This window comes from Balearica regulorum, chromosome 26 (genome assembly GCF_011004875.1).
Source record: "Balearica regulorum gibbericeps isolate bBalReg1 chromosome 26, bBalReg1.pri, whole genome shotgun sequence".
Taxonomy (NCBI): domain Eukaryota; kingdom Metazoa; phylum Chordata; class Aves; order Gruiformes; family Gruidae; genus Balearica; species Balearica regulorum.
The window spans coordinates 3,769,767-4,015,480 of NC_046209.1; the positions used below are offsets into that span (position 1 = coordinate 3,769,767).

Below are 245,714 nucleotides of genomic sequence, written 5' to 3' on the forward strand. Positions count from 1 at the left end.
TTCTGCAGGGTTTGAGAGGCTGCAAAGCACAAAGTTTGTAGCACCCTCAGGGTGGCAAGTTGTCTGGGGCTGCAATTCTTCACCTCTTTTTTTTTCTTTTTGGGTGGCTCCGTCACTGCTTTTATCTTGGCCTGCAACAGGGGAAGGACAGTTGTAGCTTATTCCCACGGGCCTGCAGAAAGCATCAATGAAATAAATTGGAAAGGCTTCGAGAAAAGCAGAGAATTATTGCTATCAGTGTGGCTGAAAGTGAAAAGGCTAAAGAAGCCTTTGGCCCATATGGGGAGGAGACCATCTTCTTGTTTTTCTGATACTCTTGAAAAGAAACAAACAGCTGCTTTTCATTTTCTCATTAACCAGCACCGTGGCTTTGGCAGGGGTCAGCGATGGGGCTGCTCTCGCAGCCGTCGGGGTGCTGCATGAAGCTGAGCCCATGTCTGGGTCTATCGGTGGCACCACTCGGCGAGAGCAGCGAGCCAGAAGCACCAGGAGCAGGGAGAGGGGCTGGGGCACAGTGGTGGGAACATATCCTGAATAGTAAATTTTATTACAAAAAAACCCACCAACCAAACCCCACAACACACGAATCCAGCTTGGTTTAAAGCTGGATTGCCTTTTTAGCCATTGTTAGAATTAAAGCAATTGGGCATCTATTAATTGCCATACTGGAGCATTGAACCTCTGTTTGCACTAACAAGGAGTAAACACTGAGCACGGCACAAAGGATAAACAAAACTTTTCTATTAGTCTGTAGAAAAATATACTCTTACAGTCTTTTGTAAAAATACCTTTGGGCAAAAACAGATTATTTTGACTTTGGACAACATCATTCACGAAACACTATGCCACAAGTTTGGTCTGAAGGAAACCACACACATTTGACTCTTTTTATCTCGTATCAGCGGCGGAGAGCTCGGTGCGGTTACAGTTCTCCTCATTTCTGAGAAGAGAGGATCATATTTAATCATTGTGTCAGTTGGCACAAACACCATGTTTGTAGTGAAATGCTAAAAAACAGCACATTTATCTTTCCCTTGATCAAGATTTGTACGATAGGAGCTCTTAACGTTAAAACTCATCAGTAATGAAACATTTGAAGGGCTCAGCTACCCAGCTTGTTTACTGTAACTTATTTTAAAGAATGGTCTCTCTCCTGCCTAATATAACAAATACAATATCAGTAATCTCCACCCAAGGGCATTCATTCCTTGGCAGACTTCACTTTGGCTCTAAGATATTATTCCTGGACTTTGGGGGGGGGATGACAACGACTAACTTGCTTCACCACGCAGCACATTTCAAAATCCAAAGTGCCTGTAGGGGTTGCCTCATAGCACGTCCTTACCAGCTGCACAAGCGGAGAAGCCAAGAGTAACTTGGAGGGAGAGAGAGGTTTTGAAGCCTGGGGAGAGCACCGTGATTCCCCCTCTGACCCACACCAGAACGGCCAGAGAATTTCACCCACCGTTTCCTGCAGCGAGCCCATCGCGTCTGCTCGGAGCGCTGCAAATCAGAGATACGCTATTGCAGACAGCGATATTACATCACCCGCTGCTTAAACGGCCCTAATATTGACCTGCCCTGATTCGTATTATTTTATTGGCACTGACTCATGCTGCGGCATTGAGAAGTCCCAAGCACAGGAAGGCCTCCCCTGCACCACGAAGTGAACAAGCGCCAAAGAGAAAAGTCAGCTCTTGCCCTGAGGAGCTAGCTTATCGCTCACTTTTAAATCGAGCTGGGTTTTAATCTCTCTCATAGGGCCAGCATCTGTGCAATACCCACTTGGCACAGAAGTGTCAGCGATAGCGAAGGCTGAGAGCACAAGGAGACGGGTGATGCCATTGGTGAGATGCAATGAGTTTTGTGTGTGCTCAGACTGCAGTTTCAAAGACAGTAAGTTTAAAGACTTGCTTTTTTTCTTGCAGAAAAGGCTATTTGAGCGCTCAGAAAACCAACAGGAGGAGGTGACAACGCCAGGGTCTCGCTGCCTGGCACCCTGACACCTGCAGGGACAGGGGCCGTCATGTCCTTCTCCAGGAGCGTCTTGCCTGGCCGCAGCAGCACCCTCCAAATCGGCTCCAAAGGGAAAAAGGAGCGTTGCGGACAGTCAGTCTCATTTAGGCTGTATCAGCTCAGCTCCTGCATCAGGTGCTGTACAGCAACTCACGGTTCATGGGACCATTGCTTTCGTAGAGGTTTGAGTTTCAGTGGTTTCTAACGACTTGTTCAGTTGATATGAAATTGTGGAGGAGTTGAAAACTCAGCTGTGCTCTTGGCAAAACACAAACCAAACAGCCAAACGAAAAGCCAATACACAAGGCAGCACCATTTTCCTGAAACGACTTGTTACACCCCCAAAGCCGCCTGTTTTCCTCCTGGTACTAATAGCTCATTGCTGCCCCAGTGCCAGTGACTCCTTGAAGGCGCACGGCCACGGTCTGCACGATCATCCCTTTGCAGAAGCATCGGGGATAAAAAAAAAAAAACCAAAAACGAGCTGCTCCTCTGCTGCTACAAGCCCATTTCCTTGGGCAGTGCTGCCACACGGCCAACGGCACGGGCAGTGGCCAGGTGGGAAAGGCACAGCGTCGGCATCGCGTCTCGTAGCAACCCTCCCCGCACCACAGCTGGTCTAACAGCGTCATAGGAGGGATGGGGTTGGCTTGCAAGGAAAAAAAGCAAATGCAAAATCACCCAGGTGAACTCATGATAGGCCAGCTTGTGAGATTTATAGCGGTGGGGTAACCCCACGAGCGGTTCTCTTGCACTTTCTTCTCCCACCTTGTTAAGGCTGGAGCCTTGGATGGGCTTTCTTGGCAGATCTAATTGGGGCATGCTTGTTTTGTGCCATTTGTTGCTAAGCTAGTGATGGTTTCTGTTGAATTTATACATACCTAATACATATTTATACATACAAGATGTGTTGGGGTTTTTTTTCTTCCCCCAAAAAACCATTTAATTCCAAAAACCTGCACTGTGGCTAAATAGCTTCTTTTTGCACAGACACCTCTGTCCATAGAGTTGAGCCCTTCTATTGTAGCCCTCCTCCAATGCACGTCTCAAATGTCTTAGGTTCATATACATGTGTATGTGTGTGCGTGCATATAAATATAGGTTATATATAGATGTTTTATATATACATAAATATATATAATTTAATCAGAATGCAATGACTTAACTATGCTTGCTCTAAAACTGAAGTACCAATAAAAGATGAGCTATGATGTTATAAATCTCTACCAGTCAGGAAACTGGACCTTTGCTAATATTAACAATTGCAGCACCTCATACTTACTGTCCGTGACAGTATTTTACAGAAAAGCAGCAAGCACTGAGTGAAAAAAAAGCCAACCTGAGGCCAGCACAGACAGCTTTTTCACTCGCAAGGAGGGAAACAACTTTCATTTACTTGGCGGCTGCAAGGGAGCAGGTGTGCAGCAAGCAGCCGACCAGGCTGGAGCTGAGTTTCATGGCTTAACTGGCAGGGAAATGGGACCAGAGATGTGCACATATATCTCAGTTTCACTGGCTGGATGGCATCGTATTGTAACATGGCAGCTTTTCTCTCTCTGGAGGCTTTCCTTTCTCCTGTCTTGGTGCGTCTCAGAAGGAGGGAATCGAGCATCCCATTAAATGGAGAGCTAATGCTCGTATGGTTGATTTAATACTTTGATACTGTGTTGATTGAACCCAGATATAAATCCTAAAGGCAAAGCCATACGTCCCGAAACATTAAAAATGCTTTATTTCATCTGTCATCCTGTACTGAAGTGTTCTGAGCGTCTCAGGAAGGCTTAAGTTTCCTTGGACATGGCCATTTGGGCTGGATTGTGAAAGGATCTTCTACAAAGACCAGGATAAATCCAGCCCAGGAAAAGCCATTGCTGTGCTACAGCCCCCAGGCTGGGAACCTCAGGAGAAGGGCAGCTTGAGCAAACGTTGGTCAAAAGGAAAAAAAAAAAAAAAAAAGAAAAGAAAAACAAAACTTGGGGGGAGGGAGGCGGTTGGCCAAACACGTCTCTTGCAGTTTTTCTGCAGGTGGCTTCAGTTTCAAAGCTACTTTGTGTCCTTCACTACAGAGTATGTGGCTGTCCATAGCCCCTTGAGGTTTACCGATCGACTGTTAAGCTGCTGGAGCTAATGGCAGGGCTTTATATAGACGAGTTGTGCAGAGAACTGACAGTTCGGAGGCTTGCAAAATAGCCTGGGTGGATTCAATTACAGCTTCGAGACGATCGCGTAAAGCAACAACAAAGGACAGCAGCTTCAGCCTTTGAAATGCCAGCTTACAGCATGAAGGCAGTAAAAAATAATACTTCGTTAACGTCTTGTTTAGGAAAAAAAAAAGCAGAACACTTCCTTTAATGACACACGCTGACAGTGGTGCTTTTATGACTGTTTTGTAGTCACTGATGAATCACTGGATGGAAGCACAGGGACAGACTGTTCCTATCTAAAGGTTGCCATCCCGGTGGGTCACTGTCACCCAAAACAAGGTGCTTCTCTTGCTCTTGCTCTCTCATGTCATCGTCATCAGCAATTCAGCTGGTCCGAGCTCTCGCAGGGCTGGTCGGCCCAAGGTCACCTCTGATAACCCCAGAGGTTCGTGTCTCACCAGCAGAGCCATGGACGGAGGCGGCTCCATCCCCAGAGCAGGCACTGCCGGCATCACGGCCGTGTCACCACCGCCGCAACTCGTGCTTCCCACCACGGCAAGCCAAGGTGTCTTTGGAGCTTATAAGGCTTTTCTTCCGTTGTATCCCCTCCTAATGCAGTTCATATGTTTAGACATTTCCCTTCGCAGGCATCCATTCTTTCCAAATTCCTTACATTTTAGATTATATATCCTCGGTTTTGATCTTTTGCATTAAAAAAATGCTTTCATTTGAAGCTTAATAGTGAGGGCTCAGTCCATCTGCCAGAGATCCTGGCACAGCTAACGTCCTGCAGGAGCAATTACTTTCCAGTGAGTCTCTAAAATTGCTTATTTACTTTCACTTGTATGCCAAAAATACTTGAAAATCAGGACAGTTTTTTCCAGTTACACAATCACCAGAAATATCTTGAATCCATACACTTCCACTGTGGTTCAATAGTCAATCTGAAAATAGTCTGAACAGTTTATAAAGTATGTAAAAAGTGTTCTCGCCCAGAATTACGGCTTCAGAAGCACAGCTCCATGTGTCCAAGTCAACGAACGCCACAAAGCAAAATCCATTCCCCCTTTTATAACAACACGAGAAAAGTGACGGCAAACGTGAAGGCAGCCAGTCTCTGCTGCTCTTCAGCAGCTTCCTGAGTGGACTCATCGCAGCCAACCACTTCTACAAAGTCCTTTCATGTCTGTTCACATAGGGTTTATTTACTGCTCTTGGCAAAAAAAACCCCCAATGTCTGACAAGCCGTGAGATTTAGGATATTTTTCCATCAGGGCTTTTTAATTAATTATAGTGATTTTAGAACATTAGTGTAGGACAGTAGCTGCTCCTACCCTTTTTGAGTTATCAAAAGCATTGATAAAACCCAGTTTTCCACAATCCTCGTTTAAGTCCCAGATCCTCTCCCTGCCTTGTCTTGAGGGCACAGGTAACAAAATGTACAACTATCTTCTACAGATCTCAAAGCACTTTGCAAATTGAGGACTTCATTTGTTTTCCTTACTCATGCATATTTAAAATTCCCTTTTAAGTTTCAACGGTTTGCATGGGTGTAATTCAGAGCAGACTGGGGCCTTACATATTTTGCATACCAATGAGTTATGTGAGTCCAATTTCTGAAAAAAAGATTATATATGAGCATTATGATGCAGTTGAGGACTAACTGGCTGGAAAAAAAATTACAACAAAACCAGAAGGATTTACTTTGTCATTTTAAGTGCATGTTCACAAATGAAAGCAAGCATTGTGTCCATCACCAATGACCAGAAAGGAATTAGCCTTTCTCCAAACCTACTGAAGAACCATGGTCTTAATTTGTAGGTTTAAGTTACTAGCACTCTTTTTTTTTTTTTCTTTTTTTTTAATATATATATATAAGGCATCTAGACTTTAAATGATATTGCAAAAGTAGAAATAGCATGATAAACCTTCAAAGCTGAAATAAAAAAGAACCTGTGTTTTAACTTAGTGTTGAGTATTTATACAGCCGGCACCATTTAGTCCGGCATGTTTGAATGAGTGCAAGTCTGTGGTTGCAGTTGTGTATAAAAATATTGTAGCCTGCTCCTGCTTTAGGAACTAAACTTCAGTTCCCAATAGCTCCCTCTGTAATTCTCTTTCCAAATAAAAGGAAGAACTATTCCTGGCTCGTAACGGTGTATTTCTGTGGCTTCTTGAACTATAATGAAGGCAGTCTGGAATGTTAAAAATTACATACTCAATGCCAGTTCTTAACCTACGGTAATTTAGGCTTTAAATGTTTTGAAGTTTACATTTTGAGTCTGTTATTGTACAACTTTTTAATTAAAATGTTGCTGTAGTCCAGATCACTAATGCTTCTTGCTCAGAGATCCATTAACATCTATCTTAAAACCACTACTTAGGGAGTTTGATAATTTTGGTATTGAGGGCTAAGGCCATCTGCTTGGAAAATTATTTGGTTTTTATTTGGCTCCTTCTAATTGTAGAAATTCAAAGACATCTTTGATATCCACTGGATTCCAACAACGGAAACATCAGTTCTCTTTCTGTAAATGCTTTAGTGTTTGTCTCTACTGTAGACTAAACCTTGATGCAGTTCAAGAAATAATCTGCCAAGCTCGTCACCGATGAATCAGGTTTGGATTTTCCCTGTGCACTGTAAGGACAATATGTACCATTGATGCTCATTATCATCACTATGTTTTCCCATTGAAATGCTGCTAAATAAATCAGAAAAATGTGACAAGCTCACTTGGGGCTTCTAGATGTCATCATAACCCAATAATAGCTATTCTTAGGATTAATAGCACTGTGGACTCTTCTCCTTCTGATCTGCAGCAGAGAGTCTGTAGACATTTATGCCCTGAAATAAGCCTCCACATTTACATCCTATGTACAAAGTGAGACTTTTGACTTGACTTTTACTCTCAAAGTTAAAAATCCTCTCACACCATGTGTAAACAGTGAGAATTCAGCCCAGTATCAGCGAGAGATACAAAAACCCGAACGTTAACATCACAAGGCTGGGGTTTTGGGTGAGGTGGGGAGGTCCCTCCTAAAGCCAATGTCAGAGCTGGCCCAGGTTTTGAAGGAGATTCCCTCAGGGCTTTCTTAGCAAGGCCCCCAGAACATGTCAAGTGGCCACAGGAATAACTCAGCAGGATAGCAATGGCTTCGTGATAAGTCTGCGTATGGAGGGGGAAAGTCAGAGCTTTCCAGCTGAAAAGACCTGTGTGCTTCCTTGTGTCAAATAGCGCAGCAATTTAATTCAGTTTAGCCCAGGATTAGATTCCTCACTGGCCTGAGGCACTTGAATGTATAGCTCGTGTGTCGTGTCCATGTGTCTGTGTGTCCATGTGTGTCCCCGTGTGTCCGTGTGTGTGTCCGTGTGTGTCCCTGTGTGTACCTGTGTGTCCGTGTGTGTGTCCATGTGTGTCCGTGTGTGTGTCCATGTCCGTGTGTGTGTGTGTCCATGTGTGTGTCTGTGTGTCTGTGTGTCCGTGTGTGTGTGTGTCCGTGTCTGTGTGTGTCCGTGTCTGTGTGTCCATGTGTCTATGTGTCCGTGTGTCTATGTGTCCGTGTGTGTGTCCATGTCCATGTGTGTGTCCCAAGACGCTGGCCAGCTCACAGCCTCTGAAGTCCTCCACCTGAAGCCGGTCTGCTTTGCCTGACAACTCATTAAAACCTACAGGACCCCCCGCAGCAGAAGGACCCCAAAATGTCAGACAAGTCACAGACGCTGCAGTCCAGGAAGCACCTTGTCCGCCCTGAGCCCGTATAACGTACAATTCTATTTACATTTACTAATTAGTGTACAATAATAACAATTTCCAGCACAGCATCCGTGGGATTCTTATGCAGCTCCCTCCAGGCACACCGAATGGCCCTTAGGAGCTTAGAGAGACCTCTGGGCGGCTCTAAGCAAGCAAGAAAACAAAGTCCTTTCCTGTCTCAAACCCCAAGCCCACAGCTGGTCAGCTGAAAGGTACATTGAAAAATACAGCAGACCTCGTTTGTCTCTGATTGTGTTGCCTGTGGAGGCTTCAGACCCTGACTTTTGTCACCCTGCACCTTGATGGTATGTACCAAGAGAAGCAAACCCCTCTGACATGTCAATTCATGAGCTCTTTTCATAGCAGCCACATGCTTTTATCCACAGCACATCTCCTGAGGTGACATGGTATTGTGCACCCTAACTTATTTTTAGCTATGAATTTTGTTTTTCAGGTGTAAGTAAAATGAGGTGTTATTATTTCCACATAATCAAGGCAAAAACAGTTTCACTTTCTTTGAAGCTTTTTATCTCCCTACAACTGGATTTGAATCTCTGACTTCATCACCACAACCCCAGAGCCATAACCACAAGGCCACATGGTCCCAGAGCTGTTTTTGGAGGTGGCAGTGATGTGAGTTATTTTAGAAGCTGCTAGCTATAAATTTCAGTTATATTTGAAGGAGGGTAAGTCAGCTTTGAAAGTCCTTGGTGAGTCTGTCCTTCAGTGACTAGTGGGCAATTACTGAGACCACTGGCAAGAGCTCGAATGGAAGGCTGTCCTGCAGTTTCTACCATAAACCACCAAGTACAAACAAACAGCAATTGTGAACGACAGTTAAACTAATTGTCCTTGTTGGTATTACTATCCCAAGACGGGTTGTGACGCAGAAAGTCAATCTGCACATAGTCAGTTTTTCATTACAGTGAGCTCCAAATAGCATCAAAACAAGTCAATTTTAGACCGCTCGACTGCGCGTGATAAACGCAATTCAACCACCTTGATTCTTTTTTAAAAAGCCTTCACCCTGACCCTTCAGTTCATGATGCATTTTTGCGCTCTTGGTTTCCTGCCTGAAAATAAATGTGAATCTGCTATTGCATACCACTTGTTCCATAAACTGCACGGGCAAATGCTATGAGCTATGATTGTAACTACAAAACTTACATTTGCAAAATAAGGATTGCTTGCCAAAACGATGCTCTGAATCTAAAAGACTTGCTTGCCAGGGTTCATTCAAAGGCACAGCCAAAGTCCAGTCGTTGGGTTTGCTACGAGATAAAAGCCCCAAACGAGCAACAAATGAACAGCAGAATGAGTTGCTAAAAACTACAAAACATGAAGTTCAGCCCTCTCACATCTAGAAACTGTTTACATTTTTCTTTTCTCATAAGAGTAATTTTCAACTGCAAAAGTTAACCACATCTATGTGAAATGTAGATAACTTTGGGTGTAAAACGATTTCAATCAGAATAAGGGTCATCTGCGAGATGGTGGTAGTTACTCATTCAAGATCATGCTTGATACACCCAGCTCCCAGTTCAGTATCTCGTTGTCATTGGAGTAGCAAAGAATAGCTGCTCCAGCAGCGTTGCTGGGACCAGTAAAACAGACATTAATTTTACTCAGTTCCTTATGATGTAGATCACCTTTCCCATTGGAGATGCTCTCACACAACAGCCAGGCTCCAAGGGAAAGGCAGAGGATAAAAATCCTACTGTCATACAAAACCAACAAAGATGATCAACCTTAAAACCAGAGTAATTAATGTTTTTCTTTCCATAAGGCATGACCTAGTGGTTCAGGGTGCAACTGAAGAGACTGAAGGACTGAAGAGGGTCTTTTAAGGAGGCAAAAGAAAATAGGAAGGAATTCCACAAATCTGTAGAGCTGGTATAGTATTAACTGCAATTAAACTGTGTCAGAACTGGCCATACCATCCCAGGGTGCGATGAATTCTCCATCACCCTCTCCTCTAAGTACAAACAGAGCCTTACGACTCCTCAGCCTACATGCTCAAGCTGTGGATGATTAAAATTGGGAGGGAGAATAAACACACCTTACTGTCCAGCTAGTGAGAAGAAGGGTAGGTCAGGGAAATCATCCTGATCCAGAGAACCTGCTGCTGGCAATGACCGTGTTCGTCCCTCCAGTGTCTGAGATAATACTGGAACTAGAGAGGCCAGGTCGATGTTTTGGATGGGTCTTGTTCATGCCCAGGGTGATAAATAACCCTTAACGTCACGCTGACCCAAAGATGATACTACCGGAAATACTCCTATAAAATCAGAAAATCACTTAAGTTCATGTTCTGGAGTTATCATTTATGATTCCAAGTCATTATTACTGACAGACATGAGAAGTCACTTCACCGTAAGATTTCTTAGCATATTTTAAAATGTCAACTCAGGAGAAAATAGCACGCTCAGCACTGAAGGTCACATCTATTCCAATACTTGAAAGCAGTTTTGGAAGCAGGAGGCCCTTTGGAATTGCAGTGCAAAGTCAATAAGAAAAAAAAAAAATACAAAGGCCTAATGTTATGCATAAAATGCATGGGTAAAGGCACCAACAAAGTGCAACTGACCTCTTCTGTTGTCTCTCAGGAAATCAGAAGTCAGTTGTGCCTGTTATAACTATTATTTAATAGTTGAGGAATGGCAGCGTTTAGAGACCTGTGCTCAGCGCTGGACACAGGCCTTTTTACTGAAGAACTCACAACAGCCATTTTGTCCTGGTTTCCAGGAAGGAAAGGTTGCTCCTGGAGCTTAAGAAAACTGTCACAAAAATCTCGAAGGAAAAAAAAAAAAAAACAACACACACACACACACACACAAAAACCCAAGACCAAACAAACAAGGAAAACATTTCACTAGAACCCATCTTTGGAAAAATATAAAAATATTTTTCCATCCAGTGAAATAACTATAAATAATGTTTGAACTATTAAAAGGGTGAACGTAGAAAAAGGCTATTTACATAGGAGCATTTTGTGCTGTTTCAGTCTAATTTGTCACTGATGTAGGAGCCTCATACGTTAGCTGGAGGAAATCCAGAGCTTTCAAAGGTTTTCTGTCAGGGCTTGAAAAGTTGCCAGTTTTTTAATGGAGCCGAGCAGTCTCAGGCCTGTTGTTCTCAGAGATTTTGCGAGCCAGGGCCGCATGTTAGCAGGAAACAGAGCCAAGTGGGCTTCCTGAGTGTCTGAGAGAGGAAACACTGTAATAAGCATGGAGGCTGTGGTTAAAAATAACTCTGGTATATAAAGGCTGCAAAGGATCCCCTCTCGCTCATACACGCCGCTGCCTCTTGGCTGGCTGCTTCGCGCTGATTTCATGTGAATGAGACGCTCTGCCATCTCATCGGAGCAGGTGGTTTTCAAGCAGAAGAAGGCAGAAAACAAGTCCGCGAAGAAGTCGAGCACAAGATAGCTCTTATTTTGAGTGTTTTCAGCAAGGAGGATCCTAGGCTTTATTTCGAGAGCGTCGTCAGGCTGAGCTAAGCTGTAGCTACGGACAGTGTTTCGGTATCTAACTTTAGGCTGAAGTAAAAGTTATGTTGAAAAATAACTCGGTTTTCTGTGATATGAAACTTTAAAAAAGGGAACAGGGTGAATCATGCGAGCTCTTGAGCAACAGGAGAAAGGGCCCCCTAAAGTGTTACCACCGGGCCCAATGCAGCTTGTACCGCTTCTGCTACAGCAGCTTCAATCCCACCCTGTGCCCCCCCTCGCCTGGCGTTGGCCAACTGGAGGAGCTAAATGTGGCAACCACCAGCTGAAGGGATTGGCCACCCTCAATCAGTGCTTTGCAGTCCCCGTGCACTGGTTTCTCACCAAGCAGAAGACTGCCTGCTTCTCCTGGCTCAATTAATTTTGCATAGAATTAGACCCATCTCTTTTCTTTCAAAGGCAGTGATTTTCCTTGCAAATGTGGGACAAAAAGCACACTGGTTATTTGGCAAATTAAGGCACCCTTTTCCCTGCTGTAACCTGACACTAACTTCCATACCAAACTCCATTCTGAACACTTCTTTGTAGCCCGCATTATGCTGTAATTGGCAAAACACATTCTTCCCAGGCTTGTATTTTTATTGCAAACATTTATTTGGCACTTTATGTGGCAAATGAAAAGAAAATTTCACAACTCATTCTACAAAGTTGCATTGTATTAGGCTGTCCCTTGAAAAGCATTTTATTGCTCAAGAGTAGCTGTAACCGTTCAAGGGATTTCAACAGCATTATTCTCTTAAACTATAATTGCTGTATATACCATAGCACTGAGTATTCATAATTTTGATCAGTATCGACCCTGACGACTGGCACTTAATTCCACCCTAGACCATATTGTCAGCAATCGGTGTGACATTCCTTGAAGGCTGAACCATTTGGAGTAAATCTTCAGGTGCATGAAAAAATAAGCCGAAGTTTTGTTTCTGAATAGAGAGCATTTTCTACAAGACACAAAGCACTGTTCCTAAGCTCAGATGTATCCAGGAATTTAAATATATAAATATCTTAAAAGGTAGGCATTAATAGCTCAAGGCAAAAAAAAATAAATGGTCACAACAATGGACATAAGCGTCTGGAAAAAAGTCTGTCCCAAAATATCCCACTGAAATTTAAAAGCTTAATCATAATGATATAACTAATTGTGATCATGGAAAAAAATATATACCATGATGAATACTTCAGTGATCTAAGTCTGAAAAGGACTTCACAGTCCAGGAAGACAAATGAGATCAGCTGCTCTATACATACAGCCTATCATGCAAAGATGCCTGTCTTCCTCTCGCTGGCCAATTCACTAAGCTCTGATTCATACTTCCATGTATTCAAACAGGGAAAGTAACTCCAGGCAGCAAGCAATACCAATTAACAGTGTCACAGTTAATGAAACGCTTGCTCCAGTATTTCCCATTACTCAACTGCAGGACATATGACTAATAAATAATACAGGTGCAGTACAAAGAAGGTATTATAAATGAGAACTAAACCCCACATGTTCATCACGTTAAACAAGGCTTTCCACCCTACACCCTATATGAATTCCTATTTTGTATATTTGGTGAATAATCCTCCACTTATCAGATAAAACCATAACCTATAAAGATGTTCTGCATGTTGATGAGGGAAAAAAACCCAAAGCCTTCCTGACTTCTAAGGAATTCTCTGCTCGTGGTTGGTTTTCAGCTTCATCCAGTCTTCTCTCCCCCTCCCCCACTTAAAACCTGTGAACTTCAAAGTGACGAGAACTCTGCTCAGAAGGCCATCTGCATCTGCCGTGCTGACTCAGACTGCAACAGATCTCACAAATTAAAAAGAGACAAAAGTGCATCTGATTAGTTCTTTGAAGTTCCCTCAGATTTTTTTCCTGCATTAATTAACCCCCAAACGCAGTTCTCACTTCTAAACCCAGTTAACTTCTCGTCTTACACCATTACTAATTGTCCCAAGTGGACGTAAGAGATAAGACATCCTTTTCCTTTTTCTTCTGTCATCTCCAACCATTTATGTAAGCTCTCTCCTCAAATGCAGAGCAGGAAAGATGTGACTAGTATGAAATCTCAGTGTTCACACCCATTCTATTCCAGAATTAAATGAGTTTCATCTTGGGCTCCTGACTTCGTGGAGGCTATTATGTGTTTGTAAATAGTAACAGTAATTTTTCTGAATGAAAGCACATAGATACCTTCTGCCCTATGCTCCTATTATTCCACACCCTTATTGCCCTTTCTTCACTAGATATTTGATTCTGCAATAACAAGTATTTGGCAACAACTGAAATCTGTTTGTCATAAGCAGTGACTGATATTTTAAGCAGTTTCACTGATATGATTAAACACGCTGGCAGAGTTTTTGAAACTGTGGTATCATTTCACAGTTCTGTAAAAAAAAAAATAAAAGATCTCTCAAATGTGTTTTTAATTGACAGCTGAAAGGGACATCTGCAATACAACATGTGTGCATTCAACACACGCATCAGTAAAAGCTGGCAGAAGCACAACTACATACCTAATCAAAGCTGATAATTAAAAAACTGGCATAAATTGTTTAGATTTGAAGAGTCCCCAAATCAAAAATGACAAAAAATCATTTACAGCTGAACACCATCGTTCTTCACACAGCAAACTCAAGTAACAATACATAATTACCTAGATTAAATTCATTAAACAGCTGGGTTTTTGCATGGTTTACTGAACCATGAGCATACTTTAATGATGGGAACAGTATTGCATATTTCTGAGAAAGGATTTCTTTCTATAAGTTGACTTATTTATTGAAATGGAATTGAAGCTTATTTTTCCTTCGCATCGATGGAAGTCTGCCTAGCTAAAGTGTGCAGTGGTGGAAAGTATCAATGCCTGACATTTGCTAATCTTTGCAAACTGAGTTAATAAGGCTTTCACTAAAGCGAATGAAGATTGCCATCACAATGAATGAAAATGATAGAACTGTCAATAATCATGCTGAAAAAGTGGAAGTGCTAAAAAATATTTCTGTTCTCTCTTTGGGAAAAAGCCAGATGCTGTGTTCAGATCAGACAATAATGATGTTGAAATACTTTCCATTCCAGTAACCAAGGAGGATGTTAAAACAACTACGACTCAAACAATATGAAGTTGCCAGGTCTGGGTAACTTATGAGTGAGTGTTTCAGAAGAACCAACTAAGGACATATTCAGATGGTTAATGTTTATTATCAATCAATTTGAGAACAGCGGGGAAGCCCCAGGTGACTTGAAGAATGCTAATATTATGTCAGTATTTTAACAGGGTAAACAGAATGACCCAGCTACGCCTGTCAGTGTTACATAAACCTGGGCAAAAGACTGGAAGGACTTGATACATTAAAAGAATCATAAATAGAGATGGTTTGGTTAATGACAGTGGCTTTTAACAGTGGTTTAAATGAGGCAGCAGTGCTGATGCAACAGGCAAATCTCTGTAAGGATTTGCCTCGGTACAGTGTGATTTTCACAATAAGAAACAAGAGCACGACAAATCAAGATGGTGTGCACATGCAAATCGGTCCAAACACAAGCCAATGCATCTTGAAATCTAATTTAAATTTTAATCAAGCAGGTTTATTAGTTCTTGATCTTTTTTATCATCACTTACCATTCAATGTTGTTAACAATGACTGGAAGAAAACAGAAACTGTTACTGATAAAGTCCTAGATCACAAAGATCAAGGAAGTGCAACATAATTTAAAGAACATGCCATTGTTGAATAATTATCATAACTGCTTCACTATCCAGGCAGAAACAAACACCATGCATGGCCAAAAAGACAAGCTTAAGACCATACTTCTAGGAACGAAAAATGCAAGCAGCTCTGCTTTTTTGGCATAGATAAAAATAGGTTCCTACCTAGGCCAACAGGTAAAAAAATTGGGGCAGCAAAATTGCTCTGCTGGAGATGACAATTGTCAGATGCCTCTTTTCGAGGTATCATCTTTTGCAGTCTCTGCTTTCCATCTGTGCAGCCCTAAATAAGCTGGATTCCTCCCAGTTGTTCCAAGCATCTCCTGATGCTTCCCAGCCCTGCACAGTGGCCCATCCGCACACCCACCATGTCCTCCAGGGCTCTGTTCCACCTTTCGCTCTCCCCCCCCATGCCCCATGCGTTCTACTTTCACCTTTGCTATAAATTAAATCTAGTTGAAAAGCCTCGAGCCGGCGCTGAGTGCAGACTGTACATACATGGTGGCAGTGCCCTTGACCGGGAAGCTGAGATGTGATGGAAGGGCTGGGGGAGAGGAAGGCTTTGCCAAACAGTTAACTTGTGTGCGAGCTTCTAGGGCGATGCCGTGACTGAACGCGCACAAGTGCGATCCTTGGCTAAAGAGGGGTGACTCGTATTTGTCTGCTGCTCCACATTTCCAGTGCTCAAACCTCAAGAAAGATTTTGAAAAGATGCACATAGTTCAGCAGAGAATAACCAAAAAAAAAAAAAAAAAAAAAAGAAAAATATGTCATACTAAAAACTTGATGAGTCCCTTCAGCTTAGAGACGAGATGGTTCACTTTAAGTCCCTGAATGGCAACCAACTCCAGTCATGAAAGATCTGGTTAAAAAGGCTCCTTTAGCAAATTAATTCACGCTGTTACTTTAATCATATAAAAGGCCTATAGGATTAAATCACTCTGCTCAAATTAAGAAATGCCTCTCCAAAAAATAACCGTATATTTCATTTTATGTGGTTGTTTACATCATTTTGTCAACTTCCTCGAGAGCACACTGGAAGGAGCATTAACTCAGAATCCACAGCTTAAACTGGCAAAAAAAAAAAAAAAAAGTATAGTCGACAGAACTCTGGCGATTTGAGATGCAGGCAGGGAAATTCTATGATAATGCTTGTCTCATTTAAATATGAGGTGATTGACCACAGTGTCACTAGTATCGTGATTTTGAACAGTGATGCGAAGAGGTCTCATTCTCCTCTCGTTTACTCTGCTATTATTACGTTTGTCTCTGGGTGCAGTCAGGACCTTCTGAGAACGGTCCCATGAGAAAGGAGCTTTTTGTTTGTTTGTTTGAGTTCTGTAATGACTCAGAGTGCTCTAGCAGCCAGGTGACTGGGGATTCTCACCAACCCATCCAGCTGTAGCGTTTCACCAGGGGTGCAGTTCATCACACAGCCCCAGCTTTGATTCTTCTATTAACATGTGGAATCTTGATTGCAATCTCTTGAAAAGTTTCTCTTCATGTAAAAGTAACAACAGAGATCAGCAGCAACACCTAGAAAAATCAACTTTGCCATAGAAAAATGGCTGAGCCTGTGTTTACTTTGGCTGGAAGACAAATCACACATCATTTAGCTCTCTTCTACCCACAGCAGATTAACAAATACTTTCTAATCTCACATTCTTCGCATTTATACACCGGTGGCATCATTCCTGATCTGCGCTGCCATAAGTGAGATCGGTGCCAGGGTCCTGGGTTTAGATATTTAAAATAAACATTGCATACAACAAAGAGCCAGAAAATGTCAGCACGATGATCCCAGACCAAGTGGAAGGTCATGACAAAGTTGTACTCCATGTGTACAGAACTAGTGACTCACAATGTAAATCAATTCTCACTTTTGTCTCACCAGGTTTAGTATAGCTATAGTTTTTTAGCTTCACTGCTTTACTTGAAAACAAAAAGAAACCAAAGGCAGTGAATGTCTTATTTTGTGCGCTTGCCTTTCATCCTCGCTACCCCCTGAACGTTTCCTCTATACAAAGAAAACACAGAGTTGGGTGACAGAGTCAGTGCAGTGCTATAAACAAAGGTCCTTCCAGTGCCTACTGGAAGACAGCATCCGACTGGAGCTTCTCAGTGAAACATACACGTAGCGTTGTATATCCTAGAAACAAAATATTTTGTTATAGCTGTTGCTGAAATCACAAGCACATAAACTGACACAGACATTCGGGGTGTGTTATCAAGGGAACGTTCACATTCATTCTGAATTCATCAGAGTATATTTTCTTGGCTGACTCACAGCACCATATATACGTATCGTACACTTACTAACATTTTATTAGAGGAAAAGAGTTTACATTGAAAGATTACACAAGTGTGACATTACATAGCTATGAGTCATACATCTTTGTGTACTTCGTTACCATGCATTCAGTGTATTGATTCTGCTCCAGTCACAGAAGTTTGGCTGCTCCTCCTGGCCATCCTGTGAACTTTTAGAATAAAAAGTATAGAAAGTTAAACAAGAGATATTCATTATTTTAAAACATGTGTAGCTATTGAAAAGATCATTTACTCACCCTAGCAACCGCGCTTTCCTGAGATGGCTGCATACAGCCACGAGCCTGGGATGGGCTCTGGCAAACATGCTGAAAATGCTCCTGAGAACCAGAGCCCATGGAGGGCCATCGCAATCTCCCCTCGTGGGGCACGCAGCGCATAAAAGTGAGAGTTGTTCTCCTACACTCTTCCGATCTCTAGCTCACTTAGAAATCCTTTTAGAAGTCATTGCAAAGGAAATATGGAGGAGGTAAGGGGAAAGCATAGCTCTTTCTCTGACCAGGCTCTCAAAGAATCATCCTGTCCTGTGATAGATCATCATTTTTCCTCCATTAAGAATTGCCACTTTTGCTCTTGGATGACTGCCAAGCAGCCATGATCCTCGAAAAACACGAGTCTGGGGCACGTTGTCAAAAATTGTTGGAGAATAGCTCCTTCAGACTGGGCATCTGAGCTAGAGGCCAAGGTAAGGGAGGAGAACAGTCTTCCCTTCTGAAAAATCCAGCCCAGGACCATAAATTGGCTACGACCAGAGGAGATCACAGAAGCTACTTGCATTATTTCTCTCATAATGTCATAGGGAAACATTGATTTTGGCAATCTTTGTGCAGCAAATGGAAACTCTGCTAGAGAACTGGACATCCGTTAAATGCAAGTCTCCAGCATTTTCCTCGCAGGGAGACCGTACAAGAGTGGCATTAACCATCCTTCCGTCAGGGCTGAGATGGGTCCCTGAGACCTGAGGGTGACCAGAGCTGGAAGCCTCTGTCAGCAGCTCACCAGTGTGCTTACCCAAGCAGAGCAAAGCATCTGCCTCCCTTGCTGTGCTTGCTGCACCTCCCGCCCCCACCCTCGTTTTCTGGGTCCCAGTCCCACATGTGCCAGGGATGGCACCAGGTCGTGGGACAGTCACTACGTGTGGGGTCAAAACCTTCATTCATGGTGCCTTCCTCACCGTCTGCGGGGCAGGGACGCCTCAGCGTCCCCCATCCCACGGCAGGTCCCTCATAGTCTGTTAGAGCTTGGACCCACCAAGTGTCCCCTCATGTCATGGACAGTCCCTTGGCGTTTCCAGGGCAGGGACCCCTCAGTGTCCCCCATCCCAGGGCAGGTCCCTCACGGTGTCTCGCAGCACAAGGTCCCCTCCTGTCAGCGAGGGTCCCTCAGTGTCCCCAGGGCTGGGACACTCCCAGGGGAAGGCAGAGACTCCTCAGTGTCCCTCAGTTTACACGCGCTTCTCGGCGCACCCGGGGCAGGGCCCCTTCAGTGTTCCCTCAGCGGCCGCAGGCGGCGGCCCGAGGCGGGGGTCGCTGCTCCACAGCCGCCCCTCGGCGCGGCGGCGAGCCCCGTGCTGAGGGGAAGGCGGCGAGTGGGCCCGCAGCCGTGCCGAGCCCGAACCGGGGTCCGCTCCGCCCCGCTCGGGCTCGGACGGCCGCCGCCGCCGCGTCCTTTTATACCGGGGCTAAATTTAGGCTGCGCCCGAGCCGCTGCCTCCCGCCCGCCCCGTCCGGGACGCGTTTCCTCCGCTCCCTGCAATTGGCTTGAGGGCGCCCGCGCCCGCGTTATAAGGTGGGGAGGGCGGCTCGCCGCGCCGCGCCGTTCGCCGTCCCGCCCGGCCGCACCATGGCGCTGAGCGACACCATCCTGCCCTCCTTCGCCACCTTCGCCAGCCCCTGCCGCGAGAAAACCCTCCACGAAGTGAGTCTCGTCCCCCTCCCGCCGCCGCGTTGAGGCCGGCGCGGCTCATCGCACGGGTGGGCAGCGGTGCCGCGGCCCCGCTTCTCCCTAAATCCTCCCTCCCTCCTGCAAACGCCACCTCTAACCTTCTCCCTTTTCTTTCTCTCCCAGAGGTGGAAGTGTGACCAGGAGGCCAAGACCCCCGCTGGCACCTGGGGTGGCCTCTCCCCGCGCAAAGAGGATGAAGATCTCAACAACGTGCTGGATTTTATCCTTTCCATGGGCAGCGACGGCTATGGCCAGGGCTCAGCTGGTGGGGACTATCCCCCTGCCCAAGGGGAAAGCGGCAGCTTTTATCAGACAAACCCGTCCCCGGGATGCTACAGTGCCCTGGAGCAGGGCAGCCCCCCGCCCTACAATGCTGGCATCGTGCCGGAGATGATCCGCTCCGACATGGACTCCAACTACTGCCCTCCTGGCAATGTCCACGGGCGGTTCTTTGTGACGCCTGGCTTTGGGGGCCCGCAGTTCATTGAGAACATTAAGCCTGAGCCCGACATGGACAATTATGGACCGGTCCTGGGTCTGGCGCCCCAGGCTTGCCCGAAGATCAAACAGGAGGGCAGCGCGACCTGTATGATGGCCTACGAGCAGCCGCGGGTGGCCAGCTCCCCCCAGATCCCTGGGGCAGAGACGCCTCCGCTGAGCCCCGACGATCTGATGGTGAATGACTGCCACACGCAGATGATGTGCCCCTCATCTGTGTCCTTCCAGCAAAGCTACCACCCAGCCTCTGGATTCCACCACCCGCAGACCCATCTCCAGTACCAGAACACCTCTCAGTTTGGCCTTTTTGAGGACAGCCTGCCTTTACAACCCTCCGCTCCCAGAGGCATGCTCACCCCTCCTTCCTCCCCTCTGGAGCTGCTGGACTCCAAACCAAAAAGAGGACGTCGGTCCTGGCCGCGGAAGAGGACAGCCACTCACACGTGCACCTACGCAGGTTGCGGGAAGACCTACACCAAGAGTTCGCACCTGAAGGCCCACCTCAGGACGCACACAGGTAAACAGGGCTGGTTGCCTTCATCTGGAGATATGCCGCTTGCCGGTTGCAATAGCCGCCTGTATACAACAGTTTGCAGCCTGAGCTTTAACCCTATAGTCTCTTAAACTCCAGGAGTTCCTATGCGTACGTAGGTCAAAGCTTTTCTAAGGGCTTCCAATGCCCTTTCTGAAAAGATTTTTCACTGCAGGTATAGGTTAGTAAAGGAATTGCTAGAGCAGGCTCGTTTGGCTTAAAAGCACTTGGATCTTACTGTGGAAGGGCTGGGTAGCAAATAAAAGGATATGCTGAGATAAACTCAGAATGTTGCCCAGCATGTGATGCTGCCTGTATGTGGGAGTGCCGCGCTGAGTCACGCTCTCTGTGATTTCTCCAACAGGTGAAAAGCCCTACCACTGCAACTGGGAAGGCTGCGGCTGGAAGTTCGCTCGCTCCGACGAACTCACCCGTCACTATCGCAAGCACACCGGCCACCGGCCCTTCCAGTGCCACCTCTGCGACAGGGCGTTCTCCAGGTCAGACCACCTGGCTTTGCACATGAAACGGCACATGTAGCCCCAGAGACTCTCGACCTGTGAACAGTGGACATTATTTAACTGCTCAGGTGCAGAAGCGTTAAAAACTTGTAGCTGGTACTACGTAGGGAGGCACCAATGCTCTAGCGATGGAAGTGGAGGAGGATTTGACACAAGGAGACTTAGCCAGTCATCTCCTGCAAAGAATTTGAGTGACTCTGTTAGTGAACCTGCCTGTCCCGGTCAGGAGAATAGGGGTTATTTATGCAGCTTCTGTGAAGGGTAAACTCTGTAAGACTCCATACAGATTGTACAGAAGAAGCTGTAAATATGGTTTTTTTTCTGATTCCAACTGCCCAGTCCTAAGCTTTACAAGACAATGTTTGTATGGAAACTGCCTGAAGTTGACCCTAGAAGAGATTAAATGAATGTTACTGTAGCTAATGATGTTATTTTAGATCTCAGTTGAAGGCATGGCTAAGAGAACACTCCTATTGTTAGACTGTTTTTTCACAGGTGCAATAATATTCTTGTTTGCCATGATCTACACTAGAAGTACAGGGCTTGATGTCTTGTAAGAAAATAACCTATTTTACTGTAAATTTTTTTTATATATTGTAAATAATTTTATACAATGAGAAATATTGTATATGTAAATAGAAGACAAATGGGTATTTTGCCTATTTCTGTTTTTTTTTAAACATAATTTTTCAATGTTTGAAAACATTTCATCTTTTTAATAAAATAAGTTTCTAATTGCTGTGATTTTTATTCTCCTTTGAGATCTCCCTGTTACTTTTCCCCCTGATGGCTGGGCCAACAACCACCCGGTTATGTTTTAAATTATCAATGGCTGTAAGAAGATGCTTAAAAATCTGAGCTAAATAGATAACAGAGTCCATAATTCATCCTTGGTGGTAAACAAGATACAATGTGGTGTTTTATCAAAAAAAAAAAATCAAATAGGAAAGTAGATCACATTCAAAATACACTTCCTAAAAATGGTTAAGTAAGCAACACTGTAATTTCAGTCTCATTTCTAGTTTATGCTAGACTATTTTAATAGCATCCTTAATGTTTTCCAGATGCAGTTATAGTTTTGCCAGCAGTGTGTGGGTTTTTACTATAAATTTAAACACTGCATTTTTGTAATTACGGAGGCTTATTTTAAGGCATTCTTGTACATAAATTATCCTTGCTCTCAAGAGCTCAGCGCAGAATTCCAATAGAACAGTAGTGGAATTTAAACATAAATTCACAACACAGGTTCAAATACCTTCATAACTCATTCCCAAAAACTTAAATTCACTTCATAATTTTGAATCTCACCTAGATTCTGGGAGTTAAGAAAGATACTTACTATTTTGGAGGAAAATAAGTTAGGCAGGAATCCAGATTCTGAAAACTAATTTGAAATAAAGTGGATACTGCGGCAAGTCAACTGGAGCCCCCCCAAAAGCTCTTCCACAGCTGTCAATGAGATCGTAAGTCCAAGTAGTGTCTATGCAATATGCAGTTTCCCTGAAACTCTGAAGAGGATCCTCTGTTTTTACAGCTATGGTTTAGTGGTGATCCTTGACACTTGTAGAACAAAATCACTGTTAATTAAGTGTGCAGAGTCAGCTTCATATTGGAGCATTTTTTTCTTTAACATCTGGATACTTGGAACTTGATTTTAATCAAGGTTGTGACATTTTTCTGACTTTGCGAGTTAGAATACACAAGAATGAAATCAACAGGAATACATTTAAAGTAAGTACAAATATAGCTATTCTTCTGTGAAAGCAGAGTCTGCAGTTGTTCATGTGGAACAGATGTATTTTGGGCTTCTAATCATTGACATGGAAGAACGAGTTCCACATTTCACTTTTATAGCTCTTTCAAAGTGAAATATAGGGGAGATTTAACATTTCTTCATTAGAAACAAAACTCATTTATTTGCTAGAAAAAAATTGCACAATCTAATTCCAGAAAGTGAGGATGACTTAAAGATGTTCTAAAATTAACACATTCATTGTTGCAACAGTTCTAGGTATTTCCTTCTCTTTCCCCATAGCCGAAGATTTTCATATTTCAGCATGTCCTTTGGTGTTTATAACACAGGTTTTGAGATTATTGCTTACCCTTGCCTTTCCATAGTCGCCTGGCTTTCCCTTGCTCTTGCCGAAGAACTGACAATGTTTTTAGTCATTCCCAGGTTTCAGTGATACAGTACAATCTTAAACTAGTCCCTCTTTCGTGACACGATTCAAAAAGACACCAGAGGGTTTGTGCCTCACTGCCGTGGGTACAGCCCCACGTCCGGCTCCGGAAGGTCCCCAGACGGAGTTTTCCAGCAGCAGGGGACAGAGCTTGGAAGGAGCACGCCATGCCTGGAAGCATCACGATATGCTTCCCTGGCTCTGCTTGGCCCCAGCCACCTCTCGTGACCTCTACTAAGAGGCAGGATGCTGGGTTAGGTGGCCTTCGGTCTGGCTGCTTTTCTGTCCTCCCAAATGACGAGCTCTAGCCAGCGAAGCAGCACAAAGCGTGAACGCCGCACAGTGCCTGCAGGCAGAGAGAAACATTACTGCGTTCACCAACCCTCAAAAAAACCCACTTGTGCTGCTCCTCTCTAGCACCCATGGGTGCTCCTCCTCCGGTACCTCTGCATGGGACTGTCTGAGCTTCCCTTTGCTCCAGCCTAGCTGTAACCTCTGCTCCTGTTCACCAGAAGGGCTTCAGATAAGACACTTATCTGCACAATACTGTGTTACCAAACAACTCTTGAATCATGATGATGAACGGTGGGGACGTGCTCTGCTATGCATTGTTCACTACGTAAAGATGAGCAGGTTGTGTTCTCTGAGCTTTTAGATTTGTTGCGACTCAACTGAAAATTGCACAAAGCCATCCTCATGAAGACATATATTAAAAAACCCCATATTAAAATATATAAATGCAGGTCTCTAGGAGGAATGGGGGGGCACGAAACACTAATAAAAGTTCACGACCAACTTTAATTGTTTAAGGGAGGGCATATATGATAATTTCTGTGTGGTCTTTACAGGAAACTGCAGGTTCTTGACTCTCGAGATAATCTTGTAGCAGAAAGAAAGAGATGCTGATCTCATTCTTCTCACATTCTATTATGAGTAATTGTCAACTCTTTTTTCTTCTTTTTTTAAATTGCCTTAAATTAGTAGGTCCAAAGATGTGTCAATGTGAGTCCACCAATCTACCAAGCTCCCCCGGCCAGCAGGAAATCACTAATGCTCTGCAACCTCTTCTAATAATAGACCATCAGGTCATCATCTTTTAAGTAATTTTGTTCTAATTAATTTGAAAGACCCAGAATCCCAGATGCCTCCTGGGGAGCATGCAGCAAAGACCTTCCCTTTCCATCTGCAGCTATCCTGGATTTGATTTTGACATACTAGGGAAAGAGAGGGGAAAAAAAAAAAAAAAAGAAGTTGTAGTTAAACCCGATAGGAGGAAATGTAGAGTCCGTTGTAAACAAGATTTTCACACATATTCTTATAAGATACCACAGCGATGGGCTCGCTATACTTGCAAGATAGATTGTCAGATTAGATAGAGCACATTAAGTACAGAAACGAGTAAATCCTGCGCAATGTTCCTAGTGAAAGTTTTAGCAAATATTTCTGAACTCGAGACACCATCCAGAGGAGTTACTGTTTAAAGTCAGTTAATTCCACTCCGGGTTTCAGAGCGTTGTGTTTCGCTATGCTGAAAACGGTTTTTCTCTCACCTGCTGACTTCAGAAGAGTCAGTTAAACCTGTACTACATGGGAACTCATCTTCAGAAAACACTGTAAAGCAGAGTCTGTTGCTGCTGAAACAGCACCAAGAACAGAACCGCGTCCTGCCGCCCTGCGCGGCCGTTGCAGTCGCTCGGCTGCCTCCCAGCTCTCGAGGGAGACGCAGCACCGCTGCGAAGCAGCCCAGCACCACGCCAGCACCCTGCGAGCAAGCGGGCAGGGCGCTTTCAAATCCATTTTTTTTGTTTTTTTCAATCCTAAAGTAGAAGGCTGGACTAGAAACCCTCTGGCTTTTCTGGAAGTTCATTTTAGATTTGCGGTTTTGCAGATGATCACGGCTGCGGGAGTTTAAACTGTTGTTTTGGCCGTAGCTCACCTCGTGCAGGGATGGGGGATTTCAGCCTGTGCGAGTCCTTGGTTACTCGCAGCCGTTTACAAACTGCCTGAAAACATTGACTCGCTCTAAACTTTGGTCCTCCATCCACAAGAAGTGCCAAAAAAAGTTTGTCCATTCTTCAAATTATAGGATTGTGTGGTTCTGTGGTTTTCTGTAGTAGAAGCTCTGTGGTTTCTAAAGTTATTTTGTGCGCCTATAACAGAGAGTAGCTGTTAGGCTTTTCTTAAATTGAGTTTTTGAAGCCAGAATCCCAAGCTCTAGCAATTTCTTTTGCTATATTTAAATAAAACAACTACAACAAAGTCATGTAGCCATCACTATGGTAACTAGCAGTGTTGGAGGGAAACAGAAAGAGGAAAATTCAATCCAAACCCCATGTAATTTAATATGGTGAAAGCTATTCCCCCCCCCCCCCCCCCCCGCTAACATCCGAACGTACTCGGTGGCATCTATAAACCTTTAAATTCCTGCACATCCTTGAAGCAGCTGCTCTCAGCTGGGTCCGTAGCAGGTCCCACCTGCCCGGGTCTCATCCTGTGTGCCAAGAGCGGAGCGGTTGTAGCTCCTGGGACTGGCCGGGACCGCGGCAGCCCCTCTCTGCCACGCTTGAAGCCCCAGTCTTAGGCGCACCTCCAGTCAGAAACATTGGCTTGGAGGAGAAGGAACAGATTTACAAGCCAAACGCTGGTAACCTAAAGCATGTAGCCATACGGAATTCACAGGCCCTGGAGGTAACTGGCTCAACTTACTGATTCCCAGAGACTCCTTAAAGCTCCGTACTATGTGATCCCAAACAACCCAATTCCCCATCACTTTGGCTGGGATTGGGAATAGCCTCTGCCATGAAATAGTCTTTAAACTTGAAAAGCACAGAGGAGGCAAGGATTTATCCTAAACTTGTTAGGCAGAAAATACGTTTGATTTAATCTTTTGAGGTCTGACTTTTCAGCCACAATTATTTGATCTTATAATATTTTATGTAGACGCAAAAAATGAGTCATGTGCACTGCTTTATATAATGACAACGTATTAACCTTACCAAAACCACCTTTCCAAGCACAAGGAGAGCAGGAGCAACGAAGCTTTCATTTACTTTCTATCTGTAGTTAGTTACCTGCTTATTTACCTGCTTCAATTATAATTCCTTTTAGCAAATCATAAGCGTTCTGCCCTTTGTAGCAGGCATAAATTCAGCAACACAGAAATTGCAGATGAACTTACCTGTTACAGGTTTATAATTAGATACGGTATCCCTTTAAATCACTTCTGCTTTGGTTTCTCGCACTTCTTGCAGCTCAGAGCATTCCTGGAGTTCTGACCTATCATTATGTCATCAGGAAACATCTGGAATATCACATTGGTCATCCCCTGTGACATTTAATATATTAGGCGCGAAGCTACTGAGCCTGAGGCTTAAACACAAAACAAACGCAGAAAAAAATCCTCAAATCCCAACAACCACTTTTTTAATGGCCCACGGACGATGACAGCGTAAGTGGGTTTTGATTTATTAATGATTTTATATTGCAAGCCCTTACAAAACAAGGGATACAGGATGCCTGGGTTCCCTTCCTGTGGGTGCAAGGGATGGGCAGAGAAAGCACAGGGCTTTGTTCTTCTGTACGGTTCCCTTCTGCAAAGCTGGGATTGAGGCCGTGTATGGGAAGTTAAACAGCAGAAAACGGTTACGTTTGCAGCTGGCAAGGAGTGATATGAGAAATTATCAATAGGGAAGGCTATAGCATTTGTAAGAGATGCTGTACCAGCACCAATAAAGTTTTAATTGCGGTCATTACATTAAAAAAATGCTAACCAGACAGGAGGTGAAAGATGTCCAGAGTGACTAAATTGATAGTCACGTCGAGCAGACAGGAGATTCAGCAATTTTCTCCTGGCAGCACCTCCCTGAGAAAAATATGACTGCAATTTCAGCAGGGACAGCAGCGAGGGCTCTGAGAGCTGAGACATCCGCAACGTGAGCTGGTCTTGGGTGGTATTTAGGTACGGTCAACAAATACTACATTTGTTTTTGAGGTTTAACAGCTGAGCTCGTAGCTTAGAGTTCCTCTGCGTTCAAATTTCCCCTTGAACACGATGGCTGCGCTTTTCTTCCCGTCCCAGTGAAGAGCCTCCTGGCCTCTACGCGACGCCTGGTACAGGGAGTTCTCTTGGATTAGGCACGGACAGCGGAGATGGGGCAGGTATTTGGGAAAGCGTTCGGACAAGTGCATTGTCAGACGCCAAACACTTGAGCGGGAACAAACCACAGAGCTGCGACGAGAGAACTCAGGTAGGAAGTTGTGCCTGTCTTTGACGCACCGAGTCAAATCTTGGCTTCAAAACGTCAGTGTACTACAAATTTTTCTGGAGACCAATTTCAAGAGAAACCTGCCTTGGCAATCTGTTGTTAACCATGCCAATGTGTGCGGAAGCAGAGTAAATAAAACAAACGGATGGGAGAATAACGAGTCAAAGTGAATAATGTCAAATAGTATGATAGTGAGGTGTGTTTTTCCAGCAAGCAGAAAGGGTTTGTCTCCGGTGATCTCTCTAACCCCTCCCAGTATGAATTGCCTGGATGTTTAGCATTGCGGCACACAAATTGTTTTGGAAAGGGTGCGGCACTGGATTTTCTGACTGGTCTGTACAGACCAAATGTGGCTGGGACACGGAAGAAGGGGAAGGACAGAAGGGAAAACAGGGTGCGGAGAGCACCAGCCAAAAGAAAAAAAAAAAAAAAGTTTCTCAATGCAGAGAATCAAGCAGTTGTTCAAAGCAAGATTCGCAGATTTGGCACAAAGGCTTGTGAAATTGTGGACAAAAAAAATGTAAAGAAAGATTGCTTCAGTCTCAGAGCTCCAAAAAGTAACTTTTCATTTATTATATTAAACAATAACATTTCTCTTATTAAACAATAAACATGTGAGATGGGTTAAAATTAAAATACCTTTCATTTTGTTATGATATTTGAAAGATAAATATAACTACAGTAATGTACATATTTGGACATATTAGTCAAATTTAGGTCAACATTGCAGTCTCCACTTTGTGTTTCCACCTTTTTTAGGTCAGACTAAAGAAGGTCATATTAAAAGGGACACCAGAAGAGTACTCTCTAATTGCAACAGCAAAAGGAACCATAGTCACTAGGAGTTTTCCTTTTAAAGTTAAACTTAAAGGGAAAGGCAGAAGTTGGAAAAATGAAAATCCCATTTTATAACAAATTAGCCTTTATTTATAAAACTTTCCAAGTAAAAAGAGCAGTATATCAACTGATAAAACAGGGGTGTCAATGAATAATAGTTAATATATTTACTCTAAAAATAAATCTTCTATGACTCCACCATACTCCAAGCAAAATTCCTTTCTAAGAAAAGATGTTTGTTGTGAAGTCTACAGTGAGATGCAATGGTTGACACAACAAAACCTTAGCTGTTCCACCGGCGCAGGAAGGTATTGAATGAGATCATCATTAGCACAGATCAATTCACTTTAACAGAGTTCCAACTCTAAATGAAGATTAAACAGAAATGAAATTCCTGAGAGGGAGGAATAAAATGCAGAAGAAGGGAGAAATCAAACTCTTACACGAAGGCAAGCAACAATTCTACTTGGACCAAAATCCTTGGGCTTCGGTTCTACAGAATAAATACTCTTCTCAATGGAGAAACACTAACGAAGAAATAGTAACCCCAAAAGGATTATAAGAAGAATCCAAGAAAAGTGCATTATCTTTCAGCATAAGATGACAAAATAATTTCTACAAAATTTCTGACCACAAATTTCACAGACAGGAATTAAAAAAGATTTAAAAAAAAAAAAAAAAAAAAAAAAGAGGTTACACAGTCAGACACAGCCAGACACAGCCTGGAATTTCCTACACGTTGAGAGCACATTACATGAAACAAAATACAGTAAGGACTGATGATCCTGATAGGGCAGAGATTTCATAAGGAAAAAATTGCCAATATAAAAATATTTCATACAGCATTATTGTAAAAGTACTACTTTTATGAGCATCTGTTTTTATTGCAGAATGACTGGTATGTTTTACGACAAGACTATGTGAATATAACTTAGGGAAACCACTCGAGGCAAATGTGAACATACTGGTCTATAAAGGATAATGTGGGTAATTCAATACCTATGTCCTACATGCAAAGTTTGCATGCGTAGGTTCAACGTGAATAATTGTCCGTCTTTCCTGTTTTAACTGTTGTGCCTCGGTGCCTCGGTGCTGTGTGCAATTCACGGTTTTCCATGAGTCATTCCAGCAGTGACGATACTCCATATAAAACACACATGTGCCACTATAAAAGCCTACTAAACTCTTTGTGATTGCTCAACGTACCACAGAGTCTAATAATTTATCCGAGTAGAAAGCAGAATCACCTCCATTCTTTCCTCAAAGCCAAGAATGCAATGGATAGTCATTCCTCCTGAAGTAAAAGCTTAGGTGGAAACGGAGGAAAAACAGAGCTGAAATCCAGATGACAATTATGTGCAACCTATATAACTGGAATGAAGCAAGAAAAACATGTTTTCCACCTTAGCGTGCGACTGTTTGGGGTGTATGTGTATATGGGAATAGCTCCTTAAAAGTAATTTTTTAAAAAAGAGGAAAAAAAAAAGAAGTGAAACTACAAACAAATGTAGAAGAAAAATCATTGCCTCAGCCTAGAGAAAAAAGAAACGATGACATGACCGCCACGTGCAAGAAGATCAGAAATTGAGCCTGCATTTCAAAAAGACACATTAAAAACTTAAAAGAATGTGAAATCACATCCAGTGCAGATGATACCTACTTTCTGCCACGGTTCTCTCTTACACTTGGCACACCTAGCAAAGACAGTTTTTCATGCCAATGAAAGTAATCTTAAAACAAATTTATTAGAAGTAGTAATTTCTCCTTTTTTTTTTCTTTCACCAGAACTTTGAAATTCTAAGAGCCATGATCTAATCTGCATTTCTGTAAAAATTCCATTTCTGCATCCGTTTAGAGAATACATACACACAAGCTTTAATATATAGAATATATATGCATATTCTACATACTCATTATATATACATATTTTATGTACAGCACAAGTAACTATATACTAGACATAGTATGTGGACATATATAGTATATACACACACTATTATTACATTATACAATACACTATATATATATACACAGACACAAATAATATGGATCTCATAATGTACACCATATATGCATTGTGTATACTCACATTTTATATATCTCGCATTGTACATATTTTCTCTGCCCAAATAGCAATAGGCCTATTTGTGCTTTAAATTTCGCTGTTCTGGAGGAAGAAGAAGATCAATGTCTTGCAATAAAACTTCTGTCTTAGAAGAACAAGTGCGGGTATTCTACAAACCACTGAGTTACAAGCGTAAGGGAAGAAGAACGTGGGTAATTTTCCTTTTTATACGGAAAACTGGATTTAAATACAATGGGGAGAAATCACAGCTAAGTTTTCTTCTACTGCAGTATCTAAAATTTTGAATCAAGAGTGTTTCAGTAAACCTAAGGTTACTAAATCTAATATACTGTGCATAGAGGACACGTTCTGTCCTTGCTCATTTGCTTGATCTTCTGTTACTGTCCAAGCAAACATGAAGAATGAGTCAATAAGAGGAAAATGAGTAATTAGTTGTAACGCTATATGGAATGCTAGATTAATTCACATTTCTGGCTTCCTGCTGAACATCTTGAAAACACTGACTCATTGCCTTAGAAGCATTATAAATTACAGTGTTTTAGAGCACTGGCAAAGTAGCAGAAAGTCTTGTTATGGTACATAACTCAGAAAATGAATCAAGCTATTTAGCTCATCCACCCCGTCCCACTGGAGTGACATCATCCAAGCAGTAGTCCAAAAGTGGTTTTCCTTTCTAAAATGGCATTACATATGAATGGGGGTTTATTGTAGCAGAAGAGACACCACAAAGACTCAGGCTCAAATGAAAATAAAAAGGACAATCTTACACATGGATACAATTTGTTTAACTTAACTGAGAATCCTCCAGCCATTCAATTTTCAAAATTGCTCTTTCATAGCAAAAGTTTTATCTCAGGTTAGCTACAGACAGACCCAAGTTTGCTTTCAGAGACTTCAAGTCCTGTACACCAACAAAAAAATAGAATATGTTGACATTTTAGTATGTTCAATCATTTAATCTAATGTATTTTAGAGAAAAATTATGACAACGGGAAGGGATTTCAAATCAGATTCTGTAAAATTAGAAATATCACCTATTGCATTCACAAGGGGTCATTAAAAGATGATATCAAAGATCATTACACGGTTGCTCTTGATACTAGCATGCATCTTCTCCCCTTCTGAGGGGAATTAGAGAGTCACATTTTTTGCAGTACAGAGACCACACAGCAAACGGGGAACTGTGACTCCTAAAACTGCCTTTTGAGATAGGGGGGTTCAGGTTTGCCGTAGCGCTGCATCTGTAAATGGATGGATGTGCGCGCGTGTGTATGCACACACGCAGACACGCACTCACCCGTATGCCTACTCCGAAAGGCCTGAGACAACAAATGCCACGTCTCAGCTGCATTGCAGAGCTGCAAACTACTAAGATGAAGAAAATGATCCAATCTGATTCTTATCTCTGTGTAAGGAAAGCATCCAGAATAAGGCAATTACAACAGAACGGGGAAAGATTGTTTACATTCAGTGAACAGGCACTATCACTGTATTATGAAAAATAAACAGAAGGAAGCAAGGACGTAAAAATATAAATGCATTAAAGATGATGAGGGAATACCACGTTTTCAAAAAAAAAAAAAAAGAGAAAATGGTATAAGATAAGGGCTGCATCAGTAAAAACACAGAATGTTAAGCTTCGTATTCCTACAGAACCAAGGATGGGAAAGCAGACAGACATTAAGGACATTTAAAAAATTTTGTGCTAGATGCCTACTCTATTTCAACATAAAATCCAAGGCAAAGACAACGGAAGTTTTAGAATTCCTGTAAGCAGAAAAGGCATTTTGAGTAAGCAAATAATTCACAGACTTATCATAAGGACTTATTTTATATATTACATGTAAAACACGTCCTGTGTTATCCATAGCAGGTCAAAGTACAGAGTTCTACACGTATATATAAAATCTGTTCCTACTTGGACTCACTACTGCAAGCTGTATTTTAGAGCCAATCCGGTCTACCAGTACTTCTATAACTTATGCATGAACACGTATTTGGCAAATGAAATCTGTTTCAACTTGGCCTTATTTCAGCTAAATTAGGTTTGATCTGTAACCCCGTAATATAAGATAGGTGGAATTAAAGAAACAGAGGTACACAGTCAACCGGGTCACACAAATAAATGGTCTACGGTCTGGTGGTTGGAGCAAAAGAGAGTAAAAGGAGTTGTAGGGATGAACGCTGCTCAAGCTTAGTAAGCTTTCCGTTGCTTGATTTTGCACGAAAGCAGCACTCAAACTTGTATCACAATCCTGCAATCGTATTTGTTTATGAGATAAAGCAAGATTTTACCTAATGATTTAATTGCCAAATTATTTGTCCAATTTACTACAACTAACTCCCTCTTTTACAACACCCCATACAATTATTAAAACTCAATGCAAACAAATGTTTAAATTAGAAGAACTACTCAGTTGTAGAGGCTTCAAAGTCATAATATTTTATAAAGTTCACTATGTTTGTATTCATCTCATAAAAATTGCCAGATTCTTTTGTAAAAGCCACATCTCCTGGATAAAAAGGGACCATCTGATAATGAATTTATGCTGAAGATTTTGACGTAGATGATACAGATGACATGATTAGCCTACCATGAATTATTAAATAAATGTAACAAGTGAAAGCTAATTCTAGAAATATTACCTTTTTTATGACATTTTCTTTGAAATTCATACTGCAGCCTCAAAACCCCAGTGGAATTCAGGTAACAAAAAGCCAAATTCACAAGTTGCCGTTTACTATATGCAACATTGTCTTCCAGATAAAGAAACTTTGCTTTCAGTACCTTAGGATCACACATTAAATTTCTTAAAAGCAGTAAATTTTATCTAGAACATATAATACAGCTTATACAGTATTTCCTGCATATTATGCACTTGAAAAGCCACACAGAGCCTAGTTTGACGTAACCAGCCAGTCTTGTTCAGAGTTGAAGGTGACTAAAATTATTTTCACAATATAAACCAAGAATTTAGTATTTTTATAAAAGCCACGTTTAAAGGTTTCACTTGGACAGGGTGGAGCCAAAGAACCTCTGTTTAAGAATTTGGCATATCAGCCTTACTGAGCGCAATAGCCAACTCAAGGTCTTCTTGTTCTTGTCTCCGCAATCGAGCTAGTCTTTCTTGCTCTGCTTTTTCGCTCTCACGCTTTGCCCATGCCAGCTGCTGTTCTTCATTTCCAAACTAAAAAATGAAAATGGAAAAGGAATTAATACATTTACCAAAAACCCAGAAGAAATTATGTGAAAAATACAATGAATCAGCCTCGTTAAATATATGAATCAAGTATACCAAGCTGTCTTAGGGTAGTTCTTCTGGATTAAGATAAAAATTCACTCACTGATTTCCTCACTTCATCCTTTAATTTATTTCCTTAATTTCTTCCTCCTCCCACCAGGAAACTAACCCATCTGGGCTGCACGTCCCTGCATCCATGGCTCAGTTTTGTATGAAAATAGCCAGAGGACTGGAGCCAAACAAAAACTCCACAAATACAAAAAAAGCAAGTTAGTGGTTTGGGAGCATAGCAACCTACATCCATTTTTAAGAATAGTAAATAGCTGGTAAAAACCAAGAGTTATTTACTCTTGTGCAACTCCATCGCAGAGAGTTTTCTTGTAGTATTCCTTGCTAAGGGTGAGGGGTTTTAATAATGACTCCGGAGAATGCTGATTTGTGGGAAGTTTCGTCACCAAATCAAAAGTTCCAAAAAGCGCTTCTGTTACTGTTCACAAAAATATATGCAGAGTTTTTCCAGTAAGAAATAATGTAAGAGAATCCAATTTACTTCAGCAGAAAATACTACGGAAATATAACGCATTAGGACATTCAGCTTCTAAAGCCTGTTTGAGCTTCCCGAAACACATTTAAGTACACTGCAGCAAAACTGTTCCAAAATTATATTCCAGTATTTACCACTGAAGTATGCAAGAGTCTGCTTGTTTGAACTTTTTGCACAAAATGTTAAAATATTTTATTGAAATCATAACAATTTAAAGCTAAAATATAATCTGTTACTGTTTAATTTTAGCGTTTGCTGAAGAGGATGATGTTAACAGAAGCGTTTGCACAGCTGCATGCAAAAGTTCACATTATAGCCCACTTCTAAAATTTGCTTTGTACTCTCTTTTTTTGAATGTTCAGGAAAACATATTATTTGTGTTTTTCTGGGGAAGAGAAAACTACATGGAATTTATAGTTTCAATTTCAGCCGAACATACACTGTGGTCCACAACAGAGTAACTCTGAACTCAGCAAAATGTGCCACCGTACTAGCTGCTACGGCTACACCTTCCCAGACAAGCTTGAAATACTGAACTGAGTATTAAATGCGACTTTATGTGCCAGACCTAGGCCTGGCTGCCCCCACCTTGCCTTTGCCACTCTGCATTGTATCTAGAATTCATACTTTTTACATAAACACATCTATTTGAATTTCTTTCAACCCAATTCTCATTTACTCATAATTTAGTTCAATTATGCTTTATCTATGTGCTTCTGAATGCTCACAATTCCTCATTTTATTTCTCTCAATATGATTTTTCATCTCAATATGATTTGATATAATCAATCATCTCAAAATGATTTGATATTAAAAAAAAAGGTATTTTAAAATTAGTTTTCTTTAAACAATACCTCTGCTTTCATTGCTATCAAAATTTAGATGAGGACCTTTGTATTCAATGTTACTGAAATACAATAAAAGTGCCACAAATTTCATGATATTTTAGTTTTAAAATGAAGACAATCTATTATTATTACTTGTTTAAATAATGTCAGCTGACAGGCAAGATTTAAAAGCTCACTAAGATTTTAAATAGATGATTTTTTTCAAGATACAGTAAAGACGGACTCAGATGGAAGTAGCACTTCTCCACTTATTCCAAGAATTCAAAAGATCACATAGCTGGGATGCAGAATAACAGTTACTATTTTCAGTAATACAATAAGCTTTGGTCAAACCCTCTGGGGTGTCTTTTTTTTTTTTTTATTGTTGAGAAAACATTTTTTCTTATACGGTTTACATCTTAGGATAAGTCTTCCAAAGCTTATCAGAGTCCCAATCATGACTTGTTTATGGTACACAAGATAGATTTCTGCAGTTAAAAGTGCTGAGTTTAAAAAAAAAAAAAAAAGAAAAAGAAAAATAGGCAAGTGATTCATTGGAAACAAATCAGGATGTGCCTTACTACAAATGGTTAGCATACAGTAAAATTTTCAGGAGCACAACTCTGAGCATTAGATAGGGAAGTACACAACAGTTCATTAATGCCACTGATTCTTGCACAGATTGCCTATAAAAAGGTAATGTAACGGAATTACAACTCATTTAATACAATAACAATTTTTTTGGCATATGTCCAGGTTCAAGAAGTCTATAAATACGTATCACATATCCGTCATTTCATTTTCTTTTTCTTTTTCAGAAGTATAGTTAGACCCAAGGCATAAATGAGGAAAACAGCAGAGTGCAGTGAAACGAATCACATACACAAAAAGCTACACTGACTTGTGTTTACTAAATTACCAGCTTATATTAAGAGAAAAACTTTAGTTCTAAGTGCTCTGTTTCTTGGAAATTTAAACACTTTCTGTTGGCGGAAAGCTTGCTTTTCTTGTTGTTCCGTAAACTGAAGCTGGAACCTAGAAATACCTGAAACATGAGCTACCAAAAGACTTTGTTTTCTTCCAAAGAGTCGTATTTAATGCCAACGGAAAAGTTAAGAATGCAATGAGAACATACATAAACTCTGTGCGCATGAATTTGCCAGTGTCTCAAAAAAAAAGGACAAAAAAGACATATTTTCTAGAGCACTACTAAAATCTAGTGAAGGTCCTCATGTTACTTCTTTGCAATGGTAAATAATTCCAATAAAAAATCAGGTTATTCCGTTATTCAAACCTATGATTCTGTTCTCAGATTCCATAGACTCAAACTGTGTGTGAAAAAAACCTTCTGTAAGTAAAATTGCTTTTAATTTCCATTATGAACAAAGTTTCCCATACATTAGGCAAAGACAAGCACAATATTCTTGCTGATTATAAGGTAACTAGCACACTTAAGACTTCATAATTCATGATCAGGAATTATCAAGTGTAGCAACATAATGGTGTTACAGGCAAGCAAAAAAACCCCAAACCAACAAACTGAAAAGAGCAGGTATCAAGTCTCTCTCTTTTCAGTCAAATTCAGTTAACACTTTTTTTTTCCTTACAGAAGTACAAAGCAATTCACAAAACCAATTAAAAAATTAATTTCATTGGATGAAGCGCCACTTAACAGTAATTACAAGTGGCTACTGCTCAAGATCTCATTTTTCCTACTATTTCCTTATCTTAAAGTTAATCTCATCTCCTAAAAACCTGATGGCACAGCAAATTTAACACTAGAGCACCCACTGGGAAGGGGGTCAGAGATTTTGGTTAATCATTTGATACAATCACTCAGTGTAAGCCACGCTTTTAACTTAAGAAATGGGGTCTGTAAGAAAGACGACAATAGCTGGGTAACAGTCATTCCATTCCGTTATTTGTCTTTCATTCAAGGAAGAAATTAAATGTTGTTCAAGAAATTTCAGATAAGCAAGTTTTGCGTCTTATTTTTATTAAGAATGTCACCATTTTGTATACAATCACAGAATTTAACTGTGCAAATTCAACAGGCTAGTACTAACTGTGGTAAAGCATACATAGTATCTTGAACTTTGACATCTTCAGTATCCTAGATAAATTAAAGCACTGAGGCCAGCTAAAAGTATGCACAGATGACCTCAACTAACAATATCAAATAGGAAAGTGATACACATTTACTATTAACTAATAACTAAAGGAAAAAAAAACATTAAAAATAAGCAACCTGAAAGCTTCAGCTTAAAGACCTCCACTTGTTGAACACTGAACTGTGTCCATCAGAGTTAAGTAATGGATCGAGTTGGCAATTTTACTGCATGGCAATGTGACAGAACAAAAACACATGAAAGGAGGAAGAAGCCTGAGGCTGCGGATGGAGCAGATTTCTTTCTACTCATGGAAGCACTAAGAACCACACTACTACTACATTTACAATGACTTCCAATTCAATGATGTACCTGCCAGCACTAAAAACAAAGCCAGGCTTTTAGAAACCCTGGTATTTTTTTAATGAATGGGTACTTGGCTTTGCTTTCAAACCTTCTGATGCTGTCTTTTGGAATGCAGTATGGACGTTTGTATATTGGTTCTACAAAACAACTTTGTTTTCTTTGTCTAACAAGGGTTTTTCTACAATATCAGTAATTGGAACAAAATTCAACAGCTGAATTCTCAATCTCTGTCTTGTATATGTATTTTTATGATCACATTCCATCGTATACAGCAAACATTGTGACAGGATTGTCAGAACTTTTTTCACAAGCAATTACAAATACTTTATGGAATCTTTCCCTTTAAGGATTTGCTTCTCAGGATATGGTGAAATTGCCATATAAATGTTTTCAACAATTGTTTGTGAATCTTTACATCATTGGCTCCAGAAAAATCAGTTTACAAAATAGCCTCCATGCAACAAAAACAATACACAGATTCTGCTACAAAGAATTTGTGAGTAAAGGCACACTGTACTAAAATAATTTAAATGCAAGTAAACCCTTTAAAATTTAGTATGAAACTTTTTATTGAAATAATGCCTTTTTATTACAGAAATATTAATACAAAAACAATGAGGACAGCATGAAGGTACTAAGAGACAGAAGCCAGTGAACAGTAGGTTTGCAGTTAAAACAAAAACCCAAAAGATTGCTGCAAGCAGAGCAGAAAGTGGTTTGCTCAGAGACAATGAACTTAACTTACAGAGCTGAAGTCTGCAAACCCCAAGGAAGAGTCTTTAGAAGTTTTACTTGAAGAGGAGGGAGCAAATGGATCTTTTCCACTAAATGGGTCCCCAAACCCCTTTTTACTTTGAAACGGGTCACTGCTGTCAGCCCCAAATGGCTGGAATGGATCATGGGGCTTGGGAAAATCTGAAGACCCAAGGTGGCTTACAGGAGTACTTTTACCTGGAAAGTTTAGGAAAAAAACAAAAACAACAAACAAACAAAAGGAGAAAAAGAGAAGTTACTTACCATGGACAATGCAAACCCTTTAAATAGGAAATTGTGCTGATACACTTTAGCATCATCCATTCTTCCTGAGGTGGTTTAAAATTTAACCAAATAGAATGGTACTCATTGCTCAATGCAAATCATCTCAGTTGTTTTATGTAAATGGATTTATTATCTTACTTATACATACTGCAATATTAATACCATCAAGATTTTAAATGATAAAACTCAATATAAAGACATTTGGCCAGAAGAATTTGACAAGTATGACTTTAGTTCGTTTTCCAGGATTAGACATATTTCAAGTTTAAGTTTGGGATTACATAAAAGACAAAATATTTACATATATATTTCTATATATCACTAAAAATAAATAATTAACCATGTTAAATAGAATTAAATAGTAACTTATCTGTGATTTTACAGAATGAATGCATTCTGGTTTTTTTTCCTGGAACTGGTTTATCCTTCTACCACCACAGGTACAAGGGAAAAGAGACTGACTAAGGAATCACCTTGTTCTGCAGTGATTGCTGGGCAACCCACCTTTTGTAGGTGACTGCCTTTTCTTATATTCCACCCCAATAATAAATAAAATCACAGGAACTATTGAGTATGCTTGTAAATAATGGTTGTCTATTTTATCTGTTGCAATTAGAAGCTCAATGCTTATTTTTTAATTCCCCCCTGCAAAAAGTCCTATTTTGTTAGGTCAAATAACTAAACAGATAAATGTCATTTTTTAAAAAAAGAAACAAATATTTACAACCTCCTGCATAATAACTTGAATTACATCCATTATTGGCATTAATAAAGCCATTGTTTTTGAAATGTCCCATTCAACTGTAATTTAATAGGAATCTTACGATTTATTCACATCATTCACATTCACTAGAAAAGCACAGAGAAATGGAGTCAAACCCCCAAATTTCAGAGTATGTACTTGGCATGTCTAAGACACAGCCTGACAGCTTTTAGGAAGGTACTTTGGTAGTGAGTCATGAACTTCACCATATTTGCTCAAATCCGTGGAAATCCTCATTTGTCAAAAGAGAAATAAAGATCAGCAAACTTGTACTAAATAAATAACCTATCCAGCATCCTGTCTTCACCTGCCACTGAATCACAGCTCAGCCATCTCCCCTGCGCTCAGCCTGCCAGATGTACAGCCCTGTGCCGTCAGGGGCTCCACACCATGCCGATGGCATCTCCTTAACGATTGTATGGGCTGCAGGGACCTACAGTCCTCAAACTCAGCCAGGCACAGATTTACAGGGGAGCTGAAGGAACCGGCAGACTCTTAGCTCAGTGTTAACACCATACTTGGGTCTCAGATGCAATGCAGTGACTGCTCGGAAGGCACTGTGCCTCAGGGAAAATGTGAAGCAATAAAGTCCACAGCTGAACAAGCAGACAGAAAGAGGCATAGAAAACAAGACACATGCAGCAGGAGATATAACTGGATTTGTTTAGTCTTAAAGTGTGTTCAAGGGGAACCTGATCGTAGTCCTGTAGGCAAGCCTTCCATCACGAAAAAGGCTAATGGATTTAGATTTTAGTGAGAGAGATTTACATTAGACAATCTGTAAAATTTTTAAAACTTAAGGATACCCAAGACTGCCTAGGGAACTTGCTGCATTCCATCATCATGTGTGTGAGGTGTGAGAAAGGGTTTCTAGAAATCACACTGGTTTACCTGCCTTGAAGCTGGAGGACAAACGAGATCTCAAAGTTCACTCCAGTACTATTTTTCATGGTTTAGTACGTGCTCAATCCTGGTTAACAGATGTGGTGAGGACATACGGATCCCCATGCTATCATCAACCACATGTGAGACTTCTAAAGACAGGCAGATCAGACTAGTGATTTGTCCTTCATGGAAGGAAGTAACAAAATACACAGGACATACCAGCGGCATTTGCTCTCCCCACAAGCATGGACCCTCCTGCACCCCAGTTTCAAACTGCCTTTCCTATCAACAGAGGCCATGGTTTCTTCTCTGAAACGGACTGCTGCATTTATGCCCCGCTCATCGCCATGGCCTTTAGGAGATCCCACCTTCAGTCACAGCTACGCAGTGTTAGGGAACTATGTAAACCTGGTAAGAGATGAGCAACTCAGCATTTTGTATATAATTCTCCAGATAAAAGAGCAACTTATTTTAAATTAAATTATAAAGAGAATAAAGTATCTTCATTTCTAACTTAAGGTCAAGGCAAAACATAAGCCCTCTACATTTTATTACCTCCTTCCTCTATTGCCAGTTACTAGCAAGCAAATCCCCCCCGAGTATCCTTCACCCTATACTACCACAAACCAATTTTGATTGATAGAGGCAAAAATGATCCATTTTAAGCTGCCCTTTTCTTAGGTTAAACCTTCTGTTGCCGAAACCTCTTTGTGGAGTTGGTGACTGTTAGTACAAGCACAGGGTTTGCAACGTATTTGCTCAGCAAACCTGGTTTTTTTCTAGGTGGCCTGTTTAATTTTTGCACGAAGCCCCTAGTGGTTTCAGAACGTACACAAAGAGCATCAGGGTTTCTCATGCTTCATCTTCACAACAGATCACAAAGAATAACTTTGCTGTAGAGGAAATGCCACCGTGAATACTAGAGTTACCGCTAATAATATTGCAAATTTTTATTTTACTGAGTGCCATTTTCCTCAGATTTTTTTCAGTTAAAGAATAGAAGAGGGCTTTAATTTTGTTACTTTGAAGAAAAAGCAAAAGAGGGAAACCCTTACAAAATCAGGTTTATTTTTTGCAGAGCAATTTTAAGGGCAGAGCCAATCCTGGCACTCACAAGAGAGTCCTCAACGAGCCCTCTTTCCTACACTTTGTACATTGCTTATAGTTTGTTTTATCCTGCCACACTCAGCAAACATGGTTTTGAGGCCTGGCAGAAGTTTGTCTGGTTCAGTTAAATGTTGAAATTTACTCATTTGTTGGCCACCAATTAGTAATAACGCCACAGAATTATCTTTCTGACATCCTTGCTGGCTTACACCAAGTGTGAATCTCCCAGTGCAGCAAGTGCATATTGAAGTACAAGAAGGTTTTTGTATTCCTGTGTTTAGTATCTCAAGAACGTGGGTACAGTATTTCTATAAGGCAAAGCAAAAATACCCAAACCACACTGAAAAGTCACCAACTGAACTGAAGGACACTGGTAAAATTGTAATATTGCAAAATACACTCTTAGTAGTAACTGAGATTGCATTAAACTTATATTCACTGGGGATTAAAAAAATACTGCATTTTAACATGATACTGCTCATTGTTTTTGAGGTATGGCAGTACAAAAGTGCAAGCAAACAGTTGCAACCCTTACTTATTTGATTTTTCTGCTAATAGTTTCAGGGGAAAAAAGTTCAGAAAAAAGCAAAACAGGTCCTATTCTGAAACCACAGCAGTTTCAGCAGTTACCCAAGTGGTGCACCCAAACCACACCGAGGACTCACTTCAGCAAAAAGAGATGATGAACAAAATGGTTTACCACAGCAAATGCTGTTAACTTGTAGTGAACTCCACCCATACCAAGGGTTTATCTAATTTCATACCCCACAGCAAACTTCAGGGTTGAGATCTATAGTTCAAGGCAAATATAATCTCACTGGTAGGATCCACTTACAGAATTTGTCTTACTGAATTACAAGATATTGACAATGAAACAACGAAGTGGAACTTTTATAGTTTTCTCTATATTCTATGTTTCAACGAGTTCTAACTTTCTGCTTAGAAGAGTATCTTATGGAATTATGAGAAGCAACGTGTTTGCATGTGGATTATGCATGCTCACAGGCAAACAGGGCAGAGGTGAGATGACACAACTTTAAACTTTCACTAAACAAGTGCTCCTTTCCAGGAAACTTTCTAAGGTGAAAAATATGCTTTAACAATTCAGAACTGTGCTAGGTAGGATAGTGATAAGTAGTGATAGTGTAAGGCAAGCCCATACCTGCGATCATACTTGAACATATAATACCAGGGTTCCTACCTCTCACATCTTTTATATGCCAGAGGAAGTGTTACTCTAGAAAACCTCGGAGACTGTGCACCACGTAAGGTGCCTCCCAGTACATCCTTCTCTCGGCACTTTACCAAATTTATGTACCATTCCTAACTTACTCAGCATGTTTTTCACCACACTTAAATTATCCAGCTCTTCCACTGATGCAGAGTAAGACTTTCATAAACTGTGAACTTTAGGAACTTAGAGAAAAAAAATTTACTGGTTTTCAAAATGTGCTTGAAGGTTAGTTAAATTAAAACCAATTTTCTACAGAATACTGAAAGGTATTCGTCCTCAACAGGGGCTATTTCTGCACTGTATTTATCACCAAACAGTTGAATTTGAAAGTTCTTTGCACAAAATCACAATATATATTTTGAGTATCAGAAGGAAGAATTTTTCCTATGCAAAAAACCCTCGAAACTGTTTTTGCTTAGTATTTGCAAAATTTGCAACTTGAGCTAGCCCGTAACTCTGAAAACTTTAGCTTAAGAGAAATATTCTCAAAACTACAAACTTCTTGAAAGGTGAGGTTAGAGAAATCATTACAGATTCAGCCTAAGAATCTGTTCTGAAACGGATTCTGATTAACCTCTTTCAACAATTGGTACTGAAATATCTTTATTGTGAGAGATCAGCATAAACAACAGAATCAAAGCGTGAATGGAATTTTTAGTTTGTGGCTGGGCAGGTGCTCCACCCATGAGTCATTTATCCTACACAACAAGGGATGCCCGAGTTCTAATGTAACTGTCAGGTCTTCTAGAAGGCATGAAAAAAAAAAAGTTTTCCTGTCAGTCACAAACTTTGAAGCTGAATTTTTCACTCTCGGCTGCAGATGAGGAAAAAATATAATAAAGGTAAACAGGCACTGTGCTACTTGTGAATAACCTCGTGTACTCAAGCAGCTCTAAGGAAACAGGTGTGTGGTACCACTCAGAAAAACATAACACTCCTGTACGCCTCTGATCACGCAATGAATAAAGAACAGAATTCTATACTGTCCTCTAGACCAAATGATTGATCCCCACAACTTGAGTATGCCCGTGCAAATAAATGCAAGGGAATTATTTTACATTTTTTTCAGATTAACACAATTCTTTCTTTTGTTCCTAACTCCTGATTACATTCTATTATACCTAACATGGCTTATTTCTTCTTAACATCATCTCACTAAACACAGAGAGCAAATTTCTATGCAAATTCATATCCTGGGGATATTATACGTGGTGCAGGTCAAATAGAATGGCCACAAAAACGTGATGTGTTTAAACACTAAGGATTCATAAGACATCATTTTCTTTTGAGAAAGGAAATCAGTAAATGCACACAACAAAGCATTCAGGCTTTGGTTTGCATGTTTTTTTCAAGCAAGATACTGAACAAACTGTGAAGTCTTAATTTTCATCTAATTGAGACATTGAAGACACAGCATAGGCAAACAAACACTACTGAAACACATGTATATGTCCAACTCAAAAAGAAGCAAAGATCTATGCTCTTGTTTCTCACTGAAAGCTGTCAATATGAGGTCAATGTGAACTGATAGTGCTCTTGTACTGCTTTATAGATGAAAAATAGGTCTAAAATGGTAAAAACAGTAAAAACATAAAATGCCTTATATTTAGAGAAGTGACACATACGAAAAAGAACTATATTTGTCGTTGACATAAAGGAGGAGGAAGCATCAAATACAAAGGAAGACAGCAGCAGAACAGGGCTGTACAAACATCGCCTTTCCGTGAGCTGCTTGCACTGCCCTTCTGATTCGTGCAACATAGTGCTGGCTGACAGCATTAAGCATCTGATTATGTGCAGTAGTAGTAAGAGGCATATAAAATGGCTCAAGGGGTGCAAAAGACATCCCAGAGAGTGAATCTAGCTCAAAAGTTTCCAGTTAGACAATCCTGGTCCAGGTAAGCCTGGAACATGTGTGCATACCCCATCTGGGTATCCGCTCACTAAAGCTCTAAAGTCAAATTGCCTTCTGAATATTTTCTTTCAGTACAGATTCTTAATCATGAGCACTTAGTGGGCAAATCTATCTTAAATTGACCTTCCAAGGTCCATGCACCATATGAACAGAATGAAAAGCTGCTCTATGAGTTGGCTGTTAATTTTTCTTGCATTTCTAGCTTCTTTGGGGCTCACAATAACCTTCTCCAGCAACCACACTTGTGAGAAAAGGGTAAAGCATCCTGGCCCAAAACTAGGAATTATTATTTCTGTAAATGATGGATTACAACATGCATCTCAGCTAAAAGAGCTTTCAGATTAGCTCAATAAACTATTAAGATCCAGAAGATCTTAATAGATTTTTAATAGATCTTAAAGCCCTGACCTCTTTTCATTTTTTTTAAGCCACCGACAGGTTCACATAAAATTTCTCTTTATCTGTCAACTGGCAAGATGAAAAAAGTAGGACTCAGTCAGAGTTTGCTTAAGTCAGCAGGGGCCTTTTCTGACTTCATTTGGTGGGATGGCAAAATATACCTAGCAGTTTGGTGATTTGTGATTTGGTAAAAGCACTGAACCCTAACACCTTGGCTGGTTAAATTTATTATCAATAACATAGTTAGTGTTATTTGGTAATAATTTCTAGTCACATATATTAAAAACTGTGTAAACCTTTGTGCTCACACTGAGGTTTTCTGGGCCTCCACAAGCCAGGCACCTCTGAGGGATTAGAATCATACTTCCTAATTCAAGGGCAGGCCGGTTAGGCCCCTGTTCTGTCTTCTCAATACTTTTTCCAATATTTTGACATTTAGAACCACTACCAGTCATAAAAACAACGTGAGAACAGAATCGAAGTCCTTAACTCAAAGACAGAGGTGTTAACCACTAACCTCTGAAATGCCAATTTATAAATTCAGTTGCCATCATACATCAGAGCTACAGAGAATAAATGGATAAAAAAAACCAAAGCCAAAGTTCTTCGACAAACTCACTGTGTGCAGTCTGGAATAATAATTTATAGAATCATAGAATCCCAGACTGGTTTGGGTTGGAAGGGACCTCAAAGTCCATCTAGTTCCAACTCCTCTGCCACGGGCAGGGACACCCTCCACTAGCCCAGGTCACCCAGAGCCCCACCACCCTCACAGGGAAGAATTTCTTTCTAACATCTAATCTAAATCTACCCTCTTTTAGTTTAATTGTATTTCCCAATATAATTTATTTTACTACCTGTATTTCAAATAGCAGCTAAATAAACCCACTCATTTCTTTCTTACACAGGATGAATTCAATACATAGTCCTTTGAATTCCAAGTTACACGATATCTTTCTGCTATTTATGTATTGGCATCCCAAAGAAAAACTGAATTTTTAAAAGCACATTAGCATCGAAGAAATTCACTATTAATACAATACTCACCACCTCTATTAGTCACTAACATACAATACATTTAATAAAAATTATAACATTTACACAGGCTAAAAAAAAGCTAGTGATAAAAATAATTGGTTTTATTAAACAATCATTGCAAGAAGAAAGCACACTGCAACTGGAAAGTACGTTTTCTTCCTGGGTTTTTAGGACTTTTACATTCTTTCAAGGTTAAAAAGGTCAAAACCACTATAAGCAAGCAATAAAAATTTAGAAGAGGTTGAAGGTTACACACTGGTTAGTGGTGAAGGTTCTTCCACTAATATCACTGGTTAACAGTACTGTTATAACCGCAATGTGGAATGCATGGTGCTGCATTTAAAGGAAGTGGTAAGGGTGGGGCAAAAGCAGTAGGTCCCACGATCAAAGCACTAGAGCATTGAATTTTACTTACAACCCAATCACTGACACCCACACAGCAACTTCCTGCACTTTAAAAAAAAAAAAGAAAAAAAAGAAAAAAAAAGAAAAAAGAGGAAAAAAATCTGTTTCTCTCTTTTTGTAATCAACAACTTTTACCTAGAAACTAGTTAGCGGTGAACTCTGACTGATTTCAATCTGCAGCTCATGGCAGAAAACATAATTATTGATCTGTGAGAACCTACAAGAACCATTTTAACTGACAGGTTTCAGTGGATCAGCTCTTTCAGACTTTTTCATTCTTAATTACACAAAAGTCCTACAAAACCCAAAAACTACTGTAAGAAATATAAAGCAACCAGAAGTTCAGTAGTGCTAAACACTACAGGTAATCCTCTATGACAGAAAATAAAATGTACTTATACATCTACAAAAAACTTAGCTATGTTTTAGGACCACTTGAGAAAATAATTTCCACTGGAATTCAGATCCCTGTCACAGGGCACCTTTGCTTTAGTATGTCAATATACACTACTATTAATTTTGTTAATATAAGTAATTAATACTGTCTTGTTTTCCGTTTATCACAGCCCATTATGCAAAGCACAGGCTTGTTTATATCTGGATTATTTTGTGGTGCTTTCTGAGCATTATTCAAGCTATAGCATCAATAAATATAGAAAACCTTCCATTTCTTTACAAAGAAAGCTTCAAGTTCTCCAGTACCACCTAGTGAACATCAAATTACTTCAACCAAATCCCAGGAGAGCTGTATGAAACCTAATGTCCATTAGGACCTTCATGAAGAGAAAGAACATGCACATACTCCCTTGGGGATTTTTATTACAGCAGTCTAGTCACAAGAGCTAAAGGGCTTTTTCTTAGCTGATCTTCCTCAACCTAAAACGAGAATCTTACATCAGGTAAGGGACAGAGAGGCTGATTTTTCAAATCTTGGCATGTAACAGATATGTTGGAGCTTTGATGTACACTGGTATCCAGGCTTGCTTCTTCTGAAACACCTTCTTCTTGTCATTCTCTATTTTATTCACTGATTTATTAGCCTTCCTCCAATTCTCTTTAAAGATTCTGCATTTTGCCTTTAAATAATGACATTGAAAAAAACAAAACAAAGCATTGAATCAGAAAAACAAACATGAAATTTCTCTTGGAGCAGGCAGAGATCAGTTTAAGGTTCTGTAACATCTAAAAGATCTTATAAGACACTGGTTCAAAAAGGAGAAAGAAGAAAAATAATTTATGAAGAACAGAACAAGCATAAGCCTGAGATTCAGCCTAAGATACAACTTTAAGGAAATAATCTCATGATTGTCACCCCCTCTCTTAACCTTAGTTTTCGAGAAGAGAAAGATACAGATCTCAAGGGTGTCTAATCCATGCCACACAGTAAGCGCCTATCCTTGCCAGATAGTAACAACCACAGGCAGCTTTGAACTGAAGTATCTGCTAATACAGTCAGTAGATCATAGCTGCTTCTCAATGTCCAAGCTCTGGGGAAAAAAACCCAAACCAAACACCACTGAAAACCAACCAACCAAAACAACCAATCAATCTTCACTTTACAAGCAGCCAGCAAACAGGTCAGGATTTATAAGGCCAGACGACGATTACCCACTGCAACCCTGGTACTGACAAAGCCGGCAGTAGCAGAGAAGCTCCCTTAAGCATGGTACGAAAACTGTCTTCCAGAGCCTTCACACGAGAGCAGCTAATGTGAACTACACGTTCCTTTTCCAGGTTTTTTTCCAGATGCATCTGAAGGCCTTTTGATCTGACCTTCACTAAATGGCAAACAGAGGCTATGTCAGAAGTGCTTCCCTGGTCTTGTGCTCCGTTCCAAAGGTTTGCTCTGCCTTTGTCTTTGTGAAGAAGTGAGACCTGATGCCCAATTCCACATTCATCTGGACAAAACCTAGACAAGGTGGGCAAGAAGGGAACTACGGCATGCTTTGGCCACACCATGATTTGTCCAGGACACCCTGCAATACCTCGATGGATCCATCAGACAATGCTTGCATGTCACGTAACCCCTAAAAACCTTTGCATATAGAAAAGCCCTGAATCGGGAACAGTCCCTGGTGGATTTTGCTAGTTTCCCCTATCAACAACTACTTGGGAAATCAGATAGCTTTCAATGCCCTGCAAAAATATTTACTAGTATTTTCTACTTGACTGTAGAGTGTCAAGTAGAGGACAAGTCAAGCTTTATATTAGATCTTCACTGCACCTGCCTAACAAAATGCAAACAAACCATACAAGTGCTTGTCAATATTAAAAATCCCTCCCAACAGAAAGAACAGTTTTACTAAAAAGACTATGAACTGGGAACAGAAAGGCAAACTACAGATTTGTCTGGTAATAACTAGCATTTATTCATCCTTCAGCAAGATCTTTATCACCTACTTGTTTTTTAATTAAATAGACCAATGAGAAAGGTAAGAAACAACGGAAGTTTCTTGTCTGTTGTTTGTTTTCTGAGCAGTGTTCCCATTTCTAACACACACTTGTACGCCTGTATCTCTTGCTAGAATCACAGTATATTACTATATAATTTCTCATGCTTTAAGTAACCACTGAAGATTGCTTTAGTTGTGGAAGGAAGGGAGGAGTATAACTGCATAAGCACATGAGGCTCATTTGCTTTAAAAAAAACCCCCTGCTTTGTTTCCTCCTTAGTCTATTTTATCATAACAACATTTGCTTTTGGTAGAGCAGTGGAACCTTACAAATATTGTGTCTCCCAAGAAGAGGGGAAGGTACACATTTAAACAAATTTTTTAAAAGACTGATTAGAGGCTGAGTGCACGTCTAAAATCAAAACAAATTATTAAAGCTAAATGTTCTCCAAAATTCCTCAGCATGTACAAAAGAGGGAATGAAGAGACATAAATCAAAAAAGCCCAAACAAACCCATATAGGTGAGTCAATCCTATGGCATGTATTTCTCATCTTTGCTGCTTACTTTTATACTGTATTTGCTAGGAAGAATCATGTTTCGAACAAGAAATAGAAAGAAACCACATGAAAGAGGTAATATAGGTGTATTTAGTAATTTTTTGACTCATTCAACTTTATATAGGCCCTTTAAACACCAGATTATTTTATGTAGACATTTCTTAAAAAGATGGCCACTTACATACTTTCCTTGAAAACCGAATAAGGAAAGAAAAATAACATCACTCACAATGGCAAGTAAGATTACCTCCAGCTTTTCTATTTCTACTTTTATTCATTTGTGTCCTATTAGTTGATATTTTTCAACATTTACATATTATGGGTTTTTTTAATTACTAAAGGCTCTCTAGTACCCCAATAGTAGAAAATATTTACATAAAGCATGGATGGAACAGACCGCTTCAAGAACTCTTCCACAATCCTGACAAATTTTCATCAATACTCACCTACACAGAACCTCCTAATTTGGTTTCAGGGTTTTAGTGTGCATCATCATCTCTTGAGCAATAGAATCACAGTAATAGGAACAAACAAATGCTGCAGCAATGGCCTGCTCATAAGTCTACTCTATTAGATAATATTTTCCAAACCTTGGATAATCTATGGGATAGTTAATGACATCTTCAGTATACCCTAGTAGTGGAAATCACTTTTCATGTTACATAAGGAGCTAGTTTTAGCATAACTGGTTTGCAAAACCAGCCAAATCAACAATACCTGTTATAAACAGGATGGGAGCAGGGTGCATGCTTTGCTCCAAAATGCAACAGCACAAAGGTAGACAATCCACATATTTAGACAAGGAGATATTAATAATAGATCTGTTTTCTTTGTATTATGCTTCTTAACAGTGTCAGTGGATACCTGAGAATACTAGATGTTGATCCACATGTTTAATGCAAAATTATGTGCCTATTCGTAAGCAGATTCCAGCTTTTTTTTTGAGCCAACTAAATGTTCACTGCTAGTATTAACTGAATTATACCACTGTAGCTAAAAGGAGACTTGAAACTAACAGCTCTACGTGGCTTTAGTTCTTAAAACAGTTTCGCTGGTATCTGAATATTTTGAAAATCAACTCTAGGGAGGGCGAACAAGTTGAATCTCCATTAAAAGAGATCTTATTTTCAATTAAGAAGACTCATACATTTCTAAGAATTTCCATACATAATGGACTTGAAGAAGGAACAAGCTGTACATTCAGAAAGTAGTTTATATTTAATTAATGCAGCAATGCATGAATGCAAGAATGATAGATCCGGACACATCAGGACAGGTCCATCTAGCCCTGTACCCTGTTCTTGTTAGTATCTAGCAGCAGATACTTGAGGAAGAACATCAAAACAAGGTAAAGATCCAGCCATGCTTCAAGACTACCTTGCAAACATTCAGCAATACAAGAGTCAGAGAGGGTATTTTGGCTTTTGGTAGACCCTGTTGCCCTTGTTGGATTTTTCTTCTAAGATTCATCTAGTTGTTTTTTTAAGCCCTTTTAAATGTTTTTGCATTCACTATATTCTCTGGCAAAAAAAAAAAAAAATCCTAAAGCTAGCATTTACTAATCTCATTTGTTGCCTGCTTGGAAAAGACAGAAATTTTTTTCCCCCATTTTTCCCTGCCACAAGTGATTTTACAGATCTGTCCTACCACTCCCTAATCATCTGTTTTCCAGTCTGAAGAGTTCCAGTCTGGTTTACTGACAATTTCTGTCAATTTACTGCTAATCTCATACCTTTTTCCATGGTTGTGATATAAGATAATGAGATAAGGACAAGTTGACAGTCTTCTATGTCCAATAATATACAGAAAATTGGGGCAACTGGCTATTAAAAAAAGAAAACCTCCTTACCACTGGGTGGCTTTGGCCGTGGAGGGACATTTTTCTTCGGTGGTAACGCTGGTGTGTCTGATTTGCTTTTGAAAGGGTCATCTGAGAATCCCATCCCTCCAAAAGAGGAGGCAAAGGGGTCTGAAGCTACTGACTACATGAGAAAAAAAGACAAAAAGAATGTAAGCTCATTGTAGAGTATCTGTTGTTTCATGAAAGCTACAAGTTAACTCAAGTAAAAGCATTAACTTAAAAAAAATGAGGACAGATTTACCAAATTATGTCAATGGTGTAAGAGGCTAACGCCCACTGACAGAGGTGCTAGGATTTCATTAACATTCAAAAGTACTTATGATCTTAATCACTTAAGTACTTCTAGAACATTTAGTTCTAGCAAAAAGCTGATGAGAAACATAAAAGGAAGTAAAACTCTACTTTTTACTATTTGGCAATGAACAGTCACACTACAGTCCGACCTTCACTCTGATAAACAGAACCATGATAGAAACTGGAAAAACATGGTGGAATGCAGAATGGATAGCTTATCCCCAAGCTTTTCTTAAGTTACAAACAGCTATTTGTTTTGGTTTTTTTTAAAAGCTCAGGGAAAATTCCAAAACCATGTTTTTTACTATTTCCTACATTCATCTGGCTCTTGTGAAGGACTCTCCTATTGATTAAAAAAGACACAAAAATTATGCCATGTAGGGAAATTTATCATCCTGAAATGAAGACAGAGGGATTTTGTAGGCAAAGCTAAAGCTCGCAGTTGGACCTTCACTGCAAGTTCTATCTCGAGCCACCAATATTTGTAAAGACTGTTGCCACCTAGTGGAGAGCTAAAATCCCCACAAAAAAAAAGTAAGAAGAGTTAGACACACCCCCCCAAGAAGTTTAATTAGTCAAAATGATCTGATAATCTATTTTCTAGTTAACATTTACTCTACAACGTTCAAGGGTTAAGTGCAAAAAGTTGGGTGGCTCATGTCAACTGTAAATTCCAAACTCCAAGATAACAGCAGACTATGACTGGTCCAGGTGATGAGGTAAGGACTTAGTGCTGTCTGAAATACCCTATATACTCAGTTTATACCAAGAAACCAAGTAAAGAGCAATTCTGTTAAGAGCTATGAAATGTCAGCACACCACGTCTTCCACCTTCCTCTAGTTCCCTGTACTCATGGAGAAGCTTAAGTCAGGATACTATGAGAGTTGAAGTATCCAAGAAGCAGACTTCAGGACTTAGAGGAAGGTTGGACACTGAAATACATTAATATCTGGAACAACTATGTTTTCTTACAAGTAAAAACTAGAAATTATTTCTTTTGCTCCTCTGGTATCTGAAAATGTTTGTGAAAAGTTCATTTATCCCTGTTGAATCTACCACCAAAGACTGCCATATCTGAGATGGATGGAAAATGCTTTGCTAAGTTACTGGTGAGGTTGATCGGAAAAAAAATTAACAAAAGTGGGCTGTCAGCTGAAAAGTTACAATCATATCACACCTTTAAAAAAGTGTCTGTACATACATTTTCAAAAGAACAGTTGGTTTCCTTGTAACCTTTACCTTTGACATCTGACTGAAGTCTGCAAATCCCTCACCACTACTGAAAGCACTGCTTCCAAATGGATCCAGTGTTCCAAATGGATCTGAAATAGATACGGGGGGACAGGGGGGGACGTTATTTAAAATAATACTTAAGAATATGAAGAAAGCTTGGTGCCCATGAAGTACAAAACTAGGCAAGTGATTAAAAAACACTTGCGTTTTGACCTGGCATGAGATGTTAAAAGATAATTCCATAAAACAACAGATTTTCTACCAGTTGTTTGGAGGACATCCGGGGGGAGGAGAAAAGAAAAAAGTGAAGTATATAGTGTACGTGAAGATTTAACCTTCACAATCCAAACTAGGACCACAATGATATTTGCCAACAGTTCACAAGACACTTTATTCTCAACTTTTACATTTGATTCTTCTTTCATAAAGAGATACCTCCTTATTCATCTTCATGAGAAAATTTTTTTCATCTTACCTGGACCTTTTGAAGAGATACTGGAAGATGTAAAAGGATCACTGCTTTCAAAAGGGTCAGGCTAAATAAGAACAGATGTAGATAATTATTGTTCTGCTGTACTGTGCATTTATGCATATCAAAATCTCTTGCTTTAAGACAAATTATTTCCAATTTCAGACCGCTCTGTTCAGTGGACATATAGTAGGATAAAATTGACTGATTATATGAAATTCGCATTATTAGTGCATTTTGCTATCGATAGCCTTGAACAAAACACCAAGTACCTACAAGTGAAACACATTCAAGTGATAAGTGTATCACACTGAAATACAAGCAATATTAGTTACCAGGGCAAAATAAGAAATGACACCCAGAAGCGTTCAGTCTTTAAGCAACAGAGACTGAATATTCAGGTCAGGCATTTACATTATTATTAATTCAGAGACTCTGTATATCGCTTCTTTGTAAACAGATGGTGTTTGCAGTTGCTCTTCACTTTGAAAAGTCTGGTGTTATCTAAGTACAAACCTATATTGCAAGACAAACTAACCTCCCACTGACTGTTACTGGGATACTGTTCTAACACTTGGGTGGCAATAGTCAATGAATGCCATAAGGGTGAGGGAAAGGATTAATTAAAAAAACAAAACAAAAAATCCATACCCACCCCCAAAACAACCACACACATACACATAAGGACAGCTTAAGAACTGTGACTATACATTTGACAAACGTGTTCTGTGCAGTCCTTCCACTGTGTTGGCTCTATTGTCTGTTGGTGGATCAGTAATCCTTTAGCCAGATCAGTTCCTCGATCCGATTCACTATGTGACTGCACAAATAGAAACATCGATGGAATGGAGGTAATGGTGTGAATGAGCAGGTGCTGGTGGGTTGCAACTCCCAACAGAGGAAAAAAAAATAAAATCCACCTAACTGCATCTTCAGGTTGAATACACATCATTATCATGGAACTGGAAAGAACAAACTGCTGCTTGCCTTAACAATCCATACTTAATTTTAAGAAAATGAATCATATTTCATTGGTTAGGAGAAAAGTATTTAGTGATATTTTGTTCCTTTTAGCTTTCAGACAATAAGCTTGTAAATAGTAAAGAAATCTGTTATGTATAGATTTAAAAATTACTGACCTTTGAGGGTAAAGTGGGGGGTTTTGTGAATGGATCTGAGGTAAATGGGTCACTCTTCACCTGTTTCTTGAAGAAATCTTCAGGGGCAGAACTACGAAATGGGTCACTTTCCTTAAACGGATCACCTCCAAATGGATCTAGGAGAAGTATGAAAAGGTAAATAGAACCTAGTGTGTCCATAATGAACCATTCTATATTTGACATCATACTCACTGATGTAATTTTTCTTATAAAAGCAAAAAGTGATTTGGTAAATCTGATAAAACTTCCAGGTATTTACTAAGGTTGGACAAGTACATGTTTATATTAAGGTTATGGAGTTAATAAAGAGTTACATGCATGCTACTAACATCTTGATCCTGAATGCACACCCTGTCAGGTTTCTAAGTTCCCACATGCAAATCAAAAAATCCGAAGCCAGGGAAACCTTGGAAATCTTTGAGTCTGGCTACAAATTGTTTATATCATATCTGCCCTGTCATCAAAAGGGCTATTACCTGCTGGAGCAGGTGGTTGTTCTGCAAAAGGATCATGCTGGAATGGGTCACCTATGCAGAATAGAAAGATCATTTGTTTTATCCACTATTTAGCAAGATGATAAAAGTTTTGTGAAAATATCATTTACTCAACAATTGGTCTTCAAGGTCTCAGGTAAGCTGCTGTTCACTTACTGCCTTTGAAAGGGTCTGCTCCCTTAAATGGATCAGATTTGAAAGGATCTTCTGACTGGAATGGGTCTGTATGCAATTCTTGTGTATTATTGTTAAACATCAAGGCTTTATTCTTAAATGGATCATCCTAAAAATTAAGAGGAGAAACATTACAGCAACTTACCACGATTAAAATGCTCAGTTACCCGTTTAGCAGAAATTCTACGGTATCTTGGTTTCTGTTTAATGATCTTAAAAATTACTTCCTAAAGAACGTTCTGAATAAGTGGCTTCTAAGCAGAAGTAGAAAGAAATATGTAGCCTGAGGCTACACAAAAGTCTATACAGATAACATGAGAAACAGTTTAACCTTTTACTATTAATATATTCACTTCTCAAATACTTAAATAACAAAACCAAACAAAACCCTCAACCACCACGCTATCCAAACATTCTTCTCTCCCAGTTATTTCACAGCTCAGCTTCAGGTAAGACAGTTATTTAAAAAAAAAGGATCCACAAATCATTTGTGGACTACAAATCCAAGAAATTACTAGTGAGTAGTTACACTCAAGATTGCTTCTTGTTGGCTCATTCTTGAGCTTAAAGCTAGCTCCAAGCACTGATTTCACATTACAAAGCACTACACGGCAGGAAGAGTGTCACCCCAACACTTTGATGATAGAGAGGTTTATCAGCGGAGGCCAACGTATAGCTTTGCCAAGTTACAAAAAAACCCTGTGTGAACAAGTAGCAAACTGAAATTATGAAACAACATCATCACATTTGTTGGCGTCTCATACCCCTGTCTTTTGTCTGGTTTGGGTCTCTTTGATGAAACCAGTCCCTGCCACAGTTGCCATATTCGCAAACAGCACCTGTACACAGAGCTCCATTGACAGACAAAGCCATTCAACTCTAACGTCAGCAACATCTAGTAACAACTACCCGCTTACACTGCCCCCAACAGTAGAAAGATACGGGATTTCTTTCATCCCTTTACAAGATGCAAACAAAGAAGTCATTAATTAATACTTCTCAGAACAGCAGGGAGGGAGGTGGGGAGAGGAGGAAGAGGAAGAATTAAGAAATAGGAAATGGACACAATGGTTTAAAAAATTTGCTATGAACATATACTGGAGTTTTTTTTCCAGTAAGTGATTCTCAGGTTTTGGAAAGAAGAGAAATATCTGGCAGTTTCCAGTGGAAGTTAAACATAAAGTTTATGCAGGCCATGCAAGCACAGAAACTAAACACTAAAGTGTTTTCAGGCCATGTCTCGCAATACATTGTTGTTTTTAATCTACAATTTTCTTCTTTCGAGCATTTTGTTTTTTACAGAGAAAGTGTAAAGCAGGGCATAAAGGCAGCATGTCTGCTGAATACTTATTGATATGCTATACACGATATATATTTAACTTCATACTAAACCTATAGTAAATACTGTGCTTACAAAGGTTCTGGAAAGTATGTTACCGTAATAAGGAAGCACCAAGTAGACGTGCAAGTAGAATCAAGCAAGTATGCAACTTCTGTATTTAAAGCGAAGAAATAGGCTTAAAAATGAAAAATCTTGTGATTTCTTAAATATCCAAACCAACGATACCCAAAAGAAATTGACTGGAAAAATCTTTAAGAACCTGAGGGATCTTATGGATTGGGAAAAACACTGATTAAAAGAAAACATAATAAATTAGTTAAATAATACTGGAATTGTTTCAGCAGAAGAGAACTATCTATGTATTTTGGGAAGGGAACATGTTTTTTACTGAAATACATAATAAACATAGCTCATTGTAAAGGAGAAATTTGATTAGGTTCTTTTGGAAATAAGGAAGTAGTACATCATTAAAGGGAAGTTTACAGCAAGAGAAGGTTTCACCTTGGTAAAACGGAGAACTTGCAAGAAACCAAACCAGCTGAATTGAAAAATAAAATCTTACCTATTTCCTGAGGCTTAAGATGTGCCAGGTTACAAATCAAGGGGCAACATGACCTTTTCTTTTTGTTTACATAATTACAGTTTGCTTACATATCCGTTCCCTTAGGGTTACACAGGCACAAAATCCTAACACAAGATCTAACCCAAAGCTTAAAAGTCTATGTTTCGATGAGCATTAAAACCTTTGCCTTGCACTGAAGATTGCCACCTTGCAGGGATCATGGTATTTGCTAACAAACCAAAAGCCAACTAAACAAACATCTTAACAATTTCAGATTAGGTGCAAGTTACAAACCTAATCATTGTAAAATACACTAAAGAACAGTAATTTTTTTCTTACCATAGCTCCGTAATTGCTTCTTTCTGTCTGCCCAAGGCCTTCACTTATGTCTGCTAAATTCGTCAGACTACCACCGTGAATCCCATTGAGAGCTTCGTTATATTCTTCTACACTCTTATTGACTTCTTGATGACTCTCTTGAAGTTGAGAAAGTTTACTTCTTGCCTAAGCAGTGAAGAATGCTTTAGTATGTTAGGCATTCAGTAACACTGTCATTCTCACATTCTCGTTAAATATGGTTGCCACAGAGTTGCATTCCCCCCCGCCCCCGAGTTGAAATCTTCCTGACTCAAACTGGGAATTAACCTACTAAGCACCAGTCAAGGAGGCTTATTTCATGAACCAGTACTTTTTTCTTCTCTTCCTTCTCATCTTTCTAGGTGATGTTCAACACTCAGTCTTTCAAGAAGCCAAAAAGAAGTTGTATAAACTACAGTGAATACCTGGTTTATTTCTTCCTGTGTTGATTTTAGAGATTTGATTATTGTTTCAAGCTGCACTTTTCCAGCCTGGATACTCTGCTCTAGCTGAGTCTCTTCTTGCTGGAGGCGATTCAGCTCTGCTTTTGCTCTATTAAGGTCATCTTCCTGTGATTTTAAATCTGATTCCTGAGATTGAATCTGCATTTTTAGTGATGAAATCTGAAACAAAATGTTACAAAGATCAGAGTGGAATTTGAAATAAATGTAACTTAATAAATTATGAATGTATAATAAATAATAGAAAGTTGTAAAGCAACCTATCAACTGCTAAGGAAAGTAACAAAAACTTAGCATGAAGAACTGCATGGTTCTTATTAAGTTACACAAAATCCTTGATAAAAGCACATTCAATAAACCCAAGAAATATTAATATTTTAAATGACAAGAATACCATACTAATTAGGTGATTAAAAGGTATTTCTTAGATAGTTACCTTGTAGTTTTCAGAACTTGGCTCCTTTTCCATTGAAACATTTATCAAGTATCATGATTTTTTAACTCTGGTAAGAGTTAAAATTACACAGTTGCATATGACTCACCTTATACACTTTCTTACATGACCTTATACACTAAGTTTCTACATTAAGATAACGTCCTACCTACACTGGCAATTGTATCCCCCTGAAAACTCACTTTTAACTCAGAATACTGACGAGGTTTGCAGTGATCAAAATATGCACCGCTGCCCATGGACTGTCTCCTGGGTCAGGAATAATGCTTCTCAATCAATTACCCTATTAGGTTGAATAAATGTTTCATATATTCACAGAACAATAACAATTTATGTAGAAAGGACCTCTGGAGATTATCTGGTTCAACCCTCCATTTATGACCATTATGAAAGGTATTTAGGTTAGCAAAATTCTTTATTGGACCTATGTATTTGTGTGGAAATGGCTATTTATGGTAAAAATGAATAAACAAAGCAAACTTGCTCATTAAATAAACAGAATTTCCTTCAAAAAAAGACACAATACTCTCGAGCATGTCCAGAATTAATGTATACTCACCACCTGTGTTTCTTCCTGGCATTTCTGCCTTACGTCATTCAACATATCTTTCAGTTTGGCTTTCTGCTGGTCCATTTCATCCAGGCGGTCTTGGGCATCTTGTTTCTGAGCTTCTAGCTCTTGCAAGTTACTTGTCTCCCTGTCTAAATCATTTTGCAGTTCCTGAGAAAAATTCCACAGTTTGTAACTTACATCTAGCTGTTATCTTATAGGAATGATCAACCACAGACAAACAGGCTAGCTAAATCCAGAAGATTTTCTATGTCATATAGGCTATTCCTCGCATGCGTATGTTTTGTTCTTGTATGAGACATCAGGAAACAAATTAGTGCCCGCAAGATGGAAAGAGACTGTGACACAGAGCACATGTAACTGAGCTATCCTAATTATCAAAACCAATACTCTTTGAACAATGATTTCCTAAATTACAGTATTAGTCAAGCATTAACAAAAAAGACATTTCAAACTGTTCATGTATCATCTTCTATTTATCTTAACCAGCATCAGAAGAAAATATTTCTGATGGAGAACAGGAAAAACAAAGATCTTTCTGTAAGTTAGAGGAAAATCCTGTGAAAGGAGGAAAGACTTGCCCAGAAGTAACATAAGGAAAGACAGAAGAAAGAATACTTAATTCCACATAAATTATTCTAGTTTAAAATGAAAACTAATAAATAGAGTTTTTACCTGAACTTCATTGGTTTTCTGTCTGATTGATTCTTCCTTTTCCCTAATGTCCTGCTCTAGTGAGTATTTTTCTCTGCAAGATAAACAAGCACGTGTGTTCATGATTAGTTAAATAATACAACACACACACGCAGACACACAAAAATCAATTAAATATTAATCTGGAAACACCACATAGCCAAAATGCCAGCCCATATTCTGATATATTCTTTAAGGGAGTAAAGGTGTATACATATCAATTATTCTTTGAAAAATACTATCTGTGCCATAACCAATCTTCCAAAGTCACCTGGTAGAATCCATAATTCGCTAACTGTAGGGTATCAGTGGGAGATTGGCCACCAACTGCAGTGACAAGTAAAGATAAACTGACTAAAAGAAAACAAAAGTAACAGATGCAGCACTACTATATACTTGATTCTCCTACTCCAGGATTTTGTTAATAGTCCACAATTATTACCTCTGCAGCTGTGCAATTTCTTGACTAATATCATCCAGTTCCTTCACCCCTGTAAATTCTCCTGATCCAACAGAACTTGAACTATCCTGTTAAGAATGAAATTGTCTATTAAAATGCCAAGTTGTAACAGAAGATCTTCCTTTACAAAGACTGAGGACAAAGGTGGGACACAATCCTCATTATATGCATTTCCAAAAGTCTATGGGAGGCATCAAATTATTATGCAACAACCACTGAGCACGCCACACAATTCTATCTGTGAGACAGGAGAATTTTCTCTGTGCCCATTTAACAAATGGGATAGTCAAAATACACAGCTGTTAAAGGACATGCACAATGTCAACAAATAAACTGCAGGCAACAGTAAAATTAAAATTCAAAACCCAGCTCTGCTACAGTTGACAGCAAAGCTTCCAGGGAACTTAATGAAATCAGATTGTAACTTCAGTCTTCTTGAGCCCCGCCACAAATTAACGCCAATTTCTGTAATTATACCAATTTCCTGCAGATCATTTCTACAGCCATTCAGGTGTAGAACAGGGAAGATGCAGAGGGTATCCCTTTTAGATAAGAAAATTGTTATTATAAGTTATTAAGAAAGGATCTCAGCATTTGGTACAAAATTTTGTCATTATTATAAAAAGGATTGCTAGTTCTTTGAAAAAAAAATAATCATTGCAACTGAGCAAAAACTGCAACACTGAACTCACTGCTAGTATGACGAATCAGGAGACCTACCATTTTTAAACAGCATTTTAAAAAGAAGAAAGTACAGTTTGCTTGCTTTGCTCACTTTGAGATTGCTGTGGTAACCACAGAAAGTTTGGCTTTATTCAATATTAAAAAAACTGAAGAACCCAACCAACAAACTGCAAACAGATAGCATAGTAAAATGTGACATTTTTTGAGCATGTCTTTTGCTAATATGCCATTAATTAATCATAAATAACTACAACAACCCCGGCTAATTTTTCAAGCCAGCAAATCAAAAGCTTCCGATATCACTTTTCTATTTTCAGACCAGATATAGATTTGTTGAGACCCCTGTACGCTGTACAGGATCATAATAAGGTGTTACCTAATATGATTATGAAATAAGTGAAAATGAGCTGCTGCATTGGTTAGGATAACACAGTTCATTGTTCCACATTAACAGAAAATTAATCCGGTATGTTCACAGTAGCATACAGTTTATTTCATGTTCTATTCACCTAAAACCACTGTAGATGGAAAAAAAAATAAATACAATGAATGGAAAACAATGGGAAGCTTAAAGCTCTTGCACCAAAGTATATTTATTGCCCACAGCTTCAGAGAATTAGTACGTGAGTAACTTTAACATGCCAACATTGTGTTGCCTGTCAAAGAACTTCTCGACAGACCAATGCATCCCAAATCATTGAAGGAGCAGTATCACCAGGTCAACAGCCAATGCTGGTAACTTCACGCTACTGTGACATTATCATCATGCCAAGAGCAAGTGTCACTGAACACAAGAGCAAAGAGACAATATGTAGAAATAAAAACTTTTTTAAAGTTACAAGCAGCATACATAAGCGAATTTGCATTCTTTTGGACGTTACAATTACTCACACGACGCATTTCTGTTAGTGCTGAGATCTCAGTTCCTACAGGGGTCAAGTAACCTGACAGAGTCTATAGAAAAAGGATATAGGAAAAACCTTAAAAGGACCAGAGCAATAGCAGCAATTAAAATACACTGAGAGGCTCAAAAGCTTTCTGGTTAGTGAAAGTCAAAAAAGGAAAGGAAAATACTGTGTAATTTACAGAAAGGACAAATGTATTGGCATGATAGAAGTACTTATGTGTTTAAGTTTCAGAAATTAACACACTATTGAGGAAAGGAACAAAGCAGAGTTCGGCCAAAAATCAGACACTCCAGTAAAATGGTATTAACAGTAATGAATACAGGACTATGGACTGTCACACTAACAGGGGATGAATCCACCACCAACTCCGAGAAACTAGGAAGTCATCACTCTTCCTTTAGCCATTAAAAAATTGTACATTTTCACGGGAGGAATTTGGTACTGATCACAGTCAGGCACAGGCTACTAAACCAGCTTTCAATAGTTGCTTTTAACAGTTCCCTGAAGTTAAATAGAACCTTCTGTATGATAAAGGAGTATTTTTCATACTAGACTTTTCTCAGTGTTATTATTCCTTTATTTATGCAATATTCTACTGCATTTTTTCTTCACGTTTTGTTAAAAAATTATGTATATTTTCAACTATTAAAGAATTTTGTAAGAAGAGCTAAAAAAAAAATAAATTGGCAATTCTTTACCATAATATTACAAGAAAAAATTTGCAAAATCAATACTCAAAGCCCACTACTTTCAGAGCACATCAGTTCAGTATTATCTACAAATAATCAGTAACTTACCTGTATGGGAGTGTTCCTCTCTGTGGGAGGGATCATATCTGGGGACAACACTTGTGGAGGATCAATCCCTTTACTGACCTTCTGTTGAATGAGATACATTGCTAGTGCAAACTGATCTTTGCTTAGCTTTCCCATCTGTCTTGTGTCTGCCAAGGCCCTGGTAAAAAATAGATCATACTTATAAACAAGAAAAGCTTATTTCTCCACTACCAAGCAGCCTGAAATATGACATATACATGTAATTTTCTTTTGATTCAGCCTCATCAGAGCTTGCTTATTCTAGTGAAAGAGTTCCATAAACAGAGCAGTATTTTATTAGATGTATTTAACTGAATAGAACAGTGTTACTCTGAGAAAATATTTAGAGCACTAGAACTTCAAAAAACAATCACAATTCACAGACTGACCTATGCCTCACTCCCAGAAAAGCAAAGTGAGTATTTCTTTCTCCCTTATAGCCCACAATCAAAGTATCGCAACAGGACAAGTAAAAGAGCTCTAGGGAATTTTTGTTTTGTTTTGGTTTTTTATGTTAGGATCACTATTCTGGCTGGATAATCTGACTTTCCAGATCAGCAAGTTACAAAAATACAGCTACTAAGGAATTCTTACCATATATGTGCTAGGAGATTCTGAGACAGACCTGAATGCATAAATATGTCCTTTACTTCTTGGCCACTCACAAAACCATCCATGTCTGTGTCTGTTTTTAAGAAAATTTCATCGTATCGCACTTTTTCAGACATTGGTACTACCCAGTTCACAGAGGGCTGTAAAACAAAGTTTTATATTTCAAAAGAAGATAAACAGTCTTTATCAAGACAGTGAGTACAGGCAACATTGTTCAGAGCTGGATGTGCTGAACATCTTGCACAATCAAATCTCATTGATAAATAGGTATTTCCCCTTTTCCCATGAATGTTTTAGATTAATACTTTTTATCTGAATTATAAATAGTGATAAACAGCTATTCATCAGTTGAAAAGCATTCTTTGGAGATACGGACCCAACTAGGCATACTAAGTCTTCATGCTAATAACACAGGAGCTTTAGAAGGTAGATTAATGATTTCTTTGATATTAAAGCAGATACATGAATAAAACCTTTCTATGGTTTCACTTTATATGAAAAGTGAAAATTTGCTGTAAGATTTGCTACCTCATGGTCACTCTGACTAAAATTCACCTGCTATTCTTCCAAGTCTTACCATTCTCATTTCATTCCCTCCACCCAAATCACCCAAGAACAAACACATTTTCAGGAAAGTGCTCACATGAGGCAGAAATCAAAAAGCAGTTTTATTTTTTCCTGCAGTTTACTGATACAAAAAAAGAAAAAAAGATTTGTACCTGTGCTTGTTTGATGCTGTGCTTGGGAGACAAACTCCCTGTGCTGTTCAGACTGTTGACACTACCATGCGATGGGGTAGAACGGAGGCTGTCTTTTGGTGGAGGACTTGCAGGGAGAACAGGAACTGCACCAGGAAAGACAGGTGTCTTCTTTCTTTTAGAAGGTGGTATGAGAGAAGGGGGTAATAGTGAAGGAACTGGCTCTTTCTCAAGAGCTCTATAAACCAAATGCATTGCCTGCAAAGGCAAAAAGGTCAGATACCATTAACAATTAGAAGAAAAAGCAACAAGATTTTCCAGTATCAGTCATTTATATATCAGTAAAACAAAGACAGTAAGATTAGAGATGTAAACCAGAGCAGATAATTTTGAATGTAATTCCAAAAAGTTTAATCTTGATGACACAGGCAAGAGTCAGAAGATGGATTTGAGAAAGATCATTTAATAGCTCCATGTGAACAATTTAGATTAGAACAGTCAACTGTGGCACAGAAAGCTGCAAAGCTCTTGAGAAAAAGCTGAGTGATTTAAGCAGACACACTGTGAATTGAGAATTTAAAGCAACCTACCACAGCAAATTCGTCCTTGTCCAGGTGACCATCTTTATCAATATCACTGAGATCCCAGACCTACAGCAATTATGATAAAAACAATGATTTAGAGAACAAGTTGATGCTTTTTATGTTCATCACCATTATATTAAGCATGCTCTCTAAAGACTCCTAACTGAATTTTGTGAAGATCATATTAGTTATATCAGACCTAGCTATACATTCTCTGACGAAACAGACCGGATTAGTTTTCTGGCAATATGAATCAACGCTGGCTCTAACAAATTCTGGATGCAACACAGGCAGGTTTTTCATCTTTCTGTGTTGCAATTAAGGAGCCATCAAGCTGACTAGAAACATCCAGAGGTGGCTATCAGAATTGTCCAGAGCATGTGGGCTAGCAGATTGTCCAAATCTGTCTTAAAAGAAAGTTAAAATATTTTAGAAAGGTCAATACATTTCTAATTTACATTCCATTCCTAAATTTCTAGTTTTCATTTTTAGTAAAAAAAAAAATGTCCATCCCTCAGAATTTTCTATAGGAGAGAATTTAAGCATCTATTAATTTTAGTTCATTATTAGGTCGAGTACAGTCAATGAAACTTGCAGGAGATTTAGGATACTCAGCCATCAGCTAGCACTGTTTAATCACGACTATGACTTGGAGACAGTCTGGTAGAGTGGACAGAATGCTAAGACTGAGGCTCAATCAATCATCCGAACTCTACTCCCAGCTTTATCACTGGACTCTGGTACAAATTGAAACTAGGTGACTAGTCCTTTGCCCATTTCCTCAGTCCCCTATCTTGTCTGCAAACTCTTCTGGAATAGGAAAAACTTTCCTGAATTTCCACCGTGACAATAACAATGTAAAACACAAAACCTTTCAAGACTGAGTACTTCACAATATTCAAGTACAGAATTAAAACAAGTCATACTTAGACTTTGTAGATAATACAGAGAAAGGCAGTTCTTCCTGAAGAAATTAAAGTATATAAAAGCAGATACGGCTCTTACATGGAATGTATTCATTCACAGTCATATCAATATGCGAAACATTAAAGAACACAAATTTTAAATGGAAGCAGAAAAATACTTTAAGGTCTGCTTCCCTTGCAAATATGCAATGGATGCACTCAAATCTCAGGAAAAAAAAACAAAAACAAAACTTGACAATTTGACAGCTACAATAAACTGTTTTAAAGTGTTCTCTTGTACAAACAGTGGATAAATTTAATAGTATGTCTAATAACTTTTATTTGGAAAAATGGCAAAACAGTGGAATATAATGTTATAAAAGCAATTATGGTTTAGGAGAGATCTTTCTTGTTTTTAGACAACCAAAATCAAAATTTCCAGCTCTTAAAATGAATACAGAGATAATTAAGCCAATCTACTCTAGGGCTCAAATTACTACTATTATTCTTATTTCTAAGTGGAAGACTTCAGAGCCACTTAATAATGTTCTTGCTTTATAGTAGGCACTCGACGTAAAATCTCAGCCAAACCCTGATCTATGTTGATAAGTTACATTTAAATATTTAACACTGCAACTATGAGAAGATAAATAGAGAATAGCTAAATCTAAACAGTGTACTTACCCTTCCTAGGATATCAAGAGGTAGCTTTGAATTCATCAGTACTGGTTTTACTTTGTCTCCTGAAAGTAAACCATTTACTGGCAAAAGGCTTTCAAAAATACCATCAAACTTTGCTTTTTCTTCCACCTAGTTGGTAAGAAATAGCCTGAATAAGTAAAAAAGTGTGCCTGTGTGAGTGTTGAAAATGAGATCTTGCAAGAAATCAAGATTGGTCAGTAACGTATTCATTCTAAATTTCCAAGCTTTCTTGCAAGTGCCACCATGCTGTATTTAAATGTAAACCCCATGGAGCTAGATGTAGGAGCTTAATTTCAAAGCCAAGGTTATCATAGCTAAGAGATTTGAACATGCAGCATACAAGATGTGTTTCTGTAGCGTTCTAAAAGGACAATGCATTCTAACCAGGTTTTAAACAAACTTTGACAAACTCTGTAGGACTAAAAACTATTCTTCCCAAATGATTTGCTTCCCACTTTAAAGTACAACAAGCAAGCACAAAAAAAATCAGCATTAGAAGTTACTTTATTAAATTTCTACCTTTTGGAAAATGCTTGCATTTGAAAACTAACTAAATACAAATATTCCCATGTATGTATCAAAAGTTACTTTTTTTCCAATGATATATATTGCGTGTTTCACTGAATACTAATTGGAACATATGAACTGAGGCTTTAAATTAATATTTCAGGATGGATTTGGTGAAATGCTTTGCTGTTCTCAGTGGGGTTCCTTTACACAAACATGACAGTGCCTCCTATTAGGATTCTGGAAGAAATCCAGGCAGAAGATTAAAATTCATTGTGTCTTAAAAACATCACACCAGGGGCTGTCAAAGGCTTGTTTAATAATTATTTCAAATATAAAACTACAGCTCAATATTCTCTATTGTGCAAAAGTCTGTCATCAGAAAGGAAGGACTTCTGAAATGGGAACTATATTTGATACAAAGTTATCTCACTGGGAAAACTGCAGACAAGGAAAATATTTACTTTTAAAGAATGGATGGAATGCATTGTCTTTCACACTTACCCTAACAGCCCAGTGGGTCTCTGTTGAAGGTGGTGTGATCAGCAAAGGACTGCTAGTGTCATGCTAAAAATTAAAGAATTTTTTATTTATATGGATATATAAAAAAAATACACTTCAGTCTCTAATCCTTACTAATTGCCTTAAGAGATAGTTATAGTCATGAAGCTTAACTGCACTGAAAAACAGGAAAAAAGGCTGCACATGTGCCCAAATAAAAAAAAAAGTCATACTGATTTGATACTATTACAGCACTCAATAAGGCCATCAGGTACCCGAACACGGAACTAAGACAAGCTAAAAGAGCTTGCAGAGCAGCTACTGCAGGCAAAGCTGCAGTCATGCCCTTTACTACTCACTCCTGTTGACCTAACCCAAAAATAATCTCTTTTTTTTCCTTTTCTTTTTTCATAAATTTAGAGTTTAGCCACATCGGCTTCCTGAACAAGCTGACTGTAGTTAAATTTGCATCGGTTTTGCAGTCCAGGAAGGAGGAATATTACTCAGGAAGACAGGATCACGGCAGCCATGACTGCAGTTGTCTTAAGGAACAGTTTGAGAGCAGTCCAAGTCTCAGAACCATGACATTTATGAAACAGAAGATTATTCCAGCGTTCCGTCTGAAGCCTTAGTTCTCATATAACACACACATACATTTAGGTATATATTACTTACAAATTTGGGAGGTGGCACAGTCAAGTTCAGACTGCTCAGGTTAACATCATGGCCATTCTGTGCACACGCTACAAGGCGCAACGCGACATAGAAACCCTACAAACAATAGTGTTTTCTATTAAAAAAAGCAACCAGTCTAAATCAGTCTCCAATAACTCATTTATAATTTTTACTAACACTGCATAAGTGCAACTCAGTAAAGAAAGGAAACAGCTATACAGAATCATCATAGAATCATTGAATGGTTAGGGTTGGAAGGGACCTCAAAGATCACGTAGTTCCAAACCCCTGCTGTGGGCAGGGACACCCTCCACTAGACCATGTTGCCCAAAGCCTCACCCAACCTGGCCTTCAACACTTCCAGGGATGGGGCCTCCACAACCTCTCTGGGCAACCTGTTCCAGTGCCTCACCACCTTCACAGTAAAGAATTTCTTTCTAACATCTAATCTAAATCGACCCTCCTTCAGCTTAAACCCATTACCCCTTGGCCTGTCACTACACTCCCTGATAAACAGTCCCTCACCATCTTTCCTGTAGGTTGCCTTTAGGTACTGGAAGGCCACAATTAGATCTCCCCGGAGCCTTCTCTTCTCCAGGCTGAACAATCCCAACTCTCTCAGCCTGTCCTCATAGAAGAGGTGCTCCATCCCTCTGATCAGCTTTGTGGCCCTCCTCTGGACTCGCTCCAACAGCTCAATGGCTCTCCTGTACCGGGGCCCCCAGAGCTGGGTGCAGTACTGCAGGTGGGGTCTCACCAGAGCGGAGTAGAGGGGCAGGATCACCTTCCTCGACCTGCTGGTCACACCTCTTTTGATGCAGCCCAGGACATGGTTGGCTTTCTGGGGTGCAAGCGCACACTGCCGGCTCATGTTGAGCTTCTCATCAATCAATACCCCCAAGTCCTTCTCCTCGGGCCTGCTTTCAATCCATTCCTCGCCCAGCCTATAGTTGTGCTTGGGATTGCACCGACCCACGTGCAGGACCTTGCACTTGGCCTTGTTGAACTTCATGCAGTTTGCACAGTCCCACCTCTCCAGCCTGCCAAGGTCCCTCTGGACGGCATCCCTTCCCTCCAGCGCGTCAACCACATCACACAGCTTGGTGTCATTGGCAAACTTGCTGAGGGTGCACTCAATTCCATTGTCCATGTTGCCAACAAAGATGTTAAACAGTGCTGGTCCCAGTACCGACCCCTGAGGAACACCACTCATCTCTGTTCTCCACTTGGACATCGAGCTGTTGACCACAACTCTTTGAGTGCAAACATCCAGCCAATTCCTTATCCACCAAGTGGTCCATTCATTGAATCCATGCCTCTCCAATTTAGAGACAAAGATGTCCTGCAGGACAGTGTCAAATGCCTTGCACAAGTCCAGGTATCTACCTGTCAGTTGCTCTTCCCTTGTCCACCAATGCTGTAACCCCATCATAGAGGGCCACCAAATTTGTCAAGCATGATTTGCCCTTAGTGAAGCCATGTTGGCTGTCATCAACCACCTCCTTATTTTCCATGTGCCTGAGCACAGTCTCCAGGAGGATCTGCTCCATGATCTTGCCTGGCATGGAGGTGACTGACCAGCCTGTAGTTCCCTGGGTCTTCCTTTTTCCCCTTCTTAAAAATAGGGGTTGTTTCCCCTTTTCCAGTCAGTGGGAACTTCTCTGGACTGCCAGGACTTCTCAAATATGATGGAGAGTGGCCTGGCCACTTCATCTGCCAGTTCCCTCAAGACCCACGGATGCATCTCATCAGGCCCCATGGACTTGTGCACCTTCAGGTTCCTTAGATACTCTCGAACCTGATCTTCTCCTACAGGGGGTGGTTCTGCATTCTCCCAGTCCCTGCCTTTGCCTTCTGTGACCTGGGCAGTGTGGCTCAAGCACTTGCCAGCGAAGACTGAGGCAAAGAAGTCACTGAGTACCTCAGCCTTCTCCATATCCTGGGTAAACAGGTCGCCCATTTCATTCCGGAGGGGACCCACATTTTCCCTCGTCCTCCTTTTATCACTAACATACCTATCGAAGCTTTTCTTGTTATCCTTAACATCCCTGGCCAGATTTAATTCTATCAGGGCTTTGGCTTTCCTAACCTGATCCCTGGCTGCCTGGACAGTTTCTCTGTATTCTTCATATACACCCCCATTCAGTTAACTGCACAGTCACAACTATCCCAATGTTTAAAAAAAAATTCTCCATATGTACAAGTAACTTGGTATTTGATATTGCAAGCCATTTTTAGTAATGCTAGTTATATTTTTTCATCCAAGAAAGACTTCTAAAATAAATCTTAAAATCATAGTTTGTATTTGTTGAAGACTCAATGACTACGTATCTATGTATCATGCACAAATGATTATTTACAAAACAAAAGAGGGACAGAAGAATAGATCCAAACTTCTCCAGCAGTCTCACTGAGTAATATACTTGGGTACAAGCAGTGCTAGGAAAAAAACCTCATCTTGTAAATGAAAACTTTAGAAAACTCTAAAAACTCCACTAAGCATAACTCCTATGGATATCAGGGTTTTCTTGAAACAAGGCTAATCTGTGGAAGGTAACATAAGAGGTCTACAGGCACATTTTATTTACCTGTTTATCCAAGTATCCTTTACCCTCCGGGTCAGCCAAATCCCATATCTGTGGAGATACAAAATAAAAGCCGTTGTGATTTTAAAATAAAACTTAGCTCAACAGTTCACACTGTATGCCTTCTTGAACTGTTCATTGCAGCTCTGAAGTTATGACATAGAATGTTATTTAATTCTCAAGTTAACAACAAAAACGTTACATGAAAGACAATTTTTTCCTTTTAGATTCCTATGAAAGTCAGAACAATACCTTGGAGCTATTACCAATCTGTGGTTAACCTAACGTTCAAAAGATCTGATTTGCATTCCATCAAATTCCTTTTTTGCAAACCCCTTCAGCTCAAGCTGCACTTAAGCAAGTATACAGATAATTACTGCATTATCTAATTCCTTCAACTTACTTTTCCAAGGATAATATCAGAGAGACCAGATTTTTTAAGAAACAGCGCAGCTTCACTTGCCCCAACTCTCCCCGTATATGTTGGATCTACCTGAAAGATAAAAATTCACATTCAACTGAAGCCTCATGAAAGCAGAGATAAGAAATGAAACGTCTCTTGTCTCTAGGTCAAAAGGAGTTATACAAGCGTGCATTACTGCTCAGCAGAGAGAATTTACAGAAGTTTAGCACTGCGATGGGAAAAGGAAAGACAGAAATCTTGGAGAAGAGGAAATTGCACTTTGTTTTTAAATTCTTTTTTAAGAACCTACCTGTTTGTAATAAGTTTCATATAATGGATTCCCAGTAGAAAACTGAAAAACAAGACAGACATTAAGAAAACAAAGAATGAACTGCAATCACAGATAGCCCACCTTTAGGGACTGACAGAAAAAGAAGCATATAGTACTTTTGGTATTACTTCTATCAAAAATATAAAACGGTATGTTAATTTGCTGTGTCCCAAACTGGATACTTGATATCTAAGTGTGGATAACAGTGATCCCCCAAAACTTGCAGCCAACAGACTACTGTCACCTCTTAAAACTTCTTAATCACTAGCATTTGCACTTATACTCCCACAGTTAGTTAACAACACTATATGGTAATAAGGTTTTGTAGAACAGCTTTGAACTACTTGCCAAAATATTTCAGATCACACAGTTTGAGAACTACGGATATCAAAGGCAGAGTTTTCAACATAATGCTGACTTGACTACCTCCTGTACCGTATATATACATATGAACTATTTTTGGCAAACAATTATATACACACACAGAGACAGAGCCCTGGTATCAAAATATACCCATGTTTATGCATTTTCAGGACTAGGATCTTAAACTGAAACAGAGTAAGCAAAAGATAGAATGAATGGTTAATTAACAAATGTCACAATTCCCTGACAATGTTGTTTGAAGATTTCAACTTGGTGTTATCACCACATTACACCAAAGCAGCAGACACAAAGGTAGGCCCTGCCTTTTTGGTGTACTAAACAAGCAGATTCCTCTTCCCTCTTGCTGATGTTCCAAGCAACTGGGAACTGAAATACCAAAACAGGCAGAAGCCCCAACACCCATCTTCTCACTTGTCTCCTACAATCGCCACACGACTTCTAGCCATGTGCAGGCTACACCTCCACACCGTTCTCCGGCCTCAAAGCCAAGAGAAAAAACGTTACAATCCAGTCTCAAACATGTCACCCCTCAGAACAGCCAAAGGCCTTAAAAAACAAGCAACAAAAGAACCCAATAAATACAGTTTAATGACCGAGAGAGGCACAGAGGTGTTGAAATCTCCCAAAGGCTGCTTGGGACAACCGCTCTCCACCTACAGGACATAAGTCAGATACCTGACAAATGATTATTTCACGCTAACTCTGATCACTGGTATGTCACCTCCTTGTCATCCACATGGATTTCCAGATGTTCTGCCTACGCTCAGGGGAAGGGAGACAGAAATACGATGAAAGAAAAGACCAGTGGAGAGCATCAAATTTTATTTGACACAAAGAGAATAGAATCTTCCTGTAAGTTTACAATAAAAACATGCCAAATCTTAATTTAAGGAGCTATCCAAAGTAACTAAACCCTATTAACTAAACACAAGCAAACATCGACTCTTTGAAGATCATTAGTTCTACTTGGTGAGAAAGATCACGTATTTTCAGAAGAGTTTCCTAAGCATCTTAAATGTACTTCGCTTATATCCATCAACAAAATAAGCCACTGCATTCTCCAACACCAGTACCCGCTAGAAGCTCTTGCTCTTCCAGAAGCTAGACAGGAGGTTTAGAAGAAGGCGGCTGCAACCGTAACTCATAAATCTGACTCAGCTTTTTGCTGGCTCGTAAACGACCAGCAGAGATAAGCACTGCATTCCTGTCCAAAGTAGGAAACACATCATTCAGAGAAAAGGTGGAAGTAGGAAATGGTCTGTCCAACTCTGAATAAAATCTAGTGTGCTTTAGCCAACTATCACCAAACTATTTATCTCATTTACCAGAAGGCACAGAGAAGTTAGCCAAAGACCAGCTACAAGCTCCTCTAATTTGGGGAGTATCCTAGAGCACGTAGAGACCGGATTCATACCAAGATACAGAGCAAACCACTCCAGCAGCAGTACTGAGTGATCTCATCCCATCACCAGACATTCTTGTCATCCTCATTTGATATTGTCAGCCATGACATACAGCTGACTTACCTGACAGAGGTGGCAGGAATCCAGGGTGATGTGCTTAAATGCTGTGAAGCTTCTTCTACAGCACATATTCATCCAAGTGCTGCTGGAAAGCACTTCATCACTCAATTCTCTACTTGCAGAATTTTAAAAAGACTAAGCCTCTCTGACCAGTTTACCTAAATGACTGCATCTCTGTGACAAAGTAGACCAGACAAAATGGGCTCAAGTTATAAAAATAGCATAGCTGCCTATCTAGCTGTCACCACACGTGACTACCTCACTATCATTCAAGAGAATTCGGTAACCTGATGGCATCTGATGAAGAACCTACGCAACACGGTGTCAATACTGGAATTCAGAAGAAAAGAGTTTGCAGTTGATGAGTGGTCAAAGGATATAACCTGTTATACAGTGGTTCAGTTTGCTTACAGTTTAACAGCCCTCTGTTTTCTGTGCCTACTTCATATTCCCCAAAACATCATCTATAACCAACATTGTCTCCCAGACACTTCAGAACCCTGGTGCCTTGTTGTTTGATCTCTCAGTTGATTTTCTGTACAAATTTGAAGTTCAAGTCTTGAACTTGCACTCTCACAGCCGATCTGGTACGCTGCATCTGTGGTACGCCGCACACATACACGGATACGTCTCCATGTCCCTTAACACAGGTCTGGAAAAGAGGCAGGCGTAAGCTGCTGCCACCAGAACAATTAATAAAGCCATTTCCTAGCAGCCCTCTTTCCTGAGGTCATCTCAGGGCCACAAAGAACTTTGGATCAGGTGAATTATTTTCCCCAGTGTACTCCTGTTTCACAATTTTCTTTCAGCCACTCTCGTCACATCATATGATGGATGAAAATAGGTACTGTGAAAGGGGAAAAAAACAAGGCATCCCACAAAGATGAGAGCCAAAAGAAGGCTGCTGCCGCCCCAGAAAGATTACCTTTGCCCTTACTCTACTTGCCAAGTATCCTGAGTCACCTCAGAAGACTGAGCTACAAAACAATCTGTGCTGTCCCAACATCTCTAAGGTAACTCTCCATAACCTCCAGAGGCTGCAGGTTGAACATGCCTGGCACAGTGGAAAGACCACTGATAAGGTGATCAAATATTCGAGAAAAGAAAGTTATCAAAGATAAATCAAATCCAGTTTCAGTTGATGTTTTAACTCCAAGAACTGATTTTACATGCTTGTTCTTCAACTGGTTTTATGGATAGCCAGTTGAAACAAAGACAGCTGAAACCTGTTAAATAGTTTGCATTTAACAAAATGTTTTAGTTAGATATCTAAACTCTCTTTCATAAAAACATCACTACATAGAACAATAGAACCATAATAAAATTAATTTATGAGAACATGATTAAACACTTTCACATGCTTGAATTACCCATATTGTTTATAGCTCCTAATATGTTGATACCAATATTCTTATTTTATCTCTTTCTGAGTGACCATGCTTCAACATTACAGCACATGTAACCTCTCCTATTCCTTTAAAGACCATTTCTGGCATTTCTTATAACTAGCCCATATCTCTATAGTAATCATGAAATTGAGGCTATTAAAAGACGAAGTTTATTAATTTCAAGGGAAATTCTGTTTACTGCCCTGATTACAGCTCGATTATTCTTGACAGTTCAATACAGAAAAAGAAGTTTTAAAACTATTACGCTTCCATTGAATTAGCTGAAAAATATGTCAAAACAACTGATCTGTTCACAGCACGTGGCCCTTTTTCTCTCAACATAATGTGATATAAAATACCATTGATGCCAGTCTCTCAAATATCAATTAGAATTTAACCACCACTACAGAAGTAGGATTCCTAGTATAACAAATATTTGATACATTTTTACCAATGTACTGTAGAAGTTCCACAACAACGAACTCTTTCAAGTCCAGAGTTTATTTTATATATATATTTTGCACCACATCACTTGAAAACTTGATAACAGTTTGTACGGGCACGAATGTTTTCAGATGTTTCTGAACATGTTCATTTAATTAAACAGACATTAATCTGGACTCCTACTGCTATCAGAAGCTAAAAAGTACTGCGGTCTCTTAAAAACATGCACAGCAAATTACATATTACCCAAGCATCGCATAACTCCGTTGAGAGATAAATTTTCAGAGTATTGCAAATAAAAGTCCATTATTAAAAGGAAATAGATATATTTAAAAAAAATTTGAACTACCAATAGCAGTTGTTCTGAATTCCTGACTGGCCTAGCCACAAGTGTAGAAAATCACTTTAATTTCAAGGCACTGGGGAGTGGTGGTATTGTTTTTCTTTTGTTTTCAAGTAAGTAAACAAACTGCCCATCTTCATAGGAGTATGGGAAAGAATAAACAGTGATCACGCTGTTTGGGTTTAAATTATCTGGGTGAGTAATCAATCAAAAAACCTGTAACAACAATAATCTACCCAAGGATCCCAAACACTAAACCTGAGCTGGAAACAGCCTCTTCCCAGAGACATGCCACGCTCCCCTTGTGTGAGACAAGCTCCAAGGTTCAGGGTCCTCCACGCCCCTGCAGAAGGCTCGTTCTCCTGCTGACGGGTAAAAACCTCCTGCTCATTCCTACGCACCGAGTCCTTCAATGGTCTACCCGCGCCTATGGCTATGCTACTTATGCATCTCCCAAATATTAAGCACAGTCATGACACCCCAACAGCTGAAGGCGGCTTTAACCCCGTGTTACAAACAGGAAAACAGGGTGACATGCCCGGAGTCGGGGTCCCGAGCAGAGAGCGGAGCCCCAGCCCTCCTGCAGCCCAGCCCCGGACTCAGACCACCGGACCGCTGTAATCCCCGCAGCTCAAAGCCAGGACCTGCAGCTCAGGGAGGAGAAGCGTTCGGAAAGCCTCAGTGCTGCCCTGCCCCTTCCCCAGGGGGGCAGCTCGGGGCCTCCACAAGGGGAGGGCGCCAGCGCCTTTTGTGCCCCCCCAGAACCGGCCAGCGCCTGCCCCCGGGAGGCTCAGCCCCGGCCCAACGGCGGGGGACAGCCGGGGGCTGCTCGCCCCCCCTCGGCCCCGCCCGGGGCCCGCTCCCCGCCGCGCACCCACCCTCTCCCCCGCCTCGGGCCGAGCCACCCCTCGGCCGCGGGGAGAGGCAGGGCCTATGCCCCAGCGCCGACCCGGCCCCGGATGCACCCGCCTGCCGGAGGGGGAACCCGCACCGGGGAGGGCCCGCTCCCTCCGCCCCCGATCGGCGCTCAACTGCCGGGGCCAGAGGGTCGCATCTCCCCTCAGCTGCTCCCCGGCAGAGTCGGGCCGGGCCGGTTACCTGCTGGCTGGGGGGGATGAGCGCCGCCATCTTCCTCCCACTGATTCGGGCAGCGGCCGGGGCGGGGGGAAGGCGGGGCGAGCGGCGGCGGGAGGCCGGGGGACGGCCCGGCTGCGCCTGGCACCGCGCGGCCCCGGTCAGTCTGGCCTCGGCAGGCGGGGGCCGGGGGCTGCTGGGCCGCCGCTAACCGCGACTTGGTCGGGCGGCTCAGAAGAGGCGTTTGACCCGGGAACAAAGCGGCCACGGCTTATCTGTGCCCGGCAGCTGTTCCCCACCCCAGCGAGCCGGGGCTGCGCTCGCCGTGCCGTCCTGCTGCAGCTCAGCCCCTGCTTCCCGCAGGCTCTCTGCTGCCAGACAAGGCTCTCCTCCCGCTGCCTCAAAGGAAGCTGGCAGCAACCTACCTACGCTACGGACAAAGTAGGTCTAGGGAAGACTGCAGCTGTCCTGTGGAATATTCTTCCAGGTGACTGAGTCAAGGCACTCATCGACCTTTTAGCTGGTTGATCTGCATCCAACTTTCTTCTGGACAAACCTAGTTATTTTACTTCATTACACTAAACCTTGTCAAAACAGACTTCACCAAATAAAGCTTCCTCTGGTTTATGATCAAATATTCAACATTAAATAATAAAGTTGACAAAGCCTAGCCTGGAATGTATAAATACCAAACAGCAACCTGAACGAGGCTGAATCATTGTGGTCATATAAAAGCTAAATCAACAGCAATACATTTAGGAAAAAAAGTAAAAGGCGACTGTCATTACAGTGTATTTCAATAGCTTTACGTTCTTCACCCCATTGTGTCATTGGAATTGTTTTACAGGGAACAAGCAGAAGCAAAAGAATTTGACCTCCATTGCTCCAGTCTAGAAACTGAGCTGGCTGCACCCAGGGCTCCTACAGATCCTCCCACTCCCTATCTCACCACACAAAACCTTCTCAGCCAGGCTAGGCCTAGCCTAGAGGTAAATGCAAACCAAATGGCTCTGGAAGTCTGGCTTCAGTTTTTGCTAAATTTATAGCATTAGTTCTCGGGGAAGGGAAGGAAACGCAGCAGAGCAGAAGGACACACAAAGGGATGAAGGAAGTGACTGAAGTTACAAGACAGGTCAGACAAAAATAGGCACATCATTCACTGTTTCAAATTCCTCCTCCCCCACCAATCAGAAAAATCATATTTTAAGACAGCTTTCAGGCACTGTACGTATTCATTTCAGATTTTTGAAGGGGAAAAAAAAATGTCTGAATACATTTAAACCTCTAAGGACAGATTTGTGGATGGACAGACTACTGGCACTCAGGTTCCCCAATGGAGACAGAGCTAGAACATTCGGCCAGCAGAGAAGCAATGGCAGAAAAGCCACGAATAGCCACGGTGCGTTCGTAGCAGCTACGCGACTGTGATAATCCAGGAAAATCTGACAGGGGCACAATTACTACAGAAGCTTAGCAAAGCTTATCTCCTTCATTTGAAGTATGTTGTGAACCATTTCACATACTTGACATGCTGAACCCTTTAATGAAATATCATAAAAAGCTTATTACAATATTTCCTCAACAAAAAAGGAGCATGAATTTTACATTTAATATTAAACCATAAAAGGGTAAAACAGTTCCAAAACCTAGTGCTTTATTACAGGTGGTTTTCATACATTTTAGCAGTGTTAAGATACAGTTAATAAAATTAATGTTTTCTATAGAGAATTTAACTATGTTACGGTATTTTTATTAAAAATAACTGAAACTTGTCACAAAATTCAAAGTTGAATTTTTCAAAAAAACCTGTTTTAATACAACTCTATTGGTATAGACTTCAACAAGCTGTTAACAAAATATCAAAATCTTTAAGTGAAAAAAATCATGAAGTGAATTAAATGAAAATAACCTTGAACTTCTTTCAAGTAACAATTAAAACTCTTCCTTCTCGATAGCATTTCGCACTGCTCTATCCTTTCCAGATTCTTTTTTTCTCTCTAGCTTTTTCTTAAAACGTTGCTCAAAATATTTTTCTTCTGTAAGCCTCTCTCTCTCCTGCTCTTCCTCAGTCTGCTTTATGTTCATTTCCTTTTCAGGACCCTAATATTAAGATTTCATTTTTGTGCACCAATAGGTTCTTGATCAGATTAGACAGGGGATTTTTAAAATGGGGTAATAACCAAAACAGACACAAGAATTTCATGTTACCTTTGTCTCTCCCCATGTTTCATCTCCAAAGTCTTCTGCATAAACCTCATCATCTGTTATCAAGAAGTTGTCAAAAATTGTGCCAGCTCTCACCTTCAAAGGAATAGGGAAAATAATGAGGATGCCTCTTTGCTTTCTTACAAGTTTTCATCTCTTTTTTTTAACAATATGTTTGTATCATATATTCAATATAGAGTAATCATGTTAAGAACCCTGTAGATTTTCACAGAATTTGATGAAAAATTCTCTCTTTTTGGACAACTGTTTTCAAGAACTTGTTTTAACTTTAGGCACTGCTCTTCCAGAAGTTTTAAGTCTCATCACTGGCTAGTTGAGAAACCTGAGACAGAGGAAGATCTCAGAGGCACCCCAGAGAGCAGTGTCCTCCTCATTAATCTTTGGGTAGTCAGGAGTAACTGAGCTGCTTGAAGCCTCAGTAGCACACCTCGGGTCAGGTGGAATAAGTCATACTTTACAAAACTCACACAAGTTTAGGCCCCTCACTTACCATAGATGATTATTATCCAAACAATAACTGCAACAGAAGATCACTGTGTGTTACAGATTTTTCCATTTTGTACATATATTTAATAAGAGCAAGTTAAAGACATAGGTCCCTAACATCCCACACCCGTAGATAATGTTTATATGCAAAGGGTAGACAGGTTGCTCTATACTCAGTGAGAGAAAAAAGTTCTTTATTTCCCAGTAAAGGCATCTCACCTGCCAGATATCTAGTCCAATGACACTAATATTTTCATAGCTGTAGATACTAAAATCTGGCGAGTAATTTGGATTGTCGATCTGTGGATGAGGCCAAACTCCTCTATAATTTGGGTTATCAATCTGCCTTGGTTTCCATTCCCCCTAGGATAAATCGTATGTTCTGAATACAGTCAGGCAAATAAAAGTTGCTTAAAGTGTTATCCATAACTAGGATTAGGAGATAATTTATACTCTGTATAGAGGATTCTTGACCATAGGATAACGCCATTCTCCATTCATGGCATCATCCCAATCTTCAGGTTTCTCAGCACTAGTGTCCATAATGTATTCAGGTTCATCCCAATCCTTTAAAAAAAATACACAGGAAGATTAAAAAGCAAAACTAATTCATAATTCAACTATATCCAACATGTATTCAGTAGAAGTGAAATAATCCAGTAATGCAGAATAAGGAGAGCAAGTTACCTCAGGTTTGATGTCATTTGGATCATCAATTTGGATTCGATCATCCCAGTCAGTGGGTTTCCTCACTGTTGGGTCGTTAATTTTCCTCCGTGGCAAAAAATCTAAATCATCTTCTAAGTTGCCAGATTCAACCATTTCATTATCAATTTTTACTTCGTAAGTCTGATCTGGCCTTATAATCAAAGTGTATAGATGTGTATATCCATCAACCTGGGTTTTAAGGAAAGCAAGGAAAATTTTCTAAGAACCTTAAATATAGGTCTTAGGAAATGCCTCGCACCAGAATTATAATACTAATTTCTAATGGATTTTTCATAGGCAGTACTAAGAAAAAAATAATTTCCAAAGTCTCCTAGAGGGGGAAAAATTTAATTAATGACATTTTTCTCATATTTTTTCAGTCCTCCCATCTAGATCTCTAAACAAAACTGAACGGTTGCAAGAAAACAGTCTGTATCTCATTGGCAAAAGGATGTGTCAAGGTTGAAAACAGTATCAGATATGGTAATGATTTTAGTTAATGTCAAATACTAGCTATTTGGGTTACAAATAACTTTGGCAAAGGCACATAAGAAGGCTTACACATAGGTTAAAAGCAAAACTATTGAAAATATAGCCAGAGTCTTACATTTACATCACAAGAAAACACTCTCTCACTAGAAATTGTGGAATTAAAGTTACAATTAAGAAACACAAAGACATACATGTCTTAATAGCATACTGCACCCTTGTGACCTTGTTCTGCCCTGTATGAGTATCAAGTGTTATGAATATAATCATTAAAGTGCAAACATACCATAAATTAAGAAATATCTGAGGTCCCAAAATTAATACGACTTTTAAGATATGATGAAAAATAGAACTTCTCAAAGGTGATAGATGTTTGCAATAGTTGTTTGGGGTTTTTTGTTTGCTTTCTTTCTAATATCCCTATAACTTGTTTATTTTAAAGTTTATGTATCTTTGAAATGTGTATTTACCTTGCATCTGATTGGTTTCTTGATTGGATGGGGTTTATTCTTGTAATTTAAAATAACATGGACTTTCTTTGTCTCAGATCCACAAATATCTGGCCCTACAAAGAGACAACGTGCTTTGTATCCTTAACTTCTTTGCAGAAAAATACAGATTGATTACATTTTCCTTCTAATACTGCTAGGCATCTTTCCCATACCATGTATTTTGATGTATTCCATTCCTTTAGTTCTGTTACAGAACTAAACCCAGAAAACAAAATTCCAGGGAAAAGAAAAGTTATCTATGGCACAAGCTCAATGACTATGTCATTATATTAGATAACTAATGACAAATTTCACTTTGACGTATAAATATACAAGTTTCACTAAGTCACTGGGAACAACATACAAGTTTATAAGGGCAGATAATGGCCTACAGTATTTTGTTTCAGTTAAAGGTCTTAAAAAAATAATCCTGCTGAACAACTACTTTTATTCTAAGCTCACTCAAATAATTTTCAGTTATGTCCTTCAAATCAGCTCAGAATGTTTGCATAAATATGTATTTTGTTAATGCATATTTAGAGATCTCTCAAGCATAGAAGAGCTAACTCCTTACAGACACAACATCCTTTTTTTTTTTTAAGGCAGCCTTCCTTTATGTTTTTTCTACCATTTCTACAGTCATCCTTGAAAAGGTGCACAACAGCACTGACGGTATTTTAGCAATGCAGAAATAGCTATAAACTCACCAAACATGATATAATAATGTGAATCTCCACTTAGTTTCTTCTGATCCAAGTTTGAGGAAAAAATCTTAACATATCCCCCACCACAATCTATCCTTTGCTCATGTTTCACAGTATACTGAATGACCAGCGTCTTCCCTTTGTTACTGAATGGTTTAAATCGTGAGGAGATAGCATAAAATTTAGAATTTTCAGTAGTCTGCAGACCTGTAAAGATATTAGTAGAATATCCAAACTTGCATGTTTCTCTATTTGAAAAGAAAAAAAATACTTTCATTGCCATGGACAGCACATCTATAGAGGCAAATCCTCAACTCTCAAAATGGTTTCCATAGCATACTTATAACAAAACCCACATACCTTTATCTCGCACTGGATCTCCATAAAATTTGCCTGCAGTGAGTTTAAACTTCCCAAAATCTGCCTTGTACTCAGAATTCATCCACCTCTTCTGCCAGTTGGCTGTCCCACACAGCCAGCACCAGCAACAACACAAGAGCAGGGTCAGTGAGCACGGTACGGTGAGGAGGCCTCCCACCCCAACAGCTCACACAGCCGTTACCGGCAACGCCCCCCCCCCCCTTTACCCTCACCCAACCTCCATCCAGAAACTGCTCCTGGTAATACACCGTGGCCCGGGCAGAGGCCAGCGCGGTCCCGAGGAGCAGGGCCAGCCTCAGGGCAGCGACGGCCGGGACTCTCCCACCGCGCCCTCCCGCAGCCGCCATGGCCGCCGCCCTCACACCTCCGACTGCCTCGCGCCTTCAAGGCCTCACCCTCTCCACAATGGGCGCTGATTGGCTGCGCGTTCCCAACTTGTACGGGATCAGATTGGCTTAACGCCCCCGAGGGAGGAGCATGCTGGCACGTGCCCACGCGGCGAAATGCATGCTGGGGCTTGTAGTCGGCGCTCTCGCAGGCCGGCGGCAGTATGCTTTCTTGGGATTGGCCGACGCGCGAGAGGACTCTGCGCGGAGCCAATGAGGGAGCGGGGTGTTGGGGAGTCACGGGTCCGGCGCCGACCGCTCTGGTCCTGGCCTGGGAGAGCCGCCGCCGCCTCAGGGCGCTCCGTCCCGGATGGCCGCGATCACTCGGGCGCAGAGAGCGCCCACGGGCGGAGAGGTGAGGCGCCAGCTGTCGTCCCGGCCGCCGCTCTGCCTCCGCGCCAGCCGCGCTCGGTCTGTACCTGGGCAAGCCGAGTGCCCTGGGCCGGTGTTTCAGCCGCGTGTGGGGACCGCCCACACCGGAGAGCGGGAGGAGGTGGCCCGGCACAGGCCGGGACGAGGGCAGAGCCTTGGGGAGCGGGAGTGTGGGCTCAGTTCGGGGAGCTGGGAGCTGAACCGGGCCGCTAGCCTACGCCTGTGAGGGCTCTTTGCATCCTTTTCTCGGCAGGGACGCGGCGATCCTCCCCATTGGAGAACCATCACAGCCGGGCGCAGCGTCCTTCCTCACTCCTGTAGTGACCTTTCTGTGGTTGACAGAGAGTTGGAGAAAACTGGAAGAGCTCCGAGCTGCTGCAGCAGATTCCTAAAGGTGCGCGACGAAAACGTACATGGAAGCCAGCGGTGCCAGACATCGGGAAGCGCTGTGCAGACAGCGAGCAGACACGTAGCAAAGAGCACTCCGGGTAGCACTTCCCACGCACGGTCGTGCTCAGCTCTGAGCAAAGTGGCACAACTAGAAAGCAAAATCATGAATCGAAAAAAGCAGATGGAATTGCAAAACACTGACTTGGGCCAGAAGGCTTTGGATGAAGGATCCTTCTCATCTGCTTCCAGTCACAAACACAGTGCAAGGGGCAAGAAGTACCTGAAGAAGTATGCTACTGCCTGCTCTAAGGAAGAGAAAAGTGTCCAAAGCCCTAAAATGAATGTTATGGTTAAACAGCAGCTCGGTTTGGATAGTGATGAAGAAGAAAGGAGAGAATTGATGGACAGCTTTTTGGAATTTTCCAGCGGACATAAGAATCAGAGGATTGTTGTAAGTGATTCTAAATGGGGTGGAAAGGTACAGACTTTGCTGGATTATGTATTTTGTGAAAATGTTTTAATTGGTAGGTCACTTTATTTAGATAACACCAGAAAGTAAATTTTATTTTTGCATTTGTGACTTGCTTATTATATAATTTAGCTTCAATTCACATTTTAAAATTACTCTTTTTTACCCATTTATTTTCCTTTTTAGTAATCTACACACAATAAGTGAAGTAACATATAAATCTCTTTTTCATGTTCTTCAAAAGAGTAAGACTCGAGTTTCATCAGGAATACCTCCTTCACCTCATAAGGAAATTTCACTGACAGAGGTATCTAAAACCTCTTCTTTTCCTAGCAAAGACTCAGAGAAAAACATTTTTGGTAGAGTTAATTCACCAACACCTTCACCAGCCAGCAGAAACCTGTCAGTACACCGTAATAGGAGCTCTCAATTGCTGTCTTTTCCCCTGAAAGACAATACTGTAAAGATTACTCTGCCTCAAACAGGCAACATCAAGCAAAGCCAAGTATCACTTGAAAGCAACAGCAGCGAAATCAAATCACTAGATGAATTATTTTCAAAAGCAGCTGACGCAGAAGATTCAACACACAGCAGCTCAGATGGTAAGTTTTCTAAATATTGTCTCAGTAGAGTTGGCATCAATTCTACTGATAATCTACTGATAAATTTCCTAATAAACATGGGCAAATACTTTGAAAGGATCCAGTGGTGTAATTTTACATCAACCAAGGCTTTATGAAAGGAATTATGTTGATCTCTTTCTTTTTTTCTGGTGTAATATATTTGCATTTTTCTTGGCTTTTGATTTAATGGGTTCAGTTTGACGATGCTTCCCTGGGTCCTTAATTATGTTGTCAAAACGATTACAGGATTTACAATAGTTTTCATGTATCAGTGGGTCTGAGTGAGAACAAGTGTAAATGAGGGGCATCGAGGGTGATTGAACTTGGGTTAGCAGATCCACTGACAGGCAAAGGAGGACACTTTAGAAAGAGCTGCTGCTAAGTTAAAGGTTGAGAGCGATTGCTATTACTTTTTAGTATTACACTTGAAACTAGGAATGTACTGATTTATATTTTACCACTTTTCTCACCTAAGGGAAAGCGTGCTGCAATTTTCATGCAAATTCTCATGACAGTATGTCATTTGATTGCAGACTTCAGACTGAATATCTTGAGCCTTGATGATTTGGCACCAAATATCAGCAGTGAGACAGCAGAATTAAAGCAGAAAGTAAGTAGAAATTCCCTACTAGCACATATTTCCATTCTGCACTTTGTTTGGTGAAGGGTAGATATGCTAAAATGAATACTTCCATGGATTAGCTGAGGTGGGCATGTCTCACTAGCTATAAGGGTTAGATCAGGATTTTACAGTCTACTGAAACCTGACCAAATTCTTTTCTGAAGTGTCTGCCTTTCCTTACTAAATGTAACAGCACTGCACAGTTTGCAAGGTGACACAGAAGAGTGACATTTGTATTTCCTAATAAAATAGCAACTGACTCTCAGTGATATGCAGCAGAACAGGCAAAGAATAATGGAGGCGTATTATAGTTTGTATTTTGTTGATTCTGTTTTGTTTTACAGGGGACAGACATTCAAATTACTCAAGAATCAAACAGAAATCCAAAAAAAGATAAGTCCCTGGTGGAAAAGGACCAAGCTTCTCTTAAAATAAGTGCAGTGACTGGTGTGAATGATGTTTCTGAAGGGGATATTGAAAAAACTGTGAGTGAAGCTGAAATCTCTGAGCATTTAAATGGAGTTTCTGCAGATTTTCCTAGACACAAACAGGATTATCTTGATGATGCTGAGAGAACTGTTAATTCAGAATATTCTGAAGACTTTGAAAGCTCTCTGTCTACAACAGACAGGGAATCTGTATCAAAAATGTCAGAGGAACATTCTGAGAGCTGCACATATTCTGGAAAACGCCCATCTTCAGCATTGTCACCTGTACATGCCAGAGAGAGGCGTGACCAGGTCCACAGAGTAACTGTCAAAGAAACGGCAGCTCAGACAGTGGATCCTCCATTCACCTACTGCTGGTCAAAGAGTAAGTTCACGAGATACTGCCCAATTCCAGCAATTTCTATATTTCATAGGCTAGCCTAGTCAGCACTGATAGAGCCCTTAGCTTCAGTACTAGCTTTTCCTAGCTGACATTCAATTAAAAACTTTAAAGCCCAACACTTTCATCTGCTATCTGTAAAAAAGATTGGGTTGGACAACAGAGTAAGAACTTGGAACCTTGGTTGTTGTAAGAACAACCCAACAGGAACTCTGGATGGATGAGCTAGCGTTAGCGACAGCTTGCAAAAGCCCGAGTAATATTCTCAAATGGAATTCAACATTTTTATTGTAGCTTTACTATGCAGACAATACTGTTGTGTTGTTACTAAGGGGATCACCCATCACAGAGTTCATTTTTGCATTGTATTTATTTCTTGGGATGGCACTATGGCCCCATTTAGAAAAGACAGACGTCACCTTTGTTTCTGAGGGCTGGCTCCTTCCCTACTGCTCTTAAACGAAAACGTGGCAAGAGCCGCTTCTTGCCACTTTCAAGGAGGAGAAAATAGAAACTCGGGTGTGCTTGAAAACAGGAGCTAGTCTGAAGCCTTTATTTCCACCCTGGCTAGGGTTAGAAAAGATGCCTTCCACAATGGCACGTGTTGTGAATTTAAGAGTGAAGAAACTGCAACGGTCATGGAACTATTTTAGCTTTTTTTTTTTTTTTGCTGACAGAATTCCCTGTTAGGCTCTGCAGCGGTTCTAGGGCCACTAATGTCCCAAGAGACTGCTGAAGAGGAACCGAGTTGTAGCACTACACCTTTCCACCCAAGCCCCATAATTCTGATTTTACTCTGTACACAGCAAACACCACTGCAGTACTCGACCCACCTGTAGGAAACAGTTACATTGATCCAGTTCCTGTTGCCAGTCACATCGTCAGCACGGATGCAGTAGAAGGTACTGAAAAAAACATTTCTTACTATTGTTTTACTGTATTTTATGCATCTAATCCCTGCTTGGATTGTTCAGTCCTATCTATCCAACTGCAATCTATCCACCCTCCATTTCTTGCAGCCTTGACAGCGTACAGCCCATCAGCTCTTGTTTTAAATGCCATGTTTAAACAGCACTTGCTGTTGACTCAGCAGTTTGTAGAAAACATTCACTACCTTCACCTGTCCCTTGTGGAGTCACTGGAAAATGAGATGTTCCACTACCATACCCTGGAAGAGGCTAAAGAGGTATTTCTGACAGACAGCAGCCTAAGTAAAATAAGTGTGTATTCCTTTCCAAGCACTTCTAGTATTTGCAGCAAACATTTTCTTTGCCTATTACTCAAAGTTCATCTTATCGTTGAATAAATTACTTCATAGAAGACACTATTATAATGCTTGTGCCCCTATGAATAGCAAGTCAGGAGTTTATGCAGTAAAAAAAGACCAAAGTCTTAGTGGAGGCCATAGTTTTGAAAGAACAAGCTTCCTGCTGTGGCACGTAGCTGTCCTCAAACACGCAAGGCTCTTCCTAACGCTACAGCAGAAGCGTTACTTTCTGTTGCCAGTATAGGAAAGTCCAGGTATCTTTACATGAAGATGTATTGTTTATTAAATACTAGAAAGTGTTTATCTACATAATAAGGAGATTTGTATATGAACTTTTTTTTTTTGGCAGTACATCAAGAATCACAAATCCCCACCTCTAACCCTTGAGCAAGCACGTGAAGAAATTCGGAAAGCACAGGAGGAAAAAATGCTTTGACTCTTGGAAGTTTTTAAGGAAAATTTACATTTACAGATCTCAAGCCGGAACAAGAAACCCTTCCAACCTGCACAGACAAAAAGTTATAAACTATGTATCGGAAGGATTTGTACTAACTTTGTATCTTACTGTACATAACTTATTTTCCACTAATGTACATGATACAGAGATGGGCAGGAACCTTCAGCCAGACTATGTCAGCGTTCAGCAAAAAAGAAACCAAGACTTCTCTCTAAAGGGATCAACATGCTTCTCTTGTAGCTTGTGTGATCTGTGATCACATCTGATCATGGTAGAAGTCTGCACTACAGCACCCAAGGAATATGATCACAGTAGAACAATACCATATCCTGACTTTAGTGCCATATTTAAACAGTGTTCATATAGAAATAACCTTCTCAGATTAGTACAGAACCAAACACACGCAAAGTTAAGATACATTCGATACAAGGAAGGCTTACAGTCAATGTGCTGGAATCCATTTACTCTGAAATAATGGGCCACTGTTTTATTTTTATTTAAAAAAAAGTGTTTATTGGAAGGCAAAACAATAAAATTCACAAGTTGGTGACATACAGGTGTCGTATGCTGATTCACAGACAGTTACAGTTCCACAACTACAGTAGATCTAGAACAAACTGGTATTTCACCATATGAACTGAATGGTTTTAAGAGGGTTTCTGCTGTACAAACGACTGACTCTGGCAGAGGTTACCACCACACAGACCTCGGGAATGGAAGTGCAGTGTAAGGGCCTAACACCTTTAGCTGGTGGTCTCCGGAAACAGTTACAAAAGATTTTGTTTTTTTTTCTTCTCATTTAGATTAAAGGAAGTTTCCAAGAACATTTCACTGTTAGAAACTTGCAGAGCAGAGAAAATGGATTCTCTTCTATTCAACTAATTAGCTTTTATTAAAGGGTATATACAAAAATATAAAAAGCTTAAAGAATGTCTTCCGTTACAAAGCATTGAACATCCCTTAGAGTGCTTGAAAAGCTACAACGGTTAACCCTCGTGTTCTGACCAGAGTTGGGACTGCAGCAGCTGGTGTGTAGGGGCGTTAAGTTGTAGGGTAGGTTCTAACAAGCTCGCACAGTGCTCATAGGTCACCTGTACTGGAACTAGATGCTTCATTCCCCATTTAGACATTAGGATACACTGCTCAGCATCAGTCTGACTTGATCCCAAGGCAGCACCCCTCCACTTCAAATAGAATTAACCTTTTGAGAGAAATAAACATACATTATGGAACTAGAGACATATAACCGTATCAGATAACGTCTGTATTCCACAGGAATGACTGAATCACGATCCTGCACCAGGGGTAGCTTGACTGGGGTTTAATTCTAGTATCAAATGGGTAACTAATTAAAAAATTTTTCAAAATAAATGGAAATTCTTAAACTTGCTAGACATGTCATAGTTACGACTGGCCTTTTTTAAACACTAAAACGACAAGTGTTGAAGTACATGTCATAGCTTTCCATTTTTCACCATAGTTTTAAAAGTAATTCACTTGTCACTTCCTCCAGACTTTAATCCGGATTTATACAAGTTTAATGTTTTGTAGAAGATGCAAGACATCTTTCTTCAGAGAGTCTTATTCGGGTGGTGGAGGGTCTTGCGTTTCACGCTTCACTGAAACAATAGGGAAAAGAGTTCTTACACATTCTGCAGTTACCTGAGCTGTCTGAAGTGTTTCATGGAATGAGGGCTCTATTAGTCAGGATTTTTTTTTTTCCTTTTGGGCTGTATTTGAACCCATTTTATTACACAGATCTACTGCAGCCAGAGGCAGAAGTGACTTTTCACTTAGCATGCCTTTTTTTTTTGTGTCTCCTCTCTCGTTTTAGTCATTGGCAAGTGTAGTTGTTCTACACAACACAGACTCTCTGCAAAAAATCTATCATTTGGGTAATTGTCTTCCTCTCTTAAGAAGCACCTCCACTTTTTCTGAACCCTTCCTGCACTACAGTGCATTTATTACCAGTTCTGGCTTTAGCAGAACACAGTACTAGTTGTAGGAAACTCAGAGTTAGGGTGGACTAAACAATATGCATGGTCTAACTTCAACACAAAGCCCTCCCTGCTCTGGCACCCATCCCTCCTGTGGTACGGCTCCCTCCGCTACCATTGGGATGGCTCCTATTTTTTGAAGGGTAACATACAAAGACGTAGGCTCTGGGTATTGCAGCCAGGAAATGGCTTACACAGAACAGGCTAATTAATTACTTGTTTCAGAAATTAGAATACGACACTGTTTCAGAAATTAGAATACGACACTGTTTCAGAAATTAGAATACGACACAACCTCTGAAAAGGAAAATATGCTGGATTAATGACAGTATGTGCCTACTTACCTGTTAGTTTACTGTATCCATTATATTAGAAAGAATTAAGAGTTACTAGTCTTTTGATATGGGTTTGCAGTCTACAGTAAACAGGACAAAATCGCTATCGAGCCTGCATGGTTTTTTAAATTGCTGAGAAACATTCACTTACATTCATCTCTGGCCTTCATGCGTGCAATAAACGAGTAACTTTTATTTCTTCGGTAGTTTTCATAAGGGTCATCTAATGCAACTCCCACTCCTTTATATTGATCCCACTTGTCTCGGATATCGCCTCCTTTAATTGGATCCTGGATCCCTTGTTCCTTGGCTCCCAGTCCACCAGACCCACTCCATCCTGCAGGAAGGACACAACATTCCCACCTTGTAACTATTTTATTACTAGAATTCTGAAGACAGATAGACATTGAAGCTTTGATTCTTTCCAAAATGTCAATTTGATACAGCAGGATGGTAACAGACAGCCCAAAACAACATGCGAACCGTCCCATTTATTTCAAAAGCATTAATCTGCAGATTCTGGGAGCTGACAAACATCAGCACAACCCCTAAAAACTTTTCAGAGCACAAGGGGAAAGCCAGCACAAACCCAACCTGTCCAGGGAACGCTGCTGACCTACACCAAACGCCTTGGGGCCGCGAGTTCTATTTGATGCCAAACTCACGTTCCTGCCTTCCACATCCTTCTCAGAAAGGCGACTATCACCACTGCTCCATGTCCTATATACTTGTATCTCTGACCATTCTTACACTGACCTTGGAATACCAAGGGATAAATTACTTATGAACACGCATTAATTAACTGCGTCTGAGAGTTGGGTGCCTGACTGTTTCCCGCCTTGTGCAAGACTCCAGAACAGCATCTTACCCATTTTCACTAGCATTTGATGGCCTTTATTTTCTTCTCCAAGTCTTGATTCTGGTATAGGAGGCCCAGAACTAGAGCCCAAACCAGCAGAAGAACTAAGGAAATAAAAAGAACAAATTAACAAACTGATACTGTTCTGACGCAAAGTCATTTATATTCTGTTAAACATTAACATAATAATCCCATCCACTCTATTAAACTATTGTTTTATTAAGCTATTAGATTACGGCGTTATAAAGGTGCCAGAAACACCCCAACTGCTTCTCAGCACAAGGGCAATCAAACACTATGGTCTTCCTAACACAGACTGTACTCAGAGGATTCCTCTTGCTTCCTAGGAAGGCATACGAGGCCTTCATAGTTGCAGAGTGTTTTATCGTAACAAAAAGCTACCACAACAAAGTAATATTCTCTCTATAAGCACATATAGCGTATAAATTGTTTCTAAATCTTCTTTTCTACTATTTGTTGAAATGCTTAATATGCCCAGCTTATAAGAAAGCACCCTTCTTTAGTACTTTTCCAAACCATCCAGGTAAAAAGAGGAATAAACAAAAGCTTACGGAGGAGTGGGGCTGCGAGACCGGGACCGGCGTCGCCTTCCTGGCGAGTATGATTTTGATCTTGATCGTGACCGTGATCGCGAACGGCTATGAGAAGAGCGGGACCTGCTCCGGCTCCTGGAGAGCACACCAGATCAGACGCACAAGTTACCAGAGCAACATCCAGGGCTCCTTGCTCAGCCCTGAGGGCTGGGTTTTTCCCACCCCTCAGTTCCCACGATTCAGCCCGTCGCACTCTACCTGGACTGAGAGCGTGAATAGGAGCGTGATCGAGAGCAAGAGCGAGATCGTGACCTCGAATAGGAGCCAGAGGATTTTGAAGATCGTGAATTGGACCGGGAGGATGAGCGACCTCGGCTTTTAGACCGACTGCGAGACCGAGAAGGCCCACTGCGCAGATAAAAGCAGAGAAACTCCAGTGAAACTCCTGGGGGAAGCACAACAAATGCAACTATACTTCTGATCAAATTCAAATTACATGCAAGCACTGTGCTTCTACAGCCAATTCAGTGAAAAATTGAGCATGGCAAAAACTATTTTCTGGAAATTCCAGCAAGTTAAAACTCAGTTATTCCATCAGGATGTTGCTGAACAGACTTTCCCTCTGCATTTAGCCCAAGTTATTCATAGCACCTTCCAAACAAACAGCATGCATCAAAAATCAGCAGACAGGATCTCTCACCTATTTCTCTTCTCCTGACCTTTTCTCCGCCTCGCTCTCATTTTAGCTCTGAAGAATTCATACAGTCCATTCTGCTCCCAGCCTTCACTGCAATAAATCAACCACACATAGAACCAACATCTGTAAAATTCCGTTTTGAGCAACGGAGACGTTCAGGATTTCCGCTAGATTTTGTAGGGAACAAAAGGCCTAGGCAAAAAGGTCTCACAGATCTCAGTGTAAGATCAAGCAGCGTGTGCAGTTTAAAATACAACAAGAGCACTCATTTCAGCATTAGAAGAACCAAGACACAGGTGAAGGAAGAGAGAGGCACTTCGTGGTTTGAGACAGCTTCTTAGGGCATTTTCCTTACCATGTTGTTAGCTACACCTACTCTTACCTGTTTCTAGGCCTGTCATGAGATGGTGGACTATAAAATGCCTCAACCGCAGCCAGTAGTCTCTCACTGGGGGGCATTGGGGGTGGAAGACGTATATCTTTAGGATCTAAAGGTTTATACTCATGATCTTCAAGCTGCCGGAAACAAAACAAATTACATTCTTGTCATGTGTCATGGGGTGGCTACCTGAAGAGATAAATACAGATTTAACTGTGTAGGGACCTCACATTTCACTATTGGATAAAAAAAAAAAAAAAGGTCCAGAAACAAGGATTCTGCAGAAGACCCAGTGCTTTCTCACGCTATCACTACCATTTTGAGTTCTATGAGAAAAGCCAGCACTACACATGGTGCAGCATTAACTGGATCGCCAGGCAGATAAGATGGAGATCTCATCTATCCACCTTTGTGATAACAGTGGCGGGATGGAAGCCTTGCAAGAGCTGGTGTACGCTGAGAGTGACACAAAGTTAGAGATGGAAGAGACTTGTGTGTTCGCCTCAAACACAGAATGCGTAAATATATATATCCCCGAAGATGCTGATACAGATACATTTCCTGTTCTCTGTCATTCTTTGTTCGTATACATAACATTAGCATTGCAAGACATCTTTGTAAGAAAGAACTCTGAATACCAAAAACTAGTACACAGTGGCCACATCAGAACTGCAAGGTCCCTCTGCCCATCTGAAAGTCACTGGGGATTTCTGTTTTCTAAAAACAAGGGTATGATTTTCAAGAGTAAATTAGTCTTTCGCATATGTGAGCTCAAATGGCTTTCAATGGGATACAACACTTGCAAATATTACCATTTTCACCACCTTCTCCCCCCACTCCTGCCCTTGTATACCCTACAACAACTTTGGCCAATGGTTGCCAGATGGAAAGATTTGAAATTATAAACATCCATGTTAAACTGTCCCTAATATTCACCACAGGATTTTGATCTTTTAATCCTACTCATCACGGCCCACTGCAAGCACTTACTTTTACAAGTGGAGCCATCAGTCCAGCAGGAAGATCAAAGTAGGGAACATTTGGCACCAGACTGGGATCATCATGGTTCATGTGAGGGGGGCCTTGGCGCCGCATATGAGGAGGCTGCCCATTAAATCCATGCGGGGGAGGCCCAAAATCAGGGTGCTGTGGCCCTCCCCAGGGAGGATGCTCGCTGATTCCAGGATGAGGCAATCTGTGACCAGGATGGTGATGAGGAGGTCCCATTTCTGCAGAGTGGAAAGGTTAAAACATTTATATTTAGCTATAGAAAAAGGAAAGCAATCAGAGAGATGTACTTCAGTTAGTGTGTTTCTCCCAAAAAACAGTCTTGGCACCTAGAGCCCTGCAGATCCAGAAAAGCAACAGAATTGAAGAACCAGAGGCTGGCTACAGGCCCACAATCACAAATATCTTGCACTGCATCTCCCTCCCTGGCCATAGCAACCGCTCTCAAGACAACAGGATGCTTTAACCCTAAGCCATTGCTTATTTTGGGACGTACTGTGGTCAAAAAGTACCACAAGAAAGATACGTACGCTCAAGAACAAAAGGTTTCAGATGCAGCAGGGCAGCTACCAGTGTGATCTATTTCTGAAGCCTAAATACACAATCATGGCTTAGCATGGACCTGGAATTAGTTCTGTCTCTATGCCAAATCAACATATACAAAGAAATAAATATGGCAGGAATTAACTCACATGAGTAGGTGACAAGAAAATACTTTGTTTAAAGAGGCATTTCGAGAAGAGGCAGAGATAATATCCTGTTAAAATAGAGAAGCGACTGACATCCATCCAATCACTGATGGACGAACCATGAGCCATGAACGCCAGGATGCCCTGCTGAACTCATTGCACTATACAGAAAAAAACGCAAGACTGAAAGTCAACATCTTCTGCAGCAGGACCAACAGTTTTTCCAGGACAAGCCATTATAGCCACTTCCCAATCCTCAGCCAGTTCTATCTGACTCATCTTCATCAGAACTTGAGCACAGTCTGCATTGTCCCTGCTTCACTGCTTTCCTAATTTTAGCCATCTGCTTTAGTACAGCCCCTCCTCCAACAACTTTACATGAAGCAACAGGTGTTTTGGATCACCACTACAATCCAAAACAGAGCACCTTTTTCTGAGCTTAAACCTTAATTCCCCCAGGACAAGAAAAGCTGTTCTGCCTACTCACTACCAGAACTCTTAAAAGACCAACCAAACAACAAACCCAAAGGGAAAAGAAAAAAAAAAAAGAAAAGAAAAAAGAAAAGAAAAAAAAAGAAAAAAAAGAACAAAAAAGAACAATTTCTACTGGAGAAGTTAATCACAATGCTAAATACATAAGCGCTAATTCAGTGGTTTTCAATGTTTTCTAGACTTGGTGAATTGAGAATCTTTTAAGTTTAAAATAGCTACTCTTACATAGAATGTAATTGCTCTTTTAAGTGGCTTGTCATACAGAACCACAGTGATCTTTAGACTTTACGTTGATAAGGATCATTCCAGAATAGTCATAACTTCTGCATGTGAAATAGAAACTACACAGGGACAGAACTATGCTGGACTTCACGAGGGAGCCTGCAGCCAAACGTGAGAAACAGACTACGCTCTCGGACATCCCTGCGTTCCATCCAGCCAGAAAGCAAATCAAACAAGAGGGGAGAACTGGAGGCAAGGATCATTTCACCAGACACTACCAAGCCACACAACATTAAGGCAGATAATTAGAGTTTTTCAGTAAAAATAAAAAGAAAAGAAGGGCATGGATAAATGTATGCACAAGAACAAATGCTTCCAGTCTTTCTTCCTCAGACTTCCTACATCTAATGGAGGACACAGCTGAAGAGCCCTTATCTATGGCCTGATGTGCAGGAGATCGAATTTACAAGTAAGTGCTGCTCCTCACCTTTGAGCTCACTATTTTTAAAGTGAAATAGTTACAAAAGGAGTGCCTGTAGAGATGCTAACCAGAAATCGTAATCCAAACTCAAGTCATCTGCATCCAGTAGGGAAGGAAGACTCAAAAAGCAAGGAAGTCTCCAACTCTGCAAGTATTTCCTACCAAGTTGTTAAGAGTAGCTTCCCAAACCCCCAAACTCAACATTTCTCAGGAAAACCACAACAGTCCACCAAGAATAAGCTGTCACCCCAAAGCACTGAATAATTTTGTAATGGCAATCAGCATTGCAACATAAGAAAACCTGGCCTGGTACACACTTTACCTTGAGGAAAATCCCCCTGGGGGTAATCAAAACGATGAGGATAAGGAGGTCTTTCAAAGGGATGGCGAGGTGGAAAATCATCCTGCATGAAGCGAGGTGGAAAGCGGTTGAAATTATGCGGATGCGGGGGCTGGTTGAATTGGGGATGTTGCTGATGTGGAGGAAATGGGCCTCTGAAGTGAGGTGGCCGCTGCATTCGAAATGGAGGTTCCCTTTGACCCCCACCCCATGGAGGTTGTTCATGCTGGTTGTTCCACGGTGCTTCAAACTGGTTGTTCCAAGAAGGATCGGGCTGGTTGTTCCAAGGTGTCTCTCGCTGATTGTTCCAGCCTTGATCTCTCTGTTCATTCCACATTCCTTCATGGTTGTTATTCCATGGAGGACAATGAGGTGGTCCCTAGTGGTGAAGAAAAGAACCCTGGTCATTAGGCTACAAAAATAAAGAACGCAATAAAACCTCTACCTTTTAAAGCAAATATAGCCAACTGGCAACATGCACAAGCAAAAGAAGCTACCGAATACTGCAGCTTCAGAGAAAGTATGGGGAAAAGACCAAACTGCTACTGAACCAAACAGCTCTGTACTCAAGACAATACTTCTTGTTTTGTGTATTCACAAGGAAAGCATGATGGCTGACAGACTGAAATACAATTTATACTTTGCCTTCAAGTGGGCTCAGAATGAGAAAGCTTGGTATTTGAATCTGGATTTACAACTTTCACAGCTTTTTCACCACACTTCCACAACCAAGATGGTCCTTTTGAACCTCCATCTTGCTCTCCATCATGTCACAGAACTACATTTCTTACCTGTTGTTGACCCCAGGGTGCAACAGGGTGAGGTTGGTCAAACCAAGGTGGTTTATTTGGAGGAATCTGATCATGAGATCCTGGACCACGTGGTCCACCAGAGGCAGGATCCTGCACTCCAGACCCTGCTGTGTCATACTCTGTAGAACCAGCTAGAGGCAGCTGAGATTTACCATCATCTGAAACAAATTGGAGACTATTATAAGCACCCAGGTCACACATAGTTAATAAAACACCAGCAGACCTACAACAGGCTCCATCTGAATTTTGTTGGATGTGTAAACATTCTGCAGAAATCTACTGCTGGGAGAGAAGATTTCTGATCTCAGTTTAACACTCGCATCTTTGGTTCTTTTTATATTCCAGCATCAGACTATGCCAGCTGCAAGCCTCCAAATGTTTTCAGGCTTTTGCCTGAACCAAACCAGCACAACACAGTAGCTCACTACTAAAAAAGGAGCAAAATAATTAAAATCTCACGATGTTGCCACCAACTGGTTTCTGCACAGGTCCCCAGAACAGGTTAGTACCTGCTTGTGTAACTGGAGCAGATGGTGGAGCTGAGGCTGGTGCTGCTGTGGTGGCTTGAGGCGGGGGGGTTGATTTCACCTCGTTCTCCAGTGGTGGTATTTGTATTTGTTGCTGCTGCTGCTGCGTTAAACTGTTTACAAACTCTTCATGTTGAGTTTTCAGGTTCTGTATCTGCTGTTGAAAGGCTACTTGTACAGGCTGTACTACCGTTGCATATTCAGTGATCAAATTTGCCTGATAAAATGAGATAAATTAAGAAGAACAAGTTAACACTACACCTAGAACAGTTATCCTGTCTGCTCATTCAGAATCTCCTATATTGCTCTCCACACCCTCCCAAGAAGGGCAAGAGAATGCAGGATAACCTGCTGGCAGAAGAACCTAGAAACACTATGAAGCTCTGTGCCAAAATCCTCTCTGCAGGCTAGAATCCACTGTCTATATTAATGCTCAGCTTTCAAATCCAGCTAAAATCAACAGCATTCATTATCAGTGCTAAAAATGAATAGTTCCTGCTGCCACAACAGTTTTTATGCTTAGTGTGTAAAACTTAAAGCTATGGTTTCTTTAGTTTCCTTTTTACCAAACATTTATTTCCATAAAAAAAGAACACACTGTCAAATATGTACATCACTATGGTAATGACAAATGCAAACAGACTTTCCAGGATCATATCAGCAGCCGGATTATTGAATGTTTGAAATAACAAGGTTATGTTTTACATTATTTTTGTAATCCCTTGTAAACAACTTCAAGGGGGGTGGGAGGGGGAAGGAGGGGAGATTAATATTTACCTTTCAAAAAAGGAAAACATTTCCTAAATTTGTTTTCAAAATACTGACATTAATAAGAAAAGCGTTACTTCTCTTTTGTGACTAACCTGATACTGGCCAAGTCCAAGAGCCGGGCTCTGTAACTGCTGAATAATTGACTCATCAAAGTACCCATTTTTCTCCCATAGTTGTAGAAGCTGCATAAATTCAAGAGTGAAAGGTTTTTAGAAGTGATGAACGATAAAAGACAAATTGAGGCACAGCATTTTTATGTCTCTAGCTTTGTTAAAAGACCTAGAATTTCGGCACTTGTCTTTGAACCACTGAAGATTCAGATGCATTCATCATTACGGTAACTTTTAAAGGAAGCCTAGGTACTTTTAAGTTCTAGTTTAAACATGAATTAAAAAGCACATCTGGTAATAGACTTTATGAAGACAATCACACTAGAAAATTCTCAGTGGTCCTCTTCCATCCTCCTATTTGTGAATTTGTCTAGTGCCAACCTAACGAAGCAAAGCATACAGTTAAACCAAAACGAGATACTCACTCTGGCAATTTTCTGTTGCTTATCCTCCTCCACTGCTAGAAAACTGGTACAATAAATAGGCACAACCACCTTCTGTAAAGCAGCCAGAAGATCTCGTGCTTGCTTCCGCTGGCTTCAAAAAAGGAATGGGAAGAAAAGAGTCACTGCCTTTCACTGTAAGACTAAGAGCACTGTAACATTCAATTCATCCCGACTTCTGCTATACTAAAAGTAGCGGGTTCATAAAATAGAGAGTTCCCTCCTTTACATTTTTATTCTAAAGTTTTGTCTGGAGAACAAATACACAAAATAGGTAAAAGCTGAATTTGATTATTAAAGCACTAGATCTTTGTGCCAGCCATGGACATCTTAAAACAGCTGCTAAAAATAATGAATACATTAAAAAGTGACTAGTCAAACTAACAACATGCCTAGTGGAAAGACACCTCACCAAATTAATCAAAACATCAAACTGAGAACCCCAATTTAATTCTTACCAGTGATGCAATACATCATTGATTAAATAGATTAGATGTAACCGAAGCTCAAAGTGAGCCCCTTCTGCTGTTATACGATTGCGCAGGTGCCCAGCCATCAGCTCACAGTGTGCAGGAGATTTTGCATTACTAAACATCCAGTTTTTGCCAGCCTTAGAAAAGCAAATTGAAAATATTTTAAGTTAGTCGAACGTGTTCGCGTCATATGGACTTCCTAGAACTCTGAAATAACTGCAAAAAGGAAGTTTTAAAGTAATAGCTATGATCTTACCTACCATACAATAAAGCTGCTGCTCACTACAATCTCAAAATTCAAATTGTACTTAATCCACACCACCACCAAATAATCGTTTAGATTTAGATCACTTACTGAGATTGCATCTTTCGTACAAGTGTCAATTATTGGCTGCAACAAGTTGTCAAATTCATTCATATCTAACTGGGTTTCCTCCAAAACTTTCTGCATTTGTTGCTCAATTGCAAGGGCTACTGCTGATGTGACTTGTTCCTGGAAAAAAAGAGAAGAAAAAGAAAGAAAGAATTATATTACAGCCAATATTCTTCTAAAGAACTAAGCTGCTGTATCCCTGTCCTCTTAGGCGTAAGTAGCTATCTCGAAGACCAAGACCTTTTACAAGCAATGTGACCAAATATAAATGTTTCAGTTATTTCCTTTTGAGGAGAAAAGACTCTCTTCATTCTTCAGGAAGAGTCTAGTTCATTTCCACCTCTAAAATCTCTCCATCGTGAAACACAAATAATTGCAGGAAGCTCCTAAATGTATACAACGTAACCTAGGCATACTGCATTCCTCCAGTTTGTTTCCCAGTAGCTTCAACAGCAAAATGTCACCTGCAAAAAACAACTAGTTCAAAACACGCAGTTCCCTTCCACCCCTACTCAGAATCCACCTTAGAATACTCCAAGCTCAAATGTCTTGCAGTTTCCAGCAACCTGCAGCATTAAACAAAGGTTAAACTAGTCACAATTTATTCCATTCTGCAAACCAACAAGGCGTTTCATATAATAAACTGTTTTAATCCAAGATCAATCTTGCTAGCACATCAGATACATCCATTCCTAATACACTCCTAATTTTTACAGCCACTGGCAGTCTCAGATAAACCAGGTGAGTACCTGTCTCATAGCAAGGAGATGCTGCTCCTGCTGCTGCAGGTTCCACTGACTCTGCTGGATAAGTTCCTCCACGGAAGGAGTGCCCTGAGGAGCTGGGATAGGTGCAGCCGGTGGGAGAGATGGTTGTGGCAGTGGCTGGATCTGTGTGGTAGCCTCGATATCTTGACTTTGTTTGCACAACACTATCAAACAAAGTAAACTTTTAAAGTAAGCCTCAAAGAAATCCACTATCACCAGCCCACACATGAAAACCATGCTGGTTCAAAACAGACCCTTGCTCTTTACGTCACTGCTTAACACAAAATGAAAATCATGCAGGCAAGGGTGGATGGTGCGGAAGAGGAGTGTCAGCAACTCCTCGTGCACTTCGACAGGAATGACTCCAACACCAGCCCTGCCCCTGGACCCGCTGCGCTGGACCCCGTTATTCTTAGGGACCCTCCAGGTGTTGAGCTCCATCCCCCGCACTGCCGGTACCTGCGGCGCAGCCCACAAACCCACAAACGGGGGACGTGAAGAGCCGCGGCCAGCGCTCGGCCGACTGCCTGGAGCTGAGAGGACAGGAAGAGGCTGCAAACCAGTGCTGGCGGGTTAGAGCGAGGCCAGGAGGGAGAAAAGCGGCTCCGCCAGCCGGGGCCGAGCGGGGGCCGGGAACCAGTGGCCGCGGGGGAGGGGAGCAGAGCCCGCCACGGCCCTGCGCCGGCCCCGAGCCGCGGGCCCCACTCACGCTGCTGCTGCTCCAGGGCCAGCTTGTACTTGTAGTAGCCGTAGAAGTCTCCCCCGAAGAGGAAGGAGAATTTGGGGTTCTCCTTCTGCTTCTCCATCGTCATCTTCTCGAACTCGGGCCCGTTCCGCGCCACGAACTGCGCCAGCTTGTCGATGACATTCCGCAGCTCCTGGTCTGTAGGGAGGCAACGCCGTCAGCTCCCCCCGGCCGCTGCCGCCGCCCCGCTCTCCCCCCACGTCCTCCCCTCCCTTCCCGCCCGGGCCCGGGCCGCGCTCACCGTCGGGCGGCAGCGGCATCTCCATGGCTGCGGGACAACGGGGCGCCGCCGCCGCCGCCGCTAGGCCGCACTGGCCGGAAGTGCCGTGAAACGCCAGGCGGCGCGCGCAGCCGCGCTTTACGGCCCCCGTCGCTCTGGAGACGGCGCGCGGCGCAGGGCACGTGCGGCCTTTCGTTCCCCCCCTTGCAGCCGGCGGGACGAGGCGCTGTGAGGGGAGAGACGGGCCCGGGCCCGGCGGGGAGCAGCGGCCGGGCAGCAGCGGCCGGGCCCGGCCCAACCCGCTCCCGTCAGGCGTGCCGGAGCCATCTCGGCCCGTAACTCGCCCTTCCCCGGCGCAGCCGATGCTCGCAGGCAGTTCGCGTTGGCTGGCCGCTGAAGAAGCTGCCGCTTCTGGGCTGCAGCGTGTGAGACTTCGTCCTCTCCCTGAGCACCTGCGGAGCTGCGGCATCGCTCCCGCACCAGAAGCGCACTGATCATCTACTTTTAAAACATCACATCCAAGCTGCAATTCAGTTGCCAGGAATTAATAACATTAAAAGAAAGCAAGTCACTTAACATCTGTTTCACATTTGGGGGGAGGATCCATTGCAGCAGCATTTGCAGCGGCACTTCAGCTACGTAGACTAGTGGCATGATGTAAAATGGGAAGGAACATGGATGTGCAAGGTCAGTAGAGAGTGAATTGAACCTTAAGTACAACTGTTAAGGAAAGAAAGTGCAGATGCTTTGCAGGGGCAGTACTTCAGGAAAGCAACAGTGCTTAAGTGACTTCATTTCTTTATGCAGTAAAAACTAAAATGTTAAAATCGTTTCTGGTTCTTACCTTAACTTTCCTTTACATCTGGTACTCTGTTATCTTTCAAAAATGGGATTAAAAATACACCACATTTACATACTTGCTGGATTCAGGAAAACATTCCTTCAAAAGCAAGGGACTGATCGGATCAGCTTCACATCAGAGGCAAGAGGTACAAACCCCACAAAACCGTGCCACGCTTGAAGACCATTTATAGGAGAACTAGACATCAAAACTCAATGTGGGGCCCAAATAGTTTTGATGTCCTTTAATATTTTGGGAAAACTGAATCTACAAGTAGAAGTGCGTCTGGGAATCACGTGAGGCCAAAAGCAAACTGGAGTATCCTAATGCTCGTCTGGAGCTGTAATCACTATCTTGAGTTTCAGGCACTGAATTACACTTTCCAGTCACACAGATAACACAGACATCCTCAAAAAAAGGCAGAACTTTTTATTCATAACAAGACATACCATGAAGACCCCACTATATTACCTGCAGAATATAAAAACTCAGAGGGATGTTTCCATGTATCCAAATAACAAATGAAAACCAAAATCATCAAATACAGATGCTGACCATGATTCTACATCACTGCAGTCCTGGAAATCAACACAGATTCAAGAACACCAGATTAAGTTCGAATCTTTGCTTGTATTTAAACTTCTCGAAATTCCTGCTTCTGCCTTCCTTCCCAACACAAACATTACTGCATCGCACATTGGAGCCCACACAGTCACCATTCCTCAGCACGTAGCAATGGTTTATCCACAAAATGCCCCAAAAATTACCCGACAGAGGTGTCTGCCAAAAACCATCCAAACACCTGATTTAGTTTAGAGAGGGAAGAGTCCCCATACCTGGAAGTCACCAATGCGGTTTCTTCCCATCACCCCACACTGGGTCCCAGCTTCAGCAGCAGTATCGACAGGCTGGCGTGGCGCAGCACAAGCAATCCAGCTGAGTAACATCCAGAACTTCACAGAATGACAGAGTTGAAATAAGAACAATACAAAACAATACAAAAGTGTTCATTTGCTTAAGTGCCAAATTTCATACAGTAAGGAGCACATTTTTTTTTTCTTTTGGTAAAACCACCCATATTTACATCAATCTATAGAGCACCAACATAAAAAAAAAAAAAATATGGGTGGTGACTGCCACCTGCATATTTGCGCTTGTATACCTGCATAACGTGATTGTATCATACACCTGTCATCTCAGGACTAACAAATTTATTTTACCAGCCTGTACTGTCACCACAAAGGTATCACAGAATTATTTTTAAACAGCTTACAACATGGTTCAGAAATGGAAGCCTTAGAAAAAGAAAACTTTCCCTTTATTTATATTGCACCTTTTTTTCACAAATAGCTACATGGCAGAAGTTGCTGCTGCTGCAATATGCTACATCAGCAAAGTGCAGGTTTGAACACATGCGAGAAAGAAAAGGTCTTGAGCTTCAGGAATCATCATGAGTGGACCCCAAATTACCAACACTAGTTTTACAAATGACTGTACATCTATAAAGCCTAAGTATTGCCTCAATTTTATTTAGCATTCAAGTATTTAAAAAACACAAGCATTTTACCAGATGATAAAGATGCTCTGATCACTACTGGGTACTAAAATTCAATCTGCAAGGGAAATATTTTCAAGAGATCTTCAAAGAGCACCAAATACTCTACAGAGCCATCAACAGAAAATCCACACATAGTGGGGAGAGATTGGTTTCTTTCACACTGGTACTTCTAGAACTATCCAGGACTGTTTTGGGAAGTATTTCCCAATTTTGTGATGTATTTACATGTATGTTAGAAACACACAATGGAAATCAAATGATTTCTAATGATACCAGTGACTAGTCTCCTAACACGATAGTTATGGCATTCAGATCACCGTAGTTTCAGCCTACGTAACAATCCAGTAACGTATCACACCCATACAGCAAAACATTAATCCAATTTCTCAGACGTGGCCATTACTACCGATGTATGGCACTCCCAAAGCTTCCTGGAAGTCAAAAACCCAACCCAACCCCCTTCACTTGGATTTAATAACAGGGTCATTATACACGATTGTCTAGATATGCCCTTTTTATTCCAGTGTTTCCATACTTTCTACAGACCTATGTACATAGTTAAATACGTCATTAATTTACAAACCATGTTAAAACAAATGTTTCACCTTGCCAAACAAAATCTCACAGCGGTCCAAGATTAAAATATATATTACAACAGTATCAGAAACTTCCTTTACCTGAATGTGGGCAATATTGCTTACGGACTTGGATTCAGGTACTCGGCAAAACCACCTCTTGTAACCAATTCACTTAACCGTTTTAATTATACATTCTACCATACAAAATTATCCCTGTTGACCACAGAGCTGAACTAGAAGAGCATGAACATTGTCAGGCAGTCTCCAGGGAAGGAGCCCAGAGGTTCATTCTCTGGGCCCTAAACGAATGACATCCTCCTTTCAGGTCAGTCCCTTTTTGCTCTGCAATTACAGCAGTTTTGTTTTGGAGACACAGTGAGGCCACGAGCCCAGACCACAATTTGGGACAAGGTGTTTTCAACAGAAAGCCCTCACCTGCTCCCATACTCTTGACAGAAAAAGCTGAGCTAAAGACCTGCCACAGTAAGCGTGCAGTGCAAGCTTTCTCTTGCAAAAAAAAAAGATCTGGTTATGCCCTTTAAAAGGAAACCATCTAAATATATTTAATAAAGTCTCTGATCTGTGAATAAAGTACACGGAGCTTTGTTCTGAGAAACAGTTCAAGTTGTATGAAGATGTTACAGTAGTAGGCACACCAGAAGATGTACAGATGAACTCATGTATGCCTCTACATCCCTGGGCCCCCACTGTTTTTTTTTTCCTGGTGTTTCACCCCCCTATGAAGTAGGGAAGAATCATCCTCATTTTCCAGATGGGAAACTGAGGCACAAAGAACACAATGAAGGACTTGCAGGAGTCTAATGATTTACAGCTAGCTCCCTTTGAAAGCAGTTGGAGAACTTCAGCCCCTCTGAAAAATCTCAGCCTAAATGCCTCATCCTCAAATTAGTCTTTTGCAGAGCCAGAACCTAATCCAAATCCAGAGTCCACACAATCCTTTTTACACGTATGTAAAAGCACTCAAATATTGGGAAGTGAGCCTTAGAAAGACACATTTTGCACTTTCCCATATTAAAAAGAAATAATTATACAAAAATTAATACTGGAACAGGCAAAAGCCGTTTCATTTGAAAGAATGCTTTTCCTCATTATCTTGTTCTTGTTAACCAGGTTTAGGGAATAATTTATTTAGATTTTCTAAACTAAAAGCCCAAGTTCTAAGCTAGCATGAACAGATTCAACTCCAAGTCAAGGAAGTTCTGCTCACAAACATTAGCAGCATATTTAACCCATGTCTGAAGTTTCAGAAAGACCATTTCCTCATTTGGACTTTATGGTGGAAGGCAGAATACATAACTACCTCTACAGTCAGCCAAAAGAATAAGGTTGACTTTGCACTTAAAAATAAATTCTTTATCATCCCCAAAGGAGCCAAATCATCATCTCGCATCACAGAAATGGTCATTTTTAAAGCAATAAATAAGTGGAGTGTTCTGTACCAGACCCTAAGTTTTGTCACTGGTATCTAATACCTCTCTAGTAAAAACATAATATTTATGCTATCAAAAATCTCACTGTACAACAGCTCTCCTGTTAAGGAAAGAAGGCCTCTAAAATCTTCTTTTGCTAAGATAACAACAGTAACAATCTGATCCAGTGAAACCCAAGCTCAGCTGGTTTCATTCCTTTCGTGCACAAATGCAGCATCTGATGCACAACAATCAACTCGCCTAGAATTTAGTATGTTCATTTATACTAACTGAATCAGTTCTTTTCTTAACCATAAATTATCTATTTACTGCCGATTCAAATAATTTTTTCTTAACAATTTGCTATTCGAGCGAGGGGAGTTGCAGGAGCAGAACGGAATGCAAAATTTAACTTCATTCAGTGGAAAGTAGAAGTCAGGCTAAATGCACACGGCAAGTCCAACAGCAGTAATGAAGAAACTTAAGAGAAACACTTAGGGGCTAAAAAGATAGACTTAAGAAACAATTAAGAATTATGGTTATTCAAATTAATGCATTCATAATATATGAATCATAATTTGAGAACATAATTTGTGCATAAAACTGAGCAGAAAACACCTTAAACCTTTCAATTTCTAAACCAACAGAAGAGTTTGTAAGAACAGGTGTGAAGCAAGTAGAAAAATAAATGGTATTATTCCAAACACTTTATTTGTGAAGGTGTTTTCTGTATTGCCAAGGAAGAGCAATGTCTGAAGTTACAGGTCTACGTTATTCAGAAAACATTTACGATCTTAAGCTCTGTTTGTTTGTTATCTACAGTGACTGGGACAACAGTGATTTTAGAGAATTCTCTTTCTCTATGCCTGAAGTATGCTTCTTGAAGAGATCAATCTTTCTACTGTCTACTCTTTCAGAAACATTTCTGGTTTGTCATCAAAAACCAAAGGCATAGGCACAAAAGTAATTAATACCCACATGAAGTTTCGTACTTGCTCAAGATGAATTCAGGTCTACCTATCTGCAACAGATGTACGTCAGTCAATCCTCCTCAAACAGACAAATCCTGATAACCAGAAGTACACCTTAGTTTCCCTTCTTTCTAAAAGTTTCACCTAAGTATCATTAAACATATCAGAGAACAAATTAAAGGTGACGTTACCGGTGTGGAAACAAAATACTGGCCAGAATTTAGCTGCCAAAAGAATAACCAGTTGACAGACTCTGAAAAGGAGCAGTGACAGCAGATGTTTTACTCTGAAGTTTTGTACGTGCATTTCACCAGAATCTCTGTACAACACCGTGCATTTAGTTCCAGTGTCAGATCTAGCTGTTTCCCAGGTCTGCTCAGCAGAAGTCGAAGGTCTGTACCGCTTTCACTACACATGCATCTTCCCTTCTGCAAAACCTGTACAATAAAATGGCTTTACATTCATGGATGTACTAAAAGTTTCTGATAATGTTGGGGACACTTTCAATCACAGTCTACACCTGTTTGCCAGGATTCTATATATCAAAACGATTTAAGTTGTAGGTAGTTGGATAGTTTTGCCGATTATACTGGAAGTGGTCTGTTAAGATATTGGTTCGACCATACTGATAGTCTCCATGTTGTGCAAATGCCGTAAGTCCGTTCTGAGACTTTTCAGGAGTGTTTCGATGCCGGTCCAAATTCACAAGGTCTGCAGTTGTAACTGGAAGTAGCTGCTTCTTTGCTTCTTGGTTTGCATCATATTTTGTCTAGGAAAGAAAGAAAGAATGTTTTTTCTTAGCTATCACCTAAAATATTCATACACCTAGAAAAAAGCATACAGTTTTTACAATTACACTACTATCTATGCCTGTTAGAATCTTAAAATATTAGTGGCTTCTAATAAAAACCTCATTCCTCTTTCTAGTTCTAGTTCTGCTAGCTGTTAACTTCTTGTACAAAAAATAATTCAAAGCTGCTGGAGTGTTTCAAGTGAGTTTCCTGAATAAACAAACCAACCAACCAACTCTTTACCTTGTTATATAAGAAGACCCCCAAGATAGCTGTCATCATTCCAAGGACATTGGTGCTTGTAACCGGATTGCGAAGCATTATAAGGGACACTGTGATGACCATGATTCTTTTTGTGGCATTTGCGACAGAGTAACTTAGTGGGCTGATCAGGTTAAGAATACTGAAGGCGATGACATTCTGGGCAAAATTACAGAATCCACTGATTATAAGCAGCATCAAAGTCCAGGACCAATGAGACATCGTGCTCTGTTGTAACCACAAACATTACAAGAAAAAAAAATTATCTCAGGTTTCAAATAAGACACAAAGAAACACAAATAGAACTCGAGTCACTTCTTACCTGCCGTTGACAGGCAGAACATCTGCAACTTAACTCCAAAAAAGCACCCGCTGGTGTTACAGTATGCAACTACCAATGCTGAGAAAACACCTCTACATACTTGCAACGCACATTCTGGGTGCATTTATTCCTGTCTCCAGCTACTAGCTCCTGAGATTTACACTGTCACATAAGCTACCTCTCCTAACCCTGACATGAATTCTCACAATAAACACTAGGCTTATTTTTTAATATATTGTCTTGTGAAACAATGTGCAGGTATTTCACAACAGTTCCTTCCATGCTGATGAGGAACTACACCGAAACACTTAAGTGCACGTTTTTGGTGTGGGTGGCCGTGTTTGTTGGTGTGCGGTTGATTTTTTTTTTCTCTTTTATTTCTTAACAGCAGTTCCCAAATATAACACTTACCAAGTCATTCTCTACCAAAAAGGAAGAAAGATCTACCAAAACCCACGTTGGGATCATGAAGAACACAGCATGGCACCCAAGTATGTTCAGCAACCGAAGATGATGTATTCGGGAATCTCTTAACACCTGACAAAAAAACATCATTAAACAGCCTTTCTTCAGCTACTGCCCACAGCATCAGCGGAGATTCAGGAGCCGTGTAACAAACAAACAAACAGCTTTAGACGACAGATAAATTAGGAAAATAAGTAAATACTGTTAGAGTATAAATTTCCTGTAAGGATGACCAAAGAAAAACAGACGTCCATTTGAAAAACAATGGTTTCTTGAGTGGTGACTCTCAGTATTAACAGGATAGTAATACATTTAAAATGCTCTGCAACCAGAAATCATTTTGCAGCTAAAGAGATTCAAGACATACATTTTAACTTTGTTTCTAAGATTTCAAGGAGTGCCTAGTGTTGACACTGACTCATTCACTACAGAGAAAGACTTGATACAACAAGACACATTAAAAGCTTTCAAATGAGCTGTTAAATTTAAGCACTATCAAACTGTCAGCAGAAAAAAAAAAAATCCATGCTGAGGAGTAAAGAAAAGGCTCAGGATAAACTCTGAGTTCTGCCCAATTTTCAGTGTAACTTTGATGGGTAGGAAGAGCTGTAGAGAAGAGGCATACAAAATAGCCAACTGTTTCTTTGGGCTCCTTTGACTACAAAGTCAACTTTAAAAAAAAAAAAAATATTTATGTGCTGGAAAATACACACTATCCTGCTAAAGGATGATGCTACTGACCAATATAATGAACAGCAAAACTATTACCTTCTTTGAGAAGATGTTCTGAAGTGAAAAACACAGAGTAGCAGCAAGTGCACTGATCAGTCCCCACATGTCAAAGGAAAGTTCCGTGACGGTGGCCAACAGGACACCGGTTATTATGGGGATCAGAGACAAGTAGACCTGAAAGAGGAAGAGAGAGGAGCAGCTTACATCTTCCAAGAATTTTCACTTCAACTGAGTTTCTACACACTGCTCATTTGAGGAGGAAAGGAAAAGGAAGAATAAAGCAACTGAACCAGGGATCAACTTTGATATTGTTGTAGTTTGAGGAAATTAAGTGACCTCAATAATGCTGTAACAACTCCAGCATATCAGAGAGCATAACCTTGCTCAACGTTTAGACGTGTTTTCTTGACATTCACGATAAAAGGAAAAGGAACTTGTAAAATGTGCATCATCTAATTTCAATCACAAAATTCACCCAGTTAACCAAAGCCTGAGCGTTCCTGACCCCAGCCAGCAGAGCACACACCAACACCACCAAGAGAAGAAACCTCAGCAAACCTGTCCGCACCTTCGTCGTCTGCTTTTCCTTCATTATGATCCGTGAAAGAAGAACCACCCATATTGGCATCGTCGCTTTTACTGAGAACGAAAAGAAAACGTCGGTGGGGACGCAAAGCTTGGGCCAACTGCATTGACCACCAGCAGCAGCAGGTGAGCGCTGAGGACAGAGGAGGGGCTCAGGTCTGGTCCCACCAAGCCCAACCCCAGCCCACGCCGGGTCGTCCCTTTGTGGGCACTTGTACAGACACGGGCTGGTTCTTGGTGCTCTGGGACTCCGCACTGGGCACCCAGACAAGCACACACGGGGCTTCAGATCACGGCACGAGCACCGGTAGAAGCACGCCCTGGGGACCGGGACACCACGCTGGGGGGCTTCAGGTCACCCCACCGGGCACCAGCGTGGGCAAACGCTGTGCCCCAGGACATCACACCGGCACCCCTGCAAGCACACGCTGGGCTTCAGGTCACTGCACCGGGCCCCGCTACGAGCGCAACCGGCTCTGGCACATCCCACCGGGCACCCACACGAGCACGCACCGGGCACACTCCCTCCTCCCCAGACACACCGGCCCTCACCTGTGTGCGCGTAGGAGACCGGGACCCGCCAGAGCGAGACGTGCGCGGAGACGGAGGCGAAGTACTTGCCGAAGGCGAGCGGCAGGATGTACCGGGGGTAGGCGCGGGGCGGCAGCTGGGCCGGGCCGGCGGGCGGCACCCTCCAGGCGCGCAGCAGCGGCGGCAGGAGCCCGCAGAGCCCCAGGATGTGGAAGAGCGAGACGGTGACGGGCCGCGGGAAGCCGCCGAGCAGCAGCTTGTTCACCACGTTCCCACCGGCGCTCAGCCCGTACCAGGCCAGGCACAGCGCCGACACCCGCGCCCCCTCACGCAGCGCCGGCCCGCGACCCCCCCTCCCCGCCGCCGCCGCCGCCCCGCCGCCCGCCGCCGCCAGCGGGGCCGCCATGGCTCCCTGCGCCGGTGAAACGTCACCGCCGCCAACGCGTCGCTTCCTGGGGCGGGGCCGGCGCGGGGCCGTGCCACCGCCTCAGCGGTTACGGGTGCCGGCAGGAGCCGCCGGGCCCCCTGCGCGTCACTTCCGCTGCGGCCGGTCCCTCTGCCCGGGCGGGCGCCCGCCGGGCCCCCCCCACTCACCGTTCCGGGCCCGCAGCGCTCCCAGCCCCGCGTCCCCTCCGGGAAACCTCCCATCCCGCACCACCGGGCCCCCGGCGGCGCTTTCCCGCAGCCGCGGGAGCCACCCGGTAGGAGCAGGAGCCTCCGGGCAGGCTCAGGGGCTGCGGGGCCGGGGAGGGCAGTTCAGCTTCAGGCCTGGAGCCTGCGCTGTACGAGAAGTGCACAAAAATCTCTCTTCTGGCCTGGTTTCACAGCCCTTGGCGGCAGGGCAGCCACTACGACCGCCTCAGGAAACCAAAGGTCACAGACAAAGGCCAAGACGCAATCGCTCCCGACCTTGAACACTAACCCGAGGAATAGGTAATGCTGGCTGTACAGAACGATGGGTGAGTGCCTGTCAAGCAGGAGGTCTAGAGCCTGTTTCACCCAGGTGCTCCCTCAAAAGACATTTTATAGGTACATCAATGATGTAGAAAACAGGCACTTTAGGTAATGGCAATTCCCAAAAGACTTGCAGATGAGCCATTTCACGTCATCCACTGACAAGAAAGAGATGGCAGTATGTTAATTTAAGATTTTAGGATTAGAATAAATTTTGTAAGGCAGTTAGGAGAAACCGGGAGCAGAGAAACGGTTCATGCAAAAATGAGAGTACACAGCAGATACGCACATGGTAAACTTCATTTGAACTTGTTTACAAAATTGACAAAAAAAATACCACCTTGTAAACTTATTCACATTTGTTGGAGCTCACAGAACTGGTTATACTAGCATGCTGAAATGAAGATTGTCAAGCCTCATCTCACCCTGGATGACATCCAAGTTGAGTTGACCCTTACAGCAGAAACAAACTCGGTATGGAACAAGACTTCAAGCTTGCATCAGGAGTGAATTTCTCTAGCGATTTTGTACCCACAGGGAAAGGGCTGGCTTGAATACCTGCCGCTCCCTCAAGCAAAGGCTGGTTTGCTACCAAGAGCTGGATGTTATTTGAAAGTGGTGACGAACTTGGGGTATCACCTCACCGAGTGTGGTCCACAAGGGCCATGGATTGCATCAGAAACGTCAGCAGTGGAGAAAAAGATGGGGTTTATAAAGTGTAATGTAATACTTTGTCATTTCCTGAAATTTGTCCTATATTCAAAGGCCTCAAAAGTGCACAGAGCCTGTTCCTAAGCAAAACCATTCAGGGAAAGAGGGAGAAGGGGTGGGGTAAGGTAAGATGCACAGTATTTTTTACATAAACAAAACCCAGGCATTTTCCAAAATGACCAGCTTTTTAGCCCTCTACCATGAAGTCCACGTTTCTGAATGGCAAGATAGCAGCTTTCCCCAACTCTAGGACATGCTGCTCAACCTCATCAACTGCAGGAGGACAAACTGGAAGTGAACTGAAAATATACTTGGAGACATTTTTTGGTAACCACTTTCTCTGGTTTCACTCTCAGACCTCTGATTTCAGAAATGGCAGCAGACAGACATCAGTTAAGATTTCCGAGACACCCACATGTTTCAATACCACTCGGATCACAAAAGCAGTAGGTTTGAACAAGAATGACCTAAAAATAAACCAAATCTTATCAGTTGTGTTCCAGGGAATGAACCAACTTAACGTATATCTGGCAAGGAACACCCTTTTAAAATCAGGTAAGAGCTCGACTCTGCTCTCAAAGGTAGAACTCTTGCCAAGGCTCTTCTTTCTCTGCAGAAGCATGATCCAGCACGAAGGGGTTAACAGAGTTATCATCACTAAACCTAGAAATATTTTTGGTATCGTGCCCCCTCCCCTCTTCCCCTGGACAGAAGCCCAACACTGGGGACTGCAGAAAACAACTAGTCCCAAATGTTAAAGCAAATACAGTTCATAGAAATTCTTAGTTCTCTACTGAACCAGGCTGCTTCAGAAAGTATTTTAACAATTAGGAATAATATATTACAAAGTTACTGAGGAAAAAAAGATGAGCTATGATCTTTTCAGACTGTGAGGTACATTAACAGCAATCAGGCTATCAGTCTGCAGACCCTGGACATAACCAGAGTTAAAACCAATCCAACCTGTACAACTGAATCCCACCAACCTACTTGGAAGACATCTTGTATATCCCTAACAGCCAGCTGCTTTCAACAGCATCGGATGGGATTCAGCTTCACTGCACTGCTCCGATGGACTCTCAGTGTTGATGATCGCTTAGCCGGTCTGAATTGAGCAAACTTTAAAAAAACAATGAGTTAAGTATAAATAATTCACAAACTGGTTTGTGCAAATTTTTTTTATTTCCACATTTATATCACAATGTGTCCACTTAAAGGACCAAATAGCAAAGTTGCTCCCTTCTGCATCCCAAGAACACAGAAGTCTAGTTACTGTACATTCACTAAGGCTCTTTGTTTTTGCAAATTGCGTTTATGATGGATATCCATAAGGCAAACAATATCTAAAGGAATGGTAACAAGTATATTTCCAGCATACAAACAGGCTTCCTTTTTCCCTCTCACAGTACAGTTACAAACTTGTAGCACCCTCATTACATTTAGATTCTAGAAAAGGTGATTTTTTCTTTTTTTTTTATTTTTTTTTGTTTTTTTTTTTTTTCCTAGAAGTTTGCAGGAAGGGAAAAGGAGGAAAAATATTTGGCTGGTGGTGGTGGGATCAAAAATATCGTTAAACATCTAGTTTTTGCAGCATTTTTCAGAGACTGGATTTAAACTGAAACCAGACTAAAATATGTGGATGCCTATGGAATGCTGAGCTGAAGCTGGTCTCCCAGCCTGCAGTGCAACACCTGCCGTTTAAAACCCAATCTCCGTACCACATGACTTTAAAAAAACGCAATCATGTTCAGAGATGTGATACAAATAAAACTACAGTTTTTGCACATTGTCTCTCGAATATCTCACTGCCAAATAAAAACCCAAATCAAGTCAAATAAATAGATGCATATTTTGTTAAGGTAACTTCCACAATTTTCTCTGTACCTGCCTGTAATAAGATTCCGGCATTCAGAAAGTGCTGGAAATCCTCTTCACTTCTTGGGGACTAACACTTTTTTATAGCTGGCTTGCTATAGAGTTTTGAACTCAATTTATTAACCTTCGTATGCCTTCCTTTGCAATTGTTAGTAAACTGGTAGCAGCATTTCACAAAAGGAGAATTTAAAGGAGAGCTGTAGAGAACCAGCTCCCTCACACCCTCTGCTCGTTGGGCCTGTTTGTCCAGGACAGGAGGCTTTCTCCATCTTTAAGTGGCATAGCGTCTGCCATTTTTGCTAACTGCAGATGTAAAAAAGCATTTTTAGCACAACTGTACTCAGTCTAGGCAGACGTAAGGCAGGATGTTCAATCTACCATCATCCCCATGTGGATCTAAAGATATGCACTGTGTCCAATCATACCAGTTACCCTGTGTATCATAACAACCGTTCACGCCTGGCCAGTTATGTTCACGTATTCTGTTGAGGTCATCACTTGTGACCTCTCTTGTGACCCCGGGCAAGTCTGTAGGTTTGCTGTTAGGAGCTAGAACATGAGTCTTTCTAGCCTCTTTTCTAGTGCTTTCCTCCTGCTTTAAATACTCAGACATGAAGTAGTGAGCTCCTGGAGTCTGTACTCCTGATGAAGACAGCAAGCTACTCTGTCTGTTTAAATATGACTGAATGATTTCATTTCTGGATAATTCTTTCCAGTTCGTTTGTTCAAAAGGGCTTTGCAGGTTGGGTTTTTGCTCCTGCTTTTCCGTTTCTGTCCTGTGCTGTTCAGTAAGTGCAGGGATTTCTACCTGCAAAGGATCTTTCTGTGTTAAAGGTTTTATCTGTCCTGTCATGGGATCAAAAGTGAGTTTTCTCTCTTTTAATCTCACAGGTTTCACACCCCCTTCTGTCACGTGCCCATCCAAGTTGACTGTATAGTCTCTGGGTCGGTACCTTTTCTTCTTTTTACTATCGGAACCTGAAGCAGCATCATCACTGTCCATTTTTGAAGTGTCCTGTGAAAAGCCCATGTGTGGTGTGAGAGATTCCCCAGGGTGGGAGCTGGTTTTGCAGCTGGGAGACGTGTGCTGCTGAAGCGTCCCTGCTGTATGCCTGTGCTGGCTTTCAGAAGGTACCTGCTGCTCCTGCCAGTGCTGAGATACCTCAGTTACCGACTGCTGAGAGAACTCCAGTCTTTTTGCTGGCATTGGAGGTGTTGATGGTTGCATCAAGGATGGCGGTGGTGATGGAACCTGTGCAGTATCTAAGAACTGAGACCTTTGAGATGGACTAGGCATTGAATCCTTTGGTGAATACGTAGTATGCTGCCGAGCAAAAGTATCATGCCGAATGTTTCTAGGGCTAAACGAAGAACAGCGAGGACTCTTAGGTTGGTGCGGTCCTGTGGTTTCTTCCGCTTTATCATGCTGCTGAAGCACTGCAGTCTTTAATAATGAGGAAGTGCTTGAAGGTTTTACAAGTCCTGGAGAACTGGTGTGAGGTTTTACAGCATTTACTGGGATCTTACTGTGTTTATCATTTTCACTGAGTTCTGTCCTGCTGCTTTCAGGCCCTGCGTGTAGATTTATGTCTACAGGACTAGGAAAATTTTCAGGACTACCTCCAATTCCGTTTGTTGGAGGGGGTGAAGAGTTTTGTAATACTTCATGACTAGCTTTGGAGACTTTTGGGGGAGGAGGGCCCTGATGCCCGTCCCTGTGTTCACCTTTCCTTTTCCGATTTCCCAATTTCTCAGTTTTTGGAGAATTTAGTTTCTGTATATCATTCCTGCTTTTCAATTCGCTGATTGGCTTTGATCCAGCCACAGCAGGAAGTTGCGCTTCTGGTTTGCAGTTGTGAGCACCACCATTTGCTGATCCAGGTGGATTCGGCAACCCTCTAGGCACTGGTTCATTCTGGGTTACAGGTTCTATCAACTTTTGCCAATTCCGCAACAATTTCTTGGCACGTTTGGCAAGTTCCTCGTTGGATGTCTTCTTCCTCACCTCATTGATAAGCCTTCCAAGTCTCGTTTCCTAGGAAAAAGAAAAGTTGTTTTACAAACAGGTATCATTCTAAACAAAATTCTTAAGGTACATTTCTGCTTTGTAATGCTTACCCGAAGAAATACCTAGTTAAAAACCACTAAAGATTTAAGCGTTGACTTTATCTTTTTGGAAAGGATTAGTCCAGTTGGTCCAGTGCTCTGCCATGCAACATGAAACCTGCTGTCGGTTTCAAGTCACCCTGTCTTTATTCCCTGGCTAAAGCACCAGGGCCATCAGCTGTGAAAAACATCAGAAAGGAATTCTTTAATCAGCAAGAATCTTGAGAGTAAAGGCGCAAGCTCAGATTCAAGGGGAAATGCAGCACCCAAGGCAGAAAAGGTGCGAGTTTATCACAACAACAGCGTAAGATCTGCAGAAAGGGGCAAGAGAAAAAAATTCCAGAATCTTCACCTGTTACAATAATACGTTAACAATAACAATCTCTGTTTCACAAACCTGACTAGCGAGGGTGTGACTTACATCCTACCTTCTTCCTCCATCTCTCCTCTCCCTTCATTCCCCAGTATCTTGACTGATATCTTGACCATATCCCCAGTATGAAAGACTGATTTAAACAAGCATTCCTATGGTGTCCCAAAGTGGTTTCATAAGCGGAAGGAAGCAGAGTGTTTGAGTGTTCCCAAAGCACATTTGAAAACAAAGAACTGTTCCACAAGTCAGATTACTTAAGAAAGGCACTTCAAAGGGAAACAGAGACCGAACTGTGAGAGAAATACGCAACACACTGTGATACGTATGTTGAAATGCAGCTGGAGTTATAGTTAAGCAATCGTTAAAAGCAAATAATACCAACAATTTCAATATAAAGATTGAGAAAAGTTTTATAATTTAGTCATAAAAACTTCTCCGGGATGTTTTCTGTTTTTTGAGTGAGGAGTGAGGCTGCAGCTATCCCACCCAATACTTCTGCTTTTAATACACCTAACCTCACCAATTAGATCAGGCATTGAAACGTGCTGAACTGAATTCAAGATTAATTTTACAGACACAGAGAAACTATATTCCTACTTCAGGTTCTTTGGTGTTGGGTCACCAAACAGCTAAAAAGGTGACCAGTACATCAGCAAGCAGAGTGGTGCTGCTGAATACAACAGAATTAATTAGTAGGAAGTAATGATTAATTTAGTGCCCCACACAAAGAGGAACTGTGCTGCACGGAATACTGATCCGAACCCAGAAAGAATCCCTGTGTATGCATTGAGATGTTAGAAGCAGCACGGGAGGGACAACATAGTATCTTAATGATGAATCTTCTGCAATCAATCTGTTGTGTCCAGAAAAACTCTTATGGAAATTAGATAGGCAGAAAAAGTGCTTTCATACACACAAAAACCAAGTAATGTTTGGAGGGTGACATACCTCAAGTGCCTCTTTGGTAATGGGATATTTCTCCAGGCTGGAGATCACTTCCAGCACTGCCACCATGTTATGGATCTGCAACAAGGAACACAGAGTCACTTCACGTTTCATGTACAGGTCTTAGTTATCAAATGTAATTTAAGACCTTCCACTTTATAATTGCTGGAAGCATTAATCACAAAATTACTATCACACTGTCTGGCTTTAGGGAGCTGATTGTTCAAATAGGGACAAGGACACTTTACTGACCTAGTTGGGAACTGCAGGAGCTGTAACAAACATACTCTTATGTAAAACTAAAGGAAACATTAGCAATAAACCCAGTGTAACTTACTAGCGCGCAGTTCTGAGACCCCTCGCCAAGGTATTCGTTACCCATCCTATAGCCTAACTGGAAACGTAAGCGCCAAGCGGACCAAGAGCAGCAACGAGTCAAATCAGAAAGCTTGCATTTATTCCTTCAGGCACTGCTTTAGATTTACACAAGTCACTGTTCTACAATTTTGTTCAAAATACTGATGTTTCCTGTAGTCATGCGCCAAGAGCCCAGAAGCCCCGGAATAAACTCCTCCAGGTTTCGGAGCAGAGCTGAGGCAGAGTGGTGCCCAGTAGGTGTCATCAGACCATCACCCAGCACCCAACAGACTAGGCGTGGGTGGGATACAGCCACCGCTGCTGAACAGCCACCTTAAAAACCCCACCATCATTCCAGAATCATATTTCCTGATATGTAAGACAGTGAGGAGTAACTCCAGAAACTGACGTTACATTAACAAAGCGCGCATCAGATTTGCTGATGGGTTTCACCGCAACATTTCTGTACAGGTGAGCAAGCTCCACACAAAAGCAGATGCCACAATCTGTATGTGTTAAGCACAAGTGTGATTTTAATAATTTCTATGAGAAACCCCAGATGACAGAGAGATCCGCATTTCCATCACCTGATGTTAAGAGCCCCTAAAACTGGAATTTCTATTTCACCTTTGTAGATAGGTTTAAAAGATAAGCAAAGGAAAACTTGAATCACAGTCTCATTTATTGCTTAATTTAATTTGTGACTCAACTGGACATGAGCTGCATCTGAGACAAATCTCGCAGCAAGAACCTCTGCAGGGATCCCACGTTATCCTGAAGTCTTATCAGGAGCATTATCAGGTAGCCCTACCCTCCCAGCCACACATCCACTGCAAGATTCTTCATTTTTAGAAGACTGCAAGTTTGTAAGAATTAGCTTTTTCAAGACAATTCTACCCTTCTAGGAAGATGGAACAGGAGAATCAGGAGCTGAAGTCTCTTCCTTTCAGAAAATCTTGTACACAGACGACGTCTGGCCCATCAGAGCAGGACTGCTTAATGTCAGAGATACCCGGATAAAGCCATCAGCAATTAAACACTTTGCCTGATTTTTAGATTTACTTTTATCAAACTTATTTCTAAAGTCTATATAGGCTTTGAATGATTGTAACTCTTACAGGTTGTACAACCAACTGCAGACCCAAGATGAATTCATTTGTCATGGTGTTTTCTTCACTGAACTACAATGCCTCTGCAGACATTTAAAGCCCTACCATCTGGTCAGGTCTGGTAAAATTCTGCTTAAGCTTTAAAGTGGCAATAGTAAGAACTAAAATATGTCAAAATACAGGCTATTTCACTTCATGGACTTTCTTCCACGTTTTGATGCTTGCAATGCCCTCAGTGCCTAGGAAGGATGATTTAGCACCACAGTTTAAGTAATACATAACACCCGGGGTTTTTTTTCAGTTTCTAGAACCTGAGCACTTTAGAATAGCTAATCCTCAATTCTGGGAGTTTCCAGACAAACATTTTTAGACTTGCAAAACATGATACTCTCCTTCCTAACACATATTTTAGACTCTGAATTACCAGGGTGCAAAAACGCTCTGTGTACTGCACACACCAATAATCGGTACAATTATTTTTGCAGTTACTGGTAATCCCCAAATATTCATTATCTAAATGACAAAGTGATGGCAAAAAAAGGATCATTAGTCTATCAAAAGGTCAAGATGGGGAAAGTGATATGCTCATGTATATACATACCCTACAGAAAGATGAAATTGGTCAGGGAGTTTCCAGTACCAGCTTTGCCTTTGTTTCACTATACCCAAATACACACAGACAGATGCCCCCAAATGCCAAATTGCCTACAGGAGACCAGGCCTACACCACGACTGACTGTTACTTCATTGGTACACATGGTACCAATTAAGACAGCGAAAGCAGCCTTACGCTGCTGAGTCTGTGCTGATCGCTCAACTTCTGGTAAAACACAATCCACCCATTTCGGATTCTTCACACATTTGTAACCAATTGAAAAGATGCTGTCGCACCAAACCAATCGCTGCAAGGAGCACAAAGGCTCACACTCGGGATCAATTGCAAGAAGCTCCTCTCATTTTCCCTTCTTTTTGACCTGCAGGGAAGTGTGGTTCTTTAAAAAAAGATAATAAAAATGTTCAGGCAGGTTCAACAACTTCTCCACCCTTCCCCAGTAGTTTTGTGTAGTTTTCTTGGAATGCTTCATCCAAACTGCCATAAAGAGAAGCTTATAACAAAAATCATATTCCCGTATTTCAAAATAGCATAGACTGAAATTTCTTGTGGTATAGTCAAACACTAGGACGAAAACAAGATGACCTCCCCAAAAGGCGTCCGAGTATCACCTATTCTACAGGAAGACACCTATTTCGAGAACAGCAGCACATCAGTATTGCACACCAGTATCTTTACCTTAAACCACCTGTTACTGCCTTAATAAAGTTAATATATTGGCACATAACTGACACGAAACTGCAGTTACAAAACCTACCAGGACATCATCCTACTTTGAGCAGCATCAGAAATGATCATTTATTAACGCAAACTGCTATTCAAAATGCTTACTGGCTACAGCAAATAGACAAGGTAACATAAAGCTGAGTAGGACGAGGGAGTTTGGCAACCTTGCTCTCTTCCGACACTAGTTAAGAGTACAATTGCGTAAGTCAGCGTCTCAGGAACTTGCACATCATTTTAGTTTTTATTCTCTTCTGTCTACTTACACTGCAACCCATTACTGCCACCCCAAAACAAGAACTTCCATGAAGCAGCCCCAGGACCTCACGTTTAGGAGCTTGCATAAAAGGGCTAACAATAACTTCTATGGCATTTCAAGTGATCCCATGCTATTCCCCTGTTGTGAAGATTGACTGGCACACAGACTAATTCACTCGAAAGTTTACTGGAGAACATCTGCTTTGAGTCATCTACGATAATCCTTTCCAGCCAACCCTAATGATAGTCACAGAAAACAAATCTTATTTATTCCATGCAAGTCTCCTTAAGTCATTCAGCCATGCTCTGGAGCTTACTACTGGTAGCTGAGACCTTTTCCAAGTTAAGCACTAAATGTTTTTACTACAGCCTCAGACGAAAGCATGGGTTTGTGAACTCTCTGGAAAAGCTCAAGCAGCTTAATTGCCTTTTTTTAACTGCCATCTTAATCCTATTTTAGCTTTTCTAAATCAAGAACAATTCAGTAACTAACTTCAGGGTCAGTGTTACACAGCAGTTTAAAAGGATAAAAAGCACGTTTGAGTTAAGGAAGTTTAATGCACAGCTGTTCCCTGCCACCTCCAATTCTACTGCCTCCTCCCCAGGCAGATTTGAGAACAGCAGCAAACTCAGCATCCACACATGAGCCGGTATCACCGTTTCCACACGCTGGGGGTGCAAAAGGGCTGGGACTACCAACCTGCCCTGCCGGGAGGCGGTTTATGTTGGACTATGATACTCAAGTGTTACACTTTGACTCTCCTCCTTCATCTACAGAGCAGTCCAGATACAAACCATGAAATGAGCACAAGCGTAACACCTTTCTTCCTTCCTCAGGACTGCCTCGACACACAGGACAACCTGCGTTTTGCTCCACTGCTGCCTAAGAAACAAACGTTACAGAAACATTCGATTGCAGTCATTTGAATAAAGCAATTTTGGTGTTTTTTAAATGTTTCACAGGGATGTTTCTAAAGATCTTTGCATGCATGACAAACCAGACCTGAATTAGCAAGGATGATGTTGCTGAGACAGTTACACAGGCCTGGAGTAGAAAAAAAGAGTAGGTATTTCCTTGTAACATGAAAACCTGAGAGCTAGGTGCACAATTACAAAAATAAAAATTGCAGTGAAACTGCTACTGCAGATTCCTATCCTACTGGATTATGGCTAGAAAGGTTCTTTTTCATCACTTGCATAAATCACATAACAGCACTAAAAGGCATCTTCTGACATGGTATCGTCCTCATCCATATAGGTCACGTTAGTACCTTTAAAAGTTTCTAACGGGTATTTAAACTTGGCCTAGTATGTCTAGAGTCCCTAATTTCTGAAACTTTTCTAAATCCAATGTATAATGCTATTATCCTCCTGAAATCACAGGTTATAATCATCAATAACGTGACTCCATTATGAGCATTGTGAAACAGACTACATACAGCTAGATCAGAAGACTCTGGCTTTGAGAGAGTGTATTTCTTATCATACTTCAACCGAGTTCCTCAGAATATGCTATAAATACTCAGTATTTTGCTAGTTTCAAAGAAAGCACTTCTGTAACATTTTCCCACCTGTATATCAAAGCAATTTTACAAAAGCAAGCAGAGAAGCAGACCTGCCATAGAAGACTAAACAGATCTTTCTATCTTTCCTACAGATACAAATCCAGATCTCTATTGCCAAGCTGGTGGTTTCTGCTGGCAATTAAAATAAGAAATGCAGTACGGTCTATACACAAGTTCACAGGAGCATTTGTACCTTTTTTTAGTGTCTTCCCCCTGCCCCTAGGGACAGCAGCATTTTATCGGGTGTATAAAAACTGTCATGTATCTATGGACCATGTATATCCTTAGGTAGCGCAGAATAACGTTCAAGAAAATCCCAAGTTCAGTGTCAATACTGCTGAAATGGCCAGGAAGGTAGAACTGATTCAAAACGTACAGAAACAGCACCATGAGCAACGTCATCTGCTTGCGTTTATTTTCTCCAAAGCAGCACAGTGATTACCTGTGTCTAAGCACCAATTCCTACCCCAGACCAGGGTCTCTGATCCATATCAGATTTTGCCCCCAGGAATTCCATTAGTATAAAAGCTACTTCATTCCATAATAATCTGAAACACAGAATAAGAATTAAGAAGAAAAAAGTTGCTATTCATAGTAGGCTTTATTTAAATACGGCAATGGACATACAGTAGTATAGTGTTTATTTAGCACTTCATATAGGACACATTAGATACCAGACACTAACAATACATATCATGAACAGTGAACTATAATGTCATTTATTCAAAGATACAGACCAAACACATAAAGTTAGAATTCAGGTTACAACCTGCTGGTATTTAGTTCAGTTCCCTTGCAACTGATCTATTAACAGTTTCCCCTACCCCCAATGTGACATGATGTTGTCTAAAGATAGGGTACACGAGATACTATTCACAGAAGTGACATACCAAAAAAGATGACCATGCACTACTTTGTTCATAATTATTGAAAATGTTTGAAAGTCAGTTTGCTAAGCAGAGTTCAAATATTCACCAGTACACAAAAGATATTCTTAAATGTAGAAGCAAGTTTTCTAACAGCATTTAGTAAAGCAGATCTGTAAACATGAAGGAATCACTGATTTGGGCTGAAAGTCATCCACTGAGAGTATCTTCTATGACAGAAAAATTAATTTGGAATCCATGCTTTGAACACCAATCAGAAATTTGTGCTGCAAAACAACAGTTAGAAGGAATGCTCCTTGACTACCAAGAACAGTCCAAAAAAGCGGCTAGGCACAGCAAGCACTTATCCTTACCTCTGGATTTAAAATTTCCAGGTCTAATTTAAAGAGTCAAAACAATTTGTATATATTTTATTTGTACTTAGGCTTTATTTAATGGTAAAGCAACATCATCCAGGTACCTTCCCATACATACTTTACAAAGGCAGGATCGTCAAACAAGAGTAAAGTCAGACTCCAACAAAATACCGCATTGCGAAGAAATCGGCAGACCTGCAATATTTCACTTGAGTGAGACAACAGGTTAGCCCTGTTACCTTTTGGCAGTATGTACACACATAAGTAAGGTGTAGACAGACTAGAACCACCAAGAGATTAAGAGTAGTTTGCCAGCAGAAAACAGAGTTTGCCCCGGCAGTTACAAAGAGCCTCGAGAGACAAATCCACAGCACTTGGTCAGTGCCATCAACACTCCAGCTCTTCTCTAGAAGAGGCGGACAGAGGTCCCTGACACAGCAGGAAAACGCTCTGCACTGTGGCGAGGCAGGGGAAACCACTGAATGAAAGGAGCATCCGTCGGTGGAGTCATTCAGAAAGTAAGATATAAGAGGTAGTAAAATACAGGTTATGGAGACAAAACGCACACCCAGAACACAACCAGTTCACGGAATAGCAGTGGCACACTGAGAAAAGTCTTCCTGCTCTACAGGAAGAGATCTCTAAGGAAAATAGAAAACAGTCAACAGTATAACACTTTTCTCCATTCAGATTTATTACCCAATAATTGGAAGACATTCTTGTTACTACAGAGAGAAATAATTGTCCATCAACTTCAACATCCACTAAACATTTTGTATAACATAATAAGAATCATACCTGTAGTGCCTACCCCTCAGTTGCGTATGAAACACAAAAGACTCACCGCAACATGACCCACACACACGTGTTTTTCCACCTCCCACAAAACAACCCCAAACCACCAGACTACGAAGGTGGTCAAAAACCTTTTTGGGGGAATAAATTGATTAGCCTGATTTAAAAAGCCCAGCAGTTGAAGTGAAGGTTAGTTACATGAAATACTACTATACTGGCAACAGTGGCACAAATTCAAGATAAGGGAACAGAGTAAGAGGAGCGGGTGCTGCGGACCACAAAGCCAGGCAGTCATTGTCACGGCAGGGCAGAACACAGTCTCAGTGGTACCTACCACAGCATGCTGCAAGCAAGATAATTTTAGTCTTGTTTTTCACTCAACACCACACTGACAAGGAATGGTATAGGAATCAAAGTCAGCTGGAATTACATGTTCATCTCAAGGCACCACAGTTCAAGAACAAAGAGGAGTTCAGAGGAGAGCAGTGATAAGAGGTTTTGAAAACATGGTTAATAAGAAAAAGTTTAAGTACTCAGTTCACACAGTATTGAAAAAATAGGGAGGAGACACAGAAAGCTTGAAATAAGCCTTCCTATGCATTATTAGTCATAATAAAGAAAATGGTGATCAACTGTTTTCATGCTCACTGACTTAATTTGCAACAAGACAAATACTGATTACATATTAGGAATAACCAGAGAGCTACCTATGCACTCAAACTCTCAAATAGTTTCCACAGTCACTAGAGGTTTAAGAACAGATTAGACAAGTCTGGAAGGAGGTGACGCTGCTTCAGCAAAGGCGATGGACCACATAGCTTCCTGCCAGCCATACACCCCTACGATTCACACCTGGGAACAGATACTGAACAAGTGGAGACACACATCGAAACACTCATTTCTATCTAGTCCAAACTAGACTCAAAATAGTAATTCTAAATTCTGTCCTCTCCAAGAGGCACGTACAGGTAAAGATACGAAGCAGTTTGCGTTATAAAGGATTTACAAAATCCAGCAGGATCCAGCGGATCGCTGCCCCACCACACAGGGCAGGCTCACTACCCCCAGAGTAGTGATCCCAGGAGAAACGCCCATGGCTGGCCCAGCCTTCGCAGGTGGCTCAGCACCATCGGGCTCTGCAGTCACTCCATATTCCCATTTCAACCACTTCACGCTTACCCCTCTACATCCCCACACCTGAGCATATTTCTAGAACACCACAGTCCTCCCAAAACAAAGCGTGATAAAACGAATAACCACAGAAACTATTAGGTTTGACCCAGCCCTATACATCCACTGCCTTCTGGTATGAATACCACAGATCAGGCCAGCTAAAAGTGGAACAACGTAGTGTGTCTTAAAGAACAAGACTTGTCAAGCGCTGAGCTGCACAACCAAAGAGCACGAAGTAATGCAACATGTCTGTGTCCTCCTTGGTGCAGCAATCACTACAGATTATTTCAGCACAATCAATAACGCCCATAGAACACATCACTAACACACAATCCGTAAAATCCCAATCGCTACACTGGTCTTAAGGACATCTAACCACGATACAGTTTCATTGTATACATGATAACCATTTCTCCTTCTCTACCACCTGTACAGAAACTTTAACCAGATGAATCTTGGTAGTTACTATTTATTATAAGCCATGAACCAAAGTCCAAAATTACTGCTTAAAAATTTAGAGGTTGGTGTGCAATCAAAGTCACAGGAACAACTCGTTCTACCTCAACAAGAGGGAAACACAGAGTTTGTTGATTATTCAGGCAGAATAATACAGAAAAATCAGCTTTACAACATGCCCCTTTTGATTTATCATGATCTTGGTGCTTTCCACGGTAAGGAGAGACCCACTCATTCAGCCAGAAGTCTGTACTTTGACTGCAGTTATTTGTGGAAGTGAAAAGCCAACGCTGAGAGTTAATGCACAACAGGCAGGTGCCGGCTGAGCCCCACACTCCCAGCACAGCAGCTCTCCACTTGATGTTAATAACTCACTGTTATTATCCACCTGCCTTGTGGTAAAATCAAAGTCAGACACCAAACTAGATTTTGAGAATGACCCTTAAAGGCAATGCCTGGACGGAATCATTCTGCAATCACCTGCTTTTTCTTAATGCACTCCAGAGATCTAGTGGAGATCTAAAATTATGCAACACGCATTTAAGAACTTGATGAGAATGGTTTCAAGGGTCAAGAGCGTGCTGAAGTTATTAAATATTAGGTTACTCATCACATGGAATATCTACCCAGAGCTGTTAACACAGAACAGTTCATATCTGAATGTAATACAGAAAAGCCTTACTAATGTCACCACAATATAGACTTTTCACTCTTTTCTTAAAAAATAAAAACATCTATCCCTGTATTGGTGTACTTTTAAATGCAGCAGCCCAACTTTTTTCAAAATGCTAGGGAGGCTTCTCAGCTGATTCCTTAAATGATAATGGAGGCTGAGGTAAGAGCCTGTTGAATACATTGCACTGTGGGATTTATTAATTCATGACATAGAAGTGCAATACGCTTGCATGACTGCTCTTGAGAATCTAAGGAGGGCACATTTGTTCACAAAAGCTGAGAAAAAATAGTGCTACAAATTGGTAAAGTTTTAAATACTAAGTTTGGAGTTAAGTCACTGTATCCTTTCAACAGCAATTACTAATACAGAATTTCCATCAGCACATACCATAGAGAAGTTTTATGGATATGCAAAGAAAACTGAAGTCAATGTACCCATCTCCTAGAATTATTGCTCACCAAATTCTAGACGAAAATGTTGCTGCCAGTTACCCATTTCCAAATACTTCCGTTCTCTGAAGACTGAGAATATAACCTGTAGGGAAAGCAATGCCCCCCCCCCCCCCCCGCTGCTTATCAGCAGAGAATGCTCGGTAATTCCATTCAGTGGCACAATCATTAGCAGCTACTTGGAAACAAAACCAGTTTTCTACCTTTGGCTGGAAGAAAATCTTCCCCCAGAGGAGGGTAAGCACACCACACCACCTCTCATCTCAGAGCTTACAAGTTGGAGGGCTGTGCTACTTTAGGGACCAGCTCCACTCCAGAGCCAATTGCCCAGTATGATCACACAGGACAAAAGAACCCAGCACCCCATCAACAGTTTATTTATATTTAAACACAGAACACTCAGGAAGCTGCAACCTGGCACTAGTTATTTCTAATCTAGTAGCAAAAAATGTCATGATTTCCACTTAAGAATGCCCCACAGAGCTTAAGGCCCTTGGTGGCCTGGCTTAAAATGTCCAGTGAAGAAAATACTACACAAAGTCAAAACCCCATAGCTCACACTGACAAACTCATGCATGTGACAACAGAGACTGAGTTTTCATGATGCAGTCAGATTCTTGACTGGTGCGCTTCCCCCACAAGTGCACAAGCCACAGCCACCATGCCTCTGCAAATACACTTGAAACATCACCTCTTGCATCTTCTCTTCCATCTTATTATGCTCAACTCTATCCAAGAATCAGCTGTAGTTTCTCCCAGGACAAACCATAATATTGACATATACATCATCCTGGAAGTTCCAGGAAAGTATCTTATAGACAGACATAAAAATTCCATGTTCTTTGTCATGCAATTAATTTACACAGCAGAAGGAGTTTACAAACTGACCATGCTACCCAGCTCAAAGAGCTCTGCGTAACCAGCAGCTCGAGTTACAGAAACTCAGAGCTGGTTGTAGCTGCGCTGGAAGTTTGTTTGCCAAAGACAAGTTATGAGTGTGCATCGCTACCCTGCAAAAAACCCACGCTCCTCTGCCTTCAGAAGTTCTATACTACTTAAAAAAAAAAAATCAATCAATTTAGATTTGTAGTACAATCATGATACTCTGCAAGCTGATTCTGCATGAGAACAGTATGCGAGAAAGCAGCTCCACAAAAGTGCTGGTTGTCACTCTCAGACAAGACTTCCACCTCTGCACAATCATCTTTACAGCACAAAGTTTCAAAATACACCCAGTTAAGCATGTTGCTGAATACTACAAACTTGGACATAGGATTCATCTCCTCCCCAGCTGCTATGTTAGAAAACTACTTTGTTCAGTAAAACAGAACTAATTACATTTTACTTCCAGTGATTCCTCAATAGAAATTTCTACCACTGACTGTTTGGACATGCTGAAAATTGTATACTTTGATATTAACAATCACACTTAAGTATGCACCACTGCCCCGTGAAAGCTGTGCCCCAGAAAACACTGACATGCTGTTAAGTTTAGCAGATTGCACCTTAAATTAAAGCAATTTGCTAGCACTTAAATATTGTTCCAAACACTGAAAGCATGAATTACCTGCAGAAAGAATAATTTAGCTGTTAGAATACTGAATAAACAGTATTCATTTACATTAAACTGGATCTGATGTACTTACCTTTACCTTAAATATTTCTTTAAAGACCAAGTGCATAAGCCAGGGCACATCATACCATGTGTTACACAGACTGAAGAAAGTTCATTTGAAGTTATCACCAAGCACAGAATGGGTGAGACAAGATAACAGTAAACTGTTATCGGCCAGAACAGACATGTTTTGGTTTTTTTTAATTATTTATAAAAATTACACTGACATTAACTTGAACTCCAAATATAATATATTGGAGTAACTATACCTTAAAATAAGTGCTTCTTAATTAGCATCAACTTTCTGCAGCAGGCAGAACCGATTCCTTCCTTCCCTATCATGAAACTTTTGTGGTTCCTGAAAAGAGAAAACTTGTCAACTGCAGCAGCTCCTTGAAGAAAATGGAAAAGGATTTCCCCTCACAGGATACTGGGAGAAAAAGCTTCAGCTGCTCTGAAACCACTTTGGTCAGGAGCCAAAGGTGCCAGGATGACGGCACTGTTGTGTCATACAGCCATACCAAAAAATCCTGAAGAGAGGCAACAACCCACACCTTACGCACTCCTAAACTGGGCTCACCCTCAAGTTATTTGTCATTTGTTAGGGTTTTGTACAATTGGTGTTTCTATCCTACATCCAGACTTCCAAAATACAGGCCAGGCTGAAGGCCTTCATATTTTCTAAGACACAGATTGAGTCCCTCCCCACTTGGGAGCTTTTGACAACAAATATTTTCCCTCCCACCCATGCCAGCGTCAGGCTGCAGTGCCCCAGCGGCAGTGGCCGATCCAGCCGCACCCTATGCCCACCCCGCACCAGCTCCAGCCCTCCCGGGCCCCCGTGCTCAACTGCCACAGCTCCTTCCTTTCTTGGGTTAACTGTGTGCCAACTGTGCACCAAAATAGCTTAACACAGGGCCCCGGGTACACCAGCGGCTGCAGGAACACAGCACAGCTGCCCCAAGTCAGAGCAACTTGGGAAACTGCAGCCTCAGGTCCTTTGCTGTCTGGGTAGTTTGTTTTAGCACATCTCCCCTGGAAGGACGCACGTCCTACACATCAGCTGTCCTCTCCATGCTGCGGTTCACGGTGACTGTCAGGGATTATTCCTGATGTTTATTCTACCTAAAAAAAGTTGGTAAATTCAGTAAACTGCCTCATGGTTACAGCAAGAAAAATGTGTTAGTTACTTCCCTCCCAGTGCTTTCTCCCTCTGGCCTCTGAGCAACTGAAGTGTTTACTTCTCACCAAGGGTCCATGCTATAGTGCATGCAGACAGCTACTTGCTGCAAAGTTTTATCATTTGGATTTGAATAGCCTGATCCTCTTTAATGAAACAACCTGACAAACTGAGTGGTGTCTGGCTCTGCGACAGCTCGAGCTCGTACCGCTTGGGGCTGCCACCACCCCACCGTCACCTCTCCTTGCCGCACATGTTCCCCCAACTACTGCTTTGTGCCAAAGCTGCCGCCTCCCTGAGCCCAGGATGAGCCAGGGCAGCGGAAGAGGCTGCAGACGAGCCCCCTTTCAGGTAGGGTTTGGCCAGGTGAGTTCCTCGGCTGGCCCAGGGCAGGGTAAGCACAAGGGAGGGAACAGGAATGTGCAGCTGGAGGTGGGGAAGTGGATGGGGATCACAGCAGCTCTCCCGGCAGGTGTGGCTCCAGTGGCAGTTTCAGCTGGGGTAAGAATGCAAGTTTAAGACAAGTCAATTTAATTTTTGATTATTTGGAGCATTAACCACACAGCCTTTAGCATAAGGCGGTTTACTCTGCAGTTGCAAAGCTCACTACTCAGGAGCATGCTCCTGGATACCCATGGTTTCCCAGCATTTATCCCAGGAACACATGCCGAGCCCTTGCATTACTGCATCACAACAAGCACGGGTATGGTTCCAGACATCCTTGAACCACGCACAAGCGACAGTGACAGTAAAGCCTCTACAAACGAAACCTGACCATAAGGTATCCACTCTCATCTCAAAAAACACAGGCAGGTACGGTTAACTTTTACAGGTAACACACCTCTCTCCTGCGAGGTCCCAAGCCAGCCTGCTAAGGCAGCAGGGAAGCAAAAGGAAGCAACTGGCACTCCACTTTTCAGCTTCCACACTTACTGAAACACTTTAATAACTCAGTTCTGCTGCCAGGACTATTTGTGATGCACCGGAAGTTTTATCACATAAATGAGCTACATCAAAAGCTACCTGAGAAAAAACTATATTGTCTTTTTTTAAAACCCTGATCAATCCCCCAGTCCACTTTACCACATGATCCTGCAAATAGTTGCACCGGCACACATAAAATGGGTGTGTGTAGCAGGAATAAGAAGTGGGTGTTATTTAAATTGTCACTGCTGCTGAAACAAACACTCAAATTACAGCATAAGAGCAAATGACTACTGCCAGCATCACTGCAACCTGTGGAGTTTCAAGGAATTAACAATAGAAAGGCAATTTGGCATCCCCTTGCTTTGACCCCTCAACCCAAACTCCCAGCTACTGTTGTTCGCTCAGATTTTGCCTTAGCAGCCTCAAACTTTATAATAGTCCCACCACTGCAAGGAGTACTGTGCAATGGAAAAGTTTTTAATCCTCCCCCAAAAAATACTCTCAGAAAGTAATTGGCTGTATGTCCAGGGCTATCCAGGCAACTAACCAGACAAGTGCAAACTTGGACTAGTTAAAGTCAGTATCTACATAAGCATCACAGGCACTGTTGGAATATACTTCGACCAAGGAAAAAAAAAAAGCTATTTTGGAAAGAAAGAGGTGGGCAGGAAAGCTGCAAAGCAAGGCCAAGAACCAACTATACCACCACCCTCAACCAGGTGAATTCAAGCGTATCCAGCTGTTTAAGATACATAGCATCAAAAAAAAAGCAGTCATCCTCATTTAAGGTTATTTAAAATTATGAAGAGCCTAAATACAATGGGACTTACTGCAACAGGCCCACATCTTTTTCTGGAACTCAGGGTTGACACGATAATGACACTTCAGACCCCGCACATTAGGAACTGCCACAACCACCCGTGTGTTTCACCACACACCTGAAACCCAATTCCCTGCCCTGATGCACAAAACACAATACTACTTGAAACAAGACGAGCTGCAATAAGGAAATAAGCAAAAATGGTGAGAGGTACAACAGGTTCCAGTCTGTGCACACTGCAGCTTCCTCAAAACTGATAAGCTTATTAAGGCCTCACAGAAAAGGATAAAGCTAAAGCAAAAGCCATGCCTAGTCTACTTTCGCCCACACATAAACACTTCCCTGCATCCAAAGAAATTGCCGAGACCCTCCCGAAGTGAACCACCGCCTTCCTCCACTTTCACATTTCTCTCATTACAGCAGTGTCTTGCACCTTCTCCCCCTTTTTAAACTAAATTCTAGAAAACATGTTTCTCACTGATGTTTTTTGTGGCTTTTGTTTCTAGGACTTTGGTAAAGCAATCAAAGCAGCAAACAGCCATGGAAGCATCTTTAACTGCAACTCACACGTCAACTGGAAGATCACCCCAGGCCAATGCACACCTTACATATTACAACACATGGACCAATGTATTATTAATAATTCAGATTACGGACCTCTCCTGAAGGTCTGAGCAGCAAGGCCAACCGAGATACTGCATCAACAGCAGCCTGGTTTCCAATCAACTCCAACCACAGAGTGAGCATATAATGTGTTGTTACTCAAACCAAAGCTAGGTTTGCATCACAGAGAGGTATTAATGGCAAATAATTAAATTATTGTCTAACATTTAAAATCAGGAAAAGATTGCTATATATTCAGGATGAGGAACCATTTAATTGCAAGCACAATTCTTCCAGCCAGTTGGAAATGACAGGCTTTCCCACAGAGCAAAAACTAACAGATCTCATTATTCCTGACATCAGGTAATAAATTCCCTGAAGAGTACAGAGCACGATTTAACAAGGCAAAGGTGTTCTGCTCGGTGGAAAGAGCTGGTGTCTCTGCACACTTAGCCCACAGGGAAAAGTGCTGCTTCTGCCAGAACCAAGGAGTATCTCCCCAGTACGACCTCACATAACTACTACAATAAAGTTTCAGACACTCTTCTCCAGTTACCTTTTTTTTTTTTTTTAAACACAGTTCTTCCAGGAAAAGGATTTTCCTGCAAGAAAATCATATCACCCATCGTTGTGGGTGACGCCACTAAATTCATGTTTTCCTCCAACACAAGTCTTGGTACGTTCTCGCTAACACACAAGCTTTGGAGGGAAATTGATGTTGATACTTAGTGTTTAAGTCGTGTAGCAGAAGTAGTTTGCCCATATGTTTTTTTGAGGGGAAAAGGCTGGATAAATGAAGACATAATACCAGACATCCCACGTGGCTTCCAAGATGATGTCTTTTTTTTTTTTTTTAAATAGCTTACTTCTTATAAGTCTCCTTTGAAATAGAGGTTACCCATGTAAATTCCGAACTAAGTTCTAAATATATTCTGCAGCAATTACTAGAAGAGGTCTCAAGTGCTGAATGCCTGTGTACAATTAAAATATCGCTCCCAAGCCAGCATGGCTCTATGTAGCAGTTAAACCAAAGATGAACAATCGGCACAAAGGATGATTTCTCAAAGCAAACAGGTTCTGAAACCTCGGGGAAAAGATTAGTTTGACCAGCTCAGCTCAGGTAGGGAAACTTATCTCTCCTTTTTTTTAAATTTAAGACAGGACCTCAGAGTTAACCAAGATCTGTCTATACCACAAAGATCTTTACAGCTGGAATGCAAAGCCACAACGGAGAAACAGCTTGTATTAGAGAATGTACCAGTGAAGCTTACATTTACAGTGCCCCACAGTAAAGCACTATAAAGAACCATATCCTCCTCCTCAACCTCACAAAACTGGACTTACATTTTTGCACACCTGACAATATTAGTGCAGTTTTCACCCTCTCCAGAAACAAACACATGCATACACCAACAATTATATTGAAAAGCCTGAATGAAATCCAGGTCTCAAAAGCTTGACTTTCTTGGTAAACAAGGAAGTCAATCGCAATAATGAATACTGTAAGTTTGAACGCAACCACTTCTTTCAGAAGATTCTAAAAGCCAGAAGAAAGTAGCCAGAGTTTTCCGTGAGTAGCCACAAGCGCAGCAGCTCATAGCTGCACTGACTTCTTCCTGTGGAAAAACATCAGAACAGTTTCTTACACTTTTACATTGGTGCCCAAGTGCGATTAAATTCAGAATCTGCTTTTAAGCATGTTCAAAATGTAAGTTTCTCCTCCCTTTGTGAAAACGGCGTGACAGGTAGTTTTATCGATTGTTTACCACATATTCTATGTGCTTTGGAGAAAAAAAAAGTCTGAGATCTAAGCCTGCACAATGAATCTCAACTACACCACCTCTGCTTTCCTTCGAAGAAAAGGTTAAAATGGAAGACAGCCCCCTGCCTACAGGCATTTCTAAACAATGGGTTGATTTTTCTGCCACCAATTATTGCCCTGGATAAGTATCAAGTATGTAGAATTATAATTTAACATACAGTACTCCTAAGCTTGTGGGGCTACTGACCTGTTGGAAGCTCAGCAGAGCCATTGGCTGATGCTCTAACTTCCCCTTGCAGACAGCTGCCTGGTTATTTCTGGTCCTCCTCATCAAAACCAAACTGCAAGCACGTTCGCAGCATAATGTAACATTAACGTATGGAGAAAGGGAAAAATATCCATCACAAACTGTATTTCCCGGCTGCTTAATTCCACACAGCCTCAGCATTTTAGAAAGTAACACCAGAATTAGGGTAACCGCTGCTGCTGATGGTTTTGAAGTTAAAATAAACTAGATCTGTTAGAATTTTATTAAACTAGGTTGACACTCGGTCTAACGTAAAGTGAAAAATTTGCAGCCAGGAAAAGAGAACTCAGAGCAAACAAAATTCATGAAGTGTCCTAACTGACATTTCAGCAAGATCCACGTTAAAGTACTGCAAACTCAAACAACTTTGACATTTAAAAGCCCACAATTACCATTATAATTCATTACTGTTACTCGAAACATGTAATATTGCAGCTCATGACAAATGCACATCGCAGGGGACTACTAAAGAAGCTACAAGGTCAGGGTGATTTTTCTTCAGTTTTCCTGTCACAGGCAGGCCACTCCAGAACGTTTCCAAATGGCAATAACTTTATTAGCTACTGTAAGACTTCAAACACAGGTCTATTACAAAAACCCACTTACTCAGACAGAAGCAGGTATGGCTTTAATAGAACTAAAATACCATTTCACATACCCAGCCTGCTGGAATAACATGCACACACATGTGCGTTCAGCCTGATGCACTTGTAGCTGCCCCCACAAACTGCAGATGGCCACAGCAAACCCACCTTTGCGTCCTGCTGTGGTGACTCCTGATCTAAGATTCAAGAATCCAACAGATTGTGGGCTCTGCAGTCCTCTCACAGTAATAAACACCTAAGTGGAGAACTGCTTTAATGTGCCAAAAAAACCCTTAAAAGGAGTAAATGATGCTTTGGATAACCACCGCTAAAACATTAAGGCCACTTACAGGTAAAATATACACCGACTTCTGTGCTCACACTACATCCCAGAAGAAGCAGATAAGCTCATTAGCACGCTGCAGGAAAGGATAAAAGCGAAGACCGCGGCTGCTCGGTGCTGGAGCAGCTCCAGAACCCCGAAGCCACCGTCGAAGCTCTCCTGGTGTCCCCGGAGCCCGGGGTACCCCACGGCCCCGCGACTCCGGCTGGAGGCGGCCACAGGGCCCGGGGAACAGGTGGGCGCCCCGGAAGGTCCCGGCGAGCCGCGGGGGAGCCCGGCCTAGAGCACCCTGGAGGCCGCGCCCGAGCCGCGGCCTGGCGTCGGGAGGCCGCCGGGCCGCACACCGCATGGCCAGGCAGCGCCGGCCGGGCCCGGGGGGGAAGCCGTGTAGCGGCGGGAGGCGGTGCGGCGGGGAGGGGGAGGACGAGGCTCCCTGGGAGGAGCGGAGAGGCCTCCGGTACCACCGCCCGGCCGGCCCCGCGGTCCCGGCTCGGGGCAGCGGGCGGCGAAGCACCGCTAGCAGCGGGACCCCGGGCAGGCAGGGGGCCGAGGAGCTCCCCGCTACCGCCCGCAGCGGAGGCTTCCGGTGCCCGGGGAGGAACCCGGCCGCAACCGCGGGCCCGGCGGGAGAGGAGGCGAGGCGGCGGCGGACGCGCGACCCCTCGGCGGCCCCTCGGACAGCGGCGTGAGACGGCGGGGCGAGAGCCCCGGGCAGGCGGCCGGCTGCAGGGCGGCGGGGGGGGGGGGGGCCGCGGCAGCGCCCTGGGGGCCGACGTCCCCGCGCTGCCGGCACGGGAGCCGCGGGGCCCGGCGGACCGTACTCACGTTGCTCTGCGGGTCGATGGCCTGCAGCAGCCGGTCCCTGATCTGCTGCGGGGAGGGGGCCGGAGCCGCTGTCATTGCCTGGGCGAAGCGGGGCGGCTGCGGCCGGGGCGGGCAGGCGGCGGGGCCAGGCCGGGCCGGGGCGGCGGCTCCTCACTCGCCGGCGGCGGCCTCCTCGGGGAGCCGGAGTCGCATGTTCGCTCCCCGCAAGGCGGGGGCAGCGGCGTTCAGAGCGGGGCGCAGGGGAAACCGCGACGGCGCGACCGGGCCGGGCCCAACTGTTCCGCTCGGGGCCAAACTCAACTGTGGGCAGGAGCCAGCCCCGCGCAGGGCACCCTGGGACACGCCCGACGCCGTAACGCACGGCGCGCCCCTGACGCCCCGCCGCACGCACCGGCGGGCACGGACCGCGCCTGCGCACCGAGCTCTGCGGGGGGCGCGCCTGCGCAGAGGGCGGGAGTGCGGGGGAGCGCTTGCGCAATGGCCGGCAGGGCGGACGGACGTGCGCGGCGGAGCATGGCGGCCGGCGGTGAGGGGGGGGGGGGAAGCGGAGCGCCCGGCGTCCGCTGCGGGGCCGGGCCCGGCCCGGCGGGGAGTGGGGGGAAGCCAGGCCTGCGCCGGCTCCCCGAGTGCTCCAGCCGGCGGCGCCTCCCGGCCGTCAGCGCTTCCGCGGGCCACCGGGGGCGGGAAGCGGCCCCCGACGTGCGATGGGACCAGCCCCCGTGGGGAGAGAGGGTTTAAGTGAATAAACAGAGGAGACAAACCCTGGCTACTCGGCTGTTACAGACCTAAGGCAATCGTGCGTGCCTTACTTCAGGCTGGTGGGAAGCTAACATGGTCCGTTCAGTTGTGAAAAGTCCAACGTGTACCGGAAAAAATGGTTCTGACTGAAAGCTTCTGCCAAGCAGCAGAACTTGGTATTTTCAGAATAACGGGTGAGGCAGCAATTACAAACTTCAAAGTGTTCACGCGGAAAGAGCTACCCCTACGAAAACTGCACTGATAGTTCTTCGTAAAGACGTAAAGCTTCTCACTTCTCTTGTCTCCTTGGTTTGGAAGAAACCACAATTAAAAAGCAAGTCGGGTTTTCAGAAGCTTATAATACAAATGTGGACTTGGTACAAGAGCAGCTGTACAGCAAAATCTTAGAGTGAAAGGCATCCTGCACCACGTTGGGTAAGCCATCAGCCCAGCACTGAAACTTTCTGAAGCATTTAAGAGCAGCTTGAAGTTAACTAATAATTTTTAAAGCACCTGCTTAGGAGCTGAGTGACAACTTTTAGTCTTTTGAACAATTGAAATCTTGAGGTGACAGCACGCTATTAAGCCACGTAATCTATTTAGAGTGATAAACCCGTCCCTATTCCTTTACCAGGAGAGCTTGGTCATCCTCCATTTCCTGTATTCAAAGTGTTGCTCAGAAAATCGGGTACGCACAGGATTGACCATTTTTCCAAGTAAGAATTAAACCCCTGAGTCCAAAACCGAGCGTGAGCCCTGCAGTGCCGAGTCCAGGGCGCTCTAGTGGGTTATGCACAGATGGTGATGGCCGCTTCCACCCTTCCCCTTTAAAGGAAGCCTTCCCCTGCCATGTAATGAAGACTACAGACAAAATGTTTCCCAAGAACTATATAAAGTGCTGGATTTTGTTTGGATGCCATGACAAAGCAGCGTGCTACTTTTTTTTTTGTTTTCTCATCCAAAAGAATTAGAAAAAGGTTAAACAAGGAATATGTTTAAACTTAACCTAGGATTTTAAGTATTTCTGTACAGCGCAAACCATGCTTGACGGATCCTTCCCCCCATACATTTTCCTATGTTCATTACAGCAAGGCATCTTCCCTCAAACTACCCTTCCCCTTTGGTGTTTCATTAATATGACGACTTCAGTTAATGCAAAAGAGGGTGACTTGAGTAAATTGCTGCAAGTGCCCAACACTTGTGCCTGACTACCCAACTGCATCCAGCTAAAATTCAAAGTATTCACTAAAACCAGAGCCTCAGAATCATTTAAATAAGGCCTCTCCTTCTCAGCAGTCAGACAGATAAAGAAACCAAAGATGAGGAAGCTCTGCTAATAGTTTACAGTTTGATTTAAGATACCCAGTACTGCACACTCTCTTAAATTATCTTGGTGATGCTGGGGAAAAGTTGCTGGTCAAAGAGGCTAACGAATAAAAATAACACGAGAAGCCAGACACAATTACAAGACTTTCTAAAAACACACCAATACTGAATTGATTTCTCCTGTAACGGAATGAACACGACATCAAATACATATTTTATCCTTAAATAGAACAACTTTATTCAACCAAATTCAAGACTATTCCAAAACTATTCCTTAGGATTGGCTTATAGAATATTTTTGCTATTTTTCCTATTCAAAATCCCCTACATATTGCTTAGAACAAAAAAATGTTATCTTTGAAATTTTGTTGGAAAAACTGAGAAGGTGAGAATCCAATTTTTCTTAACCATCTTTTTCTATTTCTGCAACAAAACTAAATGGAATAGGGAGAAGTTACACCGATACTTTGCTCAACTTTATAAAAATGAGAATCAGGAAGTGCAACTTCCAAGCGACCTAGACAACGGTGACATTAGCAGACACATCACGAGCTGGGAGTGAGTAACAACGCAGAGTTTTAAGACTGTAGTCTTCAGTCATGCTCCAACTCTATCCTGCGTGCTAGGCACCGTGTTCTAAGCCTAGCAAAACAATTTGAAGTTCTCTTTATTTCAGTAAAGTTGAAATAATTTTACTTTGAAGATTTTGGCTCAGGGACCTAAAGGCTCAATACCCCTGGAGCAAGCAAACCAGTATGTATCGTATTATTACACGACTGGCTGAAGAGGATGAACATGTCCCGTCCCCTGAGCACGTTAGGAATTTGTACCTAAGAACAGGCCACTATCCCAGGGCTGTGTTTTGAAACTGTTATAATCTTTTACTTTATAGAAAAGTTATGTTTCCAGCCAAAAGTCTCTTCCAAGTTAACAGACATGTTTGCGGATGACTTTCAAGATCCAAATAACCTAGTGGATGCAACAGGAAAAAAAGAAAAAGAAAAGTAGATGAGAACCAGGCACAACTGTGAACAGTCACACCAATGCCCTTCCAACTCATGCCACCAGTGCTCATCTGGGCTGTCGGTTTTGCTCCCCCATACATCAGCCCATAGAGCTGCATAAGTGAAAGGACAGCAGCCTGCTAGCCTGCCTGTCAGAACTGAAACCTGCTGTTTCCAGAGACTATTCTCAAGGCTGATTCCATTCTATTACTTGGTGTGTTCCCACCACCACCCCAAAATGGAAAACATCCCAAAAGTAAAACTGAAATGCTGACCCAAAGGATGATTTATCTCAGCAACCCACAAGGAACACTGTATCTAAGGCTAAATGACTTAGACGCTGGCAGAGAAGGTTTTCATGCACTACAGATGCCCACACTAGCAAAAAATTGTGAGGTCAACCACTGTTTTTTTGAAGATTGAAATAAGTGAAATGAAAAGGAATTATGGAACAAGAGTGGGAGAGAAAGAGATCCAAAAAGAAATACACATGCAAGAAAAATCCCAATATATATGACTTCCTATAAACAACTGACCAGATGCTGCACAGCATTACTTACACAATCATGCAGAACATCATGAAGACATTCCACAAGGCAATGAAGATTCGAAAGTATCTGAGACTCAGCAAGAACTCTCTGATATTGTCACCTAAAAATCAAGAGAAGCAGCCCTTGATGTGAAAAATAACTAATACACTGACAAGTCACATTTTCAACACTGCCTGAAAAACATAAGCAACTCCAACAGAAAAAAACCCAAAACAAACAAAATCAAAAAGGTCACACAACAAAAAACTGAAAGTTGAAGTTTTAGGTAAACGATCCATGCTATGTTCAGTGCATCCCTATAAAGGCAGGTGGCAAAATAAGCAATTAATGATAAAAAAGGGTGACGCTATTAAAAAGGGGAGGACAGCCCTCTTGTAGTTTCCAGCCTTCCTGGGACTTTTAACCAGCAGAGATACAAAAGAGCCATGCAGGTGCACACACACCAAGATGGAAATTGGTTTGTAGCAGAGTGTTACCTCTGTAGCACAGGCACCTATGTTACAAATGCAGAAAGAAAACCACATTTTTGTATTTCTTCTTAAAGCACCAATTTGGGATCAACAGTTAGGTTTGTCATGCCTATATGTAAACATCACAGAGGAAAATTTTAGGTTGCAATTTAGTAAAACAGTTGTTCCAGCCACAAAGTAATTGACATCCAAACAAAATGGGGTTGGACTTGTACTTTGGTGCCTTGAAAATGCTTTAACCAAGAATTTCCTTCAGAAAAGGAAATTCCTGTACATATTTGGCCAACCCTGAGCAGGGAGGCAGTCTGTGGCAGCACCCAGACCCCGCTCCGAGGCTCCCGGGTCCCCTCCGTTACCGGTCGTGGGTTCCCTCGACTCCTCGCCGAAGCCCTCCGTGTCTCTCTTCCTCCTGCGGGACAGCGAGGGGGGGTCCGTATCAGGTCGGGTGAAGGTGTGTGTTGTGTTCCCCCCCCACCCCCCCGGCGCCTCCCTCCCTCCCCGCCCGCTCACAGCCTGAAGTTGAGCACGGCACCGGCGTTCATCAGCAGCGTCCTAAGGGAGAGACAGAGAGAGCGCGTCAGGCACGGCCGGGCCGGGATGGGCCGAACCGGGCCGGGCCGCCCCCGACACCCCGGTCCCCGTCCCCGCTACCCGCAGAGCAGCAGGTCCCCGATCATGGCGGCGGCTCCGGCGGCGGAAGCGGAAGGGGCGGGCGCTGCTGGCACCGGTGCGGCGCCTGCGCTGCCCGGGGGGAACCGGGACCGGGGCGGGGGCTCCGCGTCCGAACACCGTCCCGCCGCGGCGGCGGGATTAGGGACCGCCTTACGGGCCCGGGCCGTCCGGTCACGCCTCCTGCCGCCGCCACAGCCCGGTTAGACCCGAGGCCGCGCCCCGGGACGTCCCTCCGGAGGCGGGTCCGGGGGCGGGCCGGGGCGAGCGGCGGAGGGAAGGGCGGGCGGCGCTTCCCGTTACCGCGGCGCTATGGAGGCGGTGGGGGCCCTGCAGCTCGGGGAGCTGGCGGCCGCCTTCGCCGCCCTGCCCGTCTTCCCGCTCTTCGACACGGCCTACTTCATCGTCTCCGTCCTCTACCTCAAGTACGAGCCAGGTGAGTGCGGCCCGGCGCCCTTGGCCGTCCGGCCCGGCCCTGGGCGAGGCGGGGGAACCGGCGGCCGCCTCGGAAATCGCCCTGTCAGTCAGGGCCGGGGGCGGGCTGGCTAAGGGCGGTGAATGACACGGGGCCGTGCGGGCGTGAACGTGCCTGTCTTGTTTTCTGAGACATAAACCCTCAGAAATTTGTGCGTGAACCGGTAATGCTGCCTGTAACCGGTAATGCTCTGTCCTCCGCAGTTTTTGCTGCAGTCGGCCGCGGTGCCGTGTGTGTGACAGGACTCAGGGCTCGGAGCCTTGCTGCGTTCCTTTTTCAGAGGTTCCGACACGTGTCCAAATAAAATCAGAAAAAAACAAGAACTAGACACTCCGGTTTTTAACATTAATCTTGCTTTTTATTTAAGTTTGGATTCCAACCACATTGCAGCATTTAAGTTCAGTCACTTCTTTGCTGCTATCCCAAGACTGTTACATTTCTGTCCAGTTGCTTGGCTTTTCTATTTTTGTGGCAATACTCCCCTCCTATTGATATACAAAAAGGCTGTAAGTAAAATCTTGGTTTTCCCACCTTACAGACCATGCTGTATGTGTTCTTAGGCACCCTTACTGACCTCACTTTGTTTGTTCCCCTGGGCTTATCTTGTAAAGATCGACAGATCTGCATCTTAGCTTTCACCTTCTGCACTGTTGCAATCCGACTATGCCTTGGTCTTTTCCAAATGCCGTCTTCTCTATGTATTTTTGATAGCATGTGCACTCTTCATGCTCTGTTTTGAACAGTTTCAGTGTAACTGCCTGATAAATGAAGAGAAAAACCCCCACACTTGGGTATGATTTTTAAATCTTCCAATTGTGAGATCTCTGTGCTGTACAATCTACACACTATTTAAACTCCATGTAAACAGAAGTGCTGGGTTTTTGAGGGATGATCGCTTACAGCTGTCTTCCAGCATTAAGTCCTGAACAGAACAGTTAACAGGCAACCCATATGAAAATAGCTTTTAAAAATATGTAAGCCCGGTAATCCACTTGAACTGGATAAGGCTGGGGTGTACTTCTCACTAGATTCCTACACTGCTTCATCCCACAGCTCCTATGCTGAAGATCAGTGTCAGGACAGCAACGTCCTGTTTCCTCCTTGGAGACAGCATGGCTTTGTGGAGCCAACGAAAAACAAGCGTTACTAAATTTAAGCCTCAAGCTAAACTTCAAGTTCTTATAGAACCAGCTTCGTATCATGGCTGTTGCAGCTGTCTCGTTTCCACTGTATTTTCAGCTGGTTCAAATGTCTTTGAGGATGGAGGAGTATGAGCAGTCATAGTTTTAGCATACACTGATTCACCTACTGCTATTTAAGGTAGGCCACTGTTAGTGTAATGATGCATAACATTTTAGCATTCTCTTTTTCTGACTGCCTGTTGCTGCCTTACTGAACAGAGTTTGGTATCTGAAACGCTGCACAAAGGACTCTGGAGCAGTTTGAGGTGATGAAACAATCTCACAGAAGTGGTGTTCTTGAGAGACTTCCTTGAAGAAGTGCAGAGGTGGATCAAAATGGCTAGAGGAATTAAAAAAAAAAAGGCAATAGAAGGTTGTGGGAGGAGACCATAATGTACTACCAAATAGTAACACTGTTTTAATATTTAGTTGTGTTTTCAGAGGGCATTTCCAAACTAGTACAGGAGCAAGGAAGAATCCTCAAATCCTCTTCTTTCAAATAAAGATTAAGAATTACTGTTCTATTTTTACAGGTTATCTTATGAATGAAAGAGCTGAACAGATTGTTCATGAATTCTAGAGGGCACCTAGGTTGAATCAATGGAGAGAATGGTACTAGTATGCATTTTATTTTTAGACTCTTAAAAGACATTGATTTCAAGGGGAAAAATGTTCTTTCTGATTGCACTAAGTAGCAGCAAACACAGAAGAGAAACTCTTAGCCAATTCCTAAAATTCCTAAACTTCTAATGACTCAGTTCATTTGAAACCTTATGGGGGGCCTGCAAGCTATGATCACGCATGTCATTTCTTGGCAGTATCTGGTACTTGTTCAGGTTTCACAGACTACACATTTTTGTATTTTGTTTTACAAGCACTTTTTAACTTATTTTGTTGGAGAACATACATCGCAAGCCTCTTTCTTAGAGGGTCTTCAAGTTTCTGCTTATTTGCCGAATCCATGTTCTCATGAACAATTTGCTTCCAGGAGCCGTGGAGATGTCTCGTAAGAGTCCTTTTGCCTCCTGGCTTTGTGCCATGCTCCACTGCTTTGGAAGTTACATACTTGCTGATCTGTTACTTGGAGAATCACCTATTGATTACTTCAGTAATAACTCCAGTGTCATCCTGGCCACAGCAGTCTGGTGAGTCTTTTGCATTTCACCTAATTTATTAAGTATGAGATGCCACTGGCCGTGTACGAAACCATCTGGTGTGAAGGGAGGTATTCTGTTTGTGTGACACAGATGTATTATCTTGCTTGGATTAACTGGGGAAAGAAGTGGGTTGAGGTAGTCTCTGAGTCTTTTGTATTCCTAGACCTAGTTTCCAGTTTCTCTGACCAGCTGTCCAGTGCTTTGATTCTATGGGTTGGGTCCAGTCCAATTGCTGGGTGTTTCTATTCATAGCTGCTGCAGCTGAGCTGTGGTCAAACTGCCAAAGCAGTGTGCGCTGCACTGATACCACATATAGTAGAAGAGAGGCACACAGTGAAGATCTGGGGGCATTTTCTTCACTGAGCTAGTGAAATGTGCACAAATTAACCACGGTTACTCCAAGTTTAATTTCCTTGGTGCATATGGGTTGTACGTGCTTTCGCATGACAGAACCAGCATTTCCTTCTCCCTGACAGAATTCAGGCTAACACCACCATACTCTTAATCCTCTCTATATGTCCCAGATCAGGACAATTTGGTACTTAAACTCTTTGTGGTTTTGTTCCAGGTATTTGATATTCTTTTGTCCCATGAACGTCTTCTACAAGTGTGTTAGCTTTCTGCCTATGAAGCTCATCTTTGTGGCAATGAAGGAGGTGGTGAGAGTTCGCAAAATTGCAGCTGGGGTCCACCATGCTCATCACCGTTACCACCACGGGTGGTTCATTATGATGGCTACTGGATGGGTCAAAGGTGAAACACGGGATACTCTGACTGCAGCAGGGAGGCACTCACCCTCTGGGGAGGGATGGGAGAATCTGGGAGTGAAGCTTAAGGTGACCCTGTCACTGAGTGCTGACCTGCAGGCTGGTTAGTGGATGTGGTCAGCTGGCTTTGATCAGTCGGGTTCCCTAGAACACTGGTATTTATTCACACTGGTGGGATGGCTGTCCGCTGAGTCATCATCTAACTTTAATGGAGGCATGAATGGAGTTGTTATGAAATAAGAGTGTAGAATTCAGAAATTCTTTATTCTTTCTCCTGTGTTCTACTCACTCTGCTTTCAGCTGTATCTTTTCAGGGGGTTTTATCAGAAACAGCCCAGACAGTTTTCCTTTAGCTTCTGTCTGGAGCAAGCATTTGAGCATCAGTAAACAGAGGTGAATGCCCTTTCCCTGCATCAGGAAACGCTTTCTAGAAAGTCTAGAAAGCATTTGCCCTGCTCTGTTGTTTTAGGCTAACTTCTTTTAAATTTGGGAAGGATGTCATGAAGCTTTTGTTCCCTTTAGGTTATCCTTGTCCCTTGGGGACCTAGGGAAGACAGCAGAGCTCTCTTCTGGTGTGGCAGTTCTAGCTCTTCACTTTTACTGTTTCACAGGTTCTGGTGTCGCCTTGATGTCTAACCTTGAGCAACTGCTGCGTGGGATCTGGAAGCCAGAAACAAATGAAATTCTTCGTATGTCCTTGTAAGTAGGTAGCCTGTGAATTCTCTGTCAGCCCAAAAATGGAATTTAAAGAACCATTCAGGACTGGATGCAAAAGATGCAAACCTCCTAGAAAACATCTTTTTTTTTTTTTTTTCTCTTCTAGCCCTACAAAGGCTAGTCTGTACGGCACAATCCTCTTCACTCTGCAACAAACTCGCTGGCTCCCTATGTCTGAAGCCAACCTCATCTTCTTTTTCACCATGTTCATGATAGTTTGCAAGGTAAGTTCACATCAGGTTTGCTACTAACAAATCTACAGAACCAGAGAAAGGGTACAGACCTGGGGGTGTTCACCTTCCTAAGCCACTACTGAAGGCATTGGTTGTACGCACCAGGGAGGATCTGCTCAGGAAATTATAGGCTAAATTCTCCCATCATATAGGCAGTATGGTAGAAGATCCTTGTGATACAGCCTTGAGTCATATAGCAATAGGGACTTTTATCTGGGTTAAGTGGAATGTTCCTCATTTGTTAGTATTTCATAGCTGCTGTATGTGATCTTTAAGTATTCACTGTTGCACGACAGGTTTTCATGACGGCAACTCACTCTCACGCCTCACCTTTTGCTCCAGTGGAAAGCTTCATCTGCCCAGTTTTCTTTGGCTCTGTTTCCAGTGGACACAGTAGTCATCACCATGATCAGCATGGGGCCTCCCATGAGGTTTCCCAGCCTCTACCTCCTCCTGCAAAGTCAAAAGAGGAGCTAAATGAAGGCACAAGGAAACGGAAAGCAAAAAAAGCTGAATAAAAAAGAAACCACGCAGTGAATAGGCCAAGAAAATTCTTCCAGAGCTGAGTCTCAAAGCCACCTGTGACCTCCTTTATCCTCCAGTCCTTTTCTCTCAGACTCCAGAGGAGAGGTGGAAGCCAGGACACTGCCAGGCGGGTCCCTGAATTTCATTTGTGCTCTCTTTGCTGCTGCTTGCTTCTTGGTCTCTGCCTCTCTATTCTGATCGTATTTTCAGAGATTTGTAGCTTTGTGCCAGGATGATAAGTGGGTGCCAGTTCCCAAGCTGTCAGCAATTATGATGCAGCACTTTCAAATGGTGTAAAATCTTTCAGTGTTTATTTATGAATGAACGTAATGGTTTGTGCTCCTGCAACTCCTAAGTTCCTTTGAGTTTTCATTGACCTTTTAGATGTCTACCAAAACAACAAACTGTTTAGACACAATCAATGTGGAAATTTGATTTCATACTCAAGGAACTTAAATGGTCTCATATGAACCTGATCTAATTTTTCCTAGCTCCCACATATGCCATATCTCCAATTAACGTGACATTTTATATGCAATAAGGACATCGACTCTGGTGTCCTGGCCAAACTCTGTTTCTCTCAACTAAGTTTCCTCTGATTCTTAATGGATAGAACATTATCACTTTCTTAACTAAGTCTGTGTTTGCAAGAGCTTTGAAGCTGTGAAATGCTCCTAGTGCTACCTATTGGTATTGTTATTATTCTAAACTGTTGTGTAGCGTTGCTGCACGTTGTTAATAATAGTGTGTCCCACCTCAAACCTGATCATATATAACTAGGGAAGAAGCATGGTTCTGGTTTGTTTGTAATCCTGTGGGATACAAGAAGGGTGTGTGAGTGTAAGTAAGTATTTATTACTATTTATTTATAATTACCAGGGCACCTAATTCATGGACCTGAAACTGGCTTTTTTAAAACATTGCATTTTTATATAGAGAATTGGATACTTCTAAGTATGGTCCGAAGCCCACAGCTACGTGCTGGTTTGTGCTCAAAGCAGTGGTTTTGGTGTGCTGAAGGCCTGAACACTCTCACTGGATGCAGGAAGGAACATCTATATTCTTAAATTAAGATATAAATGCTGAAGAAATGCATTTCACACCAGCTGATTAAAACTACTTTAAAGGATTGATAAAAGCACACCAGCTGAAGATACTGATCATCCTTTGTAGCTCCCTTTCAGCCAGACTGCTGGTCTGAAAGCAGCTTGGGCCCAGTGAGTGAAGAAGAATATGAAATGCCTTGCATGGCTCAGGGAGGAGTCTGGCAGCTCGTTCGTGTTCTGCTTAGGGAATACTGGCTTTTAGACTAGTTTTAAGCTGTTCTTATAACTGATTTTGTTCTAAAAGTGTCATCTTAAGTATTGCACTGAAAAGAGCAGAACTCGTTCTGAGGATTTCTTAATCACCAAGGGCTGGGATCACTGTGGAGAAAATGTTATGCGTGGGGATGCAGCACCAGGCTTTCAGTTAAGCATCAAGTTGCCATCTGTAGCAATAAGGTTTGCTGCTGTCATCTTGCAACTGGGAATACAAATAGGATTTAAGAAAAGCTTTCTTATTTTTTTTGTATCCCTGTTCAAAATTGAAATTGCTGGTTAATTAAAAATAATAATAAAAAAATAAATTCTTGTATACAACCAGATGAAAGCCAGTACAAAAGGTCAAATGATTTGTGGGCTTGGGTTTTGACAGTGCCTTAATTTTGTGAGTTTCCCTCCCCTTCAGTAGAAAACAGGAATTCTACCTGACAACTCAACTGTCTGGTTTTGTAGATACTGGTCTACTGAAACCTGATGTATCACTAGCATGCACAAGACTGTAAATGTTTTATGGGATGGCTGATTCAAGGGGAATTTTGTTTTATAAAAGCCATCAACAAATAAAAGTTGTGAAGTGACTCTGATTGTCCACTGGCACTTCGGGAAATATGCGTGTTTCTTTTACTCTCGCCAGTCTCGGAAGCCACACGCTCCTTGATCTACTTAGTCTCCTTGACCCAATGACAACATGATTCTAACTGAAGTTTGCCTAAGCGTGTTATAAATAAATGGAAATAACATGGTATATGGAGTTGCAGTATTTCTATTTAGAACTGGAAAAAATCAAAATGCTTTGAATGAGCATGAATATTTATTCAGCATGGTACTGTTAGCTGCTGCTCTGCTTTCCAAGTGCCAGAGTCCTTGGTCTTCAAAGTCTTTTGGATTAAGTCAAATCATAGCTGCTAACCAAGAACAGATAGGAGAAATACTCCAAGAGATGTGGAAAGTACAGCTCTGTACACCTTCAGTACCATATCTGGAACGGGATTAGTACTGAGAAGACAACTGCCATAAAGAAGAGTCACAAATTTCATTTGGTGAAGCCTTTCATAGTGAGAGATGTGGAACCTGTCTTAAATTTCCATGGCTCAGCGCTGGTAGTCTGGTCCAATTCCAGACTTCATCCCAAGAAGCAAAATGGATCTTTCAATAGCAGCATATTTTAACCTTTGCTGCAGGGACACAGGGTTTTATGGGGCTGCTTCTACACTTCTGGGAAGCCCTAATTTACCTGTACATATGCTTCTTCCTTAAGACTCTGCTCCAACCAGAATGAAAATGGTAGCTGGGCATTTCCTAGAGGGATGGAGTTAACTTGCTTCCATGGCACAGAGATGGGAGCAATGAGGAAAACATGATGCAGTTGATCCTCACTAAGTGAGGACCTGCAAAGGGCTGTTTATTTTCTGAAGGGTTTCACTTGTCTCCCCCCAGATCTAACCCTTTAAAATGTTTATTAGTAGTCCTAAATTTATCAGAGCAGTAGAGAATATAAGTTGCATTGAAGTGTGGGATTTAAAGTCTCTGTATGACCCAACCAATGGAAAAGAGGGTTAGTGTAAGCCTTATGCATATTAAAAAAAAATCCCTCCAGGAAAAAGTCCTAGATTTCACGTGGTTTAACCATTCTCCTCTCCTGTGACATCCATTTCAGTGGTATGAACACATTTTGCTTAGGAGCTGGATGGAACAATAAACAAGAGCAGGCTGATGAGAGCAGGTATTTCAAGTGCTTTGAAAAATCCTGTGATGTCTCGAGAGTCCCACGCTGCGCTGGCTGTGCAGAATGTTCCCAGCTTCAAACTCTGCTGCAGTGCAGGGTAGGAGAGAAGCATGCCAGGGCTTAGACTGCCATGGGACAGACGTCATTCCCTGCAAAGATGTTCTGATCTGATAACTCCTGATACTAACTCCAGTGAGATGTAGCTAAATTTAGCAATAGGTTTAATCCTCAAAGAGGCCCTGGTTGCCTGATGGAAAAAGCAAAGTGTTTCAGTTGCTGCTCTCAGCATTTCTTGTTGACTGAGTTTTCCCTTTTCTGTTACACAAAGCGAGCCAAACCCAGCATCTACAGCTTTTTCATCATTGCGGATCAGCTTCACTGATAGGGAAAGCTCTACAGCCCTTACCGTATGTGTAGAAAAAAACCAAACTCGTAGGATAATTTTATAGCAAACATTAATAATTCTTCACAGTAAAAAGTGAAGTAAAAAAAATGGGAGGCCAAAGGAATTTCTATACTGAAGAGCTTATGGGAGATAGGGCAGAGCCAATACAACAGAGCACCCAGCTAGAGCAACCAGTGTTCTTGTTTTCCCCTTTTCCTTTTCTTATTAATGACATCTGCATTCTTCCACATTTTGCCCAGAGTAACCAAATTATATAATTCAGCAAAGCGGAAAGACCCAGAAGATAAAGACGGATGTTACCGTAGCCATCTCCTGAACAACAGAGAACTTGTTCCTTTTAACACTTGCCAGGTGATCAGCTGCCAAATACCTGCTGCTTCATCCTGCAGCCTATTTGGTGGCTGAGTGGTGCTTTAAAGGTGTAAAGCACTAGATCAGTGCTAAGAGTGTCAGTACAAATAGCACACAGGATATATAGAAGCATGAAAAATTACAGCTTTATAGGTGTAATAACACAGTAGCTATAATTGTCTGCTTTACAGTTTTTGTGCTATTCTTGAAAGGACCTAACTGGCTACTGTAAGACACAAGACCGAGGATTATACAGAAGGTAAGGCCGGTATAGCATGGCATTTCCTACAACCTTAGATACCCAGCTTTTTGCTGCAGCAAGTATTTCTCTCTCAAGATATTTTAGTTCTTTGCCAAAATAGAGACAAATCAGAATATATATCTATAAAAGATTTTCTAGAAAATTCACAAAAATAGTTTGCATTTAGTATGAGCTTCTTCCATCTCTACTAGGAAGACAGGACACTGCCAAGGCAAACTACTAGAGGTGGAGAAAATAACACTGTTGATACCAAAGCTGAGACAGTCACTGCACACAGAGGGTTGATATTTGCCTCTTCAGGATGCTCCTACTATTGGCCCCAAGGAGATGTGGCTTGTCCTGTGTGCCCATCCGCTGTAAGGAAAGGCCAATTAAAGGGGTTTGGATTTCATCAGACACCAACAGTACAGTTCTTACTTGGTAAACACCCACAAAATTACCTCCCAGCTAAGAATTTAATCCTGCTCTCATGTGGTCTGTAAAGGCAGCAGTCTGTGAGCAAGCTGTTGGGGGATGATGGCTCATGGAACAGACAGAAGGTGAGAAAACAAGTTCTCTGTCATGCCAGAGCCCATGCTGCCACGTGACTCACAGTTGTTACTCACTTCACCTCTGTGATGACATTTCTGACAAAAAGGAGATGTCGATAGTGCTAAGATCAACTTTCACGAATATCTTTGAGCCTGGTCTCTTTTACACTTGTGCATTTGCATCCTTCACATGTTATCCCTAGAAAAAGTACCATTTGTAAAATTTGCTATCATGACCCTTATCTGTTTCTTTTATGTTCCAAAAGAGAGTTTGGGGAGGAAATTTTTTAGACAGCTTGCAAATGTAATCTTTTAGGAAGAATCAGTGTGAGATAGATAGTGATTTCATCATAGCTTTAGGGTACAGGTAGGCTATAGACGTGGCATGCAGGAAAACAGGTCTGATATGTTTACAGGCTCGAACATAGCCTGAGGAAATAAAAAATATCCCTGGAAAATATTTGGTTGGTTGATTTTGTTTGGTTTTGATCTGCAAATTACAGAAAGCTTACCAGAAACACACACAGTGCATTCCTGCAGAAAGCAAGCTGCTGCTTTTCCAATTATCCCAGCCCCTGATGCTTCTCAATTGAGCTGGCAGATCTTGACTTTCCAAAAAAAGATCTGCTAATTGGGGACTTCTGGTCCTACAGTAACCAACTGCTTGAATCAGTGAGTGAGCTAATTTTCTTTGACTTGTTAGTGACAAGAATTGGCGTAATCAGTAATAATGACAGGTATATGCAGTGTGAGATGCATCTAGCATGTCACAGATTGCAACGCCTTGAAGAACAGTCTAAAAATCCATTACTTTAGAGTCCTAATGTTGGCTTAAATTAGATTTAGACTAATGTAAGCTAAACCCTAATGTAGGCTCTCTGTAATGTTTGTCTCTTAAGGTAAGACACTTTGTCTCCCTGCCTGTTTGATTTATGATAGATTAGGATGACAGTTAATCTCTTATTTGGCGAGATGACTGTGGAGGTTAATCAAGTACTGTCTGCAAAAGGAGCCCACAAATAAAGATTACTGATTTTTCTTTAATTATTCCTCTGTTTGCCAGAGGGATGCAGAGGGAGTACAGACAAGGATAGACACCAGCCCCTTAAATCTCCTTTCATGAGATGAGATTTATGGGAAAAGTTATTCTGAACAAATACAGAAACACGTATTGAAACACACTGAAATAGCAACGTGCTGTGAAGATTGAAAAACAGACCAGCATGGAAGAAAGACATTGAAAAGCATGCTCTGTGAACATGAGGTGGAGACACCTATTATGGTAGGGCCTCTGCTGAGATGTTTGCACCAGTTACCTTCTCTCCCAGTGCATTCCAAGGGCATTTGGACAAAGACGTTATTTTCCTACTTGTTCTTTGTTGCCAGCTGCAGTTTCCTGCCTTTGAGCTCCACAACCGACACTACGGGTGAGCACTGCAGCAGCACACACTGGGCCCCTCGGCACGGGGATTAGCAGGTGGGTCATGGATGTTGTCCTGCACTATAGAACTCAAAACTAGGAGCAACAGCCAAACAGCTGCTGTCGCTGGAGTTCTACTGTTAGCTGTAGTATTCCTTGGGAAGTCTTTTTTTCTTCTCTCTTTCTGATTTCTACCTACGTGCTGGTTTTTTCTAAATTATTACATTTTTCTTTCTGCCTTTTCCCACATGCTGCTTTTTTGGGGATGCTACCCCAGTCCAAACGTAGCCATAAAGCAGTAAATATTTATTACGCACAATTTAAAAGCCTTTTAGTAAATTCACTCTTGCAGAGCTTGACAAAAGGCAAACAGTGACAGAGCACAGGCATACTCCCTGGGTATTAAGAAACCTACTTTAAATGGCTGAGAATACCTGAACTGTAAATGATACCAGTACTTGTAGGCTTACCTGATGCCAAAATGCAGATGAGTATTTCTAAAATAGCCAAGGGCAGCGAACAAAGGGATGTCAGGTATACAGCACATCTAGTGCCTTGGAGACCCTGGGGATTCTCCCCAAGCGACAAACACAGGTTGCTATAGAGATAGCTGTCCTCTTCAAATACAGATGGATCGCTCTGGGATGCGGTGAAGTTTCACTGCATCTCAGTGGAGACAGTCAACCATTTCCTACTGTTCCTGTTAAAGTAACTGAAATATTCCCAGGCTTTCTTTAAAAAAAGGAGCAAGCCAGCTTTCTGGAGAGAGGCACCTCAAGACTGGCATTCATTGCCATTAGTCATCTCCTCCCTTACAAGCAGAACTCAGGGAGTCCAGATCGCAGCATGAGCTTCAGTCCAGATACACGCTGGGATCTTCTCTGTGGGAAGATGGTTCCTCTGCCTTTCCAGCCCTCCAGGCTGCTCTGAATCTTCATCAGCTCAGGTTTTTTCAGGTAAATAAGCTGAAAAGTCCTGAAGCTGCTGAAGGCTTCAGACACTCTCTCTGCTAGAGTCTGCAAAGTGTTACAATGTGGTGAGACTACTGTGCTTGGCAGAGAAGCTGTAAGCTTGCAGCTTCAGTTGAAAGTGAAGATGCCTATAATCTGCTGTATTTTATATACAGCTTTATTCTGTCACACCCAATTTGCAGTTAGAACTTGTCAGAGATGGCAGAATTCTGCATTAATTCAGGAACTAATGGCATTTGCAGCGAAGCCAAATTCAGCTCAGTGCAGTGCAATACCTGCATGCAAACCAGACAGCGAAGTTTGGATGCTTTCTCGAAACCCTGGACAACACACATTTGATTCCCATCCACCACTGTAACAGCAAGAAATATTTGTGAAGAACTTTTCTTCTTGGACAATATCCAAATACTTCCCACTTCCTCTGCCTACTGGGACACGGTTGCCAGGCTGAGCTCCTAAAGTGGTAACTGGCAGTGGGTAGCAATGACTCAGATTTTCAGGAATTACAAAACCCAGTTTCCCCTTCTGAAAATCATTCACTCTGTCTCCATTTTTAAATAAGAAAACACAGACTTAGATAAGCTCTCAATTCCACAAAAAATGCCTTCCAAAGACAGAAAATACTACAGTATCTCCTCCAGTAGGATCTAATGCAATGAGTATGCTTTTTGGACAGTGAGGTGTCTCCAGCCTAAGCAGATAGGTCAGCATTCACAGAAACCATTAGGGCTGCAGTTTCTGGAAGGGATGTATGAGAACTGCAGACAATCTGAAATTAGTGGGCATGTAAGGATACAGCTAGTGTTAAGATTGTACCTACAACACCTGTCCAAGTTGTGGTAGACCTCATCTATTTTCAGGAACAGTTCTGGGTTGAAGGATGTGACATGTGATTGGATTTTCACCAAAAGACAGGGTTATAAGTTAAACTCACTCTCTCACTGTAAGGTTTGGAATTCATGTGGGCTGGAGTGTAAAGCGATACAAGGATTTCCCATAACTACTGCAGCCTTGGTGAGAGCTAATGAATTATTCCAGGGGTATTATGCTGAGAGTGCTTGCTCCTTGTTGGACAGCAGTGCAGGCATGATAATTCCTAACCCAAGGGAACTCTTCCCTCACCTGACACTGGCACACACTTCATTAGTGATCACTTTTCACTTAGAACAGTCCCAAGGAAAGCTGTAGATATGCCCATTCCCCGTCCTAATTTTAGCATTCCCCCTTGTACTACTTTAACACAGTATGTAGTGCCATGAATGTTTACATAATTTGGGGGAGAGAATATTCCAGTTCTGAAGAAATTATAATTTCATATGATAAAACATATGTAAGGAGAAAAATATCCTTTATATTCCCCATGTCTTAATTTTGCAGGTGTGAAAAATATCCATGAATATAAGACCTGTCTATCAGTGAACAAGAGAGAGTGTATGCATGCAGGCACAGGGAGCGAGTGCTCATGCTTGTGTTCATGTGCATATATGCACTTACTCTTCTTCCTATTTGCTTTGTCATCTTAATTTATCTTAAATTTACCTAGTAAGTTCTTTGATTTAATTCAGTGAATATGTCACTTAAAAGATTTTTCTAGAAAGTGGTAATCTCTCTGGTAAAAAGCACAGCGGGAAAGTGGCCATAAAAATTTCACAGACTTGACTCTGTATGAAAAGATTCCCTGTGGGTAGAATTGCTTTATTGTGGCTATTTATCACTGCTGAGATGGCCAACAGCGTGGCTGAGTGGTCTTAAAATAGGATGGAGGATTTGCCGCAGTAAGATGTAAGGAACACATTTTTCTGGATCAATGCTGCTGTACTGTATTCTATAATTATGCAATCCAAAATTTCCAGATCCAGAGTTTTCATATTAGCAAATGAAAACAAAGTGTGACAAGCCAGTATAGAACCCTGAAAATGCCCTCGCATTGGTAATGGGCACAAGCCTGCAGACATCTGGAAACTACAGTTCTACAAGACTTAACCACATCATCGATATGAAACTCAACACAGATTAGATGATAGCAACACAAACTGCATTTTTGCTGTAAGGTCTAACATGACACATAAAAAAAGTAAAAACCTGGCTCCAAATTCCTAACTTCTGGTGTGCCGCACAAATCCTTCTGTGCAGACATGGCTACAGAAGGAGAGACCCTCCTGGAGAAAGCATATGCAGAAGCGCAGGCCTTCTGCCAGAAGCACGGCCTAATGTTTGAGGTAAATCACTTCTCTCCTGTCTATCTTGTCCAAAGACCATCAAAATATGTGGGATGGAGGGGAAAAAAAACAAACCAAAATGCTCATAGGTTTTCCATCTCCTTAGAAGCCTCTTAGCCTCAAATACTGCTGCACCGATTTCCTAGAACTTTTGGATAAAGTCTATTTGTATGCTTGAGTTGTATGGATTTCAATGCAGAGTTAGGTGGCTAATCATCTTCAAGAACCCGGGCACAAAGGTTTACATCATCCTTTTGTTTCTATATTCAATTGGAAAAAAAAGTTCCATGTATAAACTCCACTGGATATACTTCAGGGGTAGTTGAACTAGTCCTAATTATATTCATTTGCATAAAAGGGGCTGTTGAAATGTGGGAGATCCTTATCTTTTATGGTAGAAGATAGGCTTGAAATGTTGCAGCAAATAACCTACAGTCTTGAGGTTCCTTGTCCTGAAAGACTAAGTTACTTACTTGGTCATCCATGGTCCAAATCCCTAAGTCTTTCACAGGAGAAATCCCTACTGAGAAATTTTGAATATCTCAGCATCTCCTGCAGAGTTCCAGTAATTAAAGTTGCATATCACTAGTGTTCAGACTGATGTAAAAATTAAACATGATAGATTGACTTAATTTTCCCATGTCACTGTTTTTATGATCGTATTGACTAGTCTAAGAATCTTAAAAAAAATATTTTTGTGCAGATAATTGACTCAAGAGGGGGTATTTCTGAGCTTGTAGACCCTGATCACAGAAACACACAACTCTGGAGGGAACTGAAGCCTGTCAGATACTGTCAGCTGGTCCCACCTTCGTTGCAGTGCACACTCAGTCCCTATGGCTAGAGTGCGACATACAGGGCAGTCCACGCGCACTCAGAAGGTCTACTGCACAAGTAAGGTGGTTTTCAAAAGTAATTAGCTTGCCCAAGCAGCTTCACAAATCAGCTAGCTAATGGGGCTGAGGTGTCAATAACTGCCAGTAGTCCCTAAAAGACAGAAGAAGCCCTGACAGGCACACAGATATAGTCCAGCCCTGAACTCAGAGTCTCTTCAGAGCAGAAGATAATTGGTTGTGTGTATTAACTAGCAGATGGAGATACACATAAGGCAAGGAGCTCTTGCTCCCAGATTGCTTCCTGCCCAATACTTCAATATTGAGGAGGTTTTCTCAGTAACTGAGGAATAAAGACAAATTCCCCATGCAAAGAACCAGAAATGAAAATGCTGTAGCAGCCACCAGGGATCACCCTGCAAGCTGATACCTGTTCCATGCTTCTGCCCTACTCAAAGCCCTTTGATCGCTCCGTCTAACCACTGAAAGCTCCCCACAGCAGCAGCCCACCTCAGCTTCCTTGAAGCACTTTGGTGACAGCCCCGAACAGAAACCCACCCCCAGAACTTTAAGCCTTGCAGAAGGGGAGAGGAGGCTGAGACACCTGCAGAAATGCCAGGTTACTTCCTCAGGTTGTTTTGGTTTTAGAAAGGGAGAAAGAAGGGTTTGCTGAACAAAGAGGATAAATATGCAGTCCCAGGGGGCATAATTGAAGCCACAAGTAAATAAATAAGCAATTAAGTATTTGTGCAAGTTGTGCCTGATTTCCCCTGAGACACTTCCACCAGAGGCCAGCAATGGAGAGGCAGAGACCACGAGAGCCTCACCGCAGCATTACTGCGCCCATAAGCTCACCATCGCTGAGCTCCCTGAAGCTCACACCTCTGTTAGCAGCACTGTATCACATACGCAGATGGCACTAGTAGGCACTCGGGCAGTGTCTTCCTCAGACGAAATCCCAGTAGAGCCAGCCATAAAGGTTTGACTACTCCCTCTCTCCTCTACACACACCAGAAGGGCACTGCTCAAGGATTACGCTGTGGGTTTGAGCTGTCAGGGAGGACAGCTGTTTGTTTCAAGACAACATCAGATTGTATACAACAGCAGACCTGCAGGGAAGGAAGAGACTTGCTATCTACCATAACCTGAATCCTGAGGAGGGAGGTTGGTGCTGCCTAGCAAACAGTAAAACACCAGATAGAAATGTTTCTCCTTCTTCCCCCCAGTGTCCTTGACCACATCTAGGAGCATGTCTAGCTCGGAGGACATGGGGAATGCTGACCTGCTAGCATCACGTGAAATACAGAACAACCAAGGGATGTCACATTAATGTTGATGGATGGCTTTTCCTGTGCTCTGTTCTGAAACCGAATGCTCACATCTTCAAGGGTTTTTCAATTTATTTTTGGGTTTTTTTGTAGTGATTGAATGGGAGATTGAACAAGGTCTCCTCAATACCCAGGAGGGCAATCCATGGGCTTTCATATTCCTCAGAGAGGTTGAGGATTCCAACAAACAAATTGGGCAAGGGACAAACAGTGAGCTGTTAGAAAAAGAGGACAGTTTGGACAGCGAAGCAAAACAGCTGCAACCTTGAAGCAAAAATTGCAAGCCAGTATCCCAAACACCTCAAAGTACACACACTGGCATACAGAAAAGACTTTGGGAACCCTCAGTGCAAGGAGAGTAACAAATACCTGAAACAACTTTGTGAGCAGGTCACTGCAGGTTTTAGAGAATCTTCAATACTGAGGACAGATCAGCGAGGAGCCAGGGTGACTTCTGCAGGAGCTGGGCCACCACACAGCTCTGGGCCTGAAGAACTGCAGATTTTTCTGTGGGAGACAGAATTTATTAGATAATGTTTCTCACCTTATTACGCAGAACAATGATAAAACCCACACAACTCTCCTCCTTTATGGGCCACCAGGCTGTGGAAAAACAGCTGTGATGTGCAAACTACCTGAGCAGATGCAAGCTGGTTTAGGGCAAGACAGTGTAGTTGTGATTCGTTTGCTGGGGACATCCCAGCTCAGGTCTGCCATTCACAGCCTGCTGAGGGACATTTGTCTCCAAGTGTGTTTAGCATTTGATTTGCCATCACCTCCAAATCAGACCAAACAGGCTTGCAGTGATTTAGTCTTGGTCCTCCCATATTTCCTGCTGTTCATACGGAATATGGCTAAATACAGCCAAACCCAGTCAAAGCTCTCAGTTCTTTGAGACTGTGAATGTGTTCATACATATATTTAGCAAGCATGACATTCTTCTCATACCTGGCAGCCTATCTAAAATACTGTCTTGAAGGGAGACGTTCTGGGATTACTTGGAAAAGGAAATCAATCTCCAGGGTCTAAGCTCTGAGCCGCGATTGCCATGTGTGTGTGTGAGCAAGTGAGATTTTTGGTGACTGGTACTTTTGAACTGCCAGAGAAACCACTCACCCTCCCACTGTGGATACCAATGTAAACAGTAAGGAGGAGGATAAATAATTTCCTTTCATATATCACACTTCACTTGCAGAAATGGGCTGTCAGACATGGAGCTGAAGGACATTTTATCCCTTAAGGATGAAGTTCTTATAGAGATTCACCACAGATTCACCTTCCTTCAAATAAAACTATCCTGCACCATCCTCCTCTCCACTGGGCACGGCTATGCAGTGACATGGGAGAGTGTCTGGAAGAAGGGATGGCAGATGGCTTCACCCTTCTTTGCTTTGCACACAGGTACTCTTAGTGGGCAGAGAATGAGATGCCAAACCTCTGAGTATGGGAGGTTCCCATCCTGGGCTTTTGGGCATCCCACCTAGACTCCTCATCCTTCTTAAACTCTGTCAGTGCTGAGACTCTAGAAAAAAAACCAGCTCTAGCTCCCTGTTCCAGTACAGCTATTACTTTTGCCCTTCCCAGGCAATTTGTTGAAATGGTGGAGAATCGTTATCTATCAAACAAGACCAAATCAAGAGGCATTTTCTCCTGGCAAATTTCTTCAAAAGGACTTGAAGCTGGGGAAAGAAGAAACCCCATACACTGCCACACTTTAGCAGGACTTTGAATGCCAACAGGAAGCTGAGGAATATCAGCAGGCATTTCCACACCTGTAAACTCTGGACCAGGACTCTGTGTCTCCAGACTGCTGGACAGGGTCTGAAATCAGAAGACAACAGAAATAACAGTAAATGACACTATTCAGTGCTTTCAGCAATGCCAAAGATATATACATACATATATGTATTTTTATACATTTAAACAGGTATCTCCAATCAAGGAGATCTACAGTCATTTTACAAACTTTGTTATGCCATCTTTGCATATGCAAAAGGCTACTGCAACAAGGAAGGAAGTAATTTATTATTCACACCTGCAGAAAGGCAGCCTGCCTTAGATTGTAGCAAGAGAAATTCAGAGTCATAAAAAACATTTTCTATTAACAGGAAAACAATGAAAGTGCTGGAAGTGCTGTCTGGCATTCCATGAGATAGCATCGAGCACTGAAGTTATGAAAGCAAACAGATTAATCCACAAGCCATGTCTCAAACCCGCTGTTCTGGTTACTCCTAGGTAGCCCCTCAGGCACTCTGGTTCTCTGATACTGTTGCAAATCTGAGGAAGTTGAGTGAATTGCCTTTTTATTTGCTTAATGCTGGAGGAATTAAGGAGATAAAATGGGATGTGCTGGGATGTGCTGGGTAAGGACTGGGCAAGAGGGAGTATACTGTGCTTTGCAGAGGCATGCTTCATCCCTACGGCCACAGCTAAGAATCACAACCTTTCTGCACAGCACCCATAACCCCTGTGAGGAGGAAGCTTGAAAAAAAGAAATAAGCTAACTTTTATGAACTGTCATTCTAGAATTATCACCACTTCTTGTAGTAGCTGAAAGAAATTATCTAGATCCTCCAAATGCTGAGAAGAAAATATACAGAAAAACCTAACAAATAAAAAAAACCAAATCCACACAGAGCATTGGAGAGACTAAATAAGGAACTGTGACAATGGGAGCCCTCCACTTCCTCAGCAAATGAGTCCTAGTTCCAGTGTTAGCGGCTGTTAATCCTTCTCCCTTCCTCCCCAAGAAAGCATTTTTTATCTCAGTCTTTTCAGGATAATTGTGCATGCTCAGGGCTGATGTTCTCTGCTCTAGGAGTATTTCTTTCTGCAGGGAATACGAACTGGATCAGCTGTAAACCAATTGTCTCTGGAATAGAGAGCATTGTTGATGACTCTGCCACACATACCAAATGCATCAGCTGTCCAGAACTACGCCTTGTGCAGGACACACTTCTCCTTTTGAAGCCTGCAGTCAGCAGTAGACACAGCCCTGGAGGTAACAGCTATCTCAAAGTGACAGAGCGTGATGCAAAGGTTTACCAGAGCAAAGAACTGGAATTTTCAATTCCAAGTAAAAGTACTTTTCTGAGGAATTGCAACCAGTGACAAAATGCTCTGTTCTGGGATCCATCAAAAGACTTACAAATGCCTTGTTCTGGTAGAGGAGAGGGTACACAGTGCTGTCTTCTCCTCAGATACCAACTCCTCCCCGAGGGGAAAAATTCTGCCACACCATTACATTTGCCTCTGTTTTACACTGTAGCCTTCCTTATATGATTGAAGTTCCTGGCTAGATAAGGCCAGCTCAGTTCATTTCATACTGTGAATCACATAAAATACAACTACAGTAGCTCTCACAGGCCCACCACAGTCATGTTCTAAAATACTTTTTTGTCTCTGCCTTCTTAGGAGTGAGTTTAATATACACAGAAACGTTGGCCAGGCTTCTTTTTTTTTTGTGCCTTCTTACCCAAAGGTAATCGGGAAGCTGTGCCAGCAGTGTCTGAGCTGGTGCAGTGTCTGTCCCTACCCTGTTTTCATTCCACTGTGTGGATTTCTTCAGGATCTGGTGGACCCCTACACACAACACTCACCAGATTCCTCAAAGGTAGAATTAGTCCTGGGGACAGATATAGCCCAAGAAAATAACTAATCATCCATCTGTTGTGAATGAGAGCCAAGAAACATAATAAATAAACAGAGCAAGAAGGAGAGAACATCTATTTCTGTAGAAATGCAGCTTGGCCCGTGAGCTTACACAAAGGCAGGATAAAGGTCCATTTGCCTTCGTGCTCAGTCATGCACCAATCCCAGTCGCAATTGCTTCAACAAATGAGGATAAAGTGGGTCATTTTGTTGTCAGGACAACAAAAGCACACACTGACCTAGATATGTCTGAGGGAACCTAATCTTGCTCTCAGCACAGACTGTGGGGTTCAGACAGTATAGGGGGGTTCCAGATGGGGAAACAATCTGAGAATGTCTTGTCTCTCTCTGTGGTACCAAGGGCAGCCTCTCCTCTTTGTGTGTCCTGGCAGGTGTCACAGTGATGGCACTTAGTTCTGATTACCGGCTGCTGGTGGCAGGTTCCCAGGATGGCTCAATGCTTGTCTGGAATATGGAAGTTTTCAAGATGCCGCACACTCTCCCTGGGCACTCCAGTGAGCCTTCTCCACTTTTTTATAGTTGGAAAGCTCTTTTCTTGTCTGAAAAGAGCTCTGACAGCTTGGTGATCCTTGAACTGTAGGCATACAGACACCTCCCAGCTGTGAGCATTCTTCCAATTGCTGAAAGCACTGAGAATCCCTCCTTTTGCAAATCCTCCTCTTATTTCATAGCTGAGGTGAGATGTGTGAAAGTGGAAAAGGAACCTGTGCTGTTTCAGTTGCCATGGATCACAGTCTGCGCATCTGAAATTTGATTTCTGGCAGAGCAAGGTTTGTTATCCAGGATACACATATCAACGAACAGCCCTCATCACCTTCATGTGGATAGGGGCACGTGATTATATATATATTCTTTCTCAGATACAAAGGTATGGCCAGTCTTTAACATAAAGCGTGCTGAAAGAATAAGAACTTTAGAAGTTACAGCCACAGTCATGAAGATTGTAGACAGAAAAGCTAGAGTCCCAAATACAGGCTGTGCTGAACTGTCCCATGGGGGAGAACTACATCTATTTTACCCAACCTGAAGACAGAGATAAAGTCACTATCTGGAACGCTACAGAAGGTGAACTGCGTCTCAGAAACACTGCATCAAATTAAGCCTGCATATGGGGCAGGAGAGAAACAAGCCAACTCCGAGAGGCAACAAAGGCAGGGTTAGCTTTCTGAGCACATGATGGTCTGCTCCTTTCTGCTTTTTCTAAGCATGAGATTTAGGAAAAATTGTTTCAGGCTTGGAGAGCTTTTTAATCTCTGCTCCAAAGTTTTTGTCTAACTTATTATGACATGGGAAAACTGGAAATATGAATAATATACAAATTATTTCACAAACAAAGAAGCCAATCATGAGCCCCATCTGAGGGAAAACATTCGCACGGAGTTGGAGGAAGAACAGTGTTGCCGATTTCCTTGTGTTTCACAGGTGAAGTGTGTGACATGCTGGACACCTCTGCCCCAGTGAGATCGCTGGAAATAGCCAAGCAAAACCACCTCCTTTTTGCAGGGCTTGTAACTGGAACAGTCCTTGTCTTTCCACTGAACTCCAGGCAGGATGGAGCATGCATCGCACCTCCAGAGTCACAGAAAGCAGTCAACAGCATGGCAATCAAGGAGCAGGGAAAGCAGTTTGCCATAGCATACGATGACTTAGTCCTTATGCTGGATATTAACCCCGCAGATCCATGCCCAGTGATCAACAGGATCACCTACACCTTTAGAACTCAGATCCCTGGCTCTCTGGCTTCTAGAGTGGCTGTCCTTGCAGATTACAGAGTCCCATAAGGCATGACTAGCAGGGCCTACTCCTTTATGACTGCCCTCGGGCCCAAGTGTTTCCTTTGGAAGGTCACAGAAGCAGATCTGTTTGGAAAGCAGCCACGGAGAGCAGCAGGCACTCAGTTGATCTGAAGATTCCCTGCAGTGTCTCTGGGACTTGGAGCTCTCTCAGCAGGAACATGAGATGCGCTATTATAAGGTGGTGAGACCATGAATAGTTGATTACTGCCCTGTCAGGGAAGATCCAACTGAGAGGATTCCCAGCTCTCAAAGAAAATACCCAAATCCTGTGTGTAGCTGTTCAGACTGACAGGCAGCAAACTATTCTCAGCATCTAGATCTGACTTTAAAGCATCCTTACACCTAGATACTCTATCGCGGTGTCACTGCTGTCTAAGTGAACGAGTGCTGTTAACACCACTCTGACACCAAACGTAAGTCATAGGAGTTATTTTTCTACAGCTTATTACTGCTCATTTAGCTGGTGTAAGCTGGATAACACAAATCAGTGAAGGGAATGAGCCTTCACAAGTTAACAAGAGCAAGAGAAGGGGTAAATTGGGCCAGATCAGGAGAATCGAGTAAGGGGGAAAAAAAAGTGATGGTGTAGGCTAGATCAATGCTGTTACTCTTCAACCTGACAACAGACCACAAATGTGTCTGAGCTACCCCTTTCCATAGGTGGAACAATGGGCTTTTGTACAGGCTCTCTTTCCTGCACAGCTGTAGAGTGCTTCACAAGCTGGAGGCTTTATTTTGTGATACCTCCCATCCTCCTTCCAGGATCACTCCTGTAAAAATCTTTATTTGTTACCTCTGTTCTTAAGCACTGAATACTCTAAGGCATCATCACTTCAACCTGTAGTTACCAGCACAACAATCTAATCCTGACCATCCATTTTCAGCCCGCATCCCACCTAAAAAGCATTGCTGTGCTTGCTTCTCAAATGATGACAAGTACTTGTACACTGGGATGCTGGATCACTCCATTGCAGTGTGGGATGTTGCAAGTGGTGATTAATTGTGAAATGCAAGCAACAACGAGACAGTCTGTACTCCCTCCCATATTAAATAGGCTTGTAGCATCCTTCATGTTGTAAGATGGGAAACATGTCACCCAGCAACAGTTTGTGCAAGTATCAGAACAGAGGCTAGACTACTGAATCTAGAGGTAGCGTCTCAGCACTGTAACTGGAAGCTGCAATTGCAAGACTACGGTTGGAGTTTTCCAGCACATCATAGAGAAAAATATTCGGGGTTCAAATGTCAGCAGTGAGTTTAAGGGCAAAGCAAGAAGGGTCTCTGTAAGATTCTATTATGCAAACCATCTATAATGCTCTAAGGAGAAACAAGCAGCTTGGATTATTTTTTTCCCTCTCCTCCTTGCTCTTCATGTGACCCAGTCTTACCGAGTTCAAATTGTCTGGTGACAAGGGACCATTTGAGGGAAGTGGCATATTTTAAGTCCAATCCTACTCCACAGTAAATGGTTTATTCAGAGCTTGGTTTCCACAGGTGCCTTGCTGGCTGTCGAGTGTGTATACACAACTGCTAATGGAACTGTACGAACTGCAGATGGATTTGTCGCAATAACAAAAGTTGGTTATATAATTCATGAGAAGTTTCACTGTCCCAAGACCACCCCTCCTCGGTATAACCCATTCCAGGACGTCATGGCAGCGTGCATGGTAAAATCCAGACAGAAAGACAGGGAAAACTCAAGCAACAGTACAACCAAGGAAGTTCTTCTGGGAGCCTGACTCCTACCGGCACGCTCTCTCAAATCTGTTCAGCGGTGTAAATAGCTAAGATGAATAGGATAAACCAGCATCAACACCTAGGACTGAGCCTGCGGGTTTCTCTTTCTACCTTTTTGCCTTAGTGTTTCAGAATTACAATATTAAAATCGCTGAAAACTCCCTTGCTGTGATTATTCAGAGTCTGCCGATACCTTGGCACAATACTACTGCTGTCACGTAGTAAGTATTATTACCATAGTAATAACCATGTAAAAAAGTTAAATAAGAAAAAAAAAAGAAGCCAAACCAACCCTATCCCCCCCATTTCATCCAGCCGCACCAGAGCGGGCACTACAGCTCGGAGCGGACCACCGATGCCAGCCCGGCCGGAGCTCAGAAGCCGTCGGCGAGCGCTCGGCACTGCGGTTTTCCCGCGCCCCTCCTCGGCGCTCCCCTTCCCGCGAGGCCACCGGTTCCCGGCACAGAGGCACCGGGGACTTGGGCCGCCGCCGCCGCCGCCCCCTCAGGGGCCCGGCTCCAGCCCCAGCACCACCAGCCCGGAGCGCGCTCACCCGGCCGGCGCTGGATGCCCAGTGATCCCCTCCGCTCCTTCAGGCCGCTCAGGGGGCGGGGGCCGGGGCCGGGGCCGCTCCCGCCAAGCAGCCGCCTGGGGAGCGGCTCCCGCCACGGCGGTTGAATGACCGGAAGCATCGCGCGCCTCGGGCTGACGTCGACGGCGGCCGCGAAGGCTCCGCTCCGGGCCGGGCCGTGGCGCGCGGACAGACGGACGGACGAGCGGGCGGGCGGCGCCGTGCGCGCTGACGCAGACGCTCCGCACGCGCTGACGGGGGGGGGCGCGCTGCTGCCCGACTCCCAACATGGCGGCGGGGGGCGGCGGCGGCGGCGGCCGGGGGGGCAGCGCCCCACGGTGGGGCGGCGGTGGCGGCCGGGCCGCGGCGCAGGAGAAGCTGCCGGTGCATGTGAGTGCGGTGACCGCCCCGGCGGCCAGGCCCGCCGTGATTTCCTCCCTCCCCTCCCCCGCGAAGGGCCGCTCCCCGCCGCCCTCGACCCCCCCGGACGGCCCTGCCCGCCCCGCCGGGACTTGGCCCCCTGCGGCCGCGGCGCCGAACCTGTCCTCGGCGCCTGTCGTGTGTATCCCCCCCCCCCCCCCCCCCCGGTACCGTGGGGGTGCCTCGGGGCCTTCTCCCGCCGGTGCCGGGGGGCATCCCCGCCCACCTTCCCCGGTACCGTGAGGTCCCCCCGGGCCTGTTCCCCCCTCCGCTATAGCGCGCACTTCTTCCCCAGCCCGACTGTTCTTCTCCGGTACCGCGGTCATCCTCCCCGGGGGCCTGTTCCCCTCTCCCCAGCACCGTGCCCCCTCTGTGCCCTGCCATCCTCCTGCAGCACCGTGGGGCGCACCTTCCCCAGTATGGTGGTGCCCCACCAGGGCCTGCCTTCCTCAGGGCCTCCTCGGCTGGTACCCTGTGCCCCTCTCTGGGCCACTCCCCCTTCCCCGGTGCTGTGGGGCTCCCCCAGGGCCTGCTCTCACCTCCCTCAGTGCCCGCGGGGTGCCCCAGGGCCTGCTCCCCCTTCCTGGGCCTCACCCACGTTCTTGCCCCACAGGTGGAAGATGCGCTCTCCTACCTGGACCAGGTGAAGATCCGCTTTGGCAGTGACCCCGCCACCTACAACGGCTTCCTGGAGATCATGAAAGAGTTCAAGAGCCAGAGGTAACTCCTGAGGAACTCCTCAGCCTTTTCAGGGGTCTCTCTGCCTCTGTGGGGTCCCCCAGGCTTCACACAATCTTTCCACCTCCGCAGACACACAGGCCACCTTGCTGGCCTGTCCCCCATTAGTGCAATCCCTAGACACTGGAGGTGGAGGGTCTCTGTCTTCCCATCATTTTCCAGAGACAAAATCCATGGGGAAAGGCAGATCTATTTTTACTCCGCACTCTGAAAAGCAGATCTTGAAAAGAAGCGAAGAAGTTTGAGTGCAGAGCCTCTCTGTGGTCTGCCAGCCCTAGAGGTGATGGCTGTCTTGCCTGTTTGGGGTAACCTGCACGCTCATGTCTCCCAGTATGAGGCTGTAGTGGATGGCAGTCGTTAGCTTGGGCTAATTTCTAGGGACTGAGAGTCCCAAACTTGCTTGTTAAAAAAACGTGTCTCTAAGAAGCCAGATGCTTCACATACCTCTGTAATTTGCTAGGCTTAACTTCTGTTTCTGATTTGGGTACAAGTAACAAACTCTTCTCGATTTTTAGCATTGACACACCTGGAGTAATCCGACGTGTTTCACAGCTTTTCCATGAGCATCCTGACCTCATTGTAGGATTCAATGCTTTCCTCCCTCTGGGCTACAGGATAGAAATTCCAAAGAATGGGAAGTTAAGTATACAGTCACCTTTGAATAGTCAGGTAGGTGATAGAGCTCATATTCTCTAAATAAATTGTTACATATGTCACTATACACATCTCTTGCACAGTTTAGGCCATGTAGATTTATGTGTCTTGCATGTTGCTGAAGTTTTTACATGGTTTTCAAAGTCTGTGACAATGGGTATAATATAAATTTAAATATTTATTTTCAAGCCAGTTGTTAGTTTAGCTTACACAAGAATGATATTCCTGCATGAAGTGCCACTTCAACTCCAAATACTTCAGTCACAGTTGAAAACTGAAATTGTAATTGGCTTGACACGTTTATTCTTGGCAGGTGGTGTGTGTAGTGACAAATTTCAAAAAGAGATCCTGGAAGAATCGCATTTCCAGTCTCCCACTGAGAAACTGGGAAATGTGTTTAGGCAATAGGCAAGAAATACACCTCAGGTACTGCAGTTGCTAACATCTCGCAGTGAAAGATGTCTGATGTAATACAGATGGCTACATACTGGCCTCTGCTTCTTTTTTCTTGTTGTGTGGTTGTGGAGGCTGAAACAGCTATTACCTGAATTCTGCTGATAAACTTGTGGTTTAATTAGTAGCAGTAAATATCTTTTAGATCTCAGTTCTCTTAGATCTCTCTGTTGCTTAGAAATTTAGCATCTTTAAGAGCCTGATGTTTTAATGTGTTTCTTGAAACTGACAGTTCCTCTGAAATGAAACAGTGGTGACAGAAACTGCAGTGCGTGTTGTTTGGTCCACCCTCTCGAAAGTGTAGTGGATAATGCAGTGACAGTCCAAAGCAGTAATGAGTTAGATTGTTCATAAGCCAGATACATCTTAGGGGATTTTTTTTTAACTGATGGTGTTAATAGACTAGGTAGGAAAATTAACTGGCTAATTAAATCTTCTTTCTTTCTTCTTCATGTGGTAATCTTTTTTAGCTAAACAGCTTGAACATCCTGATGCTGGATTGTTGTTGAATGTGTACCTATGTTTCTGTACAAGTCGCTGTCTTGTGTGTCTTATGCCACTAGGTGCCCTCCGAGCCTGTTCCCAGCGCTCTCCCTGGCAGCGGGCTGTTGCTGCATTACTCCCAGGAGAATTCGCACAATCACAGTGACTGCTCCGAGGAGTTTAGGCAACAGCTTCCATACAAAGAAGATAAATCCCAAATTCCTTTGGAGTCCGATTCTGTGGAGTTCAATAATGCTATCAGTTACGTGAATAAGATCAAAACACGTTTCCTTGACCATCCAGAAATTTACAGATCCTTTTTAGAAATTCTTCATACTTATCAGGTAAAAAGTTTTCCACATAAGAGATTGTGGGTTTGCACAGTAGTTGTTGCCAAATGAAATGTCTGCCTATTGAACAGGCTTATACAGTTCCCAACCACTAGCCTTTGTCCAACAAGCGCCTCATAGATATTCACCTGAAATGGCAAAAGTGTGGAAATTGTAGAACTTTCCAGGCTGTGAGGTGTAAAGGGGTCATATCTAGATCTGTCTTTACCAACCTTCAGTCAGTTTAGTGATATTCTGAGTGAAAAGATGCACTGTAAGAACCTTGGGCTGTCTGATAGTTATTTCAAGTTTGTGTAGCGTAAGGTTTTTGGCTGAGTTGATGAGTTTTCTTGCCTTGTGAGGTATGGTTTTGATTCTGTTTAACATCTGTGCGTATCTTTTTTAGAAAGAACAGCTGAACACTAAAGGCCGACCCTTTCGAGGCATGTCAGAGGAAGAAGTGTTTACTGAAGTAGCAAATCTGTTCAGGGGACAGGAGGATCTGCTTTCTGAGTTTGGACAGTTCCTCCCAGAGGCTAAAAGGTCTTTGGTACGTGTGTGCTTAGAACAAGGCAGAATATTGAATACTCTCTGTTTGTGTGTCGAATACATAAATAAGCTTTAGGAATGCAAAACATTATGGAAAAACATATAGCAAGTAGATGAACTTTGCTCCTCTTTGTTATTTGAAATTTCACAGAACAGGTGACTTAACTACATGCTCTGCATCCTGTTCAGATAGATAGGATTCTTTATTTGTGCCAGTCGAGAAGAGGACATCTAAATCATCATTTATTTACTTCAGTTCACAGGAAACGGACCATGTGAAGTGAACAGTGTCCAAAAAACCGAGCACGAGAAGAACGTGGAACACAGCAAAAAGCGATCCAGACCACTGCTGTTGCGTCCTGTTTCTGGCCCAGCAAAGGTATCTTTTAGCAAGTAAAAACTTAGAATAACCTGATACTACTCGTTGTGTTTAGATAATTGCTTAGATAAAGTTGTAATGAGTAACATCTCTGAGGCATGTAGGTGTCAGGTAGGAGAAACAAAATTTACAAGCTATCTTAAGAATTACTGTAGAAAAAGGGAATTTTTAAAGTATGCTTAAGTGTGTGCAGTAACATCTCGCATACTAAATATCGAGACCTTCTGTACTAAGTATTGGCCCTGGAAAGGGAGAATTTAATGCTTCTACAAAGGAACCTTTCTTTGGAATTCTTTGTCAAGTGATCCTGTTTTTTGTTCTATCTTCTTCTTAGCTGGGAGTGATTTGATAGAGATTGGTGTGGAGGGCTTGACACAGCAATGGTAGATCACTGTTTCGGAAATACGGAGTTTCAGCCTTTGCAGAGAGCTGTTATATGTCAGCGAAGTGGAATTTGATAGCATTTGAGTCACAACACTTTAAATACAACTGCTTGTTCTTTTAACAGAAGAAAATGAAACTACGAGGTACCAAAGATCTGTCAGTAGCGACAGTGGGAAAATATGGAACACTGCAAGAGTTTTCCTTCTTTGACAAGGTCAGTATTTGGCCTGCTCTCACATTCTGTGGACTTATTTTTAGCCACTGGGGTGGTTATTACTTGGTTGGTTTTCTGTGCAATCTGTGTGTCAGCAGTTAGCAATCGCCTGACTTGTCAGGGGTTAGAGAAAGACAAACCAAGAAAAGAGAAAACAAGTGGGTTTGGAAGATGAATAGAAACCGATAATTAATGTTTTCCTGAGCGCTTGTCTCTTACAGACATGCCTTTGTCTATTTTTCAGTGACGTTTCCTCATGCTACCATCCGTAGTTACTAGGTTATTACTTGAAACTGGGTGTTTTTGTGCATATTCTCTTTTATGTTACTATGCAGGCAGACGTTTGTCACTGTACCCATGGTTCAGTTTACTTAGAATATGAACTAAATAAAACTGGAGTTGAAGTGATCCAATCATTTCTCTCCAAACTGTGCTTTAGGTGCGTAGAGTGCTAAAGAGTCAGGAAGTCTACGAAAATTTTCTCCGTTGCATTGCTCTCTTCAACCAGGAGTTGGTCTCTGGCTCTGAGTTGCTCCAGCTCGTTACACCGTTTTTAGGGTAAGTTACTAAATCACTGGGGACAGAGAATCTCATGATTTCTGGAGGGTGATCTCTCTTCACTCTCCCTGTTCCAATCTCTCAAAATACAATACAGGAATAAACATGAAATCTCAGGGCAGAGCTGTGGAAGGAGAAATAGTTCTAGTTCTGATGAGAGCCTCTCTTGCTGTTTGGCTTCCAAGAGAAGAGGGAGAGTCACGTGGCAAGGATCAGTGACTCCTCAGTCAGTTAAGGGGTGTATTCCTGAAGCTGCGGAGGGAAGTCCTTTTCCTGCCTTAAGTCAAACTCCCTCACTTTTATGACACACATTAGCCACCCTAAAACATCAGAGTGAAATAACAAAATACTCTTACTTGTGTTTTTGAAGGAAATTTCCAGAACTCTTTGCACAGTTCAAGTCTTTTCTTGGTGTGAAAGAGCTTTCATTTGCTTCTCCACTGAGCGACCGATCTGGGGATGGAATGAGTCGGGAAATTGATTACGCTTCCTGCAAACGCATAGGATCGAGTTACCGGGCTCTCCCCAAAACCTATCAGCAGCCAAAGTGCAGTGGAAGAACAGCCATTTGCAAGGAGGTACTTTGGGGTCCACCTACTCAATCCCTGAACACACATTGCACTTAGAGAAGTTGAAGTTGTTAGTGCTACAGCTTCTGCATGTAGATTCCCCTCTTTAATGCTGAGTAGCCAGCTTTAATCTCACATCAGTTATTCACCAATTTATTGAAATAGGAGTATCCACATGCATTTTACTAATTTTATCTAAACCCATCTTGAATTGCATCTTTCACTTGAGTATCTTTTGAATCTGTGTGCATACACAAATTTATCCTATAGAGAGAAAAGAATATTAAATAGCCTGAAATTAATTTTCTAGCAGTGGACCAGTATGGCCTTTAGAAACAATTTTCCTCCTGAAAGAGGACAGTAAGCCAGTGTCTTAAGCCCTGTTCTGAGTGAGAACAGACTTGTGCAGCATAGGTGCTCCCACCTCTCCCTGTTGTTGGCAACTCTGTCGCCTTTACTTACAGTTGCTGGTTATGGCAGAGTGATCTCTGTTTTGTGAGATGATGGTGAAGGTGCTTTGGAGTTTTCTGAGCAGAGCCCAGACACAGTTTCGCACAGACCTCTGATCTGAGGAGCAGTTCATGACAGTGACTTGTGAACTAGGTCTGCAACTTCCAATAGAAATTCAGGGATGAACTGTGCAAAAATAAAAGGGAGAAGTATCAGACCCCATTAGAACAGCTCTGGGTTTATAAGACTCTGTTCAATGTCATGTCTTTGCACTCTTGCAGGTGTTAAATGATACCTGGGTTTCATTTCCATCCTGGTCTGAGGACTCCACTTTTGTCAGCTCCAAGAAGACTCCTTACGAGGAGCAGTTGCACCGCTGTGAAGATGAGCGGTTTGAGGTACCTATGCTACTGAGCTTCCTTTCCACCTGTCTGCCTCCTCAGAAATCAAAACTTCTAGCTATGAGGATTTTGACTGAATTAATCGGTGCCCAATTACTGAAAGTTCTCGTAGTGCTCACTGGTTTGAGCTAGAGTTTGGTGTTTTCCACTTGCTTGGAGTCTAATAGTTCTTTCTAGGCATGAGTCCGCTTCTAAAAAGCATGTTACCTTTGGGAGAACTGGCGGAGGTTTATTTTCCAGTAAGAAACCTTGCTGATGCTTCTTAGCTCCACCCAGTGGGACTGGAACGCATGCCACAAACCTGGTCTCCATTTTCCTGCTCTGCCTGTTCTTACAGTCTGTCTTTTGTGAACTCTTAACAGTTGGATGTTGTCTTGGAGACCAATTTAGCCACAATACGTGTGCTGGAGAGCGTGCAGAAAAAACTCTCACGACTGACTCAAGAGGATCAGGAAAAATTTAGACTGGATGATTGCTTGGGAGGCACATCAGAAGTGATCCAGCGCAGGGCCATCTATCGCATCTATGGTGATAAAGCACCAGAGATCATTGAAAGTCTTAAGAAAAACCCAGTTACTGCAGTTCCTGTTGTTCTTAAGAGGTAATTCCTGTTCTCCTGTGCTCACCTGGGATCTTTAAGAGATACAGGATTGTAAAGCTTGTTTTTTTTTCTGAAAGTAAGTGACTTGGTTTTCACTTAGATTTTCATGCAGGACAGAAATAGGAAAGAAAGTAGTTTTTTGTTAAAGTGACAAATGTTTTAGTAGATTTTTAGAAATATCTAAAAATATTTCAGTAGGTTATTGAAGATGTTTCTTTCTAAAAATATTTCAGCTGCTTATTGAAAATACTTCTTTCTGTACTGAAACTTCTCAGACTGTGCTTAAAGCAAACCCACAATTTTTGGTTAGATTTGGAAGTGAACTATTTTTGAGTTTTAAGTCCAGCATATTTCACTGTATTTCTGGTAGGTGGTTGTGAGTACTTCAGTTATCTTAAAAAAAACAACACATAAAACTCCCCAAAATAAACCCCAGAAATTCTTTGCAAAGCTGAAAGATTCTGTGGGAGGAGCTCTAGGGAGAACATTAAGGTGCTGAAAACCATTGTGGATTTCTGGACTTCCTCCTGAGCATTTTTAAACAACTGTTTTCTGTAGATGTTGTTTCAAAAGATCACTCCTCTTCAGTGGTGGTGGTTTATTTATTTATTACTTCCAGGAACACTGAAAAGTTTTTGGTGCATCACAGTTGGCTACCTTTAAAATGCTTTGTGTGTATTTCTGTCGTTCTCTTTTTGAACTGAGAGAGATTATACGTTTATGCAGATTGAAAGCGAAAGAGGAGGAATGGCGGGAGGCCCAGCAGGGCTTCAACAAAATTTGGCGGGAGCAGTATGAGAAAGCCTACCTGAAGTCCCTCGACCACCAGGCCGTCAACTTCAAACAAAATGACACCAAAGCTTTGCGCTCCAAGAGCTTGCTGAATGAAATTGAGAGTGTCTATGATGAGGTGCGTATGCTAGTAAATAACTCATCCTGTGTGTCCTTCATTTACAGTTATCTAGATGTTTACGTAGCACCTGGGACCTTGTTGAAGTGGTAGTGCTCTGAAGAGTTCTCAGTTGAAAACAACTGTCCCAAGCAGAGCGTTAACACTGGCTTATTTCTTCTGGCAGGAATGGCTCTTGAGCATGGATTGGAAGGATCTTTATCTATTTGTCTCTTGATTACAGCATCAGGAGCAGCACTCAGAGGGGAGAAGTTCGTCCACAAATGAGCCTCATCTTATCTTTATCTATGAAGATAAGCAGATTTTGGAAGATGCAGCATCTCTTATCAGCTATTATGTAAAAAGACAGCCTACTATCCAAAAGGAGGATCAAGCAACCATCCGGCAGATAGTGCATCACTTCATACCTGAGCTGTTTTTCTCTCAGCCCCCTGAGCACAGTATTTCTGAAGAATCAACAGATGAGGACAGAGAAAACCATCAGGGGCAGAACCTGGATACTCCCGAGCTACGGAAAAAACATGTGCCTGGGCCTCCAAGCAGTCCTTTGGAGGCGAAAACAACCTTCTGTGATGTTACAGCTGCTGAGCCCCACAACACTCTAGATGATGTTTACAGTCTGTTCTTTGTCAATAATAATTGGTATTTCTTCCTCCGCCTTCACCAGACTCTGTGCTCAAGGCTCCTAAAGATTTATCGTCAAGCTCAGAAGCAGCTTCTCGAATATCGGACTGAAAAAGAGAGAGAGAAACTTCTTTGTGAGGGAAGAAAAGAAAAAACCAATGATCCAGCCATGGAACTAAGACTGAAGCAACCAAGTAAGAATAATCCGGGGCATAGTCCATTCTTAACACTCTGGTCACTAGTGCTCAGTTGTGTATATCTGAGTATCCGAGACTAGCAGGCAAGGCTGTAGAGTTACAAACCTCCACTCTGTTTGTGATTTGTGCATACAGCTAATTTATCTTCTGAGGGCTGTCATGCGTAGGTCGTGGAGACTTCACGTAAGCCCGCTGTCGTCAGATGTTCTGAAGGGTCTTGTTGTATTAATCTGTAACTTTGATTTAAAATGTAAGTGGCTCCACAATAGTGAACTACACAAGGTGGTCACAGAAGTGCGTGAGCTAAAACTGTCTCCTTACAGAGAACTGTCTGTCTGCAGGCATGTTCTCAGTACAGGATATCACAGTTCTTCAGCAGTGCTGTCCCTTGTGTCTCTTGAGTTCACTCTACCTCTTACGTGCACTAAGTGACTGCACTTTTCCCCTACCCAGGTGAGGTGGAACTGGAGGAGTACTACCCTGCCTTCCTGGATATGGTGAGGAGTCTGCTGGATGGAAATATTGACCCAACGCAGTACGAGGACACTCTGAGGGAGATGTTCACTATCCATGCCTATATTGGCTTTACTATGGACAAACTGGTGCAGAATATCGTCCGCCAGGTAACTAATTTGATGGCTGTGCTGTTTGTTCGGGGGCTGCACATCTCCCTTCTATAGACGGACAAGTTTCTCACAGTAGCCCGTAATGCAAGGACTTGCTAAACTTAAAGCAAATTCATTGAAAAGTTCTCTGTGTGGGGAAACACTCTTAACAGAAGTTCAGTGAGATAGTTAGCTTCAGTACAGGCACTGCCTTAGGGGATTTGCTCTTTCTGGCCTTTTCCAACATTTTTTGAGTTCCAGTCTTTTCAAAGTTCTGCCATTCCCAAAATACATCTAAGGCCAAAAAAAAAAAAAAAGAAGTACTCCAGTCCTTTTTACTCAAATCTGTCTTCTAATTGTAGTTCTGTTACAGTTAAGGCACATCAGCCCCTCACTCTTCTCTGTTCCTTTTGTTGCAAAGTAATGAAAAAGAGAGCAAAATGTGTGAAGTCTCTGGAGTTAAAACTTTGCTGCTTTGTCTGCGGTGTGATGCTGTGCTGAGTTTTGTGCTCCTTTCATAACACTTTATTAGTTAACTCTTGGCCCAGACTTGCTGACTGAATTACCCCTTTTTTAATGGAAGCTTCACCACCTAGTGAGTGATGACATCTGCCTGAAAGTTGTTGAGCTCTACTTGAACGAAAGGAAGCGAGGTGCTGCTGGAGGTAACTTATCCTCTAGATGTGTCCGGACAGCAAAGGAGACCAGCTATCAGTGGAAGGCTGAACGTTGCATGGCAGATGAGAACTGTTTCAAGGTAAGAACTTGCTGCCAGGGAACTTCATAAAGTGACACTTTATCTGGGAGAAATGGGTTTGGAAGCTCCTGAGCACTGCGGAGAGAAGGCACCAAAACCAGAGCGTAGCCAGTGAAGTGGCATACTGGCTCCCTGAAAAGCCTTGCTGCTTACTCCTTTCCTAGCTTCTATTTGTTGTCCAAATGACTTGTGAATATACAGCATTTTATTGTGATCCCACGTGGCCAATGTCTTGTGCCCGTAACTTTATTACAGGTAATGTTTCTTCAGCGGAAAGGACAGGTGATCATGACCATTGAGCTTCTGGATACAGAAGAAACCCAGACAGAAGATCCCGTGGAAGTCCAGGTAATATTGCAGTGACTATGTGGTCTGCTGTACCACAGACAAAGCGGATGTCTAAGAATGCTTTCCCGCTTTCTTGTTCCCAAATGTGAGGCTTTCTCAGGAGGAGAAGTTTACCTGGGAGGTGGGAAGATTACACGTGGGGCTGTGGTCACTGACAGAAATGGGTATGTTAGCAAAAGAGTTTCAACGTAAATCAGCTTGGAGTTGAGTGAGATAGCAGCAGCTTCAGAAAAAGCAGCTTGGAAATAAACTTTTTTTTGCAGTGATGTTTGTCTTGATGAGAGTGAAATCTGACTTGAAATTGATCTGTCTTGTAGCACCTGGCTAACTACATGGAGCAGTATGTCGGGGTAGAAGGAGCTCCGAACAACCAGAATGATGGCTTCTTATTGAAACCAGTCTTTCTGCAAAGGTAAGCACGTTCCCTTTCCTGAATCATACCTGCAGCAGTTGGTACTGCTTCCTCTACATATGTGGCAGTGATTTTAGGTGATGTGCTGTACAAGCAACTCTAGGGATGTGCACTCACCTTTGAGGTCCAAAGGGGCTGCTGTAGTCCAATGTGTTGCCTAAGAATGCTGAAGAAAAAAATCATGACCACTGCATTGAGGTTTGTTTGTGAAACTGTGTTTAGAATGGAGTGGGACTGTCTAAGCAGTCCCTTCTGGAGGAATTTGCAGTCTAATTTGTTCCCGTTTCACTAAATATTTGTCAGTGGAATGGAGAAAGTCTGAAAACTAAATGTGGCAATACAGATTTCATACTTGTGCTGTCTGCTCTGCTAGCTCAAGAGAACGGGTAACCAAGTGTGACACATGCTTCCTAAGCCTCATTTTGTTCTAGAAACCTAAAAAAGTTTCGCAAGTGGCAATGTAAGCAAGTGAGAGCTCTGCGTAGCGAAGTGAAGAGCTCCTGGAAGAGACTGATCGGGGTGGAAAGTGCCTGCAACGTGGACTGCCGGTTCAAGCTCAACACCCACAAGATGATGTTCATCATGAACTCGGAGGATTACATGTACAGGCGGGGAGCTCTCTGCCGAGCCAAGCAGGTGCATCTCCTATTACTCTCTCTGTAGCTCAGGCAGTAGCAGAGGTTGAGGATGTGAGCCAAAAGACAGGTACTGATAAGAAGTCTTGTGGCTGAATTCCTGCAAACTACACCCAGAAGTTACTACTCTGTGTTAGATGAAACATGGAGGAGAGCTGGTAAATGGTCTGTACTTTGGTTTAGGTTAGCAGCCTTTACTTTACCATGCAAATTTTAAGGGGGAGTGGCAAACTTTAAGAAATAGAGATCTTTAAATGCAGGTATGAGGTTTCCTGCTTTACTGTTTCTGTTGTGTTGTAAAGCATGCACATCTCAGATGCACACAGAGGCAAAGGTTTGGCTTCTCCCCCAGAAACCTCTCAGTGATCTTTACTGTCCTGCTTTCAGGTACAGCCAATGGTGCTGCTAAAGCACCACCAGCAGTTTGAAGAGTGGCACAACAGGTGGCTAGAAGAGAACGTGACCATGGAGGCCGTCGATGTAGTTCAAGACTGGCTAATGGGAGATGAAGATGAGGAGATGGTGCCCTGTAAAACAACTTGTGAGACGGTGAATGTGCACGGGGTCCCGGTGAATAGATACAGAGTTCAGTACAGTCGCCGTCCAGCTTCACCGTGAGCAGAGACTTGTTCTTGGGACCAAGACAAGCAGGAGCATTGCTGGTGAAACACATTTACTCTGAGAATATTGGTGGGAATGCAATGTATGTATTAATGATATTTATCCAAACAGCATTTTACTTTGGATTATGATGTATTTTCCATATGGCATAGACTTGTCTCCTTGCAGTGTAATCCTCCAGCCATCGTGAAGAGGCTTCTAAAAGCTTTATGGGAAGAGGGCTCTCGGCATTGCCACACACCTTTTAGTAGTTTCCTAGCTTTAGGCCGCTGCTGACCAGCCAATACCGGAAGGCTGAGTGAGGGGGTCAGGTTCTGGGCAAACTACCACTAGTGGCTTCGTCGGAGATGGAGCTGGGCTGGTGTTTGAGCAGATGCTGGCAGTTGCTTCCACTTCGAAGGGTTTCGTGTTGCCTGTCTTCCTGAATTTATGTCGTCTTGGAGCCTGCAGAACTCTTCAGTGTAACCTCTGAGTGCCAGTGGGGCTGAGAGCACCTGGCACAGATTGCTGGCCCCACTATGGGCTGCTTCATTATCTCCACGTACTAATAAGGCAATGAATGCAGTATTTGTTACTGGTGCTCTGGTGAGAAAAATGCCAAAACCGAGAGAAGAGTGAACAGCGTACTAAACGCTCAAACACTCCGTCATCCACGAAGTATTTTGGAGTGTGAACTAAGGGGAAGAAACTCTGAGCTGCAGTGCTAGGCAAGAGAGCATTTTTGCGGCACAAGACAGCCTAGGCCCACAGCTACCCCTCTGCAGACGTGCATGGGATCCCGTGTTGTTTCTTTGTGAACTTACGACCTGCTGCAGACTCTGCCTTCTCAGATCTGGAGCTGCTTGGAGCGTGCGCGTGGGGTGGAATATCCGTTGCGAGGTCTGGCCTATTTTTTTTTTTTTTAATTGTATTTTGCATGTTGATTGGCAGCCTCTGGAGACTGCGTTCTCAGGCGAAGCTTCGCTTTCCTTCTGCATGCCTGGACTCCGTGGTTCTGCTGGGTTGTACCACTTAAATAACATCAGTAGATGGAGCTCTTGCAGCACAGTGTTTGTACTGGATCCAAGGTTTGTCCCAGATACTTCGCTGTTTCTGCTGGGTCAGCACAGATGCTGTATTTGCAGTGACACATGGAAATCTGTAACGGGCACTGTTAGATCCAGCCACAACCATCGTAGACAAGCTTTTCCACCGAACTGTCTGTACTTTAAGCTTTTTTGAAATGAAACCTAGCAAAAAAACCTACCCCGAAACATGCAGAACACTACGTCAATTGTCTGACTTAATCTATTGAAAAATCAAGAAAATTTGTGTCTGTCCTGCAAGCCCACTGTCACTTCGCTGTTGTTTTTCAGGGGCCGAGGGCCAGCACACTGTCCATGGGGTGTATTACAAACACCATGTCTCGAGGCAGGTCCAGCCTCCTTTCAGCTCTGCTTCCAACTTTTTCCTGGCTTTTGGGGGAATAACCCCAGCACCCTGATATTTTTTGTGGCTTTTTTAGGTTATAATTTCTGCCAGACCTAAGTAGCAGCCTGTAGGATTTGTCCTGGGTTATTTCCACTGTACAACATTTGGTTTTGCAATTGTCTCACTTGGCAGTAGAAAAATTGGCCTTTGGGGTACGTTTAATAGAACACTGTACTGACTCTTTGTCTTTTTTTTTTTTTTTTGCAAAATAATCTGTAGGAGGGAAGGAGGGAGGCCAGTCTCTGGCATTCGTGGCCACTTGCACAACCGCTACCAGCAGAGGACTTTCATCAAGAACTCATGTTCTCGTTGTCTGGGTCTCTGTTAAGTTTTGGTTACTGAAATGATCTGAAGGTTCTTCCCCTGCTCTTGTTGCAGTAAGTGATAAAAGACACTGACCACATAGCTCAGTATCTCCCTTTTGCTTCCAGACAGCTCAACAGAATACACCTCAGTCCTGTTCGCCTCTCTGCTGTCTCCCAGTGGAGACGACAACTGTGCCAAATTTTATGGTTTTATGATACAGAAAAATGTTTACTAGAAAACAGGTTGCGACTTGTGGCTTCAAATGAATTTGATTCCAAGTGTACCAGGGTGGAGGAGGGTAACATGCCTGTGCACCGTCCTGTTCCACCTCCCCATTTTTAAGTGTACTTCAGGTATTTTTAAGCATCCTTATTTTGTAAACCTTAATTTATAACCTGAACAGATTAAGACTTTCGCCCTTTACGGTGCTATTGTCTCAAAACTGATAGTAGCACGTGAATGGAATAAGCAGGCAGTGCAGGATTGAGAGTGGCTTGCTAATGGCTGAGAGTTTAAGCTTGACCGCTGTGTATCTGCTAGCACGACCTTCATTCAAGAGTTTGTTCTTCCATTTTTTTTGAAGGATCTTTGCTTTTGGGCTTGTAATTGCTTTGCCAGCTCTTTGAATGTAGTTTTTTTAATATTTATTTGCACATTCAGGTAAAATAAAATATTGATTTTAAAAGTCTGCAGCTCTCAGTGTTTTAAATTTAACTTAAACTTTCTGACAATCCCCGGAATTGATTGTCTTGCACCTGAAACTGAATTTTAAATGGTAGAAAAATGCAACTGAAAAGTTGAACTTCCCTTCAAGCAGTTGCAGCACAGGCTGCAGGATACCGTGATTTAGATGGCAGCGAATCATTAACCTTCCCCATGCTGAGAAGTTAGAGCACTAGCTAAGGTAAAAAGGAAGTAAGTTTCCTGCAAGCAGCGTGCAGTAGGAGATCCCAGGCAGGAGGATTGTGCCTGTGGCTCCGAACTTAGGTGTGTCCTGCCAAGACGTCTTGGAGCAAAGGGCCACAACTGGATGAGAGCGCGGAGGTGGTGGGTTGCTGGTTGCTCTGTGCAGAGATAGATTTCAAAGGAAAACATGGTGTAGAGCAGCAAAGCATATCTTTTTGCAGACTGGTATATTTCTAGCAGCACCTTTGCCATGAGAGGTGTGGTGCAAAAATACAGTCCAGGCCTGGCCCTCAAATACTCGCACGCCGAATTCAACAGACGTTGAAGAAAAGTGACTGATTCCAGTTCCGAAATCTGTAAGCACATCTGCTACAGGTTAAGACAATACAACTGCAACCATGAAAATAACCCTCCACCCGCCTTTCCCTCAACCTCCCCAAATTCCTGGGTAATAACATGTTTAACTGTGGTCCCTGTGAGCTCCACATAACAAATGAATGTGTAGATTTTGCAAATTAAGCTGTAGTGATGTGACCCAGATCTGATAGGAGTTTCCGTTACATCACTCTCAACACTTCCGTTGCCATAACAAAAGGCAACTCTGCTTTCTGTGCAGCGTATGACTTGCTCACAGGGAACCAAAGTGGTGTTCTCCTAATAGCAATCCTCTGATGCGTAAATTGCACGGGATAATTTGATTAAAATGGTGGTAGTGGCATCTTGGAGGACAGAGTCTGCTTTACGCAAGTCTTCTCGGAGGTATCTTGGACTTCTCACAAAGAGGACGTTCCCTGTGCTCAAGGGAGGGACAGCCAGATCTGACATCACCCAAGAGCGGTTGGAGGTCTCGGCAAGTGGACAGCTTTGGCAATGACAAGACAGCTTAAAAATATCCTTCAGGTTTGCAGGATGGACTAACAATGAATGGTTTTCTAAATTAAATTAAGAATTGCTAGAGGGAGTACCTGAATTCAGTATTTCATATTTCAGGACTTTTTTTTTATGTGTTTCCATATCACAGTGATGCACAGAGAGAAAGCTGGGGCTGCGAACCGGTGAGAGGTAGTCCAGAAGTACACGTGTAAGCATGCGTCGAGTTTTTCTTCAGCTTTAGCCATTCCTCTGGATTAGAACTAAGTAACTCAACCTCAGTGAAACCAGAGGTATGCTCCACCTTCCACTCATCAAAATTAAAGACTAAATTAAAGTCCAGCAATAATAAACCATACCTGTGCTAAAGGAGGAATCCAAACAGAATCATGTGAGCCCCAGTGTTGAAAAGAGATGATGTCTGTATCAGGCAAGGTAGCCCAGTGTCACGATCTTGCTGAGAAAGGAACAGGACTAATCCTGAAGCTGGTCCAGAACATCTAGTGAGTTGTAGTGATACTAACAAACTTCTAATACTCCTGAAAAAATGGCTTCCGGTGGACTTCCTGCACTCTAAAGTGAAAACTGCGAGCAAGCAGAAGAGTAGTTCTAAAAAAACCCTGTCTCCCCTGAAGTATTATACCAGCATAAGGCTTACAAGTGGTGAGGAGAATGGGAGCACAAAAGGTGGGGCACAACCAATGGAAAAGGGATCCCAAGGGTGGGATCCCAGTGGAACAGGAGAACTGTGGAACAAGTGGAAGAGACGAGAGGCAGGGAGGGAGATTCCCTGGAGCTGTGGAGAGTCTCAGGGTGATGGTAAGAGACCTGACAAAGTGAGAGGAAGGGGATGTGGTGGGATGGCAAAGTTAGGGAAGAGTGCCCAAGGCACGAAGTCCTCTTCTACGTGCCAGAGCCTGCAAAGACAAATCTAGGGTGGGGGGATCCCACTTCCAAGGACCATCACTTCTGTTTCAATAGTCAGTGGAAGTTTTCTGTGGTTCTGAGAGGGCTCAGATGCTTGCGGACCCAGCGGCTGGGAAAGGCAGGGCCAGCATTGCATTCATGGAAAATGTGAGCTTGTGCTGACACTCATGGAAATGCTTCATGCTGCTGGCGCTAAGGCAGAGCTGCTGTCTTGTGTATGCATCGCAAATGCGCGTTCAGCCTGGGGCAGGTATTAGGATTTCACTAGGCTCTAAGATTTCTGTCCTTACACCTGCTGGCTTGCAGCTGAAGAACTCTCCAGAGCGCTGGAACAGAGCAGAAATAGCAAGCCCCGTTGTTTGCCTATGACAGTTTGCTCTTCCAAGCCTGAAAGATGCATGGGACAGGCCAGGTGGTGTTTGTACCCTCCCTCTGAGCTTTAAAATCCCTAGCCTGTTTTCCAGCATTACATCTTCTGGATTCGGAGCCATGGAATAAAAGAGTGCCTTCTCCCAGGAGATGATCTATTGCACAATTACTTTAAAACCAAATTGTTACCCCACAGGGCAGGGATCACACAAAGAGATGTTAACAAGCTGTGACAAACCTCTGGCATCAGAATTTTCAAGCAAGCTGTTCTGCAGCTGAAGCAGTCACTAAAGCTCACACAGCATCTGAAAAATGAAGGATACAGCAATGAGTAACCTCTCTCTGCTCCGCTCCAGAGACCTGGCCATAGGAAGCAGGGCTGCGATTTGCACACTGTCTGAACCTGATTATGTCTAATTTTTCTGCATACAGAGCATGGAAAGGATCCTGGTTGAGGCATGGAAAATATGTGGCCACATGAGTCATTCTGTAATGGTTCATAAATCCTGAGAGAATCACAAAAGCAAAACATCTAACATTGCATCTTCCCTTGTCCCTGCCAGTAGAACTCCACCTCTCGACACGCTCGGCACAAGGATGTGGGAATATGGTGAAAGCAAAGGAAATAGGATCATTTTCTCCTTGGAATAGAAGAATCTCATCAAATAGCAGCCAGGCTCAGATTTGCAACCTTCACAGAAGAGGCCATTCATAAGCCGAGGAGAAAGAAATGAACTGCTTCTCAGGTTGCCAAACCAAATTTACAGTTCCTACTGCCCGGACTCCAGCTTCTGCCTTTACTCCCTTGCAGAGCCAGGCAGGGGACTGGAGAGCAAAAGCCTAAAATCCAGCAACCTCTCAAGCCAGGACCTCCTGCCCCACCAGCAGACCCACTCGATGACCGCGGGGAAGTGGTCATGCTGGGGCTCTTACACAGGCGATGGGAGAGGATTTGGGACTTGCCCAGCAAGGCAGAGCATGGAAGAGCCTTAGGCTCTCCAGGAGTTAGAGAAGGGGAGAGGGGGAACCAAGCAGCAAAGGGTCTTAGAGGTTCAGGTAACATCTGCCATTATGTGAGTTGTCCTCTCTGTACAACCTGCAGGTACATGGCAGGAGCCTGCCGCTGCTCCAAGCTATTAGCTAGGACAGAGTGCTCAGCCCTCTTGGGGATTTACTGGGTGGAAACTGCACATCTCTGGAAAAAACTTTTCTTGGGCAAGAGTGACTGACGTTCACCACTATCTACCCAACAGCAGAGACTTCCTGCCCAGCCTTGTCAGGCCCCTTTCCTGCTGGATGGAGCTGCTCTCCCTCTTCCCGTTAGTTTATCAGCAGAAGCACAGTGTCTCCGTCGAGCCGTGAGACTTCACCACGTATCGTTTGTGTGTTATGGCACTCCGGGCTGGCGCTAGTGCTGAGTGCTTCAAACGCAAATAGCTTGAACCCGCAGGACTTTCGGTCAACCTCTGCAGTGAGATCCAAGGAGGAAGGTGCAGGAGCTTTGTACCCTGTTTAGCTGGGGAGCAGGAGCAGAAATAAAGAAACAAGAGAACTCTGAAAGGCCCAGCCGGATCTGGAGACTGCAAGGTAGACGCTAAAACTCCTTAAGTGCCCCAACAAGAGACTGTAAGAGCCTTGTGTAACCCCCGGGAGGTGGGGAGGTTTCTCTGGATCGCGTCCTTTACATTTCTGTGAGCGGATGGTATCTATCTTCTTAATCTGCACTACCAAAAAGCATTTTGAACCAGGGTGTGGGGAAAGACCTTGACTCTCACAAAGAACCACTTGGGTCTCTCTTGGGTGGAAGGATGCTTGACAAAGGAGGTCAGAAGTTCAGTTTACACTCTAAACCAAAGTCAGACTGTACCAAATCTGACCACTTTTGTTATTTCCAGGAATATTCTGGAGCAGGAAGGAGGCCCAAATGAGGCACTCAAGCCATTGTCTAGCTCTGACGATGAAGTACAGCCCAGCTATAGTGTGGATCTAGATACACGTGCCCCTCCCAGTCCGGCGTCTGATGCTGGAGCTAAGCCTCCGCACACTTGTGCGTGTCGTGACAGCCCTCCCCCCAATACGCCTCGTCCTTCACGGGATGAGCCTGGTGCTTCCGTGAGTTAAGGACTTACAGAAGGAAATGCGTAAGCAGGGTCACCAACGCTGCCTTTCCCACACAGCTTGGAGCACAGTGGTGCGCTGTTGGGTCCTGCACCACAATGGAGACCCTCGGGAGGGGATGGCTGTCACCCAGGCTCGTGCTGTGCTGTGCCTTTTGGGGACTCTGCCTGGCCTCTCCAGACTACGATGGTGAGTGCGTATCTTTGGGTGAAAAATTGCTGCTTCTTAAAGTACTGGATACTTGGTACCTTTGTAAGATTCCTGAAAACTCAGTTTTTAAAGCAGTCACATGGGAGCGCATTCTAACTGAGCTTTGTGCATGCTCTAGTTGAAGCAGGATGAGCTAGAAGGTGATATGGAAGAGAACGAAACTGGGGTGGAAGAAATTAGAAAGAACAATTAGAGGAGAAGTAAAACAGAGAGCACTTGAAACCAAAATCTTTATCTAAAAGCTTGACTTTCACAGCCATGACTTTACCCTGAGTGGCCCCAGATCTTAGGATTCTTTTGAGAACTGGGCAGAGGAATTGCTCTCTGGTTTCCCAGGCCTGCCGATAGTTGTACAACACAGCAATCATTTGTGAGCTGTAGGAAACCACACGACAGAAGAATCGTGTACATTTTCAGTAAGTTTGCTGATGGTTGCCCCTGCTCACCTAATTCTGTTAGCCAGCTCTTCCTGCTCATCACACAACGGCACTTTACAGACTACTCCCACTTCTAGGAACCCCAACATAAAATGCAAAACCCTTTGGGGTGTTATGTAAGGAGCCTGCTCTGCAAAGTACAGGGGTAACTGCACAAACAGGAATTAACAGGCTGCCTTTATCTGACAGATTACTCTCAGAACAGCACCAACGAGCCGGTAACGACACCAGAGATCACACCGTGTCCCCGAGCCATTCCTGGGGAAAAGGCAACGATAAACAACATCACGTACCTGTTGATACACCAGGCCACACGCTCTCAGCTGGGCAGCGTGGTCACAGTGCGGATCATCCCCTGCCTCTACACCCTGGTGTTCCTGGTGGGGCTGCCTTCCAACGGGTTGGCCCTGTGGGTCCTGGCCACCAGGGCTGAGAAGCTGACCTCCACTGTCTTTCTGATGAACTTGGCTGCAGCAGATCTGCTGCTCGTGTTGGTGCTCCCTTTCAAGATTTTCTACTATTTCCTGGGGAACAACTGGCCCTTTGGGGAAGGCCTGTGCCGGCTCACCACAGCTTTCTTCTACGGGAACATGTACTGCTCAGTGCTGCTGCTCACGTGCATCAGCGTTGACCGGTATCTGGCTGTAGTGCATCCTTTCTTTTCACGTTCCTTCCGCACCCCTGCCTTTGCTGCCTGCACCTGCGCTGCCATCTGGCTCTGTGCTGTCGTCCTCACCCTGCCCCTGACTCTGCAGCAGCAGTCATATCCCCTGTACGGAGCAGACATCACTCTCTGCCACGATGTTCTCCCCAGGCACGAGGATGACGGGTATTACTTTTACTACTTCATCTGCCTGATCGCCTCTGCTTTCCTTGCTCCTCTGGTAGTGATGCTGTTCAGCTACTGCTCAGTATTGCGAACCCTCCTGGGCAGTGGGAAGCGGTACTCCTACTCTATGAAGCTCACGGCTCTTGTGCTATTCACACTTGTGGCCTTCTACACACCCAGCAACGTTCTCCTCCTTGTTCATTACTCCAGCTATAACTCCAAGCTGTATGGCAACCTGTATATCACGTACATGGTGAGCCTGGCCGTCAGTACCTTTAACAGCTGTGCTGATCCCTTTGTCTACTACTACGTTTCTGAAGACTTCAGGGATAAGGTGAGAAGGAGATTCTTCAGTCACAGAAAACAAAACACCACGTCCCTAAAAACCTCCAAGGAAACACTCCCTCAAAAAAGTTCCAAAGATTCACTGGTGTAAGCCTCCATGCCAGCTCCCTGCTCCCAAGGCTCACGATATACACTGGGACTCGATGAAGACAACGCTGGGATCCCCTAAGTCCGTATAGCTAAAAGTGAGTAAACGTGGACCACGGCGTTCCTCGAGAGGTGTGCAGCCCAGGCAAGATGTGGAGTGCTGAACACGTGTAGATCTGTTACTGGGACACTGCATGCAACTTCTCCCCTGGTCACACATTGCCAGGGACGTTCTTCCCAACACCCCTAGGTCTGGTTTTGCTAACGCATCTTGCGGAGCGATTGCTATTTGCGTTCTACTGCTTTTTTTGCTACTGACTTGCTTGCTGTCCTTGAATGCACATTCCCTTCACCTGAAACTGGAAAAGAACAAGCCCTTGCAAAACCAAGTTTCTAAACATTTCAGAAGTAAACATAAAGCACTAGCTTTTCTAACAAATACATTCTTGGCTTGATTCGTAAGCACCACCATAGTAATGTCAGCCCAGTGGCGGTAACAAGCGTAACCATCCCATTCACTAATCCCTAGTTTTGCATATGACCCTGGGCACCCATAACTTCTTTGGGGCAAAGATTGTTTTAGGGGATTTTTTTTTGATTATTCTGTCTTTTGAAGGAAAATATTAAACAAGGAATTGAGAAAACCCTTGCTCTAGAACTCCACGCTTCTTTTGCATGCATCGCATGCAGTCAAGAGCTGTCTCTTATGAAACAGGGGACCAAGCTTGTTGCTTCTTGGAACTCGCTGCAAATTTGACAACGTGCAGCCAGCTCCTCTCTCAGCCACAACTAAGGCATAGCCCGGTAAGCAGCAAGGTAGAAAATGAGCGACAACCCTCCTTAGAGTTCCTGAATTCTTTCATTTTACTGGTAGAGACGTGACTTCTGTCCTCACCATAACCTATAGTCAAACAAACATACAGCCTATAACGTGAGTAAGGAGAGGCACACAAGATTGTCTTAAAATCAATTTTTAATAAAATATCTATCATAATCTAAAACAAACCCTTTTCTGGACTCAGACGTGCTAAGATTTGTGTGAACAAACCAAAAATGGTCATGGAACTGTTTGCGTGTACATATATGTGTGGGGGTGAAATGCGGGTGAAAAACTAGAGCTTACCTCCTACGGGCACAGTACTGCGTGTGCCAGCTACTGGCTGCGGGACACCTGGTGCAGGCAGGGCTATGGCTGCTCAGGCAGAAATAGCAAGTACTAAAAAAAACGAAAAAAACCCCAAAAAACCAACCCCAAACCCCAAAGTGAGCTGAGGTTTTCTAAATAGATGATCTATTCACAACAATGAAAATCAGAATATTGTGGATTAAATGTCAATAGTTGATGTCAGCAAAGCAAGTGCTCTTGTTTCAAGGACGTTCTTCGAGCAAGCCGAACCTTCTTCTGGTATTTGTTTTCTACTGAGGCTGATTAAGGAGGAGAGAAAGAGGCAAGACCAAAACACTTGCACAGGAAAGAACAAGGGAACTATTGCTTTAAAATAAATACCATGGTAATGATTACTCTGCATAATGTACAAATATATAAATATTAATTTCATTGAAAGGATTGCAAGCAAAAAATCACTGATAACTAGCACTGCTGCAGCTATTCAGTAATGTAACTTGATATAAGTAGGAATCTCTGTATCTTACAAACCCACCGGCACTCTGCTTTTGCAGTGAGGGCCCATCAGCGAAAGGAAAGGAGAAGCATCTCTCTGACGGAGGGAGGCAAACGTCTCTAAGCCAGAAACAATTCAAAGCCCAAAGCTGCAGCAGGCCGGCTGTCCTTGCTGGCTTTCCCACCACCCAGCTGGTCTCTTCCTTGGTGGAAAAAAAAAATAAATAAAAAAATAAAAAAAAAATCAATCCCTTCTCCAAACTATGACTGGCTGGTCTTCAAAAAGTTGGAGCCTGGGTTTTCAGTGCTGAGGTGTCTTTGTGTTCTCCAGGAATGGAGTATGACTGGTAAGCTTCAGAATCAGCACTGGGCCAAAGCCTTTGGATAACACTGAGTCTGAGAAGGCTCCGCTGTGTCCAGTGGTTCTCATGGACTTAGTCCTGAAAAATTTCTGTATTCCAAGTAGGATTTTGAAGAATGGAGGAAAAACAATCTAGGAAAATTTTTTTCCTAGATAACAATGATTACAAGAAACATGAACCAACAAATCTGGGACAGGGGAACGCTACAGACAGAGGGACCAACAGCAGTGGTGGTTAAGAGGGCAGAGACCTCCCCCTTTACTCCTGTGATAGGGGAGAAAAGGCAACCACAACTGTGTAATTGCAGCTTCCTTTATTCAATTCCTTAAATAAAATTACTTGGTTTTAACTACAGAAAGGAGCTAGTTTGGTGCAGCAAGACTGGGGGGAGGCAGAAGCTGCTAAGAGCAGAGGTACTGATTTCCCTGAAAGTGCCAAAGCTGCAAAGAAGCACCCAAGGTGATGTCAGGCTCCAGAAACCCTAGCACATTACCTCACACGCACTGTCCTGTTCTGTTTCAGGACACTAAGGCTGCTCTGCCTTTGCCTTCCGAGGGTCCAGGTCTCTCTGGCTTTTCTTTCGGTTGTCAGATAGAAGCAAGACTCCTCTGCCTCAAACAGGCGAGTGCACTAGCACCAGAGACCCCACAGAACAAAGCTGTGATTGATGGGCTGGCACCACCAGGAGGAATTATTTAGCTGGCAGCAATAGGGAGATGTCTGCATCTTGAATTAGTACATTACATGTACCAGAGCCTGAGGAAAGTCAGGTTGAATACTTTGCTGAAACTCCCTACCTTCATCTCCTTGTCCCCAGTGGTGATGCTGTCTGACTGCCCAAGGATCTATGAGAGGACCAAGCAATGTAAAATGACTTCAGATATTTATCCAGAAGCATACAATGGATGAGACAAGGAAACCAAAGCCAGAAAGGGACAGAGGACAGGAGGCTGGAGAATCCAGGGTCTCATCTTCTGTGGGAAGCTAGTCAGACATTATCAGGGGGACTAAATGTCTCATTGTCCCAGACTCAAAGCATTAAACAGCTGAGGCTGGAACCAGCAAACAGCAGGATTTGTATTGTGCAGCTTTGATATTTAGAAAAGAAAAAAACCCAACCCTCTTGCTACAGCTCACACTAGGTCTGTTATTTACCCAGGGGATAAATATTGACTCAGTCCCATGTGTGTACACAATAGCCAGTGTCTGCCAGGCCAGTTGCTTACAGGAGATGGAATTTAGTTTAAAGGCATTTATTTACCTGCCAGGCAGGAATGCAGCCGCCAGTGCTTCCGCTGTGCTGTGCGGACACAGTGAGGACATGGTCTGTTCATGCACGTTGAAGAGACGTGGCAAAAACCTCTGCGGAGAAGCAGTGGGTACAGATGGGCAGGAGGCATGTCGAGATCCTGTGAGGAGAGCTCAGAGCAGCCACGAAGGAAGGCTTGGAAACTTGCCCACAAAGCAGTTCTGAAATTTCTGGGAACTTCCAAGACCCAGACCTTCATCATGTCAACTACATTCTGCAAATATCTGGCCCCAGACAAAAAGGACTAGAAAGTACTTACGCCCAGCTTCTGGGATACCTCCTGTTTTTTTTCCCCCATGTGGACATTTTTCTGGAATAAAATTGCCTTTATTCTGGAATGGAATGTCTATACTGGGATGTATTCCTGTCATGGTTCCTGTCTAAACAAGCCCTAAAAATGAATGGAGCTGGGATTTTTCCTGTTTCTATTCCGCAATAAACACCCTCAGAAGGGGTTTCCACCCCACTCTGGGTCCTGGTAACAATAGAAGTGGGAAGATGAAACTATTAACACTATTTTGCAACAGGCAATTGCATGTAACTCCTCCAAAGAGAACAATGGTGCTCCAGGCAGGAAGGGAAACCAAAAAATCTTGGCTCCTGCACTTTTGGAAACACAAAGCTTTTGTTTTTAGCTTAACCACATTGCTTGGGGCAATGTGTCTGAGGGAGTCCAGCCTCTGCGACACCAGTGATTTGCACTGGCCAGCAGACCCAAGGCTGATGCACAGATTACCATACCCAGAACCACCACTCTACGGGGATCCCTGTGGGAGCAGAATAAAAGCAATAGGTGAAGTCAGGCAAGCATTTCAAAGGACTGTGCCTTGGGTCAGCTTTATTTTCATGCCAGGGTTACAAGGAGGAAAGGGACTGAGAAGGCTGCGCGCAGCCCTTATCAGCACATAGTGCAATGTGAAGAGGGCTCCCCCGCCTAGGCCTTGTCACTGCTATGGCTGGCAAACTCCCCACCTGAAGCCTGCAGTCACCTGCTGGACAGTCAAGCCTTACAGCCCTGACAGTGGCTTTCGGTTTTCTCTTATAGAATGTACCTCCCAACAACGTCCCTGAACATGGAGCCACTAGGGAAGTTTTTCTTTTGTGGAACACTGGTGTGGGTGCAGTAGGCTTATGGACTGGGGAAGACGATTAGCCTCTTGTTAGGTCGTAATTAGCAAAACACACAGATTTTTATTACTATAATTTGAGAGAAAACTTCTCAGCCACCTTTCCTCAAACAGCAGTTCAGCTAAGCACAAGGCCTGAACTTAGCTTCTAAATGTAGCTAGGAAATGGCATTTGCAGTATCCTGACAGTAGAGAAAACACTTTGAAATGGGCTATAGGTTTGAATTCCAGTCCCTATTTTTCTCATCTAGAGGGCACAGCACATTGGTCTCCCATTCTTAGAAGTACTCCAAAGAGGATGCACAAAAGGCAGGAAAACTGACAGAAAAATAATGCTGAGTGTCCCCTTTAGCGCTCCAGATCCCCCCCATGGGGCAGCAAAGCCTACAGTTCTGAGTGCATCAGGAAGTAGTCATCATTCGGTTTCTGTTCTGCAGCAGGTCGTCTGTAGGAATAAACTCATACAGGAGTTGATTCTGAGCCTCTTCTGTTTATTTAAATTATATATTTCTGTTGAAGAGAGAACATGATGAAGAAGAGTCACTTTCTCATTATATATCTTTGTGAAACATCACTGGGGCTGGGCAGAGAAAAGCTTAAAAGATCACTTTTCATTCTGCTAGAGATGGAGACATTCAGGTCACAAAGACTTTTAGACGTTGCCCTAGCAAGATCTTGTTCCCGGTGATTCCTTGCTACAGAGGTTAGCAGGTCAGTTGTAAGAATGCCCCTTTTGAGGAATTAAAATACATTTGACCCAAAACATGAGTTAGTACATTGTATGTTGGCTCTCAAACCAGATTTATGATTCTCTGGCTCACCATTCTACTGTGGTCACTACTTCCTGAATCTTGTCCACGTCTTTTAATGTGCTCGCTGTTGTCAGTTCCGCCACAATCTCAAAAATGTCAGCTTCTGACGCATAGGGGTCTGGGTCGTATTCGTAGGAGTAGTATGACAGATCTGTCTGTAGCGGAGGGCCTTCCTCTGCTGGAAATGAAACCACAGTGCCTCAGGTTGTGCTTTAGCCAACGAAACTGCATTTCGGCATCACATTGCACCACAGAGAAAGGGAATGACATAGAGGAAAGGAATTTTAATCAGGGAGGCAAATCAGGGGCCAAATGAGTGGCTTATGTGAGTAAAGCAGGCTACAGATATCAACGGACCTGCACGTGCATGCTTAGATTCACATGCAAGGAGAAAAGCTGCTGAGTCTGAGACCTGGGCACTGGCAAAAAAAAGAAAGTTATCATAGGAAAAGAAAAAAAGAAAAAAGGGCCATGTAATTCAAAAAAATCTCAAAGTCTCATTTTAAAGTATCTAATTATCTGAGGTGCTTAAGTTAGGAATCGGTTCACCCTAAGACCTGTCTACAGTAAGATAGAAGTAAGAGGTATCTTTGGGAATGCCAGATGTCACAGGTGAGTTACTCTGCACCCTGAAAATACATCTGTCTCCTTTGACCAGGTCCGAGCCAAGTACCTCAGTTAAGGAGAGACCGATCCATACGAAGATGTGTAACGTGTGCGCTCTTTTAAGCGCGTTTTTATAAACGTTACAAAGCTAGAGGGCAGACTGTGATGGAGCAGTTTATTTGGTGCACATCGCGGAAGAGATCAGTGTAAGCAGCTAGATTTCTTTTCAGCCCACCAAGAATGAAGATTTTGGCACAATAACCAGGAGCCTGCATCAAAGCCATTCACTTCTCCCTCAGCCTGAACTAGCAATAGCTGAGATACATGTGCTTCAGCACAGCCACATACCACTGAGAAACTGCCATCATTTAAGATACGAACAGACACATCACAGGCAGAAACAGATATTTATCCTCCTTGCATTCACTCCGGTCTATACCAAGACATGGGCAGGTCACTCACATGGTGCATATCCCACACAAAGCAGGCTGTGCCTCTCTGTGCTGGGCGATTGCTCACTGTCCAGAGGGTAAGGCCGCAAGATAAAACTTCTAGGAATATCAATACGTCCCCATTTTCTAAACTGTTCCTTGAGCCAGCTCAGCTGTCCATCTTTCCTGTTTGATGTCTGTATACACTGCTCTAATCCAAACCAAAGCAATCACTGAAACGTAGCTGTTGTAAAGAGGAAAAGCTCCCCCTCCTCCCCCACAGAAAAGTTGGCTCTATTTAAGGAGAACACTCTTCAAGGCCTTTGAAAATGTTTGTTCTCTAGAAATAAAATATCTGAAGCCTCTTCCCTGTTGCCTCCCACATCCCTAGGCAAGGGAACACTTGCCTCAAAGCAGAGTCAGTCTCTCCGTTCACTTCTTGGCCTTCTCCACGTGAGAACCTGCCAGATCATGAGCTCGTTCTATGAATGGATGATTGCTGTCCACCAGGGACAGAAGTAACATCACAGACCTCACTCTTCCCAGGAATGCAGCACTGGAGTCAGGGCAAAGACGAAAGGCCGACGTTTCCTGTTGCATACAAACCACTCCCCCATCTCCAAATGTTTGTGCCTAAGCCAATGTTTGCTGAATACCAGTGGGGTGAAAGGAAAAATGGCCCATTGCCAGTTCAATCAATCCTGAAAGAACAGTGGTCCTCTGAATAACACGCCTGCTAGGGAGTGTTTCGAGATGACTGCACCTGGAAGCAGAGTTCACTCTGATGTTCCCATTAGGAGCTAGTGATGGCATTTACATTTTTTAAAAAAAATAACATCACCACCAAATAAAAGTATCATAATTCCACCAATAATTTGCTTCCAGTTACCAGCCCTTCTAACTGCTAGAGCAGAACTGTACAAATAATGTGGCTCCAGCTGTGGGGAGAAGGCTGGAGGGTCAGACAGCACGGAGCTGGGTGGGCTGCCAGCGCAGAGCAGCAGAGTGCAACACCACCACAGCACCGGTACAACTGAGTGCTGCCACCCCACACTTTGATATTGCTTTTCCATCAAATACGCACAGAATCACAACATTTCCGTGATATCAACATATTGTCTTCCAACATCAGCAGCTATACATTTAGCACTTTTGGCAGAGAAGATTTAGGCAATTTCAGAAGAGCGTTAATGATCTATGGAAGCAATCAAAGCACCGCTTCATCAGAGAGATGGTATCAGAGCTACTGAGGACCCTTGAGGCTCTGAAATCCACCCGTATTTTTGTAGGCCTAGCATGCCAATGATGTTAGGAAAGCCACAGAGAGGCACTCCAGATACTGATACTCCAGTTAGCAACCAAAATCCTGCTCCAGGAGCTTTCAGTCCAAACAAATACGACTGGAACAGGCTGTGAAAACATACTTGGAGGCCTTCAATGCTTAGAGGCAGATGTGGGTCCATGCCACTCATCAGAAACCTGTCCTATCCTTCTGAGTCTCAGTAATTCACCTGTGAGAAAGAACAGCTGAGGAAGGGGACTCAGACATGAGTTGTTTCAGCTGAGTCCTGTCACCCTGCACACTTCCCTCTCAATCAAGAGAGTATTTCTAAAGATGCAAAGAGGATCTACCCATCTGTACAAAAAAAGGCTACAGTTTTAAGATCAATCCTCAGCCATTCTGCCTCACTTGCTGCAAAATCTGCTGCAGACTTTTGAAAGGCATTTTAAAATGCCTTGGCAATAGCTAGGTGCTGCAAGCAGCGCTGCATCCTGGTTTCTGAGGACCATCTATATACAATTGCCTACCTTCAGTAGCATAACTCAAACGCTGTTGTTTATTCTAGCAAACTCACTGGCCTATATGGAACCACACTGCATGTCTGTGTTTGCCAGAGTGAGCCCAAACCCATTATGAAGTTCCCCACTGTTTGCTGGAAGGAAGCTGGCTCTCATTGTTTCCATTGCTGGGGTAACATAGACAAGAGCTAACAATGAAAGCATCAATCAAACCAAGCCGAGCCTGCACAAGTCATGTGGCAAGTACAGAAGGATTTCAGACAATATAAACACCACGCGGTTCTCCAAGAAAGTGGTATTTCCTGAAGATTAACACACTGAGGCAGTTTCACCAACCTGTCCTAAGCTTGATTTGGCTCCTGGAGCTTTGCATCCTTTTAGGAAATCACAGATTTGGACATGGATCATCAGAACTTTCACTAGAAACCCAGAGCACCTGAGCCGACTTAAACCAATCACATGCTTCAATGCTAACAAACCAGGGAGCCCAAATGAGACCCATGTATAAGGAGGGATTCATTCATTTGTTAAACTTTGATTCACGCACCATGTGGTTGACCTGAGAAGAGCCCAGAGGATTAACGAAAAATCACATGCTGGGCGCTTTTCCTGATGCAGGATTTAGTTTTGTTTCCGAATGCTCACTCTGCCATGGCTGCTCAGACAGCTCAGTTCAGAAGAGGATCTGCCTTCCAGGAAACTCTCAACTTGAACGCTCACAGATCCTAGAACAAAGCCAGCTCTAAATGCTTGTGCTTTGACAAACATATCCTTGTGGCATACAGTTTGTTAATTTAACATCTGTATAAAAATGCCACACACAAAAATAATCAGAATTTCCAATTTTGCTCTTATTGATAGCCTACTGAGCCAACACTGCTTTTGTCTGTTTAGAACAGAAACCAAATGGGTTTTTTTTCCTTAGACAGATACTTTAATGCAGATTATTTCAGAAACACTGTTCTGAAAATTTTGGGATTGTGGACTACCGTCAAGTTCCACAATTTTTTTCCCAGGTAACCATATTTTTTTACCATCAAATTTTTATTTTAAAATAATGTAATTGCAGTCCCATTTTGTAGACCAGCAGCAAAACACTTAGTATAGCCTTGCATACCAGCAGTGCCCTACAGAGCAGTTTGGGAACGCTGCTTTAAAGGCTTCGGATTGCAAAAAGTTTCCATGCTGAGCACATAGCATTTGCACAGAATAAAAAACAACAAGCATTCATCTCAGTTATTCTACCAGACAGCAATCATATATATTTTCACACTAAGACCAGAAACAAAGGGACAGAAAACAGGAGACACATTAAACATTGTAAGATTGAATAACCTATAGAAATAGTCCTAATGGAATATTCACCATGCTTTTACACCTTAAGAAGAAAACCGTCCATCAAATTCTGTAGGCCAGAGGAAGAGCAAAGAACAGGATGGTCTCCGTCGCATTGGACACACGCTAGTCTGAGCTCTCGTGCACAAGAAGGATGTGAGGAAGCACAGTCTTCTCTTGAAGAATTAACTTGTTTTACCGATTTGTTAGGAGAGTTAGAGGCCAGGGGAAAATTAATGAGTGGAAAGCAGCCAGGAAAAATCTAGTCCAGTTTATTTACTAGAAACAGCATGAAACAAACTATTCTATTGACCCTCCACTGCTTCTTGGTGAGATTTATTGTGAGCCATGAGCAAGTTCAACATGAGTCTTGGAAAAAAGTGTATGAATATAAGCACCAAATAAAATGAGCAGCCAAATTCCTGGCTACTCCATCTACTGACCTTAACATTTTTGCTCACTAAGGCTCTTTATTCCAAACAGCAGTTCAGAGAGAATCAAGGCTGCCAGCTCAATTTTTGCACAGAACTGCTAGAAACAAAGTTAATCCACCTGGAGCCTAGTTCTTGCAATGGTTTGGTCTGTTGTCATGTCCTCTTCAGTTGTTAGTTGAAACACATTACATCAGCCTGGATTTAAACACGATCTTTCCAGCTTAATATTGAAGAAAAGACCATAGAGTGTGTGTTGTTCAAATATACCAAGGCTGAGAAGATAGGAGGGTCACTTGCCCACTCCTATGAACAATTGCATAAATCTTGCACGTGCACTGAATACAGCAGGTATCATGCAAGATTTCCTGAAAGAAAAGCGACCAGAAGAGCTAGTCTCTTCTTGAATAGTTACCATCCTAAGTTTCCTTGACATCTTCATTTTTTATGAATGTTCTTTTAGAAAACATGAAGAAATTAAACTTCCTTATTTCAACGTGCTTAAGAGCCATATATACTTTTATACAGTGATAGGATAAGCTTTAGCCTTGCTAAAGAAGGACACCTTGGATAAATGCAGAAGTATGGTATTACCTGCTGGAGTTTGTTGAACACTGGGTTGCTCAACTGTGTGAGAGTGTGTCTCCCTTTCTTCTGGCAAATTCTTGGCTGTAAATGAAAAAGTAAATCTATTAGTCACAAATTTTATTAATGAATGTCTAGAAAATGTTTGCAGAATCTCCAAAGAATGTTATGTCATGGATGTAATTTCTATCTAGGATTATTCACTTCAGATAAAACAGTATCACTCATTTTCTCTGAAGTCCATTCTGATTGGTAAAACACATCTTCATGACAACAGAGAACCAGTTATTTTGAGCTAAGCAGGAAGGCAGCTGCTTTTATAATTTAATCCCCTGTAGTATGAGTAGCAAAGTAATATATAGGAGGTTTTGAATTCTCCTCTTTTCCCTACGACATGCATGTAATAATCATTTGCTCAGATGAGGATTCACAGTGTTCTGCAACAAGACTGTAACAGAAATGGGAATTGAATGAAACCTACAGGCAGAACACTGAGACATGGGCATCTGTTCTATCCTTGTATTATTCCTGCACGATGCTACTTCCATCTGGCAATGGTTCGGGTAAATCTGTCCATCTGATCCACATACAGGTTCCCCATCATAGCCACAGTCTCGTGAACACATGCACTGCTCAAAATACTCATCCTCCAAGCAGCCAAAAATGTTATTGCATGGCCCAGAGTGAACAAAGCCTGAAAAGCAAACAAAGACATCTGAAGCACTATTTTTGCATAGCAAGGGGAAGATCAGGTAGCAATTTTCTTCTATTTCTCTGATGTAAGTTTTCATGTTGAATTCCCCAAGACTTCTCATAGGAATTTACAAATTTGGTAGAAGAAAAAGCCCTGGGAATAAAGTTATCCTTCTGAAAGAACCATATTGCAGCAGACTCCAGATATAGGATAAAGCAACTATTTTGTATGACATAGATGACAGAAAGGAACATATAGTTTCTGGGAAAAGTTATTCCTTTCACTGATGCATTAAATTGTTCAATTTTGCTACAGTTAATTGTGGAACTCTATAGCAACATATTTTAGAGAAAGAAAACAAAACTGCATTTTAAAGAGTTTTTACCTTTCTATTTATTAACTCATCTCACCTTGTGCAGGTTCTTCCAGAATGACATATTAAATCTTGCCTTTGAAGCAAGTAATACGCACTTTGGTGACTGAAGAGCAGACTACATAGGTCTGTTCAGCTGGTGTTAATTTAATACTGCTATCCCACAAACCTTTGTAAAACTTCCACTAACACAGAGAGTGAAATACAGCATTTTTCTAAATACAATTTTGAGCTGTGAACTCCTGGAAACTATGTTTGTGGGCTCTATTTGAAAAAAAAAAAATAAAAATCTGCTTGGCTTTGGTGCAACTTACCAACCCATTGGCTAGCTGAGCTTTCCACCTCATTGCATGTCGGCCCATCACAGAGCTCCCGAGCCAAGGGACTGTTTTCACTCACGTTGTAGAAACGTGTTGCTTCAAAAGCTGTGGGCCAGCAAGAATGAGAAATAACAATCGAGCCTTATGCCTAATACTAGCAAAAATCAAAGGAAAACAGGTACATACCTGGCTCATAGTAATCGTACACTTTGATAGGAACAGGAGCTGTTTTCCCAACTATATGCTCTCTGAAAGCTTGAAACTTTACACAGGTCATGCACTGGCTAGGAATCTGTATGAAATTACGTAAAAAAACCCTCATTGTAACAAAAACTGCACTAAGTGAAGACAGGGACAAATAAACATAGCGTGTGCCCCTGACGTAACATGCTGTGCTGGACACCTGGGTCCAGCATACCGGTCTGAGAAAAAGATAATGAATAAAAGCCAAACAGGATGAATTAAAGTACATGATACTTTGCTGGCCTTTAAAGCACATACTTGCCATACAACAACGTCAGAAAGTCAAGCCTGAAACTCAAGCTGTGTTCTCTGGCTTACCAACCACCACTCCTGTCATCACCAGCTTGCTAATGCAACTAGCTAACAATGGACTGCTGATGACCAAGCCCGGAGAGATCTCATCGTCCACTCAGGTATGTCCTGAGAGATCTGAATGAGACTGCATTTTTACTCCATCCTTTTTGCAATTCTAAAGCTGTACTTGAAGGTGAGATTATTTTGAGGCAAAAACTAAATGATATGTGCCCGTAAATTCCACACGGGCTGAAGCTAATCACCCGCTATTACGTTTTGGTTTCCAACCAAAACCACACCACCTACCTGCCTCAAAAGAGGCTCAAGCAACCGGCCAGTTAAAGCTGCACCGTGATCCTCATCTGCGAGGGACCATCAACACCAGTATGTTCTACCTGTGCCTGACCCACTGGTCATTTGCCTTTCATTGGGAAGCAACATAGTTATAAGTAACAAAGTCATTACCTCATCAAAATAAAAAAGGACTTTTCTTCCATCCACTTCATATCTTTTTAATCCAATTTGCTTGTTCATCAATAACTGGGAGAAAAAAAAAAAAATCACCAGGTTTAGTTTCATCTCATTTTATAGAAAACAGTTTGAAATTAGAGAAGAAAGATTTCAGACTGCTTAGAAAACTGGTCAGACACTAAAACCCAGGGATTTCTTCTGCTGGAAAAGGATGTTTCAGTAAGAGAGGGGAAATGCTGTCGTGGTTTAGGCCCAGCCGGCAGCAGGGTACCACGCGGCCGCTCACTCACCCCCTCCCCCAGCATAACAAAAGGCTTGGGTCAAGATAAGGACAGGGAGAGATCGCTCACTAATTATCGTCATGAGCAAAACAGACTGAACTTAGAAAGGGGATTCATCTAATTTATTACTAAACAAAACAGAGTAGAGGAATGAGAAAATAACATCAACTCTTAAAACACCTCCCCCCAGCCCTCCCATCTTCCCGGGCTCAACTTCACTCCCGGCTTCAACCTCCGCCCCCCCTCAGCAGCACAGGGGGACGGGGAATGGGGGTTACGGTCAGTTCAGCACACGGTGTTTCTGCCGCTTCTTCCTCCTCAGGGGGAGGAGGACTCCCCTCATCGCTCCCCTGCTCCAGCGTGGGGTCCCTCTCACGGGAGACAGTCCTTCACCAGCTGCTCCAGCGTGGGTCTCTCCCACGGGGTGCAGACCTTCAGGAGCAAACTGCTCCAGCGTGGGTCCCCCACGGGGTCACAAGTCCTGCCAGCAAACCTGCTCCGGCGTGGGCTCCTCTCTCCACGGGTCCACAGGTCCTGCCAGGAGCTTGCTCCAGCACGGGCTTCCCAAGGGCCACAGCCTCCTTCAGGTGCCTCCACCTGCTCCGGCGTGGGGTCCTCCATGGGCTGCAGGTGGAATCGCTACACCCCCTCATCCTCCCTCCGTGGGCTGCAGGGGGACAGCCTGCTTCACCACGGTCTTCGCCACGGGCTGCAGGGGGATCTCTGCTCCGGCACCTGGAGCACCTCCTGCCCCTCCTTCTGCACTGACCTGGGTGTCTGCAGAGTTTCTCACATCTTCCCGCTCCTGCCTCCGGCTGCAAAAACTTCCCCAACTGGTTTTTTTTTTTCCCCCCTTCTTAAATATGTTCTCACAGAGGCGCTGATTGGCTCGGCCTTGGCCAGGGGCGGGTCCATCTTGGAGCCGGCTGGCATTGGCTCTGTCAGACACAGTGGAAGCTTCTAGAAGCTCCTCACAGGAGCCACCCCTGTAGCCCCCAGCCGCTACCAAAACCTTGCCACGCAAACCCAACACAAATGCAAAGAGGATTGCTGTTGCTGTCACTCAGCTGAGGAAAAAGCCGTCTGTGCTCCTTTCTGTGACCTGATGAGGAATGCTTGCAAGACGCACAACGCCGAGCGTTCTTCCTGGTCCCTGGTGCGTTTATCTCCCTCAGACTGTGCCCGACATATCACCCATAATCTAATCGAATATCTTCCAGATTGTTTTCAGTACCAAGGCTCAAGCAAGACCTCAGAGACCCCCAAACACTCGATAAAGTCTCTTATTTACGCTCTTTCAGATCACCTGGGAATTATGCTGCTGGATCAGGTATTAAAGGTCCCCTTCTCCCATCGGCTGAAAAATCCAAAACATTCTTCTGCCAGGAAAATTAATCCTTACATTTGAAAAGAGCAGCCATTTGAAAGAGCCCTAGGCATCCTCCGTTTTGACGAGGAGGGTCAGGCCAGGCCTCTGCTACTCATCTTCTCTCCCTCTGCGGCCCAGGGATTTGCGTCATACCAGTCAGGCCCACAGACTAGTTCTTCTTATGCTTTTTATTTATTGGGACAATCTGCCTATCCAAGGAGTAACAGAACACAACCTGAGAGTGCTTCCCACATCTGGGGTGCTACTGCTACTTCAGAGGAAAGTGCAAGAGCCTTCATTTACGGAATTACCGCACCACCTCAAAGAATCCAGTAACTATCTCCCTAGTACAGAACACTAATGAATCGCCATGAAGATACAAATGCTATCCTCTATTTCCATAAAGTTTTATTTAAAAATTTCCAAAAGAATCACTCCTATGATTTTCCATATTTGGCATACTAACATCTCAATATTATAATGACTGTCATGCTGTATGTACTTGATCAGTCGGTCAATCATTACTGGGTTTTGGTTTTTTCTTTTTTTTTTTGATAAGTTGTATTCAGAACATATCTATCATGTGAGAAAAATTTAATCGAGAAACTGGGGAGAATGATGGTCCATGAAAAAAAAAAAAAGACTCTTCTGTTTTAATCCCAGTTTGGGGAGTGGAGTAAGGGCCAGAGCAGATACTTTAATTCTATTCTCCAAACTGTCCTATTTAACCTGTCTGTCAGACAATCATGGTTGTGACGCAGCAATAATATTTCCTTGGCTTGTCTTTTTTTTTTTTTAATGTTTCTAAGTTATTTTGAGATCTTAGAATGAAAAACTGTGGAAAGGAGAACAAAGCATTATTATTATTATGTATTAGAAGGAATAACATGAAGCAAAAAGCATTTCTACTGAAATTTGCCCAAACCTGCTACCAACAGCTTTAACTGTGAATTTCTTCAACATAGTGCTTCTAGTTGTAAAACCTTGCACACAGCTTCCTGCTATTACTGTAACAAGCACAGGAACATGTGTTTAAGTCCCACACGATATGGAAAGGGCCAATTTAATTTGTCCTTATAATTTTAGGAGCCTGATGGTGGCTGTTATTACTCAGCAGTAGATGGCTGCAGACAGTCCTTTTATGAGGGCTTGGAGAGGCTGGCGCCACCGGGAAATGCTCAGCTCAGCTAAAGTTGCATTTTTCTGGTGAGGCTTGATCTACACCAGCCTGTAGTGACCTGCTGACCTTGTCGACACCCAGCATTATTAGAAGGATTTGTGGCTGCACAGCCAGGGGGCTGCCCTCAATGTGCAACAGAGCATTCATTAACCATTGCTGCCCCAGAGCCACACGTGGGTCCGCTCTGCACACACTGCTCCCTTGTGAGGGCGAACAACAAACAAGGAAATCTGATTTACAGCCCTGCCTCTCCTCACCAGGAGGAGAGGGAAATGGCTAGGGTAACAAGAAAATGCAGCAGTGGGAATTACAGGACTTGCCTCTGCTGAAGGTGGTGTCCAAAATACGTAAAAAAAACCAACCAAGAAACTAGTACAGGGTCCTCGGTGGAAGAATTTCATTTTTGTCAGCATGATTTGGATACGCATTTGATAGCCATGAATAAATCATAGGGGTTGTATCTGCATCTTTACTGCCTACCTATATATATGCTTGATCTTTGTCCCTACGTTTCATTTTTATGGATACAAAGGGTTTCTGCAGTAAGAAAGATGGAATTCAGCTTTTCGAAGGGAACGTTCCGCCTTGAAGATGCAATATCCTTCCCAATTTAGCAAAGTCTCCTACCGCCCAAAGCAAGCAATTCAGTTCTGGTTATGGGAATAGACTGCCCAGTACTGAATCCCAAGCACAGAATCCTCCCTCCAAATCAAGGCACCGACTACACAGTCTTATGCCCAAAGAACTTTCAAACCAGTACATTTTGAACCAGCTCTTTTGTACCCGACAAGCACTGAAGAAGCATACACTGCATGAAGTGCCTGATACCTTTCTGCGATTTGCAAGGACCTAACTCCGGTTAGCTCAGTGCTTCAGGAGCTCAGCCTTACCAGTTAAGAATCAGTTCCTTCTCCCATTACAACAGGGGGAGAAAGGAAAACAAGCCACCTGCTGCTCTACACCTACAGACCCTAACAGATGGGGCTACACTGGGACTCCGGTGCTTCTCTACCCAGAGAGGCAGGAACATGAGATTCAGACAGGCAACAAGATGCCACAAGGGAAAGCACAACCACTGACGTACTTAGCGCTAGCAAAAGCCTCATGGACTGGAGAGCTCGTTCAGCTTTGAGCAAGCAACTCTCGTGCAGCAGCAGGGCAGCTTGCTCTTAACCTCTGACTACTGCTGTCCAGGCCAGGCTCAGGGACATGGCCAAAGGGAGGCAGTGGATGGGACTGACACACGCTGCGTCCCAGCCACTGATGCAGCTGACCTAAGCAGTGGGGCTAAATCTCCCCGTTTCTCTACTCTAGTTTCCACGTGCCCAGGGTTGCTTTCTGCTTTAGGAGCACCAACCAGCACCTGATCAAGGAACTAGCAGTGCTGAGGCACCAGCAAGACGGCACCGAATGTGACACAAGAATCTCTGAAGCCATGAGAAACCAAATATAGGAGGCAGGCTGGTGTCACAGAGCACAAGGATTATGGCAACACACTAGAAGACAAGACAGAATACAGGTACTGCAAACTAAAGTGTTTTGAAACATTATACCGCTAGTTCATTGGGGAACCAGAATCACAGTTTCCTTGCAGAGTGTATATCCTAATGTTAATCATATATTCACAATTGTCTTCAGTGTTTTGTCTGCTTAGAACACATACAACGTGCCTTGAACACGTTAGCATACACCATCAGCTGCAGCACAGGAGCAGATTGCTGCATGTAGCAGCCTTTTAGTAGTAACTAAACACAAAATAAGCATGTTTGGTTTACAAGTCTATCTGGGACACCAGCCTGGCCCCGCCATGTAAACAAGCCTCATATCAGAGCACAGCTGCCTTGGCAAAAAGGGAAAAGAGTTCAGGGACTTGGTGACAGAGCCTATGCAGTCCCTCAGAACACATGAGCTTATGGGACCTCAGGACTCTCAGCCTAGGAACTCTTAACTCCCTGCTGCAAGCAGTAAAGGAGATATTCACTCAGTGCAGCCTGGACAATGGGAGCTCCTATTTCTGCAGTTCCTTCTTTGCCTGTTTCGGGAAGAATAAGGAGTACAGGGATTTGTTACTTAACATTTTTTCTGTTCTTCTGTAATGAAAACCCCTTTGCACTCTTTGTTTCAACTCTTTCCCTCCCTCTACTCCTCCTTTTCCTCTGCTGATAAAACATTCCATGGGTTTAACACCATAAAGATAACCTGTTGTTCTCCTCCTATCCCATTTTGAGTTCTCTGGTCCTAAGCCAGGTTTCCATCCATATTTTTTCTGCCATTGTTTACATAAATTACTATGAAAGAGAACTTACTTGAAAGCAGTACAAACAACTGTCACTCTAGCAACTTCAGCAGGAGGAGATAAAATAGTAACCAAACGCACTACAGGCCCCCTCATCTAATTCTCCTCCTTTCTCTTACCACAGGGATACTAGTGGTCTTGCCTCATCTGAATAGCCATATTCAGTTTGTTGCACCATTTGTTGCACGTGAGAGAACATCACACTCAAATGTCAACAGGCAAATAAAAATTGACACATTTTACATGCATGCATTTGAAAGCAGAACTCTCAACATGCAGCTAGTGAACATAACTTTGATATTTCTCTTTACAGGAATAATTTCTTATCTGATCACCACCTATCTCTGTACAAAAGTATTCCAGCAAGGCACTCTAGTACTTGAAGGATGCAATTCTCTCCTTAGGGACTAATACACAAGTTTCTCTGGCTTCACTGAGTGCCCAGGAGTCAGCAGCTTTTGACATGGATTGTAAGCCCCTGAAGAACAACATACTGGTCTCATTTTCTCCAAGAAAATGCAATGGGTTTTATATTATAAATTAGCCAAATCAAGTGAAATCCTAAGGAAGACAAAGCAATGTGTGCACTTTTCCTTGAATTAGGATGCAAAATTACACTGCCTTGTCTTCACTATGATTCTACTTCAAAATTTTTTCCCCAAATCCCTCCCCCTCCCAGTATAACGAAGAAAAAGTTATTAACAGAAGAGATCTTTTGGAAACAAAATACTTTTTAGCTCTTTACCAGTTCTCAAGGATTCAAAAATTTTACACCTCTGTAGTTAAATAGGCCTTAAAAACTATTTGCAGCATAAAACCCACCAGTGAATACACTGTAATGCTTCCACAAAATACACAGCAAAGCTAAAGATTCGAGTTCGCCTCCCCTGCAGGGCTGGCTGGGTAAGAGGCACATGCTGTCCACCTCAGTTTGGCTTGCAATAAGCATGATGTTCTCCAAGAAGGGGGGGGGGGGGACAAAAAGAAAAAAGGCAAAAAATTCCAAGACACAGAGCCTCCAAAGAAATGGAATCCAGATGTTGGAGATAACACAGCCCACTAAGAAGCCATAAACAGCTCCTGTTAGAGCACATTTTCACTTCAGCATTTCCAAATGGGTCTCATTTAATTACTGTGCACTGTGCGCAGTAATAAACCTTCATTTGGTCATGTTTGAGTAAATTTGTTAATGTTGCTCAGAACATCTGTTTACTCATTTCAGATAAATATTTTTTGACAAGTGAAGTCTCCTCCCGCCCCCCCCCCCCCCCCCCCCCAATTTTAATTGCCTCTTTTTGGACAGTGCTCTGACATTCAATGGCATTTGCTTCCTATTGCTCCCAAGGGGAATCCTTGCCAATTAGAGAGCCAGGTCCTGGCCCAAGATCATGCCTTGCATTCTCATTACAGCCTCTTACCTGCTCTAGGCTCTCAATATCTGCACGAAACCCTGAGAACAATGGCACTTCCAAGACAGCCATGTTAGACGATCCAGAGTGCAGCCATCTTCCCATGAGAACAAAAAGAGAGAAAGAATGAAAACAAACTCAGGATCCAAGATAACAAACGGTACATGGACAACTCAGGATGGAGAACAACTAAAACAAACTTCAGAAGAGAAAAAAAAATTAAAGGGCTCTACTCTTCTTTGAAGGACTTACTGAAAGCCACAGTCTACTTGGCTTTACAAAATCCTCTTTTCTGCTTTTATTCAACAAAAATTAAGCACAACTCAGAGGGCAGAGATGTAGGAGATGTCCAGGCCAATGGAGGCAGAAAAGAAGAAGGAAGGATTTAATCTCCTGTGGGGCTGCTTGCCTCATTTTTCAAAATATCTCTGAGAAAATGGACTTAGTAAAAAGGGAATAACCCCTTGGAGTAGAAGAAACTGTCCTAAGTGGAGGGCTGTGAATGGATGGCGGTGTAAGAGGAGGTCGAGTCATTCAACCCTGAGGTTTCATAAATGGCCATTTCCCTCCGGTATCTAATTGACATTGAGAAAAATGTCTTTGCTAATGAGTCAGCAAACTCACTCTCTAGTTAGTAGTGTTAAAGAATTCACTGCCTATATCATCAGTGGAGACTCCAAAAAAACCCCAGTGAAATTCAGAGTTGTTAATGCTGCAGTGTGCATTAAAAAACAAAACAAAAACACAGGGAGGGGTAGAGAGAAAGTTGCAAAAAACTTCAATTTCTTGCAGCATGGCAGAAGAGTTGATGTCATAACAAAGAGCTCCTGCTAATTCCAGAACAGTGCTCCTTTTCTCTGCGTTCACGTATAGCCAGCTCTAAACTATCCCTCCTTGGCACCATACCTATTTGCTGTTTAAGTTGCACCACAAAGACAACGAGCTCGGACCCAGGAGGGCTTGCTAGCTCATGCCCAGCACTTAGAAAACACAGCACGCAGCTGCCAGGACCAAATTTGCCAGATCTGAACTGGCTCCTGCAGGGCTACTTGGAGGCCTCTCTACAGAGCCCTCCACAGCTAGGGTGGGTGAGTTTGCTGAAGCTCTGCAGAGCCAACCTGGACGTAACCCCACGCCCAAGCTCGTATGCCCACAGTAGCACGGGATGGTCTGGGGACAGATCCAGTTGGCTCTGTGTGAGACAGCTCAGAGCTGACAGGCTCCCAGAGACATTAAGCCTCATTAATCCCAATCTAACTCCATGCGCCACACTGCCCCAAATATCCTGCAGTATCCCTTTTCCTGCATTTGTCCCATTCTCTCCATTATATCACAGCCCTCTATTTCCCATACAGTTTTCTCCCTAACTCCTCGAAAGTGCCCCAAGGACTTCAGTGAGCACGACAACATTTAAAACAATTACACTCTGAAGAACACTCCCAGCTTAAAATATTTCACTTGTCATCCTTAGATGCACTCCTCTATTCGCATTGCCTAAGTAAGATGATGAAGGAGTTAAAAGAGCATCATTACAGGAAGAAAGGGAGGAAAGGGAAGATTTCGTTTGCTTTTGTTTTCTTTCCAAGCAATCAATCTCCTTGGACTGGGCTTCCTCTCAAATTTCTGTCTTTGCTCCAGCAATTCCCAGGGCAGAAGTTTCAGAAATAACAACAGAAAAGTTGTGTTGATGCAGGGCAGCCTCCTTAGTTACAAGCATCTTCCAGGGACTGACAAGACTTTTCAAGCCTGCCTCCCCAATAGAAGCTGCAATGCTTAGGCAGGGGGAGACGAGGTTGAGAGAGGGATAGTGTGTTACGTACAGCCAGAGCGACCCCAGCAAACTATTGGATGATGAGGTTGAGTTGCTCGTCACTGGCTGTTGTTACTGGAGGAAGGAAGAATTCAACTAGGCCCAACAATGCCTGGCCCAAGATTTCACAGGCTTGTGGCAATCAGAGACAATGCATCTGCCAGCAATGTGGCCGTGTGAGCAAGGGACAAGCGTGTTGACAGAGATAACGAGATCTCATCTCTGCCTGGAGTCCCTACAGCTGTTCTCAGGACTGAAGTCACTGTATGGCTTTGCCTCTGCAGGAAGGAAGGAGGCAGAAACTGATAGCAGAGCGAAAGTTTTCCATTTCCATGAATTACATCTGAGCTGTTGACTTGACTTCTGCTGATTGAGTTCAGTGAAGCTGTAGCCCCACCACCTGCCATGCTTCCGGTCACAGATCTGCAGAATAGTAGGAAATACTTGGGAATGGTTTCTTCCATGATACAGTAGATGCTATAAGCCCTCCTTATTTACTTTTCTTGTGGCTTTCCCTCTTTTGGGCCAACTTTTCAACAACCTCCTTAAAAACCAAAATATTTTGCAGAGAGATCAGCAACTCCTGATAAATGCAGCAGTACTGATGAGTTTAAAAAAACCCCACAAAACGGGTTGAATACAGATCAGAAACTCTTCTTGCTGCTGTTGGTCTAAAAGGCAAGCTATTTTCTCTTCGTATCTTGAGTTTCCCAATCTGTAAAATGAGATGGAACTGCTAATGTCTTTGCAAAGTGCTTTGAGATCTAGGAATGAAACTTCTGGAGCTTTATATCATGCCATCTTTAAAAGTTATTTTAAATTTCTTTATGTAGAATAAGGAAATAAGCAACAAGCTTTAGAGAGCTTATTAACAAATATCTGCATATCTTGTGGCTTTACCATAGGCTGCAAATTCATACCATGGCAATAAGCATCTTCTGTTAGGTTTTTGGTATCCACTGAAGAATAAGCAACTCAAACATTAAAGTCAAGTCAATACTACTTATAAAACTATCGATGTGTTTAAGGGTATGAGTTAACCGGTTGAAATTACCTAGCTCTTACTGACTTTTAGGGAAAGCTTGTTACTGAAGACCTAGAAAATAATCTAGAACTTTTTCTTTTCCACTGATACAAGCCAATGGCATTCAATTTGTCGTCTTCAGGTTTTGGAGAGGCAATAGCGAAACTTAACAAAAACCCAAGGTGCTCCCGTTTGTAAATTTTGTTCTTGTTTCTCTACCTTTGACATATACTTAGCACTAAAATTACTAATGCCAGCAGACAATGCTCATGAATGTCCATACAATAACTCTGTCCTACAACCCACAATTACGGTTGAAATTCTGCATTCTGCATGCAAGGTGTTCTGTCTCACACTAGTTGAGATACAGACAGTGCAGCAAAGAAGAATTTGGTATTTTTCCTGTATCAATGAATGTATCAGTATAGATGTGCTGATCAGCAAACTAGATGGCCTCTGGGAAACAAGCAGGGCACGATGCAGACTGGCATTTCCTACCTAGTGCACGTCTCCAGTATGACTTTGTATTCCCGATGGTCCTGATCTGAAGCTGGGTCATCGTCATCCACCAGTGCCCTCTCTCTGTGCAAGGCTTCAGAGCGATTCTCATCTGGAGAGACAGACCGCAGGAGATTTGGAGCTTGAAGATGCTGCTCTGACTTTGGCTCCTTCAGGTTAACCAGGAGCTGGAAAGCTGGTTTGGCAATAGGATCGGGTACGTTGTAAGTGACATCAATCTGCAGCAGAAAGGGGAGAAAAACAAAACAAGTCGGGGCAGTTTATTAGACCTCAACGTTTCACAGCAGCTACCAATGTTCCCTAGAGACCAGTATAAACACCACATCTCTTCAGAGAGAGGTAATCGTGGGCACAGAGGCAATACGAGCTTTAGAACAGAGCTATATATAGGTAAAGCTGTACCAGAGCAGATTCACCCTAGTACAATCATGAATTAAACCAACACCACATTGCATAATTACTTGGAGAGAAATTCAAAGTGTAAGTCCTTCCTCACAGAAAACTGGGATTAAAAAAGTAGCAAATAGACTGAGTTTAGAGATCACGTGCTCACGTACTTTCTCCAGCCCCACAGGAACTTTACCTGCATCAGACAGCAGCCTTCACCTTTGGCACTCACAAACAGCCCCGTTGGAATACTGGGGATCTGAGGAGAATCCACAGTTAAGACATAGACAAGACATGGCACTCAGAATGGAAACGAGTATCAAATTTAGCTTTATTGTGTACAAAATATCTTTGCAGTTATAAAAGAGACCGCAGAAGCGAAGTGAGCATGGCTTACGCTTTTCAGCCACCTGCATTTAACAATGGTAGAAACAAGCAGCAGCACAAAATAAGCATCAGGCATTAGTTACGATGAAAAATGCCTTTAACCGAGAGCTGCCTCCTTCACATCAGAACCCAGCCATAAAACTCCAGAATGTCCCAAGATCTTAGTGTTTAAGTAGACACAGGAGGAGAAAAACAAAGTTAAAAGATGTCTGCACCCAAGATACATCATCTTCCAAAGGTATCTCTGCTTCCAGCATAAGATCTTGTGCTTTTACCATTACTGAGCTTACCCGAGTTGTCATTCAGAACCCAGCTCACATGGATCGCTTTAAAAAAATTTGGCTACATAAACGCAAAACCACCTACCACTGCAGTCTGGAGGACTTTTTTATTCATCTTGTTAAGCTCAAATGTCTCCTGGTAGTCTAGATTAGTAGAAGCCAAGGAAATGGTAAGGTTGACTCCTCCAACATAAGAAAGGATAGCGTATTCAGCCAGAGCCTGCAGGGCTACACATGTGTCCTAGGGATCAGAAGAGGTAGAGATCAGAATAGTGAAGAATACAGGAGCACAGTAAACTTACAAACAAGCACTGTGCTCTACAGCCATCAGCTTCTGGTAGCAGAATCTTCCTTATTAATTCAGATAGCAAAAGAAGTTTTGTTCACTTTCTCTGTCAAAGACATCTCTAAGGACAGAGTCTAGGTTCTTTTCAAATTATTAATCTTGGAAGGAAGCAGTAAAGAACACTGGAAAGTTTTTCTTCTTACCAGGACACAGACAGTTTCTGTCTGGACAGAAACTCTGCATTGACCGTTCCTGAATCAATCGATTTCTACAATTGATGGTGCATGCATTGAAGCTACCCTTTTTGGAGGCAGCCCACCTGAGTAGATGAGAATCCTCCAAGTGCATTCCTCTGCTGTGAAAGCCATTTTACTACTGGGAGCGCAGAGGCCACGTCTCCTAGGAGCGTGTATGTCAAAAGGGCATAAGATGTCATTTCCACTTCTGCAGAAATAACTGAAAGAGAGGAGGGGAAAAAAAATAATCAAAACATTATCTAGAAGTGAGAATCTGGGCAGGTGTAGAGATAGGTCTATGAATATTCATTAAAGAAAAATTAAAAAAATTAAGAGAGTCTGTACAAGCAGACACAGGAGGAGAAAAACAAAGTTAAAAGATGTCTGCACCCAAGATGCATCATCTTCCAAAGGTATCTCTGCTTCCAACATAAGCTCTTTCTTTCACACAATAGATAATCTTCTTTCTACTTGATTGTATCCCATAAGCAATTTCTCTCCCACTCGAGTTCTACTTTGCTGCTGCCCATGCTGTAATTCTTGTCCTAGAGATTTTCATGCCATATCGTTAGATCCTTCCTGAACATTGGCGCACCTATATCGTATTAGAAAGGACAATGGCTTTGACTTGCAAATAACAACATCATTCACTGTTGTTTTGACTTTGATAGTTTAAGTCTAGGAAATCAGCTGAAATGCCAGTGACTGTCAATAAAAGCGGGGTATATAATCCCTAGGTCCATTTGAAAACACAAAGCTAAACAGCTCTAAATTAAATGTATTTCACTTCTCTCAGATTTCCATTTCAAATGGTTCTGCTCTGATGGATTCCTATATGGCTCTCACTCTTCTGTATCACTCACTGTCTTTATAAAACTGGAGTGAAAAATGGTGAGAAAGCAGAGGCCAAAAAAACAGTCCTGTCTTGACCACATCTAGTTCTGTCTCTCATTCGCTCTCAACCAGCTCTTTCAGCAGAGCATGACCTGCCTCTTATGAGCCCGTTTCAGCCAGACCCTGCCCTGACTGCCATTCTCAGAATACCTTGTATTATATAAACATTTCACTAGGATACATGCGGTCAGTGGCCTGCTCTTGCAGCCCATTCCCTTATCTCTGTCTTTGCAGTAGAAGTACCTGATTGAGAGAGACCATCGTTAAATCCCATGAAGGTATCTTCATCAGTAACAAGCGTTCCCGTCAAGCTCCAGTGCGTAAAACCATCTAGAAAAAAGGACAGTGGAATCAAATTCTACTTTTGCATTGACTCCAAGAACAGATTCATGCCCTGAACTGCACTGTCCCTCCTTTTAGACAAACATCAATGTGACAAAGACGTCTCACAGGCTCTATACCCTCCAGTAACTCAAATATATTATTCAAGTTGCAGGGGCTATTTGCTTGCTCCTCTAAGAGGATTGCCAGTTCAAGGACTTGCCAGATCGGACCCAGGAGCACAGCACCTTGTGTAATAGCCATGCTGTTCATTTTCCGCAGCATCACAGCAGCAGAGGGACTGTGTAGCAGTGTCAGGGCATATGCGATCAAGGCAGTAGTGTAGGGGTCTTCTGCTGAATACACGTTGGACTCTAAGAAGTGTTTTGCTTTGTCAATAGCTGTTCTTTCTTCCTGTATTTAGGGGAAAGAGCCCAGACATATTATCAACCTCTGTACCTCAGAAGTTAGAATCACTTCATTTCTCATTACTTTGTGTCCATTAAAAAAACCACACCAAAGAACACACCTAGGAAAGATGCATTTTGCTCTCTGCAGAATGACACTAACACTTTCCTTTCCCTAAGAAAGGCTGTGCATCACAAATTTTAAAAAAAAAAAAAAAAAAAGGAGCAAATAGCATAGCAAGAATGATCTAGACTAACACTGAGACACATTTATGCCCCCCTAAAGCTGAAGAAATTTCATGCCCCTGTAAGGCAGCAGATGAACAGAGCAGAAGCGAGCTTTCTACTGCGTGTTTGATTGTGTTCCTGACACTCTGGAGCGTCTAGCAGACGCCAGAGGATAATAAAGGGCAAGGTTCCCAGGGGTCCCTGCAGCCAACAAACATGTTTTATTAACTCCCTCAATGACCTCAGCATGTAGGAACGTGGCTCTGATAATTTATAGAAACAATTTAATTGGACTTGATGTAATTTGGTTTCCTTTGATTTCCCTGTGGCACTAACCTTCCCCTTCCTCATTTCCTAGCTAAGATCATTAGTAACACTTGCAAATCTCCTCTAGGAAAACCATTAGATCCACATAAACTGCACTTCAGCAAATAAAAATGCTAGGGCTGTCTTGACACACAGCAGCCCAGAGAGCATCACATCACTTTTCAGAGGGGAGACACTGCTGACAGGGAGGCTGAAAGTTACTCTGAGCATTGGAGGATTTTCTAAATTTTTTTTTTTTTTTAATTTTTAATAAGGTTGAAGGCCTTCCACTCCAACAAGAACTGGGGGTTAGGGGGTATCTGCTTGCAGCAGCAGCACGGTCTCACTCTTCAAGCTCTGCAGGTACACCACGAGAAGTGCTGAGATTATCACAGAGTTTCTGAATAGATAACCGCTGTTTGCACTAGCTGGTTCAAGGTGTCCATAAACTCACTGGGTTTTGCCTGCATGGGTGATCCTGTTGCCTGTGTACAAATCACCAAGGCATCACCAAGACACTGCAACATCCACTACACCTCCTGTTTTAATCTTCCAATTGCACCTGCACAAACCTACTTGCCCACCACCGCTCTTTTCCCTTGGCTGTTGAAGAGCAAGCGAAGAACTGTACTCATGGCTTACTCAGCGCAGCTGCAAGTGGACGTTTTCCCAGTCATAGTTAGTGGGAATGTTTAACTATGACATTATTTGTGCATCTCCATTCTAGTAAAATCTCATGTAGGTAAAAATACAACAGAGGAGAGGAGCACTAGTTTTACCATGAGTTTTAAGAAGGAATCTCTAAAATGCCAGTTGTACTAGAAGTGATTTTTTTTTCCTACTTCAAAAATTATGCAGCATAATTGCACGCTCCTACGTAGCTATTCTATTTTCTGTAGTGTTCCTGCTCTGTCTCATTACAAAGAAGAGAAACATTTTTCTCCAGAGTCCTGAATCCAGCACATTACAGGAGCGCAGCTCTCCAAACACATTGTAATCTAACAGCAGTAGCATTTTGGCCACTGTAGCAAAGGCAGACTGCAAAAGTTTTCTGGATCCCTGAAGCCCATGCTGCCCTGGCTAAACCACTGTTAGCACTGAGCTAGCTAAAGTTTTTTGTTGGAGGTTTTTAAGGTTTTTTTAGTATATATAGGCAAGCTACCAGTACCTGCATAGGCTGCAATCACACCTTGAAATTACAAAGTAGAAAACGTTTTTTGCAGCCACTTCAGGGAGAGGTTGAGGGATGGGGTTGCAGGGAAGAGTTTTGCTCTGGTAGAATAATCCTTGAGTTGATGGTTGAAGGATGGGACATCATCTCGTGTAACTTCAGAATAGATTCCTTACTTTAGAATAATCTGAAGGCTCTCGAACAGCCTCTGTTATCTGGATGCTATCATTCTAGTAAGCACAGAACTTTTGAAAATGAGCAGCAGTAAAATCAAGTTTAAAAAAAAAAAAAAAGAGAAAGAGAATCTTTAGAATATGTAGAACATGAAAGCTATTCTAACTAAGCTTTTGTTACCTCAGAAGTTACACCTGTTTCCAGAAGAGATGCAACCACATAAGCAGTCAGGGAGATCTTACCATGGATTCCACCCTGGAGGGCAACAAACACAAGACCACTGGATGAAAACCAGAGAAAAGGACACTGGATAAAAAGACTGTCGAAGGAAGACAAAGAATACGGTATAAGAGAAGCTGTGGCATCCCAGAACTTCTTTTCCTTCGCACATAAGGCATCCGAAATTTAGGAACCCAACCCAACATTATAGCTTCCTTCCCTAGCAATAGCTTGAGAACACGCTCAATGCACAGACCTTCATACTCCAAGACGTGACTCTGAAGTGTTTCCCAAGACTTGACATCTTGTTTTCCATTCTCATGGGACAGCACACAGATATGTTCCAATAGACTTCTTTTATTGGAATTCTCCTGGTTCTTCCTATACTACTCTAGCTTTTCAAGTGCAGTATTCATATTAGGTGTAAGGAAACTTCGTGCTTTGATTGTAACTTTAAAAACGCACCTATTGCATGATTTTGAGTCTGTACAGTTTTTACCTGAATATCCTTATTTAGTATCCTGCCCATAGCAGGAAAAGAACCATCTTCTTTCTGATGCTGGATGATCCAGTCTTTAGCAGCTGTTAGTTCTTTTGGGTCAATGAAAATAAATCCACGAGACTGTGCAAAGGACTTGAGGACAAAAGCTGTTAGCCTGTAAATACGAATTTATCATCTTTACTGAGAAAACAAATTCAGAATAATGTATCAGTAAAGGGAAAACAACATTCTTAGCACAAATTTTAAAAATCCTCTTGGGAAACTCTAAACATTGTTAAAATTAATGGTACATAAAAGCACCTGAACACTGTCCAATCTTCTGGGTAAGAGCAGGATTAAGGCTCAACAAATTAAATTGAAAAGTATAACTGGAAGATATATTTGTCTTAGTTATGACACTCTGAAATTCAGTTCCTTTTTATAGGTGCTCATCTGCTACCCAAATTATTAAAGCTTTTAAATTAAGAATCAATATCCTTATAAATACAGAATCATTTGTAAAGAAGAGTGAAGTAAATTTTCCAAATTAAAGAAAAAAAAGAAAGAAAAAAAAAGAAAAAAAGAAAAAAGAAATCCAGACCCACTGCTGAAGTCCAAGGCCGTGTTAGACTTTATACAGAATTAAGACTTAAGAAAGCGACAGAAGTGTTTTTGGAATTCTAAACCCCTGACATGCAACGAGTGTGAACTCTGGCCAGCTTTGGGAGATTGAATCATTCATTTTACAAGCCTCTGAGGAATGGGAGGGTAGAAAGCATGCTGCCTGGCAGAGGATTTTTCAAGTGTTAAGTAATTCTGTGTCACCATATTTTACATCTAGGGACTGGGAGATGCCAGATCAGACAGCAAAGTTTACTATCTTAGAAACAGTGAGGCAGCAGCATCATAGAAGTGGTACTTCCCCTCAGATGAGTTCATGAAGAAAATCAGTTTAAAGCAAAACACAGAGCAGATGGAAAAGCCAAATGACAGCACAAGCAAATGAATGAAGACAAGAATCAACTACATCTGAGACACTACAGTCAACCAACAGGCTAATGTGATGTAATGTGCAACTGTAAAGGCCACAGTTTCCTAAGGGGGATATTAGCGAGATGAGCCGATTTCTCAGCTTCGTCATTTCTGGCTGTTGTACTGTTTGATGCAAAGGTTCTGTGCTTCAATTCTCAGGGCATAAACCCATACTGCTCCATTTCATCCATGAGGGGATATAAAGCACTTGGGAGAAAGACTTCTCTGGGGGTTTTGGGGTTGGTTTTGATGGTTGGGTTTTTTCCTCCTACCCTGGCAGGAGCCTCTGCCACTTCTAGGGACAGCAAATTTCTCTGTCTATGCTTCAGGTGAAGCTCCATTCCCTAGTGGAATCAGGTGCTTAAATGCTCCATACATTGCTACTCCACTTCCCGTAGACCAAATATGACCCTTAACTATAGCTTCTGTGCCTAAAGCCTGGACACATTAGTAGATGTATCAATCTTAACCGCCCTCAAGTCTTGGAACAACTGTAATAGTATGAACACTCAGCAGCATTGAAACTGTAAGTCTACAGTCATTGAGTATTATTCCTATTCTCCACCTTGTGGGATACGGAAGCTGGAAAATTACCTTTCTTTCCTTGCCAATTGTGTATTTTTCCCATTTAGCAAACACTGAATTTTCTAACTCTGTTTTAAATAGCAACTCACCACATACTCCCTGAGGAATCCCTCTCGCCAAAAGCACTGTACGAACCATCTTGTCTCTTGTAGGTCAGCTGGCGCTGGTAGCCTGGAAGTCACAAAAGAATTGGGGAGTCCAAAATCCTCACGCAGAGAAAAACAAGTATTTAAAGTGAATGAAGACTCAGACCATCTGGCACTAGCACAAGGGATCCTGCTGCCTGAGGCAACCTCTTATTTCGCTGTGAGTGACAAGAGCCAGCTCTGCGTGCGTACGTACGCTGTAGCTTATTCAGAAATCCATTCAGGCTAACGTCTGTAAGACTACAACTCTTGCATTTTGGCCAGTAGAAGTGTTAAAAATTTGATACCCCTCTGAAAAGATGCTGTGTTAAATGAAAGATTTTTACTTCAACACACAGCTATTCCTCCATTTTACTGAAAGCATCTTGGAGATGAAAATTTTTGTCCTTTGATATTACAACTGGATTCAGACTTTTCTCCAAAGTTGTTGCTTGGGAGAACTTAATGTAACATGACAATAACAGCTGTGATCTTAACGTATACGAACACTTCCTAGCTACTAGGGCTGTCTTACAAGGCTTGTTTTAGACCACAAGTATTAATAGTTTGAATGCTGAAGATAAGAACTCTCTACTGGAATGTCTTTTGAGATTGAAAATAAAGATAGTAAAAATGCTCTTCCTATTAGGCAAAGAATTTACTTCTCAAACCTGAACTGCCCATCTACAACCATGAACTGCCCATCCTACTAAAGCACTCTAAGCCTCTGTATTGAGGAATACAAAATACGCACTTTGATAAAGCTCTTAAACGCCCGCTGGGATCAAACCCTTCAGAACGGGTATTTCTGATATGGAGATATGTCAAACCTGCCAGAAGACCACATCGAAGACATTTAGTGCGCCTGCTTAATTCTCCAGTACATGAACAGACGTTTTATTCCACACTGCATGACATTTTTATGAGAATAGATTACTTTTTCATTTCTGGAGGCAAAGTTTCTTTGTTGTCCTCTCCAGACACAGGCAGCTCCACAATTGCTGAGTAAGGGCTGCCCATGACTCCTACACTTTTTCCTGTTGCTCTATAGCCTTCTGATGCTCATAGGGAATGGAGATAGAACACTTTGAAAAATGGCAGGAACAAAGACCTAAAGATTAATGATGCTCTTGTGGTAAAAATATCTTTGTCTGGGGGTTGTGGGATATCTCCCAGTATGTGGCAGAAAGCATAAGTAACAGTACTATTTTTTTTTCTTTCTCCAAACAAGAGGTGTTACATTAAACTAGATTGCTTTTCTTCTACATAGGCATCAGATACAATTCACTCCTGAGCGCTTCCTCCTTAAATTGTTCCTAAGCATTCATTTCCAGTGTGTTAGATGGACAAATTAAGTATTTGTATTTTTATATCAGTCTTATAATTTTCTCTGTTCTTTTCAACTCATTTTGAGTTGACTTATGCTTCATTGCTCTTACATTTATTCTTCTTTTGCTTGCTAGGTTGATAGTGGCACAGACTACGTCTTGCTTGCTCTTCTGAAATCTTCTGTTTTCTAAACACTCCTCTAGATGCTTCGACTCACTGGAGAGGTTCACCTTTCTAGTTTTCACCTGTGCACCTGCTTTTGTAGAACTGCATTGTAGGAAAGCAGAAAAATTACTGACTAGTTTAGCTCAGGCCACTTCTAAAAATTAGGGAATATATGGGAATTGTTGCGTATCGGCACTGTCCGTGATGGATGACTAAGTGAGGAAAAAGTTTTCTGACTTGGTCAGTCACAAAAGCCTTCCAGAGCAAGCAAACAGACTTTCCCATCTAAACCTTATACTTGGCAGGGCTCCAATAAACACAGAAAAGTTTAAAACTCTTGGGGATCTCTTCTGTAAGGGTTAATTAGCAGGCAGAGTTTGGAGCCAAAAACCTGGAAGGTTTGCAGATTCATAAAAAGAAACAAAAGCAAATGATATTGCAAAGGAAACACTGGCCTGGACTATTAAAAAAATTCCCTTTGTCTTACTGCTATCAGCAAGCACAAAAAAAATCACAAGTGAAACGACTGTAGCCAGGCAAAGGAAGCAGCACCGGGCTTTTGCTGCTGCATGCAAGAAATATATTACATATTACATTTTATAGTTATATTTTCAGAGGAGAACCACCTAATCTTGTCACTTCTGATTTCATGACATGACTATTGTCCGACTCATACACAAGAGAGCTTTGTCCCTTTGGGTCATTCTGGGTTTTAATGATCTCTGAATTCTTACTTGTCCTGAGAATTTTATTTAGTTATAAACTATTTTGCATGTGGCTCTTCCCAAACAAATGCTGAGAAAAACAGTGCATAAAGAGATAGATTGCTTTGAGCTGTTTAGTGAGATTGGACAGGACACTGAAAGGACAGATAAAAGCCTTCGTTATATGCCTCTACGTTAAACACTTTGGATACTAACTTTGGATTTTGTTACTATGAAAATACTATTAAAAAAAGAGAAAGTTCAGAGAAGAGTCATGTAGTGACTAAAGGACTGGAAAGAATTTATAAGACAAAAAACCTAAATATACAGGCTGTTACTATACTTAATTCTCCTTGACTTTCTGAAATGTTTAAACATAGAAATAAGCTGCCTAAGGAAAAAAAAGATTCAAAAATATAAATCAACAAACATGCAAACCAGGAGTTACTGAAGGGAAACACAGGCTACATATCAAGGGAAAATACCTGTTTTCACATCAAAATCTATTAACCTGTGAGATTATCCTACAAGAAATGATGAATCCTCATCACTTGGGATACTCTTGATGAGAAAGTACAACGTGATAGTAGTAAAACTCTTCTAACTTACAAGCCTTTTCTCCTTCTATAAACTGCAACTGTAATGAGTTACCTTGAACAAGATAATCAGTAGCTTCACTCTCCACCTCATGACTGAGTTGTTTGGTTTTCTGCAGATATTTCAGGACAAAAACATTAGGAGCAAAATGGATCATGTTCTGCTCCCCACATCCAAATGGTAATCGCAAAAGATTGTCCAAGTTGTTCAGTGTAGGACCCATCACATCTCCTGTTTGAAAAAGAGGCGATACGTTCAGTATCGAGGAATTACGCTTTACTTCCTCTGATTTCCTATGATTAAACCCCACCTGACTACACTAACTCCTACTAGCTACACATAGTCAGCTTAAATAAACTGTGTCATAAGTTGGAAGTCCATCAAATGTTAGGTCTTAGCCCTTCAAACTCTTGCTAGAATAAAGAAATTTCACATATAACTGCTGGAATAAAGAAATTTTTTTATTATCCATGACTCCCCAGTTTAGACTACTAGTTTAGAACACAGCACAACTGGCGATTACAATGATTATGAAATGAATACTATGAATTCTAACAGACAGTGCCTCTGGAAAGCTCTCGGATGGTATCAACTTTAAGTCACTGTCAAATCAAACAGGGTTCAAACAAGTGACAAAAAAAATAATTATTTGTCCCAGAATTAAGTAGCCTATACCTTTGTAACTGCCTATGACTATCTTATCTGGTCTGCATTACTCAAACGCTGGTCAGGAGCAAGTAACAGCTGGAGTATCTCTTCATATTTGATAACTGGTACCTAGTGACACCTCCTCATAATTGATACCTATGATTGAAGCCGTAGCTCTTTCTGATCCTGGAATTATGTTGTGGGGAACTCCAAGAGTAAATGCTTCATTGTGATTTTCATCAGTCTCTTCTTTTCTCCAAATTTTAAACTCTCCCATTGACCCCCAGCCTGTGGAAAAGCCAATGTACTTCACCTCAAGCTGTTTGGGGACTGTCCACTCCACAATAATAGACTCATTTAGCACCCGAGTACCATGGCCAACCTGAAAGGAACAAAAAACCATGCCGTTCCAAGAACTCACACATATAAAGTCAGTCTGCCAGGTGTCCTCGGACCTAGTAACTTATCCGTGCATCAGAGAACATTGTAGATGGACCAGTACCTTTCTCTTTCCCACCCACAAAACAATTCAAGGAAGTTTAATGAGAATTCCACAGGCTTGACCTCCAAGGCTTTCAGCACACTTAGCACTAAAAACATCGAAGACCGAGGTCCTGACAACATAACGTGGCGAGCGGATACGTTCCGATTAAAACAGCTCAATCAATACTTAATATAGAAAAAGCAAGAGGGAAAAAAAAAGCTTTCACCTTCTACAACAAGCCTAATGAAAAATCTGCTCTTTGTGCACTCAAACTCTAGTTGAGAAAACAAGAGACTTCCAGACCATTACAGAAATAAATTCGCTACCTGGATAATTCCATTTTTCCAGCTGATCCAGAAGCTGCGGAATTCATCCCAGGAGAGGATACCAGCTGTTTCCCTGCTGGCCACCGGCTCACCCATTTTGCTTATGGAAATCCATGTTTTAGTATTTTGGTGTCCACCGATAACAATCTCAGTCATCTCTGCCATGTCATGCGGACCGGAAGACAAGGCCAGGTGAGCATCGTTGTGTGCTTTCACAGCAATGTCAAAGTGTGTCATCTGGGCAGGTTTCTGCATGTATTGGTACTCATATTTGTTAGGTGTAGAAATGTGTATTTTCTCTAGTCAGAAAAATAATGGAACGTTGTAAGAATTAGAGCTTAGCTCACATACTTCAAAAATTACCCATAGCCATCTACTAAAATTTAAACAAACAGAACTTTCTTAAGTATACATTCTTTTTTCCACCTTGTCTTAAACAAACTATAAAAGTGTACATGGAGGTTTCTTCCCAGCTTCTATTTATATCCCTTTCCGATATAGAAGATCCTTCAATTCCGACTGCTCAGCTGGATTTCTTATGAAGTCTGTAAGTGGTTTTCCAGTTCTAATCTAGTGGTCAAAAGCATCTCTGTTTAGCTACTGGAGCCAACTTTGAGCTATCCAAATCTCAGGCAGAAAGGACAAACTGATTCCAGAACGGAATTTTAAAACGTCAGCTGAGAATACAGTACAGTTGCAGTTACTGTCCACAGTGCTGAATACTTAAACTGTTTCATAAAGGAATTTAATTGCCCTTTCCAGAAATCACCTGGGCACTTAGAACAAATTTGTAATTAGCCAGCCAGTTAAAAAAAAGACTCTTTATTCAAAAGTTCCTCCTACACACCATAACTCATCAATCATAGACAAATGGAAACAAAGATTATTTTTTTTTTCCATGGGACAAAGTCACATGTTTCTATTTATAATTAAAACAAACTTAATATCTCATTCAAATCATGAACTTACCATTTGGGCAGAAGAACACACTATAGGTGTATTCTCTGGACAGTCCCTCTGGCTGTATAAAGACAGAAATCCATACATAAAAAACACAGTGCTTGGATTAGCAGTAACAGCTATTAAGTTTTATTTATAAACTGCATAAATAACATTCTGTTGCTGTGCAGTATTTTATATCCTTTATAGAAAAGTTATTACACTGTATTATGTTAGCTACAGATATACTAACCACTACCAGCAAATCTCACATCGCAGCCTATTTTAGGCAAACACAGCAGGCATATCCGATAAAATTTCTATCCCTTTTTCTTCTGAGCACTATTGAAGATTCACTGGCATGAACTCAGAACCAAATGGGCCCTTTCTGTACACGCACCACTAAACTGGATTATTTCCAATCATCTAAACATACCATCAGTCAACTTGAAGATTCTTATAAACTTAATCACATTTTATTAACTACTTCATGATTTGCCAAAGCATTTATGTTTTTTTTTAATTATTACAATTTCATATTTTCTTACCTCAATAACAACACTACTGCGAACATAATCCACTCCCACTGGGATCCTTTTGTCCATATAATTGTCCTCCGAGTGCTTGACGTTCTTTAAGGTCTGCATCCCATCCTGACAGCAATTAGTTCCACCATAAGCAAAGGCTTTTGCTAAGAAACAGAAGGGAAAAGAAGCAGAGATTTTGTGATACAAAGATCTTCAGGAGTTAAAGTGAAGATCTACACTAATTAGATACAGTTGATTAACAATACATCAAGTGTTTTGTAATTACAGCTCTCATATTCCCTTTATTCCCTAAGTATTTGGACAGTCCCATCTAAAATAGAACAGTATTTGGACAGTCATAGGACAACAGAGAAACTCCTTCCTAGTTCCCAGTGTTGTACAATTTCTACTGCGATTGTTTGCTTGAAAGATTCACAGAATTTGCTGTTATTCTCTTATTGAAAGATTTCCACTGATCTCTTCGGGAATATTTAACAGGTCTAAAAACCTTACAAAACCACATAGGACGCAACAGGAAAACTGATGACGAGGGAATCTCCTGAAGTTTTTTCATACAGACTCTTCAGTGCATTACAGCTACAGAATCTGTTTCTAAGCAGCAAATGAAGTTGAAAAACAGCAAGTGGAATGAATGATTCCACTGTGGGGTACGAGGGAAATAAGAATTTTCTTCTGAAAGAGAAATAAGAAGAAACACTTGTAAAACTCCTTCAGGCAGCAAGCTATTTTTATTTCTATACTACCAGTGATGTTGCTCAGTCCAAGCTCATTGAAGGACAAAACGATAGAGGTGGGTTTAGCTTCCCCAGGGGCAACGCACTTCTTTCTTGTCAGATGGTGTTTCCCAGGATGCCCAACAAACTTTATGCCTTTTGGAACAGAAATCTTCACATGGACCTGTGAAAAGTTTTGAATGTCATTTATTGCAAATTTCAGCATCAAAACCAATGGATACATGTGAAAAATCTGAAGCCACAAAACGCTTAATAAAACCATAGCATGCAGATTATTCATTCTTCAAACCTTCTAGTAATGCGTTTGACTAACGGCATTACTTTCAGCGCAGCGATGCTACAAGTTCAGAATGATTCTACTGGATGGAGACACATAATGAGTTTGAGGAGAAAACATCAAGGAGAGAGGATTTCTTGAAAAAACTTTCAGCAGCTGTCTGATTATGAAGGAAATCCTTCTCTGTGGTTCAGGATAAGCTTCCTAATTGTCTTCTCTCTGTTTTTCAATATTTGTATTTCTGAAGTGTTGCAAGACACTTCAGACTACTACAGCTGTTTCAAACTAAAACTAAATAAAGCAATGACATTAATTCATATTGAAAAGCAATATTTTTATCTTGTTCCAAGCATTTATGCTGAGCTTATCACTACACTATCCCTACACTTTATCTACTCTAACTTGTAGATCGCTTAGGAAATGATGATAAAACACGATTTAGTGAGTTATCTACAAGAATAAAGAGGGCTGTTACCTCTACACAGACAGGCAAGTAATTGTAGACAGTCAGCGGGATTTTGGTCTGTTCTCCCCGGATGACATGGTATGGCAAGGTGAAATCAATGAAGAAAGGTTTAAATGTCTTCAGTTCTGTCTGACTGGCAATGCCTAAGCCCTTCTCTTCAGACAGACCCACAGCTTCAGTTATCCAGGTAGTGATGGAGTCTGGTACTTCCACATGCAGCTGTGCTTCTCCTGATACATTACTGCCAAAGAGAACAGGGAATAACTTGGCTTCAACAGATGAAGGAAATGCTTTTGAACGAAGCTAAAGCACACAGAACCAACCATTTAGGGGAATGCCCTCCAGATCCAAACTTAAATAGAACATCAGTGTCTGCTTTGAACAACAGCTCATAAAAGGTTCAATGTTTTCTGTCACGTTTCTTGAGACCTATGCACGTTTATAAGGAGCAGAACAGCAAGTAGTTGGTTCTGCAAAACACAGTCTAACATCCAAATTCTTACTTGATTAAAAGCTTTACGGGCATTTGCAGCCTCATTATAGTCACTTTTCTTAGAGGCAAATGTCTGCACTAAGACAAGAAAAAAAAGAAAAGAAAGAATCCTAGACAGAGGTCTTGGATAAAAACAGTTCAGCAATAATTTAACAGCTAGTGAAGTAAAAGTAGTCTTTGTTGGAAGCCCTCGTCCCTGTATACATTGCCGCATTGCAGACACTGCTCGAGCATACCGGCAAATGAGGAATTTTCCAGACACCAAGTTCAGCAACTGCTTGTCCAGGGAAGCGTACTTTGATTCAGAAACATTTTGGTTGGTTGGTTTTTGGAATGCCTGACTCAGAGAATTTCCAAACCCATCCTTTTCTTCCAATGAAGATTGAAACTAATTATTAAAAATCAAATTTCTGTTCCAAGTATTTAGCTTTACTGTGCATACCACAACAGGATATCATAAACCTGGTATCCTCTTCCATGCTTTATAATAATAGAAATTCAATTTTGTTCTGCAGACTTTGCTATTTCCCTCCTGCAAAGAAGCTTTGGCCTTGCCTTGAACAGAAAACATTTTCTCTAAAGCAAGAACAAAAGCTATTTCATGGCTCAACTGGCAGGATGATTGGTGCAGTTATGAGTACACCCTAAGGTTGTTTTCTCTCAAGTTCTTATTTATTTCCCAGAGCTTGATACACATGCTGCTAGCTCTGTAATCTTTTGAGCAACGTGCATCTTAGTTAGCATGGAAAATAAGAAAGCGAGATCTTCAGAATAAGCTCTGCGAGTCTTCAGCAATAACATGCTGTCTTTCAACACTGCAGTACCTCCTGATTCACATCCAGGACAAACCAAGGAACTGCGCTTTCACTGCTTTTTGACTGAACATACTCATACTTTAGGTACCATACTTTAGGACTCATACTTTAGGTATGATGAAGTATCTTTACTTTCATCATCTGTTTGTTACTTTCAATGAGCCTAAGCTATTGTAACCGTCAGTAACTAGGCAGCATATCACGCACTGGTCTGTGGATTTATATTACAGTAGGAAAAGGATTAAAACAAAGAGTTTGGTAAAAATCTAGAGATCACTATGCCTTTGAATAGGCACGCTAGGTTTGGTCAGTCTCCAAGCTCTCTGGCCAGTGAATGTGGTTCCCCGGCTCAAACTACAGAGCTGAGAGCCTGGGAAATGCACTTGGCTTGACAGCACCAAGTTCTTTTAACTGCTTTTAAGCACAGTAGCTTCTTAATATTTAGGTCTTCATCCTAACTGGAGTTAGGTAGCTGGTACCTGCAATAAACTTCAGCCCTGAAGAGTAAGCAGAAGGGTGTCCTAGCTCCAGAACTGGCAGTATTCCAGTCTGTTTAATCGGACAATTTGTTGCAGCCGATGTTCTTTCCACTGGGATTTCAGCCCATAACCAGCATTAACATTATTTTCACACATGAGGGCACTTACTCTTCTGGGCAGGGGGCCAAAGTACACACACATTTCCAGCCATTAGACCCTCCAGCCAGGCTCTAGGAATTTTTAGAATCAGTTTGGGAAGTTGACATTAGGCTTTTGTTTCTTTTTTGAGGATTGTATATTATAATTATAAATGGTAGAAGAAAACAAACCTAAAATTCTTCCTGTTCAAGAAAGTGGAAATCAAGGAATGCTCAACTCAGTTGTTTCCAATGAAGTGAAGAAAATGCAATCTGCAACTTTTTATTCCACACTCTCCTGCGTGTAATTAACTGCCCCAGCTTGCTGAGGCCCGAACGGGCACTTCTAGAATTCTTTGTGTATTTCTACAAAGCATATTTCGGGCTCAATTGAACAGATTTGAATACACTTGCTGCAAGTTCCTGTCAAATTTAATTTATACTCATTTACTGAGAATGAAGGTTACTTGCAAACCTGGAGAAGCCTTTTGATAATTGCTTCAAATTATCCTAGATGTGCTGTTTCTGGGAAAGATCAGTTATCTGTTTGGGTTTTGTGTTGGTTTTTTTTTTCCAGTTCCAGTTGTACCAGGTGGAAACCTTGATTTATTTGGCACTAAATGAAGGTTTGGGAGAGATGCTCTTGCATCAGATGAAAGAGAAAGAAGGGCTCCGTGCAATTTAAAAAGCAATCAATAGAGAATACTCACCAGCGCACGGTTAGGCTACGCCAGCATTTACAGAAGCAGCTATTCTGCCTCCATCCCCTCACACATGTTAATCTGGGATTATTTTCCCACTCAAGCATACGCAGCAATTGATGCTAGAATAGGGGTGGAAAGGAAGAAAAACACTAGCACTTGCTGAAGCTGACATTTCCGGATTACCCAAGGGTCCAAACACAAACCCAGACCCAACTCATCCCCCGCTGTAAAGGGAAACTGGCGCTTCCGAGGGACTGGGCTCGCCTCAACTGTGAGCTCTGGCGAGATTTCCCAATACCCTTTGCTCTCTTAAGTGGTACATGGAATTCTGGTTCCTACGAAGATTTTAGCATAGAGCTAGAAGTGCATCATCACTTAGAGTCCCTTTTTGCAAGAGCGGTCTGACTTGCATTTATTCCGAGGCAAGCTTATGCAACAGGTAGTTCCTCAAAGTAGCTAATCACCGCAAACCTATATCCTCGATTGCTCTTCACGAACTTGTCGATACATCCTTTCCATAAGTGAGTAAAATCTAGAAATGTATTCAACCAAACCATTTTTCCTTTTGTTCCCTGAAGATATGCCTCTGCTTGTGACACCATGGTGAATTCCACACAGGTTGCAATGTGGTCACAACTGACAGGTTCTACCTGAAGTGAATAAACTTCAAGACCAGATAAAATGCTACAGGAAGATTATCGATTATAGCAGTAATGAAGAAAAGCAACAGTAATGAAGAAAAAATACCAGAGAACGCCAATGTAACTCCAGTAGGTTTTAAAGAGCTTTGTTTTCTGCAGTTGAAGAGGATACAACCCTCTGGATATACTTAAGGGAATTCCCTGTCAATACCTGACATTGAGGCAGTGCCAAATCCACGTTTCAGGAAAGAAGGTTCTTTTTCTCTTCTCTGCTCTGCTAGAACAAGAAATAAGTCCTTGGCAATTAATTCTTTTAATAAGGTGGTTTTAACAGTAACTGATAAATTGGTGTTACGACCTGAATACAGCTCACATGACCAACCAATGCTCTAGCTTCTAGAGAACCATTAAAAAGTCAATGGGCATATCATTCATAACACAAATTACATAGTCCTCCAAATGATCCCATTGTGCTTACACATATCAAACAGCCTGGAGACATAAATAAGAATCTAAAAAAACTTAGTATAAATGAGTGTAAATAATATAATCTAAAAAAAAATAAAGGTTTTATGATCCAAATTCTTTCACCAAACAAAATCAAAGAGAGCATATAGAGCATGTGACTTCCCATGATATAATCTTACTAGTAGTAGTGACTACAATCTTTATTTCATATTCCCTGGTTTCTTCTCTTGGAATTGTTTTGATCTCTAATATTTTCATAATTTGTTCCATTTTTCTACACCTGTGATGCTTCATTATCTTTTTCTTAACTAACTACTGAAACTTACTCCGCTAAGAGAGGCCACCAGGTGGTTCACAACACAAAGGGAAGACACATCCTCAGTTTGCAGCATAGTCACAGCACTTCACGACTTTTTCTTCCTGCAGTCCCTCATTTTATTTATTTTGACCACCAGCTGAATGGTCAAAATAACGAGCAATGAGCATCTCTGCAAAACAAGGGCTAGCTTGCAAATATTGAGAAGCAGCAACTAATTTGCAGAAAACAGATATGCAAAGAGTTTCAAATTATCCTTCTGAAGAATTTTGTGAGAATTAATTTTTTTTTTTTTTTTTGCGAGTTATAATTTTTGTTAGCTCTATCAAGACAACGGAAGAGAGTTTTCCCACCACCACCTTGTCTAAACCAAACAATTTCCTGGGGGCATGGAGGTGGGAGACAGCCGAAAATACAGAGGGGAAAAAAAATAGCTAAGAGTAGCATCGACAATATGCGTTATATAAAAACGTTACCTTGGTGCTATTTTAGAATGCATTGTAGCCACCAACGTCCCAGTATGTGGCTGAAAAGCTGGGACAGCCTCATCTGTGTACATGCCTCCATTCTGTCTGTGGTTTAAGCTGACTATATCAGTCATTACAACCAAGCCAGTTTCCTAGACAATAAAAATTAATATCACAAAACAAAAACCAGCAAGAAAAAAAAAGTAAACAGGTACCAATAAAAACTTCTCTGAATAGACTCTCCCAACATTTATGGAGTAAATTTCAATTGAAAATTGAGGATTTTTAAAAACTTTACATAAAAATTACTGTTAATGTGAAAATATGTAGAGACTGCCTTATAGGCAGAGGTTTTACAAGACAGCTCTCGTTTGCTTGGAAAATGCATTTAAACCAGTATCTAACATTACTGGGCATGTGTAACTGTCAGGCAGCTACAGGTGAAAAATGATTACACACATTTTTCCCCTAGAATATTACATTACAGCTTTTTACCCTTCCTAAAAGTTTCCGGTGTGTTCTGCTGCAGTTAGCAGGCAGTGCTCACATCAGACATCACCAATTCTGCACTACCAGGAGTGCCAAGCAAACTGGAAACTGTCCACACAGCTTCACAGTAAAAATACAGAATTCTGTATTAAGAAAGCTGTCTGCCAGCTCTGTCCCCTAAACGCACTTATTCATGAGAGAGCAGTTCCCAGGCACCAAAGGGAGCATGAGCTTTGTTCTCTTTACATACGCGTCCAGTTATTACAAATCAAGTACACAGCAACGCATACATACCAGCTATTAACATATGTATCTTTTCCTCAGAGTTTATGCCTCTCAGTAAGAAAAAAAGCATCAGAACAAAACCCCCAACAGATCACAGGGAGAGAGGCAGCAGTGACTCCGGCAGCAGTGGACAGCAACGAGGATTTAGAGTTTATGATTAAGAGTTTGAGGCATTGGGGGAGTATGTGGAAGCCTGTGGGGTCTAAGACAACACAATAGAACAATTTAGCTAAAATTGCAGAAAGGACAAAGAATGAAGAGACAGAGGATCAGGGTAACCTAACCAAGGATACAAAGAAAACATTACTGAGCTTTCACACAGACGGCCACAGAAGCTGGCAGAACTGGGGCAAAGAAAGAAGTTTAAAGGAATTCCAAAGGATAGGCTAAAAAGGAAAAGGCTATAAGGAAAGATTCATGTTCCACCTTCCTTCCCTGTCAAAGTAGCTGCAGAAGAGATCTGCACGCTCACTCATGCCTGGAGGAACCTTCTGGTCCCCCAGCTGATTCTCCAGAGTATCAGCATGAATTCCTTCACCCAATAGGATATCTGGCCCTCTCATCAAGACTGGTCAAAATCAAAGCACTTTTCTCCAATATCTTTGCTGGAACAGTGTACTCTCTGTTCTCAGAAATTACTTTTCAGCCTACCCCCTGGAGAAACAGCTCTGATGTGAAAAAAATAATGGCCTACGGAGCTGAAAATTATCCTGCAAACATGAAAGTAAAAAAAAGACACTCCACAGAGAAGTGAGGCTGATTCTTCCTACTGTAAACGCGAAGCGAGCATCCTTGGTGATGTCCCAGTGCCAGGGAAAGACAGAAGATCTACGGCGTCTACGTGAGGACATGCCTGGCCACCAGAAGTGCCCTTCTTCCTTCGGAGCTCCAAAAGCATCAGATACATCGTATTCTGCAAGCTCTTGAAAAACCTGCAGGGAAAAGGAAGAGACTGTTGTCCTTGGGTATAAAGGCTACTTACTAAAGGTAAAGTGCAGATAGCAGTATTGAGAAAGAGACATCACTGCCTTAAGCTTCTTTTACCTGACTGGCTGTCAGCTGAAAACCCGTCTTCAGCAAGTAGACACTCTTATCCACAGTGGCAATGCAGACGCAGCTTGATTTTGCAGCTCTGACCTTGATGTTCACAACATCACCAGGTCTGGTCTCGTTTGCTGAGAGTGCCACTGCAACCTAGGAATTTAACATTAAATCCCATCATCTCGTCTCAGCAGCAGCAGACAAAACTACAAAGATTATCAAGACATCACCCCTTCCTCATTGCCAATACCTGATTTTCAAAGGAGGACTTCACAGTGAACTGGAGGCTGTCTGTAACCCCTTCTCCGTTCTCCCTAACGTAATACACCAGAAGACGGCCCAAGGGAGCCATGTTGTGAGCTACTGAGAACCGGAGGAACGTCATGCAGACTTCAACCTCTGCTGCAGGCATACTGGTTGGTGCTAAAAAATAAATTGTAAAGAGCACAAGACAGTGTTATTTATCAAAATCACTCTCTTCCTGCCCCATCCAAATGCTGCAAGGCACAGAACTCTCCACCCAGGACTTGCATCCTTCCTTTGCTCCTGTTGCACAAGTTCTTCTTGAACTCAGAATCTGTTCCTATCCTTTTTCTTTTCCTTGTGTAAGCCGATAGGCAATTAACACCCAGAACATAATGAGCAATAAGGAGAAGGTGGATAGAGAATGACTACCCCGTGTTTTTCCCCAACATAAAATCAAGGAAATATAGAATTCAGTTATTAAGCCATTTACAATAAACAAAAGAGTGTATCTATTGCTGCAGAATGCTGCTGAGAGAAAAAGCATAAATAGGTTTGAAAACAGCTTATGCAGTTTATAGAGCATCATTTCAGTAGCAACAGTTAAACAGAATCATAGAATGATTGAGTTGGGAGGGACCTTTAGGGATCACCTAGTTCCAACCTCCCTCCTGTGGGCAAGGGACATCTTTGAGGAGATCAGGTTCCTCAAAGCCCCATCCAACCTGACCCTCAACACCTACAATGACAGGGCAACCACAGTGTCTCTGGGTGACCTGAAAATACAACAGCTCCAAACCAAACTTGTGGAGAAAGTTATTACAAATTCTTAAACCATCAATTGCCAGAAGCTGGGTGGGTACATTTAGGGAAGTTTCTTTTACTTTTTCCCTAACTATCTGAAACTGGCTGCTATTGCAGACATGTTACTAGGATAGACAGGCTTTTCCTTTGGCAGCTGTTGTATGCATCTTCCCAAGCATACCACATTCTTTATCCCCCTGCTCCCTGAATTCACCAGATTTGTATCTTTCTGTTATTCCGTGTACAAACTAGGAGTCTACGCTTCATTTCCATTCCCCATGCTAACTGTATGATCTCCTTCTTTAGCCTGATCCATGCTATCAGTCCACATAACGTCCTCTTCCTAGTTTAAGCTCAACCACTTTAGTAAATTCCCCCACCCCATCATACGCTTCCCTACCACTCAGCTGATCCCAAGCCAAGCATATTAAGGAAGGCTAGAGTTTTCTTAACAGAGAAAGACTACAGAAAGACTAGAGAAAACCCTTCAAGAGTTATCCCTCTTGGAGAAATTTATCTTTTTTTTTATATATGTGTGCAGTGGATATCACTATTTTTCTTGCACAGAGTTATTCTATGCTCTTTAAGGAGCATCAAATGTAAAAAAGAGGATACTTAGGTTTGCGGAAAGGTTGTTTTACCCTGAAAATAAGGGCGAGTTTGCATTTCTGATGCTAGCTACCTGTTTCTGGGAAGCGTGTGATATCAATGCTCTTCTCAAAGGGAAAGGTGGCTCTTTTGCTCCTCTGCTGGGTGATGTTACTGGGCTGCAGTCCTGAAAGGACAATGTTGCCTCGTGATGCCACTTCATAATGTAGAGTGAAGTTGCAAGGACACGTGGACTTCACTGCAATCCAAGCCTCCTCTCCTACCTGCACCCAGGGACAGAAAAGCAAAAGATCTGGTCTGTTACAATGCATGCTTTTTATTTCATAAAGCACAGAAATCTATTCGGGTTTCAGTCCACAAAAGATGTGACCCCTCTCCTAAGAAATCTATGCATTGAAAAGTATATTACATTAGCACTGTTTTCCTGGACTTTCTTCACAACAAAAAGAGGCCTGTGTTCAGCTCTTCGCTCCATGCAAATCTAACAGGAGAACAGACTGGGGGGTTGTATGCATTAATGAAAACAATAAAGGAATCTCTGGAATCCTGAAAGTTAAGCCTTTCGGCACAGAGCAGCTGTCAGAATTGGTTGAATTTTAGACATCCCTTCAGCAGTCCAGCCCAAAAAAGAAAGAGATGGGCTGGGAAGAGATGTGCATTTGATAGTCTTTGCAGTTGAACTGAGATTATATGTGGTGATTACTTTCATATGACAAATACTAGCTCAAACATAACCAATGTGGCATGAAATTACTGGGAAAAGATCTGAGGGAAAATGCTTTCAAATTACACAAGTCTTGATATTAATTTGCAAGTCTGGCACTCAAGGAGCTGTCAAGCACACAAATAAACAAGAAAAAAGCTGCTTTTTTCTGGGTAAACTCATCTGATGCCTGCAATAGGCTTCAGAGCAGCACAATGACCTCCTGCACTTTTTGTGGACTGAAGTCCTATACCGAGAGATACTCACTTAGTACTGAATCCCCTGGAGACCCAATCCCCCAAATGCCGCCAGTCCCAACAGAATAGACATCAGCGCTCAGTCACAGGATTAGGACTGGGTCGTGTCTGGCTGAGCAATAAGCCTTCTGTGGAGCAGACAACTTTCCTAGCAACACAAACTACTTCTGGGATATGAGGAGCAGCTAACACTGGTGTTACGTACGATTTTTTCCACTCCTGATCCTCCCTGCCATTTAAAGCATAGCAATGCCCAACTAAGATGGTTAAGGCTGAATAGCAATGTTAAATCCCAATGAAGTCTTTTGAAAAACCTTTTTTCAGCACTAACAAGGTTATCTTTCCAGAATGTACATATAGTACAAAGCAAAATGGCAAGGACTCCAATACAAGGAGCTGCTAATGGTTAAATACAGCGAGAATGCCACAGAGTCCAAGAAGTGCCTCGTGACATTGAATATTTGAGGTATTAAGAATTCCCCAGTGCAAATGATGAAACAATTCATTAAAAAATGAATGTAGCTAATTGGAACACCCAGTAAGAGCTGGCAAAGCAGGGAAACAGTTCCCACATCAGCTGGTCATCCAACTCCTAGCTTTCCCACAGAAGAATTAGTTCTAATCAGGTTATAATAAGAACAATGTGTTCAGATTAGCAGTGTATAATCCCCCTGCCATACCTCAGGAAACTTGTAAAAGATTAATTAGCCATTAAACTTCCGTGAAATGTAATGATAAAAAAACCCCACCGCTCTTGTTTGGATACAAAGAGCCTGAAACCAACCTGACAGATCTGCCGATAATAGAAATCTTGGCCCACATAATAGAAATACCAAAGCCCACATATTTTTTTCACAAAGCAATATGCAGAGGCTCAAGAGCATCTTCTTGGGTAGAGAAGAAACCCAAAACAACTCTCAGTAAAACGACATGCAACAGGAATCATGGTTAAATCAGATGTTTCCTTTAGGGGAGAGATCATGACAATGTTTATATGGAAGGACTACATTTGTAGAGAGGCTATACAAAAAAAGATAACTACGTTCATAGTTTGATAACTGGAAGACTAAACAGATCCAGCTGAGATTTAAACTGGAAGTTCTAGCGAGACTATGTAGCCCTAATTTGGATCTTTAGTAATTAAGGCACTCCCACTAACACCGCTTCCAATCTTTCGACATTTGTTGGCTTGAACTAAAGCACGTCATTTTCACCCAACAATTCATACCTGAACATTACTGGAGCTGCACAGAACATACAAATACGAAAGACGCGTACGTTGGCAAGTGCCTATACCCACCCTCTCTCCCCTGTCCCCACAACACGAGAATGAGATGCTGCGCAAAGCATCAAAGGTACTTTGCTTAGAACCGTGTGCTGCCCACATTGAACAATTATTTGGTGGGTGAAGTGCAGCTACTTTGGTCTTTGTAGTGGAAACAGTAACAGTCCAGGACCTCAGGAAACAGAAATGGCTAGAAGTATTTAATTAGAATAAAGTACTTTAAGCCAAGACATGCAGTTGTTGCCGCAATGGAATGTGAAGCCAACATACCTGGAAAGGTTTATCTGGTGTCTGGAGCTGGATGTGACACTTGCTGGGCGAGTACCAGCTACTGATGGACAAGTAGTTTGGCAGATACCGATCCCCAGATGGTTTCCCATCAATCGCCGTCACTTTGGTCTTAACAAAAGTTACATCTGAATGTTATGCACGCATGGAAAGCTTGATTCGTACTCTCTTGTCACCCTGAATCCCCATCTTATACTTTCCAGCTGTTCGTCTCTTGTTACCTTTACATAGCAACAGTACTCTCCCAGTATTGGACCCTTACTGCTTTGTTAAGCTGTATTTGGAGAAGCATCTTTTCATGATGGTTATCAACATCAGTTCTATTGCCAGCAAGAAAGAGAACGTTTGCTGCATTTAAATCAAGAAGTTGAAGCTAAAAGGCACTGATTTCTTGTTTGTAGCACTGATTTAAAAAGTGCAGGTTTGACAAGATTAGTTACATTAAAGCCCACTAATCCTGTAAAGAGCTTTCACGCACCTCCAGCCAGACATATTGGGCAGCTGTAGGGATGGAGGGTATTTCAAACTCCACCAGGCCATTTCTCGATACCAGTTCACTTGTATAAATGTTGTCCTTTGGTGTGAGTTCAGCTTTAATTCGGATAGTGACTCTGTCAGCTGGACTTCCATCAGGGTAAGTGACTTCTACCTACACAGCGTTTCATTTATAGAACAACAGGTTTTAGATTACAGGCAATTCCAGTCAGTGACAGAAACAGCAGGTGGGAAAAAAACACCAGAATGTGGTGTAACATCCTGGGATCAAGTCAGTATAACTTTATATCAGCCATATATCAGTGTCTCTACTTTTAATCTTACCTTTCCTTTGTAAGGCAGTCCGGGTTTGAACTGTTTTCTGGTATCCTTGGAGTACTTGATATCAATCAGCTGTTTCTGAACTGGTGTTGAGTCATCAAATGTAACCTGCTTGCTCCCATCAGAGCTGATCACTGTGGCCCAGATATTGACTGTGCCTCGAAAATGTTCTGGAACATCAGCTGGCATCATGTCTTTCACACACACGTCGAACACAGCAGAGCCATCAATCTACGAAGCGTGGCAGGGAACGGAAAGATAAGTTAGCATTCCCATTCAAAAAGGGTCTAGAAGCCAGCTCTAAAGCACAGGCACATGATAGGAATTTGCAGTATTTTTAAAGGATGTGGAGGGAATTAATTGGGGAGTGGGTGAAGAAAGGAGGGAAGCAAGCAAGGAGGCTTCATTTTCCTCCCTTATCCATGGTCTAGACTAGCTCTGTCACAGTCCCTCACCCTCATGTTCTCCCTCAGCCCCATATGCTCTAAAGCCAGATGAATACTATGCCAACAGATCCTCATCCCCCCAAATCATAAACATGTCACATAAAAATATTACATATTTTTATTATGCTGGACCCGATTATCACATTTATTCATTTATTTTCTGATGTCCCATCAGTAACATAAAATGGAGCTGTGATATTAACTTCAAAGAGTACAGATCAGGCATTTTATCACAGCTGACTCAATGGTCTCTCTCACCTGGGTGGTCTTGAGGACAGGGTGGCCCACTTCATGCCTGTAGTACCCTACGCCATTTATAGTCATATTGACAATTAACTTTCCCATCACTGGTTTTCCAAATGTATATCTGAAATGGAAAGAAGATAATGAGTAACACTCAGCTATTTTCTGTTTTCCTGGTTATATCAAGGCTAGTACCATGTGACCTGCACATCCAGAAAACAGAAAAAAAGATCACAGAAGGTTTTCCAGATCATTATTGTTAACATGTTTTATGAAGGCTCTTACATAGGAAAGCTTCTGATGATGACCAGAAATCATCTGAAAAGTCTGCAGCAGAGGAGATCCAAGCTCCAGTGACTGCACCATCCTGTGACTATACTGCAATCTATAGTAATGAATCTTTATTTGGGACGTGTTCCTACCTGGCACGGACAGTTCCTTTTTCACACAGCGAAAGGTCACGAATGTAGCGAGGGGGGTCAATCAGCAGCTCAAACTTTGGTAATACTACAATGAAGAGAAATATATCCATCTTTTCAAGGAGATCTTATTGTCCAGATTCTAGCAAAAGCATACACAGCTCTGACAAGATCACTGCTTACGGTCGGATGAGGGCAGCGTAGCTAACATTAGATGGGACAGTGCTCAGCAGAGAACGAATCAACAAAAGCAGCAAACCAAGACTATCTTGGCAAGATGACCTTAGCAACGCACCCTTAGATTTTTACTTCTTTTCAGAAGGATCTGTGTTCTGGGATTTGAGCCCAAGATTTTTCTTCTAGATACACAGTAAAAAGGACAACTTGTTACTGACTCCTCCACAATGTGTTGGGAATAGAGCTGAGAGATTAGCAGTTGTCAGTGTCTATAAATGCTTGTGTGATCAGGTCAGATGTCATAGATGATGTGCTGGGTGTAATGATGCCCATCTTCCATCAAACAGAGGGATTTTGAGATTAAAAAGGGGAGTAGCAAAAAAGAATTCAGAATTACAAGGAGGGCTCTGGGAAAGGAAGGAAAGCACTGACAGACTGAAAGCATGTTAAAGAGTTTTCCAAAGCAAAATTAAATCTTTCTTACATGAACAGATCATGCAATATGACACTCCATTTCAGGTCCTTTACTTTATGAAGTGTGGAGGACATGAATAAAGGGCTTGGTTAAATTTTAAGTGTCCATATCCCCGAAGTACGCAGCCTCTAAAGAAGTTTTCCTCGTGACATTTTCAATGCATTATTTCACCTCAAGTAAAAACCCTTCATAATGCAAATGAAATGCATTCCTCCAAACGTGCCTGGGTTATAGTCAAAGCTGATTTGGATACAACTCACCATATTTCTGAACTTCAAAGGATTTGTTGTATGTGTACCCCTGCATTTCAGCAAAGATGAGCCATTCACCAAACACTGGCTGATCAGACAAAGGAAAACTCATATTTACAATACCTGAAAAAGGAAACAATGTTCTGTGAACTCTACGTCACTCATCAGTCCTTGTCAAGGCTTATCAAACACAATCCAATATAAGCAGAAGCAAAGGCGAGTAACAATGCACTGAGAAAAAAAATAATCTGAAACTTACCACAACAAAATGGCTTCAAATTGCTCCACTCTATCATACGAGACCCCCGAGGATCCTGCAGAGTGGTTTAGGAATGAGAAACATCACAGTGAAAATGAATATCACTAATATGTTTAACTTAGTTTGCAACAAAGAACTTCATTTTGCAATACACACACTTCACTGACAGCTCAAACGTAACTAACATCTGTCAAAAATTTTCTGAAGATACTTTACCGGGGCGGGGGGGTATTTGCTTTCTAAAATTCAGTACTCGATTAATGGCACTGTTTCTATAGCCAATGCACACAGGTAAACGCTGTCAAGTGGCAGATCTTCCACCTATCTTAAACCATCTGTTTTGGATGGGATGAACTGGCCTCTGAAGACGCTTGCTTTCTATTCAGAGGGAGCTGTACAACTACCAAGACAATTTTTAGGTGACAAAGTCAGATGAAATTAATCCCGCTGGTTTTGTCAGCATTAAAACTGTGACTGAATGCAAACAAGAGGGTGAATTCTTCTGCTTGCTAAAGAAAACACATGGTTAAAAAAAAAAAAAAAAAAGACTAGACACAGAAGGAACCTCTCATTCACCTCATAAGGAAGAAGACAGGAGCACCCTTTCCTTGCCATGAATTTCTATTGTCCACTATCATAATGTTTGGGTGCAGAGATGAGATTGGCCCTGCTATATCAGCCCAGCCAGATGAAGGATAGGAGTGTGTCTGCATTGAAAAGAAGGGAGAAATTGAGTGGGACTGTTACAGTTATAAACCCCAGTGAAACTAGCCAATTCTTCTCAGGCTGAAAAATGGGAATGGATTTCTGAAACTGAAGAAGAAAACAAGTATGTTTGTTGGTGATAACAAGAAACCAAGACACACAGATCAGTTAAAGACGCAGGGATAGAGATAATAGCGTAGGTTGCAGTTGGGAATGGCCATAATGGGCTGGAAAAGGTACAGACACGTGACTTGTCCCTCTTAAGGCTACAAGAATCTTGTGCCTCTACAGGATACATGCTAGATGATTGGCATACAGATACTCACCACCACATAAGCTTCAATCTGAAAGAAAAAAAAATAATAAAAAGCTTTATGAAACAAAGCTACTTTTCTGCTTCTTGTTATGAATTGCTGAGTTGACATCAGCAAGGTATGATGCACAAACTGACGTTTAAGCTTCTCTTCTTTGGTAAAAGTAGCCTGAGAAATACACATTCATTCACATGCTTAACTGGAAAAGTAATACTTTGCAGATCTGTGCATTACCTAAAGAGAGTGCAAGTCTGAAAAATTCTTCTGCTTTGGCATAGTTACATCATATTTACTAGCACTAGAAAAGTGTGTGTACTCCTTCAACAGTAATGTGACCAAACAAAAAACCTAAATTGTAAGTAACAACAAGCAAACACAAGACATGTCTAAATAAATTAAGAAATCCAATTACATTTCTGCATAAATGTACATTAGAATAAAATTCAGGTTGTCAAGTATTCCATCATATTTTACAGTGTGAAATAAAACTGTTTTCTTTACCCTGTCATTGACTGGTCTCAAGTCAGAAGTCACCATAAAGAGGTTTATCAACACTAAAAAAAAAGGAAAAAGAGGAAATTTATTAATCACAGCTGGCCCTGAACCGAGTATCTCATTGTAGAATCTACCCTTGGGGGGAGAAAAAAAAAAAAAAAAAAAAAAAAGGTTTGCCTGAAAGCAGCTCTAGCGTCTGGCAATTTCTCCAAGGTCACTTTACCTTTCTGCTTGGGTTTATAGACAGGTTTGTCAGTCTGGATGAAGACCGATGATCCTTTGCTATCAATGGTTACTGTGGTATAGTTGTGGAAAATGTAGCCTTCCTCTGCTAGATGCCGGTTGCCCCAGACTTTTAGATGTGCTTGTCCACGAAGTCCTGAAGGCACCTAGAAAACAGACCATGAGGTGAGAAGGACACAGAAAAGCCTTTCAGCTTTCTGGGGAATATAATTGACACTGAAGTGAGCAAAGAGCAGCCACCTGCTGCATTTCAGTGTAACTATGTGTTAGCAATAAAAAGAAAATGAAGAACATACTAGATCTCTTATAATGTATAAACTTCAAAGGAGGCAAAGCCACGCTAAAAACATGGCAGGAAATTCTCTTCCACTCTTTCTTTATCGCTCAGGTAAAATGATATTTGATCTACACGTGCAGCTTCCACTAAAGGTGCGTTACAGGGGGAAATCAACCATGCTATGGAAGACACGGCTCTACCAACAGAGAAAAAACCCTCACAAAAAAACCCGCCCAGACACACATGCTTGCACATTTTCAACCAGTTGTTCAGAGAAATAAAAGACTTAAAAAATTACGTTAGATTAAAAATTACGAAGTAAAGATCTGATAATATGGAAATATTATGATAATATGTCATAATTTGAGAGTGAAAAAAAATAAATAAAACTGAAATTAGCGATGGCACCAGAATTTTGTTCAACAGTAAGTTACAGTCTTTGGATAAAGAAATCCATAGCATTTGATATAACTGCTGAGGTTTCCCATTACATAGATCTGTATTATATTTTCTTGAAATGAAAGGAATCAACACTTAAGCATTTGTATATTAGCCCAGTAAAGGAGGCGGAAGTATCAAAGCCTTTCTAGAACCTAATTCCCAGACACAGTTTAACTACTGGCAGGATGCAGCAGTACCAACATCAGCCATACAGCAATTACAGAGAAGGCAAAGAAAACTCTGGCATATGCCAGCAAGGCAGAGGAGATCCAATCAGTCACGACAGACCATCACCATGCTCGTTAAGAGTTCTGTAAATCAAAGGCTTTAATTTACTTATAGGCCAACAATAATGTAGGCGATGCAGTAGGTGCAGTGAAGGCATCTATGCTGTTCTACAGTAATACAATAGAGCTGGTCCCAAATATCTGGATCCACTGCAAAGAAAACAGACTGTTTTTCTTACAGCACTGCAGAGAAAGATTCATTCAGACACGACCAGGTTCAGTCAAGAGCTAGCGATGCAAAATTGAGGGTTTTTTTCCCTCCAGAGTCATACACTATAGTGATTAGTCTAGCTTACTATCCAGAGCCTACAGCTCTGCATGGTACTAGCTACTGCTATCCCAGAAGCAGGTCACAATTTAATATTTATATGATTTGTTCCACCTATCCCCTTCACCTCCCATCAGACCTGACAACTCCAAAGCGACTCCTGATTAAGTTAAGAGATCCAACACTTAAGACTCGTTCTTCAGTCCAGCTTTGTTTTGCCTACATTTGAAGTAATGATATTCCACAGCAAATCACCAAACAGTATACCATTTGGGAATGTATTATAAGACACCTCTTACAGTTCCAAATGTTTTGATGGTGCTTAATCAACAACAAGACTGAAAACTCACAATGCTGTGAATTTACACACCACACTCCACCAGGAAGAGGGACAAAGGTCCTATACTAGTATGAAAGCACAGCCAAATTATCTCACAGAAACCATGAAAACTGCTTCATTTTTCTCTGTATGGTATCACTTAGTCCCACACACAGCATAACCTAAATTACCTCCTTCAGTGAACAGCGAACTCTGAACTGGTAGCATTTAGCTCAATCCTTGGCATGAGGAAGGAGAACTAACACAAGGTGCAAAGCTGGGGAGATCTTTCACAGGACGCCTTTCTGCTGTAAGAATGACTACCTTTCACGGCGCCCCAGATCCCCACTATCCTAGCGATTCAAATAAAGCCAGATATCGCTTTAAAAAGTGTGATTTACTAAAGTAACCATGTGTCATTTCTTTTTAATGGCTACTGGAACCCTCTGACAGAGTTGCATTTAAATTCATTGCCATTTCACTCCACTACAAACCCTCTCGGAAATAAAAAGTTGTTCTGATTCCCTCCATCTCTTTAAGTATGGGTAAGCTTCATTTCATGGACTATGCTGATGGCAAAAATATTACTACTGTCAAAGGCTAAAATGTAGACAAAATTGGTGAAAGTCTGTACTTTTTAAAATAATGTAGTAGTACCAGAAAAACAAGTAGACACACAATGTTATCTGCCATTTCTATGGATTTCGGTGGTCTGTCCAATGCTCTGTGTCACTTAGCAACACATACTGCCATTCTTATAAAATAATTACAACATAGAACTTCATGTTGAGCAATAAGCCACAGATTCAGCCCTTGATTTTCTTCAGTGGTGTAAGGGCCTGACAGGTGAGCTGCGATGGATTAAGCTTTGTCCTTTTCACTCTCCACTCTACCTCTTCTGAAGGTTGCTTCCTCCTTAGCGCGTGCACCCGAACGTGACCTGTATTTGTGCCTCAACTGCTCAGAGAGCAATGCCTGATGCAGTTGAAGGAAGTCCCTCATGGTTTCACCCACACCATCTTAAAATAATTGACACTCACCTTCAGTTTAATTGTTCCTTTATCTAAAATGAGAGAGAGAAAGAGAGAGAGAGTTATTCTTCTCAAGCTAAGGTACTAATGGTTTAGACGTGCAGTCGAGTGAAAGCAAGGTGCCGTATCGTAGACCTGCTAACTGCAATGCCCATTCACTACGATTTCACCTGAAGTAATTTTCCTGCATTGAGTAAAACAATCTGGAGGGTGAGAAAGTTGTACTTAGTAGAGTTCTCCAAAATAAACTTGGTTCACATTTATTTACAATTTTTGCCGAAGGTAAACTGCAACGTGCACCAAGGCTGAGGTTTCAGCACAGGGCATCCCATACTTATGGGAGTATTTTGCTGTAAAAAGGACCTGGCCTCTTTGGGGACTTGAATAATTCTCAAAACAAACACTCACAGAATGTATTTGGATTGCTGGATACAGCCATACCTAAGATTTCTCTTTAGCATATGTTGTCCACATGTGTAAGCATCACTCCCTTTGAATTACTTAGCAATTGTCAGCCAATTTCAAAGACAACAAGGGGAGAATAAAACCAGAGACAATCTGTTCCAAGAAAGGAAATGGCTTTTCTATAACTCCCAGTTTTTACACACAGAAGGGTTAAAACATGATGGCTAAAGAGACTGATTGCCTGAGCCTTGTCTACATTACAGCTTACACCACTACTAGCAGCAGTAAAACAGTGCTACTGGCCTTCATCTTCAGTAATGTAAATTAATTTACTATTAAGTTGGACATAATCAAAACACTTTTTGTCTTTATGCACAGGACAGGGAGGTACCTGTCTTGGATTTTAAAGACTTATCCAACTGCACAAATATTACCACCTCTCTCAGCAATACTCAGTCCTGAAGATGGGGAGATTGCATTTCCAGCACTCATTTTAAAATAAGGGTAGAAAAGGATGATTATGTAGATTTCACATTTTTCTTCAACTTATTCCTTACACGTCTCTCAAACATTCAGGTTTCAAAAGGAAAGATATTCACTATAAAACTCTTGAATATCAATTATCCAGGGTCTCTGTATGTCTCGGTGTTCCAAAATCGTCATCCTTGGATGTTTGAGATCACATAGCATCACATTAGCACAATCAACTGAGAATGTTTAGCAGTAGTCAACGAATTAAATATTAGTTTGCTTCCACTTCTGTTATCACCTAACAGAGCAATTCTGTAAGGGATATTGATGTGCTCCCACAGCACCTCAACTTATAAACCAACTCTCAAGTTCAGAATAACAGGAACTTACCCAGAACTGTTCCATGGCCTCGTGACACAGTTTCTCCTTTGACTACTAACTGAATCTGGACTGTTGTCTCCTTGACACAGTTAAAGATGGTTACGCTTATAGCTTCCTCAACACCAGGTCGGAAAACAGAAGGTGCTGCAATCAAATAGCCCCTGAGGAGCAAAATCGGAAGTGGACTGTCAAGAACAGCAACAAGAGCGTGATCTTTATTTGTAAGCCACTTTTTATACAGCAAAAGGAAAAGAACGGACCCCTCTGTAGTACATTTGTGACCACCAGCAGTCAAGGCCTATATCTAATACACATAAAATGAGCACAGAATGCACATGGAAACGAGCAGAGCCTAAGTGGCTTACAAATCCTTAGTAGTTAAATCAAGACACTAATATTGATGTTTATTGCATATATATTATATAAACAAACTAAATATATAACTAGTTCTATCCTGCAAGTTTAAAAACCCCGGCAAAAAGGAATTCTTTTAGCAGGCACACACACAGTTTTAAAGCCACCCCAGACGACCTCCCATATATACTACAATCCTTGTGTTTCTGAATGGAATCCATACCATTCCTCTGTGCCAAATGGCACCGTGCCATGAACTTGTCAGCTAAAAGCATTACAGATTCTGAGCTCTTTGATGTGTTGGGCTGTAAGCAACACATTTATATTCTCTTCATGACACACCTTTCTGGGGTTTTTTCTACCCAAAAGGACTTTTTTTTAAATGAGGCAATTCCTCATATGACTTTTTATGCCCAATTTCTCAGCCCATGCCTTTCTACAGTTCCATGAGCCAGGTGGCTTTTGTTCATGATTAATTATCACTTTGGGATGAGGACGATGGTGTTTTACAGCCCCCAAGTCATCTTTTATCAAATTCCAACCCCGAGTTTCTCTCTCGGCAGGCCTCATTGCCATGGAGATCCCATTACCCCCCCAAGGAAGTTCAGATCTCTGTGGCATTCGAGTTAAATTGCATGGGGTACTTGCAGATTCAAAACCTTATGGTTGCCAGGTTTGAAAATTCATCAGCACAATAATAAATAACAAGTTACTACTTAGCCTGCAAATTCTTGGTAAGAAAGACATAGCTTATCTAGTTGCAGAGGGAGAGTCAGTCCCATCTGCATCCAGTATGAAATGATTAGATTGAAACTGTCACATAAGCACAGTACTACAGTACCATATGTGAAGCACATGTATTCACATTGTTCTAAATTGCTGCGACTCCTTCTGAAGTACCAGTCCGTTGATATAGCTATTTAAATCACTTCTGTGGCATTTGAATATTAAATATCTAACTTGGCAATTAAACAGTTAACCTGACAGTGACCGGACAGATCCTTTAAGCAAGTTTGACTAACAGCTCTGTCAGGTTACACCAAAACTTGGCAGGACGTGAAATATTTTCTAGTAAGCAAGTAAAATTAAGTTCTCCGTGGCACTCAGTTAATGCAGCTATTCACGATGTTGACGGGCTATAATGAGCTGGGGATAAAGAACAAAGCAAACCTTAATCAAAGTTAACCTAAACACACTGGAACGAGCTACGGATTCAATTTCTAAACGCCAGAGACCTTTCTGCGCAGTGCAATGTTTCTCCCCGGATGATTCTCCCCACAAGAACGTTTCACATGCTCTTCGGGAGCACCCAACATTACCTTCGACCATCCCAAACACAACAGCAGCCCCTGCGCAACACCCCAGATTCCTTAAATAATTGCTTGCAGATAAAAGCTTCGCAGCCGCTCGCCGGAGGAGCTAAGAGGCAGGTATTTCTAAGGAGGCTTTCTTCTTTTTGTTTTCCTCCTTTCCCTGCACTATGCGCTTTTGCACCGGCGAGTACAAACGTGCTGCTCGGCTCGGGAGCAGCCGCAGCTCGCCTCCCCGTCCCCAGCCCCTCGAGGGGACTTTTCACAGGCTTTGTTAAGAGGCTGGTGCAGCCGCCCGCGGAGCCCCTCGCAGAGCAGAGGGGTTCGCGTGTCCCCCCCGCCACCCTCTACGGGGAGGCTGCCCGCGGGCCGGCGAGGGTCCCCGCCCGCCGGAGGGTGCGCGACTTCCTCCCGGTACTTACTGCCTCTCTCGGGGCTGGGCTGCGCTCAGGCTGCAGAGGGTCAGGAGGACCCCCCAGGCGCAGCCGGGCTCCTTGCGGGGCATGGTGCTCCGGAGCCCCAGGCCACGGCGCTCTCCGCGGGCAGGAGCAGCCTTTTGTTCCCGGCGAGCGCAGCCCGAGCTTCCCCGCCGCCCCGCTCCCGGGCTCGGCTCCCCGGTGTCTCTGGCCGCCGCCCCCGCCGCGTCCCCGCCCCCGGGCCGCCCCCTCCTGGCCCCGGTGCCCGCTCGGCTCCAGCCCCGGCTCTTTGTCTGCGGCTCCCCGCCTGCTCCTGACAGCGCGCACCGGGGGAGGGGGCCGGGCCCGCACCTCCGCCTCTCGGCCCCGGGCCGCAGCCTGCCCCCGCCCGCTCCCAGGTGCGGGGCTCCCGGCTCCAGCCGCCGCTCCTCACCTTCACCATCCTCTCTGCAACCCTGACAGCCGAGCCGGGCCGGCCTTCTTCCCCGGGGGCTGCTGTGGCATCGGCTCCTCTCTGCCGCTGAGCCCAGCCAGCCCTGGGGACCGCCTGTGCGAGCTCGCTCCCTTCCTCCTCGAGTCCCCGAAGGTGCCGGGTGCTTCACGCAGAGGCGGGAGCTGCAGAAGCTTCTGTTCCTAAAGGTCCCGTCACCCTGGGCCAGGGGACAGCACCCCCTGCACGGTCTGGTCCCGTTAACTGAGCCTTGGTACGCCGAGGCACTCCCCTGAGTACTGCCCAAGAACTGCTTTCCAACTCAACGTCCTGCGCCAGGACTGATGCTGCTCTATCCTCCTCCATCCCCAGGCCCTACTCCATCCATCTCCATCCCTCTACCCCAGCCAGTGGTTACAGGGGCTTGAGACAGGAGGGGGAGCTCTCACTACACCACTCTGAAGAAGAGGGTGCAGCGTTAAGAGTAGAGCTCACACAAATCTGGGAAAAAGCACACCCAAAGCTACAGCAGGGATTCAAGGGGGCAGAACAAACGCCATGGCTCACAGCGATGGATTAAATCCTGCGTATAGATACCAAGGAATGATTTCTCCAGTCCTCGCTGGAGACAACCTAGGCCAGCCAGGATCCCAGATGTGCTTCAACAGAGCTGACCCCCCCCCCCCCCCCAAATAAATGAAAATCCTCAACGTGGGTAGTTTGAATCATATTTTTTCCCCCAGCACTACACACCTGGCTTAAGGTAAACTACTAGGAAAACACAAAAAAAAAAACCCTGAACTATTTTTTTCCCTAGGTTAGCTATATTATTTGAACCTCAGTTCCATTTCATCTAAAAATCACTGATATGGAGCCCAGCATTTTATTTAGCAAAAATATAGATATGTATCCAAAAATCAACTCGACAGTTTACCAAAGGCCCTTTCTTCTAGCTTCTGACAAAAAAAACAGCAAATCAAGTTGCTAAAGCTGCTAAACCTTAAACGTTATTTTTCTGCTGCTTAAAGTTATTTCGATCACCATACATTTTAGCAGTAGCATTACCAGCTAACACATTTTCTGCAAGTCCCAAAAAGCACAAAGTCATGAAAAGGAGTGAGGTTTCCCTGACTAATTCAGCAATAAGACTTCAGAGGCTGATCAGTCCATAGCCAACAAAATGGTGCCTAAATTTTTATCTTGTTTGAAACTTATGCAAATTTTAATATGACTTCTATTAAAAAACAATCATAAACTCAGTAGCTTTTTGGTAAGTTCAGTAATGGATAACACTGCTAGATGCGGCTACATTTTCTTACTTAAACCTATCTTAAAAGAGCATTGTCCTCTCTTTGTGGAGAGGCAGAACAAATCTAGACGAGGGAATAGATTTTGTCAAATTTTAAAAAAAGAACTAAGCTAGGCTAGGGCTTTAAAAAGTATCTCTCACCCGAAAATTCTTTTTACCAGACAACTTAAATCAAAAGGACTATGTATTTTTGCAAGGCTCATTACAGTTTTTAGGATTGGATACAACAGTTAAAATCATAGCCAAGCAAGTTTAGAAGGTTTTAAAGAAATCACCTATATAAATCACTCTTATTGTGCAACAATCCTTTGCTAATGTTTGTCTACAGATCCTGTTTTAAGACTTGCGCTAACTGTCAAGATCAGGGTGGGGAATTGAAGGAATTTTATTCAATACAATGAGAACATCAGAATTAAGTTCTCACTACTGAACAAGTTTTTAAAGATTGTTCAGCACCTTGGGAAAGGTTATTTTTATTTATTCTTAATGGGATTTTTTTCTAGCTACAGCTCATCTGTGGGAGGGATTGTAGAATGTCTTGGAGCAGTTTTCAGCTTTTAATATTCTGTAAGCTGAATCCATTTTGCTTGCTGCTGTGCTATTTAAGCATAACTGCTCCTCTCTTGCTCACTTCATTGCTCGTGTATTTTCACATGACAAAACAATGCTATGAGAGCTACCAAGGGACTCTTTTGTTT

General features: G+C 42.4%; 13 protein-coding genes and 1 long non-coding RNA gene across 38 annotated transcripts; 6 read left to right on the plus strand and 8 right to left on the minus strand.

The window, feature by feature from the left end:
• Positions 1–19,216: 19,216 nt before the first annotated feature.
• On the plus strand, positions 19,217–21,678 carry KLF2 (KLF transcription factor 2). The gene is made up of 3 exons (XM_075776522.1): positions 19,217–19,363; positions 19,514–20,405; positions 20,785–21,678. Exons 1-3 carry the CDS (start codon positions 19,289–19,291, stop codon positions 20,958–20,960), a joined length of 1,143 nt encoding a protein of 380 aa, XP_075632637.1. The 5' UTR covers positions 19,217–19,288; the 3' UTR covers positions 20,961–21,678.
• Positions 21,679–27,935: 6,257 nt separating this feature from the next.
• Positions 27,936–76,038, minus strand: EPS15L1 (epidermal growth factor receptor pathway substrate 15 like 1). Of its 14 annotated transcripts, none has more exons than XR_012832550.1 (25): positions 75,809–75,987; positions 70,604–70,649; positions 70,298–70,383; positions 69,898–69,945; positions 67,310–67,405; positions 66,638–66,700; positions 65,609–65,734; positions 64,026–64,085; positions 63,457–63,693; positions 62,720–62,877; positions 62,108–62,264; positions 61,294–61,356; positions 59,701–59,786; positions 59,241–59,313; positions 58,554–58,715; positions 57,505–57,702; positions 57,062–57,226; positions 54,801–54,927; positions 54,627–54,677; positions 54,130–54,266; positions 53,701–53,810; positions 52,997–53,057; positions 52,528–52,610; positions 50,982–51,114; positions 27,936–33,497 (listed from the first exon to the last, which is right to left on the minus strand). XR_012832550.1 is itself a non-coding variant. In XM_075736390.1 (25 exons), exons 1-25 carry the CDS (start codon positions 75,836–75,838, stop codon positions 33,351–33,353), a joined length of 2,739 nt encoding a protein of 912 aa, XP_075592505.1. In that variant the 5' UTR covers positions 75,839–75,984; the 3' UTR covers positions 27,936–33,350. The 14 variants fall into 14 exon arrangements, 12 of the variants coding, with proteins under 12 accessions (XP_075592505.1, XP_075592503.1, XP_075592502.1 ...); XM_075736390.1 differs by lacking the exon at positions 53,701–53,810 and adding an exon at positions 38,142–38,347 and having other exon boundaries at positions 54,190–54,266; positions 75,809–75,984; XM_075736388.1 differs by lacking the exon at positions 53,701–53,810 and adding an exon at positions 38,142–38,347 and having other exon boundaries at positions 70,298–70,387; positions 70,608–70,649; positions 75,809–75,983.
• A 982-nt stretch (positions 76,039–77,020) lies between these two features.
• On the minus strand, positions 77,021–81,778 carry CALR3 (calreticulin 3). The gene is made up of 10 exons (XM_075776270.1): positions 81,765–81,778; positions 81,487–81,650; positions 81,249–81,350; positions 80,892–81,095; positions 80,164–80,258; positions 79,184–79,393; positions 78,950–79,063; positions 78,716–78,859; positions 77,993–78,085; positions 77,021–77,884 (listed from the first exon to the last, which is right to left on the minus strand). The coding sequence occupies exons 1-10, from the start codon at positions 81,776–81,778 to the stop codon at positions 77,717–77,719; spliced, it is 1,308 nt and encodes a 435-aa protein (XP_075632385.1). The 3' UTR covers positions 77,021–77,716.
• Positions 81,779–81,884: 106 nt separating this feature from the next.
• Positions 81,885–87,235, plus strand: C26H19orf44 (chromosome 26 C19orf44 homolog). Its single transcript, XM_075776309.1, has 8 exons — positions 81,885–82,010; positions 82,281–82,895; positions 83,131–83,488; positions 84,043–84,119; positions 84,476–84,944; positions 85,766–85,861; positions 85,979–86,145; positions 86,576–87,235. Exons 1-8 carry the CDS (start codon positions 81,966–81,968, stop codon positions 86,660–86,662), a joined length of 1,914 nt encoding a protein of 637 aa, XP_075632424.1. The 5' UTR covers positions 81,885–81,965; the 3' UTR covers positions 86,663–87,235.
• CHERP (calcium homeostasis endoplasmic reticulum protein) lies at positions 87,156–100,127 on the minus strand. 2 transcript variants are annotated; one of them, XM_075776308.1, is made up of 18 exons: positions 99,999–100,127; positions 99,722–99,895; positions 98,995–99,176; positions 98,228–98,365; positions 97,858–98,009; positions 97,382–97,493; positions 96,939–97,028; positions 96,058–96,292; positions 95,528–95,706; positions 94,719–95,115; positions 92,495–92,733; positions 91,508–91,641; positions 91,129–91,215; positions 90,687–90,836; positions 90,447–90,563; positions 89,884–89,978; positions 89,167–89,352; positions 87,156–87,884 (listed from the first exon to the last, which is right to left on the minus strand). In XM_075776308.1, exons 1-18 carry the CDS (start codon positions 100,021–100,023, stop codon positions 87,880–87,882), a joined length of 2,697 nt encoding a protein of 898 aa, XP_075632423.1. In that variant the 5' UTR covers positions 100,024–100,127; the 3' UTR covers positions 87,156–87,879. The 2 variants fall into 2 exon arrangements, with proteins under 2 accessions (XP_075632423.1, XP_075632422.1); XM_075776307.1 differs by having other exon boundaries at positions 87,156–88,302.
• Positions 100,128–101,224: 1,097 nt separating this feature from the next.
• On the minus strand, positions 101,225–109,539 carry SLC35E1 (solute carrier family 35 member E1). Its single transcript, XM_075736254.1, has 6 exons — positions 109,064–109,539; positions 108,495–108,565; positions 107,963–108,100; positions 107,141–107,266; positions 106,390–106,635; positions 101,225–106,124 (listed from the first exon to the last, which is right to left on the minus strand). The coding sequence occupies exons 1-6, from the start codon at positions 109,446–109,448 to the stop codon at positions 105,891–105,893; spliced, it is 1,200 nt and encodes a 399-aa protein (XP_075592369.1). The 5' UTR covers positions 109,449–109,539; the 3' UTR covers positions 101,225–105,890.
• Positions 109,540–111,870: 2,331 nt separating this feature from the next.
• MED26 (mediator complex subunit 26) lies at positions 111,871–134,802 on the minus strand. Of its 6 annotated transcripts, none has more exons than XM_075736253.1 (4): positions 134,390–134,801; positions 133,572–133,603; positions 116,010–116,084; positions 111,871–114,617 (listed from the first exon to the last, which is right to left on the minus strand). In XM_075736253.1, exons 3-4 carry the CDS (start codon positions 116,073–116,075, stop codon positions 112,923–112,925), a joined length of 1,761 nt encoding a protein of 586 aa, XP_075592368.1. In that variant the 5' UTR covers positions 116,076–116,084; positions 133,572–133,603; positions 134,390–134,801; the 3' UTR covers positions 111,871–112,922. The 6 variants fall into 6 exon arrangements, with proteins under 6 accessions (XP_075592368.1, XP_075592364.1, XP_075592367.1 ...); XM_075736249.1 differs by lacking the exons at positions 133,572–133,603; positions 134,390–134,801 and adding exons at positions 132,578–132,671; positions 133,390–133,539; XM_075736252.1 differs by lacking the exon at positions 133,572–133,603 and having other exon boundaries at positions 116,010–122,515; positions 134,390–134,802.
• Positions 134,803–136,666: 1,864 nt separating this feature from the next.
• Positions 136,667–139,252, minus strand: SMIM7 (small integral membrane protein 7). The gene is made up of 5 exons (XM_075776604.1): positions 139,130–139,252; positions 138,989–139,030; positions 138,835–138,887; positions 138,018–138,108; positions 136,667–137,422 (listed from the first exon to the last, which is right to left on the minus strand). The coding sequence occupies exons 1-5, from the start codon at positions 139,153–139,155 to the stop codon at positions 137,407–137,409; spliced, it is 228 nt and encodes a 75-aa protein (XP_075632719.1). The 5' UTR covers positions 139,156–139,252; the 3' UTR covers positions 136,667–137,406.
• A 16-nt stretch (positions 139,253–139,268) lies between these two features.
• On the plus strand, positions 139,269–146,102 carry TMEM38A (transmembrane protein 38A). 2 transcript variants are annotated; one of them, XM_075776603.1, is made up of 7 exons: positions 139,355–139,583; positions 141,337–141,415; positions 141,792–141,948; positions 142,529–142,713; positions 143,339–143,426; positions 143,551–143,668; positions 143,974–146,102. In XM_075776603.1, the coding sequence occupies exons 3-7, from the start codon at positions 141,803–141,805 to the stop codon at positions 144,193–144,195; spliced, it is 759 nt and encodes a 252-aa protein (XP_075632718.1). In that variant the 5' UTR covers positions 139,355–139,583; positions 141,337–141,415; positions 141,792–141,802; the 3' UTR covers positions 144,196–146,102. The 2 variants fall into 2 exon arrangements, with proteins under 2 accessions (XP_075632716.1, XP_075632718.1); XM_075776601.1 differs by lacking the exon at positions 141,337–141,415 and having other exon boundaries at positions 139,269–139,583.
• Positions 139,959–163,564, minus strand: LOC142605280 (uncharacterized). The gene is made up of 5 exons (XR_012838989.1): positions 163,329–163,564; positions 157,343–157,391; positions 155,940–156,077; positions 144,008–144,130; positions 139,959–141,143 (listed from the first exon to the last, which is right to left on the minus strand). It is a non-coding gene; the product is annotated as an uncharacterized LOC142605280 (long non-coding RNA).
• NWD1 (NACHT and WD repeat domain containing 1) lies at positions 160,589–161,231 on the plus strand. The gene is given in 3 exon segments (XM_075776750.1): positions 160,589–161,033; positions 161,036–161,098; positions 161,101–161,231. Coding segments are annotated over 3 exon segments (549 nt in total). The 5' UTR covers positions 160,589–160,678.
• Positions 163,565–163,594: 30 nt separating the features above from the next.
• SIN3B (SIN3 transcription regulator family member B) lies at positions 163,595–178,101 on the plus strand. 2 transcript variants are annotated; one of them, XM_075776599.1, is made up of 19 exons: positions 163,595–163,736; positions 164,380–164,486; positions 165,020–165,173; positions 166,175–166,438; positions 166,830–166,973; positions 167,229–167,351; positions 167,860–167,949; positions 168,389–168,507; positions 168,878–169,085; positions 169,808–169,924; positions 170,290–170,528; positions 171,255–171,438; positions 171,662–172,256; positions 172,713–172,882; positions 173,448–173,621; positions 173,877–173,969; positions 174,287–174,381; positions 174,813–175,017; positions 175,404–178,101. In XM_075776599.1, the coding sequence occupies exons 1-19, from the start codon at positions 163,635–163,637 to the stop codon at positions 175,632–175,634; spliced, it is 3,414 nt and encodes a 1,137-aa protein (XP_075632714.1). In that variant the 5' UTR covers positions 163,595–163,634; the 3' UTR covers positions 175,635–178,101. The 2 variants fall into 2 exon arrangements, with proteins under 2 accessions (XP_075632714.1, XP_075632715.1); XM_075776600.1 differs by having other exon boundaries at positions 174,813–175,086; positions 175,404–175,532.
• A 4,567-nt stretch (positions 178,102–182,668) lies between these two features.
• On the plus strand, positions 182,669–184,625 carry F2RL3 (F2R like thrombin or trypsin receptor 3). Its single transcript, XM_010310959.2, has 2 exons — positions 182,669–182,792; positions 183,440–184,625. Exons 1-2 carry the CDS (start codon positions 182,702–182,704, stop codon positions 184,513–184,515), a joined length of 1,167 nt encoding a protein of 388 aa, XP_010309261.1. The 5' UTR covers positions 182,669–182,701; the 3' UTR covers positions 184,516–184,625.
• A 4,349-nt stretch (positions 184,626–188,974) lies between these two features.
• CPAMD8 (C3 and PZP like alpha-2-macroglobulin domain containing 8) lies at positions 188,975–243,475 on the minus strand. 4 transcript variants are annotated; one of them, XM_075736372.1, is made up of 43 exons: positions 243,284–243,475; positions 241,207–241,358; positions 239,950–239,972; positions 237,298–237,463; positions 237,081–237,133; positions 236,592–236,609; positions 235,561–235,615; positions 235,311–235,424; positions 234,402–234,486; positions 233,995–234,103; positions 233,294–233,521; positions 232,953–233,123; positions 232,457–232,585; positions 230,015–230,204; positions 228,536–228,708; positions 228,289–228,438; positions 228,015–228,176; positions 226,480–226,622; positions 225,431–225,493; positions 221,960–222,191; positions 221,217–221,370; positions 220,474–220,616; positions 219,956–220,007; positions 218,987–219,285; positions 218,333–218,558; positions 217,583–217,759; positions 214,698–214,779; positions 213,010–213,166; positions 212,472–212,546; positions 210,254–210,419; positions 209,928–210,014; positions 208,874–209,010; positions 208,354–208,509; positions 207,797–207,859; positions 207,193–207,431; positions 203,870–203,957; positions 197,320–197,394; positions 196,504–196,609; positions 196,312–196,422; positions 195,412–195,624; positions 194,940–195,014; positions 189,752–189,920; positions 188,975–189,440 (listed from the first exon to the last, which is right to left on the minus strand). In XM_075736372.1, coding segments are annotated over exons 1-43 (5,550 nt in total). In that variant the 5' UTR covers positions 243,367–243,475; the 3' UTR covers positions 188,975–189,439. The 4 variants fall into 4 exon arrangements, with proteins under 4 accessions (XP_075592487.1, XP_075592486.1, XP_075592489.1 ...); XM_075736371.1 differs by having other exon boundaries at positions 225,431–225,496; XM_075736373.1 differs by having other exon boundaries at positions 189,302–189,440; positions 189,752–189,917; positions 225,431–225,496.
• Positions 243,476–245,714: the final 2,239 nt, after the last annotated feature.

Coding starts and splice junctions, on each gene's coding strand:
- KLF2 (XM_075776522.1), top strand. CDS start 19,289: ATGGCGCTGAGCGACACCATCCTGCCCTCCTTCGCCACCTTCGCCAGC. Junction 19,364..19,513: donor GCGAGAAAACCCTCCACGAA/GTGAGTCTCGTC, acceptor TTTCTCTCCCAG/AGGTGGAAGTGTGACCAGGA. Junction 20,406..20,784: donor CCACCTCAGGACGCACACAG/GTAAACAGGGCT, acceptor TTTCTCCAACAG/GTGAAAAGCCCTACCACTGC.
- EPS15L1 (XM_075736388.1), bottom strand. CDS start 75,838: ATGGCGGCGCTCATCCCCCCCAGCCAGCAG. Junction 59,787..61,293: donor CACTAACAGAAATGCGTCGT/GTGAGTAATTGT, acceptor CATTCTTAACAG/GATAGTTCAAGTTCTGTTGG. Junction 54,267..54,626: donor ACAACCACCTGCTCCAGCAG/GTAATAGCCCTT, acceptor TACTTCTCCTAG/ATCCATTTGGAGGTGATCCG.
- CALR3 (XM_075776270.1), bottom strand. Junction 80,259..80,891: donor ACATTATTATATCATGTTTG/GTGAGTTTATAG, acceptor GTCTCTTTGTAG/GGCCAGATATTTGTGGATCT. Junction 78,860..78,949: donor TCAAGAATCCTCTATACAGA/GTATAAATTATC, acceptor GATTTATCCTAG/GGGGAATGGAAACCAAGGCA.
- C26H19orf44 (XM_075776309.1), top strand. CDS start 81,966: ATGGCCGCGATCACTCGGGCGCAGAGAGCGCCCACGGGCGGAGAG. Junction 82,011..82,280: donor GAGCGCCCACGGGCGGAGAG/GTGAGGCGCCAG, acceptor TTTTCTCGGCAG/GGACGCGGCGATCCTCCCCA. Junction 84,120..84,475: donor CAGCAGAATTAAAGCAGAAA/GTAAGTAGAAAT, acceptor TTTGTTTTACAG/GGGACAGACATTCAAATTAC.
- CHERP (XM_075776307.1), bottom strand. CDS start 100,023: ATGGAGATGCCGCTGCCGCCCGACG. Junction 97,494..97,857: donor AATGATGTATTGCATCACTG/GTAAGAATTAAA, acceptor CCTTTTTTGAAG/CCAGCGGAAGCAAGCACGAG. Junction 89,979..90,446: donor TCTCGCAGCCCCACTCCTCC/GTAAGCTTTTGT, acceptor TTATTTCCTTAG/TTCTTCTGCTGGTTTGGGCT.
- SLC35E1 (XM_075736254.1), bottom strand. CDS start 109,448: ATGGCGGCCCCGCTGGCGGCGGCGGGCGGCGGGGCGGCGGCGGCGGCG. Junction 108,566..109,063: donor GGTCTCCTACGCGCACACAG/GTGAGGGCCGGT, acceptor TTTCGTTCTCAG/TAAAAGCGACGATGCCAATA. Junction 106,636..107,140: donor TTTTGGTAGAGAATGACTTG/GTAAGTGTTATA, acceptor TGGTTACAACAG/AGCACGATGTCTCATTGGTC.
- MED26 (XM_075736248.1), bottom strand. CDS start 132,778: ATGCTGAGGCTGTGTGGAATTAAGCAGCCGGGAAATACAGTTTGTGAT. Junction 116,085..132,577: donor CTCTGCTGAGCTTCCAACAG/GTCAGTAGCCCC, acceptor TCCTTGTTGCAG/ATCCATAACATGGTGGCAGT. Junction 114,618..116,009: donor TTACCAAAGAGGCACTTGAG/GTATGTCACCCT, acceptor TCTTTTTCCTAG/GAAACGAGACTTGGAAGGCT.
- SMIM7 (XM_075776604.1), bottom strand. CDS start 139,155: ATGATCGGGGACCTGCTGCTCTGCGG. Junction 138,888..138,988: donor GCCGTGCTCAACTTCAGGCT/GTGAGCGGGCGG, acceptor GCTGTCCCGCAG/GAGGAAGAGAGACACGGAGG. Junction 138,109..138,834: donor GTCGAGGGAACCCACGACCG/GTAACGGAGGGG, acceptor CTTGATTTTTAG/GTGACAATATCAGAGAGTTC.
- TMEM38A (XM_075776601.1), top strand. CDS start 139,460: ATGGAGGCGGTGGGGGCCCTGCAGCTCGGGGAGCTGGCGGCCGCCTTC. Junction 141,949..142,528: donor ATCCTGGCCACAGCAGTCTG/GTGAGTCTTTTG, acceptor GTTTTGTTCCAG/GTATTTGATATTCTTTTGTC. Junction 142,714..143,338: donor GGCTACTGGATGGGTCAAAG/GTGAAACACGGG, acceptor ACTGTTTCACAG/GTTCTGGTGTCGCCTTGATG.
- SIN3B (XM_075776599.1), top strand. CDS start 163,635: ATGGCGGCGGGGGGCGGCGGCGGCGGCGGCCGGGGGGGCAGCGCCCCA. Junction 167,950..168,388: donor AGTTTTCCTTCTTTGACAAG/GTCAGTATTTGG, acceptor ACTGTGCTTTAG/GTGCGTAGAGTGCTAAAGAG. Junction 172,883..173,447: donor TGCAGAATATCGTCCGCCAG/GTAACTAATTTG, acceptor TTTTAATGGAAG/CTTCACCACCTAGTGAGTGA.
- F2RL3 (XM_010310959.2), top strand. CDS start 182,702: ATGGAGACCCTCGGGAGGGGATGGCTGTCACCCAGGCTCGTGCTGTGC. Junction 182,793..183,439: donor GGCCTCTCCAGACTACGATG/GTGAGTGCGTAT, acceptor TTTATCTGACAG/ATTACTCTCAGAACAGCACC.
- CPAMD8 (XM_075736371.1), bottom strand. CDS start 243,366: ATGCCCCGCAAGGAGCCCGGCTGCGCCTGGGGGGTCCTCCTGACCCTC. Junction 233,124..233,293: donor GACTGCCTTACAAAGGAAAG/GTAAGATTAAAA, acceptor AACGCTGTGTAG/GTAGAAGTCACTTACCCTGA. Junction 220,617..221,216: donor TGGACTGAGCAACATCACTG/GTAGTATAGAAA, acceptor TCTGTTTCTTAG/CAAAAGCCTTTGCTTATGGT.